General features: G+C 39.1%; 1 protein-coding gene across 3 annotated transcripts; it reads left to right on the top strand.

Moving 5' to 3' along the window:
* Positions 1–70,338: 70,338 nt before the first annotated feature.
* PPT1 (polyprenyltransferase 1) lies at positions 70,339–282,462 on the top strand. Of its 3 annotated transcripts, XM_089378810.1 has the most exons (9): positions 70,747–70,946; positions 94,886–94,961; positions 149,555–149,690; positions 183,697–183,818; positions 192,573–192,642; positions 193,071–193,220; positions 193,348–193,483; positions 193,653–193,749; positions 281,644–282,462. In XM_089378810.1, the coding sequence occupies exons 1-9, from the start codon at positions 70,883–70,885 to the stop codon at positions 281,714–281,716; spliced, it is 924 nt and encodes a 307-aa protein (XP_089234936.1). In that variant the 5' UTR covers positions 70,747–70,882; the 3' UTR covers positions 281,717–282,462. The 3 variants fall into 3 exon arrangements, 1 of the variants encoding a protein (XP_089234936.1); XR_016247981.1 differs by lacking the exon at positions 94,886–94,961 and having other exon boundaries at positions 70,339–70,946; positions 193,648–193,749; positions 281,947–282,462; XR_016247980.1 differs by lacking the exon at positions 94,886–94,961 and having other exon boundaries at positions 70,340–70,946; positions 193,648–193,749.
* The last annotated feature ends 5,896 nt before the right edge of the window (positions 282,463–288,358 follow it).

Below are 288,358 nucleotides of genomic sequence, written 5' to 3'. Positions count from 1 at the left end.
AGAAGAGCATCAAAAATGGGTCACAAAGATTTTGGGTTATGAATTTAAAATGATCTACAAAAAAGGGAAGCAAAATGTTGTTGCAGATGCACTCTCAAGAAAGGATGAGGATGTGGAAGCATTGCTTTGTTCCATTTCTATTATCCAACCAGATTGGATAAATGAAGCAAGGGATGAATGGAAGAATGACGAAGAAGTTTGGGCACTCATTCAAAAGTTGTAGCAAGATCTCAGTACATCTGATACATTTAGCTGGAAAAATGATTCGTTATGGTACAAAGATCGCTTATACCTCTGTAAGAATTCCCAACTCAAACAAAAGATTCTTCGAGAATTGCACACATCTCCCTTAGGAGGGCATTCAGGATTTTTAAAAACTTACCACAGGGTTAAGAAGGATTTTTTTTGGGATGGCCTTAAATCTGATATTCAAAAGTTTGTGGCAGAATGTTTGGTTTTCCAACAAAATAAAGTTGAGACAATTAAGACCCCGGGTCTATTACAACCTTTATCCATTCCAAGTCAACGTTGGGAGGAGGTTTCAATGGATTTTATCACAGGTTTACCCAAGTTCGAAGGAAAGAGTGTCATCATGGTGGTAGTTGATAGACTTCCCAAGTATGAACATTTTTGTGCATTATATCATCCATTTAAATCCAGTACGGTTGTTACTGCATTTATGAAAACAATTCAAAAGCTACATGGAAATCCAAAGATTATTATAAGTGACAGAAATCCTATTTTCACTGGAAATTTTTGGACATAATTATTTTCTTGTCTGGGTACTCAGTTAGCTCATAGCTCATCTTATCATCCTCAATCTGATGGGCAAACTGAGATAGTGAACAAATGTTTGGAAGTATATCTCCATTGCTTTGTATCTGATAAACAAACACAATGGGTCAAATAGTTGCCTCTCGTTGAATGGTGGTATAACACTTCCTTCCATATTGCAGCAAAAATGACCCCATTTATGGCACTTTATGGATATCATCCACCATCCATCACATCATATTTAACCTCACTTTGGCGCAAAATAGAATGAAACAACAGGCATATCAAAATTGTAGCGAAAGAAGTTTTGACGTAGGTGACTGGGTATTTCTATGGCTACAACCATACAAACGAATGTCCCTCAAGCAAGCTAAGAAGGATAATAAATAATCACCAAAGTATTATGGTCTATACAAGGTGTTGCAAAATATTGGTACTATGGCATACAAATTGGAACTTTGTGCATCTTCTCGAGTGCACCTAGTTTTCCATGTTTCATGCTTAAAGAAGGTTATAGGTGACAAGTTCCCAGTTCAAAAAATATTTCTAGAGCTTGACAAGGAAGGAAAAATCATATTGGAACCTGAAGTAGCCACAGAAACAAGAACTCGACAGCTACAAAATCGATCAATTTCAGAGTATCTCACCAAGTGGAAGAACTTACCCGCTAAAGATTCTACATGGGAGGATGATAATTTTATACAGAAGCATCCAAAACTACTCAAGCGTTGAGGACAACACTTTTTTTAAGGAGAGGGGCATGTTAGGTCCCTATAATACTAGTGTATTCCCTTATTATTATTGTCATTGTACCCCTTATTGTTATTGTTGTGCCCGTGTTGTCCCCATATTGTCATTATTTTGCCCCATAGAAGCCCATTATTGTTATTGTTGTGCCCTTACATTATTATTGTTATGTCGGCTCTGATTATATTATGACCCCTTCGACTCCTATATATAGAAAGGAGGTCTTTTCATTTGTATCATCCAAGAATTGTTCATTTGTGTAATGTAAAGGAGGTTGCCCCCTCGAAGAGGCTACATTTTAAGTCATTGATCTATCTCTTTCTTCTATTTTGTGAGTTGGTTGCATAACACAAGACCTCTTTGGTATATATAGGAGTCTAAAGGGTCAAAATATAATTAGGGCCTACATAACAACAATAATGTAAGGGTGAAATAGTAACAATAGTGGGCTTCTATGGGACACAACAATAACAATATAGGGGCTCCAGTGGTATTATAGGGACCTAACATGCCCCTATTCTTCAAAAAAGTGTTGTCCTCAATGCTTGAGTAGTTCTTGATGCTTCTATATAAAATACTCATCCTCCCATGTGGATTCTTTAGTAAGTAAGTTTTCCACTTAATGAGACACTCTGAAATTGATCGATTTCGTAGCTATCAAACTCTTATTTCCATGATTTATTTATGATCCAATATGAGTTTTCCTTTCTCATCAAGTTCTGGCAATAGTTTGAATTGGGAGGTTATCGCCTATAACCTTCTTTAAGCATGAAACATGGAAACTTGGGTGTACTTTCGAAGATGCAAGCAACTCCAATTTGTATGCCATAGTACAAATCTTTTGCAACACCTTGTTAGGGTCATAGTACTTGGGTGATAATTCATTATCTTTCTTAGATTTCTTGAGGGACATTTGTTTGTATGGTTGTATCCATAAAAACGCCCAATCTTTGATGTCAAAACTTATTTCACTATGATGTTCATATGCCTGTTATTTCATTTGATTATGTTTCGGTGTCAGGTTAACATTTAAGAGTTGGAGAACTTGTTGTTGATGCTCGACGTGATCTTCCACTGCTCGAACCGTAGAATTGTCTCTTAAAGACGATGTGATGGATGGTGGATGATATCCATAAAGCACCATAAATGGGGTCATTTTTGTTTTGGCATGGAAGGAAGTGTTTTACCACCATTCTGCCATATGTAACCACTTGACCCATTGTGTTTGTTTACCATATACAAAGAAACGAAGATATCCTTCCAAACATTTTTTCACTATCTCAGTTTTCCCATCAGATTGAGGATGATAAGATGAGCTATGAGTTAATTGAGTACCATGACCAAAAAAAAAACATGTCCAAAAATTTCTAATGAAAATGGGATCTTTGTCACTTACAAGAATCTTTGGGTTTCCATGTAGCTTTTGAACTATTTCAACAAATGCAATAGCAATTGTACTGGTTTTCAAAGGATGGGATAGTGTACAAAAGTGTTCATACTCAGAGAGTCTATCAACTACCACCATGATGACACTCTTTCCTTCAGACTTGGGTAGACCTGTGATAAAATCCAATGAGACCTCCTCCCAATGATGACTTGGAATAGCTAATGGTTGTAAAATACCTGGGGTCTTAATTGTCTTGACTTTATTTTATTGTAAAACCAAACATTTTGCCACAAAATTTGAATATCAAATTTAAGGTCATCCTAAAAAAATTCCTTCTTCACCATGTGGTAAGTTTTCAAAAATCCTAATTTCCCTCCTATAGGAGAGGTGTGCAATTCCAAAAGAACCTTTTGTTTGAGTTGGTGGTACTTACATAGATATAAGCCATCTTTGTACCACATTGAATCATTTTTCCAGATAAATGTATCAGATGCACTAGGATCTTGTTACAAATTTTGAATGAGTGTCTACACTTCTTCATCATTCTTCCATTCATCCCTTACTTCAGTTATCCAATCAGTTTGGCTAATAGAAATGGAAGAGAGCATTGCCTCCACATCCTCATTGCTTCTTGAAAGTGCATCTGCAACAACATTTTGATTCCCCTTTTTGTAGATGATTTCAAAGTCATAACCCAACATCTTTGTGATTCTACTCTTATAAAGATAGTCTTTGTTCCAAGAAGTATTTAAGATTATCATGCTTTTTTTACCTTGAAGTGTCTTCCCATTATATAAGGGCATCATTGCTTCAAGGAATGTAGTATTGCCAAAATTTATTTCTCATAAATAGGTTTGTGTAAATTCTTTTTCTTGATTGGACGATTTCCAAAAGAAATGGGTCTTCCTTCTTACATTAAAACAACACCAATTCCACTTCCTAAGTCATCACATTTCACAATAAATATTTTTGTGAAATCTGGTGTAGCTAAGACCGGAGCTCGAGACGTTTCCTCTTTAAGATGTTCAAAGGCCTTAGTTTCTTCTGGAGTCCAAAAAAATGCATCTTTCTTGAGTAATGTTGTTAGAGTTGCTGCTATTTCCCCATAATTCTTAACAAACTTGTGATAATATATTGTCAACCCAAGAAATCCTCGAAGATGCCTTAAGGTTATGGGGATTTTCCATTCCTTGATGGCTTTAATTTTGTTAGGATATACCTTAAAACCCTCATGAGATACAATATGACCCAAATGTTCCACCTCTTGTATCCAAAAGAAACATTTGGAGTGTTTTGCATACAATTATTTCTCCTCCAATAGTTTGAGCACCCTATCAACATGTTGAACATGATCTTTCTAAGACTTGTTGTAGATTCATATATCATCAAAAAATACTAACACAAATTTTCTAAGGTAGGGTTTGAAAGTGGAATTCATCAAACCTTGAAATGACAGTGGAAGGTGCATTAGTAAGGCCAAAAGGCATGACCAAAAATTTCATAATGCCCTCCATGAGTTCTGAATGTTGTTTTCAGAATGTCTTCTATCTTCATTCTAATTTAATGATATATTGAATGCAGATCCAACTTAGTGAAGTAAATTTCTCCATGTAGTTCATCTAACAATTCATCAATGACAGGAATGGGAAATTTATCTTTAATAGCGAGCTTGTTGAGTTCTTTATAATCTGGACACATATGCCATGATCCATCCTTCATGTGCACCAATACTATTAGAGAAGAGAAAGAACTTTGGCTAGGTTGAATTATACCTGCCTCTAGCATTTTTGCAACCGTACATTGAATTTCACTCTTCTAGGCATATGGATATTCTTAAGGTCTAATATTTCGAGGAACACTTCCTAGAATCAAGTTAATAGCATGATTGTGATCAAAAATAGGTGGGAGACCTTTGGGATTCTCAAATACCTTGGAATGATTTTCAAGGACTCTTTAGAGATCTAGAGAAAGGGATGACTTAGGTGTTTGAAAATCCAGTGACCATAATTGTGCAATTACCCCTCGTTGTTCCTTCTTCAAAATATTTGTCATGCCATTATAGTTGATTATCTTCCTAGGGTTCCCTGCAATACCCCTTAATACAATTTCCTTTCCTTCCTAAAAAATTTCAAGAAAAAAATCTTGAAAATTAAAAGTTATTGTCCCCAAAGATTGTAACCATTGGACTCTTAATACAACATCAACACCACCCATTGGAATGGCAAGCGTTGGATTATTTGATACCCAATCCCTTATGGTTAGATTGATATTATGGCATTTTCTTGAGTAATTTACATTTCTTCCATTTCCAACCATCACTTGACACACTAGTGTTGGATATAGAAAGAAATTCAAATCCTTGGCTATCTTACAATGAATAAAATTATGGGTACTACTTGAATCAATCAACACTATTACCTTTTTCTTCTTGATATATCCTTCTATATTGAGAGTTTGAGGATTGGTAATTCCCACCAATGCATTACAAGATGTGGTCATATTTATTTCTTCTTTTTCAACCCCAGGGGTTGTTCCTAGTGTATATCTTCCTCTTTTGATGTTTCTTGTTCCTTTTCTTCCTCTTCCTCACAATTTATGTAAAATAATTTCTTCTCTGCACACTTATGACCTTTGTTGTATTTTCTATCACAACTATAACAAATCCCTTTTACTCTTTTTCCTCCAGTTGTTGTGGTGTCAACCTTGTAGGTTGTGGGAGGCTCAGAGCAACAACACTTCCATCTTTATAGTTGTGAGTTCTAGAACTCCTTGTTGCCATAATTTTTCTTTCAACTTTTCTTGCTACCCTAATTGCATTCTACAATGAATTGGGTTCCCAGAGGTGAACCTCATGTTGGATGTTGTCCTTTAAAGTCCCTATGAAGACATAAATTAGATGTTCCTTCGGAATATCAGTTACCTTGATGTTCGCTCTTTGGAAGTCCTCAACATGCTCCACAACTAAACCCTTTATTTGGAGATTTATTAATTGGCTGAAAAAAGAATTGCTCTTTGTATCCTCATAATTTTCTATCAATTACTCCATCAACATTGTCCAAGTAATAAGTGATTTGTGAGAATTAAGTCATTGATACCACACAAGTAGATTGGGTTCTAAATATAAAGATGCAATGCGTACCTTTTGTGTGTGTTGCACATCATGTAGATCAAAGAATTGCTCCATCTGTAGTATCCATGTTACCAGATCCTTGCTATCAAACTTCCTCATATCGATCTTTGGAATATGGTTGGTATTCAACCCAAAGTTAGAGTCTCTAAACTCATGATTCACAATCCTTTTGTTCTCACCATGAGTTTCATGGAATATCATGTCACCATCAGGAAGCATATCTTGTAGCAAATTTGTCAAACCTTCTTTCAAACCTTCCATTTCTGCTTTTAAAATTTCCATGTCCCCTTTTAAACCATCCATGTTCCCTTTTATGTCTTCTTTTAATCCCTTCATCATCACTTCTATTTCATCTTTGGTTCCTCTTTGTGAGAGTGAAATTTTTTGCTCTTGGTCCCATAATTTTGATATGTCATGTAGCATTACTTCCTCTTCACATGTCATAGTAGAGCTTTCTAAAGGATTAATGGGTGTAGAATTTTTCGTTTTAGAGGCATTTTGGAACCAATTAATGATATATATGCTTCACTATTCCCTTTAAATCACTTCAAATTGATTTTTCAAACAAAAGTTATGCAAATTTAAAAATACACACCTTTTAAGAGCTTGATTTTGAGCTTGTTCATTTGGATGAACTTGGAGTTGTTGTATCTTTATGATTTCAACCTCTCAAGGTCTGAAATTATGTTTGAATGTATATCTCTATGTATTATTTCCAACCCCACAAGTTAGACCTAGATTGGATTCTTCAAGACGAAATTATGCCAAATCTCTCACGATGGCCTAATTATGGACTTGTTCAGTAGAGCGAACTTGTACGGGATTCCACATGCCACTGTTTCAACCTTCAACCTTGAAACTTGTACCCAACAAACTAAAGTTTGTGCACTTTCTATCGCTTTTTATGGAATTCAAATCGGATGCTCTAATTGAAAGTTATGATTATTTTCCCCAGGACACCTGTTTGAGACTAAATTCTGGAGCATACATAAACCCTAAGTTCCTTTGACCATATCTCTGAAAATGTAGCAAACTAAGGTCTGAATTTGTAACCAAATGTTCATCAAGATTTTGCCTCCACGTGGTAGAAATTTCATAGTATGAATCTTCACAAAAAAAAATATAGCGAAAATCCTACAATGGCTTATTTGAAGCAACAAAACCCTAAGATCAAGAACTTTATTACCAAATGTTAGGTATCCAGATCAAAATAACATAGAAACATAAGAAAAGATAGATCAACGACTTGATAATAATTCACTTCAACGGGGGGAATCTCCCTTTACATCACATAAATGAACAATTATTGGATGATTCAAACAAAAAGACCTCCTTAATATATATAGGAGTCTAAAGGGTCAAAATATAATAAGGGCCTACATAACAATTATAATGTAAGGGCACAACAATAACAATACTGGGCTTCTGTGGGGAACAACAATAACAATATAGGGGCCACACTAGTATTATAGGGACCTAACAATCTATATTTATTTAAATTTATTAATTAAATATAATAATATATGGATAAAATATTATAAAAAGGAAAATTATGAAAAAAAGGTTTTATAGTAGATTTTGTTTGAAGTAAAGGAGATAATAAGTGGGTATAATATTATAGAATGTTATGAAGCTCTGAGATGTTATGAAGGTTTGAGATTTACTTAAATGTGGAACATCAATATAAGTACTAATAAGTAAGAAATTAAAATATTAATCTTAATTTAATATTAATTATATTTATAAAAATAAAGTAAAATTTGAAAAATAATTTAACTTTTTATGAATTTTTTTAATAAAAAAAAATATAATTTTTAGTAGAAAATATACATTGTGAGGACCTAATAAGGTCTATTCACAGATAGATGGATTTCAAGATTAAACTGAAAATTGGTATATGAAAAAAAACAACAAAATAAACTATAGAGGTCTAAGCCTCTAGATTTAAAACTCCATGAGTATTGTCTCATGGCCATCCACAATTCATAGATATCAAAACTGCCTACGTGACACTACACAACTTCCTTTGATAGTTTCTAAACATTCGTATTTATTTCCCTATAGATATGTTTGCATGTGAACTATTCCACTGAACTCATTTCATCTTTCATATTCCTGTAAAATATGCTTAAGAGAGGGTGCAATGATGTTGATATGATCACCGGCTCAATCCACCACTAGTTTTGAATCTTCAAAGATCTGAAACTTTTTTATATCCTTGAAATTTACAACATATATTAGTGTCCAAAATGTTGTAAACGTTTCTTTGTCGTTTGATCCCCTACTAGGGACGTACTTGATATGCATATAATGATGTTTATTTGTGTATAAAATAGTTCCAACTATGCAGATGAGGGGATGTCCTTAGCTAACGCTGTCAAGGAATTCCCACATGATTCCCTGATCAATGGATGACATGACTAGCATTCTAGTTTTTTTTTCCATTTTATTTCAGTTCAAAATGCTTTGCAAGTGGAATCAATAATCCCCATAACAACCTTTGTTGGTATCACCTTGTCTGGGAAATAGCTAAGTTTTAGGCACACCAGACAAAAGGAACAAAAGAAGTAGGGAAAATCGGGTACTCACTAACAGATGGGTCTAAGACCCAATCTAAGATGCACCCACTCAGTGTATTCTTATCCCAAGAAGCAGCAAAAGGATTAAAAGTGGCTTTTTCCAAAGACCATTACCAAGTAAATAAAGGATATGTAATAAATAAGTGATATATGGTTTCCTCCTTAGATCTACAAAGAGAACACCTGCTAGATCCAATCCATCCCCTCTTTATTCCATTGTCCCATGTAAACAAGAAATTTTGTATCCATACCTAATTATAAATATATTTAAAATTGTATCACTTCACTTTAGGTCTGAATTGATTCTTTTTTGTTAGTTGACCCACGAGGTTTGAACCCAGAACCTCATTGGGCATAACTCCTCATTATCAAGGCGATCGTCAATCGAGCTATCCCCAGTGGCAAGGTTTGAATTTATTATTAAAAAACAAACAAACAAACAAAAAATCCACATTGAGTTCCCAGGTAAGTACCTAAGTCCACATTGAGTTCTCAGGTAAGTCCATTGTCTAAGTTAGTTTTCTTATATGTAGAGGTTTAAAGTTTTAAGAAGCATACACTAAAAGGAAATAAGTCTCACTTGATTTTATCTTCAATAATTTGTTTTTAAGCTTATATTTAATGTATTTTTTGTAATTAGGTTGAGTCTAGGTCAAGACTAGCCCATCTATTAGATGCAAGAATGATCTATCTATATTAGGATGTTATTATCAGGATTTTTCAATGCTTGATTGAGCTTGGACGCCCGTTGGGATAGTTTAATTCCCACCAAAAATGGCTTCCATCCTCAATTGCTCCCCACAAGGTTTGAACTAGAGACCTACTGGGGACCAAACCCCACTCAAACCAATTGATTTACACCTCATGGGTTTTAATAAATAATTACAATTACAAAGTTTTAAATATTATTTGATTATTTAAAAAAATATTAAAGTATGTTTTTTTTTGTAAGTAGGTTGAGCCTAGGGTTGGCTTGTTTTTTTTAGTAACTAGGTTGAGCCCAAGCTAAGGCCAACCAGTCTGTTATATGGAAGAATAATTTACCCACGGTGAGATGTTATCACTAGGACTGGTCAAGGGTATCTTATCCATTGGATGAAAGAACAATTTACCTATATTGGGATGTTATCACTAGGATCAGTCAGGCCATCCCATCCATTGGATGAAAGGATGATTTACCCACAATGTGATGCTATCATAAGGATCAGTCAAGCTTGGATGCCCCTTGAGATAGTTTAATTCCCCCAAAAGTGGCTTCCATTCTCAATCCCTCCCCATGAGGTTTGAACCTGAGATGTGGTGGTGACTAAATCCCATTTAAACCAACTAATCTACACCTCCATAGTTTTAAGATATATACTTAAATTCGATTAAATTTTTTAAGGGTATTAGTTATTGTAAAAGGAAGCAATTGAGTGTACCTTCACACACACACACATATTTATTATTTAAATAAGAATAAATAAAATTTAGAAACTTGATTATGAATATTTCATAAAATCCAACTAATTCCTAGTTAATGTTAAACTCTTGTAAGTGTTCTTGTCAACCTCCTCATTTAGAAATAAATAGATTTGAGAGTGCATTCTATGAAACTTGGGTTCAATTCCTAACGAATATGTAAAATGTTTCAATTAGAGAAAATTTTAAGGATAATAATTTATTTTAAAGTGTAGAAATATTGGTGAATTTTACTAGTCCTTAAAATGCAAATGGTAAAATGTTTGGTGATATTTTTGTAAAAAAATTCAAAATTTCAAGGAATTGATATAGTTTCTATGAAATTTTGGCAATTTTTAAGTAAAATAATTGGATCCTATAGAATTTGGGCTAATCATTTAAAAAATGAAAATTTGCTAAAAAAGCATGGAAAATTAGTCCATTGGTGAAATTTAGCCCCTAAAATTTCCTTTATTTTAATTATATTATGTTTGTTTTACATTCCAAAGTAAATGGAGGGAAGAGTTAGGTGATTTAGCATGGATTAAGCAAGCAAAATTATCGTGGTTAATGAAAGTAGAGATATGAGGAAGTAAGATATGTAATAGTAGGTGAAAAGTGAATATTATATTGGCATCAACATAATTGATATGTAAATCGATAAAATTATGAAAATGTTGTTGGAGTATATAAATATTGCATGTCCTATGTGTGTGATCATATTTAATTGTTAGAATTATTGATCATTATTAGGTAGAGATGGTTTTTTATGAGAACAGTTTGTTCTCAGTTTGTAGGAGGATGTTGAGGCCTAGATGGATGTGAAGATTCTCTTTGTTAAGTTAGCTTCCTAGATAGGTGTGTGGTTAAGATATTTCATTAACAATTAAATTGTGTGTCCAATATAGTTTTTCTATCTTGAAACAAAGCTTCTTGTATTTATATTTGAACTTTTAAATTGTTTAATGTAGAGCACTTGACACATTTTTTGTGTCTAATAAGGGCTACTCTCATGAACTTAACATGGTATCATAGCAGTGAGATTTTTTTTGACTCCTTCATTGGAGGGCCCATGGATATGAAGCTTGTGCAGAGATGGGAGAGTAGAGTAGTTTGTTATGAGTGAACATATTGCTTGTTATGCGATTTTTCCATTATTTGATGAGAGTTTCCACATTGTAGAGGAGTTGTCTATGGAGATGCTTTAAGATCATTTGGGTTCCATTGATCTTGAAGTTAGATGAACACTGAAAGCCATGGCATAATGGAGGCACATCGAGCAAGCAGATGAGAACAACCACCATGAATGGCAATGATTCCGTGTGTGAGTTCATGTGACTATTGTATAAATCCATATCCTGCTACTATATTTAGATATTGACCATTGTTGGCAAAGGATTTAGGATCTAGATTTCACAAAACTCAAGGGGTTTCCTGACATCACATATTTTATTGATCATGTATGAGTCTTCACAAGGATGTTGTTGTCTTCATTGGTGTCGATGTCAAGGGGGTTACTCCATTCAACCAAGAAGGAGATGGGCCTTAGTCTCCATTGTTTCCATGTCCGTGCACTAGGTGACACAACAAATAGGTGCATGTAAACTAGAACACATCTGATCTGTCAATTATCATGGATATTCCACTAGATAGTTCATCACAACATATCTACTAAAATATATTAAAAGACCCGAAATCTACATTATGATGGTTAATTTATCCTTAGATTTTTAGATATGTTAATTATTCTTTATTTCGTATGCATGAAAATTATAATTATATAGAAAATAGAGAACAACGAAACATAACTCACAAACCAAAAATTAACACAAATATAAGGTGGGAAACCCTTATGGGAGAAAACCCAGCTAGAAGGTGAGGTTACTTTGCTTTCTTTCTCTGAATGGAAAATGGATGCAAGTAAAAATAAGTGAGGCTTGAGGACTGTGGGATGATATAGTGCACAAACCCTCTTCATTTTATCTCTCCCTATCCACTCTAGGTTACTCTACTCAAATATGGAACAAAATGCACTTGAATATAATGGAACCCATTTTCCTCCTAGTGGCCCAATTATAGCATAGTTTGATAGCTCGCTAGTGGTTAAGTTTGACTCCTTCAACACTTAACTAGAGTTACAATATGGACTCTTCTAGAGTATTTTTCATCTTGATCAAATGATTATCCCATTTTACTTGAATAACTGGGTGACATGGCATCCCCTGAAATTATGGTGGTCAAAACAGGAAGGTCAACTTTTGAGTGGCATAACTTCTGCATACAGACTCTGATTGAGGAAATTATTTCACCATTAGAAAGGTATTCTACGTGTAAAATAGCACCAAAAGGTGCACATTTAAATGCTAAATTTTTACCTCCAAAAAACGTCATTTAATGCCTCCAACTACTTTCAGAAAGTTTAAGACCCCAATTCACCAAACTGGGACCCACCAATAAAAATGGTCATGTGAGCTTGTTTATTTTTTCCACCCTGAAAGAATCAAGATGAATGAAAAACAATATAATGATCCAATCCACATCACACCTCCCATTTTGGGAGGCTTTTGGTCCCCAAAAGCTTCTATTGAATGAGGTAAGGAAATTTTTACTCCACCTTCTGTCGGGTGTAGCATTTAGATTTTCCTGGAAGTTGTCCTTTCAACCCAATCTAACAAAGGTCATGCTACCCCTATCTTGTATTTTTGGACCTCTTCTGCAAAATTGTATCCTGTGTCAACCCTACCTAAGCATTTTTTTCAAAATCCTCTACAAAAGGTAGGACCTGTGTCTCTTCCTAATCTAGCATGGAAGGCTCATGGAGCTTCATATTCTCTACATTCACCATTGAGTAAATGTGCATGTATGGGGGTAGAATGAGTCTATAGGCATTATCTCCCATTTTATTTAGTATCTCAAAGGGACGATAATGCCAAGCCTTGATTTTCTTATCAGTACCTTGTAGCCTCCCCTTGTTCAATTGTGACCATACTAAGTCTCCCACCATGAGCGACCTCTCTATTTCTTGTTGATCATGCCTTGACTTTAATTTTTCACATGTCTTCTATAGTGTCTCTTGTACATGTACATGGATTTTTCTAAACAATTTTTTATGCCTTAAGTCATCCCCTATAAGATCCTCCCTCACTCCTCTTTGCTTCCCATATGTAATAGTCAAATGTGAAGGTGGAAAACATCCAAAATAAGTTTCAAATGGGGACTTACCAATAGAAGTGTGGACTACTATATTATAAGAGTGTTGTATATATACTAGATTTTCATCCCAAGCCTTCATATGCTTCTAACTATAACCCCTCAGAAGCTGCACCAAAGTCTTATTGAGTACCCCTATTTTCCATCTATCTGTGGATGGAAGGTTGTAGACCTATTCAATTTCATGTCCATCTTCTCCCACATTCCAGTCCAAAATGCTCTAAGAAATCTTGTGTCCCTATCTAAAACAATGATCCTTGGTATCCCAAAGTGCACCCAGACCTGTCCAAAGTACAAGTTCATTGCTTCTACCCCCTGATGATATTTTTACATGGCATCAAAACACACATCTTGCTAAACATGTCAACTACCACAAATAAGTAGTCATGTCCCTTCCTGTTTGTTGGTAAACCTCCCAAAAATTCTGTAGAAATACTTTCCCAAGGATGAGTGGGTACAAGAAACAAATATAGTGTTGGCATTATGATACAAGTGTTGTCCTTGATGACAACTCACTCATAGGTCAATTCAGTTTTGGTAAAAGGCAACTCACAGTACAATAGGTATATTCAGAGGTTACAGGGCAATGGTACAGAAGAATATGAAGATGGAACTAAGGTCTACTGATCAGAATAAATAAGGTAAAGGAAAAAGTTGATACATGTTGGTCCACTTAGTTAAAATAGCGTATACACGCTATTCCACAAAACAAAAAGAGCGTATACATATACACACACTCCCACATAAAGAAAAGCGCGTACATGATTGGAAAACCTAGGTTTTGGTCTGAGGTATTTGGTCCGTGGTATTGACCCTAGGTATTTGGTCCAAGGTATTTTGTCTGTGGTATTGACCCTAGGTATTTGGTCCAAGGTATTGGTCCTAAGTGGTTTTGGTCCAAGGTATTGACAAAGGGCCTAAAGCTATATAAGGAGGAGAAGATCATAAGGCCAAGGGGGCAAGTGTATGGGTTTCTAAGGAATACTTCTATCTGGAGTATATTTTATGTTGCAGGGGCTACGTTTGTGATTTGATCTAAAATACTTTGTGCACCTTGAATTCAATTTTGGATCAGGATCATGAGACCTGAAGTGACTTATTATTGGATGATCTGATATTGGTTGGGCTAGATCTAACTGTGTACACCTGTTTTATTCTTTAAATGTCGTGATCTGGGTTTGTCTGAAGTTCAGAAGTGCAGCAAAGTTATGAGTTGATATTTGCATATATGTATGCTGGTTCGTCTCTTCAAAAGTTGTACACGCAAGTTATACTCTTCAAAATAGCGTGTACAAAAGAAAAGCTTCTTTTTCAGATCTGACTGATCTATCTGATCAAATTCTGTTGTTTTACTGTTGTTTATCAATGAAGTCTTCTTAGATCTTAATGTAAAACTGAATGCATAAGGAGGCTGGTATTTGATTGATTGATTGTATAAGTGAGAAGAAGTGATCTCTGTCGCTTCCTGTGTAAAGCTCTGTAAGTTGACAGTAGATATTCAGTATATTGCTAGTTGGTACAAACTTGATTCAAAAGTTTATGTTTGCAGTAGTTTTGAAGGTATACGCAGGTTTTATTAACAGAAGTAGCATATACACGCAGCTTGGGTTCAGCCAAGTAGCGTATACACTCTGATGCATGGTTTTTGAGGTTACAGTTGGTTCTGAATGATGATGCAGGTTTCTGGGTTCAACACAGTGTTCTGGTGTCAGTGATATGATTATTCATATTAACTGAATGTTGGTTGATTCAGTTTAAGTTTAAAAAAATTATGGGTCCAGTATGAAAATTGGATGAAATGTAGCCTTCAAATTGTGGTGTTGTGATCCAGGAGTATCCAGTCTGAAAAATTCATGAAACGTGGTCCTTGGAGGAAGAAAGAAGGTTGTAGCCTTCTGTAGGTCAGCGCCTATGTACTAGTAAACAAATTGGCTTGTACAAGAGCTAGGGGGTTGCAGCTCCCTTCCAGTAGAAGCTGGAAAATGAGAGAAGGTTGTAGCCTTCTGCAGGTGGGTGCCTGCGTACTGGTATGAGTCTACACTAGTACAATATTGTAAACAGATTTTCTTATTATTAAAAGAAGACAGAGACGACAACAGCAGGTGGTTTTCACCCACATTGGGTTTCCACCTTAAATCTTGGTGTTCATGTGTGTTGCTTATGTGTGATGCTTTATTCTGCTTTTACTGCACTGTCTAATAAGTTACTGATGTACTGGTTTAAGATCAACACATGATAAATTGTCTAAATCACAAGTTCTCTGGATATACATTGGTTTCTCTAATCACAGTTGCGTGTACACGCTAGTTCACTTCACTGAAGTAGCATATATAAATCTGTTTGGGAAATAAAATTATTGATCTGATAATACTAATTCACCCCCCTCTCAGTATTATTTCCAACAATTGGTATCAGAGCAGGTCCTTCAGAAGAAGCTTGATCGCTTGAAGGAAGATCTTTCAAGATGAATAATCACGAAGGCATGGGATCCATCAAACCACCAATCTTCAATGGGAGCAACTTATTATATTGGAAAATAAGAACCAGAGCCTATCTACAATCGCTTGGAACTGATGTTTGGGAAATTGTGGAAGGAGGATATCAATTTCTAGCAGAAATTCCTATAGACTCTACAAGTAAGAAGTTATACGAAACTAATGCCAAAGCTGTCAATACATTACTGGGAAGTTTGTCAGAATTAGAATTTGTCAAGGTCATGCAACTCAAGACAGCCAAAGAAATATGGGACAAAATCATTTAGAGCTACGAAGGAGACTCTCAGGTAAAACGTGCTAAGCTTCAAACTCTCAGAATTCAGTATGAAACTCTTAAGATGCATAATGATGAGAGTGTAGCCAGTTACTTTTTACGTATAGATGAGATTGTTAATTGTATGAAGAATCTAGGTGAAGAAATAAAGGAAGTTACTTTAGTTGAGAAAATTTTGAGATCTTTGTCTTCTAAATTTGAGTCAAAAGTGTCTGCCATAGAAGAAAAACAGGATCTTCAAACTATCACTGTGACTCAACTTCATGGAATCCTAACTGCCTTTGAAATGAGAAAAGGAGGTCCATCAGATATGAGAGAAGTCGCATTTAAAGCATCAGCAAAGGGAAAAGAAAAGGAAGAGAACAATGAATCAGGACACATTTCTGAAGAAGAAGATGAGGTAAATTTTGTCAAGAAGCTTCAACGGGGTTCTAGAAGGTTCAAAGGTAAGCTACCTTTCAAATGCTTTGCTTGTGGTAGAGTCGGTCATTATGCTGCCAAATGTCCTCATAAAGATAAATATGAAAAAGGGAAGGAATATGCAAAAGGCAATAGGAAACAGGTTGTGAATAGAAGGAGTTACTATATGCATGAAGATAGTGATGGTTTATCTAATAGTGATGAAGATGAAACTAAACAAGATTATAGACTTCTCATGGCCTATGACAATGATGATTTTTTGGATGCATTAGAAGAGGAAGACTTTCATGAAGAAATCACTAAACTCAAAATCTGTTTAGAAGAAAAGAATATGATCATAGATACTTTGACACACCAACTTGTTGAAAGAGAAAAACACAATGAAAATCTAGAATGTGAAATTGTGGGTCTAAGAAAAGATCTTGAGAAGACAAAATCTCTCAATCTTAGATTTGCTAAAGGATCATAAACTTTAAATGAAATTATCAAAGTTCAGTGTTCTCCTCTGATAAAGATAGGTCTTGGATATACTGAAGAATCATCTCAATCACAAAAGCCATCAACCTCCACCAGAAGCTATCTTGATGCAGCAAAGACCAGTGAACAGTATGTCAATCATCAGCAAAGGCCTAAAACCAATTATCAGGTAAATCATACTCAATTTACTCCAAGGATGAATATCAATAGAAGCCGCAACCAACAGGTAAACAATGTCAAAAGATTCGATGGTCGTAGAAACTTCTTTAATGGGCAATGTTTTTCATGTCATAACATTGGGCACAAGGTTTCTCAATGCATTGCTTACAAAACCATCATGACTAGAGAAGCATGAAATCAAAGGAGTGTAATAGGAATCAAGAAAAGTTCCTATAATAACTTTTCTCCTCTTGAAAATGAAATAGAATGCTCGATTTGTAACAACTTTGGTCATGAAGAATCTAAATGCAGGAGAAAATTTCGGCGAACACTTCAAAAGGAGCAAACGCCATTAAATCCCAAGATATGGAGAAGGAAGGAATCTCAATCATAAAGACGTGGTATAGACCTGTATGCAGAAGGACAAGAAAATCAATGGTACATCGACAGTGGATGCTCCAAACACATGACAAGTGATAAAGAGAAACTTCACTCTTATAATGCTTTAGAAAAAGAAAAGAATGTCTCATTTGGAAATGACACTCTAGCTGTCATTAAAGGAAAGACCGTGATCAAAGGTACAAGAACTCCAAACAACTTATACATACTCAAAGGAGGACAACAGCAATGCTATCTAAGAAAAATAGAAGAAAACAGGCTATGGCATAGAAGATTGGGACGTCTAAGCTTTTCTAAAATAAGAAAAGCATGCAGGCTCAAGGCAGTTCGTGATCTTCCAGATATCAGCATCCTAGAAAATACCATATGCAAACCATGTCAAATTAGTAAGCAAACTAGAGTTCACTTCATTGAAAAGGAAGGGTCAGCAAGTAAGCCTCTTGAACTTATCCATACTGATTTATGTGGACCAACAAGGAAAAAGTCACCTCGTGGAGAAGAATAATTTTTTTTGTTTATTGACAATTTTTCCAGAATGTGTTGGATAGTTCTTCTAAAGCATAAAGATGAAGCATTTGAAAAGTTTAAAGCCTTCAAAGCTTTGGTTGAAAATGAATCAGATTGAAAAATCAAATGTCTAAGATATGATCGAGGGGAAGAATTCATATCAGATGAATTCTTTGACTTTTGTGAGTAACATGGAATAAAAAGGCAATTCTCCACCGTAAGAACTCCTCAGTAAAATGGTGTGGTAGAAAGGATGAACATAACAGTTCAACAAATGGCTCGAGCTATGCTAGATGAATCTAGAACTCCTGCAACCTTATGGGGTGAAGCTGCATTTGCTGCCGTGACTATTCTCAACAAAGCAAATGTTCGGAGCAGATGAAGGTATTCTTCTTGGTTATTCTTCCAGAAGTAAAGGATACAAATGTTATAATAAAAGACTTTGGAAAACTGTTGAAAGTATTGATGTTGTAGTTGATGAAGCATGCAAAAATCCAGAATAGATGAAATCAATAGAGGAATATGACAATGAGGAAGATGGGGATTGCTTTCCCGCATCAAATCAAAATGATATTGAAGAAGAAACCAATGAAGCATCAGAAGAAGATACAACAGATAGGGAAAAGACTCCATCCAGGATGCAGTCTCAGCTCTAATGATGAATCACCAGCAGTAAACCAACCAACTTACAGATCTATGATTGGAAGTCTGCTTTATCTAATAGGTACCAGACCTGACATCATGCATGCAGTAGGAATTGTTGGAAGGTTCCAAGCAAATCCAAAGGAATCACATCTCCAAGCAGTCAAAAGAATTTTCAAATATCTTCAAGGAACTCAGGACTTTGGACTATGGTATCCTAAAGATACAGACCTTACTCTTCATGCATATACAGATGTTGATTGGGCAGGAAGTGTTGATGATCGAAAGAGCACTAGTGGTGGTGCATTCTATATGGGTTCCCGGTTAGTATCTTGGTTCAGAAAGAAACAAAGTTTGATTGCTTTATCTACAGCTAAAGCAAAATATGTCGCTGTTACATCTTGCTGCACACAACTACTTTGGATGATGCAAACTTTGTGTTAGAGTCGGTCTAGTAGCCCTCCACCAGAGATCAAAGCTCTTTGCATTTCATGATTAGGTGTCCCATCAGTGTGATCATGTTGCATTCCGTTAGGCATGCCATAATCCCGGTGGAGGGAGTTTGTGTTTTTTATTCCCCTCTTGTTTGGCACTGCTGGTTCAGGTTTGTTTAAGTTAATAAAATCTTCAAAGGGTCATTCATCTTGCTTTAAGTTTTGAGGTCTTAGGTCTAGGGTTGAGTCCATTTTTGTCTTGAGAGGTCATAAAGGACCAGCAGGCCAGAGGGATGTCCTTCATAAAACATCATTTTTAACAATTCTCACTATTGTACAGCTAAATTTTCACCTTGTTTTCAAAACTCTGTTTTTGAAAAACAAAGGTCATTATCTCATTTTTTGTAAAAATTCTCAAAATTTCAAACTCTCCAAATGTCGAAGTGCAGCCTTGGTCTCCTTTGCCAAATCACTTTGAAAGCTATCCCTGCAAAAATTTTCAGAAGAAATCATCATTTCAACCAATGTTTCAAAGAAAAGAAACCAAAAGTCAGAGTTAATTAATTCAAAAAAGTGTCAACACTCAAAACATTACAAAGTGGGTTTTGGGCAAGTAAAAATCAAAAGGAAGCCTATAAAAGCACATCACTCTTCATTAGCAACTCATTTGCCTCTCACAAGCTAAGTGAATCCTTGCAAAGGCGATTTTAGAAGTTCTTGAGCAAAGTGGGCAATTTCAGAGGCGTGCTACGCGTCAGGAGGGGCACGCTACGCATCAGGGGCTTTTCTCAGTGTTATTTTGCACGTGCGCTACGCGTCAGAGGGGCGCTACACGTTGGGCGAGGCACGCTACGCGTTGGGAAAATTTGCCAGTTTTGCACCTTCAGCTCAGGAAAACGCAGCATTGACTAGTTTTGACTTTTTGGTGGGATTTTTCATCCTCTTTGATGTAATTGATGTAATTTCATGTTGACATGACACTTTTTTACCTATTCTAGAAGATTCATTCATAAAATGGCAAAAAATTAATGAATGAATTGGTTTCCTAGCTTATAGAGGCAAGTTGTTTTGATTGCCTAGATTGTAGTGCTCAGTTTAGAATTGGTTGAAACAGCTCCTAGGATGATGAGCTCGACCCCTAGAGGCAAGGAAATGTGTTAGCTTGCCTATATTATGTACTTTCTTAGTCATTTTCATGGTTGGACTCTTGAGGGATAAGCTTAGACTGTATTACTCTTTGTATCTCTGCAATTTTGGCAAAGGAAAGACCAGGGTTTTGCAGCACTATTTGGGATTCCTGTGGTGTGTTAGCACTTGAAATTTCACCTTAGGCTGAGAAAGGCAAACTCCAAGGCAACATCAAACCACTTAGCCTCGTAGCTAGCCCTACGGGGCAGGAGAGGGCTCTCTCCGGTCTATCTCGGCAAAGATCTTCAACGGGCAGAGATAACCAATAAAGAACATTGATTTTAGGCTAGTAAACTGATAAAAGGTTTGATTTGAGATTTTTAGGATTTTGGTGGAAAATCGGGAAAAGGCAATTTTGGGTGCGGGGATTGAACACAGTTTTTGCAGGGGGTTCTTTGGGGCAAGGTAGGAGACTGTACTGATGCCTTTGAACTAAGTGAATGGATAGGAATGACCGGTGAAGAGCTAAAGAGAGCAAGAAACCTTCAAAAGTTCTCTTTAGACAGATGAAAACATAAATATTAAGCAAACTTAAAAGCAGAGCATGGCAATCATGAATTCTACTTTAACACTTCATTTGCCTAATTTGCAGAAGGAAAAGTAAGAAGATGATTCACATAACAAATTACAAGTACAAAGCGAAACACACCATCAATACATGTAACCACAGGAATCCCAAAAAGGACTGCAAAACCCTGGTCTTTCTTCCTTTTCCAAAATTGCAGAGATACAATGAGTAATACAATAGAAGCTTTCTCCCTCAAGAGTCCAACCATGAAAATGACCAAGAAAGTGCATAATATAGGCAATCTAACATATTTCCTTGCCTCTAGGGGTCGAGCTCACTATCCTAGGAGTTGTTTCAACCAATTCTAAACTGAGCACTAAAAACTAGGCAGTCAAAACAACTTGCCTCTATAAGCTAGGAAACCAATTCATTCATTAAATTTTTGCCTATCTCATGAATGAATCTTCTAGAAGAGATAAATAAGTGTCAAAGTATCATAAAATTACATCATTTACATCAAGGAGGATCAAAATCCACTCCAAAAAGTCAAACCTAGTCAAAACTGCGTTTTGCTGAGCTGTAGGTGCATTTCTGTGAAAATTGCCCAACGCATAGTGCCCTGATTCTGAACGCGTAGCGCGCCTTTGAGCCAACTTTTGAGGCACTTCCCGGCATCCAAATGAGGCAAAAGTAGGCTTGTTGGAAAGGTCTGGATGTCTACTTTCCAACCCAAGTGGAATTTCTGAATTTGGTGGTCATTTACCCCTCCAAAATTGCAATCTCCCAAGACTGCTTCCTGTGTGTCAAAAAAGTGGCAGAAAGTCATTTTTTGCTTGTTTTTTGACCTTCTGGAGGCTCAAAACTTGATGAAATCTCTTGGTAATTGCTGAGCAGGTGTATTTTTGCATGAAAAATCCAAAAATGTTGAGTTTTCCTGAAATGGAGTTGCCCATCTAAAGGGTCGCGCGCGGCGCGCTACGCGTTGGTGAAGAAAACCTGTTTTTAGCCCAAAAAATTCACAAGTGACCAAAAATACTCAAAATTTTCTGAAATTTGTGCTGGAGTTGAGTCATTAAGCATCATGCTCCTTCAAGGAAGCCTCAGCCAAGATGTGGAGGGGATCGGGCCTTTTTCTTCGTTTTAGTGCTTTGGCCAACCGTCCTTGGAGCACCTTCATTCTCGCCTTGCATACGTGCATTCGGGCCCAATAGTGGTTCTTCATGTTCCGGAGCAGGTCCTTATCTTTGTTGGCCTTGGCCAGCAGCCTCTCCAAATGAGCATTGACCCGGAGAAGCATAGCCTCTCGCTCAACGGGTACCAAATCACCGGGTCTCTTACGAGCCAAGTTGCGGTCTTCATGGATCCTCCGCAACTCATCAAGAGTGTGTTCATCTTCTAGTTGCTTGTTGCGCTGCTCTAAGTAGGTGATTGTCCAATTTTCCATTTCCAACCTTTGCTGCAACGAGTCATTTTCAGCCCTTAGTTGCTGGATGATCTCCTTTGGCTCTAGGCTAGGAGAACTGATATCGAGGTCAACAACATCTATGCCTGGATCACCTGATGGCCCCTCATCAATTTTGGGCTGCTTGCCTCTCTCCTGTACCTATGCTGCTGTCGAAAATGAGGCCCCTTCCACCTGGTGTGGAGATAACACTCGCGGTGCTGATGAAGAAGGCGAGACCCCTTCCACCTGATGTGGAGAAAATACTCGCCGAGCTGATGCAAATAAGGCCCTGTGGCCTTTCTGATATGTGACCAATGGAGGGGAGCTGACATGTCTGGCCTCGGGGATATCATGCTGCTGTGAAGGTCCTCCCTCCTCATGAACAACCTCAGGGGGTGGTGGTGCTGGCGCTGTGAAAAAATCTCGAGAGATAAAATCCTCCCATGGGATACCCTGCTGAGCCAACTGATGCATGACCACAAGCTTGATCAAACCATAATGAAAGATGCTCCGGTGTTGCTGTGCTGGGCTCTTTCTCTGCACCAAGGGCACCATCCTCTCAATATTCCGGCACATGAAAAATGGTATGTGCATCATCCATACCCGTGTGAAATGCATCAACAAGCGGATATGGTACGAATGCAAACGTGAAAATCTGCCCTCACAGGTGAAATAGCGAATGATGAGCCTCATCAAGGGAGCATACTCATCCCTCAAAAATCTGAAAGGAAATACACCAGTCATGTACCTCATGTACACAGGTTTAATGTAGGGCTCATACTGAAATCTGTCCAATAGTTTGCGCTTGTTCCACTCTTCTCCAACATTGGGTATCCCTGTTGCTTGAGCAACAATCTCAGGTGACAATATAAAATCCACCCCTGCAAGATTTACATGCCCGTCATGCAAATGCAAAACAAACAAGCGGACCAATTCCCTATGGTGCTGAATTTGAGAAATCCTCTCGCAAAATTCATAACATGATTGATGGCAGAAACATGTGACTGCAAGTGGACAAGCCTGCAAATAAGTCAAAGAGGTGGGCTCCTCTCTCACATGGTGACCACCCTTACCACCCCTGTGAGGCCTCCTTTGTACCTCAACCTCTGGTGTTGACTCACGGTCATCACTTTGCTCATAGTCGGTTTCGGTTTCTGACATGGTTTCAAGAGCAAAATGGCTGAAATGTACTGCTGCTTCTGCTCAAATGACCTGCTGTTTTCACTACTGAAATGCTGCTTCAAGGGGACAAATAACACAAGGGAGATGTTAAGGAAGGGATACTTTTAAGGGGAATTAGGGAAAATATATGAAAAAGGGAATTAAGGGAAGGAATCATGACATATACAACATCATACAATTATAATTTGCAAGGGTTTTATGAGAAGTAGGGTTTAGGGTTATGTTATTAAATTTTAGGGATAGGGGTAAGGTTTTGGGCCTTTGATATTTTTGGTAGGGAGATTAGGTAAAAATGATAAGGGAGGTGGTTGGGATGTAGGAAAAAAAAAATGGGAGTGAAAGGGATGACCTTGAGAGCAGCAAAACAAAACCCTAGCTTTACTTGCACTTTGACATTTTTAAGCAAATACACATGAACTTCTTATTTCAAATTGATGGCATTAAAACACATTTCCCATGCTCATTTGTCTTTATCAAGCAAAATACTTTGATGATCAGAGGCCTACCTGCAACCTTGAAGAAATTTGGGGTCTTTTGAAGCTTGTAGGCAAATTTTTTGTGTGTTAAACCCCAACGCGTAGCGCGCGGGTCCTGACGCGTAGCGCGCGCCCAACGCGTAGCGCCCGTGTCTTTTTCCCACTGCGCTGACCGCCCCGACGTGTAGCGCCTACCCAACGCGTAGCGCGCAGGTCCTGATGCGTAGCGCGCGGGCTCTGTCCACCAACTTGCACAGTTTTCACACTAAATCGCCTTTTGCTCTTGCTTTTGGAATCTTGGAGGCAAATAATGATAAAATGAAGGGAGGGGGGCTTTTATAAACTTGATTTGAATTAATTTCCCCTCAAACCCACTTTCTAATGTTTATAAAATGACACTTTTCAAAATTTAAATGCTGCTGACTTATGGTTTCCTTTTTGTCCTGAAATTGGTTGAAATGATGCTTTTTCTTGAAAATTTTTGCAGGGATAGCTTCTGAGGAGTCTTGGCAAAGGGGACCAGGGCTGCATGCCAACTTCTGGAGAGTTTGAATTTTTACAAATTTTTACAAAACATGAGAAAATGACCTTGCCTTCAAAAACAGGGTTTTTGAACTCAAGGTAGAAAAAATAGTTGTACATGAAGTGGAGCTTTGATAGACATCCCTCTAGCCTGCTGGGCATTTATTGACTTTAAAGACATGACCTCAAAAGACAAAATTGGACCTAAACCCTAGACCTAGGACCTTGACTTCAAAACAAGACCAATGACCCTGTAAAGAATTTTATTGACTGAAACAACTTGAGCCAGCAGTGCCAAGAGGGGAACATAAAGACACAAGCTCCTCCATCAGGGTTATGGCATGCCTAATGGAATGCAATAAGATGACACTGATGAGACACCTACTAATGAAATGCAAAGAGTTTTGATCGCTGATGGAGGGCTACTAGACCGACTCTAACATGGTGATTTGTGTTGATGGTGTGCTTCTCTCATGTACTTGTAAGTTTGTTATGTGTATCATTTTCCTGCTCCTCTCTTCTGCAAATTAAGTAAATGAAGTGTTAAGGTAGAATTCATGGTTTCTATGCTCTGCCTTTAAGTTTGCTTAATATCTATGTTTTCATCTGTTTAAGGAGAACTCTCGATGGTTTCTTGCTCTCCTTAACTCCTCACCGGTCATATCTATCCATTCACTTATTTCAAAGGCATCAAGACAATCTCCTACCTTGCCCCAAAAAGACCTCTGCAAAAACTGTGTCTCATCCCCGCACCCAAAATTTCCGTGCTCAGCTTTCCAACAAAACCCTAAAAATTTAAAATCAAACTTTCCCTATCAGTTTACTAGCCTAAAATCAGTGTTCTTTATTGGTCATCTCAGTCATTTGAAGACCTTTTGCCGAGATAGACCCAGAGAGAGCCCTCTCCTGTCCCCGTAGGGCTAGCTACGAGGCTAAGTGGTTTGATGTTGCCTTGGATTTTGTCTTTTTCAGCCCGAGGCCAAATCCAAGCGCTAACACTTTGCAAGACATTCAGATCACATATACTTCACCCATCTCCATTCTATGTGATAATACAAGTGCCATCAGTATTTCAAAAAATCCAGCCATGCACTCCAAGGCCAAGCACATACCCATCAAGTACCATTTTTCTACGAGAACAAGTGCTTGAACAAAAGGTCAAATTGGAGTATGTTCCCTCCAAAGAACAGGTTGCTGATATATTCACTAAACCACTGCCCAGAGAAACATTTGAATATCTCAGACAAAAGCTAGGAGTAGTTGTTGCATCATCCTGCTGTTAAATCCAGTTTTTCAGAGGAAGGTTATTATACGCGGGTTTCATGAAGTATAGTCGCGTATACACACGGGTTTCTGTGGCTGAAGAAGCGTATATGTTTTTCTGATAGGAAAAACAGTGGGTCAGACTCTGATATGGGTGCTCTGTCTAATGTTGATGATTACAATCTAACGATATGCTTTGTTCATTAATGTTTATCTAACTGACAAAGATGCCTTGATTAATGACTTGTTAACAATGCACAAGTAGCACAGGTTCAGGGGAGCATTAGCCTTCACACACATTCTGCATTGTTGGCATTATAGTTGCTAAGTCCAGCTATGGCTTTAGATATTTATACCATTTGTTGCTTAAGTCATGTAAAATTCTAGGGTGTGATATGACTTCTCATACATTTGAATGAATCCTATTGGACAAATGATGTAATTTGTATCCCCACTTTGCATGGGATGTATGATGTAATATTTATTGTATTTCTATCATGTATAAACAATTGGTATATCGCCACTTGGTTGGGTGGATGAGTCAAATTTGGTATATCCCCACTTGGTTGGGTGGATGAGTCAAATTTGGTATGTATGAGTCATTGGTGATAGGAAGGTCAAACTCACATAGTTCAATTATAGAGTCATGTTATTCTTTTGGAAAATATTTTTGCAGAATCTGCATGTGCTCAGGGGGAGCATGGATGGTTAGTGCATCACAGCATGTACAATGATATCAGAACATGCACAAAGAGGGAGTTTAATCAAGGAAATCAACATGTGCCTAGGGGAAGAATGATCATATTCAGCTGTTCAGATATGAAGAGTATCCTGGTTTTCCCTTTGCCCTTGATGTCAAAGGGGGAGAGAATTTTGGTGTTGCTTGTTATCTCTAACAGTTTCTACAGCTTGCAGAAATCAACACCATCATGGTTTCCATCAAGTCCAAAGGGGGAGATTGTTGGCATTATGATACAAGTGTTGTCCTTGATGGCAACTCACTCATAGGTCAATTCAGTTTTGGTAAAAGGCAACTCACAGTACAACAGGTATATTCAGAGGTTACAGGGCAATGGTACAAAAGAACAGGAAGATGGAACTAAGGTCTACTGATCAGAATAAAGAAGGTAAAGGAAAAAGCTGATACACGTTGGTCCACTTAGTCAAAACAACATATACACGTTGTTCCACATAACAAAAAGAGTGTATACGTATACACGCACTCCCACAGAAAGAAAAGCGCATACATGATTGGAAAACCTAGGTTTTGGTCCGAGGTATTTGGTCCGTGGTATTGACCCTAGGTATTTGGTCTGAGGTATTTGGTCCGTGGTATTGACCCTAGGTATTTGGTCCAAGGTATTGGTCCTAAGTGGTTTTGGTCCAAGGTATTGACAAAGGGCCTAAAGCTATATAAGGAGGAGAAGATCATAAGGCCAAGGAGGCAAGTGTATGGGTTTCTAAGGAATACTTCTATCTTAAGTATATTATATGTTGCAAGGGCTATGTTAGTGATTTGATCTAAAATACTTTGTGCACCTTGAATTCAATGTTGGATCGGGACCATGAGACCTGAAGTGACTTATTATTGGATGATCTGATATTGGTTGGGCTAGATATAACATTTTACACCTATTTTATTCTTTAAATGTCGTGATCTGAGTTTGTCTGAAGTTCAGAAGTGAAACAAAGTTATGAGTTGATATTTGCAGATATGTACGTTGGTTCATCTATTCAAAAGTGAATGTACACGCAGGTTATACGCTTCAAAATAGCGTGTACAAAATAAAAGCTTCTTTTTCAGATCTGACTGATCTATCTGATCAAATCCTGTTGTTTTACTGTTGTTTTTCAATGAAGTCTTCTTAGATCTAAATGTAAAATTGAATGCATAAGGAGGCTGGTATTTGATTGATTGATTGTATAAGTGAGAAGAAGTGATCTATGTCATTGCCTGTGTAAAGCTTTGTAAGTTGACAATAGATATTTAGTATATTGCTGGTTGGTACAGACTTGATTCAAAAGTTCATGTTTGCAGTAGTTTTGAAGGTATATGCAGGTTTGATTAACGGAAGTAGCGTATACACGCAGTTTGGGTTCAGCCAAGTAGCGTATACACTCTGCTGCATGGTTTTTGAGGTTACAGCTGGTTTTGAATGATGATGCAGGTTTTTGGGTTCAACATAGTGTTCTGGTGCCAGTGATTTGATTGTTTAAATTAACTGAATGTTGGTTGATGCAGTTTAAGTTTAAAAGTTTTTTATGGGTCTAGTATGAAAATTGGATGAAACATGGCCTTCAGATTGTGGTGTTGTGATCCAGGAGTATCCAGTCTGAAAAATTCATGAAACATGGTCCCTAGAGGAAGAAAGAAGGTCGTAGCCTTCTGTAGGTCGGCACCTACGTACTAGTAAACAAATTGGCTTGTACAAGAGCTAGGGGGTTGCAGCTCCCTTCCAGTAGAAGCTGGAAAACGAGAGAAGGTTGTAGCCTTCTGTAGGTGGGTGCCTACATACTGGTATGAGTCTGCACCAGTACAAGATTGTAAACATATTTTCTTATTATTAAAAGAAGACAGAGACGACAACAGCAAGTGGTTTTCACCCACATTGGGTTTCCACCTTAAATCTTGGTGTTCATGTGTGTTGCTTATGTGTGATGCTTTAGTCTGATTTTATTGCACTGTCTAATAAGTTACTGATGTACCGGTTTAAGATCAACACATGATAAATTGTCTAAATCACAAGTTCTCTAGATATACACTAGTTTCTCTAATCATAGTTGCTTGTACACGCTAGTTCACTTCACTGAAGTAGCGTATATAAATCTGTTTAGGAAATAAAATTATTGATCTGATAATATTGATTCACGCCCCTCTCAGTATTATTTCCAACATATAGGCCTTGTTTCTTGTTGGTACAATAAATCCAACATACTCTTATGAACCTAGCTACCTCTTCTTGCATCTCAAGCCAATACACATACCTCTACATGTTGGAAACTATCTTCCCTACACCAAAGTTCCCTGCAACCTTGGAGGTGTGAGCCTCTTTAATCAGTTGCATGTACTCACCTTTAAGAACACATAACTTATCTAGCCTGTAAAGTAACCCATCTAGAGATGATAGTCAACTATGTTGTCACCACGTTGCACATGACTCTAGATTTGCAACTGTTGAAACACCTCCTTGAAATCCACATCCTTTGAATATGCCTGCATCATGGATGAATGGCCCATGTGCATCAAAGTTCCCAAAGTTGTGATCTTTAATGTGGGTGGCCTTCAAATCATGTTAGAAAATTTATTTGTGTTTCCCTCCTTGTAGTTCATCACTAAATGAAACTATTGTAAAAACCCCATCGACTTGTGATGATTGGTTTGTTTTAGTTTTCTCTGGTCCTGCAGGTACTATAGTGGTTGGTCATCTATGTGGATTATATCTCCTTTCCCATGATATAATGTTTCCGCTTCTTCACAACTTGCACTAGGGCATAGACCTCCTTGTCATAGGCAGGGTAGATGAAATCCACCCCATGAAATACTTCAAAATGGTAGCATACAAGCCTTCCTCCCTGCATAGGGACTTCTCCCATTGCATACCCACTTGCATTTTTCAAAGGGTTCCTACAATTTCAATAATGCCAAAACTAGTGCTTGACTAATATTCTTCTTTAAAGCCTCAAAGGCCCTTTGCTTACCCTTTCCCCACTAGAAACTCTTACCTCTCATTGTTATGGAATGGAGAGGTGTTGTTACTGCTGAAAATGAGGCTATGAATTTCCTCGGGTACTTTTATTCCCAAAATAAACTCTTGACCTAAGAAACATTAGTAGGCATCAACCACTCCATGATGGCCTCCATCTTGGAAATATCTATCTTTGAATCCCCCCCACCTGTCAAATACCCCAGATACACCAAATATTGTTATGCAAACTCACACTTCTTGAGATTTTCCCATAGTTGGCGCTTCTTCGTTGTCTCTAGCACCTACATCAAATGTGATATGTGCTCAACCTAGGTAGCATTATACACCTATATATCATCCAAATAGGCAATAATAAATGAACCTATAAAAAGGTGCAACATATCATTCATCAACCTCATAAACGTAGTTGGTGCATTTCATAAGCCAAACAACATGACTAATCACTCATACAAACTTTCCTTGGTTTTGAAGGTGGTATTCCAAGTATCTTCTTCTATAACTCAAACCTGGTCATATGCAGTCTTTAAGTCCAATTTGGTGAATGATTTGGCTTGTTGCAATTGATCTAATATCATATGTTCTGGGAAAGGGGTATCTATTCTTGATTGTATTTTTGTTTAATGCCCTATAATCAATACAAATCTACCAAATGTTGTCTTTCTTTGGCACAATGATGATGATTGACTCAAATTATGAGATACTTGGTAGAATGACACCCTAATCTAGTATTCCATGTCCTCTAACTCCATGTCAACCTACCTTCACTGCATCTTGTTAACGTCATACTAACATCAGGGTGATGTCACCCTGCCATGTGGCATCCCTAGTGGTGCCATGTGTTATCCAAAAGCTAACCACTTGCCCCTCCAAAAGGATCATTTCTACATGTCACGTCGATATTGTGCCACATTATAAACCATTTGTCGACGCGTTTCGAACCAACCAGTGTGGTTCATCATCAGGACAAGTTGAAGAAACAGATCCAGCTAAGCATGTTAAATAGTCTGTGCAGAGACTCCAACGGCTAAATCGGCCAATGGCTAATTTTGACCTACGAACCCAAGTCAAATTAATAATCATTAATTTAATATTATTATTATTTTTAATATTAATACATAATAAATTTTTATTTTTTTTAATAATTAATTTATTAATATATATATATATATTAAAGTTATGAATATGTATATTAAAGTTAGTTTAAAATATATATATTATTAATATAAAATACTTATTAATATAATATATAAAAATATATAATAATAAATATATATAATAATATATTATTATATATATTTATGTTTTATATTAATAATATATATATTTTAAACTAACTTTAATATACATATTCATAACTTTAATATATATATATATATATATATATATATATATATATATATATATATATAAAAATAACAAATTATTATGTATTAATATTAAAAATAATAATAATATTAAATTAATGATTATTAATTTGACTTGGGTTCGTAGGTCAAAATTAGCCGTTGGCCGATTTAGCCGTTGGAGTCTCTGCACAGACTATTTAACATGCTTAGCTGGATCTGTTTCTTCAGCTTGTCCTGATGATGAACCACACTGGTTGGTTCGAAACGCGTCGACAAATGGTTTATCATGTGATTTTCGCCGAAAAATCTCTCGCAAACTTGTTATGGATCACAGAAGCCTCAACTCTACAATTGTGCCACATTATCAACCTTACCACATCATTCTACCTATGTGGCTTCCATGTAGGATTACCTGACCGTTGTGGCATCTACCAAATCAACTTATTTTTGGTCCCACAGGACCAAAAAATAAGTTGTGTGGCTTCATTACCACATCAACCTTAGTGTGCCACGTTATTAACCTTATCAAATCATTCTACCAGTGTGGCTTCCACATAGGTTTACCTAGCCCTTGTGGCATCTGCCAACTCAACTTATTTTTGGTTCCACAGGGCCGAGACCTTCGTGCAATTTCATGCTTCCAGTTTGTAAATGGAAGAGACCTATGTCATACTCTCTACCAACCATGCTCCAGTAAAAAATGGTTCAACTAATCCTGGTGCTAACGGATGACACGACATGAACTTTCTCATCATTTAACGCTAATCCTTACCATTGCACTTTGTGTCTACTGCACCCATTCCCAAGGGTTATCACTTGGATATGGCGCATGGCATGAAATTATGCACTAATTGTAGAAAATCTGGTGCAGGTTAACCCGATAATGCAATATAAATCAAAGCAAAATACTATAACCTACTTCTACTATCAATTGCGGAAGCTTAAAGATCGAGCTAAACAATATAACCAAAAGAAGAAGAATCAATCGCACACTACACATGAAAATACTTTGGGGAAAGCCTCAGCTAAAACCCCACTATCTGTATTATCATACAAGGTGGAAATACATAGGAATTATACAAAGCCTTAGCTCTCACAACTAGTCAGCTCTCAGTAAAATCCTCATAGATGCTCATAGGTAATCTTGGCTGCTCTCTAGCCTTCCTCTCTGCCCTCCAAGCTCCTATTTCCTTGCATTGTTCCTTTGTGATGATTCTCCTTCAACCAAGTGGAACACTCTGATCTCACACACTGTCAAAACTGCGCAATCCTCAAGGAATGATTGCCTTGACTGCATGCATGTGTTTTCTTTATAAGAAAACACATGCAACTGATTGTACACTATCCTTGACTTTAATCTCAACTGGGTCTTTCTCAGAATAGACATGCATGAGTTTCTGATGAGGGAATCTTCAGTTAACTAGAGTACACTAGTTGAGTGCATGCATGCATCAATTGACTGTTAACTCTCTATTAGTTCCTCAAACAATTTGGAACTAATTTAACTGGACTTAACTTAGTAAATTGAGTTAACTAATTACAACTCAAATATAACTCAATCTCATCTCCTTAATTTTAGGGATAACTCTTGCATGACTTCAGAAAGACTTCTAACTTGAATTTCTCCAACTAATTAATTCAAATCGAATTAATTAATTATTTCCAAGTAGCTATTAAGACTAAATTCGATTTTAATTCACAATTTAATTCAAGGACAATTTAAATTAGAATATTCTTGTTGCCATATTTCAACACTCCCTCTCAACAAGAAAGGGATTATCTGCCACCTCGATTCTATCTCTATGGAACTCGAATTTACACTTTCACAATGCCTTTGTCAAAATGTCAGCATCTTGCTCCTCTGTCGAAATATATTGCAGCAACATGATCCTCCCATCATCAGCAGCTTGCTTTACCTTGTAAAGCCAACGGGAACTCACAACTAACTTGTTCTTCGATCTTGGAACCACGTCCCAAACACTGTTACGAACTATGGAGTCATACTCCTCCACCATAGCATCAACCCAAATCAGCTGCTGCACTGCTTCCTCAAAGGAAGATGGTTCGGTCTCAACACATTCCCCAGTAAGGGCCATATATCTAGTGTACCTCTCAGGTGACCTCCTCTATCTGCGTTGAGAAAATGGTGCTCCCACATTCTCTCTCACATCCTTCAACAATCTGCCATCTTCTCTTGTGCGCTTCCGTCCATCTCTGGAAGACTCTGCTTGAGTGGATTTCTCCACTCATGGAACCTTTGCATGCGGCTACTCCACATCAGCCTGAGGCTCCTCCTCCTTAGGAACCAACAGTTCCTCCATAGCCTGTAGTTGGAGCTCCCTCTCAAGGGAAACTTGCATGGCCTTCTGCTCATCAAACTTAAGATCTCTGCAAACCATTGTCCTCCGACTGGTAGGCAAGTACACTCGTTAGTTGTGAAGTGTATCAGTGTACCCCACAAATATCCCCAACTCTATTGTCGGCTCAAGCTTCTTCCGTGCATCCTTTGTCACATGGCAATATACCGATGAGACAAAGATCCTGAAGTGACGCACATCTGGTCTCTTATCGGAGAAAGCTTCATCTGGTGTCTTCATCCCAAGTATGCGACGCGGGCTTCTATTATGCAAATAGTTTGTTGTGTTGCATGCCTCAACCCACAAGTGAGGTGGTGGGCCTTGGTCATGCAACATTTCCAGTGCTACCCCTACAATAGTTCTGTTCTTCCTCTCGACCACCCCATTCTGTTGTGGGTTATGAGGTGCCGTCAACTCTCGTTTAATTCCTTCCACTGCACAGAAGTTCTTAAACTCTTGAGAGACATATTCTCCACCGTTGTTGCTTCTCAAGGCCTTGATCTTCTTCCTTGACTCTTTCTCGACCAAAGCTTTGAACTTAGAAAAATTTAAGAAGGTTTGGTCCTTCTTCTGCATGAAATAAATCCAACATTTACGAGAATAATCATCAATGAAAATCAAATAATACCTTTGCTTCGTTGTGGATGCCGTCAAGAATGGTCCACACACATCAGTATGAACTCGTTCTAAGATAGCCTTTGCTCGACTGTCTCGATCATGAAAGGAAGACTCAGTGTACTTTCCTAAGGTACAACCTTTGCATGTGTCAACTTGCTCAAGTTTACCTTTGGGAAGTCCTATAGATATCTATTGCATTATCTTCAAAGCCCCATGATGCAAATGGCCCAACCGCCTATGCCACAACTCGCTAATGTCTTGGCTTTGCACCAATTCTGCTTTCAAACTCAATGTTGTACAATCATCTACCTCTAGTTTATAGAGATTCTTCACCTGAATCCCTATCTTCTTGGTTTGACCCGTGGCTATGTGTCTTAGGAACATCTTTCCTTTACTGAAGACAACATCGCAGCCTTTGACATCCAACATCGCGACCGATACCAAGTTCTTCTTTAGTCCAGGCACATATTTCACATCTGTCAAGGTGATAGGAGCTCCATGCTCCCTCTGAAAAGCAACCGTGCCCACTCTGAAACACTATACCTTCCATCGTCACCCATCTCTATGTGCATCTTGAGGTCTTTCTCCTCCAAGGCACTGAATAAATTTTTATCACTGGTCATGTGGAATGAGGCTCCACTGTCAAGATACCAAACACAACCCATCATCGATGACACCATGCATGCGATGAGGGTAACGTCCATTTCGAACTGAAAAGCTAATGCCTCACCTTCCCATCCTTTCGATGATCCCTTCTTGGAATTCTTCGATGGGCATTTAGTCACATAATGTCCCATCTCGTGACAATTAAAGCATCTCAATTTAGACATGTAACCCTTCTTCCCTCCATGAGAAGAATTCGATTTGAAATGGGAAGCCTTCCCCTTCCCTTTCCTTGCCTTACTTGCTAAGGCCAGATTTTCTTCATCATCATTCTTGGATGAAGAACCATCTCGTGTGCTCCTCGTGATCTCCTCCTGCATAAGATCCGACCACAGTCGTTCCCAATCTGACAGTTTCTCCCTTCCATTCACAGAGTCCTGGTAGCTATTCCAACTCTTTGGAAGCCCAAGGAGAGCGAGGCTCACCATATCATCATCGACAGTAGTTATTCCCACACTGCCAAACTCATCTCTGCAGGTGGTGAGCTTGTTCAGATATGTGGAAATAGTATCGCTCTTCTCCATCTTGATTCTTCGAAGCTTATACTTGAGCGCCACTTTCCTTTGGTTGCTATTATTCTGGTAGAGGTCCTTCAATGTCTTTCAAATTGAACATGGAGTATCCTTCCCATGGAGACTCGAGACAATATGGTCTCGAACTCCCTCAAGGATGATCTGTCTCGCCTTCGTCACACACTTCTTCCACTTAGCCAACTCTTGTGCATTAGTTGAAGCTGGCTTTGGGATTTCCTGATCAATGAATTCCTTCAAAACATTGTCTTCTAATACAACCTCCATTCTATCTTTCCATGCTATGTAATTCGAGCTACCTTCCAAAGCATACTCAAGTCTCAAGCCATAGAATGCCATTGTCCAACCTTGAAGTATGATATGAATTCGATTTGCACCTACAACCCCGAACTTCAAATTTAAAATTCTCTTCTCAGTATATTTTTCACAGCTTCGATACCATGTAGAATAATTTCTACAAATCCAGCTCTTATACCATGTAGAAAATCTGGTGCAGGTTAACCCGTTAATGCAATATAAATCAAAGCAGAATACTATAACCTACTTCTACTATCAATTTGCAGAAGCTTAACGATCGAGCTGAACAATATAACCAAAAGAAGAAGAATCAATCGCACAATACACAAGAAAATACTTTGGGGAAAGCCTCAGCTAAAAACCCCACTATTTGTATTATCATACAAGGTGGAAATACATAGGAATTATACAAAGCCTTAGCTCTCACAGCTAGCTAGCTCTCAGTACAATCCTCATAGATGCTCACAGGCAATCTTAGCTTCTCTCCAACCTTCCTCTCTGCCCTACGAGCTCATATTTCATTGCACTATTCCTCTGTGATGATTCCCCTTCAACCAAGTGGAACACTCTGATCTAACACAATATCAGAACTGCGCAATCCTCAAGGAATGATTACCTTGACTACATGCATGAGTTTTCTTTATAAGAAAACACATGCAACTGATAGTACATTGTCCTTGGCAATCTCAACTGGGTCTTTCTCAGAATAGACATGCATGAGTTTCTGATGAGGGAATCTTCAGTTAACTATAGTACACTAGTTGAGTGCATGCACACATCAACTGACTGTTAACTCTCTATTAGTTCCTCAAATAGTTTGGAACTAATTTAACTGGACTTAAATCAGTAAACTGAGTTAACTAATTACAACTCAAATACAACTCAATCTTATCTCCTTAATTTTAGGGATAACTCTTGCATGACTTCAGAAAGACTTCTAACTTGAATTTATCCAACTAATTAATTCAAATCGAATTAATTAATTATTTCCATGTAGCTGTTAAGACTAAATTCGATTTTAATTCACAATTTAATTCAAGGACAAATTAAATTGGAATATTCTTGTTGCCATATTTGAACGCTAATACCCTGGATTAATAATAAACTCATCATTAAAAGTAATCATGGCCATTAGCATTAATACAAAACCCTCAACTCGCATACAAACCTGCTCTTAGTAGTATTCTGACTTGGAACCTAAGGATTTCAGGGACTTTTCCCCAGCCTCCTTTGAGATCTAGAGTTGCGCAAAATGTATAAGTTCCATAGGGATTAAACCCTTATCCCCAACCCGATAAATTAAGGAATTATATGCATCCTAAAATTAATGTAATAAAACCATCAACATGCTTGCTAACTGACGCCCAAGCAAGCATAACCATGGCTATCACTACTATATAATTTCAAGCACAGTGGCATCATAATAACCACAATGTGGAGCCTAGAAAAACTTTGTTAGATCTTCTGGAAGAACATATATTAAATCATAAACACATTCAAGGTTCTTAATCAATTAATTCATGGCCATGTAAAACAAAGGAATCCACACATTTAAACAATTAATATAATCACATCAAGCATTCATTCAAATCATGTAAACAACTTTGTAACTCAGTGCATGTAAACAACTTTGTAACTCAGTGAAATATCAACAAGCACAGAGGCCTCCTATACCCTCAAAACCATGAAAAAATATTGGTATATTTCATTTAACAACCAGGAATAACTCATTCCTCCATTAAAGTGTTGTACATGAATTTCCATAAGACCTAACAATATCATTTACCATTCACAATATAACATATGAGCAGGTGAACATACTTATCTGATTAAACTAGATGGCTAGAAACTGAGGGAGGGACTTCAACTCTCCACCCAACCATAGGCCAGCTACACTATGACCTTTCGTGCAACTAACCACCCCTGAGTCGGAATCAAAGACTAAGAAGTTAAGTGCTCAAGGGAATTTACACTAGTAAAATACAACAAGATCACATAGGAATCCAGAGCATAGAATTACTCCACCTAATCAAACACTTTAAGTAATCCATAGCACACAATGCTCCACCCAACAATCACTATAGGAATCTAGAGCCTATGGTGCCTCCACCCAGTTCACACTATAGGGATCCAGAGCCCATAGTGTCTCCACTTGTTGTCCTGCAAGAATATAGAGCATACCATGCCTCTACTCGATAGGCTTCATAGGAATCTAGAGTCCACCCTCAGGGTCTCCACCTGTGAAACACCACAAGAAGTACTAGATCACACAATGTATTCCCCTGTTGGGTAGGAATCCAGAGTCCACCATGACTCCACTTTCTCAATACAACATGATTCTCTTTACACCATGCTCCTAAACATGCTTCCAAGACTTCGCATGTGTTGATATTTCGACCTTTTCTTCAACAATTTCTCTTGCAATTCTCCTTGCACATCTAAATATGTCTGCTCTATTCATATGCTTTTACATAACTCTACATCTCTTAGCCCTATCTGCATGGTATCACATCAGGCCTTTTGATTCTTGTCCTTTCTTTTTGTGTTGACCACATCAACACGTTCCATGAGATCAGGGACTTTATCGCTCATCCTTTGCTCAGACAACTCATACATTCTTTGATGCTTGCACCAATAAAGCCATCATTTCTTCGGGGATGTAGTCGATAAAATGAATGCAATGGTTTGGATTTACAAGCAACTTTCCCTCCTCAAACCTTAAATATGTGTCCACTCCTCTAACTAGTCATTGTGTTACATTTCCACAATATTTACATGAATTATAATTCATAGTGACATTTACAAGTGGGGCAACAAAAAGGGTTGTCGCAACTACAATTCACAAAGCCTCTATGCTTGCTCTCTCCCTATCCACTCTCGACTACTCTTCTCATCTATAGAACAAAATGCACTTGAATATAATGGAACTCCCTTTCTTTCTAATGGTCTGGTTATAACACAGCTTGAGAGTCCACTAGAAGTTTGACTCCTTCAACTCTTAACTAGGGTTACAATATGGACTCTTATAAAGTCTTATTTATCTCGATCACATGACTAACACCTTTCCTGTGAATAATGGGGGCTAATGTGGCATCCTCTTGAATTATGGTGGTTAAAACAAGAAGGTCAACTTCTGAGTGGTATAACTTTTGCATATGAACTCTGCTTGAATCAATTCCTGAATTGTTGGAAATGTATATTTGTGTAGAATAGCATTAGAATGCGATACTATTAAGAAATAAATTTTTACCCCCAAAAACATCGTTAGATGCCTCAAAATGCTTTCGAAAGGTTTTAGCCAGTTTGCCAAACTAGGACTTGTCTATAAAAATGGTATTGTGAGCTAATTCTTCCACTTTTTCCAATCTAAAATCAAGATGGATGACAAATGATACAATGAACCAATTCGGATCAACATCTTAACTCATTAGGCAAGGAACATGGTGCACCCATAGATGAAAACCAACATGATAGGGATCTATGCAATGTAATTGCAGGAGTGGATGGGACTGTCAAATGTTCAATGACTGATATTTAGGTTCCTCTTTTTGGGCTACTTTCAATAGTAGGATGTGTTGTAGTTATCCATGACGATCCTAATGATATTGGGAAAGGTGGCCACGAATTGAGTAAGAGCACAGGAAACGTTGGTGACAAACTTACTTGTAGGGTTGTGGGTCTTCAAGGGTGAATATGAGCAGTTGGTTATTTATAATTTGGCCTTTTCAAGTACGGATATGAGTATCTTACTCCTCATTCTAGTTTTCATTATTAAAAAAGGATATAATACTAAGTTGAGATCAATAATTGTAGACATGATTCATGGTGATTCCCTACGATGTGTTTCAAATGCATGATGCTCATTGTGAGGTTTTGTTACTACTATGAATCAAGGAAGCATTATTGTTCAACCCATGTGTAGATCTAGACAATTGTGGTGATAAATCCACACCATCACAACACCTCATCATTATGCGACTAGGAGCTACTGAAAAGATTGATTATACTTATTATAATGACATGCACCATTATATTCACATTTTTTTCTTACTCGAAGAGCATAGTTATTGTTCTACATAACGAGTCTAGAATAATCTCTACTTGCTAATTGTAGCCTTGTGCACAATGATTACATTGATAAAATTGTTTGTATAATATGAGGAAATGTAGTAGCAGAGTGTGTTGTTTTTGACCTTCTTGTGCATCAATGATTTCATTATTTTGTACTCTAGGAATAATAGTGATGATGATTTTTCACCGACAATGTCACTATCCATAAAGACAATACAATAAGAAAAGGCACCACAAAAACTACCACATATGTAGGTTAAGATTTAGATAATCCACCATCGAGTTCTAGGCCACATAGCATTATCGATGCTCCTCAACATAATGGGGATTCTTTCCATGGGTTGGGAATATTTTCACAAGAACATGATGAAGCAATTATGCTCATGGCTACCCTTTTTGGTGGGATTCCAAAACTATAGAGGATACATATTCTCAGTGACCGTCTCTTACTTTGGAAGAGACACAAATTTATGAACTACAATATGATGAGTATCTTGCATCATTATAGGTATATATGGTAGTTGATAGATCTTACAAGAGGCAGAAAGAGATGGAAAAATTGGCAATGGCATGTGAGGAGTGGGGTTTATTCCAGGAAATGCATGCTTTGTAGATCCTCTAATGAGAAGCGAATGGGATTTAAGTGTCATTTGGCTTTGGGTCTGGCGACTAAGAGGAAAGTTATGTATTGCTTCCTTGGCATGGGGATGAGAGGTAAGAAAGAGGAAATTCCATTATCACTCAATCTTTGGAATGGAAATTTGTGCCACTAGACCACCAAGTCTATGCTTGTGGAAACCCTCGCTCATTTTGGAGAGATTGATAGTATAGAGTGTTGGTTTTGGAGCCTAATTATCTCCTTAATTTAGAGGTATTTTTTTAGCCATGTTTGGAGCCCAATTCCTGGTGGTAGCTGTAAGGGGGCTTCCCCCCTACTATTTTCACCAGGGGGTGGCGAAAACTCTTTGTAGCCCCCCTAGTGGGGGTTCAAGGTAACAATCCCAAAGAGATATTCTTGGAAAAATTTCCTTGTAAAATATTGTAATTTCATATTCAATCTATATTGTTCATCATTAGGTCAGAAATCTAATAGTAGATGTTGTGCTAGGACTTTTTTCTCTAGAAGGTAATCCTCTTTTTACGAGGGGATTGTATTGTGATTGTATATTATGGAGATAGAATTGCAATTGAGAGAGAGTATATTATGAGAAGGAGAAGAGAAGGTTGTAGTGGATGTGTTAGAGGTTGTGATCCATTCATTTTGTTGGAAAGGATAAAATGAAGGACTTGCTATTTCTTCATGGATGTAGCTCAAATCAGGGAAACCATGTATATTGGTGTCCCCTTTGTATTGTTTTATGTTCTATTTATGCATTCATTTTTATTTTATTGCTCTATGATTTTATTCCTAACAACTCGTATCAAAATTAGACTTATTTGGCTGATAAAATTGCTAAATGAGGGTTCTTGGTTTGATTGGGAGAATGGTGGAAGAAGGTCTTAGGGTCGAGAAGTTTAACGTCCAAAAATACTAGTAATGAAAGATGCAAATGGAAGATTATTTATATTAGAAAAATTATTTTCTACCATTGGGTAGAATAGAAAAGAAGTTGGCAACTATGAAAGATGAAGAATGGGAGATTCTTCAAAAGAAGTCACTGGGAACAATACAATTATTCCTAGTAGTATCAATGGCTTTCAATATTTTTAAAGAAAAATAATGGAGGGTTTGATGACTGTATTGGCTAAACTATACAAAAAATCCTTAGCTTCCATAAGGTATTTCTTATGAAGCATTTATTTAATATGAAGATGTCAGAAGGTGGGTTGTTTATAATCATTTAAATGAATTTAATATGGTCACTAGTAATTAAGTTCTCTAGGAGTAAACTTTGATGATGAGGTTAGGGTTCTTTTGACTTTATGCTCATTGCCAGAAATTTGGAATGGATCTTTTAGCCATGGGTAATTATATATTTGGTTCAAACACTTTAAAGTTTGATGATGTTATTGGTATTATCCTTAGCGATAAAATGAGACAAAAAAAACATAGGGGAGAAATGGAAAGCCTAAGAATGGAATAATGGAAAGCTTAAGAAGGGCATATATAAATCCAAAGGGAGGATGAAATGCTAACATTGTGGGGAGAAAGGACACAAGAAGAAAGATTTTTGGTCTCTAAAAGAAAAAAGAAAAAGAAAAAGAGACAACCAAAAAGAGAATAATAAAGAAGCAAATGTAGCAGGTGACGTGTTTCAAAATGCTTTAATAATTTCATTAGATAACATTTATGATTCTTGGTTGATAGACTCAAGGGATTCATTTAATGCCACACCTCATGGGAAATATTTTTCAAAATTATGTTTAAGGTGATTTTGGACGAGTTTATTTGGATGATGATGAACCATGTAAAATTGTTGGAAAGAGTAAGGTATGGATAAAAGTACAGAATGGAAACCAATGATTGTTGAAAGAGGCAAGACACATTCCTAATTTAAGAAGGAATATGATTTCGACAAGGCAGTTGGGAAGTGAAGGTTTTATAGTCAAATTTACAAGAAATTCATGAGAGGTCACTAGAGGTTCTCAAATAATATCAAAAGGAGAGAGGGTGGGTACATTGTATATATGTACTGGTAATATTGACCTTTATATTGCTTTAGATTCTATAGGAGCGAATATAACATTGCAACATCACAGGCTCTAGCACATGGGTGAGAAGGGGATGTAGATTCTCCACTAAAGGAAATTATTTCAAAATTTGAAGAAGGTTAATTTAGACTTCTGTGAGCACTGTGTTTATGGAAAACATAAAAGAGTTAAATTTCTCAAAGTTGGGAAGGAAAAGAAGAATAAAAAATTAGAGCTTGTGCATATAGATGTATGGGGACCAGCTCAGGTATCATCTCTTGGTGGCTCTTATTATTATGTTACTTTTATTAATGATGCAACTAGGAAAACATTGGTTTATTGCATTAGAAACAAAGTTGATGTCTTCGATATTATTAAGAAATGAAAATATTTTGTTGAGAATGAGACAAGAAATATGTTGAAATGTCTTAGATTAGATAATGGAGATGAATATTGTAGCAAGGAGTTTGATAGTTATTGTTCATACCATGGGATTCATAGAGACAAGATAGTTCTAGGAACACCACAAGAAAATGGTGTGTTAGAAAGGTCGAACACAACAATCATGGAGTGTGCGAGGAGTATGTGATTGACTATTGGATTTCCCTTATAGTTTTTGGTAGATGCTATTAATATTGTTGCTTACTTAATAAAGAAATGGTATTCAAGTTCCTTGGATGGCAGCATCCCAATGGAGAAATAAACAAGTAAAATGGTAAACTACTCATTTTTCAAGACTTTTGGTTGTGAAGCATTTGTCCATGTTGATAGAGAAAATAGAAGAAAGATTGAGGAAAAATCCAAGAAGTGTATATTTATTGGATATGGAGTTAATGATTTTGGCTATCACTTATGGGATTATGAAAATTACAAAATCATTAGGATCAAAGATGTGGTATTCAGTGAGAAATTCATGTACAAATATTACTTGCAGAGAAAGAAAGAGGAAAAGGTAAACATCTAATACATAGGGCTTCATGAAATAACTAAAAAACAAATTCCAAAGGTGCTAGAAAGTCAAAATGTTTAACAACAAGTACCTCAAACTCTTACAAGTGTTATTAGAAGATCAACCAGGTTAAGTGGACCCCTTGAATGATACTTCCCTTCATTGTATTATGTATTCTTGACTGATTCTAGTGAACCAAAAAGATATAAATAAGTAATGCAAGTAGAAACTAGAATGAAATGGGAGTAAGGCATGAAAGAAGAGATGTATACTTTGGTATATAACCAGACTTGGGACTTGGTCCCATTTCCTACAGATAAAATAGCATTACAGAATAAATGGGTTCACAAGTTGAAGGAAGAAAATGGAGGGAAAAAGAGGTACAAGGCCATACTTGTTGTATAGGAGTTTGCAAAAGAAGAAAGGTATAGATTTTGATGAAATATTTTCTCCTGTTGTCAAAATGACTTCAATTAGAACTCTTTTTAAGTTTAGTGGTAGTAGAAGATTTGCATCTTGAGCAATTAAATGTAAAGATAACCTTTCTCCATGCGGACTTGGAGGAAGAGATGTATATGCAACAATAATGGAGATATGAGGTCAAAGAAAGGAATGCAAACTGAAGAAAAGCTTGTATGGTTTAACGAAAGCTCCAATGTAGTAGTATTTGAAGTTTGACAAGTTTATGATAGAACGAGGATATTGTAGATGTTAGTTTGACCACTATGCTTATTTTAAGAGACTAGATAATGGAAAGTATATTCTCTTGTTATTGCATGTAGATGACATTCTTATTGTAGGGCCTAACATGCAAAATATAAATGCGCTCAAAAGAAAATTAGATAATTCATTTGTTATGATGGATTTGGGTGCTGCAAAGAAAATCCTTAGTATGAGAATAAAAAGATGCACAAAAAACCATAAATTAACATTGTCTTCGAGTGAGTACATAGAAAAGGTGTTGAAAATATTTAAAATGAAAGACGAAAAACCAGTTAGTACACCTTTGGTTGGCCATTTCAAATTGACTAAGGCAATGTGTCCCAAGACATAGAGGAGAAAGATTGCATGTCGAAGGTTCTATATTCATCAATAGTTGGTAGCTCGATGTATGCAATGTTGTGCACAAGGCCAGATATTGCACATGCAGTGGAAGTTCTAAGTGGGTATATGAAAAATCCAAGTATAGAGCATTAAAAGGAAATAAAGTGGATTCTTAGGTATTTGAGAGGTTCTACTACTTCGAAAATATGCTTTAGAGGTTCAAACATTGTTTTACAAGGATATGTTGACTCATAGATGGTATATGCTATAGATGGTAGGAGAAGCACCATGGGATATGTTTTTACTATAGGTGGGACAATATTAAGCTGGATTTTGAAATGGCAAAGGGTTGCTACACTTTCAACAACAGAAATAGAGTATGGTGCCGCTACAAAGGCTAGTAAAGATGTTATTTGGTTAAAGAGGTTCATGTAGGAACTGAGAAATAAGGAGGAGAATAGGATGTTGTGAAGTGACATATATATAGTGCCATTCATATTGCAAATAACTTAGCCTTTTATTCTAAGACTAATAATATACAACTCAGGTACCATTTCATATGATCAATTTTGGAAGAGGGATAGTTGAAGTTAAAAATATACATATACTAGCCAAAATCCTACAAATATGTTAATGAAGGTAGTAACCAAGGATTAATTGTGAATCTACTCAGTTTTAGTTGGTCTTCAAGCATGATGACGAAGATGAGAAACTAGTCAGGCCCTAAGTTGAAGCATAGTCCAACAAGTGTAATAGAGTGGAGTTGTTGTAATCAGTCTCTAAGTGCGAGATTGTTGGTTTTGGAGCTTGATTATCTTCCTGATTTAGAGGTATTATTTTAGCCGCATTTGGAACGTAGTTCCTGATGAGGGTGTAGTGGGGCTTGCCCCCTACTATTGTCACCAGGGGGTAGCGACAAATATTTGGAGCTCCCCTTGGAAAGGGTTTGGGGGCAATGCTCCCAAAGAGAAAATTTTGGAAAAAATTCCTTGTAAATATTGTAATTTCATAGTTAATATGGACCATACATCATTAGGTCACATATCTAACAATAGATGTCATGTTATGGTTTTTTCCCCTAGAAGAAAACTTTATTTTTATGAGGGAATTGTATTATGGGCATGTATTAGTAAGATAACATTGTAATTGAGAGAGAGAATATTGTGATAAAGGCAAGAGGAGGTTGCATTGGATGTGATACAAGTTGTAATTCCTTTATTTTGCTGGATGAAACAAAAGGAAGGACTAGATATTTTTTTCGTTGATGTAGCCCAAATTGGATAAACCACATATATTGGTGTCTTCTTTGTATTGTTTCATTCTATGTTATATTTCCACATTCATTTTGATTTTATTGCTTTATGATTTTATTTATAACATAGTGGTGTACTTGCAACATAACTACGTGTTCATGTATTTCACACAGCTAAGGAGAGCCTTCTTAAAAGGTTGTTTGATACCTAGTGCACTTTGCCATCTTTGGACTACCTGAGAAATAGCTACCATGGGTGCAACCATAACATGTTATATGTGGACATTGATTTATCTAGAGAGTAGATCATGTTTATGAGGAGTAGTGTTGGTAATTTGTTGGGCATGTGCCTCTCCATCTACTTGCCTAGATGGAGAAGGATATTTTGGAGGGAGTCGATTTATATCTAATGCCAATGATACAACTATGTATATTCATCATGAAAGAGCATATGCACAAGAGAACCATATGTTGGTATTTGTGAATACTCAATTCCTCCAATTTATTGCCACAACATATTTCTACATCCCGTCAACCACAAGTGGATGCTCATGTTTAGTAAATTCAACAAATCCTTGGAATGGAGAGAAAGTTATTGTATGAGCACATGCCATCGAAGTAGCTTAGAAAGCCAAGATATGTATAATTTTTTGTGAAAGAGAGTGGTGGAGGAAGTTGTTGTATATGATGTTCAAGGATGATAACAACGGACGCTGTGGATCGATGTATACTTAATGTTTTTATAAACCTTTGCCATGTAAAGTAACAAAATATGCATTGAAATTAACTTTGAAAAAGATAATCATTAAAAAAAATGTTGAGAATGCAACAAGATGATGGAGCTTAGTGGAAAGAAGTCGCCTTCACTAAGTGGGTTCACAGGCTATTTTTGGCGCAAAGTCTATTTTTAGACTATGTCTATTTTTAGACATATGGATCATGGTCTATGAGTTGCAGGATGCTATTTGTGGATGATTGGTCATGTTGGTAAAAATAGATGGACTTCTATTTTTAGACATATGGGCAGTTTCTATTTTTAGACCGCTAGGCTAAAAATAGAACAGTCGAATATTATTAGCTCATAATAATATTTGGACTATAAACATTATCTTATCCTCTTGGAGCACTTCAGTTTGAGCTAAAAATGTGGCACATGCAGCTGTCAGAAGGAAATACACTTTTCTTATGGGTCAGTTGAGCTATTGCATGTAGGACTTCAGTTAGAACTCATGTGGTTGAGTTTGGTGGAGTTGATTGTGGAGTTGTGTTCAGTTTGACTTGGTTGAACTAGTTGTTGATGAGCCCCAAAAATGTACAATTATTTGGGCTCATTCAACCTCCTAATTTGGCCTAGTCCACCATTCTCATTTGTTTATTGCATGTTCTTGATTATTTTTATGTTAATAGAGTGAATTTGGTTAGTCATTATGCCAACAAGTCTAATGGGTGCTTTGTGTAGCCTTTTTGGTCAACTTGGAGACAAATTTGAAGGTCTTAATGAGCACTTGGCAGCCAAATTCGTGGGAGAACATGCTAGAGGATTTGTAGGAAGGTGTCCCCCTCATTTATGGGCCCTTACCTCGAATTCTCCACCATCAGCTCGGAGTTCAAGGGCCACCGAATCAATCAGCTCAAGGGCAGCCAAGCAAGTCAAGTTGGACTGCTGTTAACTCCAAGTCTTGGGCAGCGAAGTCCCTAACTTTTAGGAGGACTGTTGGGTCCTCAAATTGTATAAATAAGAAGGCTTGGGGCCTCATTTTGGTTAGCTAGTGGGTAGTCATTTTGTGTAGCTAGTTAGTCAATTTGGGGTTAGCTAGTTAGTCAATTTGGTTAGTCATGTTGTAGCTCGGTTTTTGCTCCTTGTAAGCCAGTTTTGGCATGTCATTAGATTCATGATTATTCAATAAAGACAGGCAGCTTTTGATCCAATTCTGAGTTTTTAAGAGAGCAACAGACCTCCTCTGTGTTGTAATGTTAATTTCTTTTTGTTTCAGCACTTTAGTTCATTGCTTTGCCATGAAATTCGAAATTACAGGTTTGCTAAGTTAGTTTTTATGAGATTGAATGAGTTTAGCTTATGGTTGAATTGCTTTCGGTTGTTTAGTTAGACTAGCAGGTTGATAATACATTGGAGCTCCAAGGAAAAAGGTTGAGGAAGTCTCCACTGCCATCTCTGTTTGGAGATTGGAGTGCAGCCTATACCAACCACAAAAATACGCAGTTCTTCACTTTATACATGCTGCAACATAGTCTCGTTTATGATAGATCTTTCCATGCACTTCACTCTTGCACCATACACCTTCATCACAGCTTCATGCACATTCCTCTACACGCTTTATATTGCTGTTCATTGAGTTCATAGCACAGGTAGCATCGGTTAATGAATTTTCATCTTGGTGACAGTCATAAGCCATCTGTTTTATTTACACTGCTCTTCATCATTCCATTACCTTCTTCTTCATCTTGATCACGCATACAACCACATCCTTGACCTCTGCTCCGCTCTGTTATCTCCCAAACTCCTCCACTCCTCACGTAACTTCATTCTCTTAACCTTTCGTTGTTCTAGCCTTCCATCTTCCAACCTACTCCATACACTCGTTCCCCATCCTACTTCTCCACTCCTGAGCCATCACCAGCCTTATCTCTACCCTACATATCTCCCCCTACCCTTCCATCACTCCACCATCACTTCAAACACCCACGGTAGGTCATCCTGTAGCAGTTTGTAGACTTCCTGTAGAAACCCCTGAGTTTCCTGTAGAATCCCCTGCAGACATCCTGTAGGAGGCCACTCACTCGGTTGCTGAGCCTCTGAGCGTGAGGAACCTCTGTGGATGGATGCTAAGGATCCCTGGGGACCTCTCCTAGCCTCCCCAACCTTTCCCACGCTTTCCTTCCCTCTGCATCACATCTGCACAACCAAACCCTAATAAGCACAAGATCACAATCACTCCATCCACTTAAAGGGAAAATACAAAAACATGTCTTTTAAGATGCAAGTAGATTAGATTCATGCATTTTCACTTATTAGAAGTAATGGCATCATTGGTAGAAGTTTCCTTCACATTCTTTGCATCATAGAGGTTAGACTAGTCAAATTAGGGTTTCCTAGGGTTTCCATGCTTTGATTTGCTTTCAGTTCATTTTTGCCAAGTAGATTAGTCTTCTTTGAGCTAGCTTTCGTTCATCATTTAACAAGCTTCTTCTGAGAGCCTATAGAAGTTGGCTTGAGCCCTAGCGGACTTGTGCCAGCTGACCAAGTGACAGCTGCGACAAGAGCTAGTACTTGTGCATATAGCACCGTCGCTTCCAAGTTTGTACGAACTACCGGGTTGATAAAATTAAGAGACAGGAAGCCCCAGGAGTTGTAGCATTATTGCTACAATACTGGAGCTCACCAGTTGTATTTTAGTTTAACTAAAGAATACTCTAGTGATGAGTTGTTTGAATTAATTATTAATTAATTCACTAATTATTAACTCATAAAGCAACTGAAGAATACATCAGTTAACTCAGTGCATGTACAGTTCAGTGGAGACAGGTGTTAGAGGTTGAGATTGCTATCAGTTGTGACTATAGTTGTGCATGAGATTTGCACATGCATGGATGGAGATTGCCCATGAGGCTTGCGTAGTATAACCAAAGGAATTTGATTTCACAGAGTGATTGATTCTCTTGCAGGATTGCACAGTGGAGGTAGGCAAACAGTGGAGGAGATTTGAGGCTTTAGATCTGAGCTAGTTTGTGTGTAACAGGTGGAGATAGTACTGAGTACTTGTGAGGAGTATTGTACTATGTATTGTTACATGTTCTCTATCATTATAATATACAGATAGTGTGGGGTTTTCAGCTGTATACTTTCCCCGGGTTACATACTATGTTAATGTGTGCATGTGATTGATGTTTCATTGTTTTTAATGCTGCTAAATTGATGATCAACATAGAGGAGGTTATGTATTATGCATGTATTCCGCAATAGTGTATAATCGGGATAATCTCTGTGAATAAGTGTCATATTATTCAAAATTTCTACATGGTATCAGAGTTGTTGATCATTAGATCTATTATTCAGAAAGTGTTTACATTTTATTTCTTCAGGCAGAGTTTGTAATCGGACCAGGTAGCCTCTGGATTCATCCTTCCTTTGGAAGGTGAGATATCCGGTAAAAGCCCATACAGTCAATCTATGTACGAGAAATACTTTGTTCTCATGAATTTTAGATCATAGGCGGTTGAGTTTTTGAGCTGGTGGAATTCGAATTTGCAGCAATGTTTTCTTGGTATCAACGTGGCAATGTCTTTCAACAGATTGCGATTGGAGTATGCTCTTGAGGGCAGCTCGAACTATATTTCATGGAAGGATAGGATGGAGGCGGTGTTAGATGATAATGGGCTGAAGGAGTTCATAGAGGCTGAGGTCCCAAAGCCTACTGATACTGCGCAAGTTGATGCTTGGCAAAAGAAGACAACAAAGTGTCGAAGGATTCTGTTGGAGGGCATGAAGGATCACATTGTGTCCAGCCTGCATGGAAAGGCTTCTCCATACTTGATGTGGAAAGCGTTGACAGATCTATTCCAAATCAAGAGAGATCAGAGGAAGTTGGCGCTCAAAGATAAACTCAGAAACATTAAGTGCGAGAAGGGAGACAGTATGCCCAAGTATCTCACGAAGTTCACTCAGTGCAGGGATGAGCTGGGAAGTGTGGGGGTGACTTTCGATGATGAGGACTTGGTGAGCTTGGCTCTCCTTGGTCTTCTGAAGAGTTGGCATTCCTATCAGGACTCTGTCAATGGTCGGGAGAAATTGCCAGGATGGGAGAGACTTTGGTCAGATCTTGTGCAGGAGGAGATCAGGCGGAATACCAGGGACGGATCTTCATCAAAGGAAACTGATGAAGAAAATTGCACTTTGTGTGCCAAAGAAAAGAAGGGGAAGAACAAGAAATCTTCTCATTCCAGTGCAAAAGGCAAGAAGTAGGACATGTCCAAGGTGAAGTGCTTTCACTGTCACCAGCACGGACACTATGCCACAAATTGTTCGCAGAAGAAGAAGAATAAGCAAGCTGTTGGATCTGCAGCAGGAGAGGCCTTAGCCTCGCAATTTGAGCTTGATTTTTCATTGATCGCATGCTTGGTATCAAGTGTGATGGGATCGGTATGGTTCTTGGATAGTGGTGCGTCTTTTCACATGACAGGAGATCGAGATTTGTTTTCTGATCTGGAGGAGAAAGATCTTGGAGTGCACATCGAGATGGGCGATGATGGTAGATACAGTGCGACCGGTATCGGTACCATTTCCTTTGAGAGGGATTCTGGTAAACCCTTCGTATTGAAGGAAGTGATGCATGTTCCAGCATTGAAGAAGAATCTTATCTCTGTGGCGATGTTAGAAGACAAGGGATATGATGTTGTTTTCAGCGAGGGAAAGGCTTTCCTGCGCAGTAAGACAACTGGAGAAACCCGGAAGATAAGGGTTCGAGTCAGGAACCTTTATCAGTTACATGTAGATGGCTGCACAGCAATGGTATGCAAGGCAGAAGGATTGGCGAGCCAGGATGATGGCGAGTTGTGGCACAGGATATTGGGTCACCTTCACCATGGAGCCTTGAAGATACTGCAGCAGATCACTACAGGGCTTCCTAAAGGCACTCTTGCGCAGTCAGATCAGTGCAAGGGGTGTACTTTGGGAAAGTTTTTGAAAGCCACCTTTCACAAGAAGGATAGTCACACCACGACGATCCTTGAGAGAATTCACACAGACGTGTGTGGACCTTTCTCAGTAGCTTCGATAGAAAAACACAGGTATTATGTGATCTTTGTTGATGATTTCTCTAAAAAGTGCTGGATCTTCTTCATGCAGAAAAAGAGCGAGACATACTCTAAGTTCTGTGAGTTCAAAGCACTGGTCGAGAAGAAGTCGGGGAAGAAGGTGAAGGCTATTAGGAGCGACAATGGTGGTGAATACATCTCTGGCGAGTTCAAGGATTTCTGCAATGCAAAAGGGATTCAAAGAGAGCTCATAGCTCCCCATAACCCACAGCAGAACGGGGTTGCTGAGCGAAAGAACAGAACGATCGTGGGTGCTGCACGGGCGATGTTGCATGATCAGGGCCTACCCCTTCACTTGTGGGCGGAAGCATGCAATACTGCAGTATATGTGCAGAACCGTTGTCCTCACAGGATACTTGGCATGAGTACACTCGAGGAGGCTTATTCTGGTAAGAGGCTTGATATTTCTCATTTGAGGATTTTTAGTACTAATGTTTACATGCATGTGACAAAGGATGCCAGGAAGAAGCTGGAGTCGACCGCAGAGGTTGGGATATTTTTGGGGTACACTGATACGCCCCATAACTATCGTGTGTCTTTGCCAGACAGTGGCAAGACTGTTGTGCGATGGGATATAAAATTTCAGGAGGAGAAAGCCATGAAGTGTTCGCTTGAGAGGGAGCCACACTTGCATGCAGATGAGGAGCTATTAGTTCCTAAGGATGAGCTTCAGGACGTGGATCAGCCACAGGACGAAGTTCATGGAGTGTGTTAGTGTCAGTCTTTCCAGCCTTCCTCCAGTGATCAAATATGCTCTTACAAAGTGGTCTCAGAGTGTCAAGGTCAAATTTTGTCATTTCAGTGAGTCTTCAAGCAAAATTTGGTCACTAGGCATTAGGTCTAGGGTTTGATCTCACTCTTTTCAAAGTTGCCCAAATGCCAATCTATGTCACTATTCAGCTGAGTCTATCATCATTCATAGGGTTTTCATTGTCATGTCAGTGTCTAATGAGTCATTTTACACCTTGTTCATGCTTCAGTTGCGCCCAGGCAAGGTCATTTCCCTCCCCTAGGGTTTTGATGGCAATTTCTCTTGGACGGTCAAATCATTAGCGAAACTTGTATCCAGATGTTCATACACCTTCCCCTATCTTTCATGTACCTTATCAAACACTTCCCATCACTGAGATTCCCCAAATTCCTCATTTTCGCACAAACCCTAGTTTCTTGCTACAACCTGGCAATTTTCTAGCTTTGGCCTGTGTTTTGCCCTTTTGGACCCCTTCCCCTCACTCAATCTCCGTTATTCCACTTTCCCCTGCTTCCTAACATCCCTCCCTACTCCCAAAAATTTCCTCAAGAATTTAGAAGCCCCTTATCCCCTTCATTTCGCTTCATTTCGACAAAATCCCTTGTTCCACACATCGGGATAAGTCGCACTCAAATGATGTTTCAGAGCAATAAAAGATGAATTTTGGAAAACTGAGAGAGGTTTTTGTCCAGAGCATGCCAAAGAAGAAAAACCTCCTTCACTTTTTGCACAGGTGTCATGGTTTTAGAGAAATGTTAAAAATACAAGCGCCAGATCCAAGGAGGTTGAGCAAGGCACTAAAACGACGGAAAAGGCCCGATCCACTCCAAATTTTGGCCAAAGCCTCTTTGACTAAGCATGGTACTTGATTGGGGACTCCCAGCCCAAATTTCAAGAAATTTGGAGAAAATTTTGTCAATTGTGAATTTTTTGTGCCACACACAGGTTTTCCTCCCCAACAGGTCGCGCGCGACCTATTCGATGGGCAACTCCATTTTGGGAAAACTCAGCATTTTTGGATTTGTCATGCAAAGATACACCTGTTCAGCAATTACCAAGAGATTTCATCAAGTTTTGAGCCTCCAGAAGGTCCAAAAACATGCAAAAAATGACTTTCTGCCACCTTTTTGACACACAGGAAGCAGTATTGGGAGATTGCAATTTTGGAGGGGCAAATGGCCACCAAATTCAGAAATTCCACTTGGGTTGGAAAGTAGACATCCAGACCTTTCCAACAAGCCCACTTTTGCCTCATTTGGACACCTGGAAGTGCCTCAAAAGCAGCTCCAGAGGCGCGCGACCTGTTCAGGATCAAGGCGCGACCTGTTGGGCAGTTTTCACAGAAATTCACCTACAGCTCAGCAAAACGCAGTTTTGACTGGATTTGACTTTTTGGAGTGAATTTTGATCCTCCTTGTTGTAAATGATGTAATTTTATGATATTTTGACACTCATTTATCTCTTCTAGAAGATTCATTCATGAGATAGGCAAAAATTTAATGAATGAATTGGTTTCCTAGCTTATAGAGGCAAGTTGTTTTGACTGCCTAGATTTTAGTGCTCAGTTTAGAATTGGTTGAAACAGCTCCTAGAAGGATGAGCTCGACCCCTAGAGGCTAGGGAATGGGTTGGCATGGTCTATATTATGTATTTTCTCAATCATTTTCATGGTTGGAGAGGTTGGACTCTTGAGGGAGAAAGCTCTATTGTATTACTCATTGTATCTCTGCAGTTTTGGCAAAGGAAGAAAGACCAGGGTTTTGCAGTCCTTTTTGGGATTCCTGTGGTTACATGTATTGATGGTGTGTTTCTCTTTGTACTTGTAAGTTTGTTATGTGATTCATCTTCTTACTTTTCCTTCTGCAAATTAGGCAAATGAAGTGTTAAAGTAGAATTCATGATTGCCATGCTCTGCTTTTAAGTTTGCTTAATATTTATGTTTTCATCTGTCTAAAGAGAACTCTTGAAGGTTTCTTGCTCTCTTTAGCTCCTCACCGGTCATTCCTATCCATTCACTTAATTCAAAGGCATCAGTACAGTCTCCTACCTTGCCCCAAAGAACCCCCTGCAAAAACTGTGTCCGATCCCCGCACCCAGAATTGCCTTTCCCCAACTTTCCACCAAAACCCTAAAATTCCCAAATCAAACCTTTTTATCAGTTTACTAGCCTAAAATCAGTGTTCTTTATTGGTTATCTCTGCCTGTTGAAGATCTTTGCCGAGATAGACCGAAGAGAGCCCTCTCCTACCCCGTAGGGCTAGCTACAAGGCTAAGTGGTTTGATGTTGCCTTGAAGTTTACCTTTCTCAGCCTGAGGTGAAATTTCAAGCGCTAACAGAGTGGAAGAGACCACTCATGCAGCTCTAACCATCAGAGGGCGAAAGCGCTTGACAGAAGCTGAGCGACTGGCTCAAGATGCAGAGAAGGTTGTAGGACCACCTACAACTCAACGTAGACAGAGACAGTCACCTGATCGGTACAATGGATACATGGCTCTTGTGAGCAAATGTGTTGTGACTGAGCCATCCTCTTTCGAGGAAGCTGTGGAGGATCCCGCATGGGTAGATGCCATGGTGGAAGAGTATGATTCGATTGTCAGAAACAGTGCATGGGAGATTGTCCCAAGACCGGAAGGGAAATCAGTGGTGGGTTCGAGATGGGTCTACAAAGTTAAGCAGGCAGTTGACGGGAGTGCAGAGAAGTACAAGGCAAGATTTTTTGCCCGAGGCTTTCACAGATAGAGGGGATCGATTATGAGGAGACCTTTGCACCTGTCGCAAGGTATTCTTCCATACGGACGATTCTTGCTCTCTCAGCGCAGATGGGGTGGCACATTCATCAGATGGATGTGAAGACTGCGTTCCTCAACGGAGTCATTGAGGAGGAGGTGTACATTAAGCAACCCGAAGGTTTCGAGATCTTCAGTAGCGAGTCGCATGTGTGCAGGCTCAAGAGAGCGTTGTATGGGTTGAAACAAGCACCATGTGCTTGGTACACACGGATAGAGTTATTTCACTGGACTTGGATTCTCCAAGAGTGAGGCGGATCCTAACCTATACCAGATTGTGGTGGAGGGTAAGTTGCTTATCATTGTACTTTATGTAGATGATTTGATTCTAACAGGTGATGAGCTGTTGATACTTTCATGCAAGGATGATCTTGCTAAGGAGTTTGAGATGAAGGACTTGGTCCTCCTTCATTATTTCCTGGGATTGGAAATTTGGCAGCGCAGTGATGGACTATTTGTTTCTCAGGGTAAGTATGCTCAGGAGATACCGGAGAAGTTCAACATGCATGGCTGCAAGCCTGTTGATACTCCTCTTCCTGGAGGTTGGAGGAAGGAGGATGCTACTTCAGCAGAAGTAGTGGATGCCACTGTTTATCGATAGTTGGTGGGGTCGCTTATGTATCTGGTCAATACATGACCCGATATATGCTATGCTGTTAACCAGCTTTCACAAGCTATGGTTAAGCCAACCAAGCTCTTCTGGAAGGCAGGCAAGCATGTATTGCGTTATCTTAGAGGCACATTGGGATATGGATTGTGGTACAGACAGGAGGATGAGGTGAAGCTATGTGGCTTCATCGATGCAGATTGGGCAGGGAGCCCAACGGACAGAAAGAGCACATATGGAGGGGTCTTCAGTGTCGGGTCGACAGGAGTTTCTTGGTACAGTAGGAAGCAGAGATCCGTGGCACTCAGTTTAGTAGAGGCCGAGTATATGGCAGCAAGTTTGGCTGCATGCGAGGCTATATGGATGAGGAAGATCCTGGTCGAGTTGTTTGGTTCTCACTTGGAGCCTATAGTGATTTATTGTGATAACAAGAGTTGCATTAAACTCTCGGCTAATCCAGTATTTCATGATAGATCCAAGCACATTGACATTAGGTACCATCATATCAGAGATTGTGTGCAACAGAGAGTCATGTTACTTTCATACATTCCAACAAAGGATCAGGATGCTGATATCTTGACGAAGGCGCTCACCAGGAGCAAATTCGAATACCATCGAGGCAGGATAGGGGTTGCTGATAATCCATATCTTGTTGAGAGGGAGTGTTGAGAATGCAACAAGATGATAGAGCTTAGTGGAAAGAAGTTGCCTTCACTAAGTGGGCCTGCAGGCTATTTTTGGCGCAAAGTCTATTTTTAGACATATGGATCATGGTCTATGAGTTGCAGGATGCTATTTGTGGATGATTGGTCATGTTGGTAAAAATAGATGGACTTCTATTTTTAGACATATGGGCAGTTTCTATTTTTAGACTGCCAGGCTAAAAATAGAACAATCGAATATTATTAGCTCATAATAATATTTGGACTATAAACATTATCTTATCCTCTTGGAGCACTTCAGTTTGAGCTACAGATGTGGCACATGCAGTTGTCAGAAGGAAATACGCTTTTCTTATGGGTCAGTTGAGCTATTGCATGCAAGACTTCAGTTAGAACTCATGTGATTGAGTTTGGTGGAGTTGATTGTGGAGTTGATGGAATTGTGTTCAATTTGACTTGGTTGAACTAGTTGTATTTTAGTTTAACTAAAGAATACTCTAGTGATGAGTTGTGTGAATTAATTATTAATTAATTCACTAATTATTAACTCATAAAGCAACTGAAGAATACATCAGTTAACTCAGTGCATGTACAATTCAGTGGAGACAGGTGTTAGAGGTCGAGATTGCTATCAGTTGTGACTATAGTTGTGCATGAGATTTGCACATGCATGGATGGAGATTTCCCATGAGGCCTGCGTAGTATAACCAAAGGAATTCGATTTCATAGAGTGATTGATTCTCTTGCAGGATTGCGCAGTGGAGGCAGGCAAACAGTGGAGGAGATTTGAGGCTTTAGATCTGAGCTAGTTTGTGTGTAACATGTGGAGATAGTACTGAGTACTTGTGAGGAGTATTGTACTATGTATTGTTACATGTTCTCTATCATTATAATATACAGATAGTGTGGGGTTTTCAGCTGTATGCTTTCCCCGGGTTACATACTGTGTTAATGTGTGCATGCGATTGATGTTTCATTGTTTTTAATGCTGCTAAATTGATGATCAACGTAGAGGAGGTTATGTATTATGCATGTATTCCGCAATAGTGTATAATCGGGATAATCTCTGTGAATAAGTGTCATATTATTCAAAATTTCTACAAAAAAAGCTACAATTGGCATAGATGTTCAAACCATGAATTTTCAGATGTTTATAATATTTAAGTTAGGATTGGCTTGTGATGTGAATCAAGGAGGGCATATATGGGGTTAAATGTATATATCATTAAATAATGCATATGTAATAGTGTTTGGCATAATAAAGGGTCCACATATGCACTGAGTGTGTATTTATAGAGATGATGTAATAATTATTACATGAAGGATGTGATTTGGATGCATGCGTGTATTAGGGTATTTAGAGGAGGTTTTGCTATAATTAAGAAGTTATTGTGTAACTCATCTATCTTATCTATCTTGGAGTTGATATCCATACTACATTTGGTGTATGTGGTGTGTACTATAGTTTATTTTGATATCTTAAACAACTGTTACGTAACATTTGGTATCAAAGCATACAATCATTGAGTTTGTCTCTTCCAAGTGAGTCCTCATGGCATTTTCACCATAGTCTTTTTTTGTGAAGTTTTAGATAATATTTTTTTTTGGATATTGAGACAAAATAACAAAACATATGTAGTAAAAATGTTAGATTTTGATTCACTATAATTTTAAAGTTCCATGTTGTGGAAGCTAGGGGTTTTGGCTGGTTTTAAAACTCGTCTCAAACAAGTGTTCTAGGTAGAACATTCATGTTTGATTTTAGAATGATTCAAATTGAGTGCCATTGGCTAAATTAAATAAAAAGCACAATATTTAAGGTAAAAATTTAAAAGTATAACTGAAAAATTGTACACGTAGTAGTCCATACAAGTTCGCTTCCCTAAAAGGGACAAAACAACAAGCTTTGGGAAAGTTACCATAACCTTCTCTTGACCATCCAAATTTGATCAAACCTATGGCATTGTAGGGAAGATATATCATGCTATAATAGATCTAAATTTTAGACTTACAAGTGATACAATTTAGATATATCCTAGATGGAAGGTTAACTAGAAAGATAGTTTCCAAATTAGGGTTTTAAAAGGTATGTTAACTTGAAATTGCCATAACTTTTGGTTGAGATGTTTATGTAACATCCCTGGTTAAAATTCCATGTAAAAGTTCATAAAGGAAAAAATAGGACCAAGGTCATGGGACACGTATTCCAAGCCGAATGGTGGGCATAACATCCTAGTGGGTGTTCATTTCGGTTATTATGACTAAAGGAATTGGAAAAGGCTTTGGAAATGCAAAATGACATTTTTTTGGCATATTTATTTATGAAAATAATGGAAATTAGAAGATATACCATGCTATGGCATTGCAGGGAAGATATATCATGCTATAATAGATCTAAATTTTAGACTTACAAGTGATACAATTTAGATATATCCTAGATGGAAGGTTAACTAGAAAGATAGTTTCCAAATTAGGGTTTTAAAAGGTATGTTAACTTGAAATTGCCATAACTTTTGGTTGAGATGTTTGTGTAACATCCTTGGTTAAAATTCCATGTAAAAGTTAATAAAGGAAAAAATAAGACCAAGGCCATGGGACACGTATTCCAAGCCGAATGGTGGGAAAAACATCCTAGTGGGTGCTCATTTCGGTTATTATGGCCAAAGGAATTAGCAAAGGCAATGACAAAGGCTTTGGAAAGGAAAAATAGCATTTTTTGGCACATTTATTTATGAAAATAATGGAAATTAGGAGAAAAGGAAGGTGAAAGGTCACAAGTTGCACGTGAGGAGGAAAATTAAGAAAATAGAGGCCTCATTAATAAAAAGGCTTCTAAGGATCAGTGTGGAAGGCTTGTGTTACACTAAAAAATGTCACCATGACTATTTACAGTTAGTATGGCTCAATCAACAGTCATGCTACCCTCTTAGGCAAGTCTTATGCCTCTGCTCTCCATGTCAAACTCCAAAAAAGAGAGAAAGTCTTGTATAAATGTATTTATCTCTGGGGACGCAGGTTCTCTCAACCTTACCTGCGGGGACGCTCCCAATGTTCACAAAAGCTGCGTCCAAAGACGCTCTGTATGTAAAGGGACAGGTGCGTCCCCCTGTAAAGGTTAGAATGCGCAAGTTTCATCTTTAAAAAGTTACTTGTGGTCATTTCTAGAGCATTCTAGAAGGTTGTTCAACGTGTATTGGGCGCCTCCAGATGGTTCATGCACTCCTATCAAAGAGGAACTTATCCCATCAATAAGGGAGCTATCCCACCCAAAGAGGGGATTATCCCATTGATGGTGGACCTGATTAACCTCCTCTTGAGCACTATAAATACAGGCATTGGGCCAGAAGGAGGGGAGGTTGAAAGCTATACATTTCTAAGGGTAAATGCTGCAGGAATTAGGACTCCCATTTAGAAGCTTGTGAGGAGAGATTGTCATCTTTACTTGTTCTATTTGGAAGTGGGTGAGCTTTGTCAAAGTAGAGGAAGACTCTTGTGGACCCTGGAAGGAGCTTGCACAACACCAAGGCTCAGGTTGTAATGGTTCCTTTTGATTACCTTTAATGCAAATTGGTCCATTCTTCTCAATAACTTGTTGTTTATGGGTTATTTCATGTACTCCTTGGTCTATATGTTGAATATGCTTTGTTTTATGTTATAATCAGGTGCTATTTAATTGTTTGACTGTTGGTGATTGCAGGTTTTGGAGAAAAGGAGGAGCTCATCCAGATCAACAAAGCTTGGACTTCTACAACAGCTTGGTCAGTGTACCTTTTTGTCAGTTCAATTTTGGAGCTCTCTCTCTCTTATCTCTCTCTCTCATACTCTTGGACACTTAGAGTTTTCTTGGAGCACTCTTGGAGAGTGTGGCATACTTGGGTTTTGGAGCAAGAAGGAAAAATAAGAACAAGAAAGCGCAAGAGGACATCGGGATCAACAACTACAATGGATTTTGCTTGCAGGTACCGAGTTACATGTATGTTTTCCTCACTAGTTTTGGCATGCATGTGGTTTACTGGCCATGATCTTTCATTACCATGGAGGATTGCTCGGATTAATAATGGATTTCCCTAACCTTGCCATTTATGGGATGACCATGGTGTTGTGGGTTCATTTCTTTGTTTTTCTAGTTGGTTCTCATGTTTCCTTTAGCTTGGGTTGAGTTACTATTTCCTAGAAGCCTTGGCTGGAAAAATGCTCTGGAATCCCTGTAACAGCTTGGGTTGAGCTATTAGTCCTGGAAGCCTTGGTTGGACAAATGCTCTCGAAGCCCTTGGTGGGTTGAGTTACTGGTATTGGAAGCCCTGGTTGGACAAACACTCTCGAAGCCCGACGACAATTATGGGTTGAGTTACTAGTCCTGCAAGCGTTGGTTGGAACAAATGCTCTAGAGCCCTGAAAGGCTTGGGTAGAAACCAAACTGGTGATGATTTGTGATGTCCGACCGTGAGGTGGAATCATTGTTTGTGTTATGAAACTAGCTCACAAAAATATAGAAAAGATAGATGAACGTATTAGAAATAAGCCTCTTCGAGAGGGCAACCTCCTTTACATTACGCAAATGAACAATTCTTGGATGATACAAATGACAAGACCTCATTTCTATATATAGGAGTCTAAGGGGTCATAATATAATCAGAGCCGACATAACAATAATAATGTAAGGGTACAATAATAACAATAGTGGGCTCCTATGGGGCACAATCATAGCAATATGGGGACTACATGGGTAGAACAATATAATAAGGGGTTACACTAGTAGTATAGGGACCTAACATGCCCCTCTCCTTCAAAAAGTGTTGTCCTCAACGCTTGAGTAGTTCTTGATGCTTTTGTATAAATTCTTGTCCTCCCATGTGGAATCTTCAGCTGATAAGTTCTTCCACTTGATGAGATACTCTGAAATTGATCTATTTTGCAACTTTTGATTTCTCGGTTCTGTGACTGCTTCAGGTTCCAATATGATTTTTCCTTCCTTGTCAAGTTCTTGCAATACTATTCGAACTGGGATCTTCTGCAACTTTTGAATGAGTTCCCACTCCTTTGGGCATATGGATATATGTAAGGCTTGATGTTTGGAGGAACACTTTGTGGAATCAAATGAATAGCATGATCATGATCATGAATAGGTGGGATGCCTCTAGGAGTCTCAAATACCTTGGAATGATTATCCAAAACATTTTGGAGATCTGGAGAAATACATGATTTCGATGTGGGATCCTCTAGTGAACATAATTGTGCAATTACACCTCGTTGTTCTTTATTTAGAAACTTTGTCATGCTGTTAGATTTGATTATCTTTCCAGGTTTTCCTTCGATACCCCTAAATTCAACTTCCTTTCCTTCCCAAAAAAATTTCAAGAAAAGTTCTTGAAAATTAAAAGCTATCGTACCCAAAGATTGTAGCCATTGGACTCCTAGTAAAACATCAGCACCACCCATTGGAATGGAAAGCATTGGGCTATTCAATACATATTCTCCCATGGATAGCTTGATATTATGGCACTTTCCAGAGCAATTTATGGTTCCTCCACTTGCAACCATCACTTGACACTCCAGTGCTGGATATAGGAAGCAATTCAATTCCTTGGCTATCTTACAATCAATAAAATTATGGGTACTACCTGAATCAATCAACACTCTTACCTTTTTCTTCTTGATATGTCCTTCTATCTTGATAGTTTGAGGAGTGGTAATTTCTTCCAATGCATTACAAGATATGGTCGGATTGATTTCTTGAGACTCGATGTGATCTTTCAATTCTTGAACATTTTTCTTCTTGATATGTCCTTCTATATTGATAGTTTGAGGAGTGGTAATTCCGTCCAATGCATTACAAGATATGATCGGATTCATTTCTTCTTTCTCGATCTGATCTTTCACTTCTTGAACCTTTTTCTTCTTGATATGTCCTTCTATCTTGAGAGTTTTAGGAGTGCTAATTCCTTCCAATGCTTTACAAGATATGGTGAGATTCATTTCTTCTTTCTTTGGGGTTGGTTTATGGTGTATATACTCTTCTTTTGACGTTTCTTGATCCTTTTCTTCCTCCTCTCCACATTCAATGTAAAATAATTTCTTCTCCGCACACTTATGACCTTTAATGTATTTGTTATCACAATTGTAACAAAGCCCTTTTTCACTTTTTTCTTCCAATTGTTGTGGTGTAACCCTTGTAGGTTGTGTATGGCTAGGAGAAACAACACTTCCATCTTTATAGTTGTGAGAGGTAGACTTCCTTGTTGCCATAATTTTACTTTCCACTTTGTAACAAATCCCTTTTTTTCTTTTTTCTTCCAATTGTTGTGGTGTTGCTCTAAAGAAGGTGTTGCTCTTTGTATCCTCATAATGTGCTATCATTTCCTCTGTGAAAATTGACCACGTAACAAGTTGTTTATATGAGAACAAAGCCCTTTATACCATAAAAAATGATCCAGTTCTAAATATGAAGATGCAATACATATCTTTTGTAACAATGGTACACCATGTAGATCAAAATATTGCTCCATCTGTAGTATCCAATTTACTAGATCCTTTCCATCAAACTTCCTCATATCGACTTTTCTTGATTTCAGGAGCTCGATCTTGAACTGACTGTAACTCTGTACTTTCAAATCTCAAAGTTCTGAAATTATCTCTTGCAGTAGCCCTTTGAGTCCTCTTTCTAACCCCGCAAGTTTGATCAGAATTCGATTCTCCAAGAAAGAGTTATGCCCAATCTCCTACGATGACCTGATTATATAATGTTTCAGTAGAGCGAACTTGTACGACGTGCCATGTGTAACTGTTTCGACCTTCGAATCTGAAAACTATTCAGAGAGAAAGTTATGACGATTTTCCCAAGGTCACCTGTTTAGGATGTAATTCAGGAGTCTGTAAAAACCCTAACTTCCTCAGATCATATATCCAAAAATATAGTGAGACAAGATCTGAAATCCATACCCAAGATTCAGAATGATGTTTTCTCAAATGGGTTTTTTCTTTAGCTTCTGAAACTTCGTAGAGAAAAGGTTACAACGAAAATACCACGATGACCTATTTTAGATGAAATTCTAGAGCTTGCAAAAACCCTAACTTCCTCATATTATATCTCCGAAAATATAATGAGACAAGCTCTGAAATTTGGACACGCAGTTTAGAAAGACTTCTTCTCAAATGGGTTTTTTTTTAGCTTCTGAAACGTCGTAGAAAAAAAATTATAGGGAAAATACCATGATGACCTGTTTGGAGCAACGAAACCCTAGAATCCAAAGCTTTGATACCAAATGTTATGAAACCAGCTCACAAAAAGATAGAAAAGATAGATGAACGCCTTAGAAATAAGCCTCTTCGAGGGGGCAACCTCCTTTACATTACACAAATGAACAATTCTTGGATGATACAAATGACAAGGCCTCCTTTATATATATAGTAGTCTAAGGGGTCATAATATAATCAGAGCCGACATAACAATAATAATGTAAGGGCACAATAATAAAAATAGTGGGCTCCTATGGGGCACAATAATAACAATATGGGGACTACATGGGCAGAACAATATAATAAGGGGGTTGTACTAATAACAACAAGGGGTTACACTAGTAGTATAGGGACCTAAAAATTTGATGGGTTGAGGTGGTTTGGCCTCTGGAAGCCTTGGTTTGGTTTTGATGGATTGTTCCATGAGATCCCACATTCATGCTTGTAATATGGCATGGGGGTGACTAACTGAAGAGAGATTTGACTCAACCATGTCTATGGTCGGGTGGTATGTGGAAGTCCCAAACTTGGTTGCATTTTGCTTGTGGCAATAAAATATCTTTACAATGGTATTGATGGGTAAATATGCTTATTGTTACGTGGCATATATTGTTCTATGCTTAACATCTCTGATGTTTATATGTTGGTTATGAATGATGCAGGGCCTAAGAAATCGAAATGTTGCATAAGCATAATCAATAACATATTAATGATGTTAAGAATGTGAGATGACTACAAGAAGCAGAATCAAGATAATTAGTGAAGAAATGAATATGTTTGGTACAAAAACCTTATATATTGAGTATATCAAATAAGAAATGCAAACAACAATTTTAAAGTATGAATAAATAAAATGATAGAAAATATCACCATTCAACTTTGAAAAGAGGAGGAAGGTAAGATCCAAATCGACAATTTTTTTTTAAGAAGTTGAGCTCCAACTTGAAAATTTCAAAGTCAAATATGATGAAATTATCTCAAAATTAGTTAGTAAAGACCAAGAAAAAAGGATATAGGATGTCATTGTCTCTGAAAAGAAGAATGATGACATAGGTGTGTAGAATGAAGGAAAACCATCAAATGTGAAACCATATCAACATCCTCATTACCATGGAATATTTCATGGAAAACAAGAAGATGGAATACTCATCGATATTCATGGAACAAGAGCCAAGCCCAAGGATTGCATGCTTTGATACTAAATGTTATGTAACAAATGCTTAAGATATCATTATAAACTAGATAATACACCATATGCACTAAATATGAGCATGGAGCGCAACTCTAATACAAATAAGATAGATGAGTTACACAATAACTCCCTAAATAATGGGAAAACCTCCTTCAGATACCCCATTACATGCATACATCCAAATCATATCTCCCCTCAATATATGATTAGATGATATCTCTACATATACATATTCACTTATTGTGCATGTGGAGTTATCATTAGGCTGATCATTATGCATATACATTTATCCCATTACATATGCATTTAACCCCAAATATTCTCCTTTTAAGGTCATATAATATACATTTAACTCCATATATACCCCTGATTAATTGCAAAAGAGACCAAGTCAATTACTTATTGCCATATCAGTATTTTATTCTATAGACATTAGAAAGTATTTCAAGTCTAAAAATCTATTTAGAAGTGATCAATGTCAACATTATTTCCTTACTGGAACTAGTAATTTAAACATTGTATTTGAATTTAGACACACATGCTACAACATATTGAAAATGACAAAAGGTTCTTGAAAAGCAACTAAAACTTTATGAAGTTATATCACTTCAGAAGTAAATTGGTTTAAAAATGGGGGTCATAAAATGTTAATGTTTTTTATAAACCTCTAATATGCAAAGTAATAAAAAATTGCATTGAAATTCAACTTTGCAAACATAATCATTTGAAAAAAGACCAAAATTGGCTTAAAGGTCAAAACCATGAATTCTCAAAGTGTTTGAATTCTAGTTAGTGTTCAAGTTTGGATTGGTTTGGCTTGAAGCTCGAAGTAAGTGTGTACAAGAATTGAAAACATGTAAATACAATAAGTCAAAACTACAACTATCATACCATTGTTAAAGATTCATTGAATTTGAGCAATATAACAAATTGTGAAAATCTTGAAATTTATAGTTAGATAATGTAGATTAAGAGTCCAAAACCTTGAATTCAAGTACAATAACTATTTGAGGTAAAAAACAACATGTTATAGCTGAAAAGCAAAGCTAACATTGTTATACCTTATGAATTGAATAAACATGTTTAAAATGTGTCTGAAAAGGATAAGCACCAAAATAAATCACCTAAATGAAACCTAACTTCTAAAAAAAGTTGTAGATGTTTGAAATAAAATGAAGCCAATTTGCATTTTAAGGATTTTAAAACCAAACATGGGATGAAGGAAATGCCTAATATGAGTTTGAGACCTTGATTACCCACCATTAAAAGTATGTTGATATTTCACATTTCAAAATTGATCAAAATCAACATAAATAAAAATCATAATGTCACAAGATCAATTCTTGTTATACGTCTTCAAACAAAATGAAATTTCAAATTAAGAAATTATTTCACTCAATATTTAAAATAATGCATATTAATTAATATTACAACCTCAAAATTAAATATCTGCTTATTATTAAATGACATTGTCTACAGAGGCAACACTTTTGCTTGAATGACCAAAAATAGTTGTAATTGTTAGAATCCTATATATATATATATATATATATATATATATTATATATTAAATTGATAGTATGAGTGCTTGATTTCTGTTTTTAATGGTGGAAATGTATTCAACACCATAAAAAACCCTTAGGGCACCCAAAATCTTGAAACTTGACAACTCTATCTCAGATTTCCAAAAATTTACACAGGATTTTTTCAAAATCCTATTGGAATTTCTATTTTTTTCAAGCAAAATTGACACCACTTTGGACTAGGCGTTATTAAATTTGGTAATGTATAAAAAAATAAAACAAAAACTTGTTAAGAATAAAAAACATAAATCAGAACAGGCAAAACAATCTCTTTCTAGCAAAAATAGAACAAAAGTATTCAAAGTCAATGAAACCAAAGCAAGTTAATGAAACCAAAGCTATAAGTAAACAACTTACACCTTTATGTTTATCATTTCTTGAAATATGACACAAACTCAACTTGAAATAATTTAGAAAAGTTATATATATATATATATATATCAAAATACAAACGTAAAGATCAACTATGAACAACATTGTGGTAAGATTGACTTGGATAGAGCGTTATGTGGTCTCTGATTCAGAAATTGAATCAAATGAGCAACAAGAGGTGGCTGCAATCATCAATGCTCCAACTTAGGCCTCTCCTCATGCTAACTCTTCCACTTTGCCAATTATCATTATGGACTAAAAAGTCCACCATGCACTATGTCTCAAGGTCTAGAGTGGGTGATACCTCTTTTTTTATAAGCAATATCATGATGTTTTCATCAGTTTTTCTTTTGGGCGAATATATGTATTATTGTATCTCTTTTTTCACTTTGATTGGATCAGAACGAGAAATCTAGTGATAATGGAGGAATTAAATGGTATTTGTTATAACATCTAGTTCTCAGGTATTAGAAGTGGGATACTTTGAACTTGTCATTTTTGTCTATTGTTGGTCTAACATTGTCTGGTCATCCCTGGTGGTAGATATGATCTTCTAGGTCACTCTTAAGGATGTATGTTGAACAATTTTCATTGTAAAATCTTTTGATATAAATAGAAATCTACTGAAAAAAAGATTAACTATATAGTGCAAATTATCGTTTTAAATTTAGTTGAAACAAATTTATAGCAACAAATTAATTACAAAATAATTTAAGTTAATGAGTAGCATAACTTATAAAATAGTAAGTTGAACGAGTTAAATAAATCAAATAGAGATGATTGATTGTCGGTCTTAATTATAAAATATAATTATTTTATTATAAATATACATGAATAATTATATCATATATATTATTTAAAATTAATTATAAATTAGTGTATTTTTTAACAAGAATTGAGAATACCCCAGATGCGGGTAACTCGACAGGTGGTACTGAGGAGCCACATGGTAACCATGTGCTGCCTCATGTCTAAGCTGGGCATTCAATGCAATGGAGCCGCCAAGGAATAAAGGAATGGCGAACAACGGAGGCAATTCAATGCACCGTTCGGGTTATTGGAGCGCCTGCAGTGAGTAGTTATGGCGAGCAAAGCTCGAGGCAGGGGCAAACAGATTAATAAAGGTGGCGGGATGATGGTTCATGCTCAGTGTCTTGTATTTGGATTTCAGGCTCCTGCCTGGTCTTCGGTCCTCAGAGCATCAGCTCTTGCTATCCCCTTGTCTGTTGGACGCCATTGCAATCCTGTTAAGCTGGTTGGGTGTCGTTTCTATATTATCGGGTGCCGCCTCAAGCTGGATAATCCTTCTTATTCTGCCCTGGTCCTTACCCCCGGCGCGCTGGCAAAGATGGTTAGGCCCCGACAGCGCTTGCTCAGCCGTCGTGGCTCTGCCCGGGGAGGGTCATCTCGTCCTCCAGTCGAAGAATCAACCACCCAATGCTGTCATTGTCATTGCCACCGAGTTGCAGAGGCCAACCCACTCCAAACCAGCCAATTCATGGACTCTAGTAGCCCAGATTCTGACCCAGCACCCTTGCCCGCCTTTGGCTCTGCCATTTTTACCTTTAGTAGCTCCCAGAACAAGCCCTGTATTAATGCCCACGTTTCAGTTCTCTTCCTTGAGGATTCTCAGAATGATGGCGATGGTCATTGCAGCAAAGGGAAGCACCCAGGGGAGAGTTCGGAGAATGTTGAGGGGAAGCCAGCGGAGGCACCAGAGCAGGCTGCCAACCTTCATCAGCCTCACACGGTGCAGGCTCCCTATCCGTCTGCAGAGGAAAGGGAGAAATATGGCTGGTGCGAGGTGGTCGAGGAGGAGTCGGAAGATTAGCTGTCCAGCCGTCCAGCATTGCACACTCCAGCGTTGCTCAGGTCTTGTTTTGGCTTTCTGTTTATGTAATGTCGGTTCAATGTCTGTTCTGGCTGTATTTGCAACGCCCGAAAGGGAAACTGTTGATGGTCTTTTGTTGCCCCTGTGTGGGATGAACACTCTCGGTCCAGAGCCCCTGCGAGGGAAAACTAGTTTTCGTATGGTTGCTCTTTTGTGGTTCAGGGCCCCTGCGTGGGTTGTTTTGAATAGATATGGTGCCCCTGCGAGGGCGGTCTTTTTGATTTTTCCCACTCCAGAGTGCTACAGTTTAGCCTCTGGTAATATGGCACTGTGTATGTAATTGTTTTTTTGGTTCCTGTAAATAATAGAATAGTAGTTTAACGAGAAAAAAAAAAAAAAAACAAGAATTGAGAATAACCATTATATTAAAAGATATTGAGTTAAAGCTTACTTTAAATACATGGGCAAGTTGAAATCAGTGGACATGGTTGTTATGGCGTATGTATCATTGACCATCTACAAAATTATGACCTTGAAGCTTTTGAACAAAATGCTACAATATCTACAATATTCCATTGTACATTCACTAATACAGATTTAACAAAAACCAAAATTTACAATGTATCCACCCCTTTTGCCCCTATTAAGGAAGGGGGACATAACACTTTTGCCCCTACAACCAAAGTTCACCTTGACCCCAAATTAGCCATGTGACCAACCTTGGAGTTGTTTGATTTGAGAACATGGAGACATTTCTTCTTGGGGATAGACCGATACAACTGATAACTCTACTTGAAAATCTGACTTAATTTTGTATATGAGAGGAGAGATTCTTAATATAGATGGTGTATTATGTTCAATGAATCACTAAAAACAATCATCACCCCTCGGGGCATCTCAATTGGTGATGATTGTGAAAATGAAGTGTTATGTGCGAAGAAGTTCGGGGTTCAAATCCCCTTGAGTCACCTGTGCCTGCAGAAGGGGCATATGTAGGCACCTAAGAGTTACAGAAGGGACATATGTAGGCACCTAAGAGTTATAGTAGTAGCGGTTGGAACCAACCTCGTGTCACACAAAGTATGAGACCAACTTAGTTGCCAATTCCTCTAGTCACAAAAAAATCACCAGAAGGGACATATGTAGGCACCTAAGAGTTATAGTAGTAGCGGTTGGAATCAACCTCATGCCACACAGAGTATGGGACCAACTTAGTTACCAATTCCTCTAGTAAAAAAAGAATCACTTGGCTTCAACAACTTTGTGGGAAGTGTGACCTAAACCCCAAACATACTTATATTTTTATGAATTCTCACCTAAAAAAAATTACCAACTCCTGCCACCCCTAATTAAAAAAAATTATTTACTAAAAATTAATTTAACAAAATATTAAAAACAAAACAATATTAACAAAATATTATTTAACTTAATTTACAAATTCTCAATCACCATAATCCAAATCTCTCTCTCTCTCTCTCACACACACACACATATTCATTCTTCTAATTTCAAGTGAAAGACATTTGAATTTCACTGGGTGTCCAATTTACATTCGATTAAATTTTTTGATGTGGGGCATTTAAAAAAAATACCCCACTTAAAATTTGTAGTTGAATGCAAGCACGGAGAGGGATCAGATCTTTTGAGATAAGAATATCTTAAGATGCAAAAAGATGCTTGGTAGATCAAACATCAAGATGGATAAAGGCTAGTTTAATTCCCCCTTTAAATAGACTATATTCCACATGAATACCATGGGAAATACCATTGATTCTCATAAATCAAGTTTACCTTAACTACTCAACAAAAATTAATTAAAAAAATAATAACTTATAATTTTAAACAAACTACCCCAAACAAACTATTTTTATATAATTTATCCAATCAAAATATTTTAATTAATATTTTTGTTTTAAACAAAGTCTTTCGGTAAAAATCACATGAGAGAATTTTTTGGCCGAGGCGTTTCGAACCAACAAGTGCGGTTCATCATCAGAAACCAATAAGTATGTTTCATTATCAGGACCAGATGAAGAAACAGACCATGGCAAAAACTATTTAATTATTTTTTATTTTTATTGTAATATAACTTCAATGACATAATCTTACAACATTTTTTTCACATAATGCTCCTTAGCTTTGAGCTAAAATAAGTTTTTAGGTAACCTTACAACATTTCCTATTAACTTATTTAGGTAACCTTACAACATTTCTTTCCTATTGAACTGGAGCGCCTCTTTTTCATCTAACTTTGAATTTCTTTCCTATTACACTGGGGAGCGTGTCTTTTTCATCTAACTTTGAAGGAATACATGCGAATGCCATAGTTACCTATGAAATAATCAAAACATAAAATATAAGAACTTACCAATTCTCTTGGGTCAGACCCCTCGGGCGATAAAACCTTGTTAAAACCTTCGCTTTACACTCTCTACCTGCACACGCCAACTGGGATTTCACATATTATTGAAGATCCCGACTTTGCAGGGGAAATCGAATTCATTCTTGGTATGGCCAATAGGCTGTCTCGCTCCTCTTCCCAACTGAGAAAGCACATCTCAATCATTCCGGTCTTCTCTTCCCTTCCATATCAAACGTCAAAGGCATCTCCAATTACCGACAATCGTCACCCGGATGGGCCATCAATTTATCAGCAACAAAGCCATCTACATGGCTTGGGAAGCGAGTTTGGACTCGCCAACAAATGCCTACTAGATTATTTCAGTTTACATAAATTTCATTTTCATTCGCTGAGATCCACCGAGCTAGTTACTGGAAGCAGACCATTTTTTCAATATCAGCCCACTTCGCATTTTTGTTCTTCAAGAGAAACTCTGTTGAAGGGAGAGAAAGAGGCGAGCATTGCATCATGGATCGATGTCTACTTACCCAAGTGGTTGAGACCATATGCTCACTTGGCCCGCCTGGATAAACCCATTGGAACCTGGTTGCTGGCATGGCCTTGCATGTGGTAAGTCGATTGCTCCTTCTTTCTTTTATACACGAATTCATCTTTGCCTTTCGTAATTCGTTCGATTTTCTACACTCGCGCAGTTGTAAGCTTAACTCTGTAAGCCACGGGGACCTCCTAACTAATAAATATTTATATAAGCCATGGGGACCTCCTAACTAATAAATATATATATAAAAGAAAAGAAATCAGCTTCCTTTTCAGCCTGAGGGTTAGTGTGAGGTTGCTGGTACTATGCTATTCTACAAATATATTCACTGCTATTCTACAAATATATTCACTTAAAAATTCACAGTATGACTCGAAGCTAATACCACAATATTTATAGGCATTAAGTCATTATAATAATATTTAGTAATACATTATAACTAATCATGTTTATTAACAAAGATTTGAACCTAGTTGAGATAACAACAATTCCAATCAACCACCTGAAATAACCCCAATTTACCATATATATATATATATATAAATGAATGTAGGTATATCTAGATATGGAAATATATACTAGCATGCAGCTATATGCATAAATATGATTTTGAGCTGGCAAAGCTCAGGGCCCTAATTGAACTTCTATGCTTATTAGTTATCCACGTTTTCACTGTTGTTCTGGAAATCTGCATTTCTAACGCATTTTCGATTTTTTTTCTATGTAGAAAATTAAAACTCTATCTGTCTATCGATCTATCTATCTCTTTTTGCGAAGGAAAAAATTTCTATTCATAAAGGGAATTGAAATTACACTTTTCAGGTGCATGTCACTATGTTCAAAACATATTAAAAAGCAAAATCGGATCTCAGAGACTGAACCCTTCATCACCTACAGTCATACTTTTCCCAGCATTTATATGTCACACTCCTCATAACATAATGTTCACATGTCACACTCCTCATAACATAATGTTCACGGTACAGTCCTATTACAGTTCATGTAATTTATATTCCGATGGTTCTACCATCATCAACGAAAAAGAGCTTATAGATCTGTATCTTATTATCTCCAACCCAACACTTTTAATAAGCAAATAAATGCATGAAAAAAATTAAAGCATCTTCAGCAGGCAGCCAAGGAGAAAATCAGATACCGGTCATAAAAGAAACAGGGATTCCATCCCTTATTTCCTCCATCACCATGGAACAATTCAGCTTCTCCTTAACCATCCTTTGAGAAGAGATCTGCTTCTACTTTTAATTCCCCGAATCCACAAGTAAACGAAATGTGATAAAAGGATGGCACAATCTCTTTTAGCTGTTCTGCAAAAGGCCATATGTGCACATTATGTATCTGAGCATTCCCAGTCATCCAATTTAGTTATTTCTTTTTAACTGGAAATCATATTTATATTATATAAATTCGTGTCTGGCTTGCGGCAAATACATCAGGAATTTCATAGCAACTTCTTCAAAATTTCTATCTTTTTTCTCTTATCTAAGATATATGCTAAACTTTCCTGAGGAGCATATTGCTGAGCGACAAAAATGGGGTTTCTGTAGGTGTAAACCTTACAAAATTGCCGCAGCAGAATATAACATTTACAAAACATAAAACTACTGATTGATAATAAAGTCCTTGATGACTATGAACCTACTAGAGTCTTGAGGAGGCTCATTGATGACTATGAACCATTACCTTGAGGGGTTAATTTGGATGCTCTTGTCTTCTAAATGTTCTTAGAACTGATCTGGATCGTGAGATCCCCCTCTTTTCTCCCATCGATGCAGGATTACATTGGAGTCGCCACCCAATATGCATTCTGATCCAAAAATTGTGTCCCCAAGGGCCACTAAGGAATTCCAGCAATCATGTTTTTCTCTGAATTGAACAGACATGTAAATATTGACAAAGAAGCATACCTGATTTGAAGGAATATGTAGAAAATGAGTAGCCAACTAGTGAGATGTTGAACTAGATTCTAGCAATTTGAGCAAAGATTGAGACCACATGGTGGATATGGTGGATATCTTGCCTGAAGCTCCTCTTGCACTAACAGAAAGAATCCCACTACCATTCCAAATCTTGTGCTGATTTTGGAGGACCTCTTGATCCCCCATTTTTGTCTCCTGGAGCAAGAGAACTAAGGGTCTCTCTTTCTTGATCAAAGATTTCACTTCATCCTTTTTGCTGACTCCAATCCCTTGCAATTCTAGGAGAGGACCCTCATTACTTACTTGCTATATGAGTAGCCCCTTGTTGAGGGGCTGAGTTGCCTCCTTTTCTGGTGTTTCTTTATCCTTTTAGTTTTGGATCTAAGATTGCCAGTGTTCCTATTTCTTTATCCTTCCTTACCTCTATATTGGTCCGCCAACTAGCCTTCCGTTGAAGCCTTTCTAATTCTTTTTCCATCTCTGCCTCAAACTTGTCAGCTAAGCTTGGAAAGGAATGCCCTAATTTGGAGTTTTTAGCGGAGAGAAATTGTTCCTCTTCCGAGGAAGACTTCACTGTTTGCTGCTTTGGTATTGGGTCATTTTCTAATGGCGATATGGATTCATCATTTTTCTCAGGTTCATGCTCTAGTCTCAAATTTTGTACGTGTTCTTGTACATTGGTTTCAAGAATCTCACCTTCTTCAGTCATTTAATTGAGAGCCTCGAATTTGTTATTTTTCTCATTTTGGCCTTTACTAGATCCTCCCCCTCCCTCCAGAGTGGATCACTTAGGGGAAGTTGTTCATTTCCCTTTGTTCCCATTTTGATCTGGCTGCTTTAGCAAAATTTTCTATTGTTTAAATGGGCCTTGTTATCAACCAAAAGTGGGTGACCCCTAGGAGAAAATTTTCTCCTGTTCATCTCTTCCAGTCGGCAACAAGAAACCCTTGACAACCACCTTGTAGCCGATGTGACATGCCATTCATATCTCTGCCACCTGCATCAGTAATATGTCCCCTCACCCATTAGCCAAGAGCACATGTTGGAAGGTGGGCCTCTGATCAAAAGGTACTTTATTCATTTTGCAATCAGGTGCTTATGCTTCTCTGTGTTTGGGCATTTTGGCATGGATTATGGGGTAACTTAGGAGAAAGAAGAGTCTTGGCTGCGATCTTGTTCCCTAACCTTAAATGGGGGGTTAATTCTCAATCCTAGTCTAGTGGGACCTCCCCTAATGTAGAAATGGCAAGAAATTTGCTACTACTAATGAATTTGAACTGAAAACAAGAGATACAAATTTCTTCTACAATTTGCAGAATAGAAAATCACAAGATAGAAACACATGCAATGACATGCAACCATCAAAACACAAGGAACACAATGATTTTACAGGGGAACCCAACTAGGAAAAACCCCTCCGCTGCTTTTCATTAATCAGATGAGAATGAGAAACTATTACAATGTCTTGCTTCAAGCTCTGAAGCACACACTGCACTGTAAAACTGTTCTCCTACTTCATGACCTGCTCTGACCAACACTTAGCCAATTCAAGCCTCAACCAAGCTCCTATTTCCTTGCGCAATCTTGGAGGAAATTAGCTCCTAAATAATAGGGCAATTCCCTATTTCCTTGTGCAAATCCCAAGGAATTGATCACCTGCATAATTGTCAAGCCTGTATGCTCAACTAGTATACAATTCATGATTACAATGTGCCTTTTCCTCCACTCCAACTAGGAAATTCGAATTCCATGCATGTCTGGGCTATTTTTGGTTGATTGACTAGTTAACTGAGAGATCAGTGAGTTAACAACAATTATAACTACTCAACTGATCTTCAACTGTCTCAACTAGTGACTAGAGCTTAGTTAACTGAGTTCAACTGAAAATAATTGAACTAGATTACTAAATTTTAGCAATCATTACATGCACAACTCTACTCCAAACCTACAAACCGAATTTGCTGTTCTAACTAAGTGACAAGGCCATGTCACTCAAGCTAACTGCAATCCAAGTCATCTCGCTGATGTGGAAAATTGAATTACTCAATTTGACGAAGGCATAAGTCAAATTGAGCCTTTCTTGCTACAATTTCTAACACTCCCTCTTAGCAAAAAAGGGATTTTGCACCACCCCTATCCTGCACTTGTGGAACTCGAATTTGCCTCTTGACAATGCCTTTATCAAAATATCTGCATCTTGCTCCTCAGTGGGAATGTACTGCAACATCATGATTCTCCTTTGCACACAATCTCTCAAGTGATGGTACTTGATATCAATGTGCTTGGACCTATCATGAAATACTGGATTCTCAGAGAGTTTGATACAACTCTGATTATCACAATAAATCACTGTCGGATCCATCTCTTGACTGAAAAGACCAACAAGAATTTTCCTCATCCATATGGCCTCGCATGTTGCTTGACTTGCAGCCATATACTCGGCCTCTACTGAGCTGAGTGCCATAGACCTCTGTTTCTTGCTATATCAGGAAATAGCTGCAGACCCAACACTGAAGATAGCTCCTGAAGTGCTCTTCCTGTCTGATGGACTCCCTGCCCAATCTGCATCAGTGAAGCCTTGGAGCTTCACACCATTAATCGTCCTGTACCATAGCCCAAAATCTGTTGTGCCTCTGAGGTATCTAAGCACATGCTTTGCTGCTTTTTAGTGAAGCTTGGTGGAATTCACCATAAATTGTCTCCAACCCAAGGAAGTAATGCATCTCCTTCATCTCGAATTCTCTTGCAAGGTCCTCCTTGCAGCAGTGGATCAACTACTCATCCCTTATAAGTATCAAGTCATCAACATACAATACCAAGATAAGCAACTTGCCACCTACCACAATGTGATAGAGATTGGCATCTGCTTCACTTTTGGTGAAGCTCAATCCACTGAGATATGTATCAATCCAAGTGTACCATGCTTGGGGGTCCTTCTTGAGACCATAAAGGGTTCTCTTGAGTCTATACACGTGTCTCCCTGTCATATGTCTCAAACCCCTCAGGCTGCTATGTAAATCTCTTCCTCAACCACTCCATTGAGGAAGGCAGTCTTCACATCCATTTGGTGGATCTTCCACCCCATCTATGCAACTAATGCTAGAATGGTTCTGATTGAGGAATATCTTGCCACAGGGGCAAATGTTTCCTCATAGTCAACTCCCTCTACCCGTGAGAAGCCTTTGGCCACAAATTTGGCCTTGTACTTCTCAATGTTCCCATCAACTGCATGCTTCACTTTGTAAATCCATCTGGAACCAACAACTGACTTGGTCTCTGATCTCGGCACCACCTCTCATACACTGCTCTTCATGATGGAGTCATATTCCTCCACCATGGCATCAACCCACACTGGTTGAGAAACTACTTCCTCAAATGAAGAAGGCTCATAATCAATGAGTTTTGTCATGAGTGCCATGTAACCGGTATACATGTCTGGTGACCTCCTCTGCTCGTGCAAGGATGTAGGAGCTCCCACATGCTCCCTAGCATCTTGCACCAACTTGTCAGCCTCTCTGGTTCTCTTCCCCCTCTCTGGAAGATTCTGGTTGAGTGGGTGCCTCCACTCTGCCTCCTGTCTGCTCCTCCACATGTGGCTGCTCCACAACATCTTGAAGCTCTGCATGAGGCTCCTCCTTTGGAACTAAAAGCTCCTCCTCTAGTGGGATACTCAGCTCTCGCTCTAGAGAGCATCTCATAGCCTTCTCCTCATCAAATTTGACATCTCTCCTCACCATTGTCATCCCGAGTGAGGGAAAATACGCCTTGTAATTATGTGGTGTCTCTGTGTATCCTACAAAGATTCCCATCTCAGCTGTCGGCTCCAATTTCTTCCTGCCACCCTTGGATACATGACAATACACAGTAGCTCAAAAAATTAAAAAATGGGATACATCTGGCTTTCTCCTAGAGAAAGCTTCTTCGGGTGTGATCATGCCAAGTATTCTGTGAGGGCTCCGTTGCTACAAATAAATTGCGGTGTTGCATGCTTCTGCCCATAGATGTAATGGCAACCCTTGATCATGCAACATGGCTCTTGCTGCTCCCACTATGCTTTTGTTTTTCCTTTTAGCCACCCCATTTTGTTGTGGGTTATGAGGTGCTATCAGTTCTCTTCTAATACCCTCTTTGGCACAAAATTCCTTGAAGGTGTTAGATACAAATTCTCCTCCATTATCACTTCTCAGGGCTTTTAATTTCTAACCAGTCTCCTTTTCAACCAATGCTTTGAATTCAACAAATTTGGAAAAAAAACTTCCTTTTTCCTCATGAAGAAGATCCAACATTTTTGAGAAAAGTCATCAACAAAAATCACATAGTACCTGTGTTTTGTTGTAGAGGCTGTCGAAAATCGTCCACATTCATCAGAGTGGACTCGCTCCAAGATTGCTCCAGCTCTGCTATCTTGGCTCTGGAAGGTGGATTTGACATATTTCCCTAGTGTGCATCCCTTGCAGACATCATGCTGGTCAAGGGTGCATTTCGAGAGACCAGTGGTAATCTGCTGCATGATTTTTAAGGCCCCATGGTGTAAGTGTCCCATGCGCCTATGCCAGAGTTCTCCAACATCTCGACTCTGCACATTTTTTTCCTTGCTACTCAGTGCAGCGCAAGCATCCACCTCAAGTTTGTAGAGATTTTTCACTCTAACTCCAATCTGTTTCACTTGCCCTGTAGCTACATGCTTTAGAAAAGCTTTGCCCTTGCTGAACACAATATCATAACCTCTGTCCTCCAATACAACTACATAAATCAAATTCTTCTTCAGCCTAGGTACATACATAACATCTTTCAGATGAAGATGGGAGCCTGACTCCCTCTTAAAGGTGACAGTACCAATTCCTTTGGTACTATACCTCCCATCATCTCCAAGTTCTATGTGCATCTGGAGATCCTTCTCCTCTAGGCTACTGAAGAATTCATTGCATCCTATCATATGGAATGAGGCACCAAAATATAGGTACCACACACTCCCCATTATAGTGCTTGCCATGCGTGATCTAGGAGGATCCCGTTAGATCAGTTACACAAGTTCAGTTTCGTCGTCAACATTCAGGTCCAGTGTCGTCAGCTTCGACAATGATGTTTATGGTTTAGGTTGTTCTGGTAATGTGTATGGTTTTCATGGTGATATGGTTTGGAACCTGGTTGTCGACATGTGGTTGTCATCAGTTCCGCCAGGATTTGGTCGTCGATATGTGATTGTCGTCTGTCTCGCAGGATTTGGTGTCGAAGTGGGTTTGTCATCCATTTTGCAGGGTTTGGTTGTCGTCATCATGTGACGATTGTCGCAAATGTCACTTTGTGACAATTTGATGTAAATGGTCATGTTAGAACAAAATGATGAATGACAAATCCTAACCTAAAGACCTAAAACCCTAAACCTAAAACATTGACTTGACCTAAGTCTAAACCCTAACCTAAAACCTAAACCCATGTATTAAACATACATTGAAAACCATAAACCTAAGTTCTAAAACCATTACAATGTAAAACAAATACATTAAAACTAAGGTATAAACCCTCTCGGCCATATAATAAACATTATAAAACAATATAAATTGCAAACATAGTCTAAACCCTAACCTAAAACCTAAACCCATGTATTAAACATACATTAAAAACCATAAACCTAAGTTCTAAGACCATTACAATGTAAAACAAATACATTAAAACTATGGTATAAACCCTCTTGGCCATATAATAAACATTATAAAACAATATAAATTGCAAACACAGTCCTAACTGCTGTCTTGACTGCGTCGGAACTGCGGGCTCATGTGAGCAGACAGGGTAGGCTGCGCGGATATGTGGACAGACAACCATAACAGTCAGGCGGTTGGACTAACCATCAGAACTATGCCATTTGATCAGCTGCAAGGATTAGCCGTCGGGGTTAGCTTCAGGAGTCAGGACCGTTAGCAGAACCGCCAGAGGATAGCTGTCACATACAAACCGCCGGAGCACCGCAAGCCGCAACTGCCGGGGATCAACGCAGAGGTGGCAACCTACGGTTAGACCGCGACAGTCACATGCTGGCTGTCACCCTCCACCCGGTTAGCTAACGACTAATAGTTTGCACTTATCCTATGGTCATTTTTGGGTTTTTATTGTTCAGTTTGATCTAAATTAATGTGATGACCATGTGCCTAGGTACCAAGGTGGCCCTTAGTGGTTAGACCGAGCACATTCATGCCTATCTGAGCCTGAGGGGTCTCAAATGAACCTTTTTCACTATAAAGTCACCCTTTTGTTCATAGTGAAGGGGATTAATGGTTTTGGGTTTAGAGTGCAGATTCTAGAGGATATAGGCAATTTTGTTTTCAGTGTAACAAGGGCATCGGGAGTCGGAATTGGAAACCGAGACAGGCATTGGAAAGCTGGTTCAGAGAGCTTTCTTATGACAGTGACCAGAAGTGCTTGTGTGCACATTCAGTTTGGTCAATTTGTTGTGTAATCAACCTCTTCAGAATCAATCCTAATAAAGCGGTTGCCCATCTTGAAAGCGGACCCGGAGACGTAGTCCATCAGGGACGAACTCCGTAATCAATCTTACTATTTGGTATCGCTGTGTATTTGCTATTTTCACTTCTGTTTTGCATCTTGCTTATGTTTATCTTCTGTCATAAAGTCTTTCTTCTCAAGCAGTTCTCACGGTTTCAACACTTTAAGTTAACATTCATTTCATTGTTGGCATAATCAATTCTACTTCAGTTTTAACATATGATAATTTTAGATCAATGCATGCAATCAGGGTGAATTCCAATTCGAACTGGGAGGTGAGAGCATCACCTCCTGCTCCTCCTGAGGTCTTCTTATTGGATTTCTTGTGCAGACACTTGGTTGTATAGTGTCCATATTTGTGGCAGTGAAAACATTTTATCTTGCTGAAGTCCTTCTTCTTGCCATTGTTCTGGATGGACTCAGGCTTGCTTTGGGCCTTCTTTCCCTTGCTTGCCAAGGCAACATTTTTTCGTCCTCAACTTTGGATGTTACTCCATCTCTAGTGTTCCTTCGGATTTCTTGCAGCAAATCGGACCAAAGTCTCTCCCAATTTGCAATTTGTGCCTTCCATTTACAGAGGTTTGGTAGCTATGCCAGGATTTTGGAAGGCTTAGGAGAGCTAGGCTCACTAGCTCAGAAGATGGTATATTTTCTCCAACTCCTCCAAGCTCATCTCAACATTGAGTGAATCCAGAGAGGTAATTTGGAATGGTTTCATTTTTCTGCATCCGGATGTTTCTGAGCTTGTCCCTAATGCGAATTTCCTGGCGTCATTGCTATTTTCGAATAATTTAGAAGCAAATGGAGTTTCTTTGCCATGTAAATTCAAGACTATGTGGTCTCTCACACCCTCCAGGATGATCCTCTTGGCTTTTGCAGTATCCTTCTTCCACTGGGCTAACTACTGTGCATCTGATGCTGCTGGTTTTGGAATGTCAGTTTCGGTGTATTCCAGCACTCCATTATCATTGAGAACAACTTTCATCCTGTCCTTCCAAATGAAATATGAGGTTCCCTCTAGGGCATACTTCAATCTCAATCCGTTGAAAGACATTTTCCCTGAATGGAAGAAAAACTGTTTCATTGAATCTGCAAATCAAATTTTTTGAAGAAGAAGATCTAATGACTGGTTTCTATTGTGATTTCGGGAGCTCTGCTACCATGTAGAAATGGCAAGAAATTTGCTATTACTGATGAATTCAAACTGAAAACAAGAGATACAAATTTATTCTACAATCTGCGGAATAGAAAATCACAAGATAGAAACACATGCAATGACATGCAACCATCAAAACATAAAAAACACAATGATTTTACGGGGGAACCCAACTGGGAAAAACCCCTCCGCTGCTTTTCATTAATCAGATGAGAATGAGAAACTATTACAATGTCTTGCTTCAAGCTTTGAAGCACACCTTGCACTGTAAAATTGTTCTGCTTCTTGACCTACTCTGACCAACACTTAGCTAATGCAAGCCTCAACCAAGCTCCTATTTCCTTGTGCAATCTTGGAGGAAATTAGCTCCTAAATAATAGGGGAATTCCCTATTTCCTTGTGCAAATCCCAAGGGATTGATCACCTGCTTAATTGCCAAGCCTGTACACTCAACTAATACAATGTGCCTTTTCCTCCACTCCAACAAGGCAATTCGAATTCCATGCATGTCTGGGCTATTTTTGGCTGGTTGACTAGTTAACTGAGAGATCAATGAGTTAACAACAGTCATAACTACTCAACTGATCTTCAACTGACTCAACTAGTGACTAAAGCTCAATTAACTGAGTTCAACTGAAAATAACTAAACTAGATTATTAAATTTTAGCAATCACTACATGCACGACTCTACTCCAAGCCTAAAAACTCGAATTTGCTGATCTAACTAAGTGACAAGGCCATGTTACTCAAGCTCACTGCAATCCAAGTCATCTCGCTGATGTGGAAAATCGAATTACTCAATTTGACTAAGGCACAAGTCAAATTGAGCCTTTCTTGCTACAATTTCTAACACCTAATGGCCTAATGGGTATAAGAGGGGCACTACTTGGGAATCCATGATTGAGATAGCATAACCCCATCTCTCCTTATTCCATACTTACCACTTTCCATCCTACATTACAAGCCCCTATTACACCTCCCTTTTTCGCGTTCAACTGACCATTGGTTTTCTAGGATTTGGCACCCACGCATCCTCATACTTGGGTAGGGCCTGGAAATGCACCTTTGGTGGTTGATGCAACCAAAAGAAATAGAAAGAACATATGATGGCCACAAGAAAAACAAAAGAAAAATAAAAATGCAAAAAATGGTTGAGACCTACAGATTAGCAAGTGGGCAAAAGCCAAGCATGAGCTCTACCTCATTCATATGGCCATCTCCCGGTTCATGGGCCAGTGTTGCCCTATCTCATATAAGACAAGGAACCTTTGCATGTCCTAACCCCGGATGGACGATGAACTAACCCATCCCAACTAACCCATCCCAAAGGGGGTAATAACTGCTATACATCATACAAAGTAAGATCCTATCCCTTGAGTTACGAGCAATAATACAAAGAAGAATCAAGAAAAAGTAAAAGGCATATAGAAGGGTGGAAAAACAAATGCTGAGGTAACTCATGCATCCATGATTGCTCCCTCCGTACATTTATACACCTAGGATGAGGTATTCCATCATAATCGGTCCCATTGACCATGATACTCGGTTGTGAAGTCTTTTCCCCTCCGTTCCTTCATTATTCACATGGCACCTATTGATTAAAGGGTGGACCAAGGACATGTCACTCCCCTTGGTGTTGAGAACACCTAATAGGATCGTCTATTAACCACTCCTACTTAGGGAGGTAACAACATTACGTGACTAAGGTCCCCATTTTCGAAGAGAAGCCTCTTATGAAGTGTTAATTTGCCCATTTCTTTCAAGCTTGGTTCACTTAGATGTAATAGTGATTAATGTGCTTGATGGTGAAAGTTGCAGCATTAGATATTGTGTGTAATTGGCAGGTGGTTCCATCAATAGGTCTGGGCAACTTAACTGGGATCTAGGTCCTCCAGAGGGACATATTGAGACCCACAGGTGATGCGTTGAAAGCCATGGGACTCTAGACAGTTGTAGAGCATCATTTGTATTCATGGGTGCCTTCTGCACCCACAACGTTCCTACATTTTATTTTATTATTCATTGGATGATGCACCTGGACTAGCATGCCCCCAACTGACTTAGCAGTGATCACATCATTTGATAGTTGATTTAGGGCCCAGATAAGGTATGTCTCGCACCTCGAGACATGGGAGGTCTACCAACATCCTCAGAGCCCTCAACGTTGGAGCAAAATTAGGCGTTCACACCACCAGGAGATCAATGAGACCAATTTTGTGCCCCAAAACCTGCATTTGGGGTCCAGAGGATGACTTTCATAGAGATCTAGGGTCCAACCCCTAGATTATGATTTTAGAGGCCCTCTACACTTGTCATGGCACTTGAGGAGCCGAACACAGGCACTATAAGGGAAATTTGTTGGCATGACATCATCATTTTGCTCGCATGTGGAGATACTTATGTCTTAATGAAAGCTACAAGGTCGGCTTGTGACCTTGCTTGTAGTTTGTCCATTATTTTATTGTTTGACGGGGTTGTAGGCTTAATTAGACATCAATTAGCCACATATAAATTAGGGATCACTTCCTTGTGATCTCTCATCATCACACATTGGAATTTCGGTCTCCTTAGAGGAACTAGCACCTGCTCTCTTGTGGACTTTTGGAGGTCTTTGGATGCATTTTGATGTTTGGAGCTGATGTTGGATATTCTTTGGAGCTATTATTTGGTCTAATGGATAGAAATCTTGCACGTTATCTTGTAAGTGCACTCTGTTGTTGAATATCTCTTTCTTGATGTCTAATGTATGGAATTATTGATTCTAGGTTATGCTAAATTGTGCCCTAGTTTATTGAAGATCAATTTAAATGCTATCTAGATGATTGTTGCACGCATTACTCATACATAACATGTGATGAATTTTCCTAGTGGTGAACTCCTAGTAGCTCTCCCATAAAATTCCATTTTTCCATTGAGTGGGTAAATGCTTGAAATTTAATTGCTAGGGCATCAAATTTCGTCCTCCTTAGGAACAACTTTGGTTAATCTTTATCATCTTGGGCTCCATATTCCCAAGGGACAAGGCACTAGTCGAAATAGTTGGTGATCATTCTCGAATTTTATCCATATTTTATCTCTCTCAATTCGGGCCTTGAAGGCTAAGTTAAGGAACCGGGGCATGGTGCAAATCCCTATGCAAGTGGAATTTTGGTGGTTGGAGAGCTGAAACATCAAGAGCATAGTATTTGCCACAAAATCTATCCTTTTGGTGGGCATCCACTTCAATTTCATCCATGAATTTCCTTGCCCAAGAGGGAAACCCTAGTTTTCCTTCCTTGAACTTAAGGGCTTCCTTGAAGGTTTCATGAACCTTGGACTAGCTGATATACATTTTAAGGAACCTTTTCTCCTAGCCTTGACCTTTGGTTACTCCAATACTCGTCAAATTTATCAAACCCTAGGTCTTGTGCCCTCTTTTCTAGGTCTTATCATAGAAAGTGAATTGCTTCCTTGTGAAGCCTTGGACCTAAGTTGTGTCTTTCTTGAAGAGCTCCTAGCGAGATCATTTCCCACATTAACGATAGAATATCTATTATAAGTGGTCTCTATCATACCGGGAATCTTCCCATTGGTGAAAATCCATAAAGAGTAGGGGGTTGTGGCTATGGTGATAGTGGGTGGGCCACTACCACATTGTTGCTTCTTGGTCTAGCTTATGCTTTGTAGGGTTTCCCTCTCCAAGGCTTGCTAGATTTTGCGACAACTTTTTTCGCACCGTTGTTGGGGACATGAAGCGTGTGTCTTGTTCCCATATGGTCATATAGATCCTTATTTGGCAACTCCATTGGAAGAATGAAGCCCTCATTCTTCATTGAACTCCAATTTCAATGCTTGTAGGGTGAAGCAAGCATCTCTTAATGATTTTTAAATTCACCTTTATGACTCCTCTTGTGGTTGATATGCAACACTCAAAGCAATGTGGGATTGGGAAACACCACACCCAACTTTGGATATTGCATGGATACCTGGATATCTGAATAAACTTGATTGCAATTTTTTGAAAGGCTTATAGAAGTTTGACGGTGATCCATCTGCAACAGCCGATGATGTAGCTAAATTCATCAAATATACTTCGTGTCAATGTGGTTCATCAAGACATTCTTATTGGCTTGTTTATTATCTCTATCAGATGTAGGCACAATGACTGGCTTAACAATTCATGAGAGCCCAAAAGCACTTCCTTTCTCTTTATTGATTGGAGACTTTTTGGGGTCCAAAGGAACAAGTTTTCAAACCACTAAGGAAGCATGTCAAACCTTGGATATTGCTCTCCAAAAGGAAGGACTCATTGATTGTGCTAAAGAGGGTGAAGAAGAAAACCATGAGGGAGAGGAGGAGTGTAATGTTCCCAAGCAATTAATCGCTTAAGGGACGAACTAGCTGATTGATCCCCATAGGCTATAGTACTCCATAAAGGGGAAAAACCCCAAATTTTCCTCTGTTGGGCAAGTTTTGGGGCAACTGGGCTCAAAAAACCCAAGGTTGGGGTTTGAAGTAAGAATTACTCAATCACTCAAGAAAGATGAAGCCCCTCTAGACATCTATACATGAAGATTGGTTGAAATCATTTTGGATCATCATTGTGGATCATTTTATTGTTTCTTGAGCATCAGCTTTGAAGGTTTTAAGACCCCTTTCTCCTTGTCAATTTCGGTGGTGAAAGATCCCACCCTAGTTGACATCCTTCTATTTCTTCACTCTGTTTTGGCATAGGATAAATCTCTTTGAAGAAGCACGTTTCTACTGATTTGGTTCTAATCTGGATACGTGATTTTTTTTTTTGAAGATGGAGGAGTCTCTGCTTGTTTTTTTATATTGGTTCTAGCATAGGTTTGTGTGAAGGCAATGTTGGACAAGATCCTCTAAAAAAGCAATATCTAACAAATTACTCCTGAAGCAGTCGAGTTTGTTGAAGACAAAGAAGGAGCGAAGGTTGTGGCACAACCCTAGTTTGAGGGCCTCTGAATTATTTAGATAGACCATGTTCTAATCTCCAATTTTTGAAGCCGTGCCTATCTTGGATGGTCAGCGAAGAAAGAATCGTTAAAAAAAAAAAAAAAAAAAAAACTAACGCAATGGCATTGCGATTGCTTTCTGGGTGAAGCAAGGTCCTTTAGACTAAATTCATCCCTGATTGCAGCCCCGAAGAGTGAAGTGTCGTAGCCGAGCTTGCTTTCGTGTGGTGAACATGAGAGTTAAGTAGAATCGGAGCTTCGAAAGACCGATTGTAGCACAACATCCCTGTCGATTTACCTATTCAATGAAGGACGCGTAACCTTGTTTTTGAACATATTGTGTTGCAGTGATATTTTCGTCAGGTTTTTGGGCATGTAAAGGTCTTTGCCCTGTAAGCAAGTAGAAACGATGGTTTAATTCGAAGTCTGGGACATGACAATCATAATCGCGACATGAAGTCTGCAATCCCGTGGAGGACTGAAGCTGCATGCGACCGGTCAACAGGGATCGAGTTTGCCCCATAGTTGGGTCCCACAACTGACGTGTCACAGGAAGAAAACAAGCAAGTTGGATTAGATGATTTTTGTAGCAAGGATTAGTTTAAATTTGTGAATTTTAAATGGTTTTGGTGAAACTCAGATTCGTATGGTTAGAAGTGTTTGAAGTATATATATATATATATATTAAAGCATTCAGGGTCCTACTTTAGTTGTTTTTAATTCGGTTGAATTGTTTATTGATTAAACCATTGTATACGGGAATTGAATGATTGAGAAATTTAAATTTAGATGTTGTAAATTAAAGGAAAGAATTAGTTACTATAGGAAACCTCAGGGAAAAATTACCCTAGCTCAGTACAATGGTATCAGAGTAGAAGTCTTGCTAGCATGGAGAGCTGTGGCATAGTGGAATGGACCATGGGGTACTCAAGGATAGGTGTTCCAGATGTGAGCACGGAGCATGATGGTGTTGAACATAGAACACCTTCCTCGCTAAGAGGAAGTGTTGGTTGATGTAACTCAGACATTTGTTCTAGCCTCAGGTGGTGTCTGTGAGGTTAGGAACACAAGAGTGGAAAATATCTCCAAGCCCAAGTTATTCTTTTGAATGTAAATGTCTTAATTAAATTAATTAATCGGTTTTAACTATTTTCCTAAGTTTTAAGTTTTAACTTAGGGAAATCAATTAATTAATTAGTGATGATTGAGACATGGTCGATTTTCCTTGAGAGACTTCTAGTAAAATTTCTAAGTGATTTTCGCCATCAATTAGATCATCTTAGATCTAGATCTTGGTCATTGATTTGTCAACGAGAGATTATAAAGGAAATCAATTGACAACTTTGGAGATCATAATGATCATTGTGTGAGGATTGACTCCAGTGAGGGTTTCAACAACAATTGAAGCAGTGAATATTTCCAAGTTTTTCTTTCATCGATATTCTTCCAGTTTCTGAGACTCGGAGGAGGAATTCTCCTAGCATTTTTCTGCAGACAGGGAGGTCAAGTTGTTGAGGCCATGAGGGTTCCAGGAGAGGCCGAGATTGCTAGAAGGCCGTACAGATTGCCAGGAGGGCCATATGAGTTGCCAGCATAACTGAGAGGCTAATTCCATCCAGGTTGTGAGCATCAAAGAGCTAGAGGAGCTGCACGTGTGACACCATATAGGCCGTATTTGCGAGTGTGAGGCTGTGTCAGGTTGCAAAGGGAGGTTGTGAGCCTTCCAGTGGTCAAATCGACTTGTGGAGGTGAAGAAATATTTTGCCAGAGCTTTGTTGGGGTTTGGCAAGCAGTATTGTAATATCCATCAATTGCAGAATTTGCTGAAGATTAATATGCACTTCTATTATGGAACCCGATGCTTGAATTACCTACTTACTTAGGGCTAGATGGGGCATAAACTTCTTTTATACATTAATATGAACTTTGGGGCAACTAACTTCTTGTAGACGTTAATACGATAGGACAGTTAGGACCAGCTACAACACCTTCAATATATTGTTCGTCAAACAAAACTCTCAGATTTGAAGAATTGATTTTCCCTTTGGGGTTTTTCCAGGTACTTTTTGTACAAAAATAATTGTGTCCATTTTGTGATTGGTTTTCTATCAGAGTTTCCGCAGTTTATTTTTGTAAAAGTCGCAATCGTGTTTTTATTCAATATTTGCAGTATATTAATTTCACTCATAATTATGTACATTGGATAATTTCTGGTTGATTGCAATAAGTGATATTTTTATCGATTTTTCACATGGTATCAGAGCAAATCTGAAGCGCAGTGGTTTACTAGAGTAGATCAATGTAGGGGTTTGGAAGAGGAAGCCAAAGGTTTAATACCTAGATTGATTTCCAAAATTACTTGGAGGAATTTTACCAGTGCGTATTAACGAAGACTGTTTTGTTTGTCAGTTGCCAGATTGATTTTTTGGAGACAGTGCGAGTGGGTTCTCTAGTTGCTGGAGTCAGAGAAAATCGTTAGAGTGGTTTTCTGGAGGCAGTGCGAGTTTTGGGAGGCCAGTGCGCAGTTCCAGTGGGTACTGCGAGTTCACAACGGACGTGTGAGTTGCCCAGTGGCAGCCGAGATCACTTGCAGAGGGAAACTGTGAGGTTTTCCAGGTACTTTTGTTAGCTAGTAGAAGAGATATTATTTTTATTTTCTCTAGAGCGCCTCAATAATGGCTTCAGCTAGATTGAGGGATCAAGATAAGTTGGATGGTGCATCTAACTTTGCTGTTTGGAATATCTGGTGCCTTTTTATTTTAGAAGAGCACGAGCTGAAGGAATTTGCTACGGGCCACGACACATCGATGTACCAACACTGATCCTATCATGTTGCATGAGTACCAAAAAGATGATGCCAAGGCCAAGCGTATTATTCTAGATGGGGTCAAGGACCACATAGTTCCACATTTAGCGGAAGAAGATACAACTAAGAAGATGTGGGATGCCATCAACAAACTTTTCCAGGATAAAAATATGAATCGGAAAATGATCCTAAGAGAGAAGCTCAGAAGCACCAAATAAAATAAGGGAGAAAACATTGTTAGTTATCTTACCTGCATTAGGACAATCAGAGATGAGCTAGCAACCATTAGAGAGAAGGTCGAGGATGAAGAGCTTGTGAGAACAACCCTGAATGAGTTTCAGAAGCAGTGGGATGTTTTTGTGCAAGTGTTTAATGGAAGATCTGATTTTCCTACTTGGGAACGCTTGTGGAACAACTTGACACAGGAGGAGCTTTGACTAAGCCTTGTGAAAGGCAATGATGGTACTAGCAACAATTCCGAGTAGAAGGGAGAGGACAATGAGAATGTAGCTCTTGTGAACAAGGGCAAAGCAAAAAAAGGATCCAACAAAGGGTCCAACTATAAGGAGGAAAAGAAGAAGGACATGTCGAAGATCAAGTGCTATGGCTATCACCGGTTTGGTCATTACCGCAAAAATTGCCCACATAGGAAGAAAGGTGACAAGAAGGGTGAAAAGCAGACAATGACAATGGTAGATGAGCTTTCTAGTTAGATGGAGGATGAGTTTGCACTCATTGCTTGTGGCAACAATCTGGGAAAGCTGTGGCATAGTGGAATGGACCATGGGGTACTCAAGGCGATAGGTGTTCTAGATTTGAGCATGGAGCACGATGGTGTCGAACATAGAACACCTTCCTTGCTAAGAGGGAGTGTTGGTTGATGTAGCTTGGACATGTGTTCTAGCCTCAGGTGGTGTCAGTGAGGCTAGGAAAACAAGAGCGGAAAATATCTCCAAGCCCAAGTTATTCTTTTGAATATAAATGTCTTAATTAAATTAATCAATCAGTTTTAACTATTTTCCTAAGTTTTAAGTTTTAACTTAGGGAAATCAATTAATTAATTAGTAATAATTGAGACATGGTCGATTTTCCTTTAGAGACTTCTAGTAAAGTTTCTAAGTGATCTTAGCCATTGATTATATCTCTTCAGATCTAGATCTTGTTTGTTGATTTCTCAACGAGAGATTATAAAGGAAATCGATGGACAACTTTGGAGATCATAATGATCGTGTGAGGGTTTCAACATCAATTGAAGTAGTGCATATTTTTGAGGTTTTCTTTCATCAATTTTCTTCCAGTTTTTGAGATCTGGAGGAGGAATTCTCCCAACATTTCACTGGAAACAGGGAGGTCGAGTTGTTGAGACCGTGAGGGTTTCAGGAGAGGCCGAGATTGCTAGGAGGCCGTACAAATTGCTAGGAGGGTCATACGAGTTGCCATTGAGAGGCTGATTCCATCTAGGTCGTGAGCATCAGAGAGCTAGAGGAGCTGCACGCATGACGCTGTACATGCCGTATTTGCCAGTGTGAGGCTGTGCCTGGTTGTAGAGGGAGGCTGTGAGCCTTCCAGTGGTTAGATCGACTTGTGGAGGTGAAGAAATATTGTCCTGAAGCTTTGCCGGGGTTTGGCAAGCAATATTGTTTCTCTAGTTGCTAGAGGCAGAGAAATTCGTAAGAGTGATTCCCCGGAGGCATTGCGAGTTTCTGGGAGGGCCAATGCGCAGTTCTAGTGCGTAGTGCGTGTTCACAGAGGAAGTGTGAGTTGCCTAGTAGTAGTAGAGATCACTTGCAGAGGAAAACTGTGAGGTTTTCTAGTGACTTTTTTTCGCTGGTAGAAGAGATATTATTTTTATTTTCTCTCGAGGGCTTTAGTAATGGTCTCAGCAGGATTGGGGGATCAAGATAGGTCGGATGGTGCTTCTAACTTTTGTGTTTGGAATATCCGATGGCTTCTTATTTTAGAAGAGCATGGACTAAATTTGCTATAGACCACATCACATATTGTTGTACCAACAGATCCTATCATGTTGCATGAGTAACAGAAAGATGATGCCAAGGCCAATCGTATTATTCTATTTGGGGTCAAGGACCACAGTTTCACATTTAGCGGAAGAAGATACAACGAAGAAGATGTGGGATGCCATCAACAAACATTTCTAGGATAAAAATATGAATCGGAAAATGATCCTAAGAGAGAAGCTCAAAAGCACTAGATAAAATAAGGGAGGAAACGTTGTCAATTATCTCATCCGCATCAAGACAGTCAGAGATGAGCTACCAACCATTGGAGAAAAGGTCAAGGACGAAGAGTTTGTGAGAACAACCTTGAATGGGTTTCAAAATCAGTGGGATGTTTTTGTGCAAGTGGTTAGTGGAAGATCTGATTTTCCTAGTTGGGAATGCTTGTGGAATGACTTCACATAGGAGGAGCTTCGACTAAGCCTTGTGAAAGGCAATAATGGTACTAGAAACAATTTCGAGCAGAAGGGAGATGACAACGAGAATGTTGCTCTTGTGAGCAAGGGTAAAGCGAAAAAGGGATCTGACAAAGGGTCCAACTATAAGGAGGAAAAGAAGAAGGACATGTCGAAGATCTAGTGCTATGGCTATCACGAGTTTGGTCATTACCGCAGCAATTGCTTGCATAAGAAGAAAGGTGACAAGAAGGGCGAGAAGCAGACAACGACAGTTGTATATGAGCTTCTAGTCGGATGGAGGATGAGTTTGCACTCATCACTTGCAGTAGCAATTTGGAAGAGCTGTGGCGTTGTGTAATGGACCATGGGGTACTTAAGGTGATAGGTGTTCCAGATATGAGCATGGAGCACGATGGTGTCAAACATAGAACACCTTCCTCGCTAAGAGGGAGTGTTGGTTGATGTGGCTCAAACATGTGTTCTAGCCATAGGTGGTGTTAGTGAGGCTAGGAACATAAGAGCAGAAAATATCTCCAAGCCCAAGTTATTCTTTTGAATGTAAATGTCTTAATTAAATTAATTAATCAGTTTTAACTACTTTTCTAAGTTTTTAAATTTTAACTTAGGGAAATCAATTAATTAATTAGTAATAATTGAGATGTGGTCGTTTTTCCTTGAGAGACTTCTAGTAAAGTTTCTAAGTTATCTTAGCCATTGATTAGATTATTTCAGATCTAGATCTTGGTCGTTGATTTCTCAACGAGAGATTATAAAGGAAATCGATGGGCAAATTTGGAGATCATAATGATCTTTGTGTGAGGATTGACACCAGTGAGGGTTTCAACAACAGTTGAAGTAGTGAATATTTCCAAGGTTTTCTTTCATTAGTATTCTTCCAGTTTCTGAGATTCGGAGTAGGAATTCTCCTAGAGTTTTTCTAAAGAATGGGAGGTCGAGTTATTGAGGCCATTAGGGTTCTAGGAGAGGCCGAGATTCCTTGTGGAGGCAAAGATTGCTAGGAGGTTGTAGAAATTGCTAGGATTTCCGTACGAGTTGCCAGCATAGCTGAGAGGCTAATTCCATCCAGGCTGTGAGCATTAGAGAGCTAAAGGAGCTGCATGTTTGAGGCCATACATGTCGTATTTTCCAGTGTGAGGTTGTGTCAGTTTGCAGAGGGAGGCCGTGAGCCTTCCAATGGTCAGATCGACTTGTGGAGGTGAAGAAATATTTGCCAGGGTTTGGCAAGCATTATTATAATATTCATCAATTGCGGAATTTGCTGAAGGTTAATAAAAATCTCAGATCTTAAGAAGTGGTTTTCCCATAGAGATTTTTCCAGGGATGTATTGTCCAAAAATAATTGTGTCCATTTTGTGATTGGTTTTCTATCAGAGTTTCCGCTGTTTATTTTTGTGAATATTGCAATCGTGTTTTTATTCAGTATTTGCAGTATATTAATTTTTCTCATAATTAAATACATTGGATAATTACCAGTTGATTGCAATAAGCGATATTTTTATCAATTATTTAGAGGCCCCCCATGAAGTAAGGCCTGCTTCGAAAGATTAGGTCCCGATCATCCTTGTTCTAAAAAAAGAAGGTAAAAAGCCGTTTCCATAGAAAGCCGAAGTGACAAAACCCTTGATCAAGGGTTTCCAATTTTTTTCAGCCCACAACGTCACAGAACGTAGGGAGGGCCAAATCCCCAAGAATTGGCTTACCATGCTATGTTTAGCCAGTTGCAGGGCACGTGCTCTTGTCTGTGGCACAAAAACCTCAACCTTTGGAATTTATTCTAGCTTCTTGACAAAACAAGAAGACTTTTCCTTCTGGTATCACCACCCATTTGCAACCAATGAGTTAAAAGCAATGATATCTAGAGCATGGGGTGGGAGAAGAGCCGGAGACCTGCCCGATCTGGCCATCTAGCCATAGAATTCCACTGAAACTCTCAGAGCTGCCCATATCCCAGTCCAGTCATCCAATTTATCACCAATGAAGAATCTCCAAATATTTGGATCTACTTGAACTCCCTCCCCAAAGCGCATTTCATCATAATTGTTAAAGCCATGAATTCATCACAATTATTGGTACCTATTCCCAGGCCTGCCTTAAACATGAGTGGAAGAAAAATATATAAGACCACCAAAATTGCTGAAAGTTGGAGTCCCCTAACATGCCCTATGAAAAATTACGAAGCAAGTTACATTTCGATTGCCAAATTGCCCACTTTTCCTCGAACACTCTGCTTTGTTGGCATTGTATAATAAGACGAGATCTATGTTGAAAATAGTAGTGAGAAAGGTTCCTTGATTTGTACCTTAATCAAAGGGACCTCAACGAGTTAGGATGAATTCCTAAGATTAGGATAAGTCCCTATAAATTAGAACAAGTTCCTATAACTTAGGATGAGTTCCTAAAAGTTAGGACGAGTTATGAAGCAGTTAACTAATGTGCAAAAGTGGAAAGCCAAGTTTCTTGTCTTCTAGTGCGAGTTAAATTGGGAAAAGGACAAGTGACTGAATCTCAAGTTCTAGAATTGAGATTAGACGAGTTGCATGAGTTAGTTCAACTTAGTTAACTCTTCAATCACAACCAATTCCTAAAATATAATTTGCCAGATTTAGCCATTCAAATTGTTTTATAAGGAGGAGCAAAGGCACAATTGTATTCATTCTTGAGCACGAGTTTGTGATCTTATGAGTTTGTGAGGGAAAGAACGTGCAAGGGTATTGAAGAAGGAAGAATTTCCTTGAGAATGCACTAGGAAATAGGGGCTAATTCCTAAGGAATAGGAGCAACCCATGTGCTATAGGTCATTTTGTCGCATCTAATCAATGGCCTGAAAACCGGAATCAATCAGCGTCCTTAACACTTTGTCATTATCCCTTTGCAAATCCTGCATCATTTCTCCAAAAACTCTGAGTTTCTAGGTTATTAAACTAAGAAAACCATGTTTTTGGCCCTAACGCACCCTGCCCTTTAGTCCACCTGCAATGGTTGCATGTTGCATAACTAAGCACTTGCATTGACCAACGCAAGTTGCTCTACTTTGCAGGTGCGATGGTTTTAGAATTTTGGGAAAAATAAAAAATATTTTCAAATCTTCTCCTTCAAGAAGCTTCTAAGGTGGTTTTAACCATTTACCATGGATAGAGATCTCAAATTCCTATCTGATCCTACTCTAGTGGTCTTATCTCTTATCCCTAGAGCTTATCCTCCTTCATATGTGGATCTCAAGCCTAGATTGGTAAATCCTAAACTACCACTTTCACCCTATAAATTTACTGCCTCCCATAGAGTCTGGGTTGGCTTTTGGAGATTACTAGTGCCCTGATGCTGCTACTTTGAGCTTAAAGAATCATCATCCATTGATGCATTAGGGTTGAGTTTGGAGGTAATCTGTTACAAGTCATTTTGTCGCATCCAATAAAATGGCCTGAAAACCCGGATCAATCAACATCCTTAACACTTTGTCCTTTTCCCTTTGCAAAGCCCTAAGCATCATTTCTCCAAAATGTTTGAGTTTCTAGGTCAATCAGCTCAAAAACCATGTTTTGGCCCAACTCACCTTGCCCTTTAGTCCACCTGCGATGGTCGCATGTTGCATAACTAAGCACCTGCATTGACCAACGCAAGTTGCTCTACTCTGCAGGTGTGATGGTTCTAGAATTTCAGGAAAAATAAAAAATATCTTCGAATCTTCTCCTTTTAGAAGCTTTTAAGGTGGTTTTAACCATTTACCATGGATAGAGATCTCAAATTCCTATCTGATCCTACTCTAGTGGTCTTATCTCTTATCCCTAGAGCTTATCCTTTTCCATAAGTGGATCTCAAGCCTAGATTGGTAAATCCTAAACTACCACTTTAAATCCTAAACTACTACTTTCACCCTATAAATTTACAGCGTCCCATAGAGTCTTGGTTGGATTTTGGAGACTGCTAGTGTCCTCATGCTACTACTTTGAGCTTAAAGAATCATCATCCATTGATGCATTAGGGTGGGGGTTGAAGTTTTTCTTTGTGGCAAGGAAGGGCAAGACAATTGTGGAGACATCTACAAAGTCAAGCATCTATAAATGGTTGTAACTCTCTCCTTCATTTATTAATTCAAAAAGCACTCTGTTTTCCTATACTTGTATCATGTTGATGCTTATGTATTTCAATGCATCTTGACTCATTGAATAGAGATATTAATGTCTTGTAGTTCTCTTGTTTGTTGTGATTGTCTTGTAGGTTCCATTTATAGTAATTGGAGTTGGACCCAAAGTCTACAAGCCAAGAGAAGAGGAAGACTAGCATTGGATTCCAGGTAACCCATTCCTCCATTTATTAATTTCTCTAAGGAAAACATTGTCCTTTCTGGTTTCCGTTGTTTCTAGGTTAGCCACTAGATCTAGGGGATTCACTTCTGTCTGTAGAAGAGAATTTGCCATAAAACACCATACGCTAGGAAATAGGGGCTTATTTCCTAGGATTTGAGCAAGGATTGCAGGGTCATTTAGGCAAGGCAAGAAGGTAAGCAGATCAAGGGTCTTGCAGATTGTTTCAAGCTTACTTCAAGCAGGGAGATCATTGTATTCTCTGTTGAAACTATATTGTATTGTAAGAGATCTATTGCTCATTCTTCTTCAATAAGATTCTTAATAAAGCAGAGGGTTTTCCCGGTTGGGTTCCCTAGAAAAATTGTGTTGTTGAATTATGTGATTGTGTATTGATTTTTGTTCCTATTCCGCTGCAAAATAAGTAGAGAAATTCTATGTCTATATGAAAAGGAATTAGTTTTAGATTGTTCATATTAGCAGTTCCAAATTTTTGTGGATTTTCTACATGGTATTAGAGTAGTGAACAAAGTCAACCACCAAATCTCTATTGATGGAGCTCTATGATAGTCATCTTTGAGGCAACAAAGTGGTTGTAAGTGGGTAGTAAAATAAGACCTTATGTACAACATTCATTGAGGAGCTAATGGGTTGTGTTACTCCTGCTGCCTACACCTACCTACAGGTGAGAAAAGCCTTCAACCCCATAAGGTGTGGTTGGTGGCAGGGAACTTAGAGAAGGCGCTGTCACATTGTTCCTGACTCTCTTTGTCTAAGCTATATCATAGGTTAGCTAACAGGGGTGGTCCCTAATGAAAAGTTAAGTTAAAAGTGATATGAGGTTCTAGGAGAAATGTTAAAGTGAAAGTGGATTACTTTTAAGAATTATGAGCAAAATATGATATGAGCAATAAAAATCATTAACATGATAAAACCATAAAATCAGTGCTTTAAGATAAATTGCTCAACAAAATAAAAGATACATTTGCTCAAAGTAAAGATGGAGTGCTTCCAAATAATGAAAGCAATGCAATCCTAAAATGGAAAAAAAAATGTTAGCACAAGATATTTGTAAGATATAGAATCAATCCATGAATCAAAACATATCTTGCCAAAAACTCAACAATTAGAAGATTTACTTTGGAAAAAGACAAAATGGGAGATGCTAAATGCTAAATCAAGATGTCAATATAGAATTAGACTTGAGCATGAAATGGAAGCACTTATTATCAATTTGAAGGATCACAATACTTTCTTTGAAATGTTTCTTGAAAATAAACTTAGTATTATAACAACTCAAAACATTAAGAGGCAAGTGAAATAAATGTGATGGGAAGTGCTCTTGGTTAATTTTATTAGTTAGTTCTAAAACAAGATTGCAATTGAACTCTTAAATCCCCAGGCCTCACCTGCGCCCAATGATATGGATCTCACAGTGAGGAGTCAATAGAGGAATAGAGAGTCCCTAAGATGTCTACTTCAACCAACTTAGGTTGGAGGTAAAATTTTAATGAGGCTTGGGGTCTTCCTATACTAAAATGCCTAGATGTGAGTGCAAATTGTGTTAATTCCCTGTCAGGCCAGGGTAACTCCAGACTTGGCAGAAGAAAACTGATTGATTGATTTCATTAGGTAACTATTGTTTATATACAGGAATGTGACTGATCAGTTCATCTACTTGATGACTGTTCACATTCCGGATACACTCAACCGCTGAGGATTAGGTGTCAACAATTCCCCCCCTTAATCTGAAGGGATGTTGGTGAGTCCAAGCATCGTTCTGAATCTTTCAAGCTTTTCTCTTCCAAGCGCTTTGGTGAAGATGTCTGCAATTTGCTCATTTGTGGAACAATGACGGAGATGGATTGTTTTGGCCTCAACATGATGTCGGATCAGATGATATTTAGTATTGATGTGCTTAGTACGATCATGGAACTTTGGGTTCTTGGCCAACTTTATTGCAGAGGTGTTGTCAATCATGAGTGGAGTTGATTGTACTTGTTTTACTTGCAAATCTTCAAGAATTTTCCTGAGCCACACAATTTCTTTCGTTGCTTCAGCTGCTGCCACGTATTCTGCTTCTGTTGTGGAATCTGCTGGAACTGATTGTTTGCGTGATCTCCAAGAGACAACTCCTGATCCAAGACTCATAGCATATCCTGAAGTAGATACTCCAGTTTCTTTGTCTCCATCGAAGTCTGAATCAGAGTATCCAATCAAGCTGAAGTCGTCCACCTGTGTATACTTGATTCCAAGGTCTTGAGTTCCCTTCAAGTACCTTAGAACTCTTTTTGCAGCAGACCAATGTCCCTCACAAGGCTTTTGCATAAACCTGGAGAGGATTCCAACAGCAAATGAAATGTCTGGTCTGGTAGTAGTGAGGTAGATGAGACTTCCTATAAGCTGTCTATACTTTGTTGCATCCTCAAATTCCTTTCCTTCAATAGATGTGAGCTTTAAGTTTTGTTCCATTGGAGTAGAAAGAGGATTGCACTCTGTCATGCCAAATCTGTTTAACAAATCTCCAATGTATTTCTTTTGAGAAAGAAATATGGATTTTGGATGTTGGGTTACTTCAATGCCAAGATAATAATGAACATAGCCCAAATCAATCATTTCAAAACTTTTTCCTAATTCTTTCTTTATGGATGCAATATAGCTTTCATTGTTCCCTGTCATTAAAAGATTATCTACATATACCACAAGATATACAACTGTTTTGCCAACTTTCTTGACAAATAAAGTTGCATCATCAAGATCAAAATGATTGAAGTTGAGTTTCAGAAGATGCTCTGTTAGTTTTTCATACCAGGCTCGTGGTGCTTGTTTGAGGCCATATAAGGACTTCACAAGTTTGCATACTTTATGTTCATGTCCTTTCACAGCAAATCCTTCAGGCTGGGACATAAAAACATTCTCTTTTAGATCTCCATTCAAGAATGCAGTTTTTACATCCATTTGATGGACTTTCCAACCGTTCTGAGCAGCTAGTGCAAAGAGTGTCCGGATGGTGGCCCATTTTGCTGTGGGGGCAAAAGTTTCTTCATAATCGACCCCTTCCTTCTGTGCAAAACCTTTTGCCACAAGCCTAGCTTTGTGCTTGTCAAGTGAGCCATCAGCTTTGTATTTGTTCTTGTAGACCCACTTGCAGCCAATTGGTTTGGTTCCAAATGGAGGATCAACCAGCTTCCAAGTGCCATTCTTTATGAGGGCATCATACTCCTTTTGCATCGCTTCTTTCCATTCATCATGAGACGCAGCTTCTTTGAAGGAAGTTGGTTCAAAATCTGTAGACAAGTTCAATTCACAATCATAAGTAACATCCATATCAACAGGTGAATTAGAGTCATCTACATCACCTCCATTTTGTCGGTTTGAATTTCTGGTTCCTGTTTTTCCAATTTCATCAGGATGAACACTTTCAAGTGTCTTTGTCAGCCACTTTGGGGGACCTTTCTAAGATGGTCCAGACTGCTCTGTTGATTGAGTTGGGACTGAATCAAGATTGAGTCTCCCAATTCTATCAATTACATCACTTAAAGCATCATCCGTTGTTGGAGTTTCATGCAGGGGAGATTGTTCTTCAGAAGAAGATTCCACATGTTGTTCTAGTATAGGAATCCCCCCTTCAAGATGTGGAATCTGATTATCAAATTCTTGAAATGATTTTGTTTTTGCGAATCTATCCAAGCGATCAAGTTGCCGCTCAACACCCTTGTCAGATTTGGATGATTCAAGAAAAATGACATCTCTAGATACAACAAACTTTTTATTTACTTCATCATAAAGGCGGTATGCTTTAGATGTGTTTGAATACCCCAGGAAGATACACTTACGACTTCTAGCACCAAGTTTGTTTCTATGTACCTTTGGTATTAAAGCATAACAGGTGGAACCAAAGATCCTGAGATGTTTTAGCGAAGGAACATGTCCATACCACAATTCATAAGGAGCCTTGTTTCTTATAGCACTAGATGGACATCTATTCTTTATATATGCAGCACATAGAACAGCATCAACCCAAAACATTATCTTTACATTTTTGAAGAAAAGCATGGATCGTACCATATTCATGATTGTTCTATTCATTCTTTCTGCTACACCATTCTGTTGGGGATTATAAGGCACAGTTGTTTGATGTTTGATCCCATGTTGGTGAAGATAGTGTTCAAATTCATTTGATGTATATTCTTTTCCATTATCAGTGCGTATAGACCCAATATGAGATTGTGCATCATTTTCAATCCATTTATGAAAATTCTTGAATGTTTGAAAAGCATCAGATTTGTTCTTCAATAAATAAACCCAACACATTCTGGTGTAATCTTCAATAAATGTCATGATATATTTATTTCCATTTGCAGAAGGAACAGGCATTGGACCACATAAATTTGAATGAATGAGTTCAAGCTTCCTATGTGCTCTTGAATGTGAATCATGAAAAGACTGTTTGCTATGCTTTCCTAGAATGCAAGCATCACATTGGTTATGTTTTCTAGGAATTGTAGGCAAACCAGCAACACCTTTTTTCTTCAATAAGCGGAGACTGTCATAGTTTAAATGTCCAAATCTAGCATGCCATAATAAACTTGATGGAAGTGTACCTTCTTCATGATGAGAAATATATGAGAAATGTTGTGCATGAGCAGAGGTTCCTTGCAGTTTGAGAAGCCTTTCTTCTTCTATTCCTCTCATGACAAGTGAGTGGTCAGAAGCTTTTCTTACCTCAAGCTTGCCATCAAACATATGAATGGAGTGACCTTGCTGGCGGATGTGGACCAAGGACAGCAAGTTTCTCTTGAGCTGTGGGAGATATAGAACATGATCTAGAAGAAAGTCTGGAAGACCAGGCAGTTTAAGCCTGATTGTGCCAAGCCCTGATGGCTTGATTTTTGACTGATCTCCAAAGTATACTGCTCCATCAACATTGTCAGTGAAATCTTCAAAAAAATCTTTCCTATGAGTCATATGACAGGTTGCTCCTGAATCAAGCAACCAATCATTTTTCGAAGAAGCAAGTGAAGCATTAAACAAATCTTCATTTACTCCAATGTTACATTGTGCCTCAATATAGTGAGCGGATTCAGGTGCTTTACCTTTGTCTGTATCATCAGTTTTACCTTTCTGCTGGTTTCTTTTCTGCTCAATTTTGTCCCATGGTAGCTTGCATGTAGAAGCATCATGTGATCCATTTCGTTTGCAGCGAATGCAATGCAGATCTGCTTTTTCTGCTTGAGAATGTCTGCCCCCCTGCCTCTGAAGTATCTTCCTCTTCCTCTTCGTCCACCTCTTCCTCTTGTAGAATCTTGAGCAGGATGCTTTTCTTTATGAGCAAGGCAAACAGTCTCTTCAGAAGATTCAGGGACTGTTTTCTTTCCAAAGGCTTTCTCTCTTTCAGCAAACTTTTTCACAAGAGAGTCAAAGGTTATATCTTTAAGATTTCCATTTGCTTGTAAAGACTCAAGATAATTGGAGTAAGTAGGATAGAGTGCTTTGAGAAAAGCAATAAGAGGGATATCCAGCTCAACCTTAGTAGATTTGATATCATGCATTATGGATTTTACTTCAGATGCAAGAGCAAGAGGATCATTATTTTTTAGTTCAAGAGTGAAGAGTTTAATCATGAGCTGAACAACTTCAAGTGCAGAATGTGAGTCATAAAGTTCTTTCAGCTTTTGTAAAGCTTCAAAGGCAGTTGAATATGAAGAAATATGGCGACTTACTTCTTCATTTACAGATGCTGTGATTAATGCATAGGCTTTGCTGTTCTTGTTTTCCCAAATGACGAGCTCTTTGTCTGATGTAGGCTGTACTGGGTCATTGTCTCCTTCTCCGACACACACTCCTTTCCACAACTCATTGTAGATGAGGGTGTGTTTTACCATCCGGGACCATTCAGGATAGTTCTCCTTGCTAGTGAGAACTATCCCTACCATAGAGATGATTGAATACATTCTGTAAAAAATGCCTCTGCTGATAAAAAACTTCTGTTGATAAAAAAATTTCTGCTGATATACAGTGAAGTAGTAAAAAAAGTAACAGATTTCAAATACTTTTATGTACTGTTTCTTCAAATCCCTTCAAGTATCCTCATATAATATATCCATCACATTCCAAATCTACAACTATTCAAACAGCGTCCAAAAAACCATTCAAAACTTATTTAAATAGCGTCCATAACTCAAACGCTGGTCAATGTAACCACAGTGCACACATATATACAACGTTAGTGCACATATAAAGCACCGCCACAGCAACAACGTTAGTGCACATATACATATTCAGCACCGCCACAGCGTTAGTGCACATATACAGCGTTAGTGCATATATACATATTCAGCACCGCCACAACAACAGCGTTAGCTCAGCACCGCTATCTCAGATAAAAGGAACACCGCATATAAAGTGATCATAAAAAATTTCAATGTATTGTAAATACACCAGCATGTAACTCAACGCACATACAAATTCAACGCACAACAACATGGACCATCACATACCATTCAAGGCAGCAATTAACACATGAGTATAAGGTCAGATCAACGGTCATACAATCCATGCAAACGACTTACGTAGAACGAATCACCATAAGCAGCTCGGTCTTGAACGCAGAGATGAAAGCCAATGTACATGCAGAGAAACAATATTGCTACCAGGTCACAAAATTCTCAATGAGAAAAGCCATCTTCCAAATTATTTACTCGGTTGATTGAGTTCCAAAGGCTGTGAATTTATGCTCTGCAGTTCATTACTGGAAACTTGTGACCCTACTGCCACCAGTGACCGTTTCACAAATTCTCTTGCCACTGAAATTTCATGAAAACTATGATCCTCTTTATGAAAACCAACGTCTCTTTCCTCATCCGCTTCAAATCTTCAAGCAATTGTAGCTCGTTACAGAAATCTTCACGCCGCCTCTTCGGCTCGGCGAAGTGGATCAAATGCTCCACAACTTTATGACGCAGCAAACCAACAGGGCTATCTACACAGAAATTTGTCTTGCAGGCGAGCTCTTGTTTCTGGGTTTCTCTTGTCTCATTCCAGTTCTTGCCGCCATTCGGACATTCGCTTGGCTCTAGGCTCCACGACTTTCACGCCGAAAATCACAGGACAGATTCAATTGTAGAGGAAACGCACGGCCTCCACCGTGGCTATCCATGGTGATTTCTGACGATGAAGATGCAACTTCATTGATCTGATGGGTTTCCACCTCCAGAAAACGATCAGAGCCGTTTGAGGACAGAGCGCTGGCAGAGGCAGAGGCGTTAACCAACGGATGCAATTACACTAAAACCAACAGGCAGAATATGGGATAGAGGAGTTACAAGGCACGCCAAAAAAAGGAACCTGGGACCTGCGCTCTGATACCATGTCAGGCCAGGGTAACTCCAGACTTGGCAGAAGAAAACTGATTGATTGATTTCATTAGGTAACTATTGTTTATATACAGGAATGTGACTGATCAGTTCATCTACTTGATGACTGTTCACATTCCGGGTACACCCAACCGCTGAGGATTAGGTGTCAACATTCCCCAATTAAAATATACTTACATGCAAATGCTTCATAAATGGAAAATGAGATAGCTTGTAAAACTTTGAGAATCTAGCATGTGAATGAAATCATATGTGTTTGCATGAAAAATAAGCAAATAAAGTATATTGCTTTAAAACTACTATTGTTCCAATAGAATTGCTTCAAAAGTTACCAATGTGTGAAATAAAAAAGAAGAAGTGAAGCATGTACTTGAAGGAATAATCAAAACTTGCCACAATGTTGAATGTTTGCTCATAAGATAAAATTTACTCAAAATTTACAAGTTGAAGCTTATGCATGTGGGAGATTTAAAATTAGAAAAAATTGCATGTGGATTGGAATGAGTTAATTTTTAAGCATGAAATTAAGTGTTTAAAGTTAAGGAAACTAGAAGCAAAAAAATCAGTCAAACCATAAGAATTTCCTTCTCAAATGAGGAAGAGGGATGCCATGGGAAAAATCTCAAGCCCCCTCAAAACAAAAACTTTATTTTGTTAGTGCTTGAGATGGGTTAAAACCTCTAAAGCACTGCTCACAATATGAGAGAGATTTTTACAAAGCGGAGAAATTTAACAAGGTTAGACTCTCTCTCAAGAATGTACAACAAGCTACAAGGCTCAAAAGGCTCTTCAAAAGATAGTTGCAAAACTCAATAATGCCCACGGCATAAGTGAACTTGTAACTTACCCTGAAATGCTCATGTCTCCTCTGAGAAAATCGATCCTTGAAATGGGTGAGGGGGTCCTGCATGCATACAAGTAAGTAGTTTCTCAATGTCTCTCCTCAAAGCTCTTTGTTGTCCAATGCTTCAAGTTTATGGGTTGCAAAATGAAAACAAAAAATTAGTTGAAAATAAATCACAACAAACAAACTAGAATACAAATTTAATGTACAAAAATACTAGCTCAAGTATTGGGAGTAAACCCGAATACTTGCCTAGTTTTGATGATAGCTCTTGAATAACAAATATGGCTTTGAAAAAACTAGAATCAAATAATTATTTAAATGATGATCAAGTAACTATAAAGTAAAGAACCTTCCTCTTGCTTCGTTGGATGGAAGACTTTGGAGTGGACGATGACAAAGTCTTGGATTGCTATGGCTCTAGGAGTTGGTTGATCTTGTGAAGATTTCCCCTACTTCCGGATGGATTCCTGCACATAAAACGAAAATATTTCCTACATACTTGAAAAAGATATTAGTTCATACATGGATTAGAGCAATATAATAAACAAGATAACCAAGCATTCCTCCGAAAATGACTTAGAAAACCTATTTTAGAATATTACTCTAAATCAATGAGTGTGCAAGATAGCTTGCACACTCCAATCCAAATAGGATGACAAAATATAATCTAATAGTCATTCAATATGCATAAAAAAATGAAAATAAAGGAAATAGCATGAAAAAAAGTCACCTCATAGCACCAAGAGAACATAAGCCATGTATCCCCAACGTCTTGACTATATTAAAAATACGCAAGTAGAACTAGGTAGGGTCTCCTCAAGCCCAATAGCTCATAACATGATACAATATGAGAGCCCACAGTCTCATTATATAGAGAGTCGGGAGCAAATCCCAAGGAAGAATGCATGTGAGAACTGAACTTGGAGCAAATCCCAAGGAAAGATAAGTCTAGTTCGATGTGGAGAAGATAGAGATACCAAAGCAAGATCAAATTCCATATGTGCACCTCAAAGAAAATTGAATTCCATATATGGCATAGTAAACTCATCCATGAGTGAATCCAAGTACCGTGATAACTCCAGTAAAGCAATGCAAACTCGAACTAAGTGATGCCACATTTGTAGATGATCTCAAGGTAGCTTTGCATAGATCCCAAGAACTGTGTGATCTCCTCCAAGAGAAACTCGTGGTCCTCCAAAGTGAAGTGCTAAGTGTAGAAGCACTCAAGCTAACAATGAGAGAAGTCCCCACGAAATCCTCAGTCCAAATATTCCATCGAATATTCTTTCAATGCATGAACTCCTCTAATTAATTCGATTTTCCACATGTGCAACTGCTGCTTTATCTTTGGGAAATTCGATTTTGTGAAATAACGGTGTACTTATGATGCAGTGTGCTCAGTTCGTTGGCTCAACTCTTTGACTTAGGATAATTTCCAAGTCATTTCCACATCATTCTGTCACATGGAATAATTTATTTCTATCTATTTTATTTAATTATAGTCTAATTAAATGCCACAATTTCCACTAAACTTAGGAATGTGGGTTTTGAGGGTCCATAACACATTATTAACCCCTCAGAGTGTGTCATATTAGAAATTTGAGGGTGAGAGGTGTAATTTTTATTACTCATACCCATACAACTTCTCTAGACTACACATATTACTATTTAAATACAATTTTATTTGTAATTATGTAGTATGAAAAATCTAAAAAATTAAAAAATGACTACTTAGACTTAACCAAATTCCACGAAATTTTTTGTGTGATCTAGTATGGTAATATACACCGATTCTAGACACTAAGATGTGTTAGGGGCTCAACTTTCAAACCGTCACTCCGACTTTGGGGTAAAAAGTGAGTGGAAAAACCTAGAAAATTATCCGTCTCTGAAAAAGAAGGGATAATTAACCAGATAAAAAAAACACTCCTACCTGTACTCGTTTGCTGATCAAGTCCCAACATCTTAGGCCTGTTACAGACTCAAAACTCATCATTACTAGTATCACTTATTATAATCCCCGTAGAGTGTGGAATTTGGGTACAAGAAAAATGATGAGAAATAGAAATAGAGTAAAAACTCTGTTGACTGATGATATCTGATGGTACAAGTGTCCTTTGGATTATCCATGTGCAAGGAGTCTTCATATAATCATCAGGTGCCACTCTAGTGGTCAACATTCGGCTCCATATGGGGATGCATGCTAGATACAAAGTGATAGTGTGCAAGAACCTGGAATCTGCATCCACGACAAAAGACATATATTAGCAGTACCATTCAAAATATCATCAAATAAAATTAAGTACAAAAATGGAAATTTACTCTAGGAACATAAATAACAATTTATTCATGACATAAAACTACTTAAACAAAAATTGCAAGGGGTAAAGTTAGAAATATGATACAAAAAGACACCCCATGGCATTAGATGTCTTCGGTGAAATCCATCTTGAGAACGTGCCTACTCACAGGCAAATCCATAGGTTCTTTCTTTGATGTGCTTTGTCCAATTTTGATTATCTTGGGACTATGACTTGCCCCAATGTTAACTTGTTTGTGGCTATCAGATATATCAAACCTCTTCCTTTTCCTTTTTCGACTATTGATGCGTTGAGGCTTGATCCTGCTCGAAATTGTGGTTCATTATATATATATATATATATATTTTATCGCTTTTTTCTTTTCTTCTTGGTTAGTTGCGATGGAGATGATGATGCAATTACTGTGAATCCTACTATCTTGTCTTGAAAATGCTCTGATGGAAGATTTGAATTACCCAAGCCATGCCTAATCTCTTTGTTTTGAATCTCTTCTGTTAGGGGGGAAGAAAATTTGTCAACACTGCATCACTTCCTGTCTGACATGATCTATAGATGATCTCATGGTTGGGTTTCCTTAGATCCTCAACATGATATATTTTCTCTAACTCTCGATCAAGTTTGACAAAGGTATTACCAGGCATGGGGATGGTGGCATATGATAAGTCCATATGAAGGCTACCACCTACATCTGATGCCCATTTTCTTGATAGGAGCATTCCCCATGAATCAGGAACATCTATCACAACAATATCCATAGTCATTATTATGTCTGGGTATGCAACTAGGGAAACCTGTATATCTTTAATTATCCCACACACTTCAATTCTTTTAGAATCCATTGAACATCTGTTGTGATAGGGCCTAGATACCCTTAAATTCAGTTCCTCCATGACTTTCTTGGTCATGGCATTTGATGAAGCCCCTGAATCAAGGATGTAATTGTGTAAAAGACAATCATTCACTATCGAATAAAATGGTAAATGATCTTTGTTCCCCACATAACAATTCATGCTCTTCAATACAATTTCCTTATCTTCTGGTTCATCATTAGGCTTTTCTTCCCTTTGAGTAACTTCAATGGCACTTAATAACTTGGCCCTTTGAGATGGTATCTTTAAAAGTCCTATCACCGGAATAGAAACATTTGCATTATTTAGCCAATAGCCTAAGTCAAAATTTAATTCTAAAGTAGGAGGATTTTTTATTTATTTATTAATTTATTTTATTTATTTTTAATTTTAATTTTTAAGTTATTTTTTTCTGTGATTATTTCTGTCTTGAATATCCCTTCTCTAATAAGTCATCCTTTTGTGTTTTGCCATAGCAAGAATCTGTTCAGATGTAGGCTTTTCCCCAAAAACCTTAGTGACTTCATGAAAATTTGCAATCATATTGTCAACCCCAAGATTATTAGGCCTATGGTCAATCTCTTGATTTCTTTCAATGGTGTATATTTGATCTTCCATGGAGAACATATTGATTTGACCACTTGTTCCTACATGTTCATCTCCCAACATGCTACCTTCCATAATTCTCTTTACATATGGGCATGTGGCCTCTTCATGGAACTCATTACATGGCCTATAAAAAGGGGGAATCTGATCTACCATGTTGGTGGATTCCAATGGATTTCGAGGCCTATAATCCTATTGAGGGCCTTTATTCTTTTGCCATCTATCATTTGGCCTAGGTTGAATATTTGCACGTGTGATCTTTCTATGGCCACCAACCTATTTTGCATGGCTTGCATTTTTGTAGTGTGATTTGCTTCCATGCTCTTGATGAGTTGAGTTAATTCTTTAATAGGATCATGTGTAGTCTCTTCCATGGCCTCGCCTTTGGAATCATTAGATTTCGATGGCCCTCTTGTGAAACTAGGAATTTCAGATTTTCCTGATTGCTTTCTAGCCCTTTCCATCTCCAAGGCTTCAGTTGGAGCTACACCCAAAGGTGCAGGCTCCTTCCTCCTTAACTCATAAGCAGTGACAACACCAAAAGCATCTAGATATGAGCATAAAACAAATTCATCAAGAGGTTTAGCAGTAGTAGGCATGCTTTTTACCAATTCATTGAATCTCTTGTTAAACTCCTCCATGGTTTCATTTTCATTTTTTTTCATGTTGCTAATGGCATTGATCAAATGCCTATTTTCCTTCTTCTCTCCAAACTTATCTAAAAATGCAGTTAGAATGGATTGTAAGTTAGCAGGTTGCTCAGTGAGCCAATCGAGAGCATCCTCTTCTAAAGATAAAACAAAAAGTCTCATCTTCACTTCCTCGTAGTTAGCAGTGTTACACAATTTAAAGATACAAACATTAAAGTTTTTCACATGTGATGTAAAACTAATGGCATTGTTACTTTGAAATGTTAAAATTGGCAACTAGGGCCAAACTTCATGTGGGTCACCTTATTCATGGCTGATTATATTTTTCTTGGATTTCTCTCGTCGAGAGGTGTAGGATTGTTCTAAAGATAATCTGATTCCAATAAGTATTTATGGAGATATGAATTTATTTAGATTATGGACTAATTGTCAAAGTCGAACAACGACTTATGTAGGCTCAGAAGCCTAACAGATGCATCTATTCATCATCAACGTTTTGCATATAAATACAAGGAACATTCTCCTTATTTGCACACTTCACTTCTCATCACACATCTCTCTCTCCTGCGCAAAAAAAGAGTCTCTTCTCTCTCCTGCGCAGAAAGGTCTCTCTCTCACACATGGGAAGGAAGGATGCAGTTTTTCTGGGTTTACAAGCTGCAAATTGAAATTTTGACTAGCGTTGACCAGCATTCTCTCTCTCTCTCTGACTGCGTAGTAGGTGAAGCTGACTCTCCTTGGAAGGCCGCATTTTTTGGCACAGGAATCAAGGTGATCCGACCTCCGGTTTGACAGATATTGACTGCCCTAGTTTAGGGCTGATCTAGGGTTTGATGCTGTTGATATAAATCAGACTTTTGTACTATTTCTCTCTGCTGAATTATTGAAGATAAAAGAAGATTTGATCAAAGGGTTCCCCATATTGGGGTTTGTCCCTGGCTAGCCGCCACATCTTGTGTCTCTTGTCTTGGCTTGTTTTCTGTTGATCGTTTAAATGTTCTATCTGCACTTTACTTAATGTACATGTGATTGCTAATCTGTGGATAATAAAAAGAAAGATAAGTAAATTGCTCTAAGCATAGAACATACCATAATTTAACATGGTATCAGAGCTGAGGTGAAGACAAAGCCCAAGCAAGAGCAAGAGCAATCACCGAAGACAAGGCTATCTAAAAAGAACTATGGGGTCCTCAACACACTTCCTTGCTGAAGACAAACTCCGTGAGAAGTCTGACTACCACGGATGGAAGATGTCTCTCGATCTAACATTAGAAGAACAAGAAGTGCTGGACCATGTGAGAGGTGGAGTTGTCGAGCCTCCATCAAATGCATCTGCTGCTGCCAGGAACAAATGGACCAAGGGAGAAGTCAAAGCAAAGAAGATCATCCGGGACTCTATCGACAAGCGCTTGGTGGCCTATGTTTCTGAGCTAAACACCTCCAAGGAAATCTACGATAGACTGGTGAGTTTATTTAAACTTAATGATGCAAATCAAGTTCTGTTTCTTAAAAATAAGCTGAAGGAAATTAAGAAGGGCAAAGATGAAAATATGCAAGCATATTTCTTAAGGATCACCGAGATCAAGAACGATCTCCTATCTATTGGGGAAGTAATTCCTGACAGGGAAATGGCACTCACAACTCTTGGAGGACTACCATTTGAATGGTATATATTCAGGACTACTCTCCTCAATAATAATGTAATTCCTGGATTTGAGGAATTAATGGCTAGATGCATTCAAGAAGAAGAAAGGATGGAAGAACAGGAAATGCCCACACTTAAAGGTCATCCCGCTGCCTTTTCTTCTCATGCTAAAAGAAGAAACAATTTCGAGGCTAAATCCAAAAGGAAGGTTGGACCAAAGGGTGGAAAAGGACGATGTTACCATTGCAATAAACCAGGTCATTATGCAAGGGAGTGTCCTGATAAAAGGAACTCACACCGGGATGATGATCAAAATCCCTCTCAAGGCAATCAAAGAAATGGCAGGTCAAATGGCCGAGGTAAAAGGAGTGCTGGAAATCAAGGAAGAGGACAACCATTCAAGAAGGCAAGAAATTCCAGGTATGAATCTAACACTGTTGACAATAAGCAAGATGAGTATTATCTACCAGCTGCTCTATCTACCACTGCTCCCTCGGACTCGCTGGGAAATTGGCTTATTGATAGTGGTGCCTCAAGGCACTTCACTGGTTACAAAGAAGCTCTCTATAATCTGGTAGAGAAAGAAACCAACCTGGAAATTGTTCTTGGAGACAATTCAAAATATCCCGTGAAAGGCATAGGAAATGTCACTCTTCAATTGAATCAGGGTAATACCATCCACTTACAAGATGTATTATATGTACCTGATCTAAAAAAGAACCTGGTGTCCATTTCGGCAATGGAAGACAAAGGCTACAAGGTGGCTTTCAGCGATGGCAAGGTACGTGTATGGAAAAAAGACTATAAAGATGCTTTTACTCTTGGGTTTCGAGTTGATTCATTATATCAGGTCGAAGGAAGTCCATTGGGTGTCATGACTTGTGACACATCTATTCAGTCTGAACTATGGCATCGGAGGTTTGCTCACCTTCATTATAAAGCTCTACTGATGTAAGAAAAATGGTGACCGGGATGCCGAGTTCAGATTAGAGCAAGAAGGTGTATGTCCAGGATGTGCCGAAGGAAAGCTAGAAAGGGGACCATTCCCCTCAAGCCAAAGCAAGACCTCCGATATATTGCAGTTAGTTCACTCAGACATATCTGGTATGATGCCTGTGAACTCCTTGGGAGGATATTTATATTACCTCACTTTTACAGATGATTATTCTCGCAAGACTTGGATATATTTCTTGAAAAAGAAGGATGAAGTGTTCTCCTAGTTTCGACACTTCAAAGCCTTGATCAAGAATCAAATCGAAAAGAAGATCAAGGTCCTAAGGACTGATAATGGGACTAAATATGAATCCAATGAGTTTCATGACTTTTGCAAAGAGGCTGGCATTAAGAGGGAGAGACCACTACATTCTATACTCCTGAGCAGAATGGTGTGGCAGAAAGGAAGAACCATACGGTTGTGGAAGTTGTCCGTGCTATGCTCCATGATCAAACACTTCCGAAGTTTCTATGGGCTGAAGCTGCAAACACCGCCGTATATGTACAAAACCGATGCCCTCATCAGGCATTGGGTTCCAAAATTCCTAAAGAAATGTTCACCGGTAAGAAACCTGACGTATCTCATTTTAGAATTTTTGGAAGCCCTGTATATTTTCATGTGCCGAAAGAGAAAAGGAATAAATTGGGTTCATTTGGAAAGAAATGAATCTTTGTGGGCTATAACGAAAACACTAAGGGCTATAGAATCTATGTAGCTAGTCAAAGGAAAGTCGAGATTAGTCATGATGTCACCTTTGACGAAGATATGGCTCTGAGCAAAGTAGACAATCTTCCTACTTTAAGGGGATCTAAAGAAGCTGACACGAGGGAACCGAAGGAAAAGGAAGATGAGACAATGCCCGATGTGGAAGAACCTATGGATCCTATAAATCCTCTACCACCTGAGCCTTCCTCTTCAAGGAAGAGGCCTTCATGGCTTAGGGGCACACTTGATGATGCTAAAGGACACACAGCTGCCCGTGGAACCTTCCGTGAAAGTAAGAAGCCGAACAGGTATCAGGGATACCTGACTATCATGAGCATGATCATCCAAAATGAGCCTTCATCATTCACAGATGCCGTCAAGCATCAAGTATGGAAGGATGCTATGACCGAAGAATATGAGTCTATTATGAAGAACGATGTCTAGGATGTGGTCCCCAGCCCCCAGGACAAGATAGTGGTCACTTCTAAATGGCTTTACAAGATAAAGCATGCAACTGATGGAAGTACGGAAAAGTATAAGGCTCATTTTGTTGCTCGAGGCTTCTCCCAGAAGGAAGGTATAGACTATGACAAGATATTTGCACCTGTTGCTCGATATACCACTATCCGCTCGATCATAGCCCTTGCTGCTTCGCAAGGATGGAACCTACATTAGATGGATGTCAAGATTGCATTCTTACATGGTTCGATCAAAGAGGAGGTCTATGTGGAGCAACCCGAAGGGTTTGAGATTTATGATCGAGAATCTCATGTGTGCAGGTTGAAGAAGGCCCTCTATGGGCTAAAGCAAGCACCTCGAGCATGGTATGAGAGGATCGATAGCTACTTGATGAAGCTGGGATTCACTAGGAGTGAAGCCGACCCTAACCTTCACTTTAAGGTTATAGATGACAAGCCTCTCATACTGGTGCTTTATGTTGACGACCTTTTCCTAACAGGTGCAGACCCTCTCATTCACAAATGTAAGAGGGAGCTAGCTTCTGAATTCGAGATGAAAGGTCTAGGACTCGTGCACTATTTCCTAGGACTCGAAGTCTGGCAGAAACCAGGGAGACTTTCCTATCTTAAGGAAAGTATGTGGTGAAGATACTGGAAAGATTCGGCATGGTGGACTGCAAACCCGTAACTACCCCGATGGAGCTTAACTTTAAGAAGTTAAGCTGTAGTGGCAAGTGCTCCCGGACCCATTTTACGAAATGCTATCGAGTATTGACAGCTCGTCGGAGCATTAATGTTCTTGGTGAACTCCCGTCTGGATATATGCTTTGCAGTCAACACTTTGAGCCAACATATGGTTGAGCCTCGTCACTCACATTGGATTGGTGCCAAGAATCTGCTGAGATATCTTCGTGGCACAATCACTCATGGATTAAGATACACTGCCGGAAATGTGAGACTACTTGGGTATACTGATGCTGATTGGGTAGGCAATGTGGAGGATCGGAAGAGCACATCCGGGTGTTGTTTCTCTTTGGGATCTGCCTCGATATCTTGGATGAGCAGGAAGCAGAAGTCAGTGGCTCTGAGCACCGCCGAGGCAGAATACATTGCTACTAGCATGGCCTCCTATGAGGCAGTCTGGTTGCGAAAGCTCTTTAGTGAGCTATTTGGATTTACATTGGATACCACCGTGATTCTATGTGACAACCAGAGCGGGATCCGTTTATCAAAAAATCCCGTATTTCATGATCGCTCCAAGCATATCGATATCAGGTACCACTATATTCGAGATATGGTGCAGAGAGGAGCAATAAGGCTCCAACATATCGGTACAGATGAATAGGTTGCCAACATTTTGACAAAGCCCCTGGGAAAGATCAAATTCCTGACTTTCCGAGAACGACTTGGTGTCGTTTAGAGACCCTCTGATGAGGGTCAAGTATGATGTACTGAGCTCTGGGAGCTCCAGGGGGGCGTGGGGTACTTCTTGGAGCGACATATGACCACAGGGTGACTCACCATCCCTTGTTGGTGCACTTTGTACAGGGTAAAAGGTTCAACCTTCCCCTATGACACCCCGTGGCGACTATGGAACATGATGATTAGTTCTCCTGTGGGCTAGGATGATTCGTTCTCTTTGGCGTCTATGGAACATGATGATTATTCTCCTGTGGGCCTGGATGATGTGTTCTCCATGGTGATTGTGGAACAGGATGATTCGTTCTCCTGTAGGCCAGGATGATTAGTTTTCCATGGCATCCATTGGACAAGATGATTCGCTCTCCTATGGACAGGATGATTAGTTCTCCTGTTGAGGCATCCTACCCATGCAGTCTGGGACTCATGGGAAGTACCTCTCATTTGATCAATGAGCAGGGAAATGAGGATAGGGACCATAGTAATACCAATGGACACATCGTTGTATCTACCGTACTCCCTATGCTAGGATGACCTTCATTGATCTGCGATCAATGATACTAGTCTGGGACCAGTGAGAGTGGTACACATTTTGAGACTGACTTCGGGTCAGTGGAGGATGGTATGATACATCCTCGATCATTTCTTCTTCTTCATAATTCGAGCAAAGCAGAGCAGAGCAAAGTAAAGCAGAGCAGAGCAGAAGGGTCAAGCCATACCAGACAGTGCATTTGATGGATGGACAGCAGTGACAGTCCGACAGATTGCAGATGAAGTTCTCCCTAGTTGAGAGGGAGTGTTAAAATTGGCAACTAGGGCCAAACTTCATGTGGATCACCTTATTCATGGCTGATTATATTTTTCTTGGATTCTTCTCGTCGAGAGGTGTAGGATTGATCTAAAGATCATCCGATTTCGATAAGTATTTATGGAGATATGAATTTATTTAGATTATGGACTAATTGTCAAAGTCGGCCAACAACTTATGTAGGCTCAGAAGCCCAACAGATGCATCTATTCATCATCAACGTTTTGCATATAAATACAAGGAGCATTCTCCTCATTTGCACACTTCACTTCTCATCACACATCTCTCTCTCTTGCGCAGAAAAAGAGTCTCTTCCCTCTCCTGCGCAGAAAGGTCTCTCTCTCACACATGGGAAGGAAGGATGCAGTTTTTCTGGGGTTTACAAGCTGTAGATTGAAACTTTGACCAGCATTGACCAACATTCTCTCTCTCTCTGATTGCGCAGTAGGTGAAGTTGACTCTCTTTGGAAGGCCGCATTTTTTGGCACAGGAATCTAGGTGATCCGACCTCTGGTTTGACAAATATTGACTGCCCTAGTTTAGGGCTAATCTAGGGTTTGATGCTGCTGATATAAATCAGACTTTTGTACTATTTCTCTCTGCTGAATTATTGAAGATAAAAGAAGATTTGATCAAAGGGTTTCCCCATATTAGGGTTTGTCCTTGGCTAGCCGCCACATCTTATGTCTCTTGTCTTGGCTTCTTTTCTGTTGATCGTTTAAATGTTCTATCTGCACTTTACTTAATGTACATGTGATTGCTAATCTGTGGATAATAAAAAGAAAGATAACTATATCGATCTAAGCATAGAACATACTATAATTTAACATGAAAGGAAGACAAATTTCAATAGCCTTGTCAAGGATATTGTGAGGATAGCCATTTATGTTTGTAACTTTAGTAAAGTTACAAGGAGGAAAAAGATCATTCATGATGCTAGGCTCAACTTGTTCTTGAAAAAGAAAATGAATATCAAAAATAGCCTCTTGCCCAAGACTAGCAAGAGCTCTACTATGAGAAAGTCTATTTAACCTCTCTTTAAAAACCATTTCAGGATCAGGAGAGGGGCTAACTAGACCATTTGAATTTCTTCTAGTAGGAACTATTGCAAAATTTGGATTGAGTGGAGTTGCCACTTGAGCAAGAATCTAATCCTAAAGTTCAAATATGCTAAAACCAAAAGTTAGTTGATTTCCCAAGTACAAGAAAGCTTGTCCTCAACAATGACGCCAAAAAATGTTACTCCTGCTGCCTACACCTAGCTACAAGTCAGTGAGAAAAGCCTTCAACCCCACAAGGTGTGGTTGGTGGCAGGGCACTAAGAGAAGGGGCTGTCACATAAATCTCTTCTCTCTCCGTTTAATCTATCTCCTAGGTCAGCTATGGGGAGTGGTCCCTAAATGGAAAACTAAGTTAAAAGAAATGTGAGGTTCTAGGAGTTGATGTTAAAGTGTAAGTGGATTACTTTTAAGAATTATGAGCAAAATATGATATGAGCAATAAAAATCACGAACATGATAAAACCATAAAATCAATGCGTTATAAAGAGTTTGCTCAACAAAATAAAAGATACATTTTCTCAAAGTAAAGATGGAGTGCTTCCAAATAATGAAAGCAAAACAATCATGAAATGGAAACAAAAAATGTTAGCACAAGATATTTGTTGTAAGATATAAAATCAATTCATGAATCAAAACATATCTTGCCAAAAACTTAACAATTAGAAGATTTACTTTGGAAAAAAACAAAATGGGAGATGCTAAATGTTAAATCAAGTTGTCATTATGGAATTAGACTTGAGCATGAAATGAAAGCATTTATTACCAATTTGAAGGATCACAATACTTGCTTTGAAATATTTCGTGAAAATAAACTTTGTATTATAACAACTCAAAACATTAAGAGAGTGAAGTAAATGTGATGAGAAGTAATCTTGGTTAATTTTACTAGTTAGTTCTAAACCAAGATTGCAATTGAACTCTTAAATCCCTATGCCTCACCCTCGCCCAATGATATGGATTTCACGGTGAGGAGTCAACAGAGGAACAAAAGGTCCTTAAGATGTCTACTTCAACCAACTTATGTTGGAGGTAAAATTTTAATGAGGCTTAGAACCTTCCTATACTAAAATGCCTAGATGATAGTGAAGATCATGTTAATTTCCCAATTAAAATATATTTACATGCAAATGCTTCATAAATGGAAAATGAGATAGCTTGTAAAACTTTGAGAATTTAGCATGTAAATGAACTCATATGTGCTTGCATGGAAAATAAGCAAATGAAGTAGATTGCTTTAAAGCTACGATTGTTCCAATAGAATTGTTTCAAAAGTTACCAATGTGTAAAATAAAAAAAATGAAGCATGTACTTGAAGGAATAATCAAAACTTGTCACAATGTTGAATGTTTGCACATAAGATAAAATTTACTCAAAATTTACAAGTTGAAGCTTATGCATGTGAGAGATTTAAAATTAGGAAAAATTGCATGTGGATTGGAATGAGTTAATTTTTAAGCATGAAATTAAGTGTTTAGAAGTTAAGAAAACTAGAAGCAAAAAAATCAGTCAAACCATAAGAATTCTCTTCTCAAATGAAGAAGAGGGTTGCCATGGGAAAAATTCCAAACTCCCTCAAAACAAAATTTTATTTTAGTAGTGCTCGAGATGGGTTAAAATGCCTCTAAAGGGCTGTCCACAATATGAGAGAGATTTTACAAAGTGCAGAAATTTAACAAGGCTAGACTCTCTCTCAAGAATATACAACAACAAGCTACAAGGCTCAAAAGACTTCAAAAAATAGTTGCAAAGCTCAATAATGCCCACGGCCTAAGTGAACTTGCAACTTCCCCTAAAATGCTCATGGCCTCCTTTGAGAAAATCGATCCTTGAAATGGGTGAGGGGGTTATGCATGCACATAAGTAATGGGCTACACAATGAAAAGAAAGAATTAGTTGAAAATAAATCAAAACAAACAAACTAGAATGCAAATTTAATGTACAAAAATATTAACTCAAGTATTGAGAGTAAACCCGCATACTTGCCTAGTTTTGATGATAACTCTTGAATAACAAATGACTTTGAAAACAACTAGTATCACATAATTATTTAAATGATGATTAAGTACCTATAAAGTAAAGAAAATCCCTCTTACTTCTTTGGATGGAAGACTTTGGAGTGGACGATGGTAAAGTCTTGGATCGCTATGGGCTCAGGAGTTGATTGATCTTGTGAAGATTTCCCCCACTTCTGGATGGATTCTTGCACACAAAACGGAAATCATTCCTACACACTTGAAAGAGATATTAATTCATACATAGATTAGAGCAATATAATAAACATCATAACTAAGCGTTCCTCTGAAAATGACTTAGAAAATCTATTCCTAGAATATTAACTCTAAATCAATGGGTGTGCAAGATAGCTTGCACACACTAATCCAAATAAGATGGAAAAATATAATCTAATACTCATTCAATATGCAAAAAGAAATGAACATAAAAGCAATAACATGAAAAGAAGTCATCTCATAGAGCCAAAAAAACATAAGCCATGTATCTCCAACATCTTGATTATATTAAAAATATGCAAGTACAAACACGCAGAGTCTCCTCAAGCCCAATAGCTCATAACATGATACAATATGAGAGCCCATAACTTCATTATATAGAGAGTTGAGAGCAAATCTCAAGGAAGAATGCATGTGAGAACTGATTTTGGAGCAAATTCCAAAGAAAGATAAGTCAAGTTTGATGTGGAGAAGATAGAGACACTAGGGCAAAATCAAATTCCATATGTGCACCCCAAGGGAAATCAAATTCCATATATGGCATAGTAAACTCATCCATGAGTGAATCCAAGTATCGTGATAACTCCAGTCAACCAATGCACACTCGAAATAAGTGATGCCACATCTGTAGATGATCCCAAGGTAGCTCTGCGTAGATCCCAGGAACTGCGTGATCTCCTCCAAGAAAAACTCATGGTCCTCCAAAGTGAAACTCGTAATCCTCCAAAGTGAAGTGATAAGTGTAGAAGCACTTGAGCTAACAGTGAGAGAAGTCCACACGAAATCCTCAATCCAAATATTGCATCGAATATTCCTTCAGTGCATGAAGTCCTTTAATTAATTCTATTTTCCACATGTGTAACAACTGCTTTATCTTTGGGAAATTCGATTTTGTGAAATAGTGGTGTATTTATGATGCAGTGTGCTCAATGATCCTCCACATGTCCGTTGACTCAACTCTTTGACTTGGGATGATTTCCAAGTCATTTTCACATCATTTTGTCACATGGAATAATTTATTTTTATTTTTATTTAATTTTAGCCTAATTAAATGCCACAATTTCCACAAAACTTAGGAAATGTGGGTTTTGAGGGTCCTGAGCACATTATTAACCCCTCAAAGTGTGTCATAGTAGAAATTTGAAGGTGAGAGGTGTAATTTTTATTACTCATACCCCATACAACTTCTTTAGACTACACTTATTACAATTTAAATACAATTATTTTTGCAATTTCTGCAATGCGGAAAATTAAAAAAATTAAAACATGACTACCTATACCTAACCAAATTCCACGATTTTTTTTTGTGATCTATTATGATAATCTACACCGACTCTAGACACTAAGATGTGTTAGGGGCTCAACCTTCAAACCGTCACCCCAACTTTGGGGTAAAAAGTGAGTGAAAAAACCTAGAAAATTATCCTCCTCTAAAAAAGAAGGGATAATTAACCAGATAAAAAGAAACTCCAAGGTGTACTCGTTCACTGATCGAGTCCCAACATCCTAGGCCTGTTACAGACTCAAAACTCATCATTACTAGTATCACTTATCACAATTGCCTGCATGGTGTGGAATTTGGGTACAAGATAAATGATGAGAAATAGAAGTAGAGTTTCAAAACTCTGTTGATTGATGATATCTAATGGTACAAGTGTCCTTTGGATCATCCTTGGGCATGGAGTTTTCATATAATCATCAGGTGCCACTCTAGTTGTCAACATGCTGTTAGGAGGCCGTTTGGTGAAGCCCTAGTTAAGTGAATGCAAGGTGGCATCTCAATGATAAGAGGGCAGTTTCAGAAGTTCCTAAGAGCATTGATGATGGAGCAACCATATCAGTGCTAGTGGGCAGCTTGGAAGTCTCTAAGAGCTGATGATATTGAAGGAGCAAGAGAGCAGTTAGTGGGCACTTTGAGTAGCCTATGTTCAGTCTTCTTAAAGCAACCAAGAGAGATTGATAGTGGCAGATTTTACAGTTGGAGATGCAAGCATTTTGAAGTAGCAAAAGTTGCAGTGATCAACATAAGAGGAGGCAAAGTGTTGAGAAATATAGGGCATAGCTATTAGATGATTTCTCTTCTTTAGATAATTGCTTGTGAATGCTTTATACCTTTTAGATTAGGGTCTTCTTTTATCTTATGTTATTATAGTTATTCTTCATCAAACAACTATTAATGCATAGACCATAAAGGGACAAGAGACACAGAATATAGGCTATCAGCCAGGGCCAAAACCTCTCCTTCTTGAGAGGAAAACTCGAACAAATTCTTCTTCTTCTAGAGATTCCAATTGACGAATACCAAGACCAAGACCCTAGACATTTTTGCCACTCCAAGACCAAGTCACAAGCCTGCCTTAATGAAATTCTTCTCGTTGTTCTTTCCTTCTCCTGTGGTCAATGCAACTCAAACTGTTTGCACTATTGCAATTTCAGTTTCATCAACAGATCTGCAACCTTAGCTTATACCCTTGCAATTCTAACATGTGAGCTATTTGGAGGTATCTTCCTTGTTCGCTTGACTAGGAGACTCAACCTTATGACCTCGGCTGTGATATTGCTGGTCAAGGTTGTCATTGATGTCAATATGACATTGTTGGAGATGGCAAATATTCTTGTGATACATGCCTTAAACCCTTTCATGATGTTGCCCTAACTACATGACAAAACCCTAAGTACATTTATGCCCTAGATTAGTGATGCATGATCTAAATGCCCATAATACTCTAGAAGATGCCTTAGCCCTAACACATTGATGCAAGTCCTAATACTTATGATGCCCTTAAGATACATGAATGGAAGCCTATGTGTATGAAGCCCTAATCGTAATGAAGAAGCCATTGCCCTAATGTCCATGAAAAGCCTTAGATCATTGATGATGAAGCCTTAAATGAAGATGCCCATGAATACATATTGAAAAGGCACCCTAATCTTGTTGATGTCCATGATACCTTTAAAGAAGCCCTAATCCTAATCAGCTTGATGACCTAATTCTATAAAGAAGGAGCCCTAAACATTGGATGCCTAAAACTAAAATCCTAATGGTTGCCATAAATAAAATAATAATGACAGTCTCACAAAAATAATTTTATTGGTGGTAAAATGACCCTATTTAAGGATGGGATTGGCAAAGGACTATAGAGAATTTTTTTCCTCTTTCTAATGAGCTATTACATGCCCCCAAATTCCTTACCGTTGAAGAGAAATCAATTTTTGAAATCAACATATGTCAAAAATTGTCAAACTGTCCAAGCTGACTTGAGTAGGCTCATAACCCTTGGAAAAGAGACGCGTCCCTTCAGAATATGGAAAAGTCACTATAAATATAAACCTAAATTCGTCCATTCAAGCTCATATTTTTCGGTGGAGATAAGACAAGAGGTAGAGAAGTAGTCGCAACCTAGAAAATCAAGGAAGACAAGTTTGTGGAATTATTCCTGGGTTAAATAGTCTCCCCCAGGTTTGAGCTAGGAGCAGAGAAGTTGCTGTAGTTGTCGTGGTCGAAGTTATCATAGTTGTCGTGGTCGGAGCTCTCGTAGTTGAAGTTGTCGTAGTTTCCGTGGTTGAAGCTATCGTGGTCGAAGTTGTCGTAGTTTCCGTGGTCAGAGCTGTCGCAGTTGCCGTGCTCGAAGCTGTTGCAGCTGGTGTTGGAATTTCTAAGTCTAGCTGTTAGAAACCCTTCATGTACTTCTCTGATTTATTTCTGCCTACTTGTTCTGATTAATTAACAAGTTATTTACCATGTAAATATTGAAAATAAATACAAGTACATGCTCAACACATTACAGATCATCAATTGAGGGAAACAAAACAAACACACAAGTGACACCATTGTTTTTGGACGAATGTCCCCGGAAAAACCCAATGCGGGAAAGCTGGTGCAGTTATCTGAGGGTTTTATTATTATGCAATTTCTGAATACAATCTGGGTTCCAAAACCGGTTCACCCAACAGAGAATAATCTCGACAGTAGTACCTCTCTACTCGGAAGCAGATATTCCGGCTGAAACCCCGGATAAACACTCCGACAACGCCCAATTCCAATCTACCCCACAAAAACCTTAGCGTCAGCCTCTAGGGACTGCGTCAGCCCTTTCTGGCCTAGCGTTTGCCCAACATCACCCTAGCTCACCCTGCGTTAGCCTCTGGAGGCACTGCATCAGCCCTTAGAGCCTCTGCGTCACCCACGCGGGCTCTCTGAGGCACTGCGCAACTCCTAGCTGCCTCTGCGTGAGTCCTGGCTGGCTTTGCATGAACCTTTGGCTGGCTCTGCGTCCCTCTCTCTCGGCTTCTGCGTCGATCCTCCTGGTACTATCTCTGCTTCCCTGCTTCTGAATTCACTGCCCCTCAGCTGCAACTCTAATCACTATTTCGACTTCCTCAGCAAGCCCTTTCCCAGAAAATCGAAATCTTGATCAACTCGGTGTATCCTCCAAGTGACTCTCAAGCCTCCTTTTATACTTTTCTCGTTGAAAATTCAACGGCTGAGATTAAGTCCCTAATCAACGGCTAAGATTAACTCTGGCTTGATCCATGACTTTTGGGCTCTTCTAACACAGTTTTATATTAATTCACATTAATATTTTATTTTCCCAAGTTTAGACTTAGGGACTCCATTAAAAATATTAATTATTTTAATATCTCCCAAACTGTTTAGAATTTGCCAAAACCATTTCTAGGTATTGGAGATCTCAAGTGCTTTAGCCTCTCCACCAATTTTTGTGGCTGGAGCACATCCAATGTTACCCCAAATCAACACTCCCTCTTAGTGAGGATTGTGCTCTAGTAATACTCCTCACTGAGCATCACCCTGATCATCCGGCATCGATCCCTATGCTGATGCTAGGCCTACTGCCCAACATCCTCTGCACTGCTTCATCATGTACTGCTACCCATGGCCCTGCCACTGCCACAACTGCATCTGTACGGCAACTCCCTCTGCATCCTTGTTGTTGCCCATGGCCCTGCCATTGCCATTGCTGCATTTGCACTGCAACCCCTCTCATCATGCTGCATCGTGCTGCCCATAGCACTGCCACTGCTAATTGCTGCACTGCAACTCAGCTACTGAGAAGTAAGTAACTAATCTCCCAAACTCTGACATCTCCGTCAGGGTAGAGACACCCACGAAGCTGAAACTCCCTCTGTCGCTGACAAGTGTTCCCTCTCTGACCTCTACGCTGCTGCAACAACTTCCTGCATCTCGCACCATTGCACACCTCTCTGTGCCATCCTGCATTGGTGCAACACTCCTGTGCCTCTCGCACTGTTGTAGCCTGCTAGTCTTGCGTTGTCCCGGGAATCCTGCACTGTATCTCCCTCTGTCGTTCCATCCTCATTCGTCTCTACTGACATCCGCCAACACCGCTACTCTTCTTCGGGGCTCCCGAAACAAGGTATAATCCAAGAGGTTGGGCACCTTGAGGATTCTGCCCCTCATTGCCTATAGTCCGTCTGACTATAGCTCGATGTCTCCCCACTTCCGCTCAAGTGGCGTGTGAGCACTCATGGCACAGTCATCATCTGTGTCTAATTCCTTCTCCGCCCTTGCTGGCACAACCTTGGTCTTGGAAGCCTCTCCCTTGCTCTTCTTCCTTGGACACTGGCTCGCATAGTGACCCAGTTCCCCACAGTTGAAGCATTTGACCTTGGAGAGGTCCTTCTTCTTCCATTTCTCTACTTTCCCTTAAATGCTAAGGGAGCATCCTCCTCTTCCCCCTTCTTGATTCTGATCCCCTTGCCACTACTTCCTGCCTTTCTTAGCCTTCTGATCTCTTTTTGGCGAAGAGTTGCCCACATTTCCTCCCAACCTGGAAGGGTCGCCCTGCCCAGTATGCTCTAGACAAACACCTCCCAGTCTTCTGAGACTGCGTTCAGGGTTGTTCTCACCATCAATTCTTGATCCGGTGTGGCTCCTATGGAAGTCATTTGATCCCAGATCTCTTTCAATCGACCAAGGAAGGGGTTGATCTGTTCTCCCTTCTGCATCTGGTATGACCGCAACTGATTTTCTAGTAGCATCTTCCTCTGCACGGAAGTATGCTGATACAACTTCTTTAGGGCCTCCCACATCTCATTTGCCGTATTCTTCTCGGCAATGTGTGGTACTACATGGTCCTTGACCCTGTCAAGGATGATGCTCTTATTGAATTTAGACTTCTGTGATCCATATCAATTTAGAGAAGAATCTTCAGTGAAAATCACATAGAGACAATTTTTGTCGACGCGTTTCGAACCAACCAGTGTGGTTCATCGTCAGGACAAGTTGAATGAGCAGATCTTGCTATGCAATATAAATAGATCGGGCAGAATATCCAGGTAACGGCTACATTTGACCAGGGAACGGCTAGTTAGACCAAAATATTTAATTATTTATTTATTTTTATTTAAATTAGTTAATTCGGTTATTATTAACGTAAATAGACAATTTTATAAATATATATTAAAATCAGTGAGTTAATAAACTATAAAATAATCGAGTAATTAAAAATAAATATAAGTTAATTATATTTCAAATAAAATATCATATGAAGGGAGATTTAAATCTTAAAATAAATTAATTATAAATCAACAAGGTTATATAAATACTATTTAGTTGTAAAAGTTGAAAATAGAATAGTTAATTCTTAAAAAAAAATAAAATTAAAAAAAAATTAAGTTTCATAATCAAAGTCAAAGAATAACCAGATAAAAATATATACTTAATAGTTTATTAAGGGTTAAAAAAAATAAATAAAAAATAAAAAAATAAAAATAAAAAAATAAGTAAATAAATGGGTCCCAGCCATCTCCTCCTAGTTGTTTTCTCCCTGGAGTTGTTTTTTTTTTTTTTTTTTCAAGCTCTTTGATTCTTAAATTTATATTTAATATACTTATTTATTTTATTTTATTTTTATTCCTTAGATTTAAAAATATATATATATTTTTACAAGCTCTTAATTAGAATTAACATTTTTACTTTATTTTTATTTTTATTATTATTATTATTAGTATTTTTTTAATTTATTATTATTTTTACTTATTTATTTATTTATTTATTTTTCAACTTCTCTGATTCTTAAATTAAAATGAATAATTTTTTTTTTTTAATTTTTATTTATTTATTTTCATATATATATATATATTATTATTATTATTTTTTTTTTGGGCAAGCTCTTTGTTTCTTATATTAAAATTAATATTTATTTATTTATTTTTATTTTTATTATTTATTTATTTATTTTTTTTAACCCTTAATAAACTATTAAGTAAATATTTTTATCTGGTTATTCTTTGACTTTGATTATGAAACTTAATTTTTTTTGTTTGTTTGTTTAAGAATTAACTATTCTATTTTCAACTTTTACAACTAAATAGTATTTATATAACCTCGTTGATTTATAATTAATTTATTTTAAGATTTAAATCTCCCTTCATATGATATTTTATTTGAAATATAATTAACTTATATTTATTTTTAATTACTTGATTATTTGATAGTTTATTAACTCACTGATTTTAATATATATTTATAAAATTGTCTATTTACGTTAATAATAACCGAATTAACTAATTTAAAAAAAAAAAAAAATAATTAAATATTTTGGTCTAACTAGCCGTTCCCTGGTCAAATGTAGCCGTTACCTGGATATTCTGCCCGATCTATTTATATTGCATAGCAAGATCTGCTCATTCAACTTGTCCTGACGATGAACCACACTGGTTGGTTCGAAACGCGTCGACAAAAATTGTCTCTATGTGATTTTCACTGAAGATTCTTCTCTAAAATGATGCTCTTAGTTGTCGCCATTGCATCCTCGTACTTATCATTATCAGCCAAGTCAACTGGGACTGCTATTGACCTCAAGGCGAATTGCTTGAGACAGTTCTGTCTAGAACGGATAAGATTCTGGCCTTCCAGACTACGAAGTTTGAGGCTCTGTCCAGTGTGTCCTGGTATTTTATCCCGTTCACTACCATCTCGTTGCTCCTCTACTACCCTTCTGGAAGTTCTCGGTGTGACTCGCTCCGAGCCTTGATTTCCCTCCTAGAAACCCTTCTGCCAATGTCGAGATGCCCCCACTCCGATCCTTAGTGCCGCTGCACCACTGATTCGGATTACTTGGCTAGAAACCCTCGGTAACAACTCCCTCCTTGGGCTTGCCGTGTTAGGTACTGTTCTGACTACAGTACCCCACCAGCTTCACTCTGCAACTTACCCACAACCTCCTAAGCCCCAACAAACTAAAGGTTAGAGCTCTAGGCTCTGCGCAATCCCGACACTATCAAAATTCGCACCACCTGGCCACAGGCGTCAATCCTTCCTCACTGAGAAAGATGACCGGGCACTGCGTAGGTCGAGTTTGCTCCCCTCTGCCACTGCGTTGATCCTCTTCCCGGCTCAAACTTGATGATGCAGGCACTGCGTCACCCCTTCCTTGCTGCTTCTCTACTAGGAACAACTTTTGTCACTCGGGACAACTGTTTTCTGCTGCTGCTGCTCTGCTAGGCTGATGTTCTCAGTTCTCCTGTGATTTGCAACCACGCTTTGATACCATGTTGGAATTTCTAAGTCTAGCTGTTAGAAACCCTTCATGTGCTTCTCTGATTTATTTCTGCCTACTTGTTCTGATTAATTAACAAGTTATTTACCATGTAAATACTGAAAATAAATACAAAGTACATGCTCAACACATTACATATCATCAACTGAAGGAAACAAAACAAGCACACAAGTGACACCGTTGTTTTTGGGCTAATGTCCCCGGAAAAACCCAATGCGGGAAAACCGGTGCAACTATTTGAGGGTTTTATTATTATGCAGTGTCTGAATACAATCTGGGTGCTAAAACTGGCTCACCCAACAGAGAATAATCTTGGCAGTAGTACCTCTCTACTCGGAAGCATATACTTTGGCTGAAACCCCGGATAAACACTCCGACAGCTCCCAACTCCAATCTGCCCCATGAAAACCCCAACGTTAGCCTCTAGGGACTGCGTCAGCCCTTTCTAGCCCAACGTTTGCCCAGTGTCACCCTAGCTCACCCTGCGTCAGCCTCTGGAGGCACTGCGTCAACCCTTAGAGCCTTTGCGTCACCCACGCTGGCTCTCTGAGGCACTGCACAACTCCTAGCTGCCTTTGCATCAGCCCTAGCTGGCTTTGCATGAACCTTTGGCTGACTCTCCGTGTCTCTCTCCCGACTTCTGCGCTGATCCTCTTGGTACTATCTCTGCCTCTCTGTTTCTGTATTCGTTGCCCCTTAGCTGCAACTCTGATCACTCTTTCGACTTCCTCAGCAAACCCTGCCTCAGAAAATCGAAATCTTGATCAACTCGGTGTATCCTCCAAGTGACCCTCAAGCCTCCTTTTATACTTTTCTCGTTGAAAATTCAACGATTGAGATTAAGTCCCTAATCAACAGCTAAGATTAACTCTGGCTTGATCCATGACTTTTGGACCCTTTTAACACAGTTTTATATTAATTGACATTAATATTTTATTTTCCCTAAGTTTAGACTTAGGGACTCCATTAAAAATATTAATTATCTTAATATCTCCCAAACTGTTTAGAATCTGCCCAAACCATTTTTGGGTATTGGAGATCTCATGTGCTTTAGCCTCTCCACCAATTTTCTTGGCTAGAGCACCTCTGATGCTACCCCAAATCAACATGCCGTAGCCGTAGTTGCCATGGTTGACGCTACCGTGGTTGAAACTGCCGTAGTTGCCGTAGGTTGAAGCTATTGTGGTCGAAGCTGCCATAGTTTCCATGGTTGAAGCTATCGTGGTCAAAGTTGTCATAGTTGTTGTGGTCGAAGTGTTGATTTATTGGGATTGGACAAATAGAGCTTGTGGAAGTCTTCTCTTAAGAACAAAATAGGGTAGAGTTGGAGAACTTTGTGAAGCAACATATTGAAGATTTGTGGAGATCATTGAAGACCATGATGCATTGAAGCTATCATGAGGTAGCCTTGGAGATTTTGTTTGGGTGACATGAAGAGTAGTGGCAATAGCTTCTAAAAAGACAAGGTTGTCATTGATGACATGACGTGGAGACTAAGGGAAGGCATAGCTGAAGATTGACAAGGCTTGTTGAAGAAGACATTGGGAGCTGTGAAGTATAACCAAATACATCTTGGCGAAGTAAAGTAAGAGTTGGAGACCAAGAGGTTGGAGCCTCGAAAAGACAAGGTTGGTGCCTTGGAGGATAGGGTTGGAGCCTTGGAAGTCCAAGTTGGTGCTTGGCAAATATAGGTTGGAGTCTGGGAGATTGAAGATCCGTTTCTTCATCTAGGGTTGGAGCCCTACATATATTGTACTTGATTTATTGTAAAGAAGAAATTAATAAAAACATTTATTCTTATTGTTCATTTTGTGTTCTAAATATAAGTGATCTAACTAGTAAAAGTAACAATTGAAAAGAAATATTGATTCACGCCCCCTCTCAGTATTTCCAACAATTGGTATCAGAGCCAATACCTTCACTCAAAGCCTAACAACTTGAAGGTTGATCCTTAGAACACAAATGGCAAAGCCAAGGAAGAAAGCCTCCAATCCTCCTAAAGATGTCTCTTCCTCAACCATGAAAACTGAAGACAATCAAATTGAGAAAGTTCCAGTGTTCAATGAAAACTTTGATGTATGGAAGGTAAGAATGAGAAATTTCTTAATGGCTCAAGGCGTTGGAGTATGGGAATCAGTGATTACTGATAGCACGATGGACGGTGAATCCAAGGAGTACAATACAAGAGCAATGAAGGCAATTTTGAATGGGCTACCAAATTCTATAAAGGCCAATTTGGAAAAATGTTCGTCAGCAAAAGATATATGGGACAAACTTCATGACCTTCACTCAAAAGGAGAATTGACCATGACCTCTAGTCAAGAAGATGATGGAAAGCAAGAAGGAAATCTAGAACCCATCAAGGAAGCTGAAAATAAGAATGATGACATCAAGGCCAAAGAATACCTAGAAGAAGAAGAAAGCAAAGAAGACTTTGAAGAAGATCTCCTAGCTAAACTTATAGCTGCCATGAAAGAGATTAACAGTTTGAAAAAGGAAAATGAGGAACTTAAGAAGAAAGCGCAAGATGGTGACCAGGACAAGACAAGGAAGGAAGTTGACCTTTTCAAGCTTCAAGTACAAGAAAGAGATTAGGAGCTCACCAAAATTAAGGAGGAATTTCATCAAAACAAAAGTAAGCATCATGAAGAAGTCATATCCATAACAAATCAATTGGATAAGGCAAAGAAAAGGGAAGAAACTTTGTCAAGCCGCCTTGAACAAAGACTTAAGAACTTGAACAAACTTGAAGCAGAGATTGGTCAATACAAGGAAGAGGTCTCCTCTCTTAGATCTCAACTAGAAGAAGCAAGGAATCAAGCACAAGGAGCTGAGAAGGTGATGGAAGCTTTAGCATTCATAGAAGGACAAGTTGATGAAGCAGAAAAGGAGAGAAACACCATGATGTGCCAACTGGAAGAAAAGGATGATGACATCACCAAGTTAAGATTAGAAATCACTTCTCTTAAGGCCCAATCATGTGAAGCAACCAAGATGAAGGAAGAAATGGAGATCATTCTATCAAAGAGGGATGAAGAATGCAAGAAAATGAAGGAAGAAATTGTCTTTCTTAAAAAGGAAGTTGACTTGCTGAATAAGAACTTGAAAAGTTCTCAAACCCTAGATGACATCCTAAGTCATCAAAGGTCTCCCCTTGATAAATTAGGTCTTGGCTATGCAGGTGAATCCTCAAGCAAGAATGATAATGCTTCAAACATTAAGGATGTGAGGAAGCCAGAAAGAAATGTTGATGCTCCCAGTTCCAGCAAAGGCAAGGAGAAGAGTCAAGACAACTATGGAAGAAATCCTACTCAAAGGAGATTTCTAGATGGTGTCAAGAATACAAAAGGCAATGAATATCATCAAAGAATCTCGAGGAAAAAATACTTCAGAAGTACATCAAGGAAATCTTCATCTCTGAGGTACCAAAGTATATTTCTTGGTTATTGCTATTCTTGTACAAACTTTGGGCACATGGCAAAAGATTGTAGGGCATATCACAAAGACAAATATAATGGTCCCCGTCAATCTCCTAGAAGCAATTTTGCAAGAAGTCATGATTACTCATTCATAAACAAGATGGAGTGCTTCAATTGCCATAACATTGGACATATGGCACGTGATTGTAACTTGAATTGGGTCCCTACACAAGCTAGAATCATGACAACCAAGCCAGAAAAGAAAGTTACACAAATATGGAGAAATAAGCAAATTGGATCCAAAAGTCTCTTGGACACTCTAGCCAACAACACATGTTGTTGATTTGATGAAGACATCAAGATGTGATATCCCAAGTGTTTGATGATGAGACTCTGCCAAAAGGGAGACCATGCATATAGTTAGGGGGAGCTTGGGATCATTCTTGCAGAAGATATCCGTGAAAGGGCCCTATGAAATCCTTGATGAGTCACTCATGGACAATCATCCTTTGATAGATCATCTCTTGGGAGCAACTCCATTGAAGAACATGATCCCTTACTCATCCGATGGACTATTGTTGAAGATTTCTTCCATTTGATCACTAAGCAAGTAATCTTTCTTGAGGTAGAGGAGTTTATGCAGATAGGGGGAGTTGGTTCATCACATGTAGACACATCTATCATGGACCTCATTGCCAGAAGGAAGAGCATCATGACAGGGGGAGTAATATACCTATGAAGAACTATTATTGATGAAGAAAATATGATGAAGAGAAGCAGCTTAATAGGGGGAGTACTTGGGCACCCTGTTTTCCATTGATGTCAAAGGGGGAGAAAATGTTGGAAGGGAAAGAATATTGCCATCAATGACAAAGGGGGAGACTGTTGGTCAAGGTTGTCATTGATGTCAATATGGCATTGTTGGAGATGGCAAATATTCTTGTGATACATGCCTTAAACCCTTTCATGATGTTGCCCTAACTACATGACAAAACCCTAAGTACATTTATGCCCTAGATTGGTGATGCATGATCTAAATGCCCATAATACTCTAGAAGATGCCTTAGCCCTAACACATTGATGCAAGTCCTAATACTTATGATGCCCTTAAGATACATGAATGGAAGCCTATGTGTATGAAGCCCTAATCCTAATGAAGAAGCCCTTGCCCTAATGTCCATGAAAAGCCTTAGATCATTGATGATGAAGCCTTAAATGAAGATGCCCATGAATACATATTGAAAAGGCACCCTAATCTTGTTGATGTCCATGATACCTTTAAAGAAGCCCTAATCCTAATCAGCTTGATGACCTAATTCTATAAAGAAGGAGCCCTAAACATTGGATGCCTAAACTAAATCCTAATGGCTGCCATAAATAAAATAATAATGATAGTCTCACAAAAATAATTTTATTGGTGGTAAAATGACCCTATTTAAGGATGGGATTGGCATAAGATTGTAGAGATTTTTTTCCTCTTTCTAATGAGCTATCACATGCCCCCACATTCCTTACCGTTGAAGAGAAATCAATTTTTGAAATCAACATGTCAAAAATTGTCAAACTGTCCAAGCCGACTTGAATAGGCTCATAACCCTTGGAAAAGAGACGTGTCCTTTCAGAATATGGAAAAACCACTATAAATATAAACCTAAATTCGTCCACTCAAGCTCATATTTTTCAGTGGAGTTAAGACAAGAGGTAGAGAAGCAGTCACATCGTAGAAAAGAAAGGAAGACAAGTTTGTGGAATTATTCTTGGGTTAAATAGTCTCCCCCAGGTTCGAGCTAAGAGCAGAGAAGTTGTTGTAGTTGTCGTGGTCGAAGTTGTTGTAGTTGCCATGGTTGCAGCTGCCGTAGTTGAAGTTGTTGTAGTTTCTATGGTTGAAGTTGTCGTAGTTGCCATGGTCGAAGCTGTTGTAGCTACCGTAGTTGCCTTGCTCGACGCTGTCGCAGCTGCCATAGTTGAAGTTTTTGTAGTTGCCGTGGTTGAAGCTACCGTGGTCAAAGTTGCCATAGTTGTCGTAGGTTGAAGCTATCGTGGTTGAAGCTATTGTGGTCGAAGTTGTCATGGTCGAAGTGTTGATTTATTGGGATTGGACAAATAAAGCTTGTTGAAGTCTTCTCTTGAGATCATAATAGGGTAGAGCTGGAGAACTTTGTGAGGCAACATATTGAAGATTTGTGGAGATCATTGAAGACCATGATGCATTGAAGCCATCATGAGGTAACCTTAGAGATTTTGTTTGGGTGACATGAAGAGTAGTGGTGGTAGCTTCTAAGAAGACAAGGTTGTCATTGATGACGTGACTTGGAGACTAAGGGAAGGCATAGCTGAAGATTGACAAGGCTTGTTGAAGAAGGCATTCAGAGCTGTGAAGTATAACCAAATACATCTTGACAAAGTAAAGTAAGGGTTGGAGCCCAAGAGGTTGGAGCCTCGGAAAGACAAGGTTGGTGCCTTGGAGGATAGGGTTGGAGCCCTAGAGGATCGAAGTCCTCAAGAAACTAGGTCGAAGCCTGAACCAGATATAAGGTTGGAGCCCTTGAGGTTGGTGCCTCAAAATTCCCAAGGTTGGAGCCTTGGAAGGCCAAGTTGGTGCTTGGCAAATATAGGTTGGAGCCTGGGAGATTGAAGATTGGTGTCTTCATCTAGGGTTGGAGCCCTACATATATTGTACTTGATTTATTGTAAAGAAGAAATTAATGAAAACATTTATTCTTATTGTTCATTTTGTGTTCTAAATATAAGTGATCTAACTGGTAAAAGTACCAATTGAAAAGAAATACTTATTCAACCCCCTCTCAGTATTTCCAACAAAAATATGTGAGATAAAGATCTTCTTCTGAGCTTCTTCGCTGACTTAGGAAACGCTACTGCAGAACCTTTAATATATGCCACACGTGTGATGAAAATGTAACCAAAACAGTGCCTAAACAACTTAGATTCTTCCTTCTTCTAGCGCTGGATGAGAGGCTTCAACTTCTCTTTTTCGCACTTTCTGTTGTACTTAAGATGCAAGACCGAATTCTGTGTGTAGAATGAAAGTCGAGCTACCTATAAATAGTAGTTTTCCCATGCTAATTAGCCGACATGAATTGGAGACAACGCTGACACGCCTTTTGGAGATTATCTTACTTTTATCTTGAGTCGACTTGAAGGAGAGGTCTTGTGCTTGTCTTGGAGGGCTTTCATACTTAATGACTTATACAAAATGTAATATGCCCAAGAAGGGTCCTTCATACATGACATTGACTCAATTTGACTTTTTATGACTAGATGACAAAACCTAAAGGCTCACAATGGGAGCCATTACTAAAAATAAAATTCCTTGCTCATGAAACCCATGAAACAAGCATTACAATAATAATTTTATTTTTCTTCTTTTCATCAATTACATAAAATCACAATTACACATGTCATTATGAAGACCGAACCTAGTTACACCTTTCAACACTCCCTCTTAACTAGGGAGGTATTCAAAAAGGTACTTGATCATTCTCAATCTGAAGAATTTCTCATAAGAAGAGTCGGATTGGTAACCAATCTGTATAACATCATATCAACGAGCATTGTCACATAGCAAGGCCTTGACTAACAACTCTATCTCTCCACGAGATTTGAGCACAATGCTGATGAGACCAATGATGTATAGACACCCTCATCATTGTCTCTCTCGGAACATACCCCACTCGAGTTCTTAGGGTGTGTTCCACTAGAACTATTCTTAACTTGGATTTCCAATCCTCAAAGAATATCAGGTCCTCTATGACTATTGTTATCTTGGATGCCGTAACAGATCCTCAAAGAGCATTTGATGCCAGATGCTTACCCAATCCTTCATTTTGTCTTCCCAAGTGAAGACAAGAATGATGTGTCTATTTCTTGCTCTTAATTAGGGAGGACATATCTATTCCAATAAGGAATGTACTGATTCCTACAGAAAGAATATACCTAAGCTCCCTCTTGGCTTATGAATTTTGCTTCCAAGTTTCTACCAAGTAAGAAACTTGTTTCCAGACTCCCTCTTAATTAGGGACCTACAACTGCTCCTCAGGTGGATATGATGGGACAAACAGTTGCTTGAAGAACTCCTCCTCACGATGTCATGAAATTCTTTTCGTTATCTAGGAGTCTTCATGTTTGGGACTTCTTCACAAAGCACAGACCATCCATCACTTTCATCTATGAGTCAGTCATGTCATCATCGGAAAGTGATCCATTTGTTCATATCTGGTCTTCCTTCATGCCATGCTGCTTTCTTCATGCCATGTTTCCATAAGGATCTTTCATCCTACTACATGGGCATCGATGGTAGAATATATCCATAGATATTCCCTCGACAGCCTTGCATAAGCCCATCCAGATATTTGTTCAAAAATAAGAAATGAACATATAAATCAAAATTACCTTTGTGATGGTCTTTCATCATGACATCTTCTAGTTTGCATTAGCATCCTGCATACATATTGACACATCTCCCAAAGATATATATATATATATATGTCAAGGGTCTCTTTCTTTTTCCAGATTCCATTAGAATCTTCATATCTTTCATGGAGATATCTTAGTCAAATATTCTTGGTTTATGGATGTTGATTTCCTTTTTCCATGGTTGCATATCCCACGATCTCTTCCTTCCTTTATTCACACATTTCTTTCTCAGGAACTTCCAATCAGAGTTCCTTCAATTAATGTCAACCACCTCATACTTCATATGAGGACATATTATGTTGATTTCATCTAGTGAATGTGTGACCCATGCATTCCTGCATTCCTTTGAGGGAGGAGATCCTTCCTTTTGATTATGCTCTCAAGATAGAGCATTGATCCATGTTACTTGCAACCATTGACATGACTCTACAATATCGAATGTAAGCATACATACCTCATTTTTCCTTTGGGTCATCCAAACTTCCTGTAGCAGCTCCCTTGATTGAAAAAGCTTCAATCCCTTGCTCTACTTATTTTATGTCATCACACCATCATCCCATGAATTCCACAAGTTTGGAATTCTTGATGAAACACTTGCTTCCTCTCTTGATCGGTGAACCTTTCGATGAAGATTCCATCAGAGAATCTTGAGGATCTAGAGTATCCCCATCTAGCAAATGTTTCCTTTTGACTGATGTATGATGAGATTTGACCTGAATGACCTTTTTCGTTTTCATAAGTTCCACTTATGTTTTCAATGAGGTTTCCAAGAGCAATATCCTTCATTATTGATTGCCATAGATTCCAACCATTTTTCATGCTTCTCTATGATGATGTCTCGAGCTCTTGCTTTCAATGCTTCTATGATGCCATGATGCATCATCATTTTCTTAGTAAATCATAATAGTCATATCTTTCAACAAAAGACTTAGGAACTTGAAAAGAACTTATGTGAGGAAGACTATCTCAGTAATAGAGATTTCTTACTTCCTCTTTCTTGGACTTCTTCTTTCCAGCTTCCTCTAATTCTTTGGCGATATGAACTTCTTCTCTTCTTCATTTGTTTTTGTCTGTTTTGATCTTAGGACAATCTCTTTTGTAGTGTCCATATTCTTGACTCCCATAGCATTGAATCTTAGCCATGTCCCTTTTCTTTTTCGGAGAACCAGACTTTCCACCCTTTCTGCTTGTCATTGTAGCATAAGCTTGATTTTGCTCACTTGCTCCCACATCAAATTTGGCCTTTAGTCTAGATTCTTCAATCTTGCATAGTGAACATAGATCCTGGAATGGAGTAGCTTCTTTTATACCATAAATACTTGAAGTAAAGTTACCCCACTCCTCCAGTAGTGCATTTAGTACCACTGTAGTCATTTCTCTATTAGACATGACTTCTCCCAGATCTTGTAGTTGATCCTAGATTTCAGATATCCTCATAAAGTGTGAGGCTATTCCATCTTCCCTTGACATCTTCAGCTTGTATAGTTCTTGCCTTAATGAGATGACTTCTCCAACAATGTTTACGGAATACAACTCTACTAGTTTGTCATAGATTTCTTTTGAAGTTTCGAGTTTGGATACATATGGGATGAGGGGATCCTTAATAGATTCTTAAGAATCCTTTGAGCCCTAACTTCCCCTTTCATATACTTTGCAAGAGCTTGAGCATATTCCTTTCTTGGTTTAGTGATAGATCCTTTGACATGTTCCATAACCTCATTTTCAATGAGATTCAGATCTGTCATTTTCTTCCATGCAAGATAGTTTGAAGCCCCAACCAATTTGTTGCTTTCCTTGCAAAAATAAATTTTGACAGATTCAGATATGGACATAAATATACTTACTTGATAGGATGCCCCTTCTCCTTGCTGCTTCCTTGATGTTGATGATGATATAAAGAATACAGTTCTCCTTGATGAAGATAGTTTTCTTCAATAATGATCCTCGATCCCACAAAGAGGGAGATCCCTTTGGATCCTTTGATGGTTGAGTCTTTTTTGATGAAGATCAATGATGACTTCTTGATGATGTCTTCAATGGTAAGGACCTTGATTCGTAGATCTCTTCAACTCGGCCTTCTTTTCTTGATGATGATCCCAAGACTTATTTGTAGACTCCTTCTTCGATCTAGGGTTATAATGCTTCCTTTGTAGATGTTGACTTTTAAGATGATCTCCGCTTTGATGCCTTTCTCGAGATTTGATCCTTGAGTGTCCCTTGATAAGATGCCCTTCCTTGACTTTGTCACCTTAGCTTCGATACCATGTTGAGAAATCTAGGGTATAGCTATTAGATGATTTCTCTTCTTTAGATAACTGCTTGTGAATGCTTTTTACCTTTTAGATTAGGGTCTTCTTTTATCTTATGTATTATAGCTATTCTTCATCAAACAACTATCAATGCATAGATCATAAAGAGATAAGAGACACAGAATATAGGCTATCAGCCAGGGCCAAAACCTCTCCTTCTTGAGAGGAATACCCGAACAAATTCTTCTTATAGAGATTCCAATTGATGAATACCAAGACCAAGATCCTAAACCTTTTTGCCACTCCAAGACCAAGTCACAAACCTTCCTTGATGAAATCCTTCTTGTTGTTCTTTCCTTCTCCTATGGTCAATGCAAGTCAAACTGTTTGCACTACTGCAATTTTGGTTTCATCCATAGATCTGCAACCTTGGCTTATCTTATACCCTTGCAATTCTCATGTGCGAACTGTTTGTAGGTATCTTCCTTCTTCGCTTGACTAGGAGACTCAACTGTATGACCTCGACTGTGATATATGCTGAGATAAAGATCTTCTTCTGAGTTTCTTCGCCGATTGAGGAAAGCCTATGTGTGAGGAAAACATAACCAAAACAGTGCCTAAACAACTCAGATTCTTCTCCTTCTTCTTGCGCTGGATGAGAGGCTTCTACTTCTCTTTTTCACACTTTTAGTTGTACTTTAGATGCAAGATCGAATTTTGTGTGTAGAATGATAGTCAAGCTGCCTATAAATAGTAGTTTTCCTATGCTAATTAGTCGACATGACTTGGAGACAAGGTCGACTTGCCTTTTGGAGATTATCTTACTTTCATCTTGAGCCGACTTGAAGGAGAGGTCTTGTGCTTGCCTTGGAGGGCTTTCATACTTACTTTAATGATTCATACAAAATGTAATATGTCCAAGAAGGGTCCTTCATACACGACATTGACTCAATTTGACTTTTAATGACTAGATGACAAAACCTAAAGGCTCATAATGGGAGCCATTACTAAAAATAAAATTCCTTGGTCATGAAACCCATGAGACAAGCATTACAATAATAATTTTATTTTTCTTCTTTTCCTCAATTACATAAAATCACATTTACACATGTCATTATGAAGACCGAACCTAGTTACACTTTTCAACACACTGTACCTGCCAGATGTGTTCAAGGAGCATCCTTCCAAATGACTGGGAACAAGAAGAGTTTCAGCCACTTGGAGGAGAATGACATGCAGGTTCAGATTGAGCTAGGAGATGATGGCCAGTATGCAGCTAGAGGAGTTGGTACTGTTAGTTTTCAGAGGGAGTCAAGTAATCCTCTTCATCTTAGAGATGTTCTCTATGTTCCAGGATTGAGGTAGAATCTTGTTTAGGTAGCTACCCTTGAGGACAAGGGATATGATATTATCTTCAACAGAGGTAAGGCGTACTTCCAACACTGTGTCCATATGTAAGAAGCAGATAGGTGTGGGGGTGAAGAATCTCTACAAGTTGCAAGTAGAAACAAGCACAACCTTGAGTAGCAAGGCAGGGAGAGATCAGAGTAGAGATGTGGTGGTTGAGCGAGAGCAGGATAGAGCTCTCAAGATGGAGCCTCAGCCAGTATATCAGTTTGAGTCTAAGCTAGTCGACAGTTGGCTAACCAGCAGGATGATGAGGAGCATAATCCAGGGCGAGTGGAGGCAACCACTCAGTGTGTGACTCCTATTATAGGGAAAGCTTGGGTCAAGTGGGCAGAGGATTCGTTTACGGGAGATCATGATAGAGTTGGATTTTCTAGTATCACTTTCAGTTGGAAGAAGCAACCACAAAGGTACATAGGGTACATGGCACTTATGACTGAAGTGATGGACTAACAGAACATGGTGGGAAAGAACATGTCTTCAAAGTAGGTTCCGCAGAAGAAAGCATGAAGTCTTCTAGTTTAGTGGGGGTAGCTATAATATCGGAGAACATGGTAGTATTCGAGACAGATCCAGGTGGACGAGGTTCTTCTAGAAGCACCTTCCTCGCTAAGAGGGAGTGCTGAAAATAATAGCAAGAAAGGTTCCTTGATTTGTGCCTTAATCAAAGGGACCTCAACGAGTTCTTCCTTAGCATGCTTGAATTCCTATAAGATAGGAATCAATTCCTATAAGTTAGGAGCTACTTCCTATAAGTTAGGATGAATTCCTAAGATTTAGGATAAGTTCCTACAAATTAGGACGGGTTCCTATAATTTAGGATGAGTTCCTAAAAGTTAGGATGAGCTATGAAGCAGTTAACTAATGTGCAAAAGTGGAAGACCGAGTTTCTTGTCTTCTAGTGTGAGTTAGATTGGGAAAAGGACAAGTGAATGAATCTCAAGTTCTAGAATTGAGATGAGACAAGTTGCATAAATTAGTTCAACTCAGTTAGTTCTTCAATCACAAAATCAATTCCTAAAATATAATTTTCCATATTTAGCCATTCGAATCATTTTATGAGGAGGAGTGAAGGCACAATTGTATTCATTCTTGAGCACGAGTTTGTGAGCTTGTGAGGAAAAGAATGTGCAAGAGGAGCTTGTGTAGGTGTTGAAGAAGGAAGACTTGCCTTGGGAATGCGCTAGGAAATAGGGGCTCCGGCTACTTCCTAAGAAATAGGAGCAGCCCATGTGCTAGGAAATAGGGACTTATTTCCTAGGATTTGCACAAGGATTTCGGGCTCATTCAGGTAAGGCAAGAAGGCAAGTAGATCAAGGGTCTTGTAGATTGTTTCAAGCTTAGTTCAAGCAGGGAAATCATTGTATTCTCTATTGAAACTAGATTGTATTGTAAGAGATTTATTGCTCACTCTTCTTCATTAAGATTCTCAATCAAGTAGAGGGTTTTCCTAGTTGGGTTCCCTAGAAAAATTGTGTTGTTGAATTGTGTGATTGTGTATTGATTTCTGTTACTATTCTGTTGCAAAATAAGTAGAGAAATTCTATGTCTATATGAAAAGAAATTAGTTTCAGATTGTTCATATTAGCAGTTACAGAATTTCGTGGATTTTCTACAATCTAATTTGAGAAAAAAAACTTGAAAGTAAGGACAATGTTTGTCTTCAAATATCTGTTGGTTGCTAGCTAACCAAATACCCCATTAGATTCAACTAAACTAGTAAACTATTTTAATTCCTCTTTTATCAAACCCACTTCATCAAGGATTCTTCCACTGGCTCCCCATACCAAACATTTGGGATGTTTATCTCTTCAAAATAAATTTAAACTCTCTGTTTATCTATTTTTTTTCCCAAGGAAAAAGTTCCAATTTCTATTCATAGAGAGAATTGAAATTACACTTTTCAGTTGAATATTGTTGGAAAATCAGAAAGGCAGTAAAGATTTTCTTGATCTTGATAATTACTTGTGATGTTTCTTATTATTACAATTCTTTATATCTTCTTTCTTTAGTTCATCAAGCAATTACCAAAAGCAGCAGCATAGAAAACAATAGACACCAGATGTAGGCACATGCCAGGGCAAAACCCCCCTCGAGGGGAAAACCCAGTTAAGATAATTCTTCCTTTCAATAATATGCTTTGAGACTCTTCACCCTAGACCAAGACCAAACCTTTCCTCCACACCAAGTCAGCCTCTTAGAATTTCAACCTCTTCCTAGTAACTTCGACTATGCAACAACTTACGACAACTGGTAGCTTCCGACAACTGTGAAACTTGAAAGACTTCGATCTCCCAATCCAGGACACGAAACAGAGAGAGACACCAAAATTTCGATTTTTTTTGTCTCCTTATACTTCCCCAAACTTGCACTCACTTCAACTTCCCGGCAATAGACTTTCCTAGCTACAAGAGAACTTCACACTTCTGCCCAGCAACAAGAGATTTTCACACTTCTTCCTAGCTACAAGAGAATTTGAACTTGATGAGAGAGTGATGCTCCAAATGAATTCAATGTGCTTCCTTTTATAGGCTTCTTGTGGGGTCGAATAGGGTCCTTAGGCCGACTTGACATTCCCTTAGGGCGACATGGTGTGGAGGTTACATAATTCATATTTGACTCAATACTTAACCTTTTTACATGATTCAAAAGCCCAAGAAGGGTCTATTTAAATGTACAATAACTCTATAGACTCAGAATAAATCCTAGAAGTCCACAATGGGGACTTTGACTTAAAACATGGTGACCCAAGCCCGAAACCCATGCTTTAATAAGTCACAATAATAATAATAAAAACTCTTTTCTTTATTCTTTTGACAAGTACATTACATAATGACTCAAGTACATTGTTAAAGACCAAACATAGTTACATTTTCCAACACATATCACACTGTTTAAAACAAAATAATAAACAAATTCAAAGCTTAGTGACTAGCCTTTCATCAACAACAATCATACTTCTCCCAACGTTTATACATTACCAATCTTCATAACATAATGTTCAAAGTACAATCCTATTGTAGTCCATATAATTTATATTCTGACGGTTCTACCATCATCCACAAAAAGGATCTTATAGATTTGTCACTTAGTATCCCCGACCCAACACTTTTAATAAGCAATTAAACGCATGAAAAAAAAACTAAAGCATATTCAATAGGTAGACAAATAATGAATTAGATACTGGTTATAAAAGAAAGGGAATCCATCCCTTATTTTCTCCATTACCATTGAACCTTAAGCTTCTCCTTGATCTTCCTTTGGAAGAGATCTGCTTCTTCTTTTAATTCCATGAATACAGAAGTAGAACGAAACTTGATCAAAGGACGTTGCAATCTCTTTTAGCTATTCTACAAGAGGCTTGATATGCACATTGGATGTCTGGGCTTTTTCAATCATCCGATTTATCACCAATGAAGAATCTACAAATATCTGAATCTGCTTTAGCTCCCTCTCCAGGGCACATTTCACCAGAAGTCTTAAAGTGATCAATTCAACACAGTTATTGGTACCTATTCCTAGGGCTACCCAAAGAAACTGACCTGTCGTTTGCTAAGTTGCATGCCTTTCGTGGGACACTCTGGTTCACTTGCATTCTACAGTAAGACGGGATCTAATTTGAGAAAAAAACTTGAATGTAAGGGGTCTGTTTTTCTTCAATGGTCTATTGGTTCCTTGCCAACTAGATGCCTTGTTGACGACTAAAGTTTTCACTTGAAGATTCCATGTCCAAGGATTTTTCAGAGCATTCCTGCACTTATAGATCATTCAGAGTCCCAGATTTCATCAGGGCTTCTAAGCTCTTTTCTTCTCTATTTCTTCAATTTTGTACTAAGATTTCATAGCCTTGCGGGGATATTGTAAATGTGATGCTAGCATGATGAATGAAACCATGTAACAAGCCTAGGTAGCTTGGGACTTTACCAACAAGTGAGCTCACTCTAGGGAGTTTTTTTCACTTATCTAATTATTCATCTTTTGTTAACACTGAATAACTAGTTGAGTTTTTTCTTCTAGATATACCCCCAAAGCTAGAGTGCAGCTTGATGGTAGAGCCTTGGGTGAGTCCTAGTGTCTATAGTCAATGTATATTACCATGGTAGATCACTTGTAAAATTTTGTGGAATTTGATTAGGTCTAGGGGTCATTTTTTAATTGTTAAAAATTTCCTGTAGGATAGGATTTTTAATAAATTTTTAATGTTAGTTGTAATAAGTGATGTCTAGAGAAGTTATAGGGGGTATGAGTAATCAAAATTAGACCTCTACACCTCAACTACTAAGACACACTTTGGGGGTCATAAAATGTGTTTTTACCCCTCAAAACCCACTTTTCCCAAGCCTATGGGAAAATGTGGCAATAAATTAGCCAGAAAATAAATAAATGAGAGAAAATAAAGATTCTCTCCAAGTCAAAGATGCTCAAAAATGAGGTGGAAATTCACGAAGAGTTAAAGAGAAGATCAAGGATGATGTGGACTCCACCTAAGACCAAGAATCAAGGAAAATGCACGTGGTCAAATTGGAAATCGAATTCTCTAGAGGAACCAAGAGTTTCTCTAGAAACTCACATTGTTTTAGGAAGCAAATTGAGTTTCAAAATCATGTTAGGAGTTTGGTGGAGATTTGATTGGATTCACTTGAGATGAGGTGGAGAGTGGTCTCCTACCACTCCACTTCACCTATACACATGTTCGTCTTCCACTCCAACGAGTTCCTCAATCAAGGATTGCACAGATCATCTTGGGGAGTTTGAATTTCATGATGAAGATCTTGGTTGGTTGCATTGGGATTGCCCACTATGCCACTTGGAGATGAGCTCTCTCATTGGGATTTGCTCCCATTTGCCTATTTAAATGAGCCTTGGGGTCTTATTGTATCATTCTTAGACGAGCTATTGTGCTGGAGAAAATTCTGCAGGAATTTGTATTCAATTCTTTTATGCAAATAAAGAAGGACTTTGGGGGTTCGGTTTGGTGTGGTGTTCTCCTTCCATGGTTGTGAGGTAAAATTGTTTCAAATATTTGTGCTTAATTCTTATACATTGGTTTTATGTATTGTCAACTTCACTTGCCTTTTCACTGGATTAATTTATGTAAGTTTTCAAGTGTGTAGAAATCTAACATTGTTTGAACAAGTTTGAGCGTGGGGTAAGTCTTTGGTTGGACGAACCCACTCTCAAGAAGAAAAGGTGGAAGGACCCATACCAAGCAACTTTCAAAGGGCTCATTCAACGATTGAGAAGGGAGTCTCCCAACCTTACTTCGCTAAAACTCATCAAATTTGAAAGTTTATTTTGATAAATTTTATGCACTTTACTTGATGCTATCTAGCTTTTAGAGCTCATAGGAAAGGCTTAGCCTTTCCGTGCTTGCGCAGGAGAGGAAGTCCTTTCCTTTTCTTGTTGCATGCAATTGTGTTATAGTGTATATTACTTGTGATTATTTGTGATCTTATTTCTTGTTTTCCCTCATGTCTTGCACAGACCTAAGGGAGGATTGAAATGCTGATCGAAATATCATTTGGAGGAGTTTTGTAGGTTGAGACTTGAAGATCAAAGAGATACTTTTGGGGCCCTTCTCATCTATCAAGCTCTTCTCTCATAAACACTTCTTTCTCTTCTCCTCATGCACACGTTTCTCTCTTGAAGACCAAGAAAGTCGAGTTATCAAGATCTTATCTCTTTGAGGAAAGTGAGTTCCTCCATTGGGGAACTTCTCATTGTACCTTCATAATAAGCATTGTACTTTCTTTCCTTGTTTCATTGATCTCTCTTGAGAAAGAGTATTTGCTCTTTGGAGCTACTTGTAAACTCTCCTTAAGGCCTAAGTTCCTCATTCTCTACTAGAGGGCTTCATATTTAATAATAAAACGAAAGTTTCTTTGAGGGAGCTTTGGGATCATCCCCTTGGCATCCCAATCTCCTCATTTAGTAGGAGGCATTGTGTTTGGTTGCATTCCATCTTCAAGTTACTTTTCTCATTTTTGCAAGTAGCTTAAAACTCTTTCTTTCACTCATTAGCTTGTCTACTAATTCACACTCTTACTTGGGCTAGTTTAATGATTCTAATTTTCACTTTACATTGTTCATTTGAGCATTATAAATCTGATTTCTTGCAGCTGATATAATTTATTTAGTTGCTGATTTATATGTCCTCTCATGCGACTGTTTCATAGTTTTCATGCAAGGTCATTTTCACGTACTAATATTGTTTCCATATTGATGTAAATTTGGTGATTTTATCATCTAATTTTCAGCTATCTCTTGACACCATTTGAATTTCATTTCCATTGTTCATGCAAGTACTTCATTGCCTTAATTGTGAATCAACATATTTACTTGAGTTATTTTGAAGCATCTCACATTTGGGAGCACTATCTCTACTTGCAAGGCACCTCTAATCATTTACATCTCCATTACACCTTTTACGTTTTCTAAAATTAACCACCAAGCATAAACTTGGTTGATAGACCTTTAGGAAGTTTTCCCTAACCATCATTCAATTTCCCAAGATTTGAGTTTGGAGGAAAGGTAAAAGACATGACTTCACAGTTCTCTTGTGGCCAAGTCCCTTGTAGGAACAAAGGCATGCGGTTTGTATTGAAGAACTAGGGGGTATTGTTAATGAAGCATTTGCTTCCTCATCCTAGCCTTCTTGCAACCACCTCGAGTCCTTACGAAGTTGAAGGAATTGAGGGGAAGTAACACCCTAGAATAGGCATTAACTAAAATGAACCAAGAGCACCTTAGCACATAAACACCTTGCAATTTTGGATGACTCATCTTGCATGCATTTGAAGTTGGAATCTCATTGAACATTTCATGATATAGCTCTTTCTCAAATACATGCAATAGATTTTGGAAGCACTTACATCTCTTTCATTTGCAAGTACTTTAGTTTCTCTCTTGTACTTTGCTTATGCTCATTTGGATCAAGTTTAAAGTTTTATTGATGCTATATCATTGTTATATGTGAGCATATTTCCTTTTGTCAAGTACAAGCAATATTTATTTGCAAGCTCTCAATTTTATTTAAGTGCTTTCCTTTCAAAATTGTACCATCATATTGTAGCTTTGGTTTTGGTTCACTATCGTTTGTCTTGCAGCTTTTCATTCCATTTGATCTTGTTGTATCTTGAAGATATTTCCATTATTGCAAGTACTCTTATTTATTCTAGCATATATTTCATTTCTTGCAAGATTATATTTTGGCACTGGTATACTTACATTTTCCTTGCAGGATACATTGTTGAGTCACTTGGATATATTTACATTTTAATGTCAATTACATGCTTATGATCATTTGTACTTGTTAAGTTTCTATTTGCTTCAAGTTATACTTCAAGTTATTGAATGGTTGATGATCTAATTTATCCAATAATTATCTCTTAGAACTTGTTAGTTTAACAAGCCTTTCTTTAGTATCTTCCTTAGGGTCCACCCCCCTTGGCTTTAGCTAAGAGAGAGCCTAAATGGAGAGAGTCGAGATTAGGTGAAAACCCCTTCTCTGAGCTTTGCCACCAATGCCACACCTAGTGGGGTTTGGGATTTTTCCCACATTAACTTAGGCGTGCATGCAAGGCGGCAACAATGCCCCATGCTATTAAGCATGGGAAATCTCAATTGGTGCAATCAATTTATTTTATTCCCATGATCCTAGTTCATTGCAACTCTATCTCTGTTTATTTGATCATAAGCTATTTTGAGAAAACTAGACAATACTGAAGTGACTTAAAAGTTCATGTTCCTTGATTTTCTGCTAGTTTTCTTTGATCATACTTCCTCTCCATAATTTGCGGTTGTGTCATAAAATGTAGATTTAAGTGTTGAAAATAGTAGCGAGAAAGGTCCTTCTTTGACTTGTGCCTTAGTCAAAGAGACCAAGAAGCAATTTTCCCTAGCATGCACGAGTTCCTAAAATTTAGGACAAATTCCTCTAAGTTAGGACAGGTCATGAAGCAGTTTGTCTAATGCGTAGAAGTGGAAGGCTTAGTTGTTGTCTTCTAGTGCGAGTTAGATTTGGGAAAAGGATGAGTGATTGAGTCTCAGTTCTAAATTGAGATTAGATGAGTTACAAGAGTCAGTTAGACTTAGTTAACTCATCAATCACACGTTGACTTCCTAAAATACAACTTGCCAGATTTAGCCTATTCGAAAAGCTTATAAGGAGGATGAAGGCACAAAATTGGTCATTGTTTTGCGAGCAGGAATTGGTGAGACAAGGCAATATAGAGCACAGGTTTGTGTGTGTGAGCTTGTGAGAGGAAGAGCGTGCAAGAGAAGCTTGTGCGCATATTTGAGGAGGAATTTCCCTTCGGATTTGCGCAAGGATTTAGGGATAATTCCCTAAATAATAGGAATAGCCTATGTGCATAGAAATAGGGAGGTGGGATCAAGCTACTTGCAGGTGTTTCAATCCTAGTTCAAGCAGGGAGAACCATTGTGTTTTCTGTTGAGACAATATTGTATTGTAAGAGATCTATTGCTCATTCTTCTATCAATAAAATTCTCAAACAAGCAAAGGGTTTCCCTAGAATGTTGTGTCTTGATTATTGATAGAATGTGTTTATTTCTGTTTCTATTATGCTGCAAATAAGTAGAGAAAATCTGTGTCCTTATGAAAATAAACTAACTTTAAGATTGTTCATTATAGCAGTTGCAGATTTTCGTGGATTTTCTACATGGTATCATAGCGTGGAACAAAATTAAGTTCAACACAAGAACAACATCTTAAGGAGAAGACATTTCCCAGTTGGCCACAAACCATTGGAGCCTAGCTGAAGGTGAGAAGGGATTGGTTGTCTTTCCTGTGACTGGTTGGAAGGTCGAGTTTGGTAGGGAGCAAGCCGAGGGGAAGAAGAGCAGATTTGGGCTATTTTCGAGCATGGTTTTGGGGGCTATTCTCTGTGGATAGGCTGTCTAGTTTTTTGTGTTATTATAGCAGGGGTCATGCCCTAGTTTAGCTCTGCTCTGTGCTTATAAAGTGATGGAACAATAGTTTAAGGAAGGGCAAGAATTAATGTAGGAAGGGAGGAGCTTTGGAGAATAAATAACGTAGTCTTTTTTGAGGTAATTTGTGCCAGAATTGGATGGCTAACGTAGACTATCAGCAAGTCCTTACCAGTACTGAAATTCACAGAAATTATTGCACAGGGCTGAGAAGGATAAGGGTAGAAGAAGTTTGCTAAAAAGTATTTTATTCTTCCATGTTGATGTTTGCTAGGTTGGTGAAGTTCCAGTTTGGGACAAATTTGTTTGGTGGCAGCTTAAGAGAAGATTGAAGGGCTGCTAGGTGTCTATTCAACGCTAAGTTCATTTCTTGTGAAGGACTACAAGACTAATAGAAGAGGCGAAATTATTTGAGCCCTAAGCACAACTTCTTGTGAAGGATTACAAGGTTGTTAGTGGGCAGGTGTTGGAGAGCTCTCTGGGAAGTAAGATGGCATACCAAGGGTTGGGAGAAAATCATTGTTTAGAGGGGGCATCGAACATCGTTCCACAAAAAGGGAGGATCACGATAGTGCTAGAAGATAATGGGGTGGGAGAGTTCATCAAGCAGGCGATAGCGCTAACTCAAGATCCCCAACAATTGGCCCAAAATAATAAGAATGATATCAAGGCAAGGAGGATTATTCTAGAAGGGGTGAGAGATCATATAGTACCTCATATCCATGAGAAGAAGACAACATATGAGATGTTTGATGCCATCAAAAAATATATCAGAGTACTATTGATACGAGGAAGCTTGCTCTTAAGGAGAAGCTGAGGAGTATCCGCGTGAGCAAAGGATGAGCCCATCGTCACATATTTGTCAAGGTTCACTCAGGTACGAGATGAAGTGGGTGGTGTGGGTGTGATTGTATCTGATCATGACCTTGTGAGTTTTGCTTTACTTGGACTTCACAAGTCTTCGTAGGGCTTCCAGGATGTTGTTAATGGGAAAGAAAATTTTCCCAATTGGGAAAGGTTTTGGATTGATTGCGTTCAGGAAGAGATTTGGAGAGGGATTAGAGATGGTAGATCAATTATGACATTGGACGAGGAGAACCTTGCCCTGGCAAGCAAGGCCAATGGCAAGAAGGGCCAAGGAGAGGTCGAGTCTAGTTAGAAGGGCAAGAAGAAGGATCTGAGCAAGATTAGGTGCTTCCATTGCCAGGAGTTTGGACACTATGCCACTAAGTGTCCTAAGCTGAAGAAGGAGTCTAGTAAGGATCATGTAGCTGCATCAACGGAGGTAGATGCATTTTCTGCCTAGTTCAAGAAAGATTTCTCATTGATTGCTTGCATGGCAAGCTCAACAGATAGTAGTATATGGTATATTGATTCAGGAGCATCCTTCCACATGACTAGGAACAAGAAGAGTTTCAGCCACTTGAAGGAGAAGGACATGCAATTTCAGATTGAGCTAGGATATGATGGTCAATATGTAGCTAGAGGAGTTGGTACTATCAGTTTTCAGAGGGAGTCAGGTAATCCTCTTCATCTTAGAGATGTTCTTTATGTTCCAGGATTGAGACAGAATCTTGTTTCTATAGCTACATTTGAGGACAGGGGATATGATATCATCTTCAATAGAGGTAAGGTGTACCTCTAACACTTAGCTTCTAGATGTAAGAAGCAAATAGGTGTGAGGGTGAAGAATCACTACAAGTTGCAGGTAGAGATAGGTGCAACCTTGAGCAGCAAGGCAAGGAGTTCTCAAAGTAGAGATGTGGTGGTTGAGTGAGAGCAGGATAAAGCTCTCAAGATGGAGCCTTAGCTAGGTTCCCAGTTTGAGTCTAGACTCTAAGCTAGTTGGCAGTTGGGCCGACCAACAGGATGATGATGACCATGGCCCAAGGCAACTGGAGGCAGCCACTTAGTCAGAGATTCCTAGTATAGGGAGAGTTCAAGCCAAGTGGGCAGAGGATTTGTTTAAGGGAGATCAAGATAGAGTTGGATCCCCCATTATCGCCTTCAGCCAGAAGAAGCGGCCATAGAGGTACAAAGGGTACATGGCACTTATGAATGAAGTGATTGAATTACAAAGCATTGTGGGAAAGAACAGGTCTTCTGATCAGGTTCTGTAGAAGAAAGTAGGGAGGTCTTCTAGTTTAGAGGGAGCAACTGCAACAACGAAGAACATGGTAGTGTTGGCGACAGATCCAAGTGGACAAGGTTCTTCCAGAAGCACCTTCCTCGCTAAGAGGGAGTGTTGAAAATAGTAGCGAGAAAGGTGCTTCTTTGACTTGTGCCTTAGTCAAAGAGACCAAGAAGTAGTTTTCCTTAGCATGTGCGTGTTCCTAAAATTTAGGACGAATTCCTATAAGCTAGGACAGTTCATGAAGCAATTTGTCTAATGAGCAAAAGTGGAAGGCTCAATTGTTGTCTTCTAGTGCGAGATAGATTTGGGAAAAGGACAAGTGATTGAGTCTCAACTAGAAATTGAGACTAGACGAGTTACAAGAGTCAGTTAGACTCAGTTAACTCATCAATCACAAGTTGACTTCCTAAAATACAACTTGCCAGATTTAGCCTATTCGAAAAGCTTATAAGGAGGATGAAGGCACATAATTGATCATTGTTCGGTGAGCACGAGTTGGTGAGACAAGGAAATAGAGAGCACAGGTTTGTGTGTGTGAGCTTGTGAGAGGAAGAGTGTGCAAGAGAAGCTTGTGCGCAGATTTGAGGAGGAATTTCCCTAGGGATTTTCACAAGGATTTAAGGAGAATTCCCTAAATAATAGGAGAAGCCTATGCACATAGAAATAGGGAGACAGGATCAGGCTACTTGCATGTGTTTCAAGCCTAGTTCGGGCAGGGAGAACCATTGTGTTTTCTGCTAAGACAATATTGTATTGAAAGAGATCTATTGCTCATTCTTCTATCAATAAAATTCTCAAACAAGCAAAGGGTTTTCGCAGTTGGTTCCTTATAAGCTTTTGTGTCTTGATTATTGAGTGATTGTGTTTAATTCTGTTCATATTCCGCTGCAAATAAGTAGAGGAAATCTGTGCCCTAATGAAAAGAAACTATCTTTCAGATTGTTCATTAGAGCAGTTGCAGATTTTCGTGGATTTTCTACATTAAGATTAAAAAACTATATATTTTTTAATCTGATTCAAAGATCTTGAACTCCATACATATTTTCTAACCAGAAATATGCTTTTTATTGCCCTCTAATATGCTTCTCTATAGAGTGTTTCAAATGCAAATCTGATATATTTATATATTCAGATGTTTTCTAAGGTGTATTCATTCTACAGAATCTTCGGGCATTATGATTGTTTTGATCTGACAATGACATAATTTTCAATTTTTTGTTTTCTCATGCTTACCGTTATTCCTGAAAATTAACTAAAACTATGTATTGCTAAATTGTTTGTCTTTGAGAAAACATGACCATGTCTTTACATATACTAGCATTGTCTGATTATCAATAATGCACGAATTCTGGTTTTCAATTTTAACTTCTTAAGATTGTGATAAGCTATATTCTGTCAAATATTGTGTGTTTTTCTTTTAAATATTTAAATGATTATAACAAAGTTTGTGATCGCTCTCATAACTTTCTTCAATTCATTTAGGTCCATTGCCTTGGCTGCACCACCTGGAAATCTACCTGATGTCAAAATGCTGTCATTGTTTGGACTGGGAGCTTTGCTTTTACGAGGCTCTGGCTGCACAGTGAATGACCTTCTTGACCGGGATATTGACCAGAAGGTTCGTTAGGTGATTTTATGATTTTTGTGGTAAGGAAGAAACTAGGGTTAACATTTCTTCATTTCACAGGTTATTGACTAGATGACAGACAGCCTAGCTTTAATATTGTTATAACAAGGAATAATTTTCCTAGTCTTAACAAGGAGAAATTCTAAAATCAGTCATTAATGTAGAATTAATTTTGAAGCATGTATTTAAACAGATTTTTCCTGGCGCACATCTCTATATGTCTATAAATACTATTTTGTTTTACTATGAATAGTCTTTTGGAAAATACTTCTTCCTGATCTTTATGCGAACATTCTTAGTTTCTGTTTTCTCCATATTTCTTCGAGATGTAGAGGAGCTACCTTTTATAATTTGTAATTAAAATATTCATCTCATGTTTCTGTCACATGATCTCTTGTTCGTTGCGGGCACAGTGTAAACCAGCATGTACTCAAATTGTAGGATCTTGTTCTCCTAATCTTCAGCCCAAATTAGTCACTGCATTATACTTTGTCTTGTCCTTTAGTGACTTATACATGAGATCGTTGAAATATTATTATGTCATGATGATGTAATTACTTTATCACTCTATGAATGGGTTTTAAGTTATGAGGTTGTCATTATGAAGAAGTCATTAGGAAGTTCTTGTTGGAAGTCATAATTAGTTGGATGTATGATTGTATTCCCCAATTGTTGTGTACATGTAACTCTATGAGTATAAAGAGTCCATCTCCCCTAGTTTGAATTATCATCACAATTGGATGCAATGTCATTCTATACCATGTGTCATATTTCCTTTTGTGTTGTCTATATGTAATAACTATTTTTAGTTGAATAAATGCTTCACGGCTTTTTTGTTTTTGTTTTTGTTGAACGTTGTTGTAATTGTTCTTTATTTCCAATTCTCTCCTATTTATAGAAGTCACGTTGTTGTAATTGTTCTTTATTTCCAATTCTCTCCTATTTATAGAAGTCACATGCACAAACAATGTATCTTTTGGTTATTCAATTGTAGGATGAGAGTGTGATATTCCCACTTAGCAAATATTGCTAAGTGAAAATGCAATTTTTCTCAATTTTGACATTTTTGGTTTTCAACTTAGGGAAAGTGGGTTGGAGGACCCTACTTGCAATTTTTGGCTAAGGAAGGCTCCAACATAGGGGAAAAGAGGCAAATAGAACTCTTAATGGATGGTGGGGGCCACGCCAAAAGGGAAATACACACCCCTTAGACAATTCACACTTTTGGAGGGAGAAAGTCAAGAGGGAGTCAATGCATGGTACCCACATGGAGAAAAGGAAGCTTAAGGATAAATAAGGGAAGCATGCATCATTTTGGGGCTTTTGAATCTTTGACAAACGAACTTACCTAGCACACTTGAGCTGTTGAGCCAAGTCTCAGTGTTGTTCAACACACGAGCTTTCCGAGGGGAAAACTCAACTCTTTCTTTGGTGGACTTCAAGTGGCACCTAAAGAGAGCCATTGTTGCATTGAGGAGCTGTTCCAAAGGCATTTCTAAAGGTTAATTTGTGGCATTCTGGAGCAGGAATGGGCACAAAAAGGGACCATGCATTTCTGAGGAGAGTGAGCTACAGAGCAACATCATTTCAAGGGAATTTAGGAGTACATTCCCTTGGGATCTAACAACCATTTTGCAAGGGATTTTCCAGTGGTTGGAGGGGCTACATTGCAGGCCAAATTTTTCTCATTTGGGCTAGCGCAGAAGTGACTGGATTGGGCCTACACAGTCATTGGTGAGGCCCACTCATTGTGAGGGCTCATTCCGAGATTTTGGGCGCTGAGTTGGTTTGGAGGCATAATGATAATTTTGGGGGAAATTACTCAACATTTTGGAGGACTTGTGCAACAGGGTTTCCTGGGGGTTCGAATTACCCAACTGGTTGAGGAGCATGCTATAATTGGGGTGAATTTTAGAGGTTGGAATTAGGCCCAACCCTTTTTGGGTCTTTGTGGGTTTCTTGAGGAGAGGCCAAGGCTAATTTCTCAGAATTTTTTGAGCACTCTAGAGGGGCCAAACAACAACTTCTTTCCAGCTAGCAGAGTAAAAATTTCCAGTGCCTACACAAAAGTAGAAGGGGAAGTACTTCCTAGCAGTTGGGCAACACAATTTCTCACCTGGGGTTGTCAAGCTTGCTTTAGCAAGCCCAGGTGCACACGTTCCATTCAGATTTGTACTTTCCTCTTGCATATATAATAAAATGGCTCAGATCTGCGTAGTTTTTGGTTGAATTTGTGGGTCACTTATTGCATGTTGGATTTTATGTGTTGCATGTACAAATTTTGCTTTGTTTATCATTGTATTTCCTAGTAGGAATATTACAGTGGTATCAAAGCAATAATCTTGGCTCAGCCTATGGGGGACCCTTCATTCTATGATACCAGACGACAAGCATAATATCACTCACAGGAGACAGATGTACAAAAGTAGGGAAAGAAAGCTACAAATTACTCCGGACCCAGAAACCCTTGAGTAGGAGGTTGAGGAACCAAACATGGGGGATAATCTTAATGACAAAGATAAGAGAGTTGAGGAGTTTGCCCAAAGCGAAGGATATCAATGATTTGGCCGAGGGTATTGATGAGTTGAGATAGCAGAACAACAACAATAACAAGGGTTAGGGTAGCCAGGGAGATCTCCATTTGGGAGAGGTTTCAGGCACCTCACACTGTAAGGCCTTAAATTTAAAGTGTAAAACATAATATAACAATTTCTGAATTTATCAATTTGATGTTGAGTACCTACTTGGGTTCTTGTGGTTGAAGATGCCTTTGATTTGCTCCTGTTCCCGCTTCCATTACCAAAACAACCAAAACCTCCCTGTCGAACTGGGGACAACCTAGGTACTTAGTTTTAGAATGCTTCCCATTTGATGCAATCTGATCCCTTGTGACCAAAAACTTCAGTACAATCAAGGCTCAGTCCTTACTGTTTGTCCTGTCTGTTAAAATTGTTCTCCTTCCTTCTTCCCCCAAAATTTTCCTCCCTCAAAACTTCATCTCTGTTCCCTTTATATTTTTCCCTGAGGTTCTTTTTGAACTTTCAGTCGATTGCATGATCGCCTCTCCTTTTGTGCTGGCTTCGTGAGGAAGGTAAGGCATTTATAATTGGATGTGGTGGTCTCTCTTTAAGGTGATAGGTTTTTCATTACCTTTGGAACTTATACGTATTATATTACTCACCCTCCACAATAATAATATTATAGTATGCCTTTATGAATTGGTTGGGTTAGGTAGGATAACATATCATATTCCTTTTTTTTTTTTGTTTTTGTATAACATGTATAATATCCTTTTAAATGTTCATTCCTTTCATTTATACTTGTCCCGTTTATTTATATAGTTTATTTTCCATTTTAATTTTGAATAGTATAGAGTATTAATCTTTTATTTTGAATAATATTCTATTGTTACCTATTGTGATGACGACATACACAAAATACATATTTCAATATATTTTTGTGAGTTAGGTATTTATTTAGTATCTTCAACAATTACGTCTTTTATCCAATGCTTGGAAATTCTTCATAATTTAATATGAATATTAGTGCAGTACAGGCGACATGTGCATATGTAGCTATCATATGCATGCCAATAATTCACATTTCGTTTGTACTAATAGCTGGGTCATTACACATACCCCCAGGGACACTCGAGCCACTAGGCCACAAACCCACACAATATGCCTCACATCTACAGCGCACCACCTAGGTTGACTATCCCTACATTTTTAGCATCTGGCTCTCGAGGCCAGCAGGGGAAAGAGGATATGCCCATGGGAGATTAACTTTTGGAGTACCATTCATATGGCGCTGATTTTAGAGAGGCCATCACCTTCAAAGACTTTTGCCAACTCAAGAATAACAACAAGAACAAGGGGCCGAGTGGGGGAGCTTATACGCATGGTACTGATCTATAGCACACGGTGGGGAGGTAATTCCTTCCAACTTTTGATGGCTCTTCTAAGAGCTCAGTCAAGGCGTGGGTTCAGACGCTGGATGTCTATTTCCAGCTTAACCAAATGACAGAGATGGAGGCAATCAAGATTGCCACTTTGCACTTAGAGGGAGAGGCTCATTTTTGGTGGTTTCATGGACTGGCTACTTTAGGGCATGCAGTTATTACTACCTATGAGGAGTTCACATGGAGGCTGTTGGAGGGTTTTGAGAGGAGAGATCCTGAGGAGCACTTTGGGGAGTTATAATGCGACTCAAGTAGACCAATAGTGCTGAGGCATATATCTCGAAGTTTTTGAGGATATCGGTGATGGTGCTAGATTTATCAGAGGCCAAGAAACTTTTCTTGTTTGTGGAGGGGTTAGCAGAGCCATTGAGAGGCTTGGTGAGAACCAATAGTCCCACAACCTTGCAGGACGCAGTAGGTAGAGCGCAGGTACTCACCAGACCCGTATTCTAGTAGAGGGGCAGAGACACTAGGCCTCCACCATAGTGTGAGGTAGCCACACATGGGGGGTTGGATGAGGAGACTAGGAGGGACCTTTGACGGAGGAAATTATGCTTCACCTGCGAAGAGCCTTGCGCCCCATGCGATAGATATGCACCACGAGCAAGGCCCATTATATTGAGGTCTTCTCTGACAGTGACCATGAGGATGATGTAAAACAAGGGGTAAATGGAGGTGACAATGAGCCGCATGAGCAGGAGGACCACCACCACCACCACCACCACCACCACTACCACCACCTAGGGGAGCACCTTTTGCACCTTCTGGAGGAGTGCTTGCTTCATTGCGCGGGGTTCCCAGATATTTGACCTTGCGGATCAGAGGCACCGTGCAAGGGCAGTGTGTCTCAGTATTGGTGGACAGTGGGGCTACCCACAACTTTATTGATGCACAAATGGTACAGAGGAGGGGCATTCCCACAAAGGATTTTGAGGGCTTCTTAGTACTTGTGCCAAGAGACAGGACCATGCAGTGCATGTAGTGTGTTCCCTCTTTGACAGTGATCATGGGGAACTATTCAGTCACTGACCACTTCTTCATGGTTGATGTTCCAGACACCAATGTGGTGATGGGTGTCTAATGGCTCTATTCTCTTGGGCGAGTTACCACAGATTGGCAGAGATTGGAGATGGAGTTCACAGGATCGGATGGGAAGTTAGTTGTGCTGAGAGGCATGCACTTGTTTCTGCCACAAATAGTTTCAACACATAGGATGGAGGCAAACTTGAGGCATGGGGACATTGAGTGGGAAGTGGAGCTGAGGATTTTAGACACAAGGGGTTAGCCTCGACCATCACATCTAGACGTTCAGGCCATCCTAGTCAGATATCTGACAGTATTTTGGGACATCCCACCAGGGAGGCCACCTGACAGGGGGGTTTGAGCACACTATTGAGCTAGAGCCAAGGGTACAGGTAGTGATCACGACCCCGTACATGCATCCCAAGGCTTACCGGGATGAGATTGAGCGAGCTATCTAGGAGTTGTTGGCATTGAGGCACATTAGGCCTAGCACTAGCCCCTTCACTTCATCAGTTGTTCTGGTGAAGTAGAAGGATGGGACATTGCAAATGTGCATTGACTACCAGTCTCTTAATAAGGAGACACTGAAGAACCGATACCCCATTCCCTGCATAGATGAGCTTATCGATGAGCTTAGAGGAGCTAAGTAGTTCTCTAAGATAAACATACAGTTGGGGTACCATCAAATTCAAGGGAGGGATTAGGATATCCCTAAGATAGCTTTCAGATGTCACTATGGTCATTTTGAGTTCTTGGTTATGTGCTTTGGGCTGACCAATGCGCATGCTACATTCCAGTCCTGCATGAACCATATGTTGCGTAGGTTCGTGCTAGTGTTCTTTGACGACATACTGATTTACATCAGGACATGGGAGGAACACCTACAACATATAGGGGAGGTGCTTCATATTTTGGAGGGGCAACAGTTTTATGCGAAGCTGTCAAAGTGCGAGTTTGGGTTGACTGAGATGCTCTAATTAGGGGACGCTATTGGAGAGGATGGAGTGCGTGTGCATGAGGATAAGATCCAAGCCATCCGGGACTGGCCAGTTCCCTGAAATGTGACCGAGTTGAGGGGGTTTGTGGGCATTTGCACATATTACAGGAAGTTCGTAAAGGGCTTCTCATAGCTAGCAGCACCCCTCACAGATTTGACCAAGAAGGGGGCATTCGCATGGACAGATAGGGCGCAAGCAACATTTGAGCACCTTAAGGAGGTGATGAGCAGTTGCCCGGTGTTGGCCTTGCTTGATTTTACACAACCATTCACCTTGGAGTGTGATGCATTAGGTGAGGGCATTAGCGTAGTGTTGTCACAGGGAGGCCACCTGATAGTTTTTGAGAGTCGGAAATTGCTTAGTCATGAGAGGCTGTATTCTGTCTACGACAAGTAGATGTTGGCCATTATGCATGCATTGGCCAAATTTCGACAGTACTTGGTGGGTAACATGTTTAGAGTGAAGACTGATCATAACAGTCTTCGCCACTTTTTGGAGCAGAAGGGCCTCAATGAGAGGCAATAGAAGTGGGTCAGTAGGATTCAGGCCTACGATTTTGACATAGAGTATGTCAAGGGCAAGCAGAACATAGTGGCAGATGCCCTATCTAGGAGGCCCTCGACACTTTCACTCATGAGCATTTTCCATGATTGGAAGGCACATCTTTTGGTGGAGTACTCCAAGGATCGACAGGCGTGTGAGATCTTGGATGGTACTCATGGGGATGAGCGCTACTGGGTGATGGATGATGTCATTTACTACAAGGGGCGCATATATTTGGTACCAGGTTCATAGTTGAGGGAGAAGATTCTCCATGCAGCACATGATTCACCATTATTAGGACATCAGGGGTTCCTGAAGACTTATAGGATAGTTAGGGAGTGTTTCACTTGGAGGGGCCTCAAGGGGGATGTGTTGAGGCATGTGCAGGAGTGTGAGGCCTGCCAGAGGAACAAGGGGGAGTTGACTCATCCCGCTGGGTTACTGCAGCCGCTTCCCATTCTTAAGGGTAAGTGGGAGAGCATCTCGATGGACTTCATTACAAGACTCCCTGTGGTGTAGTGCCGTGACTGTATATATGTGGTGGTGGACTGGTTGACAAAGTGCACCCACTTCTTTACTATCCCCACCAGGTACACTGCTTCGCAAGTTGCGGAGCTATTCTTCAGGGAGATTTTCCTGTTGCATGGTCTCCCCAAGACCATAGTCAGTGACATGGACAGTCGCTTCATGGGGGCATTTTGGTAGGAGCTCTTTAGGTTGGTGGGCACAAAGCTCACTCCTAGTACCAACTACCACCCTCGGACAAACGGGCAAATCGAGATAGTTAACAAGTGGCTAGAGGGATATTTGCAGAATTACGTGACAAAGCAACAACGAGCTTGGGCGAGATGGTTGCACTTGGAGGAGTATTGCTACAATACTACCTATCATATGTCTATTGGTATGTCACCTTTCTGAGCCTTATATGGATATGATGCTTTATCTTTTGCTAACCTTGTTTTTGGAGACAGTCGGGCCCCAAGGGCCAAAGATTGGATACAGGAGAGCCAAAACATTCTTAAGGCTCTCAAAGATAATTTGTAGACAACCCAAAATGAACAGAAAATGTATGCAGACAGGCATTGGGTTGAGAGACATTTTGAGGTCGGAGACTTGGTTTTCTTGCGTCTCCAGCCATACAGGCGATCCACATTGAAGCAAAAAGTGGTCGAGAAGTTACAACTGCGTTTTTATGGGCCCTACAAGGTGACGAAGAGGGTTGTTGAGGTCGCATAGGAGCTGGAGCTTCCACTTGGAAGCAAGGTGCACAACGTTTTCCAGGTCTCATGCCTCAAGAAGGTATTGGGACAACATGTGACAACAACTAGTGAGCTTCCTCCGTTGGATGATGACAGACATCTGGTTCTTGAGCCTGAGGCTATTTTGGAGACCAGGGAGAGTAGATTGAGGAGTAGAGTTATCAAGGAATTTCTGGCTTTGAACAAGATATAATGAATTGAACTGCTTGTACAAAATGCCCTTGATGATGATAAGACTGATGTGTCTGCTCTACCTTTAATGAATGTGAAATCATGAAAGTGTCCAGTTCCGCCTTTGATAATATGATACCTTCAATAAGAATGTCCTGCTCTTTCCATGATGTTTAACCTTGTCTTGTTGTCATTATTCTTCCTTAAAGTTTGTGACTGCTCAAAAACTCTTGGTCAAAATTCTGACTTCACTTGAGTAGTAAACACTAATGCTACAACATATTGTCTCTAAACTGCTGTAGATGATTCATATTTTTGTAAGTAACAAGGATGTTCTTCTTCTACTCGAAGAATGTCTGCACCTGCAATAGAAGATATACCCAAGCGAGTCCCTAACTTCCAAAACAAAACAAAGAATACCCTGTACCAAATAAGTGTGCAATGAGATAGACACACAACGAATACTAGGACCAAAGACCACACTAAAATAATTCTACATAGGATAGTATGCAATTTAGCCTATAACATAATTCTTAAGCAAGTCTCATAGTTGCAAAAAGAAATACTAAAACATTTTGTACCAAGTGAAAACCTATTCACGTAACTTCAAAAACAAACTAACTTGGTGTATGATCTCCTCCACCTGCAACAAATTCAAATTAATAAAAAATAAACAAACCAAAACTTACCATGATTTGTGCTAAAGGTCCAAACCAAAATAGGATGCATGCATGTCCAAGACTTCCACAGATCTGAGCCCTAAGGAGTAGTTCTGATCCTCTAAATAACACCTAAAAGGAAACCACGAGTTGAAGCCCTAAAAGGAACAGTCATGCCAAGTTCTAAATTTGTAACTTAATCCACAAAACTCCAGTTCCAAATTTGTAACTTAGCATATCTTGAAAGAGAAGGTCCTACACTAGATTAGTGTCAAGAGAGACCTAAAATAATAGACTCGAACTCGCACTTCCTCACGGTATAAACCTGCACCAAAACAGTCCAAATTTCCAAGAAAAAGACCTAACCCTATTCACTAGATATCCTACGATGTATGCCTCATGGTAATCCGAATCATTTCAAAGCTTCTTCTCTTTGATAATTCATTTTAATTCCTTATATGTTATGAGATAAATAGTTCTCTTTTTCTATGTCAAGGAGGTATAAAAGGAGGGCTCCATAAAGGTGACCGTTGGAGGATAAGTAAGGGCTCCATAAGGTCTTAAAATATTTAAACTTCAAACAATACCAACCTTGTGTTCTAAGTAAGGAAGGCCGCTGGCCTTGAGGAATTGTTTATGGGTTTCTTACCTTTATTAAATGGTGAGAGCCACATCCTATAAGGAAAAATAATTTAATACCCTATCTTAAGACTATTAATAATCATAAATAACCTTTAACTCTTAAATTAGATATTTTACTAACCATCAACTAATCAATGTGAGTAATGACACAATCTTATGGGGGTTTAGCCCACCAATTGGGGTTCCCAACTTCAAACTCGAATATCTTTCAGACTGTGAAGAACTACGTGGCGTACCACATACCACTGGAAATATCTCGATGAAAAGAATCTATCTACAATGATCCTGACACGATAATCCATGAAATGCCATGTCATTTTAAGCGACAAATGGCGGGGAAACACTTGGTGATGCTTGGGTTGATGTCAATTACAACCACTTATCAACAATTTCCCCCTTCAACATTGATGGCAACACATGTACTCCACCTGTGATCATGAATCCCCCGACATCATGCTTCCAACCTTCCTGACCTGTTGCCTCGACTCCCCCTGACAACTTGCTTGCTCCCGCGGACCTGTAACCTACCTCGACTCCCCTTGTCTGCTTGAATAGATGAAAGAATACTCTAATGGGAACTTGGGAGAATCCCAAGGTTTTGGCGAAGATACTCAAATGTCTCATGCGGTAAAGGTTTGTTAAAGATGTCAGCGATTTGTTCTTTTGTCGCAATATATTCAACTTTGATGTTCTTCTCTACAACTTGTTCTCTAACAAAAAGGTACTTGATTGGAATGTGTTTCGTTTTTTTAATGCATCACAGGATTCTTGGAGATACTTATGGCTCTAGTTTTATCGCAGAATATTGGAATGGGCTCATCAAACTTCACTTGAAGATCCTGCAAGTTTCATCCAGAGGACCTGTGTACGCCAAGCTATTGCTACTACGTATTCTGCTTCCGCTGTGGATAAGGAGATTGAATATTGCTTCTTGCTCAACCACGAAACAAGACGACCACCTAGATAGAAAGCTGGTCCATAAGTGCTTTTACGATCATCAACACTTCCTGCCCAATCTGCATTTGTATAAGCTGTAATGGTTAACTCATTTCCTTTAGGACATCATAATCCATATTCTGTTGTTCCCTTGAGATATCGAAAGATCCTTTTCACTACAACGACATGGGATTCTTTTGGTGCTGCTTGGAATTGTGCTACTTGTCCAACTCCTTGCATCACATCTGGCCTGGAAGTTGTTACATACAAGAGACTGCCAATCATAGATTTATACATCCTTTCATCCGCATTCTTGGATGAGTCATCTATGCTCAACTTGCAACCTGCCACCATTGGAGTGCTGACTGACTTGCAATTTTCCATCTAAAACCTCTTCAACATTTCCTTGATTTATTTGGCTTGACAAATGAATATTCCCTTGTCTTCCTAAGATATCTGAAGTCCCAAGAAAAATGTCAACTCACCAAGTAACGACATCTCAAACTCACTCTGCATATCTGTTGCAAACTTCTTGCTTAACCTGTCATCATTACTCCCAAATATTATGTGATCCACATATGCTTCAGTATTCATCAAGCTATCATGTTCAATCCTTACATAGAGGTTGCTATCGACACTTCCTCTCTTGGATCCTTGTTTTTGGAAGTTTTTATCAAGACAGACATACCAAGCCTTAGGGCCCTGTTTGAAACCATGCAATACCTTCTTTAACCTGCAAACATAATCTTTCTTGTTAGTGAGAAAAAATCCTTCAGGTTGTTCTATATATACCTCTTCTTCTAATTCTCCATTTAGAAAGGCTGATTTCACGTCCATTTGATATACTTTGCTCTTTCTTGAACATGCATAAGCCAAGAACATCCTGATGGCTTCCATTTTGGCAACGGGAGCAAATTTCTCTTTGAAATCGATTCCTTTAACCTGTGCATACCCTTTACAGACCAACCTTGCTTTGTTCCTAGTAACCTGTCCATCCTCATTCAACTTGTTCCTGAAAACCCATTTTGTGCCAATGACATTTTTATCCTTCGGTCATGGAACCAATTCCCAAGTATCATTCTTCTCAATTTGATCCAACTCTTCATTCATAGCAGCTACCCAATGTTCATCTTGACTGGCTTCTTCAAAGTTTTTCGGCTCAAATGTGGCCAAGAGAGCAAGATGGGCTTGTTGTGGCGCACAAAGTTGTCGGTTTCTTCTAGTTCCTATGCCTTCATTGAGATCCCCAATGATTTGATTTGAAGGATGATTCTTTTGTTGCCATTCTTTAGGGGTCTTCGATGGTGCTTGCTATTCATCTCTTGTCTCTTCTTGGTTGGTAGTTGCTTCCTTATTCGATTATGCTTGCTTCGGGGCTTCCTCTTTGACCTTTTCTAATTCAGCCGCTTATGTCTCAAATTTGTTTGAAGATGAGTTTCCTTATTCATTCTTTGATCCACAAACTTCGTCAAATGTTACATTGACACTTTCAAATATTCAGTCAAGCCCTTGATTGTAACATCAATATGCTTTTGTTTTGCATGAATACCTAACAAAGATGCCTTCATCTACCCGAGAATCAAACTTTGTTGTTTTCCAGTACTCCCTTTTGATGTAGCATTTGCTTCATGAAAATGTTTGACATTTGCTAGTCTTCCTCTCCATAGTTCATATGGGGTCTTATCACAATTGCTCCTAAGTAATCCTTTGTTCAATATGTACACAATTGTATCAACTGCCTGAACCCAAAATTTGTTATCCAATTTTGAATCATTCAACATGGTTTTGGCCATTTCTTCTATAGTTCTATTCTTCCTTTCGACAACTCCATTTTGTTGTGGTGTCCTAGTTGTTGAGAACTACCTTTTTATTCCATGTTCTTCATAGAAATGCTGAAATGCTTTGGATGTGAATTCTCCACCATTATCTGATCGCAAACATTTGATCTTCAAGTCAGTTTCATTTTCAACCATTTCCTTGAATATTTTGAAACATTCAAATGCTTTGGACTTTTTCTTTAAAAAGCTAACTGTTGTCATCCTAGTATAATCATCAATCATTAACATGAAATACAACTCACCATCCAGTCCTTTAGTTTGCATTGGTCCACACAGATCAATGTGTATCAATTCCAATGGTTTTGATGTGGAATATTCTTTTGTCTTGAATTCAACTCTTGTCTGTTTTCCATGCTTGCAATGTTTACATATAGTGCTGGTTGGTTTCGAAATCAATGGCATTTCTCTCACAACTTCCTTTTTGCTGATCCTGACAAGGTTATCGAAGTTTATATGTCCCATCCGTCTATGCCAGAGCCAACTCTCGTCTTCTTTTGCCAAGAAACAACCTTTAACAACTTCATCTAATGTGTATATGTCATTTGGAGTCCTAGTTGCAGTAGCCACCAGTTGGCTGAATTTCTCTCTTCTTATTTCACATTTCTTTGAGTCAAAGAGCAATATGTGTCCTTGATCACACATTTGACTTACGCTCAACAAACTATGATTCATATTTTCAATAAGAAGTACATCTTTTGCTATAGCATCTTTGTTTCCAAGCTTGACTGTACCTGTTCCTATAACATTTGTAGATCCATCATTTCCAAAAGACATCGTTCCATCTTTTCCTTCTTTCAAAGATAAACTTATTCCTGTCTCCGGTCATATGTGTTGAGCAACCACTATCAACGTACCATACATTCTTTTTGCTTTGAGCCTTTAGAGCAAGAGCACATCTTTCAGTTTTCTTCTTCCAAACTTGTTCATTTTGATTCTGTTGTGATTCCCTTGGGGGAGCAGTAAACCTACAATCTTTAGCCAAATGTCCAAAATTGTTGCATTTATAGCATTCTACTTCATTTCTTAAGTAATCAAACTTCTTGTAATTTTGCTTGTAATTTTCTTGCGAACTTCTGGGATAACCATTCCTAAAGGGTCTTCCAAAGTTGCTTCCGTTCCATCCATAAGCATGACAATTTACAGCGTTATGTCCAGACTTTCCACATGAATTACAAAAACCATGAAAGATGGGTTGATACTTGGGAGGAAACCTTCTTCGTGGAACCGTTCTCCAAGGACCTTCTTGTTAATTTTGTATATCTTGAACTTTTGGGTCTGTTGGGAAGATTCCTTGCTTGATAGGTCCTTCAGTAGTTTCTTCATAGGTTTTTTGTCCATTTACTTTTTTCGTCATGGAGGAGCTTGAACCCTTTTCAAATGTTTCTCTGTAGCCTAGACTAGTCTTGTCACTATATGCCCTTTAACTACTGAGAAGCTCATCTAATGCTCTAGAATTGTTTGCAAAGTTTTGCTGAATGCTACCTCTTTTTTCTGCTTCCTTCGTAGATAGAATAGTTTTGATTCTAACTTTTCTCTTGCCTTGTTGCTTTCTTCCAGTTCTCTTCTAAGAGATTCTTTAGTTTTTCTGGCTTCTTCCGATTGTACTTTAAGGCTGATAATGACTTCTTTGATTCTTCATTTTTCCATAGAGGCTCTTGGCATGTTCTTTTGCTATGTTCAGTTCGTCTTCTAGAATTTTGGCGTTTCCTCTTTCAGCCTTAAGATCTTTTTACAACTTTGATCATCTGATGCAGGAGCACTAAATGAGATCGATTCCCTTGGACTTGACTAGTCAAAATTATTTACTAAAGAGGGTTGGACAGGTAGCATCAGATGTGCTCTAGCCATGAAAATTGGTGGAGAGGCTAAAGCACATGAGATCTTCAAGACCCAGAAATGGTTTGGGGAAATTCCACCCAGTTAGAGAGATATTAAAATAATTAATATTTTTAATGGGGTTCCTAAGTCTAAACTTAGGAAATTTAAAATATTAATGGGTATTAATATAAAATTGGGTGAGAATGTTCTAAATGACATGGATCAAGCCAAATCTAATCTTAGTCGTTGATTAGGGACTTAATCTCGGCCGTTGAAGACTCAATAGGAAAATTATAAGAGGAGGCTTGAGGGTTAGTTGGAGATACACCAAAATTGATCAGTCAGTTCGATTTTCTGGAGCGGGGTTTGCTGAGATAATTCGAACAAGTGATCTGAGTTGCAGTGGGGGGCAATGAGTACATAGCAGAGAGGCAAAGATAGTGCTTGAGGGTCAGCGTAAAGCCTGTAGAGGCTACGCTGAGGCAGTCAGAGCTACGTAGAGGCAATTAGAGACTGTGCAAAGGCTGAGGGGCCTGCGTGGGTGATGCAGAAGGCCGGAAAGTTGATGCAAAGAGGCAGAACGCTGACGCAGAGGGTTCAGGAGTGACACTGTGGCTAGCAGAGCTGACGCAAAGCCGAGAGGAAGCACCGAAAGGATTTTTGTGGGGAAGACTTGCTGAATATCTGCCTCCGAGAAGAGGTATTACTGTCGTGTAGAAATCTCTGTTGGGTGAGCCAGTTTGACACCCTAGTTGTACTCAAGAAAGTTGCTTAATAATAAAACCCTTAGAACTGTTGCACCGATTTTCCCACATTGGGTTTTTCTGGGTACAATTGTCCAAAAATAACGGTGTCCCTTGTGTGTTTGTCTATTATTTCAGTTGATAATCTATATGTGAGTTGAGACTGCATTTGTGTTTATTTTCAGTATTTTAAATAACTTGTTAAGGAATAAACATGTAGGTGAAATAAACCAGATAATGCAGGAAGAATTTCTGATGTGTTAGACTTAGAAATTTCAACACTTTTGCTATCTTTAGTTCGTCTTCCAGAATTTTGGCGTTTCCTTTTTCAGACTTCAGATCTTTTACAACTCTGATCATTTGATGTAGGAGCATTAAATGAGATCGATTCCCATGGACTTGACCGGTCAAAATTATTTACTAAAGAGGGTTGGGCCTCTTAAATTTACTTTAATTATTATCTGTTTGTAAAAGGTTGTTGGAGTGCCCAGATTAGCAGTGAAATGATTAAGTTTGTTAGCTTAGGTGTGTGTTAGGCCAATTAATTAGGGATTGGTTTGTTTGAGAAATTCAATTAGATAGGAGTATTAACAAAGATGAGGAACTCATTTTTTGAGAGACACTGAATGTAGATTAGGCCATTAGGGGCTAGAATAATTTTTGTTTTCTAGTTTTTCCTTTTCATAATTAATCAAGTGGAGTTTCATGGTGTATCTGTCATCATCCTATGTTAAGGAATTGTTTGCTTCAATTGATGAAAATCATTTTGCTGTAATGTAATGGTGAAATCCTGTAGATTGATATCCAATAAATTGTGTATCTGTGAGAAGTTATGTATCTAAACAAGATCAATCAATAGATCTCCTCAATACTGTAAGTATTTTATCCTAGCTACATATTCTTCTGATGATCTAGACCTATAAATTTTGAATTTGCTACCATATGTGTTTGCCATTGCTCAAAAGCCACTAGAGGAAAAAGTGTCGCGACAGTTCAGGTCTGGTTTTTACTGACTTATAGGAGTCCATTTTGAATTTTGTAACCTAGGTCATTGGAACCTAGGTCAAGTAGCCCCACGTGTCTACTTTCCAATGAGCCATCAAACTCGAGAAAGTACCTACAGGAAGGCCTCCAAAAATTGAATTTGCCAACCTCACTCAGAAGCTTGTGGATCGAACAAAGGGTTGGAATCCTGTGAGAGTGAATCAGAGCAGTAGTTCATTATTCGAGAAACAGAGTATTGGCGACAAGCTGCCATCATTTGGTATCAGAGCAAGGAATAGAGTACTGTTCTTAAAACTTCAACAAATATGCCACCCAGGAGAGGAGGAGTTGGCATAGGTCGGGGAAATTAGACATGTACTGCTTGAAGAAATTAGACATCTTCGTACAAGAATGGAAGCGATGGAAACTGTTCAGAGGAGAGTCCCTGATGAGGGAGATGCCAGTGTTGAAGAAGAATCTTCTGAGGAAGAAGAAGAGGAAGAAAGTGAAGCAGCCAAAGTTCTCAAGATGTTGGCAAAAGCAAGTGGAAGACCGAAGGTAGAAATACCTCTATATGAAGGAAACCTTAATGTGGAAGAGCTGATGGATTGGATCAGTGCATTAGATAAGTATTTCGACTATGAAGAGGTCAAAGATAAAAAGAAGGTGAAATTCGCAGCTACTAGATTGAAAGGCCATGTAGCCATCTGGTGGGATGAGCTACAAATATCCAGAGAAAGGAAGGGAAAACTCAAGATTAAGCAGTGGGATAAAATGGTGAGCAAATTGAAAGGCAATTTTATGTCCAAGAATTACTAGTTAAACCTTTTTAGATAGTTACAAAACTTAAGGCAAAAAGGGATGACTGTCAGAGAGTACACAAAGGAGTTTTATAAGTTGAGCATTAGATTAGGACATGCTGAAGATGACATAGAAAAGGTAGCCAGATATATTAACGGATTGAGATATGATATACAAGATGAAATCAGTCTGCTAAGTTTGAAGACAATTGAAGGTGCCTATCAAGCAGCTTTGAAGGTAGAGGAGAAAATATTGAGAAAGCAAAGTTAGAATAACAGAGGTAAAAATCTAGCAAGAGGAAGAGGAGCTTCCAGACCAAGATTCCAGAACTCTCAGAATGAAACAGGAGGTTCCAGTAATCAACCACCACAGAGAGGAGACTTTGGTAGAGGGAGATTTGGACCCAGAGGTAGAAGCCAAGGAAGGGAAATTCGGTGTTATACATGTGGAGAATTAGGACATGGGTCATGGGACTGCCCTCAAAACAAACCAACAAATCCAAGGAATGTAAATATAGCTGAGACAAAAGAAGAAAGCCCTCAGGTCATGGGGAAAGAAGAGCCACCTGAGGTGGGAGAGTCTTTATTGTTAAAAAGAGTATTGCTAAAGGCATAAAAAGAAGCCAATGAACTAGCTCAAAGGAAAAGTATATTCAGGACTATGTGCAAATCTAAAGAGAAATGTTGCAAGGTTATGATTGACGTGAGAGCACTAACAATCTTGTCTCCACAGAGACGGTAGAGAAATTGGGTTTGGTTAAGATGGTACACCCTACTCCCTACAAAGTGTCCTGGTTGCAGAAAGGACATCAACTCTTGGTGACAGAACAGTGTAGGGTAGAGATACAGATTGGTACATATAAAGATGTGGTATTGTGTGATGTAATTCCAATGGATGTGTGCCATATATTGTTGGGGAGACCTTGGCAGTTTGATAGGAAAGCCGTTCATGATGGTAGGAGGAACACATATACCTTAGAGAAGGATGGGAAGAAGCATACATTGTTACCTTTGAACGATGGAGCAGACAAAGGAATGGCTAGGAAAAATGTTTTGATGATTAGTGGAAAAGAATTGTTGCGAGAAGTCAAGAAGGAGAAAGAAATTCATTTTGCTGTTGTGGGTAAACCCAAGGTAATTTTGACTTCTACTAATTTAGATAATCTGCCTGTGGAAATTAAAAACCTGCTAAATGATTATGTTGACATTATTGTTGATGAATTGCCAAATGCATTGCCACCAATTAGAAGTATCAGCCATCACATAGATTTAATACCTGGTGCGAGTTTACCAAACAAAGAAGCATATAGGCTAACTCCTCAGGAAAATGAAGAAGTTGGGAGACAGGTGCAAGAGTTGTTGGATAAAGGATTGATAAAGGAGAGCCTAAGTCTGTGTGCAGTACTAGTGGTGCTCAGTCCAAAGAAGGATGGTGAATGGCGCATGTGCATCGATTCCAGAGTAATAAATAAGATTACTATCAGCCTTCAGGTATAGATTTCTCCTACCACATATGAATGATTTGATGGATTTCTTGAGTGGGTCAAAGTATTTTTCTTAGATAGATTTGAAGAGTGGATACCATCAAATAAGGATTAGAGAGGGGGATGAATGGGACACTGTGTTCAAGACTATTAGTGGGTTGTATGAATGGTTAGTGATGCCTTTTGGACTCACTAACGCACCAAGTACATTTATGAGACTGATGAATGAGGTCTTAAAAGAATATGCTGGAAAATTCGTGATAGTTTATCTTGATGATATTCTAATTTTCAGTTAGAATAAGGAAGAGCATTTGGAGCATCTTAAGTTGGTTTTAAATACTTTGCAAAAGGAGAAGCTGCTGATAAATTTGAAGAAGTGCAGTTTCATGAAGAAGGAGCTCGTTTACCTGGGATTTGTAGTCTCAGAAGAAGGTTTGAAGATGGACCTAGAAAAGATACAAGCAATTTTGAATTGGCCAACTCCAAGGAGCATATTTGAGGTAAGAAGTTTTCACAGTCTTGCAAGTTTTTATAGAAAGTTTATAAGAAGTTTTAGTCAGATCTGTGCACCGATAGTTGAAACAATAAAGGAAAGCAAACAACCATTTAAGTGGACAGAGGCAGCAGACTAGAACTTCAAACTGTTGAAAAAGAAGATTACTAAAAAACCTGTTTTAGCCCTACCAAGCTTTGATAAAACTTTCCAAGTTGAGACTGATGCTAGTGGGGTAGCAATTGGAGCTATACTGAGTCAGGAGCAGAGACCTATAGCTTATTTTAGTGAAAAGTTGAATGAGGCCAAGCGGAAGTACTCATCCTATGATAAAGAATTCTATGTTGTTATTCAAGCTTTAAAGAAATGGAGGCATTACTTGTTGCCCAAAGAATTTATTTTGTATTCTGATAATCATGCACTACAGTTCATAAATAATTAGCCAAAGTTGAGCCAAAAGCACGCTAAGTGGGTGGAGTACTTACAGAGTTTCACCTTTGTAATTAAGCACACAAGCGGTAAGTCAAATAAAGTTGTTAATGCTTTGAGTCGAGTGAATTTGGTTGTGCAGGAGCTGAAGATTGGAATTTTGGGATTTGAAGAAATGATTGACATGTACAAGGAAGATACAAATTTTAAAGAAATATATGCAGTTGTTCAGAATCCCGTGATTCATAATAGAAGCCAATGGTTAGACTACCTGATTCAAGGAGGTTTGCTGTTCAAAAACAATAAATTGTGTATTCCTAAATGTTCCATGAGAGAAAATATGATTAAAGAAAAACATAGTGGGGGATTGTCTGGACACTTTGGGCAGGACAAGACATTCGCTCAAGTGAATGCTTTTTATTATTGGCCAAAAATGCAAACTGATGTCAAAAAGTTTGTTGAGAAATGCAGGATTTGTCAACATGCTAAAGGGAGGAGCCAAAATACTGGGTTATATCAGTCATTGCCAATACCAAACAGGCCTTGGGATGCGGTCAGCATGGATTTTGTTTTGGGTTTGCCAAAGACTCAAAGAGGATATGACTCCATCTATGTTGTTGTAGATAGATTTTCAAAAATGGCTCATTTCATTGCTTGTAGGAAAACTAGTGATGCAACTCATATTGCCAATTTGTTTTTCTTAGAAATTGTAAGATTACATGGGCTGCTTGTAAGTATTGTTTCAGACAGAGACACTAAGTTCATGGGACACTTTTGGAGGACTCTATGGAAGAAGTTAGGTACAAACCTCAGTTTTAGTTCAGCCTATCACCCTCAGACGGATGGGCAAACTGAAGTGGTGAATAGGAGCTTGGGAAACATATTAAGAAGCTTGGTTTACAAACATCCAAAACAGTGGGATTTAGCGCTTGCTCAAGCTGAATTTGCTTACAATGATACTCCTAACAGGAGTACAGGAATGAGTCCATTTCAGATTGTTTTTGGAATGCACCCTAGAGGGGTATATGAGCTTAGAGATTTGGGAAAGCAAGAGATAAGGAGTGCAAATGCTGAAGAATTTGTAGAACAAATGCAGAAATTGCAGGAAGATGTCAAGCAAAGGTTACAAGAAAGCAGTAGGAAGCTATGTCACATGGTTCGGGTTCAAATTCGAGTTTGGAAACAATTAAGTTCAATTTGAATTTGAATTTTTCGATGAGGTTCATATGAGGTTCAGCATTAAGATCGACTATATATCTATATATATATATATATGACATAAAATAAAGAAAAAAACAAAATCAATCAATACAACTATAGAGTAGTAGTGAGCACCCACGAGCCACAAATCACGACCACTATTAACTTCATGCTCCAAGCAGCGTCTAGAAATTGAATTCAGGAAATTGCAGAGAATACAACATGCAGTGGCAGCACTGAGCACAATAGAGCAAGTACACTTAGATTGAAGTTGGATTATGAAAATCTATCGACAACCATGGTAAATAAAGCCAAACCAGTGTCCACCGTGGGAAACTAATTGGTGGGAAGCAGAACAAGAGAAAACCATGTGCTGCTGGTGGTTTTTCTCATAAACCTTGAAACAACTGACAAAAACCGCCTGAAATCTAACCTCGAACCCCAAAAAAAATTTAAAAAATTATAAAATTGGGCTTCAGGTTCATCTTTAGGTTCGCCTTCAGGTTTGAATTTGAGGTTCGAACTCATTGAGGTTCGACTATCAGGTTCGCTGAACCTGAACGAATTTGAATTTTTTTTTGGGTTCGCCGAATTTCGAACCTCAAGGTTCAAATTTGGCGAACCCTGTGACATAGGCAGGAAGTATAAACAAAGGGTTGATGTGAAGAGAAGAGAAAAGGAGTTCCGAGTGGGTGATTTGGTTATGGTTTACCTGAGGAAAGAAAGATTTCCTGTAGGGACTTATAACAAATTAAAAATGAAAAAAATAGGACCATGCATAATTTTGAGGAAGTTTTCCTCCAATGCTTATGAGATTGAACTGCCAGAAGGAATTGGAATATCTCTTATCGTTAATGTTGTAGATTTGTACCCATACAAGGAAACAGAGGTAGAATCACAAGATGAACCTGCAGATGGGGAAGTTCGGACTCTAAATTGGGACAAACAGATGCCAAAGACAACAAAGAAAGAAGTGGAAGCAGTCTTGGAGAAGAGAGTAACAAAGAAGACTAGAGGACTAACATATTATTAGTAGCTAATCAAATGGAAGGGACGGCCAATTGAAGATGCTAGTTGGATGACAACAACAGAGCTAAAGAAATATCAAATGAATGCTGAAGATTTGACGGAACATTCTTTTCTTCCCCAGGAATCTGATGTAGGAGCATCAAATGAGATCGATTCCCTTGGACCTGACCAGTCAAAATTATTTATTAAAGAGGGTTGGGCCTCTTAAATTTACTTTAATTATTATCTGTTTGTAAAAAGTTGTTGGAGTGCCCAAATTAGTAGTGAAATGATTAAGTTTGTTAGCTTAGGTGTGTGTTAGGTCAATTAATTAGGGATTGGTTTGTTTGAGAAATTCGATTAGATAGGAGTATTAAAAAGGATGAGGAACACATTTTTTGAGAGATACTGAATGTAGATTAGGCCATTAGGGGGTAGAGCAATCTCTGTTTTTAGTTTTCCTTTTCATAATTTATCAAGTGGAGTTTCATGGTGTGTCTGTTATCGTCCTATGTCAAGGAATTGTTTGCTCCAATTGATGAAAAACATTTTGCTGTAATGTAATGGTGAAATCTTGTAGATCGATATCCAATAAATTGTGTATCTGTGAGAAGTTATGTATTTAACAAGATCAATCAATAGATCTCCTCAATACTGTAAATATTTTATCCTAATTGCATATTCCTCTGATGATCTAGACCTCTAAATTTCGAATTTGCTACCATATGTGTTTGCCATTGCTCAAAAGCCACTAGAGGCAGGAGCGTCGTGCCAGTTCAGGTCCAGTTTTGACTGACTTATAGGAGTCCATTTTGAATTCTGGAACCTAGGTCAAGTAGCCCCACGTGTCTACTTTCCAAGGAGCCATCAAACTCGAGAAAGTACCCATGGGAAGGCCTCCAAAAACTGAATTTGCCAACCTCACTCAGAAGCCTGTGGATCGAACAAAGGGTTGGAATCCTGTGAGAGTGAATCAGAGTAGTGGTTCACTATTCGGAAATAGAGTATTGGCGACAAGATGCCATCATCATCTCATTCTGAAATGTGAGTTTGTCCATCTTAACTTCTTCTTCTTCAGGAGCTTCTTTCCTATTGTCCTTAACCATCAATAACACTCTTCCCCAGGAGTCTGACGTAGGAGCATCAAATGAGATCGATTCCCTCAGACCTGACCGGTCAAAATTATTTACTAAAGAGGGTTGGGCCTCTTAAATTTACTTTAATTATTATCTGTTTGTAAAAAGTTGTTGGAGTGCCCAGATTAGCAGTGAAATGATTAAGTTTGTTAGCTTAGGTGTATGTTAGGCCAATTAATTAGGGATTGATTTGTTTGAGAAACTCGATTAGATAGGAGTATTAAAAAGGATGAGGAACGAATTTTTTGAGAGAGATTGAATGTAGATCAGGCCATTAGGGGCCAGAACAATTTTTGTTTTTTAGTTTTTCCTTTTCATAATTGATCAAGTGGAGATTCATGGTGTATCTGTCATCATCCTATGTTAAGGAATTGTTTGCTACAATTGATGCAAAGCATTTTGATGTAATGTAATGGTGAAATCCTGTAGATCGACATCCAATAAATTGTGTATCTGTGAGAAGTTATGTATCTAAACAAGATCAGTCAATAGATCTCCTCAATATTGTAAGTATTTTATCCTAACTGCATATTCTTCTGATGATCTAGACCTCTAAATTTCGAATTTGCTACCATATGTGTTTGCCATTGCTCAAAAGCCACTAGAGGCAGAAGCATCACGCCAGTTCAGGTCCAGTTTTGAACGACTTATAGGAGTCCATTTTGAATTCTGGAACCTAGGTCAAGTAGCCCCACGTGTCTACTTTCTAATGAGCCATCAAACTCGATAAAGTACCCATGGGAAGGCTTCCAAAAACTAAATTTTCCAACCTCACTCAGAAGCCTGTGGATCGAACAAAGGGTTGGAATCCTGTGAGAGTGAATTAGAGCAGTGGTTCATTATTCGAGAAACAGATTATTGGCGACAAGCTGCCATCATCATCTCATTCTGAAATGTGATTTTGTCCATCTTATCTTCTTCTTCTTCAGGAGCTTCTTTCCTATTGTGCTTAACCATCAATAACACTCTTCCTGTGTTATTTTCATCATCACTATCACTTCCTTCTTCAGATGAGGAGCTATCTTCTTTAGATAGAAAGCTTTTCTTAAAGCCTTTCTTCTTGCCTTGCTTGTTGAATCTTCTTTGACCCTTCTTCCCTTTATGAGGACATTTAGCTGCAAAGTGACCAATCTCACCACAATTGAAACACATAAAAGGAAGTTTATCTTTGAACCTACCTGTTCCCTTTTTCAGCTTTCTTGCAAAGTTAACTATTTCTTCATCTGAGTATTCTTCTTCTTCTTCGCAACAACTGGAGCTTGGTCTTGATTCTTGTTTGTTTTTCCCAGTCTTCTTGGATGTTGTGAATGCTGCTTCTCGATTGGATGGACCATCTAGTTCTTTCCTCATTTCATATGCCGTCAGTATTCCATGCAATTGGTCCATGGAGAGTTTTTCCAAATCATCGCTTTCCTCTAACACAAAGACTTTAGCATCGAACCTTTTTGGAAGAGATCTTAGAACTTTTCGAACAACTACCTTGTTATCCACGGGTTCTCCCAATGCTTCTAAAGCATTCACTATTTCATCAACACAGAGGAAAAAGGTTGAAATGTTTTCCTCTTCATTCATTCTTATCTGCTCAAATTCTCTTTGATTGGTTTGGCGCCTGGCCTCCTTTACCTTCTTGTCTCCTTTATATGTATTTCGGAGCCTGTCCCAAATTTCTTTTGCTGATTTACAATGCATTATTTTCACATATACAAAATCTGTCGCACCATTCTAGAGAGCATTTTTTGTTGGGAATCACTAAACTTGACTAAATTGATTATTAGGTCTGTTCACAAATGGATGTCAAGATGATGCATGGAATGATCCTTCAGAAAGGGTCTATACTTCTGTGAATTGTCAACTAGGATGGTGTACCAAAAAGGTTTCGAGTAGGTTCTTCAAAAATACTGCCTTGGAGCAAACAAAATAAAAGAAGGCAGAATGGACTTTGGAAACTTTTTACAATAGTCGATCAACAATATCAGCCTTTAAGTCATCAACAAAAGTGTTGTGTACTAAGTTCTTTAGACATGAAACCATACCTCCTTCTTAGGACCGAAAATAAACCACATGATGTGAAAATTTCTGAATCTAACACATCAGAAACCCCTACTGCAATATCTGGTTTACTATATCCTACTTGTTCTTTACATTAACAAGTTATTTAATAACATAAATATCAAAGTAAACACAATTGCAACCTTCACAAATATACAGATCAACAATTGAAATAAACTGAGAGAATGCAAGGGACACCATTAATTTTGGACAATCGTCCCTGGAAAAACCCAATGCGGGAAAACCAGTGTGGCATATAGAGAGTTTTATTATTAAGCAGATTTCTGAATACAACTAGGGTGCCAGAAATGGCTCACCCTTCAGAGAATATCCTCGGCAGTAGTACCTCTCTCTGGAGACAATGATCCACATTACAATGGTATTTCAATGATTTTCTTGACTGGCCAATAACACTAGAACCTAAACCCGTGTCCCGACAAAACAAGAACCCTTGTCCCAACTTCAAACCAACGGCCTTTTCCCAAGATAAATTTGCCTTCTTCAACTCTAGGCAATGACACAAACTTTTTACAATGTTTGACTTCAATTTACAAAAGGACTCTAGGACAATTTTTTTACAATGCTTACAAGACTTGACAACTGCTGTACAGATTATCCTTGATGCTGATGATGAAGCTTGCAGTAGAAAGTGGTCAAGAATGATGGACTGCTCTGCCTGTCAGTTGTTGATGTTGCTGCAAGTAATACTGGATCTTAAGGCTTTACTTCTTTCCTGTCACTGCTTGTGATAAATGGATTTGGCTTATGCTCTTTGATGTTTAGACCTTGTCTAGCTGGTATAAGATATCTTCCACCTAAATAGTAGCCTTTGTCAAGTGTAAGTTTATATCTTTGCCCAGAAATAAGAGGATTATGCCATGAACAAAATGTTGAGGTAAGGAACCTCTCTGCTCTGTAATGGCTGCCTTGTTGGTTTGTACCTGTAACACACACAAATGAATCTCTCTTTCCCAAACAAAACTGATAATGGTCACCCAAATAATCACACCTTACCTTGTATACTCCTGCAAGTCAGTGAACATTAATAAAAGAAATCAACGACCAAACTTACCTTGTCTTGGTGATGCTGATGTGTTCCCTTATTTGGATTTTGCAGTATGCTTGATCAACCTGGTGTCAACATCTGATGACAGACTTTGAATACAACAACAGACCTCCCTTTTGACCTAACAGTTCAAGCTCTAGACAGACTTAACACAGACCTAGTCTCAAAGCTTGACAGAAACTTAGACTCAACACTGGCCCGAACTAGACACAAAACTACATAGAGCTAGACTTAACTAGACAACGCTTGACACAAACACAGACAAACTTAGACAGTTCAAGCTCTAGACAGACTTAAGTAGACTAAACACTAGACTTGATGTAGGCTCTAATACAGTCCTGACTAGACGCTGTTCTCAACCCAAGGACAACCACAAAGGACTTAGATGTATAGCCCTGAACGAAACAGATCTCAAGACAAATGTAACTGCAACATTATCTGGATTTTTAACATCACTGCTGTAGGTTAAAATTTGTAAATGTTGCCTTGGTGAAGCTGCATAAAGGACTGTAATAGGTGCCGAATTCTTTTGCTTATTGAATTTCCTTCGTTAGCTGGGGTATCTTGCTCAAATTACAGTCCTGTATTGACCAACGAATCACCCAAGGCAGACAACAACCTTCACAAATTCTGCGTTGACTTGGCAGGAGTAATCTCGCTCAAATTACAGACTAATGAATCACCCAAGGCAGGCCACAACCTTCACAAATTTTGTGTTGACTTGGCTGGAGTAATTTTGCTCAAATTACAGACCTGCATATTAAAAGACCGAACCCTAACCACTAGAATCCTGTGTTAGCAAATCATAAGGGTGGCTGAAAATTTTTAGCGCAATTTCCTAATAATCTTTCATTAGGAGCACACCCGTTGAGGGGATAATGGGTCTCCTTTTATAGAGCGAGGAGGGGCTTCATAGTGTGAAAGTTAGAGAACTTTATGAGGTAGATGTTAGAGTAGGCATTACTAGGAATTTAAGGATTAAAATTTTTACATTAAAATGAGCCTTATAATTTAAGGAAGGAGGATTGTGAGTTTTATGTGGGCCTCTCCGTCTTAAAATGATTGTCTTATAGATAAATAATTTTCACTTTAAGTTAAATTTTTATGTTAAAGAATCAATGATTGGCTTGGTGCATATTGTCCTACCCGAGTGTGAAGTCAATGATTGGTTTATTGCCTTTGGATCTTGAAGTTATTCAACTTATACGTGGTTAGATTATGGTGAGAATCCCAGTCATATATTGACAACAGTTGGTGAATAAGGTGTCATGTCTCTACCCCCTGGGGTTTTAGCCCACAAAATTGGGTCTTCAACCTCAACCTCAATTTTCTCTCAAACTAGGAGGAACCACGAAGCGTACCATATATCAACGGAAACATCTCGTCAAGGAGAATCTATCTAGAAGGATCTTGAAATAAGATTCCATGAATTGCCATGTCAAATTTTCCAAGGAAGATCTGGGTAGCTCTTGGTGCTGCTTGGGTTGACATCAATGACAACCACCTATCAACAATTCTTGTTGGGAATCATGATTGTTGTTAGACCAAAACCCGCAGGTGTTAGTCAACGATCGCATTGCCGGAGATAAGGATCCATGAGAGGCGGTTAGTCCATGTCACAAAACACACAAGGAGCGTTGGTTTATCTAATGTCCAACAATCTCCCCCCCAACGCGAACTAGGTATGTATCGAACTGGTGACCTACGCTCTGATACCACTTGTTGGGAATCACGATTGCCGTTAGAACAAAACCCGCAAGTGTTAGTCAACGATCGCATCGCTAGAGATGAGGATCCACGAGAGGCGGTTAGTCCATGTCACGAAACACAGGGGGAGTGTTGGTTTATCCAATGTCCAACATTACCCACTTTAGTGGGTAACAAGTTGTTCACTTTATCTTTGAGGGCTGCCCCTAGCGAGGGATGAAGGTAAAGTGCGACAGATTTAGGTCCTCTTGATTTTATGGTGAAATCATATTCAAAAAATGATGTATTGTTGGTTGTTTGTTCAATAAGAAGACTTTGTGTACTTCATTTATGGTTTAATACATGTTGAAATTTGGGCAGCTATGGGATAAATTTCTCCATAGGAACCCAATGAAGCCCATCTTGCCCCAAAGGGAAAAGTCAAATTGAATAAAAGAAATATTATTATTATTAATGTGTGGGCACTCCTCTTATTATCATTTGATGTGATAATCTTACTTGGGCTTACATTCATCGAAGTGATTTTGTAAATATATTTAAAAAGTATTTTTATTATTATGAAATGGGCTAAATAATAAAAAGCTCAAGTCAGATTTATGGAGGAATTCCCTAGAAAGGACTAATCGTCGCACCTCAAAATTATATAAATAAAAAACCTTTTCAATTGTTAAAGATACTGATTTGGATTTTTGGGTGAACAAGGAGCTCGCACTACCGAAGGTATTTGGACAGGGAAAATCTCTCTGGCTCGTATTATTTTTGTATGGTTCATATTATCAATTTGAAGCTCACTTTTGCAATAGTTCACATTATCTATTGGTGGCCCACATTCTCTATGGCATGCATTTTTGTGGTTCACTTATACATATCTATGGCTCGTATTACCTTCTCTATAGTTCATATATATTACGGTGGCTCGATATATTCTATGGTTCGCATTTGCATTCTCCGTGGCACATAATTTCTATGGCACATGCTGTACACTATACAATGGTGTCACATTACACAACATAGTGAATTCACAATTTCTCTGGGCGCATTAATACCCAGTCTCTTTGGATGCATTGAAGCACAGTCTCTCTGGATGCATTGAAGCACAGTCGCTCTGGCTTATTTATACAATGAATTGCTATGGATTATTTATATGGTGGATCGCTTTATGATCCCATGTAGCTTGCATTCATTTTCTTGTGGAGGCTCGTATTGCTCTGTGACTCACTATCTTTGAGTGGTTCAATTTGTATTCGTAGTGGCTTGCATATAGTGGCTCTCTTTGCGTTGACTTGCATACAGTGGCTCTCTTTGCGTTGACTTGCATATAGTGGCTCGTACTTGCATACCACATAATGGCTCAGACTTACATACAAAACAATGGCTCGTGCTTACATACAAAATAGTGGCTCAGACTTGTATACAATGGCTTTCTTTGCAGTACAGTGACTCATTCTATATTCTAAAGGCTTGTATTCTCTATTAGTGGTATTGATAAATGGTAATGATCCTCTGGGAGTTCTCTTGTTGTATGGCTTTAATGTTTGTGGTGAGTGACAAGATCTATGACAAATTGTATGACAATGATATAGGCTGGCAGTGATACTTATGAATATGATGTATGTCAATGCCCTAATGACATATGGCAATAGGGTTGAGATATTCATATATGGCAGTAACCTTTACATGACAGTAACCCTAATATGGTAGTAAACATAAGGCAATAAACTTATGGAAGTAAACTTGACATGTTACAGTGATCTATATGCATGGTAGTGACTTTGATGCATGACAATGATCTTTATGTATATAACAATGACCTTCATGCATATGTATATGGCAACAACCTCAATATATATGACAGTGACCTAGATGCTGGACAATGATCTATATGCATATGACAGTGACCCTTTGACATGGCAATGTACTTTGATGTATGGTAGTACTAGTGACACTCTGATTTATGACGATGATGATATGACAGTGATAGTGTGACATGGAGGTATGTGCTTGCCTCTCTAATATGCTTATCTGCTATTGGATTGGCCCTAGGTGACCTAGTGTGATTGATGAAAGACTTATGTTTCATGATATTATACATTGTATCTCAGCTGAACATTTGATGAATATCTAAGAAGAAGAATCTGGTTGGGTTTTCCCTCTTGTGGGGTTTTTGCCCTGGTCTCTGACCTAAATCTTGGTGTCTCTATTGTGCATGCTTTTCTTCTATTGTTCTTTACTGTTCTGCTGCATTGTTGATGTTATTGTTCTCTCTACATAATTACTAATGATGTTATGGGGTGAATGTAATATGTAGATGATGAAAAAGTTTGAAAATGCAATTATCTACAACATAGAACAATCTAGCCCTAAAAGTTAACAATACATGGATGTTATTTAATTGTTCATGGTTACTCATTATTATTTGGCTTAATTTGTTCTTGTTGTGAGCAACATCTTTGGAAGGGCCCTCCCCTAATTTTTTGCATATTGAAGTAATTCCACGTGGTTGGTTAGAACATGTTTATAACAGCCTAATTATGCCTCCTTCCATATTGTTTAATTGTTGATTCTAGCTCCCACTGCCCAATTTGATAGGCATTAGTTTTGGTAAACCATCATCCCTTGCATTCTAAGAACATTAATGTTCGACCAAGACTCCGGGACGATGAGACGCAGGTGTGGGGAGACACACAAGGGGGATGTGTGGGAGTACCCTCAAATTTTAGGGAAATAATGAAAGCATAAATATATGGATCCATATTCTAGCCCCAAGGGTTAGCTCAACTGGTCGAGTCCCCGTTGTTAAGTGCCTCGCCGATCGGGAGGTCATAGGGTCAATTCTCCTTGACGCCCTTGGGGCTAGGCCCTGCTAGTTTGGCCGACGGGCTTTAAAAGATTCCCTTCGGGGTTGATATGCCCAGATTTTCCCGTGGATGTAACGGCCACCCAGTGTCCGTGAACCACAACATAAAAAAAAATATTGATTCGTATTCATCGTTCATACTAGTACATACATCATTCATCCATATACCACGAGATTCAATGATGAAATACATTGATCCATATTCTTCATTCATCATAGTAGAATCTACATTGATTTAAAAATTAAATTTATTATTCATCATTCGAGACTGCATGATTTAAAATTTAAATTCATCATTCTAGAATCTAATTAGTTCTAAGCAAAACAGACTATAGTAGATACCAATGTTATTGGAACCAAACAGGAAAACCCTCTGAAATGAGAATCAATTGGAACCATTAAAAAAACAAAGATGACATAACTGATTAACCAAAAATACATAAAATATTCAAATTTTAAAGAAAAACATATATATTCATGTGCATCCATATGAATCCAAACCATTTATACACAAATAATCAAAAGTTCTCATTTATATAGCATGTAAGGGTGCACATAACCAAAATAGAACTCAGTGCAATCCATCCTTGAATAAAAAATACATCAACAAACACGCTCTATATGGCCTCTAGTATCCAAAAAAAAATCATGCTAAAACAAATACCTACATATCATCAAAATCATTACCTATATTGGAATTTTCGTCATCAATATCACCCTCTAAGCATTAAAATAAGATAGAAAAAATGTAGCATGACAAGTCAAGACTTTGTTTGAGTGATGGGTACATTTTTTAGTAGGGTCATGATAGAGGAGTTCGACAACCAATGCCACTAACATCAAAGTAAATAGAAGTCTTGGTTCTCTTGATTAAATACTAGTTCCATTCCCTCGTACATGAAAAAATCAAATGGAAATGTTGCAATTCCCCCCAATCCTGAAACCTTGAAAAATTATTCCCCTCAATCCTAAAACCCTGAAAAACTATTAAGTCTGCTAGATTTTGAGTGAGATCTAAAATTCTATTTTCTCCATATGAAATCCAATGAGGTTGGAAGCACTCTCAAACATCCAGAGTCATTTCATGGTAATGTAAAAAATTTAAGTAGAAGGATGAAAATGAAATATAAAGGAGAATGTCACTTTTACTTTTAAGAATTTAACATTACCATGAATTGCATAGCATCATAGGGCCATAGGCTTGAATATTAGGCTTCCCCACACAAAATTTCTTGAAACTCACAAGGAATGCTTCTGGAAGCCCACCCTCAAAAGGGGTGCTTCTGAGCGTCCCCCTTTTGAGGGGTGCGCCCAGAAGCACCCCTTTTGGGGAAACGCATGCCCCACATTGGGGAAACGTTTCCCCAGACGTCCCCCCATCATGGATGCGTGGGAAGCATGGGGTGTGTGCATCGCACCCTGGGGAACGTGTCCCCATGAAACACTGAAGAACATCTTAAATAATTTTTCTAAGGTGTCCCTCCTCGTGGCATAAAATACTCAGCAAAAAGTGAGAGGGAGGGTTGTTATTGTTGAAATTTCTAACTCTGACACGTTAGAAATCTCTACTACATTATTTGGTTTATTTTCTCCTACTGGTTCTTTTCATTAACAAGTTATTTATAAATATAAATATCGAAAATAAACACAAATGTAGCCTTAACACATATACAGATCAACGATTGAAATAACTGAGACAATCACATAAGAGACACCGTTATTTTTGGACAATTATCCCTGAAAAAACCCAATGCAGGAAAACCGGTACAACATATATGAGGGTTTTATTATTATGCAGTTTCTGAATACAACTAGGGTGCCCAAAATGGCTCACCCAACAGAGAATGCCCTTGGCAAAAGTACCTCTCCTCGGAGACAGATATTCTGGTTGATCAGTCAATGGATGATTGATCCCACAACAACTACGACAACTCCTTAGCTGGACAACAAAAGTTGCTCCAAGCTTCTCCATTGCTCTGCATCACTCTGCTAGGGACTGCGTCACCCTCTCAGCTCCAGTCTTCCCCATGAAAATCTCCAACGCTGCCTCTTGGCCCTGCGTCAGCTCTACTAGCCTCTGCGTCAGCCACTTGGCTCTCTGCGTCAGCCACTTGGCTCTCTGCGTCAGCCCTCTGGCCCTCTGCGCCACCCACGCTGGCCTCCTCAGCCTCTGCGTAAGTCCCAACTGCCTCTGCGTCAGCCTCTCTGGCACTGTCTCTGCCTCTCTGCTATGTATTCTCGGCCTCGTGTTTAACTGCCCCTCGCTGCAACAGATCACTGGTTCGATTCTCTCAGCAAACCCCGCTCCAGAAAATCGAACTCACTAATCAATTTGGTGTATCTCCAACTGACCCTCAAGACTCCTCTTATACTTTTCTTGTTGAGTCTTCAAGGGCCGAGATTAAGTCCCTAATCAATAGCTAAGATTAGATTTGGCTTGATCGTCGTCTCTTGGAAGCTTCTCACCCATATCTTTATTAATAACCATTAATATTTTTATTTTCCTAAGTTTAGACTTAGGAACCCATAAAAAATATTAATTATTTTAATAACTCCTCAACTGGGTGGAATTTCTCAAAACGATTTCTGAGTCTTGGAGATCTCATGTGCCTTAGTCTCTCCACCAATTTTCATGGCTAAAGCACATCTGATGCTACTACAAATCAACAATTATGGTGATAGTGGACAGCCTTCTTAAGTGCATCTAGAGCTGAACTTCATTCAGGGACTTGATTACCTTTGAATGCGGGGTCTGGGAGGTGAAATAAGTTATGTGCACACACTTCTTTTCTTTTTATCTCATTTTATTACCATTACTATAGTTCTGTTATCTTTGGGTGAATTCCATGCTCACCTTATACCAAATGATAAGATGCAGGATCTCCATAGAATTTCCTGTAGAATAGCCTTTGGCGATGGATGCTTGTCATGTGCTGATCTTCCTCCATAGCTTTTACCAGAATGTGGGTGACCACATTTTTGATGTCTACATTTCAGAATAAAAAAGAATTATACGTCCATAAAGGAAGTAGCACCAATATGTGAGTGGCATCCTCACACATATGATATCAATTGTAGTAAGTGGCATGAGGAATTTGCTTGTGAAGCAGCTAACCAGAAATTGAAACATAGGCATATGGTGCTTTTGCAAAGTGACTGAAATCTAGGTCATTGTCATTATGTCTAGCAGTGCTACTGCCCAGCCTTGGATAAACCACTGATTAGATACTAATCTTAGAGAATAAACATCAATGCATATGAAGAAAAAGTAATTGTGTGCCTTATCTATCTGTGAGCATGGCTTGCTAGTGGGGAAGAGGCATTTAGGTGTCAGGACTGAGCACATGCTCCTTGATTTTATTGAGAAGACTCATTGACATGTTCAGTACACTTGCATATGAAAACTTGTTTTATGTATTTTATTTCTCATTGAATTATTACATATGTCGTTTTGATGCTACTGGAATGTAATGTTCACGTGGTGCTTGCATATGAGTTGCAGTTGAACATTTTTTTCCCTGTTGTGATCATAGAGAAGGTCAAGATTGCAAGCAGCAGCAAAATAGTAAAATCATCATATTTCCAGCAACATTCAGCAGTTACAAACAAAAACACCACCACATGCCATTTCTCGACAGAGGAAGGCAGGCTGCTGATAACAACAGTGAAATTTAACTGAATGCTGAATGACTGTAGAGCACTTTAAAAGTCAATATTGGAAACTGATTTGTAAATGTAGCAGGCCCAATGAAATATAACTCTGATATTAGAAATTCGAGATAAATGTTTTTTTTCTGCAATCCTTTGTTTGTTTAACCTCCCTCCTTTATTCATATTTGTTGCAAAATATGTGTTCTATTATGTCTGAAATATGCCACCTCCAAGATAGAATTACTTGAGTGTTTTAGTGTTTAGTAGTTCGTTGTGATTGCTCTTTCATAAGATGAATGTGGAAGAAGCAATATCCTTCAACTTCTTGGTTCTGTTTAGCTAACGGGACAAACTTTTGTGTTTGCCAATTGATAAGAATTGAATTTATGTGCTTGTCTGGAAACCAAATGGTAGCTACACAGTTGATATTACTTACTCTTTCCTGAAGAACAAGTTTCATCATCCCTGAGGTTTAATGTCACTGTTATCATTGCTGATATATTAATTGCTTTAATTAAGACAAATGTCAAAACATTTTGTAGGTGCAAAGGACTAAGTTGCGGCCAATTGCATGTGGTACCTTGACACCCCTCCAAGGGCTCTGCTTTTTGGGCATCCAGTTGCTCTTGGGACTTGGCGTACTTCTACAATTGAACAATTTTAGGTGAGACTCCTAAACCAGTTCATTGTATGATATAGATATTCAAAAACTAGGTAATGTTGTGGAAATTGATGTGTACACACCACATATTCTTTCTATTGATGAAGGCTGTTAAATTGGTAATAATTTTAAGTTTTCCTGCAAGTTGAGATTGTAAGTAGGCAAGTTATTTTTTTCTTTCATTTCTTTTAAAGCGATACAAGGTCATGACATGAGAAAATTGATACTGTTGCACTATTTTGTGATGCTTTTCTTTCTGAAAATATTTCAATGGATATTAATTTATATTTATAATGTTATTCATCCAAGATTGGTGAGATACTTCTTCCTCCTCACCCTCTACCTATTCACCATGACTTATGGATATCTAGTTGATCACTTGCACTTCTCTCTCTTTGTTCAATGTACTATTGAGTTCATGTATTTTATATATTTTATCTTATTTTATTTTACTTTTTGCTTTCAGGTAGTCTAGGTTACTCCTATAGATTGGCATCACTGATTGTACTTACTAGTCCCATTGACATATTTTGGTCATTTGTTGGACACTAAATTCATCTCATCTTATTCTAGTTATATGATTCAAATACCTGTTTACTGGTCTACACTTTCTATTTCGAGTTATTTTTGAGTATATTTTTACTGTGCGATATGGGTTTGGCTGTCAGTATTTGAAAAACAAGATACCAGTTTTTGCATTCTATGTTGACACTGATAATAATTTGACAGGCAATCTCCTCCTTTTATTTGTTATTAAAGTTCAAGTATCAGTTCACCTGTATGCCTGAACAACCTTGTAAATCCAAAACCATCATGACCATCCTTCACTAGTTTTCACTGATAGATTCGATAGAACTTGTTTCAGTTAGTCAAAAAGGTTAGCTCTTCTCTCCCATGAGTAAATCATTTGCTATGCGATTACTTTTGTTTCAAATGTTTGATGATCAGAAGCATACCTATGTTCAGTTTGTTACCCATTATGATGCATGGGTGTGACTTTGCACGTTGTATTGCACATAACAATGTTTGACAAAATGGGGTATTTCCACTAAAGACAAACACCCTAACTAACTGCTCACAAACCTTGTGCTGCTCATTGCCTTGATTTGTTGTTGCATGACTTGGCAAAGTTTCCATGGATTAATGAAACACTTCGGAATGGGAAACAAATTTCTCACTTCATATTTAACCATCAACTCACATTGAATTCGTACAGGAGTAAAGCATCTAAAGAGCTGCTCAGACCTTGTGACACAAGGTTTGCCACATATTACATTACTATCAAAAGACTAGTTGAAGAAAAAACAATTATAAAAAGTGTTTTTTTGTAACAATGAATGGGAAAACTCCTCTTTCAAAGGAAGCTAAAGGAAATGAGTTGGAACAAGTGATTTCAGGGAATGCATTTTGTGACAATGATTTGAAGGTCTTAAAACCATGTGAACCAATTGTTAATATGCTTCGCATGGTTGATAGCAGTATTGATAATATCGGTATCGGCAAAATATCGGCGAGGGTCCAGAAAACATCTTATCGGCAATATCGGCAAATATCGGCAAGCATTAAAAAAGCATAATATATTCATTTTTTTCAGATTTTTAAACATATAAAGCAATAACATAATACTTCTCAAAAAAATAAATGTGTTATATTTTTGTGTGTGTGCATCTATTTCTCAATTCGGTATTTATTTCCGCAACGTTTTATTTGTGCTAGTGAATTTATCGTTATTTGTCGAATAATAATTTAGAAGACAAATAAACTGCTAACATTTAGAAGATAAATCTCTAGTTTATTGCATTCAAGGAATTTTCACATGGTGCTCTTGATTAAATGCTAGTTTCATACCCTTTTATATGATAGAATTCAATGGAAACGTTGCAATCCCCTCAATCCTAAAATCCTGAAAACTGTTAAGTCTGTTGGATTTTGAGTGAGTTCTAAAATTCTACCTTAGAACCACTCTCAAGCATCCTCAGTCAATTAATGGCAATGTTAAAAATTTAAGTAAAAGGATTTTACTTTAATAACTTTAACATTACCATTAATTACAGAGCATTAGTAGGGCCCTACGATTGAATATTAGGCTTCACCAGTCATAAATTATTATTTTCAATCAAAATTCAAGGGCGACACCCAACCCTTTTTTAGGGGGTGATGCCCACAAGCACCCTTTTTGGGAATATGCATCCCCCACATCGGGGAAACATTCCCCCCTGTGTCTCCCCAAGTTTCCCAAAAAGGGGGATGTGAGAAAACATTTCCCTAGGCATCACGGCGTCTTGGGTGTTGATTTTTCAAGTGCAATAGATATAAGTACTAATTTATAAAAAATGTGGATATTCTTTTAACACTTCCAGATTATCATTAAGCAATTACACTTAAGGAATTCAACCATAAATGCACAAGGACATTAGAGATCACAAAGCACAAAGATAACACAAGATTTACCATGGGAAAAACCCACTTAGGGGAAAAACCCAACAAGCTTTTCCTTAGAGAAAATTCTTCAGTTGAACAAGAGATATGCCTAATTCTGCTAGTCAAATATGATAGTCAAACTGACCAACAATGCTATGGTCAAACCCGGTCAAACTACCGTCTTGTCAAGCTAATCTTCTGCCCAAAATTCTTGGCCCTGCTTGATTTGCCTAGGCTGAAATTCAACATCTTAGAATCTGCCCAGAAACTCGGCCCTGCTACCTAAAATATGTTGCCTAGGAAATTTGGACCTGCTACCCAAGAAATTTGGACGTGCTACCCAAAATCTTGACTCGCTGCCTAGAAACTCGCATGTGCAAAGCTGTAGGAGAGAGAACCACACATGCAAAGTCAAGGAGAGATAGAAAAGATACTTGAGATCTTTTCCTTTGCTTGGATGCCCAAAAGATGTCTTGTCTTGTGGGAGATCTAGCTGTGCTTGAAGGAGGAGTTCAAATGCCTTATATATAGTGTTTTGGCTGGCTTGAATGGGTGTCTCTTCAACTGGGGCTGACTTGACTTGACGGAGGGCTGACTTGACAACTTTGGATCCAAAAATTCAAAATCAAAATTCTCTCTTTTAAAACCAACATGAAGAACATGTCTTATATTAAATATTATATATATTTTTTCTTTTTGAAACTTACATGAAGAACATGTCTTACGTAATTCAAAGGCTAAAATATTAATTATGAAGTCCGATCATAACTACAAAATTCAACATTCCCTCTTAGCTAGGGAGGTATTCATAATGACTATCTAGATGTTATCTTGTTGACAAATGTCACTAAGAAAATGTTCTTCATTTATCATCAGCATCAACATCATCTGATTACCATAACTCTGGTCAACATTTGTGGCCTATGGTAAGAATCAACAACATCAACTAGGTACCATATTTTGGTTAGCATCATTGGCCTATGGCACATAATTCGCATCAACTATGATTCTAGTCAATGCTTTTCACCCATGATATACTGACTAGTCCTGGTTCACCATCATCTTGGTCAATCTCTTTGACTCATGGTGAAACCCTAGGGACACACTCAATCCATTTGAGTATTCTGGTCCCAAATCCAAAGGCCTCACTCTAGGCCATGATATTAAATGGGCTCACTCAACCTATTTGGAGAGTAATCCTGAGCCTGATGTTAAATCACACCTACTCAACTCTATGGTTGAGTAATTCTGGGTCTCTAGGACCATTCTTCCTAATACTGGTCAACCTACTTGACTCAGGAAGAATGTCTATCCTCTGTCAGACCATTCTCCCTAATCTCAACCGACATACTTGACTCAAAGAGAATGAATGTCCTTGAATGAGCTAGCTATGCTGATGTGTTAATCCACTACCTATGAAAATCATCCTGCAACAACATCATGCTGAACAAGTCATCATTTGGAGTGATTCACCAATTATCCAAGTCGTCACTTGAAACTTGGTCAACACATGTGACCTATGGTGAAACCCTGGGCTATTACCATTCCTGCATGCTAATTGAATGGTAACTCTCCTGCTCGATGTTAGAGGCACTCACTCGCCCACCTGGGATGCACTTTGAGCCTTGATGCTCTCTGGGCCATTCTCCCTAGCCACATTTTGTGGTCCCTGGTCAATACTTTGACTTGTCTATATTCTGACCTAGGGAGAATGTCTGCCCCTTGATGCAACAACATCACCATTCCCTCTAACCAAGGAAAATATTCTCAACCACTTTGGCTTGTCCCTGAAGTATACAAACTTCTCAAGCTTGTCCTTGAAGTATACAAACTTTGCCTTGGGATAGAGGCTTTGTGAGCCTCACTACTCCCTTTTGTACCATGTCTCGGTATGTGCTTCGACTTGTCATCATGGTCGTCTCCTACACCTAATCAAATAATCCTGCGAGTAGTTACTAAAGCCACACTGGTTCACAATTTGCCAAACTAGCTGCAATATACTCAGCTTCTGTAGTCCTGACTGCGACAGACATCTGCTTCCTACCCAAGCAGAATCCAAAATAAATCATCATCCTGATGTGCCCTTCTTGTCTTCAACACTCTTTGCCCAATCTAAATTTGTATATCCCTGCAGCTGCTTCCTTCAATGGAACCATCACCACAACTGCTTGACACTGAAACAAACTCTATTGTAGCAATCTGGTTGCTTCCTCTACCACTTAGCTTCTTCAGATTAGTTATCATGGAAGTGGCCATGGATTGACTATCTTTCATCCTAAATCTCTTAAGGATCATCATATATGCTTACCTGACTTCTGCCACACTCAGACGTTAGCTCCCTCTGATATTGAAGCAGAGCTTGGCAAATTTCTCTATCACTGAAGCAAATCCTCTTGCCACTGCTACTCCCTTTGTCAAGTAAGTCTTTCTACTCCCGTCAGAAACAAATCATGTAATAACATGATCAATAGAGATCCATTAATCCATGAATATCAAGTCCATTGTGTCTGCTTGTGATCGTACAAAGCTTTCTTTAGTCTGTAATCATGAGACTTCTTCTCATGTACCTCAAAGCCCTGAGGTATGTTTATGTACACTTCTTCTTTCTTCAATCATTGAGAAAAGCGATCTCTGCATCTACCTAGTGCAATTTTCAAAGCAATAGAAATTCTAATAGAAGTGTACCTGACAACTGAAGCAAACGTCTTGTCATAGTCTTCTCCCTCTTTTTGGGAGAATCCTTGAATCTTGCTTTGTACTTCTCTATGTTTCCATCTACTGTATACTTGTAGATCCACTTGGAATTCACCACTGGCTCTCCTCAAATCGTGACATAATTTTCATTTGGCATCCTTCAAACTTGCTGGCCTGCTTGCTCCTTTTGAACTAGGAGCTCTCACTGTCATCAAACATGGTTCTAGATGTCAGTACAACTTCCCCATCTTGAACACAAATCGTTCTAGGAGAGTCCTTTTGTCCCAAGATTTGCTTCGTTCTTCCCAATGCTCTCATTTGATGCCAAAGCCTTGATATCCTTTACGATATACCTGCAACCCTCACCAGGAGGTCATGGAAGAAATGATTATAACCTGGCAAAATAGAAACAAAGACAAGAGGTTAACAAATAATAATCAAGGAAGAGAGATATAAATACTTATCTTTTGAGGATTGTAGGGAATTATCAACTCCCTTTTGATCCTTGTCTTTTTGCAGGAATGAAATCCATCTGCAATATCATCATCCTCATCCTCATCACCAACATGTTGCTCTCCTTTTCTTTCTTGCATGATCTAGGATTTCTCCTTTCAATAGAAACATTGATCTAGGTCTAACTCTAGGGTTTTATCCACAAACCCTACGACTTTCTTACCAAGAATCTTAGTTTTCTAGGGTTTACAAATCAATTCTAAGAAGGGTTCATAACATAAGTGTTATGACTTCTCTTTTTATGTGAGAGACCCCTTCAACTCCCTCTTGCTCCTAGCCTACTTGCAAAAATCAAAGATCTATTTGGAATTCTAGTAAAACATGTCCTTATCATTCGCTGCTAAATCTTTTGTAGTATCATTCTTGGATTTCTTCTTATGAGGATACTCATCCACATCATTGCCCTTCCTCTTATCGTTCTTCCCTTCAGTGCATTGATTTTTATAATGACCAAACTTGTGGCAACGAAAACATTAAATATCCTTCTTTTGAGGAGTTGGTCTTCTACCTGCATTCCTTTGAAATTTTCCAAAATTTCTCCTTCCTTTGCCATTTTTAGAGTGGGCTGTAAACACTTGAGAGTCATCATCTTGAGGTCTTGGAATCTTCTCCTTTGAGACAAATCTAGATTCTTCTTGAGTACATGAGGTCCATAGTTCTTCAAAACTTGGAGTTTTCTTTCTGCCACATATACTAGATGCAAATGAGTCCCATGATTCAGGTAAACCATTAAGTGTTGTAGTCACAAGTTCTTTGTCATAAATGATTTAATCAATTGCTTGATCTCTTAGTTGAGAGATCCTCATGAAATATGAGGCCACAATATCATTTCTTGACATTTTGACGTCACGAAGTTCATTTTCAAACTCATTGCTTGACCAATGTTGTTTATGGTATACAATCCAACTAGGGCATCATACATCTTCTTTGAAGTGTCAAGATTTGTGACATATGGAATCAAATGATCTCTGATAGAATCTACAATAATACTTCTGGCTATGATGTCATGCTACTCATTTTTTGCTTTCCTTTCATTATTTGAAGGTTTAGTGACCTTGCCATTCACAATATCCAATACATCATTCTTTGCAAGAATGAGGTCAATCCTTGTCTTCCAAGCCCTGGAATTTGTAGCTCCTTGCAACTTGTTCTCTGAATTCATAGAAGAACCCATGGTTGTAGATAAGCAATCAAATTGTAGATGTAGGTCTTTTCAAGAGTGATCTCAATGCTCTTTCCTTTACCAAAGCTCTTCAAGAGTGATCTCAAAGTCCTTTCCTTCATGAAAGCTCTGATACCATGTTGATTTTTAAAGTGCAATTGATACAAGCACTAATTTCTAAAAACTGATGATTACTTCTAATGATGTAGATATTGTTTTAACACTTCCAGATTATCATTAAGCAGTTACACTTCAGAAATTCAATCGTAAATGCACAAGGACAATAGATATCACAATGCACAAAGATAACACAAGATTTACCCTGGGAAAACTCACTTGGGGAAAAACCCAATAACCTTTTCCTTAGACAAAATTCTTCAGTTCAACAAGAGATACACCTAATTATGCTAGTCAAATATGATGTTCAAACTGACCAACAATGCTATGGTCAAACTGCCCTCTTGTCAAGTCAATCTTTTGCCTAGTAAACGCGGCCCTGCCTAATCTGACTAGGCCGAAATTCAGCCTCCTAGAATCTGCCCAGAAACTCGGCCCTGCTGCCCAAAAGTTCACATGTGCGAAGCTGTAGGAGAGAGGACCACACGTGCAAAGTCAAGAAGAGAGAAAAAATACTTGAGATGTCTTTGGCCTTCTTCTTTTCCTTTGCTTGCATGCCTAGAAGATGTCTCGCCTTGTGAGAAATTGAATTTTGCTTGAAGGAGGAGGTTGAATGCCTTGTATATAGTGTTATGGCTGGCTTGAATGGGTGTCTCTTCAATTGAGGTTGACTTGACTTGAGGGATGGCTGACTTGACAACTTTGGAGCCAATAATCTAAAACTCAAAATTCTCTTTTGAAACCGACATGAAGAACATGTCTTATATTAATCATTATATATTTTTTTTCTTTTTGAAATTGACATGAAGAACATGCCTTACGTAATTCAAGGGCTAAAATATTAATTATGAAGACCAACCATAGCTACAAAATTCAACACTGGGAGCATGGGAAACATGGGCATCATATAGTTCATGTCTCCTCTAAAAATTAAATATATATTTCTTGCAAGAGAATGATGGGATCTTTGTATGTGGGTGTAAGAGGCAGGATCGTGTCGGAGGGAGTGATGGAGCTACGTATGGTGGATTTTGCATTCCTCATCATACCAATGGTTCATAGGACATGACTTAGAATGGGGAGACGAAGAGGGGTATTTGGTGACAGGGGGATATGAATTTGAGGGCTACATCCTTGATAGTTGAGGAGAGCACATTGTATCTGGAGGAGGATGGCTTGAGATTAAAATTAAGAGAGGGGTGGGGGGAATTGGTAGAGGTGAGAAGAGTAGGCATCTAGATCCTTGTCATCAAACAAAATGGTGGTTTGAGGGGGGAGCACGAGGGGGCAAGGTAGGAGGAGAGGGTTGGCTTGGCGTTGAAAGGAAAGGAGAGCATAGTCAACTAGAGGATCGAGCTATCTAAGAATTGGCATATAAATAGGATCTTATCTTGGTTGGCCAGTTCATAGTAAACAATAATAGTGCCACCCCACGGGGAAAACAAGTGAAACTATTGGAAGCCAAAAAGTAAGGGAAGTTAAATTTGTTTACAAATGATAAGGATAACATATTATTAGATACATGTTGAAGGCAAAACCTTTTGAATTTTTTTGTCCCACCTACCATTACATGGATGCCCCATTGGCTATTTGCATATCATGTGGGCTTATTGTGTGCTGCATAAGATTTGAACTCTTCCCAATCTAGTCACAGTATCTATCCTTTACTACTTGGAATTACACCATGGAGATATAGACATGGTAACTTGTGAATGCTTTAGATAGGGAAAGCAATATGATATGGTTGTCAGAAATTATTTGTATTTTCTGGACACTGTGTTACTACATCTTGGTCTTGTCTCTTTTCCTTTCTAATATTATGGTCTTTGTTGTTTCTTGGCATTATACAGCCGCATACTGGGAGCATCATCACTGTTACTAGTGGGCTCATATCCTCTCATGAAAAGATTCACCTTTTGGGTAAGAAAATCCAACTAGCATATCTTTTGTTTGTTCAGATTGCATCTTTTGGCTATAACAAGGAGAACACCATCAATTTGTACTCTTCTAGTAATAGTTTCAATTAATTCTTTCCATGCACATAACTTGCTATCATCATTTTCTTCATATTGTTTTAATGCGTATGTTTTTATGATACATGTATGGATTTGAATCAGAAATGCTAGAGGCACTTTGTGGATGCAAACTTTATCTAGTTTTAAGATATTTCCTACTCTGTTTTCGGTCTTCCATAGACAAATAAAATGACTTCTTTCTCTCATTTTTCACCCATTCTTTGAGGACAGTGAAATGCATTTCCTTCACTGGAGGTCTTTCTTTCTTTAGTGCATCATGGAAAGTGTGCCACTTTTATGACTAAATGCATATTCTCTTATTTTTGTTCACAGCCTCAGGCATATTTGGGCCTAACATTCAACTGGGGTGCTTTACTAGGATGGGCAGCAATAAAAGGTAACTTAGACCTCACTGTTCTCCTGCCTTTATATGCTTCTGGAATATGCTGGACCCTTGTCTACGACACCATCTATGCTCATCAGGTGCAGTCATAGTCTTATCATAATTGTTCAGTGAGTACATATCAAAAGATTTTAAACTTTTTAATTTCATCGTGTGACCTCTTATTGTGAGGCTCTATGCATTCTTACATTGACATTGCTTTGAAAGGACAAAGAAGATGATTTGAAAGTTGGAATCAAATCAACAGCATTGAGATTTGGTGACCAGACACAAACTTGGCTCTCTGGCTTTGGTGTTGCATGCATTAGTTGCCTTACTCTTAGTGGGTTTAATGCTGATATGGGTATGTACTTGCCACTTGGGCAATATTTTCTTGGAGTTTGATGGTATTTTTTGGTTTTCCTTTGCATTGATTGTTCCACATTTATTAGTCCTTTTTGGGCACACACAAGTTGCATATTCATTTCCAAAAGGAGAAAACATTGATTCTATGGTAAATGTGTCTAGTACAGGATGGCCATTTTATGCAGTCATGACAACAGCTGCTGGGCATCTGGCATGGCAAATTTTGACTGTGGACATCTCATCCCGTGCTGACTGTAATAGGAAGTGAGTATTGGTGGATTATATTTTTCTTTTCCCTTTCTGCCAAGCAATGGTTTAAGGTTATATCTAGTAACAAGTAAGCTGGTTTCATATAATGGCTTGATTGATTAAAGAACATTGCTAATAGAAATAGAATTAATAGGTAGGAAGAGTAATGTTCCTTTATTGACATATGGCTTCACAAGGATACTTCTCTATACCTATCACATTCAAACATGTCTCTGAGTGCTTTCAAGTCTTGGCAGATTCATTTCATTTATCCAAAAGTAGCCCCGTGCTGGTCTTTAGCAGTTGCTGTCATTTAGACTGGGATGAGATATTGCTTTAAGTGATTTAACTTTTCTTTGAAAATAACTTGCATTAATGCCAAAAATGGAGGAACATTACAAGGCTGATTTAGAATAAAGAGAGGGGAACCTAAAGCCAGGCCACCTCATAGCCATCGAAAGCTTACTCTAATAACTGAAAGAAAGAGCCACTGAAGAATAATAATTGCAAAATTGGCACTAATACAAAGCACAAAAGTTAAAAATACGTAATAAATAAAAAAATATGGTCATCTGGCTACAGAATCAAAGTATCCAAACAGAGGCATGTAACATAAATGTCCGAGGGGGCACAACCACTCAATTCTCCACCACTGCTCCCCAACTATGTAATGGTTTATGGGATTTTCATTGATTCTAAAGTTTCCTTTTTGTTTACTTGAATACACCCTTTTTGTTAATTATATCTTCATTGATTATAGATTTTCATGTTAATTAATGTGATCACACCTTCTCTTCCTTTAAGATACATATTTCATAAACATATAAAAAGGTATTCTTTTTGCAAGTTTATTTTCTGATTTGTAAACATTTTATATATAGTTTCCAAAAGGATGAGTTGCTTTGATGAAATTGAGAAAAATACTCTTGTAAAGAATGTGCAGACATCTTTTTGCACATGCTCATGGTTATTAGTCCCATTCCTTCAGCTTTTTCATTTCAAGGAATCAGCTCCCTTGTCATCATCTTCCACACCAATGGTATTATTCATGGGCTGTGTACCAGTGTTGCACTAATTGCGTTTAAATTGGAAAATCGCAATTTTTTCAAATCGGAGATATTATCGGCTGATTAAATCGCAATTTTTTTTTTTCTTCAGCGATTTTTTTGGGAAAAAATCGCTGGAAAAAAAATAAAATTATATATATATATTTTTATGAGGAGGAGGAGGTGACCCAAGCTACCCCTGTCACCAGTAGAGGACGTGGTCTACCTCTTGTAGCTCCTAGTTCTTCAGCTTCTAGAGCACAGCAGAGTCTACTGCCAACTCCATCGACCTCTACATTTAGAGGGGCAAAGGAAATCAATAGTATTAGACTTTAGTTATTTGGTTCATTTCATTGTATATGACATTATGACTCATGATATGAGATACATTATTATATTTTTTGTTGATATTTTGAGGCTGAGTTGGGAGTCATGAGTCAGGACTTACTATTCAGGACATGATTCACTGTTATGTGTGATGTGGCATTAGAAATGATATTAAACATCTTATATATTAGTTCTTTTATCATATTTATGTGTCAATGTATTTATTTTATGTTGTAGATGCTTTAGATATTAAAAAAATCGAAAAAAAATGAATATTTTTGTATGTTACGATTTTTTCTCGATTTTTATGATTTTTTCCGATTTTTTCCCCGCACCGAATTAATCCCGTTAACGATTAGAGCAACATTGCTGTGTACATGCTTATTAAGGTGTGTAGTAATTGTTACCACAAAATCTAGCAGGCCCTAAAGAGGGAAAGCCTATAGGAAAAAGAGCTAGACTAAGTGCTAACAATGGGACAATGGTCCTAAGGTTTTCACTCTAGTCATCTGATAGAGCTACTCACTTTGGCATTGAGCAGATTGGGACCCCCACCTAATACACTTGACCATGGATAAGTTGTTAGGGTAATTGGGGTGCACCTTACACTAGGACTACATCCATGTGCCCTCCGCTCATACCGGCCAACAGCGTCAACAATAGAACCTCTATTTCTTCTGCATTGTTGTTAGTTCCAGAAGAGCTAGTTGTTGAATAGCGGCAAGCTAATTATGAGTTATAACTATATAAGTATACCTTTTTTCCCTAACATATTATACTTGCCTGCCATAGAGAGTGTAAGCTTTAGCCTTAGTCACTTGCCTTAAGGTCTTTATTAAGCCATAGCAGAGTTCAAGCCTGCCAGCGTTCAAGCCATAACTACGCCATAAAGACTAGCTTGTAGTTCCACGTAGTACTCGCACTAAAGACTTCCCAGTTGTGTCCATTATTAGGAATAAAGAGGCCTTACTTAGCAGAGCTCTAGCGAAGAAGGAAGCTTCTTGTTGTCTCCTTTTCAATAAATAAATAGGCGCACTATACATTGTATAGAACTAGATGCTATTAGTATAGAACTATTCTTTCTGCCTGATTCTCTTTCTCACTAGATTCGTTATTGCTTTAGTTCAATGAAATGAGACTTCTCGCTGTAGTTAACGTTAACATTAGTGCATAAGAAATAGAAGTTATATCTAGATTGAAATCCTAATAGAATGACTAACTCCTAACAACTATTTAGCTGAGCTAAGTGCCTCGTAGAGAACTAGATGCTATTAGTATAGAACGAGTAGAGGTAGAGAGTGAAGTAGGATAAGGTATACTTTCATCTCCTTACTTTTGATGCTTATTGAGTCGTGACTCCTTCCTATTCCCTCCCATTAGTATTGATAAGCAAGTCACTATGTGTAATTGATTCCCCTAGCTAGTCCTTCATGAGCTACAACGAATAAGCTAGCTAGTTCCCCTGAGCTACAACGAAGAACTAATTCTAGCTGCTTTATAAGTTAAGTTCCATATGCTATTAGTCTAGAACTAGATGCTATTAGATAGAATGAAATTTGATATTTATATATTTCTAGATTTTTTATTTGTTTTTTTGGACGGACACATTCATCAAATTATCTTCTTTTTCATTGCCAGGATGTATATATGCTAGTTTGGCTTTTGGGATTTGTTACGAGTCTTCGCAGAATCCTCAAATATGTATCTCACCTCATACACACATTTGTAATGCGTGTGTGGACTGCGACGGGTTCCTTTGGTTGTTCCCGCAGTGGCAGGAAATCTAGAGACAAGTAAAATGTCTCTATGCAAGATCATATATAATGGATATGCGAGGATCACGTAGATATGAGAGTTCAAGTTCAAGGAATCCTAGTAGGCAGATAGAAACGAGATGAAAGGGTAGAGTTTATTAAAAAGAATCTCTAGTTTCTTGGACCTAGTTCGTCTGACCCTAGACCCCAGAAAAAGGAAATCTTCTTTTTCATAAATAATGGCAAATGAAACGGTTTTGGAACTGGAGCAAACTCCACTTCTGTGGGCCAAACCAAAGGCTCTCTCTATTTCAAGTGGGGAACGCATATATAAATATTGGTGAAAGCTTTTATGACTCTTCTTAGTGATGAAAGTTGTAGTTCATCATTCTTTTTTTCACTTTGAAAGGTAATAGTAGCCACTTAGAGATGGTGTGCTGTTCAATAATCTATTTTTTATAACTATAACACAGATACACATCGAAATATATTATCTACGCATATATGCATTTATAACGAACCGTAGAAAATACAATGAGCTAAAGAACAGGCGCACTTACTTAATGCTTCCTGCCAGGCTAGATGTTTTTGTGTGGGTGGGGGCTTATAAATAGATTCTTTCCGCTGTGTGAAAGAAAACACAAATAGAATGGAATTGTTCTAACCTAATTGGTGATGCATCAATTACTTAATAGACCCACCCCAATGGATAAAGAAAAGAGATAGCTCGTCCCTGACCATAGTATTTTCCCTTGTTTGCTTTAATTCTATCCCTTTGCTTACTTCATTTCCCATGTACTCAATCTAAGGGGGAAAAGTGAAAAGAGTTAAATTCACCATTGCTTTGTCCTCTATTTTCTTAGGGCCCCGCCTGGTTGGGTGGGCACTTTTCACATCATTTGTATTACTTTTTCTTTGTTTGGTTAGCCTACTTTCTTTTTCTTTTTGTTCCACCTATAGCTACCAACCACCTTGACTTTTTAGAACCCTTTATATGCCTACCTACTTCATGAATGGAAGTGGAATGGGTTGCACAAGAAAGGAACAACCAGTAGTATTGGATCGTAGGAACTGCCTTCTTTTATTAATGATTCATTACTCCCTTAGACTAATTAGATATACCGTCTTGGGTATGCAATTAGATCGACCAGTTGTATTACCTATGCCCTTGTTTTCATTTTTGTTGGACAACCAAGTTGTGAGACCCTTAGATTAGAACCGCTGCCTTTGGAAGTGTTGCGTTAACTTCAGATATTGAATGGGTAGGGGTCAGTCGTTGCTTAGAACATTTGGATTTACCCTCGCCCACATGAAAACTACTTTATGTCGGACAACTAGTTGGATCATCCTGCGTTGAAATACTCCCAGAATTGAGATATTAAGTTTGGGGGGGGGGGGGGGACAAAACATTCATATTACCACCCTTTTGAAGCCAGAAGGATTATTTTAGTCGATGAAAAAATGGATCTTTTTTGTTTACCACCCTTTGCCTCACTTACCTTAATTACTTATAACCACTTGCTTTAGCGAGGAATGCTTACTCAATAGCTAGGGACCTAGTCTATGAGCCACCCTTTACCACCTTACCTACATTTCTTTGTTGCATTGTTAACATCCAACTGATTTGAATTTCTACCCTACTATTGGTTGTCGGTAGTTTCCCTCACCCATATGATGGATGAGTGATGAATCGCTCTCCTTTTAGTCGAGCCTGCTTGCGCATCCTGGTATAGTACCTAGATATCCCATTTTAAGGGGTAAATGGCATCGATCCCATCTTCGATACAACGTAGCACAATCTTCGATTCGATCCGCCGCGACACAACTATTAGGTGCGTGTGCTTCTGCCACGGTACTACAGGCAACTTCTTATAGATTGTGAAGCCTTGGCTTGAGGCTACCTCTTAGTATTGGTCAGTTGGGATGGCCTCATACGCTGACTCTATGACCTGGAAGCAAGTGCTATATTTACCCGACCCTTAAAATATGTGGCTTGCTCCCTCAGTCTAGATAACTATCGTTGTAGCTGCCTAATTTGCATATCCCTGGTCACTATCACTAACACATGAATTGCTAGATCTATACCATAATGTCTAGTGACCTCCGTTGGAGTCACCTTTTAAGCTTGTATAGTGTTATCTAGACCTAGAGTAAACTGCATTGGTAATGCCACTAGTACATCTGCCCAAGAAACAAGTGGAATGCTCTCTATGGCCTACGATGCTAGTGGTGCCATTGATGTTGTAGGAATGCAAACTCCTATCCTCTGTTGGTGCAATCTGTCCCTCTCTATGGTGATCATGGTAAGTTGCTATTGCATTGAAAATAACTGTTGTTGAACTGCAATGAGCTATATTTGTATTAAAAAAACCTGTAGCACCCCTTTATGCACTCTCTAGATCCACTCTAGCCTGTCTCAAATATCACTCTAAGGTCTTATTTTCCCTACTTAGATCCTCAACTATCACCTTAAAAGAATCCTTCGCAAGTAATGCTCTGTCCCTCTCCTGAGTCAACTCGTCTATCCCCTGCTCTAGAGTCTAGCTAGGACCTACACCTGTAGTGTTAGGCTACGTTCCCACAATACCCTACTCCGTGGCTACAAAATCTATAATCTGTTGCATCTCCTCTACCTTTTCCTTCTTGGCCCCCATTCTGGCTAGAATCATGTCTACAAGTCTACCAGTAGGAGTGCCACTCACTCGCTGAGATATCTATATATATATATACACTATAGTTGCTAATCCTGTTTCGGGGTTAGTCCCTGCTCCGGTGGTTGTGCCTATTCAGGTGGTATATCCTCGACGTGAACTTTCTAGTGGTTGGTGGTTGATTTCTTGTCGGACATTGCCCCTTCGATTTTGGTTACCGATTACAGCTTTTCAATGGATGCATTTGCTCGAGTTTGAGATGGCTCACTTGCTTGATTGAGAATCCGCCACTTGACTGACTTGGTCATTAAGTGATGTCCACCTGTTTGTAAAACACAATAATTTTATCAAAAGTGGTGGGTCGCGGAGACCGAGATAGCTACTGATGAGACCAGCTAGCTACCCAATCAACCAGACATACACTTAGCATACACTTAGGTACAGGGACAACTAAAGGTACAAATACAAGTAATACAGGGACAACTAGAGGTGGGTTGTTCCCAACTTCACATTGGATGGTTTTGCGGTCTTTTTCCCTTTTGTCAGGGAGTAAAGATATAAAGTGCTTTACCAATGGGAGAGACTGATTTCACCTCCCTACACTGTCACCACAGCCAAAGTCCCCTGCTCTTTACGGACTTTCACCAATGGGAGGAGTTCCCGTATTATTTTAATCACCTAGAGTAGATATACTAGGTATAGAGCATGAAGTGATCAAGCTAGAGCTCGTTCGAAAGAGATACTCAATAAAGCTACAAAGCTTCAAAGAAGCAAATTTCTCTCTAAGAAAGGCCCTAGAAAAGAAGGCACAAGACCTAGGGTTTTGACGTTTTTAGAATGTAATAGGTATTTACAAGGTCAAGGCTCGAGAGAAAAGGATTTTTTGTGTTTTACTTCAACAAGTACTAAGCTTATACAACCTTCAGGGACTTCAACGAAGTCCTCAAGTTGAAGGAGAAGAACCTAGGGTTTCTTTTTTCGAGTAGCTCCTATGGATTAAATTTGAGTGGATGCCCACCAAACTTGGAGCATAGGTAGCCTAGACCATAAGCTTGATGTTTACGCTCTCAAATTCCAAAAAAATCTCCTCCCTAAAATTTCACTTCAAGCCTTAGATTTTTTCCCTAGCCTTAAAGGACTGAGTTTTAAGAGGACAAATTATGGAGAAAGAGGAAGTTTGACCACCAAGGACTTGGACTAGTGCCTTGTCCTTTGGGCATATGGAGTCTTGGGATGTTCAAGATGAGATAAAACATCCCTAAGGAGGCTCAAAATTGATGCCCTAGATACCAATTTTGAACATTTACCTACTTCAAGAAATAATGGAGTTTCATGGAGAATTCAAAGATATTCTTCCACTAGGAACATTCATTACATGCCATACATTGGATAACATATGCAATACTCTACTAGAAAGCTTTCCAAAATCAACCATTAACAATTAGGGCACGAATTTAGCATATTTTAGAGCAGCAATTCCATACATTAAACAAATTCAAGAGAAAAATTTCATCAACATTAGGCACTTACAAGAAGGCATGCAATATATCCATCCATTACTCAAGAAAATAGCTCCAAAGAAGAAGTGCGAATCATCTCCATACATCAAAATGCATCCAAAGAGTATCCAATAGCAAAAGAAACAAGTGTGAGTTCTTTACAAGAGAAAGAATCCAAATGTGATGATGATTCAATACAATTGAAGTTATGTTCTATTTATATGAGTTCTGCTAGGTCGAATTATTAGCCTAAGAGCCTCAACATTATAAAAATGTGCAAGATACATCCCTTGGTCACAAGCCGACCAAGTACGTTTACAAAATTATGAATTAGCCATCCAAATGCAAGCCAAAATGTTGACGTTATGCTGATGTAGGGTTGTTGGAAGGCCATGCTGAGTCCTCTTTAACTTGCCAAAATGTGCAAGAAAGCTCCATAAATCTTGAACTAGGGGATGGTCCCTAACTCTCCATGCAAATCATCATGTGGGGCCCCAACTTGTGTTTGGGGCACAAGAAATGGTCTCATGGGTCTCCTGATGATAGAATAACTTCTAATGCTCCAATATCGAGGACTCTAATGATGGTGCTTGCCCTCCCATGTCTCAAGGGGTGAGACAAACCTCCTTTGGGCCTTGGATCAACTACCACATCATGTGGTGCATGCTAGGCCGGCTGGGGCACACTGATCCAAGTGCATCATCTCGTGAATATTGTGGGGCAATGAGCAGACTACTTAGGGTGCTGAAGGTGCTCGTGGTATGAAACGACACTCTGCACATGATGGGAGTCCCATGGCTCTCAACACTTCCCTTGGGGTGTTAATATGATCGTCTGGTGGACATGGGCCCCAATTAAGTTGCCCAACCCATGATGAAACCACTTGCCAATTACATATAATGTCCATTGCTGTAAGGGCTATACAAAATTTAGTGTAAGGACTGTACAAAATTTAACAGCCATTGTAAAGACAGTAAAGGATTTCTTAAAATCATCATGAACCTGTGATTAAATTACATAAAATTTTACAAACGTAACTGACAGAATTGATGAGAGTACCTACCTGTATTCCTGCGGTTGAAGATGCCTCAAGTTGCTCTTGCTTCGGTTACCAAAAGACCGAAACCACCCAGCCAAATTGAGCAGAACCTTGCTACTCAGTCCAGTAAGCTTCCCAATTGAAGCAGACTGTTCCCCTGTGTCCAGAAACCTCAGAACAATGAGGCTCTCCTTCTGTTGGTAACTCCCGTTTATCAATTTCGTCTCTCTTCCTATGTCTCTTCCCTTTGTTCTCTCTTCTCTTTTTTTTCTTTCCCCTTCAAAATTGTTCCATGCTCCCTATATTCTATTTCTCGACAGTGGTCGCTCCCTCCACCTGCAACACACCACTTCTCCTTATGGTGACACCCTTCCCATGTCACGTGATATATTTTTCTTTTAAAGGTATATTGATTTTTGGTTTAATATCCTTTTGTTTGTTTTTAATATAAAGGTTTAGGTTCATATTAAATACTAATTTATTTTTATCATTTTATTAATTTATTAATATTCTAAGATATATGATTATATAACCATCTTTTTAGATTAGCTTAATTTTTAACATCTATCTTTTATAACCCTTTTACTTTATACTTTTTAACTTAATATCATTGGTAATTGCTCATTAATCATGATGCATTAAGTAATATATGTGCTGATGGGTGAATGCGACTACAGAATTTGAAGGAGTGTCAGGATATTTAATATTTTTAGTTAATTTAGAATATAGTTACTAGTGCGGTGCATGCGATACATGCATATGTAGCTATCATATGCATGCTAATATTCTTGTGCTCTCTATATTAATGATGGGTCATTACAATTGCTGCATCCTCACCATCAAGTACAATAATTAATTAGTGCATCTAAGTGAACCAAGCTTGTTAATCAAGGGCACATTGAGACTTCATATTGGGCTTAATTAGTGCATCTAAGTGAACCTAGCTTGTTAATCAAGGGCACATTGAGACTTCATATTGGGCTTCCCTTCTAAATTTGGGTTTTAATCTCGTAGTAGTGTTACCTCCCTAGGTAGGAGTGGCTAGTAAACAACCCTATTAGTTGTTCCCAGCCCCCAAGGGGAAAGACAGGTCCTTAGTGTTGGGTGTTGAGCCTGATTATCTTCCTGCTTCAGAGTACTTTGTTTTAGCCAGATGTATAACCCAAGAACACTGTACACCCCTCCACGCGGGGTGTGGGGGGACTTGTCCTGCCCATGGGTGTCTGGGGGCCAGCGGGAGTTCGGGGGTAGCACCCCCGAAGCTAAAAATAGATGAAAAATTGCCTTGTAAAATATTGTAATTTCGTAGTCAATTTGGGTCATTCATTAAGCGGATGATTTGACGGTAGAAGTTATGTTAATTAAGGGTTTTTTCCCTAAAAGGCAACCCTCGGTTTATATGAGGGAATTGTATTGCGGTTGTGTATTATTATTCTGAGCGAGAAAGGAAGAGGGGATTGTGTGAGAGCGAAGAAGAAATTATATTGGATCTACCGTAGGTTGTATCTTTTCATTTTGTTGGATAATATAAAAGGAAGGACTAACTGTTTCTCTGTGAACATAGCCCAAATTGGGTGAACCATGTATATCTGTGCATCTCTTGTTTTATGCGTTTTTTGTGTTTATGTTTCCGCAATATTTTGTGTGTTCCATTGTGCTATAATATATAATTTTCTAACACTTAGTACACCCTTCAATTGATAGGTGGCATATGAATGATGATGAAATGGATGAGGTTATAGGGGTCTAAAGGCCAAATTCCATGGATACAAGGATAGTAATAATGAGGGATGTCAATATATTGGGTGTATAGATGTAGAAGGGAGTAATCGTGGATACATGAGTTACCCCGATCTTTGTCTGTGCACCCCTCTTTATTTTCCCTTTGACTTTTCTTGATTTTTCTTTGTATTACTGCTCGGGGCTTCAAAAAATTAGAGCATGCTATGTATGATGTGAAGTAGTTATTACCCCCTTAAGGTGGGGCAGTTCATCGCCCACCAAGGGTTGGGATGTGCATGGGTTCCTTAATGATGTGGGGGCTCTCATGGGGACCTAGGAACTAGGGTGATGGCCATTATAAGGGGTAGAGCTCATGTTTGGCTTTTGCCTATGTGCTATATTAAATATCTTGGCCATCTTTTGTGTTTTATAATATTCTTTTCATTTGTTTCTTGCTTGTGGCCATGATATGCTTTTAACGTTGTTTTAGCTACATCAACCTTTGGGGCAACATTTCTGGGCCTAACCCAACTATGTAGACAGAGAGGAGGGGGAGTGCCAGTGCCTTGTGGACCCAGAGAAGGAAAATGGTGAAATAGGGCTTGTAATGTGCAAAGGGGAGTGAAAAATGTGGACAATGAAAACGGGACCACGCTACCAAAATTGGGGTTTCCCATGTAGTGCCCTTCCTGAAACCATAGGTCAATAGGGGAGATCCCACAGGATTAGGATATAAGATTAACCCGCCATTTAAGGTGAGGGAACAAAACCAAGATCAAAGCCCTTCCTTCTTCCAAGTGACCCAATAATCCATGCCCAAGAAAAACAAGCATGAGAACCTGATTGCACAATGAAAAACATACCTTTTGGGTTGGATTGTCCACCTTCTAACATATGCTCTCAACAAATGGGTGAGGGGACATATGACTGATGCAGGGAGCGGAGATCAAATGGCACAATGTGTTGGCTACACTGGTGGCTGTCAGGGGCTGCTAATTGCGGGCTGAAGAGATAACTAGGAGAAAATTTCTCCTTAGGGGTCACCCACTTTTGGTAGGTAACAATCATTTCAAGTAGTGGCTTCATTCATCGCAACTTAATATTCAGTAATTGGGAGTAAGATTAGTAGAAGAGTCTTCCTTTGGTTGAAACAATATACTAAAATGCATGTAGAAAGATTGATGCAAGTCATTAGTTGTCATAAATTGTAAGTGGGTTTCCGCCATATTCAAGGTGAGTACCGTGAACCCAAGAACACTTAGCCTAGAGGCTTCTCCCTCCTTCCCATTTCTGGTATTGGACTATTAATGTATGTATCACTGAGAGTATTGTGACTTGAGTGATGTTTGACAAAGTTCTCTTGACATAAATGTATGGTTATGATCTTTTATGTCTATGACCATGGTGTGTGGAAGCATCCTTATGTTAGAGATGTATGTCAATGTCCCTAAGACTATGATGTCATGATTGACATTTGTGCTTATATACATGACAATGACTTTATGACAATGTGTTGCATGGCAGTGGCTTATGACAATGTGATGCATGGTATTGAATCTATGATAGTGATAATGACATTTGACAATGTGATGACAGTGTGATATATGGCAGTGTTACTCGTGCTTTTCTTGAGGAGTCCAAGTTGAGATTAGATCATTATATGACTAGGTGCAGTAGAGTGTTGTGGGGCAGAATGACTGAGTCAATGTGTAGCAAAGTGTTGTGTTGAAGAGCAGTAGTTGTGGTAGCAGGTGGAGTAGTAGACAGTGGTAGTAATAGGAGTGGCAGTAGGAGTGACAGCAGCTGTAAGAATTGAAAAATAGATATACAGAAAATAGTAAGGAGTTTTAAAGCAGGTACCTACCTGAACTGCTGCAATTGAAGATGCCTGCGGCTACGCTACTCCAATTACCGAGAGACCGATTCCACCCAGCCAGACTGAGCAGAGCCTGGCTGCTCAATCCAGTAAACTTCTCAATAAAAGCTGACTGTCCCCCATGCCCAGAACCTCATAATGGTCAAGCTCTTCCAATGGCTGATTCCTCCTCCTGGTTCCGAATTCTTCCTCCTGTTTTTTCCTCCCCCTGCTCAACCCCTTACCTGCGGTTTATATCCTTGGGTTTGGCGGTGGCCGCCCTCCCACCTGCAGCCACCGCTCACCCTGCTACTGCCACGCCTCCGCCTACGTAGCCTGGTCTCGATTCAGGTTGTGAAATGAAAATCCGCCTGTTTTTGAGACCATAAGATATTTATAAATCTTTTTAAGATGACCATTGGTATATTCACGTATCATTAACTTTATAATGTTTATATATACTTTATCATATTACATTGTTTGTCATTTAACTTTATTTTAATATAAAGTTTATAACTTTATATTAATTAATTATTTATATTAATACTTAACCTTTATTCTATTTTATTAATATGATTTTTATCAATATTCTGGAGCATATAATATATATATATATATATATATATATAGTCCTTTTGATCTAACCATACATTACGCGATATTGATGAACGAGTAGAACTTCTTTTCCCAGAAGGGTCATGGTATTTAGCACTTATAATCAATTTAGTATAAAATACTAGTGCGGTGTATGCGACACATGCATATGTAGCTATCATATACATGTACCGTATACCTGCTATTGTGCTTGCGTTCTTTGTATTTATAGATGGGTCGTTACAGCAGCGAAGTGCATTGCACCAACAATGGCAGCAGTTGTGGAGTGACACTGACAAAGTATATTGCAGTAGTAGTGGCAACAGTTGTGGAGTGACAACATTGAAGTGTATTGCAACAACAATGGCAACAGTTGTGGATTGACAGTAGTGAAGTGTAGCAGGAGTGATAACAAGTGTGGCAGTGGACAAAGGTAGCAAGAATTGAAGTGTGAATTGTACAGGGGACTAAAGACCTCTTCAGATTGTATTTGTAAAACTCTTTAGAAACTCTTTGGGAGTCTTGTACTTCTTTCCAATTCAACTGGTAAATGTGTATTTTGTTGAGAAATTTGTAGGGCAGTAGTTAGGATGATTTCTCTTTCTATGATAACTACTTGTGATATCTTTTTACTTTTTCTTACTTATTGATTTCTTCTCTTATTATTATGTTTGTTTATCTTCAAACAACTACGAAGAACAAGAAGAACAATAGTACACAAGTACACATGATATCTGCAAGCTAGGGCCAAAACCTCTCCACTTGAGAGGAAAACCCATAAATTTATTCAGTTCTTATAGATTCTCCAATTGACGAATTCCAAGACCTCTAGACCAAGGCTAATACCCTTCAACACTAAGTCCAACCTCTCCTAATGATGTGCTTCCTTTGTACAAGTCAAACCCAATCAAATCTCTTCCAACAACAGAACTTCGACCCCTAGCTTCAGAATTTCGGCCTCTATTGCAGGTCTGAAATTTTCGGCCCCCAACAACTACTACTGCATCCACACGTGTGAGCTCGATTTAGCCTTCCAAGGCCTCCCAACAACTTTGCTTGCTTTGCTTCCTTGTCTAGGGCTAGAATGTGACCTAGTACGCCCTTCTTCCAATGACTTTGATCCTCTTTCAACAAATAGAGAATCTTGACCTTGAAGTAGCTAACCCTAGCCTTCCTTTTTCGCACGTGTGAGATAGAATTAGTCCAGTAACTTCTTCCTTTGTCCTCTTCCTTGTTTTGCTAGCCTTTTTCTTCTCCTTCTTTGCTTGAATGAGATGAATGATGAATGTGTCTTAAGGAGGTCGAGTTTCCTCCTTTATATAGGCTTCTCGAGGTGGATGTGTGTTAAATTAAGTTAACAATGGTATGTTCTATGCTTAGCACAATTACTTCAATGTTCCTTTAGCAGCCCAATGACAATTTCAATTTACTTTTCCAATAGCGATCACATTAACCATAAATCACATTGACAGTAACTATAGATAGAACATAAAATAAAATGCAGAAGACAAGAGGACACCAGATTTGGCGAATGTTAGAGAAAAACCTCAATGTGGGGAAAACTTTTTGATCAATTCTTCTTATTATTATATCAAAATGCTCAACAGAGAGAGAGAGTACAAAAGGTCAAAGTTGACTTGCCAAATCCAAGTCAAAATAGCCCTGTCAAATCTGCAGTCAAATTCAGCCCTAAATAGAAAGTCAAAGCTGTTCAACGCAACAACAAATCTTTCTCTTTGGAGCTTGGTCATGCCTAGTCAAACTCGTCCTGATAAGGTGGTCAAAGTCAGCCCAAAGCAATCCTAAAAACTATTGTCAAACTTGGTCAACTCTTCATTCAGGTCTGCAGTCAACCTTGCAGTTAGCCCTGTGGTCAAAGTGCCTAGAAATTCTCAGTTCTTGTGCCAAATTGTACGGCCTGCAAAAAACGAAAATTTCCCACAAAAATCGTAGTCAAAGGATGAGTCAAAGTGCTCGGTCAACGCTAGTCAAACTCCTGCAATAGTCTTGAAATTTGGCCCTGCAATTTGGCTAGAAAATTCGTCCTTCTGCCATGTGTGAGAGAGAGATCTGCCCAATAGTTGTACAAACCAATGAGAGAAGGAGAGAGAAGAAATGTGTGTGATGATGATGCCAAATGAGGTGAGAGGGCACTTGTATTTATACAAATCGTTGAGGGTGAAGAGTCATGTCCATTGGGCTTCATGAGCCTACATGATGATGTGGTTGATCTGAACAATTTGCACATGTGCGAGCAAAAATTCAAAAACCCACTTCTCCTTGTCCAAATTGGATGATCTTTATATCAATTTTTGTCCTCTCGAAAAGAGGAATTTAATGCAATCATCATCTCCATCAAATGAGTTGTCTCAAGGTGAAATTTGGCCCTACTTGCCAATTTTAACATTCCCTCTCAACTAGGGAGAATTCCACCTGCCAATCCATCCATCATCATGCCACCCTGTTATCATGTACCATCTCTGAATCTTATCTCATCTCTACTCTGCTAAACACTGATATGAATAATGAAGAAGAATCGATCGAGAGTGAGTCACAAGACCTTACCACTCTCCACTGACAAAAGTCAGTCCAGAGTAGAACCTTAATCAGACTTGATCCCATAGCAAGTTGTCGAACACCATGTATCCTAGACATAGGGAGTACGATAGTAAACGAGCCATTTCAACAACCGTACGGTTGCGACGTTCGACAACACTGTTCTGCTGAGGAGTGTAGGGTGTAGTTAACTGGCATTTGATGCCATGGGTATCACAGAAGTTGGAGAAAGCAGAAGAACAAAATTCCCCCCCGTTATCTGTCCTAAGAGTTATGATATTACAGCCAGACTCTTTTTCAACTAAGGACTTAAACTTCTGAAAGATATTAAATACATCAGATTTATGTTTTAGAAAGTACACCCACATCTTTCTACTGAAATCATCTACAATAAGCAAAAAATATTTGCAACCAATAATAGAAGATGTATTCATAGGACCACAAATATTAGCATGAATTAATTAGAGTACCTTAGATGCGCGCCAAGATTCTCCATCCTTGAATGAAGACCGATGTTGCTTGCCAGCTTGACAGGCGCCACACACTCCCAACTGCTGAGTTTGAATATCAGGTAACCCTGATACAAGTCCTTCCTGAGATCGCTGAGAGAGATACTAAATGTTTAGATGCCATGTCTCTGATGCCACAGAGTGCTGATGGGAGAAACACGAGTTGCTAGAGCCACTTCTGAAGATTCACCGATCCTTAATTTCCACCCTGGGGATCCTAGTTACTGGTTTGGAACGTTTACCAACACCTACGGGTTTTGGTGTAATGGAAACCTCTTCATGGTATCAGAGCACGGGTATTTTTTTCGAAATAATTTTTCAATTGTGTGAAAAATTTTGTGCTTCATTTCGAATTTGCTCTCTAGGTTTTGAATTTGCTGCATCATTGCAGATGCCATTGTTTCATCTGAGTGCATGCTTTCTCGCTGTTTGAGTTGTTCTTCAGTGGTTTTGTGAGGGTTTCTGGTGTCATCCGAGAGACTTGATACACTCCCTTTGTGCTTTGTGCTGGCCAGGCTCGAACTACTCTCATCTCGCCTCATTGGACCGCACGTTGTTTGACGTTGTTTGAACTTGATTTTTTTTATCGTTTGGATTTTTTACAGTGTTCGTGGTGACTATAGACTTCTGGAGTGACGAATCTGAAATCGGCGAAGCCGCCCTCTGCCGCCGCGTCCAACCCCGGATCTGTTCCATGAGTGTGGGCTGTTGGTGAAAAACACCACGAACGTCACCACCATGAGACTGACGATTTTTTTTTGCGGCAAAGATCGAGACTGTTACATATCTTGCAGGGTCATATGATGCGGGCAAGTCTGAGCCCATGGCAGCGTATCCGACAGGTTCATACAGGGCAGCTAACGCAGAGCTTGTGATCACTTACCCAACTTACCCACCACCCAACTCGTCCTCGCAGTGCCGCCTTATCCGCCACGGAATCACCGAGGCTGACAGCCATCAAAAGCCTCGGCGCCACCGTGCTCGGCGTCAAGCATTGAGTTGTCTACCCTCGTGATTTGGATGCCAATAAGGAATTCTAGTGATTTGATTTTCCCTTATCTTGTTTGTGTCGTTTTCTTGATTTATTTGAAGTGCCTGATTTCCTTTAGTTATGACTTTAGCTATGAAAGTTGAATGGTTGATTTTTGGATCTTCACTTGAATCTTTTGTTGTTGGAACTGCAACTTCTGAGTACATCTTTACTTCAACTAGTTTGTCCTCTTCTTGAGTTGTGATATTGACTGGATTGGTATTTTTTCCTCTTTCTTCCACTTGGACTGAAGACTTCGACACTTCTTTTGTGATAAGTTCTTGTAATTTGTTTTTCAATGATTTCTTATCATCCTTAAGTTTCTTAATTTGAGTGAGTATACTTTGATTATGGTTTCTGAGACGTAAGAGTTCCCCATTTTTTGAATCAATTTTATTTTTGTCTTTAAGCTTCTCATCTTCTAAACACTTGATTTGTTTTAATAACCTTTGGTTACGGTTTTTTAAGCATAAACTTTCCTCGTCTTTTTCTTATAGACTTTTGTTGACTTTCTCTTAAAAAATTTCATTTTCTTGTTCTAACTAGTGTTTTTTAATTGTACATTTCCTCACATGTGTAAGTAGTTTCTGATTATGCTCCTTCAAACATGAATTTTCCTTATTTTTGTTGGATATGACTTTTTCAAGCTCTTTCTTCTTCTTTGATACTATTTCTAGATTCTCTTGAAACATTAGTTTCACAATATACTTAAGATCTTTTGATGAAGGCATTATCGTGTTTTGATTTTGTTGTCATGTCTTGGAATGTGACCATCTTCTTCTTGTAAGGGAACACCAATAATTTGTTTTCTGTGTTTAGAATGAACGTATGTAATTCCTTGAACCACGATTGTTAATTTTAGGTATGTTCTATGCTTAGAGCAATTTATTTCAATTTTCACAGTTAGCTCAATATCTTTTCCAGATTAGCAATCACATCAACATTAAAGTAAACTGCAGATAGAACATAAACATAAATCGCAGAAGACAAGCCAAGACAAGAGGACACAAGATGTGGCGCTAGCCAAGGACAAACCCCAATGTGGGGAAACCCTTGATCAATTCTTCTTATACGTTCTTCAATAGTTCAGTAGAGAGAGAGAGAGAGAGATAGTACATTTACAATAGATGTCAACATTTTGACATCTATATAAGAGCTTAAATCATCTCTAAGAAGATGCTACATGAAATCAGTTGAAGACATGCTGCTTCAACTGATTCTCCAAGGTGACTCCTTCACCTATCATTGTGCTGCATCTCATCATCATGCTGCACGTCACCGTGCTGCACCATGCTACGCCCATCATCGCAATGTTGGACCTCATGACCATTAGTTAGCTTGCTATCCCATTGTTTTTGTTGCTATCCCATCATAGTATGCTGTTGTCCCATCAATGTCATTGTTGTCCCATCATAGTATGCTGCTGTCCCATCATAATATGCTGCTTTCCCATCAATGTCATTGCTGTCCCATCATAGTATGCTGCTGTCCCATCACTGCCATTACTGTCCCAATCATAGTATGCTGCTGTCCCATCACTGTCATTGCTATCCCAATTGCTATTGCAGCACCATGTCTTGCTGCTGCCCCAATTATTAGCATTGCTGTCCTAGGCATGTTTGAGTCCTCAAACTCTCATGCTGTCCCTATTTTGAGGGTCACCTACAGCCCACATTTTCAGCCATATTAGACCTGCATCTAGGGCACCGTAGGTTAGCGTTAGGGTTCCCTTTAGACTACGTTAGGGCTGCCTTTAGACAACGTTTAGGGCTGCCTTTAGACAGCGTTTGGGGCTGCCCTTTAGACTGCGTTTAGGGCTTCTCTTAGACTGCTTTTAGGGCTGCCTTTTGGACAGCGTTTAGGGATGCTCTTACACTGCGTCTAGGGTTGCCTTTGGACAACGTTAGGGCCTCTCTTAGACTGTGTCTAGGGCTGCCTTTTGGACAGCATTAGGGCCTCTCTTAGCTGTGATAAGATTCCTCCAAGACTGCGGCTAGGGCATGCTTCCTTGACAACGTTTTTGACTTCTTCTTTGACAGCATCTAGGGCTAGGGCATCTCCTTTAGGGCAACTACCTTAGTCTTTTTTCCTCCAACGTCTAGGGCTTCCACTCCTAGATTTCCCTTCAACTAAAATCCAAGACAAGTGGAGAGAAATCAAGATAGAAGTGTGTGTCAGAAATGACTCTCAAGTCATCTCCTTTTATACTAAAACATTAAGCACTTGTGGGGTTTATTTGGTTGCTGGTTGACCTTAACGAATTGTCTTATAACACAAATAAATTCATATCTCCATGAATACTTATCGGAATCGGATGATCTTTAGATCAATCCTACACCTCTCGATGAGAGGGATCCAAGAAAAATATCAGCTGCCATAAATAAGATGACCCACATGTAGTTTGTCCCTAGTTGCCAATTTAACACTCTCTCAACTAGGGAGAACTCCATCTGCTGATCCATTTGTCCAACTGTACTATTTCTGCCATCAGTGCCTTGCATTGCTTGGCTCTGCTCTGCTCTACTCTGCTGAGCTCTACTGAACCATGAAGAAGAAAAATTGATCGAGAATGTCTCATACCATTCTCTACTGACCCGAAGTCAGTTTCATATGAGGAGAGTGTGTCATACCACTCTTACTGACTTAAAGTCAATTTCATTGATCCCAGATCAATATCACAAGAGTGTCTCAAACCACTTACACTGATCCCAGATCAATGGAGGTCATCTTAGCATAAGGAGTACGGTAGTTACAACGATGTGTCCATCGATAGTACTACTATGGTCCCTAACCCCATTTCCTTGCTCATTGATCAGATGAGAGGTACTTCCCATGAGTCTTAGACTGCATGGGTAGGATGCCTCGACAGGAGAACTAATCATCCTGGCCACAGGGGAACGAATTATCTTGTCCATTGGTCGCTGCAGGAGAACTAATCATCCTGGCCCATAGGAGAACTAATCATCGTAGCTCACAATCGCCACGGGAGAACTAATCATCCCGGCTCATAGGAGAACTAATCATCCTGTTCCATAGTTTCCATGGGAGAACTAATCATCTCGGCCCATAGGAGAACTAATCATCATGTTCCATAGTTTCCATGGGAGAACTAATCATGCTAGTCCACAGGGGAACTAATCATCCTGTTCCATGGTCGCCACGAGGTATCACAGGGAAAGGTTGAACCTGTCACCTTGTACATAGTGCACCACCAAGGGAGGGTCAGTTGCCCTGTGGTTATATGTCGCTCCAGTAAGTACCCCAAGCCCCCCAGAGCTCCCAGAGCTCAGTGCATGCAACATGTAGGACCCTTATACGAAGGTCTCTCAACGACTCCAAGTCGTTTGGGAAAATCACAGATTTGACCTTTCCTCGGGGCTTTGACAAAGTGTCTGCGACCTGTACATTAGTCTCAATGCGATGGAGCCTCCTCGCTCATCGACTTACCATATCCTAGATAAGGTAGTATCTAATGTCTATCTGCTGGAGCAATCATCGAATACGGGATTCCTCAATAATCGAATCCCCCCCGGTTGTCACAAAGAATCACAGTGGTATTCATCATGTGTACAAACAACTCACTGATGAGCTTCCACAACCAGGCAACTTCACACGAGATCATACTCGTAGCTATGTATTTGGTCTCGGCGGTGCTTATAGCAACCGACTTCTGCTTCCTGCTCATCCATGATGTTGAAGCAGAATCCAGAGAGAACCAACACTGAGAAGTGCTCTAGTGATCCTCCACACTGCCTGCCCAATCAGCATTCGAATAATCATGCAGCTTCATATTTCCGGCAGTGTATTTCAATCCATGAGAGATTGTGCCCTGAAGATATCTCAGAAGATTCTTGGTACCAATCTAGCAAAGCTCAACCAAATATGAGCTCACCATGCTAACTGCAAAGCATATATATGGACGGAAGTTCACCAAGAACATCAATGCATATGAGTTTATGAAACTCAGAGGCATTTCCCAAATTCGGTCCAGCATCGCCACCATATAACTTCTGAAAGTTAAGATCCTCGAGGTAGTCACGGGCTTGCAGTTTACCATTCAGTATCTAGAATCCAACTCACTCTTACTTCTGCTAGTGAGAGGGTCTGCACCTGTTAGAAATAGGTCGTTTCTCAGAAGGTGCCAGTATGAGAGGTCTATCATCCACATCCTTCAAACAATGGTTTGGATCAGCTTCACTTTTAGTGAATCTCAGCTTCATCAGACAGCTATCAATCCTCTCATATTAGGCCCGGGGTGTTTTGCTTCAAGCCATAGAGGGATTTCTTCCACCTGTATACATGAGATTCCCAATCATAAATCTCAAACCCCTCGGGTTGTTCCAAATGTGTGGACCTGCCACATGAGGGCAATGATCCCCTTGTAAGATTTTCATTCGGTACATCTCGGACATGTACCTTCATGCTCTTCTTGAATTCAGGCATCCCTGTCACCGTTTGACTCACACGTCTAGGGTCCCATAATAAGTAGACCTCCGATGCTATAGATGAGATATGTCAATTGCCATGATCCCCAATGGACCATCCTGCAACTTGATACAAATTACCAACCCTAAACCCATGAAAAAAGTATTTTTGAAAATTTCATTTTCAAACACGTACCTTTCCATCGATGAATGCCACCTTGTAGTCTTTGACTTCCATTGCCGAAATGGACACTAGGTTCTTCTTGCAATCATGTACATAAAAGAGGTTCTATAAATGAATCGGGTTACCCTCATTCAATTGAGGGGTAACATTTCTTACACCCTTTTTGGGATAGGTGGCATCGGCTCCAAGTATAATCCCACGATTTTTTCTTACCAAATTTGAGAGAGCACCCTCCTATTCGATGAAGTGCCTTGAAGCACTATAATCAATAAGCCAGATTCCCACAAAATCTGAAGGAGTGGGCTAATACAAGATAACTTTATCTTATCAGAAACAACATTTGATTTTCCATACCTGGGGTTCCTTGCTTTCTTTGAAGAGTCGGCCGTTTCCTTGATGACCTGCATTACCTGTCATTCCTCTGACCATTGAAGATGTCCCTGGAATGATTGTTATCATCATCAAGTGACGTGTCCCTGCCATTCGAACACTCCTTCGCATAATGGTTGAACTAGTTATCTGCCTTTCCTTCCACCCTGAGATCTGGTCTTCCCAATGAAGTGATCTTTAGGTAGGCCATATTCCGCTGCGCCATTCTAATAATATTCTCTGCTTCAATTTCACCCTCGGTGAATTTGAAGAGGGATGAGGAACACATTGATCCTTTTGTCCTTTCCTAACTGTCTTCGGTGATTGCTCTTTCACTCTTGCTTGGGCTTTGTCTTCACCTCAGCTCTGATACCATGTTAATTTTAGGTGTGTTCTATGCTTAGAGCAATTTATTTCAATTTTCACATTTAGCTCAATATCTTTTCCAGATTAGCAATCACATCAACATTAAAGTAAACTACAGATAGAACATAAACATAAATCGCAGAAGACAAGCCAAGACAAGAGGACACAAGATGTGGCGCTAGCCAGGGACAAACTGCAATGTGGGGAAACCCTTGATCAATTCTTTTTATATGTTCTTCAATAGTTCAATAGAGAGAGAGAGTACATTTACAACAGAAGTCAACATTTTGACTTATCTAGATAAGAGCATAGATCATTTCTAAGAAGATGATACATGAGATTAGTTGAAGACAAGCTGCTTCAACTGATTCTTCAAGGTGACTCCTTCACCTATCATTGTGCTGCATCTCCTTATCATGTTGCACCTCACCGTGCTACACCCATCATCACAATGCTGGACCTCATGACCATGCTGTACACATCATACTGTTGCACCTTATGCTGCACTGCTGTCCCATGTGCCATTGTTTCACCATGCTAGCCACTGCTGTCCTATGTGGCATACTGTTGTCCCACTATTAGTCACATAGCCATTCCATGTTAGCTTTCTATCCCATTGTTTTTGTTGCTGTCCCATTAATGTCATTGCTGTCCCATCAATGTCATTGTTGTCCCATCATAGTATGCTGCTGTCCCATCACTGTCATTGATGTCCCAATCATAGTATGCTGCTGTCCCATCACTGTCATTGCTGTCCCAATTGCTATTGCAGCACCATGTCTTGCTGTTGTCCCAATTATTAGCATTGCTGTCCTGGGCATGTTTGAGTCCTTAAACTCTCATGCTGTCCCTATTTTGAGGCTCACTTACAACCCACCTTTTCAGCTGTATTAGGCCTACATCTAGGGCACCGTAGGTTAGCGTTAGGGCTCCCTTTAGACTGCGTTAGGGCTGCCCTTTAGACTACATTTAGGGCTTCTCTTAGATTGCTTCTAGGGCTGCCTTTTGGACAGCGATTAGGGCTGCTCTTACACTGCGTCTAGGACTGCCTTTTGGACAGCGATTAGGGCTGCTCTTACACTGCGTCTAGGATTGCCTTTTGGACAACGTTAGGGCCTCTCTTAGACTGCATCTAGGGTTGCCTTTTGGACAGCGTTAGGGCCTCTCTTAGCTATGATAAGATTCCTTCAAAATTGTGGCTAGGGCATGCTTCCTTGACAACGTTTTTGACTTCTTCTTTGACAGCATCTAGGGCTAGGGCATCTCCTCTAGGCCAACTCCCTTAGTCTTCTTTCCTCCAATGTCTAGGGCTTCCACTCCTAGATTTCCCTTCCACTAAAACCCAAGACAAGTGGAGAGAAATCAAGATAGAAGTGTGTGTCAGAAATGACTCTCAAGTCATCTCCTTTTATACTAAAACGTTGAGTACTTGTGGGGTTTATTTGGTTGCTGGCCGACCTTGACGAATTGTCTTATAACACAAATAAATTTATATCTCCATGAATACTTATCGGAATCGGATGATCTTTAGATCAATCCTACACCTCTTGATGAGAGGGATCCAAGAAAAATATTGGCTGCCATAAATAAGATGACCCACATGGAGTTTGTCCCTAGTTGCCGATTTAACAATGATCAACCGAGAATTATGTCAACTTCTTTGTTAAGCATAGTTACGACACGAAATTCAGATATATACTCATAATGATCAATTGTCACTTGTAAATCATTAATTTCATATTATTTTCTGCTAAAAAGACCTTCTCATTCACCTATATTTGGCTCTAGAATTAATAGTTGATTTGCCAAATTAATATTAATGTAATTATCCTCGATATTTGGATTAACAACGATACTAATCTCTTTCCTTTGGATACACCCTTTTAATGTAATTAATCTAAAATCTACAATTGGAATACCTTTATAGGAGAATCTTCCTTCTTTTATTTTTGAATTAGGCTCCATTTTGCCTTTGTTGATAATTTGGTCGAATGATTTATGAAACTTATATATTCTTCGTGTGAGTAAGGACTTCTTCAAAATATAATACGTCTCTTTCTTTCTTTCTTTCCTTTTGATTTTATTTTCAAATTGACTCCCGTATAATTTTTATAAAAATTATTCTTTCTTTCAATAACAATACCCCTTTTTTTTCAAGTTATAAAAACCTTGAAACCCTTTGATACATTTTTAACTTTATAATTTCCCTTAATAGCTCTCTCTTTTTATATAATTTTTTTGAACTTTTTTTTAATATATATATATATATTTGAAAAGTTACAACCCTAGTGAAATGTGGCTATTCACCTCTTTGGAGTATAATATAAAATATGTGTTCACTTATGTGCCCTTGACCCAGTGAATTTTCTCCACATAAAAAGTAAAACTTACCATTCACATAAAGAGATTTTGTATTTCTTTTGTTCGTCTTTTACCTTGAAAATACCGTGGGCAATTACCATGGGTTGTTAAAACCACGAGATTGTAAACCACTTAATAAAGAATCAAGATAATCTTATCTACTCTTCCTTCTCTTACGCATAGTATTATAGATATTTGGAAAGATTCTCTTTTGACTTTATTATACACTTTTTATCAATAATGTAGAACCTTTTTATAGATATGAATGTTCTCCTTCAAAATTTACATCAGACTATTTTTTTTTTACTAGAATCATTGAAATGTCAATGGCCAAAGGCCTTTTTTTTAAATTAAATAATTCTTTTTATTTGTTAACTCTTTTCTTTTATAATCTTTTTTCCAATTCTTTTTTTTTTAACTCGTTCTTTTTAAAGTGGCCAAGGGCTTGACTGAGACTGGAGAAACTCCAAACTTCGAGCTAATCGCTTCAATTACACAACTGCAAGGGTGACGAGAGGTTGATTGCCAAAGGCCTGGTGATCAACCAACCTTGCTTTGATACCAAATGGAATGAACAAAGTTCGACCTTCAAGTTAAGTACTCCAGAAGACATGGAATATGTAGATCTCCATTTGTGATACAAGAATATATATTAAAATGTATGAATAAGAATGATGTTCAATTGAGAGTGAGGGTGTTAAATTTGACAACTAGGGCCAAACTCCACCTTGGACAACTCATATGATGCAGCTAATATTTTTATTGGATTCCTCTCTCCGAGAGGTGTAGGATTGATCTAAAGATCATCTCATTTTGACATGTACAAATGGAATTATGAATTTATTTTGTTTATGGACAAATTGTCAAGGTCAGCCAACAAACTAATGTAGGTTCCAAAGCCCAACAATCATGTCTATTCATCTTCAACGTTGCATATAAATGGAAAGAGCCTCTTCCTCATTTGCTCACTCATCTTCACACATCTCTCTCTCCTCATCTGGTTGGGTACAGATTTTTGGGCAGCTTCTCTCTCCACACGTGCGAAGGAAAGGACAACAATTTTAATTTTTGGACGTTGACCAAATTTTAGGAAGGGTTTGACCAACGTTGACTTGTTTGACTGCGTTTTTGTTGGGGAAAATTCTGTTTGGGCAGGGCGCATTTCTAGGCACAGAAATCGAGGCAATCCATACTATTTGACCAACGTTGATTACAGAAGGGTTTGGCTACAGCATTGACCTGCGTTGACCAAGTTTGACTAAGATTTTCAAAACTGTTTTGGGTTGATTCAAATGACTGTTGGAGGCCGAGTTGACTGCGTTTGACCGAGCTATTTTGGAGGTCAAATTCTTCCTTGTTGACCAGCGTTGACTTTTTGGTTAGGGCTTTCTGTGGCTACTGTTTGTTTGGACAAATTTCACTTTGATTAGGCAAGTGAATATTGCATATTGTACTCTCTCTCTCTATTGAACTTTTGAAGAATAATAAGAAGAATTGATCAAAGTGTTTCCCCACATTGGGGTTTGTCCTTGGCTAGTGCCATATCTTGTGTCCTCTTCTCTGTTTTAAAAAACGGCCGGCTCGGAACTGACTCAGCCGAGTTGGTCCGAGCCAGGCCTAAAATATATGACTCGACCAAGGATTCGGTTCGGCTGGCCGGGTTAATACCGTTGTCTAACAACTCGGTCAGCTCGGCCGAGCCCGCTCTAACTCGGCCGAGTTAGTGACAGCGGCCCATATGAAACCCGAATCAACGATTTAAAAAAAAAAAAACTTTTTTTGGGGACTCCAAACCGGTTTTAATTTTGCCTATTTGGTCTTTGGGGTCCATTCCCCTCTCCTAAACCCTATTTAACCCACTCAACCCCTCTCATTCTCTCACAACCATCTCATGCATTTGAGTGAGAATTTTAGTGAGAGTTTGTGAGGAGTTGTTGAGTTTGTTTTTGGAGCAGCAGTGAGGAGTCTTGGGCAAGCATTGTAGTTGGAGTGAGGAGCTTCTTGGGCAGCCATTTGGAGTAGCATTGAGGAGTTGGTTTCTTGGAGCAAGCTTGAGGAGGCAGTTTGTGCATGGAGGTATTTTTTTCACTTGTAAAAATCTGTTTTTGCTTATTAAATTTTATGTGCAAATCTAGAAATCCTAAAGAGTGTTTTTGTGTGAAAGAAATGAACGTTGAATCAATGTTTTTTTTTGTTTTCATTTTCATATTGTTTGCTTTCATTTCCAAGTCAAAAAATGGCACCTAGAGTGAAAGACGCTGCTTGGGTATATGTTGAAATGGTTAATAGGCAAATGCATTGCAAATTTTGCCATAGGAAAATTAAAGAAGGTCTTGGGGGCATTAATAGGCTGAAACAACACTTGGCGGGGATTAGAGGCCAAATTACTCCATGTACCTCACCATAAATTGGGGAGATTAGGAAGGATTTGTTAGCCAGCTTTGAGAAGTTTAAAGAAGATAAGGCTAGGCAAAAAGATTTAGAGGCTGAAATTGGGAAGAAGAGGAATATACAAAAAATGTTGGCTACCAACCCCCATTTTGATTTTGAAGGTTCTTCCTCTATCCCTTGTACTGATGCATCCAACCCCTTCTGATATGTTCCTCCCTCTTTTGAGTCTATTCAAGAAAAGGGAAAGGGTAAAATGAAAAAGGGTGATATGAATATCAAAAGTTATTTCACTCCCTCCTCTCCATCAAATGCACATGGTCCTCAACCTAGTAGAAGTCATTTGCAACCCACTTTAGATGACCATTGGAAGAAAGAATTGAGGGAGACTGCTTGTGATTACATAGCTAGATGGTGGTATGATGTTGATATCCCCTTCAATGCTTCCCATTCACCATATTATGAGCCTATGTTTGATGCCATACATGCTGCTGGAAAAGGCTTCAAAGGCCCTACTATGCATGAGCTAAGGGGATATCGTTTGCAGAAAGAAATTGCCTCCATTAATGAGTATTTGGAATATTTCAAGGACTCATGGGCAAGAACAGGATGTACCATCATGTCAGATGGATGGACTGATCAAAGAAATCGTACCATCATAAACTTTCTTATTTTCTTTCCACAGGGAACCATGTTTCTAAAATCGTTTGATGCATCTGATAAGGTAAACGATGGACAATTGTTGTTTCAGCTATTGGATGAGGTCGTTGAGGAGGTGGGGGTGGCTAATGTTGTTCAGGTCATCATAGATAATGCCTTTAACTATGTTTTTGCTGGTAAACTATTAGAGGAAAAGCACAGAACCATCTTTTGGACCCCATGTGCTGCACATTGCATAGACCTCATGCTTGAGGATATTGGCAAATTAGATTGGGTCAAAAACATTGTAGATCATGCCAAAAGCATAACAAAATTTACCTACAATCGTTCATGGATTTTGAGCCTGATGAGGAAACACACAGGGGGTAGGGATATTATTAGGCTTGCCATCACTAGATTTGCTACTCATTTTTTGACATTGCAATCTATAATTTCACAACATAGAAACTTGCAAAAGATTTTTTCCAGTGAAGAATGGAATCAAAGCCAGTGGTCTCACAAACTGGAAGGCAAAGAATTGAAAAATAAAGTTAACGAAGAAATATTTTGGAGAAAGGCAACAGAGATTGTGAAGCTTGCTGAGCCACTAGTTAAGGTGTTGCGGTTGGTGGATGGGGAAAGATTGGCTATGGGCTTCATTTATGAGGCTATGGATCAAGCAAAGGAGCAAATAAAGAGGGCATACAAGGATAAAGTGGCTAAGTATGGGCCCATTTGGGCAATCATTGATGAAAGATGGAACAATCAACTCCATCGCCCTATACATGCAGTTGGGTATTTTTTGAACCCACAGTATCATTATAAAGCTAAGGCGACAGGAGCTTTGAAGGGGGAGGTTAGAGATGGATTGGTTGACTGCATTGATCGCATGATCCCATTGGAGTGTGATCAGCTGGAGATACACCGACAGGCCACAACCTTCAGTAGTGCCTCAGGTACCTTTAGGAAGAACCTAGCAAATATTGCAAGGGAAGTAGATGATAACCAGGTAAACAAAGATTTCAATTTTCAAATTCTTAATACTTATTTCATTAAATCGTTTATAATTTGAAAGTTGGATATAATTTGTAATTTTGTTGAGCTAACTCATTACACTCCTATGTTTTTTGCAACACAATGGTGGGAGGCTTTTGGTAGCCATTTTCCCGAATTGCAGAGGTTTGCAATTCGTATTTTGAGTCAAACTTGCAGTGCTACTGGGTGTGAGCGCAATTGGTCTGTCTTTGAGAGGATTCACACAAAGAAGAGAAATCGTTTGGATCAAAAACGGTTAAATGATCTACTCTATGTCCAATACAACCTCTGGCTCAGACGCAACCAATTGCTGAACAAAAGACCTAATTCAGATCCCATTGTGTTGGACAATGTTGATCCAATATCAGATTGGGTAGTGGAGAGTCATCCAACAGAGTTTGATTCTGATGAGGATCTTGATTTGGATTTATAGGTGGAGGCAACACTCGAACATAATGTTTAGTTGAACGCAGATTTTGATCCACTTGTACCAGCCTCATTGCCAGCCCCAAGTCCTCCAGTTGTAGGCGCTTCTTCTATGGATCCACGACAGAAGCGCATTATCTCGTCTATCTCAACTTGCAGTTGCTGCACAGTTTGCTAGTGCTACCACTTCTACTGTTGCAGTTGGAGATGATGATGATGAGGAGCCATGGGGCCCCGTGGCTGACTTTGATGATGATCTAGAGATTTATCCACGTGATCTCGGCTCCTCCGGCAGTAGCCAGTAGTACTGGACCACTGGTCACAGTTTACTTCTGTTGTAGAGGCCATTTCTAGCCTCCTTGGTTATGTGTTTTTGTTTTGATCTCTATATCATGATCATGGATGTGTTGGACAGTGCACTGGGTGCCATTTTGATATAATGGATATATTCATGAGCCTACTTTGATCATATGTTGTCTTCTATCTATATTCTAATGATGTGTGTTTGGAAACATGAACGAAAATCTTTAAAATTATGTTTTTTTATAAAAAAAATAAATATTTAATGTATTTTTTACAACGACCAAGTCATTGAAATCTAGCTGGCCGAGTCGATACTGAGTCGGAGTCGGAGTCGACCCTTGGCCGAGTCGGTGTCGGAGTCGGAGTTTTAAAACATTGGTCCTCTTGTCTTGGCTTGTCTTCTACTGTTTTATTTATGTTCTATCTGCATTTACTGTCATGTTAATGTGATTGCTAATCTGGAAATTGATATTGGGCTAATAAGAAAATTGAAGTAAATTGCTCTTAAGCATAGAACATACCATTGTTATCTAAAATTAACATGGTATCAGAGCTGAGGTGAAGACAAAGCCCAAGCAAGAGTGAAAAGAGCAATCACTGAGATTTGTTGGACAAGGACAAGAGTCAATGGCCTCCACATCCTACTTCAAATCTGATGACAAGCTTCATGATAAGTTTGATTATCATGCATGGAAGATGTCTCTTGATTTGACTTTAGAAGAGCAAGATGTTATGGACTATGTGCAGGGAAAGATTACTGAACCTCCTTCTAATGCACCGGTTGCTGCTAAGACAAAGTACAAGAAGGGTGAAGTCAAAGCAAAGAAGATCATTAGGGATTCTATTCATAAGCATTTAGTTGCTTACGTCTCCGATTTGAACACATCAAAGGAGATATATGACAAGTTGGTTGGCATGTTCAAAGCTAGCAATGCAAACCAAGTTCTCTTTCTCAAAAACAAGCTGAAGGATATAAAGAAGGGAAGAGTTGAAGACATTCAGTCCTACTTCATGAGGATTATTGAGATCAAAAATGATCTTCTTTCGATTGGAGAAGTTATTTCTGATAGGGAGCTTACTCTCATTGCCCTTGGATGACTCGCTCATGAATGGCATGTTTTCAACACTACTATTCTTAACAACGACAGGATTCCAGGTTTTGAAGAAATGTTGACTAGATGTTCTCAAGAAGAAACAAGGATGATGGAACTAGATATGCCTTCAAATAGGAATGATCCTACTGCATTCTCCGCTCATGCTAAAAAGAAGAACAATGCAGGTTCAAAGAAGTGATGTCAAGGAAGACTGGGTTTCAAGAATGGAAGGAGGGGAAGATTCTTCATTTGCAACAAGTTTGGCCACTATGCTAGGGAGTGTCCTAATAGAAGGGATACACCTCATGATGATGACAACCACAACAACAACAATTTCAGGGGCAACAACAATCAAAGGATTGGCAGGTTCCACAACAGAGGTAAAAGGAATGCTCCCGCTACTCAACATGGAGATGGTCGTCCTTGCAAGAGATCAAGAAACACTAGGTATGATGAATCTAATGTCGTTGATAACAAGCAAAAATAATTTTATCTTATATGTGTCCTCTCTACTGTCTCTTCTTCGGATACCTTGGGAAATTGGTTGAGTGATAGTGGTGCCTCAAGGCATTTCACTGGGCATAAGGAAGCTCTTTCAAATTTGATTGAAAAGGATACAAATTTGGAAATTATCCTTGGAGACAATGCTACCTATTCCATGAAGGGAGTTGGGAATGTTACTCTTCAATTGAATCAAGGTAACACCATTCATCTACAAGAAGTATTATATGTACTCGATCTAAAGAAGAACTTGGCATCTATCTCGGCTATGAAGGACAAAGGATTCAAGGTGGCATTCATTGATGGAAAGGTACGTGTGTGGAATAAAAATTTCAAAGATGCGTTTACACTTGGATTCAGGTTTGATAGCCTATATCAAGTTGGAGGAAGTCCATTGGGAGCTATGTCTTGCAACACATCTCTTCAATCTAAATTATGGCACCGGAGGTTTGCCCATCTACATTATAAGGCTCTACCCGATGTGAGGAAGATGGTGACATATATGCCTGGATTTAAAGTAGAAAATAAAGGTTTTTGTCAGGGGTGTGTCGAAGGAAAGCATACAAGGGGACCATTCCCCTCTAGTGATAGCAAGACTACCGACATATTGCAATTGGTTCATTCTGATCTATCTGGTATGATGCCCGTGAATTCTTTGGGAGGATACTTATATTATGCTATCTTTGTGGATGACTTCTCTCACAAAACTTGGATTTATTTCTTGAAGAAGCAGGATGAAGTATTCTCATGGTTCTGTTCTTTCAAAGCTTTGGTTGTAAATCAAACCAGGAAGAAGATCAAAATATTGAGGACTGATAATGGAACCGAATATGAATCAAATGAGTTCAATAACTATTGTAGAGAAGTTGGCATTAAGAGGGAGACTACTACCACATATACTCTCGAGCAAAATGGTGTCGCTGAAAGGAAGAACCGTTCTATTATAGAAGCTACTCGTGCCATGGTTCATGATCAAAGCCTTTTGAAGTTCTTATGGGCCGAAGCTGCAAACATTGTCGTGTATATTTAAAATAGACACCCTGATCAAGCTTTGGACTCCAAAACTCCCGAAGAAATTTTCACTGGTAAGAAACCTGATGTTTCTCGCTTTAGAATTTTTGGTAGAACCATATATTTTCATGTGCCGAAAGAAAAGAGAAGCAAATTGGATGCTTTTGGGAAGAAAGGAACATTTGTGGGCTACAGTGAAACTTCTAAGGCATATAGAATCCATGTGCCTAGTTAAAGAGAAGTGGAGATAAGTCATGATGTCACCTTTGATGAAGATGTTGCCCTGAGAAGATTAGTATCCTTCTTATTCCAAGAAAGGACAAAGAAGTAGATTCAGGAAAGCAGGGAGAACCGCAAGATGAGACGATGCCCGATGCTGAAGGACCAGTGGATCCCAATGATCCAACCCCTCATGAGCCCTCCTCCTCAAAAAGGAGACCCTCATGGCATAGGGAAACTCTCAAAGATGTCGAGAGACCTGTTGCACCAAAGGGGACATTTCGTGAAAGTAATAAGTTGAATAGGTACCAGGGGTACTTAATTGCCATGAGCACCATTGTTCAATCCGAGCCTTGCACATTTGAAGAAGTTGTGAAGTAGCAAGTTTGGAAGGATGCTATGAATGAAGAGTATGAGTCAATTATGAAGAATGATGTCTAGGATGTGGTCCCTAGACCCAAGGACAAATTTGTTGTCACCCCGAAATGGCTCTACAAGATCAAGCATGGAGCTAATGGAAGTGTGGAAAAGTTCAAGGCTAGATTTGTTGCTTGAGGCTTCTCTCAAAAGGAAGGTGTGGACTACGATGAGATATTTGCACCTATTGCCCGATATACCACCATCCGTTCGATTATAGCCCTTGTTGCCTCGCAAGGATGGAATCTACATTAGATGGATGTCAAGACCGCCTTCTTACATGGTTCAATTAAGGAGGAAGTCTATGTAGAACAACCCAAGGGGTTCGAAGTTCAAGATCGTCAGACACATGTATGCAGGTTGAAGAAAGCCCTCTATGGGTTGAAGCAAGCTCCCTGAGCTTGGTATGAGAGGATCGACAACTATCTGATGAAGCTAGGATTTACGAGAAGTGAAGTTGATCCGAACCTTTATTTTAAGGTTGAGAATGATAGACCTCTCATCTTGGTACTTTATGTGGACGATCTCTTTTTGACTGGTTCAGGCCCTCTTATTCATCAATGTAAAAGAGGGAATTGGCTTCCGAATTCAAGTTGAAGGACCTAGGATTGATGCATTAGTTCCTAGAGTTGGAGGTCTCGCAAAAGCCATGTGAGATTTTCCTTTCTCAAAGAAAATACATCGTGAAGCTACTTGTAAGATTTGGGATGGTGGACTACAAGTCCTTGACTACTTCGATGGAGCTTAACTTTAAGAAGTTACATGGAAATGTTGTTGGGCCCGATTTGGGAAATCCTTCTGAGTATTGTCAACTCGTGGGGGCCCTGATGTTCAACTCCCATTTGGACATATATTTTGCAGTGAACACATTGAGTCAGTTTATGATCGAGCCTCATCACATACATTGGATTGCTGCCAAGAATCTCTTGAGATATCTCCAGGGTACAATCACCTACGGACTGAGATACACTGCCGGGAATGTAAGGCTCCATGGTTATTCTGATGCTGACTGAGCTGGCAGTGTGGTGGATCGTAAAAGCACATATGGATGTTGTTTCTCTCTAGGTTCTGCTTTGATATCCTGGATGAGAAGGAAGCAGAAGTTGGTTGCTTTGAGCACCGTTGAGGCTGAATGCACTGTTGCTAGTATGACCTCCTGTGAAGTTGTTTGGTTGAGGAAGATCTTTGGTGAGCTGTTTGGACATGTGCTGGATACCACCGTGATCTATTGCAACAACAAAAGTGGGATTCGTCTTTCTGAGAATCCCGTGTTTCATGACCGCTCCAAGCATATTGATATCAGGTACCACTTTATTCGGGATATGGTACAACAGGGAGAAATAAGGCTCCATTATGTTGGGACTGATGATCAGGTCGCAAATATTCTTACGAAGCCCCTCGGGAAGGTCAAATTCTTAAATTTTCGTGAACGACTTGGAGTCGTGTAGAGACCCTCTTATGAGGGTCCCATATGAGATGGATGTTGAGCTCTGGGAGCTCCGAGGGGCTTGGTGTACTTCTTGGAGGGATGAGCGACCATAGGGTGAGTGGTTCACCTTCCCCTAGTGGTGCGCGATGTACAGGGTGAGTGGTTCACCTTCTCCTATGGCATATGAGCAGGATGAGTGGCTCACCTTCTCTTGTCAGTACATCTTACCCATGAAGTCTGAGACTCATGGGAAATACCTCTCATTTGGCCAATGAGTAGGGAAATGAGGATAAGGACCATAGTACTACCAATGGACGCATCATGTACTACTGAACTCCCTATGCTAGGATGTTTGATATTGATCTAGGATCAATGGAGACTAACTTCGGGTCAGTGGAGAGTAGTATGATACTCTCTCGATTATTGGAGACTGATTTTGGGTCAGTGGAGAATGGTATGACACATTCTCAATCATTTCTTCTTCATGGTTCAGTAGAGCAAAGCAGGGATGGTAATGATTGTCAGATGGTTTGGCAGTTGGAGTTCTTCCTAGTTGAGAGGGAGTGTTAAATTTGGGAACTAGGGCCAAACTCCACCTTGGACAACTCATATGATGCAGCTGATATTTTTATTGGATTCCTCTCTCCGAGAGGTATAGGATTGATCTAAAGATCATCTCATTCTGACATGTACAAATGGAATTATGAATTTATTTTGTTTATGGACAAATTGTCAAGGTCGGCCAACAAACTAATGTAGGCTTAGAAGCCCAACAGTCACGTCTATTCATCCTCAACATTGCATATAAATAGAAGGAGCCTCTTCCACATTTGCTCACTCATCTTCACACATCTCTCTCTCCTCATCTGATTGGGTATGGATGTCTGGGCAACTTCTCTCTCCACACGAACGAAGGAAAGGATAACAATTTTTTGTTTTGGACGTTGACCGAATTTCAGGAAGGGTTTGACCAACGTTGACTAGCCAACATTGACTTGTTTGATTGCGTTTTTGTTGGGGAAAATTATGTTTGGGCAGGCTGCATTTTTGGGCACAGAAATCAAGGCAATCTGTATTGTTTGACTAGCGTTGATTGCATAAGGGTTTGACTACAACATTGACTTGCTTGACCAAGTTTGACCGAGTTTTTCGGAACTGTTTTGGGCTGGATGGCTGTTGGAGGCTAAGTTGACTAGGTTTGACCGAGCTATTTTGGAGGTCAAATTCTGCCCTATTGACCAGCGTTGACTTTTTGGTTAAGGCTTTCTGTGGCTATTGTTTGTTTGGACAAATTTCACTTTGATTGGGCAAGTGAATATTGCATATTATACTCTCTCTCTACTAAACTTTTGAAGAATAATAAGAAGAATGTTGAAAATAATACTGAGAGGGGGGGTGAATCAGTATTATCTAATTCTTTTAATAAATCTTCCTTATTTGTTCTTTGAATTATTTTTGCATGTCAGTACCATAAAATAATGAGCATGAACAAAGAAAAACAGATAGTCACACCAAAGAACACAAGATGTAAGGTGGAAACCCAATGTGGGTGAAAACCACCTGCTGCAATATGTCTCTATCTTCTTTCAAATTAGAAACTTCTTTTACAATGGTTTTGTACTGGTGCAGTCCTTTACCAGTACGCAGGCTGCAACCTGCAGAGAGCTACAACTCTCTCTCTCTCGTTTTCCAGTCTCTCCTGGAAGGGAGCTACAACCCCCTACTTCTTTTCATAAAGCATCAAATGATCATCAAGTACATAAAAGTTACAGTGCACTACAGTTATCAGATCAGCAATAACAGAACTAACCCAGAACACCTTATCAACAGAAAAATTCAATCAACAGAACATCTTAAGACAGATACGCAGTTTTCTCTTCTGTGGCCTGCGTCGCTACGTAGTTCACCTTCTACTTTCCTGCGTATACCCGCAGAAATCCTTCTGCCGCACTGCGTGCCCACGCACTGTTCCTTCAACCGCACTGCGTACTATTACTGCAGGTACGCACCCAGAGACATTATCGCGCCGTGTACTGTTACTGCAGGTACGCACCCAGAAATACTATCGCGCCGCGTACTTTTACTATGCGTACGCACCTGAACCTTAGTCGCTCTGCGTACCCACGCAACTCTCCTTCTTCTACTCTGCGTACCCACGCAGGTCTCCTGTTTCTGCTCTGCGTACCCACGCAGATCTCTTGTTTTTGCTCTGCGTACCCACGCAGCTCTTCTGTTAAACACTTGCGTACTTCTGATTAGGGCCGAATAGGCAGTTCACCAGAGTGGCACAGTTGCTCAGATCTGATCATGCGCTCGAGAGATCACCCTTCACAGATTCGCCTTCAACTTCCCTTTCATATAGATCAAGCTTTTAAGACCATAACCCAATATTTCAGATCTAAAGATATTCAATTGCAAAAGATGCTTAGCCAAGTGATCTCCTTTGCTTTATATAGGCAAGCTCCTCCTAAAATCATGGAACAATACCACGAGCCAAAACCGTAATAACACAAATACCGTCGGCTAAATACCAAGAGTAAAACATAAGAAACCCCACGTGTGCTTTTCTCTGCCTTGAAATGTGTGCACTGGGGGTACGCACCTCCTGAATGGCTGGCCTGCGTATCTGGATGCGGTCCCTGCATGGTGTACCTGCGGGTACGCACCTTCTGAGCTGATTTCCTGCGTACTTCTTAATTTTCAACATATTGAGAGCCTTGCCACGGGAGTTGCCATCAAGTACAACATTTGTAACATATAGCCATACCAGAAACATAATGCCAACAAAGAATTGATCAAAGGGTTCCCCACATCTGGGTTTGTCCCTGGCTAGCACCATATCTTGTGTTCTCTTGTCTTGGCTTGTCTTCTACTATTTTATTTATGTTCCATCTGCATTTATTGTCATGTTGACGTGATTGCTAATCTGGAAATTGATATTGGGCTAATAAGAAAATTGAAGTAAATTGCTCTTAAGCATATAGAACATACCATTGTTATCTAAAATTAACAGAGGGGCTTGCTTATATACCAAACAGATGTCCCTTTATGAACGATCATGTCTGCTTAGACATGCCTCTTTGCTTAACTAATTATTACTTATTTACATATTATTATGTTTATTATTTATTATCTGTATTTATTAATTTTACATAAATTATCTTCACAACAGTTGACCAGATGTCCTCCCAAGCATCCACCATTAGATGCTTCAACTCTCCCTATCAAACTAGATATATCCATTTGTCCAAGCATGCTTCCAGAGTGTTCAACCTTTTTATGGAGAGATTTACGTGTACAAACACAAACCCAAATCAATAATAAACTTTCAAATATCTGTACAAGCAAATACAAACCTTCAGGGTCCTCAATCATCTTGATGCTACTTTCTTCATCAAGTTATCCATATGCAAATTGTCAGAAGCTTTCTTTTTCTTTCAATTTTTTAGTACCACCACATAGATCTTCATATCTTCTTAAGTCTTTGTGAACATCTATCTTTAGTACTTTCATTCTTCGGTTTTGTTCTTACTTCAAGGTGTTCATTATGACTATCATAATATGCTCTCCCTCTGGACAGGGGAGATATACCATTTATTCTATCCAGGCTCCCTCTTAACTTGGGGAGATTAATAACTTCATAACATCGGAAAAAATTCATTCTTTCAAGGCTTCATCTTTCTTATGGCATCAAGGTCATCTTGATCATCATCATTCTTATAGCTTCCTTTCATCATGCTCATTATTATAAACATCTTCAAGCACGAACGTCTTCAATATCTTGAAGATCATATACCTGCAAAACTTTAATAGTAAGTACCACAAAGTACAAATATACGAAAGCATGAAGTTAACTAAATCATATTATTATAATGGAAGCATTCAAACAATCAAACTTTAGACACCGAAATCCTAAGACTAGGTAGGTTCATGATCGACAAGAGACACATCTTTTACATAGTAAACTTCAATTTCTAGCTAGGGTCTTGTCAGAAACCTCTAGACTTTATCATCGAGACACAAAGCCTTAGATATCGACAATTCAATCAAATTATAATCCAATCATAGTACTATACATCTAGTGCTTCAATATTACTTTTAGAGTTACATGACAGACTCTACTAGGGTTTGTTGCAAACACTAGATTTTATCATCAAAGCAAATTCATATCAACAATCAAAAGCAATATCATTATCTCCTAGAATATCAATCTCTACGTGGGTTTTGTTACAAACCTTAGATTTTATAAATCAAAACATGAGTATCAACAATTAATTTAGCATAATCGAATATATCCAGGATTTCATAACCATGCACTAGCATCTCACAACAATATCTACTAAGTAAATCCAATACACACACATTAATACATCAAAGTTAGATATACAACAATTTTGACCAAACTAGGGTTTCAATCAGACAAATGAATATGTACTCAGGGTTTCATTCCTAGGATCTTATTATGACTATTCAAAGGTTTAGCTTATAAACCCTAATTTACTAAACCCTAAAGATCTAGGGTTTCAATTTAGACATTAATAGCAAACCCTAAAGGATTAGGGTTTCTATCATAACAATACCAAAACCCTAAACATAGAATGAATAGGTTTTCTAGATTTCATCAACCCTAAGTAGACTAGGGTTTCATAATCAATATTGGCACTCCCTTAAGTTAGGGTTTTATAGTGAACCTTATAGGGTTCCAAAAGAATGATCAAAATATAATGAGGGTAGATTCAATCTAATGATTAATCACCCAAACAAGAATCTTTATGATTCAAGGCCCTAGACATAACAATGTCAGTAATGTAAAGCAAATTTAAAAAGAGAATGATCATACCTTTTACATGAAGAGAACTTTAAAGTTTATAGTCTAAGACATACCTTGAGTTGTTTCTTAACAAACCTTGTAGTACATCAAACCTTGAAGGGCTTTCTTTGCAACAAAACTTCTTCCATGCTTCAAGTCTATCCTTTGAGGTCTCCTCCATAACCATTTGAGGATTCAACAAGCTTTCCTAAACAAGGAAAAATATAAAGAGAAATGTTATTAGCATACAATACAAACAAGTCTTGATGTGAGAAGGAAACCAAATATGAAATGATGAAACAAAGAATAGGATACTTATCTTTTGGTAAAATGGTGGAGGCTCCCTCTTAACCCAATCCTTTTGAGGGATACCTACAACTTATCAAAATAGTTTAAAAATGTTCTTAACAAGTCATGTTAGACCTACAAACTCTAGAAATCAAAACATAGAGGAAAATGCAAAATTTAAAAGTAGAAGGATATGTGAGGGATAGTATTCCCTAAGAGTCCTTGGCAAATAGATCTTTGATCTCAGATTCTTTAGTCTTGATTTTCTTAGGTGGAGCTTCATCAACAACATTCGCATGTTCCGTTTCTCTCTTATTATTACTTGCATTTTGTGGACAATGGCTTTTGTAGTGACCCATCTTGTGGCAGTTGTACATTCAATCTTGGATAGGTCCACTTTCTTCTTTGGTCCTTTGAACTTCTTAAAAGTTGCTTTCTTCTTGTGATGAGCAGAATAAGCATTGGAGGCATTTTCTTCTTCATCCTCCTTGTTGTTTACTAACGATACTCGAGGTTCTTCTTGGCTGCATGCATTCCACATTTGTTCAAATGTTGGAGTATCCTTCCTACTGATATGTCTTGATGCAAAGGCACTCCAAGATTTTGGTAGTCCTAGAATAGCAGTAATTACGAGCTCCTTTTTTGGGACAACTTCATCTATTGCTTGAAGTTCATCTTTGATTCTAGATTGTTGGTCAAAGTTGTCATTGATGTCAATATGGCATTGTTGGAGATGGCAAATGTCCTAACCCTTGTGATGGATGAATAACCCTTTTGTGATGTTGCCCTAACCTCATTGAAGACTCTCTTTAAGCATACCCTAAGGGAGAAAACCCTAAGCCCTTGTTGAGCCCTTTCTAATGCAAACCCTCGCTATATTTATATCCCTATCTATATGATGGCAAGCCCTAGATTGTTGATGATGAATGAAGGAGTCCTTACCATGAAACCCTCCTGCCACATGAAACCTTAGATGTTTTACCCTAGCGTAGTTCAATGCAATGTATGCATAAATCAATGAAGCCCTAAAATCCCTAGCATGAATGCATGAAGCCCTAAATGCCCATGTGAAGATGCTCTAATTCCAATAAAGAGAATATATATAAGAAGCCCTAATACTATCCAATACATACCAACTAATGGAAAATTTTAAGTTACACGATGTCCTAGATCCATGAAATAAATTCTCAAATAAGATTGTTATAAAAAACATGTATATAATGAAAGAAAAATTAAAATTGCTAACAATGGAGATCAATTCTTGAAGAAATGATTACATCAACTTGTAGGCAAGGTCAAGAGGTTTCCAACGAGCCCTTACTCACCTTCTAACTACTCTTAGGCTGAGAGAAAATGATTTTTCAAGTTGAAATATAATAATTTTTAATGCTGACCAACATGAGCCTACATTCATAAGTCGGCTCCATCTCTAAGGGGTGTGTCTCTTCACTATGGGTCAAAACTAGTATAAATATAAGCTTGAACTCACCATTCTAGCATCCATCTCGGTGAAGAAGTTGAAGAAGAAGACAGAAGAAGAATAGAGGCCGAGGAGAACAAAAGTTATTACTCTTTGGGCCGAGGAGATTACAAGGAGATTCAAGCTCGGATCTGTGGAACAATTAGATTAGTGACAGCTCAAACGTCACCTCAGATTTATATCTAACTTCGGACTTGTGGCTACAAGAGCTCGGATCTGTGGACAGGTGGTTGACAACTATTTGTGGAGCTCATCTCTTGGACCGAACCTCATTTGTGAAGCACGAATAGTCCTGTGAAGCTCGGACCTGAGGAGGGACAATGACATTTGAAAAGGCTCGGACCTACAGTATTGTGGAGAATTACAGAGGCTCGGATAAGGAGCTCGAACCTGTAGCTTACCATTGCAAGAAACTCAGTTTTGGAGGCTCAGATTACTATCTGTAGGGCTCGGATTGCAGACCTAGAACCAGAGGTATACCTTGGACCTGTGAATAGTGAACCTATGGGCAGTGACACTTGAAGTTCGAACTAGCCCAGTGAAGCTCAGTGCTATAACCTCAGACCTGTGATAATCCTTGTGGAGGGTCAAACCTGTGGTAAACCTGTGTTAACTCTATTTGTGGAGCTTAGATTGTGATCACAGACTTTAGATCAGTATTCTTCAGACCTGTGCTCAGATTAGACCTTCCTTTCAGAACCTAAACATGTATTGTCACCAATTACAGACCTGTGGACAATCATTTGTTAAGGGCTCGGACCATATTAAAAACGTGTGAATAGTCTGGTAATTCGGATCTGTAGTGGCTTAGACTTGTTAATTATACCTCGAATCTACAGTCATTTGTGGAGGCCCATACCTATTGTAGCTCGACAGACTTGCATTCTCAGACCTGTGGACAAAACTCAGATCTGTAACCTACATTGAACTTCAGTAGTTAAATGAAGTGGAGGATAATGTCCTGACATCAAAAGCAGTCCATTGGGCATACTTTTTGGAATCATTGCTTAAGGCATCCTGGAGATTTATTATTGAAGGTTCCTAAAAAGATTGTTTGAATCACTATTGGAGATACTTTGTAAAGGAAGACCTTGAAGCAGCCTATTGAAGAACCCTTGAAGACATTGTGAAGCACTTGAAGAATTGTTTGGTGCAAACCTTCAGGAAATTGATTGGACCCTTTTGGAGTAGCTTATTGAAGATTCTTGGAGATCACGATGAAGCCCTCATGATGTGACCTTGAAGAATTTTGTTTGGGAAACATGAAGAGTTGTGGAGACACCTTCTGAGAAGATAAAGTTGTCATTGATGAGCTAAGTGCTTTGGAGATCGATTGAGGGCATTGTTGAAGGTGAAGATATTGTCAGGGCTTGTTGCAGAAGATATTGGGAGCCTTGAAGAACCATTGAACTTATCTTGAAGAATTGAAGTTGTGGGTTGGAGCCCTAGAGGATAGGAGTCCTCAAGAAGACCAAGTTGGAGCTTGTACCAGTGAGAGGGTTGGAGCCCTAGAGGTTGGTGCCTCATAGAGACAAGGTTGGAGCCTTGGGGAAGATAGGGTTGGAGCCCTAGAGGTTGGAGCCTCATGAAGTCCAAGTCAGTGCTTGGCAAAGTACAGGTTGGAGCCTGATGGCTTGGAGATCGATATCTTCATCTAGGGTTGGAGCCCTAAACATTATTGTACCTGATTTATTGTAAAAAGAAGATTGAAGTCCTTGTTATCTCTGATTAATAAAATCATTTATTCTATATTGTTCATTTTGTGTTTAGGTTATAAGTGATCTAAAAACTGGTAAAATAACAATTGTAAAAGAAACACTGATTCAACCCCCCTCTCAATATTTCCAACATAGATATCCTTATAAAGTAGGATGATACAGCATCATTTTTTGTCATCTTAATAGTCCTTAATTTATTCTTGAGGCTTGTTATTTGACAATGTTCTTGATGGTGAACAATTTGGAGAGAGCCTCATACATTTCTTGAGCGAAATTTATGTTGGATATGTATGGAATTAGGTTGTCCTTAAGTCCATCCACTATTAGGTTCATAGCCAAGATTTTGATTTCTCTAAACTTTACTTTTTCTGCTTCACTTGATTCATCTGTAGGCTTCTTGATTTTTCCTTGAATAAGATCCAAAAAATTGTTCTTTTCGAGAATGAGATCTATCCTCTTTTTCCAGGCCTTGTAGGTGGAGGAACTTTCTAGTTTGTTTTCTCCCTTCATTGAGTTTGACATAGTTCCTGTAGATAGTAGGATTATCTCTTTATATGATCTTTTTTCCTTAATAGCCTTCCTTTGATTTCTTTTTCCTCAAAAGATCTTCACCTTGTCTTTTTCTTTCTTCTTCACCTTAGCTCTGATACCATGTTAGAAAATCGGAAAGGCAAAAAGATTTTCTTATATTGATAATTACTTTTGATATTCTTATGTTCTTCGTTTATCTTTTCGTCAAGCAATCATCAAAGTAAAAACATGAAGATCAGGGACACCAGAAGTAGGCATTCAGCCAAGGCTAAAACCCCTTTATTGGGGAAAACCCAGTCATAACTCTTCCTTCAATAAATTCAAATTGAGATAGACCAAGACCCTAGACCTTCCTCCTCCACCAAGTCAGCCTTCCAAGATTATTTAGTAGTCTCTTCTTATCCAGCAACTTCAACCCAACAACAACCCAAAATTTCGACTTCCCAGCGACAAAACTTTGACCTCGGCTACAAAATGTAAGCTCAGCTTCAGTACTGTAGTTTTTTGCTCCTCCAACAACTTCATAGCTTCACACGTGTGAGAGAGAGAGATAATTTCGACTTCTTGTGCTTGATAGAGACCTCCTTCTCCTGCGCTAGCCCTTTCCACCTTGTTCCTTGAATTTTGCACTTATTACTGCCCCAACAACTGCAGATTGAACTTGGTGAGTGAGTGCGACAAATGAGGTTGAGTTGTTGCCTTTATATAGTGTTTTTGCCCCTCTGTTTAGGTCGACTTGTCTAGTTTGAGGTTGACTTGGTGGAGGAGGCCTAATTGACCTATTTTACATTAAAATAAATTTATTTCTTGACAAATAAATCCCAAGAAGGGTTCTTTACATTATGACATGGACAAGGACACTTGACATAAACCCTAGAAGCCTGCAATGGAGGCTTTGACCTATAAACAATTGACCCAAGCATGAAACCCATGCTTTAATAAGTCAATTTCTTTAATAATAAATTTTCTTTTTCTTTCTTTTGATAAATACATTACATCATGACTTAAATACAATTATGAAGATCGACACTAGTTACATTCTTCAATAGGAGTCTATGTAATGGAAGAAATGATACAACAAGAGAGCATTTTTTTAGGGGAGCCTATGTAATAGAAAAGATGATGCAGCAGGAAAGCACATCATTAGGAGATGATGCATCCAAAGAGCACATTGTTAGGGGGAGCTGTGTCAAATGAAGATGTCATCAATATAAAGGATGCGTCAGCAACCCTTTGCTATTGATGTCAAAGGGGGAGAGAATATTGGAAGGAAACAAAGAGAATAAAGCATGAAGTCAAGGGGAGTTCATGTAGCACGCCAAGTTATGATTCGTGTGTTGACATCAATGACAAAGGGGGAGATTGTTGGCTAGGTTTTCATTGATGTCAAGGTGAGTGCATATATCGTCATTGATGTCAAGGTTAGTTGGAGGTCATTAATGTGATGATGTCCATAGGATGATGCAACTTGATGAGACCCTAGCTCAAGGGTTTGGAGAACCCAACTGGATGGCATGCCCTGGTGGAGCCCCGCACATATTAGAGGGCCTTGATGATTATTCTCAGCATGAGACCATTCTAGATTGATGGAGTTCGTCATGCCATTTCTAGTGGTATGTGGAGCATCTTGTGGGTCCTCCCGGATTAGGAGATATGCCTAGTTGAAGATCAATGCCCCAGGCTGCAAGGTTGAAGCCCTGCATTTGTTGAAAATTTTGAAGATGCAGATCACTTAATTTTCCTTGGAGACCCTTGCCATTGGATTATCCTCGTCATGCTGATTTTGTTGATATGTGGAGCGCTTCGTGCGCCCTCACAGTTTGATAGATATGCCCAATGAAAGTCCATGCACCCTCATTAATGTCAAAAACCCCAAAATATTAATGATGTGGCAATCAAGTAATGTTATGGCAAAAAGTTGTTGTAGGGCATCAAAATTTATTTTGAAATTAAATAAGAAAGTGTTGTGGAAGGTTTCACAATTTATTAATAAGAAGGTATTGTGGAGGGTTTTCAAAGTTGATTTTAAAATTAAATAATCCTACAAGTCGGTCCAAAATAAAATAAGGGATCAAGCCAAAATTCAAATTTTAATTTGAATTATATTCCCTCCAAAAAAATTTGTAGGTCGGTTATGCTCAAGGATGTTCCTCCAAAGCTATATAAAGGCATCTATTTCCCTCACCTAAGCATGTATATTGTTCGTTGATCATTGTTCTTAGGCAGAAGGGTTATGGTTTCTCATTGCTCTTGGGCTGAGGGTTTCGTTGGGTTACACTTTTCATGCTCATCAATAACTCTGCGGTCCCTGTGCAATTTTTAAGGATCAGCATAGAAGGCTAATGGAAAGTCAAGATAGCTTATTTTAATTGTTTGGTATAGGACTGCGGTTGGTATTCAAGGCCATTTGGTCTTTTTTCTTTGGAGCAGTTCCAGGATTGATCAAGAACCATTCACATCCTCTTGAAGCATCACTGAAGATAAATCTTTGCCCTACTCGACCCATACATTGAAGTTGATCTTCGTGACTAATGCGGCTCCTTTTTTTTAATGCAAGATCCAGGCATTCATTTACATGAGCTTGAACCTGTGAATGGTGCAGAGTTTCTTGGATATGTGGCAATATATTTTAGCTCAGAACTATGCCTATGTATCTCAGACATGTGATTTAAGTCAAATCTGTGCCTAAGTACTTTGGAGCTGTGGCTGTGGCATAAGGATAGTGTTTCAGACCTCGTCACATAATGCATTGGATTTGTTATGGTTCTGCACTTGCTTTTGCAGATCTGGAGCAGCTCACAAGGATGATCATCTGAGGCAATTATCTTGTTGAAATACTGTGGATTATGTCAACCTAATTTCTGAGTATTTACACAGGCATTTAGCCTCTTTCTGAACCCTTTTATGGCACATATATATTCAGCCTAAATATCAGTTATTGTAATACACAATTTTCAGCTTAGTCCAAAACTAACTAGGGCTCATTTGATCTATCCCCTGAACCTGATCCAGTAGTCTATGCATTCTTCTAACTGTTGTTCGCTTGTCATTTTCATAGCATTTGTTTATGGTTCTCTCACTTGAAAAGACAACACCTATTTTGCAAACTATTTCAAGCCCTAATCACATTCAAATTACTTCTGAAGTGAAGCAAAATCTCTGTGCAAGCTAGAGTTTCGGCCTGTGTTTTTGAGTCAACTGGAATGTCTCTTGCTCAAGTGTAGATCTGAAGGACTAATCTGATTGGGCATTTCTATGAAGAATTGACTGTGCTAAAACAGATGGCAAAGCTAAATTTGCTATACACAGATCGCCCTTAAGCTTGGCATTTTGATCACTATGGATTGTTGGAAGGTTGTGGATGTTGCTACAATTCACTGTGACTTATTCAAAGACCAAATTATTTTCATGACACAAGGGTTCTATGTTGTTGGACTTTGAACAATGTTTGAAGCTGCAAGTGACATAAGAGCAGTGCTCTTGGCATCAATACTGAAGTAACATAAATTAGATAGGGATCTGAAGTGCAGCAACTGAATTATGCAATTGAACTTACGGAAGCCTTTAGTACATGTATATATTGTTGCTTGTGCCTATCATGAAGTGGGTCAGTGTATAATGTATACTTATGTTGTATATAGCCTTTTGTTTTGTGCATTATGGTTAAGGGGTTGGCTAGTGTAACTTAATGTATTGAGCATTCTCATAGTTGTGACTTGACTTAAGATTGAGGTAGGGTTTAATGCATAAATACTCATTGAGGATGTTGATGGACAGAGTCTGATGATGATGTAAGATTGACAGGCTAAGTGTTATATCCTTACAACTGTTGGTCTAATTGTAGTGGACTAAACAGGGCTGAGACTAATGTGACTTTAGCAAAGACATTAATGTATGTATCGCTGAGAGGATTGTGACTTGAGTGATGTTCCCTTGATTGTGATGTTTGGCAAAGTTCTCTTGACAGCAATGTATGGTTGTGATCTTCTATGTCTATGACCGTGGTGTGTGGCAGCATCCTTATGTCAGAGATGTATGTCAGTGTCCCTAAGACTGTGATGTCATGACTGACATTTGTGCTTATATACATGGCAGTGACACTATGACAGTGTGATGCATGGCGGTAAATCTATGATCGTAACAATGACTTATGACATTGTGATGACAGCGTGATGTATGGCAATGTTACTCTTGCTTTTCTTGAGGAGCCCAAGCTGACATTAGATCATTATATGACAGGGTGCAGCAGTGTGTTGTGGGGCAGAATGACTGAGTCAATGTGCAGCAAAGTGTTGAGTTGAAGAGCAGCAGTTGTGGTAGCAGGTGGAGCAGTAGACAGTGGCAGCAGGAGTGACAGGAGTGTATTGCATCAGCAGTGGCACCAGTTGTTGACTGACACCAGCAAAGTATATTGCAGCAGCAGTGGCAACAGTTGTGGAGTGACAGCAGTGAAGTGTATTGCACCAGCAGTTGTGGAGTGACAGTAGTGAAGTGTAGCAGGAGTGATAGCAGGTATGGCAGTGGTTAGAGGTAGCAGAAGTTTAAGTGTGAGTTGTACAGGGCAATGAAGACCCCTTCAGATTGTATTTGAAAAACTCTTTAGAAACTCTTGGGGAGTCTTGTACTTCCTTCCAGTTCAACTGGTAAACGTGTATGTAACCATACATAACAAAGCATTTGTTGAGAGAAATCTTCTGTGTACTGTTCATATGATGTGATGATGTTTTATGTTTTGTTTTAAGGAATCTAACCAATTGTAAAAATAATAAGAAATATTGATTCACCCCACTCTCAGTGTTTCCAACAACAACAATTGTAGATGTTCCCTCCATTGAAGGAGGAGTTTTTCTAAGGGTCTTGAAGCAAGAAAACATAAACTAATTTGTAGTATTAATTTGAGATAGGAGATCCTAGCGTGATAAGATGTTTGTGAGCGTTTTATTCTCAATCAAACAATTGAACATGTGCCAAAGGGAGTTTGCCTACACTAATAGTGGGTGTAGCCATCACAACAATCAATCCAGGGCCAAACACATGATTTAGTGAAGGAAGCGAATATTGTTTTCAAAAGAACCAAAAAAATTAGGTGTTTGCACAATCACAGGGAATGAATGTCTGAACTAGAAGTCACATAGTCATCAAAGGTGTCTAGAGATTGCGCTTCATGCAACTACTCTGTAACAACCTATAATTCTTCAATAGATGCTATCCCACCAAAATCTAAGCAAAAAGAGTACAAAACGTGTGTAGACAAGAAGCAATAGAATAGTTCCCGTTGAGCATGGATAGGCTTAGGTTAAGGATTCTACAATTGCAATATTTGTTGACCAACTTCTTCTCACCATTGATGGTGTGCAACCCTAGATTCTTGAGGTTGTAAAGTCATTGCAAACAAGTGCAGTAGAGAACCACCATGGCATATCATACAGAGCCAATGCTGCGGGAAACAACATGATTAGCGTTTGTTGTACATAGCTTGAATAACTTTTTGCAGTCTAAGTGTTATACATATGATACAAGCACTTCCCCTATTTTATTTAATAATACATTTGCAGCCTATCTAAATTTCTACATTTCAAATTACTTAGCTTATGCTATTTGGGCTAGTAGGTTAAACCTTTGTGGATCTAGGAAACCTAGTCCTATAAGAAGGCTGAATCTTCCTATGTAAACCAAGTTTCTTAGGTCGAAGGTCAGATGCATCTGAAGTTTGTAAAGTTCAAGCCTCTATAAATGATGATCGAGTTCCCTGTGCAAGAGAAAATTTCAAGTATTATCACAGTGCGAAGCCAAAGTTTTGTGCATGTATGTGAGCTCCCGAGGATTTGAACCTAAGGTCTATGCGAGCTCTTGTGGTCTTGTTATACGAACTTCCTGTGGCATATATTATTTGCGAAACATTTCCTATTGGACGTACTCCCTATTATGCAAATTTTTGTAGCATGATGTGTGAATTCCATGAGGCCCTTTACCATTGTGACTATGTTCTGTGATAAAAGAAAATATGTGTGTTCTGTAAAGTTCAGTTCATTGAGAGGGCCAAATTCTGTAATAGAACTCTTGTGCAGTAACTCTTAAAGTCCGAACTTGGGATAGAGGATCCAGCTATTACTCTGAGCTCTATGGCATGGCAACCTTTATACAATATTTGTTCCTCCTTTATACGAGCTACGTGTGTGGTGTCCAAATTCCATTTCATTGCAAATTTCCTTAGGCTTCTTATATCTCAAAGGCACGAAGATCTGAGGCTGGGACATGCAAATTTTGTGGCACTTTATATGAGTTTTTGTAGCACTTTATACAAGCCTCTATGGAAATGTGAATTGTCTCCAGGTACAAGATTATCTATTGCAAGGTTCTTTGTGGGTTATTGTTTTCAATCGTGCGAACTTTGTGGAATCCCTTAGCATCTTTGTAGTTGTGGTTCGTTTTCTCTAGCTTGAGCAAGCATCCTTGTGACTTTTGTGCAAGCCTAAGGCCTTACCCATTCTCTATGAAATATTTGTGATCCTAAGGATTGAGGATCCGTAAACTCTGTGATTGTGCTCAAGTATAAAACTATATATATGACTGTGGAATGATGTGAGGAAATTAGGTTGAGAATCTTTATCTGTGCAATGCAAAGTTCTTGAAGTTTCACAAGTTCTCTCTAAGATACCTATGATGGTCTAGTTCGAAATTTAGAAGCCACTCTATCCAAGGTAAGCATTTGATCCGAGTTCTGAACATGAAGGTTCTGAGCAAGCAATCCTAACTCACTTTATAATTGACAAGTCTGAGCGTATGTATAGAGAGGAAGTCTGAATGTACCATTACAATAGAACAATGTCAAGTTTTCAATAATATAATCCTTGTGGCTCTTTACTCTAAAAGAATATCAAATCTTGCATGTGGTGATGATCCAAATTTTTAATTCTAGCTCTCTTTGGATGAGACACTATAGATCTCTATGATCAAAAGTTGATTGGTTGACCTGTTTACTAAGCTCAATCCTATATATAGAAGAAGGGCGTCTTTCCTTGCATAGGTTGACCTGAAAGCAATGGAGTTGACCCTTCTAAGTTCCAGGGTTCAAGACTGTGTCACCTGAAAAATTTATTATAGCTATGCTCCTTTGTAAGCTTTTCAAAATGTTTCGAATTATTGTGATTTTACTAATGATCTTCTTTATGTTCAGACCTTTGAAGCAATCAAGAATAATGAATGGCAAGTTTGCAAAATAGCGTCAGGTCACTGCTTTGGAATTTCAAGTACTGACCAAGAAGGATGTCAAAGACTAAAGTCTATTATTGTTAAGGATTTAAGTATTGATGAGATGGTAACTAGGGTTTGAAAGTCTGAATGTTTGACTAGATTTTGTAATATTTTTTTGGATAAGGGTTTGGACTAATACTGATATTAAGAACATAAATGGTGAAAATTGCAAGGATAAGTGTTATTTGAACATTTGAAGGAACTCTAGGGTATTGGAAAATTTTGGACATTGGATTAGCTAGGGTTTTTAAGGGCTTATGGATCAAACCCTAGGAATGATGATAAAGATGATGAAGTTGGAAAAGGAATTGCTCCCTAGGACTGATTAATGAAGATATTTATTAAGGTTTACCCTAGTCCAAGCCTGAAAGATCATTAGGGTTTTGGAATTAAGACCCTCTCAAATCTAAAGGGGTTGAAAATGAAAGCCCAAGGCCTATGGATTAATTGCTTCCACTTAAATAAAGCAACCCTAACTCCTAGAAGATTTGACATCTTGATGATGAGGCTAATTTGCAGGTTGTATTTAAGAAGATTGAAGATCAAGAGGGTGTTGTCATGATCTCAAAAGATAGGTATCTTGTATTTCTTTTATTAATTTGATAATTATTGACATTGGATTGTTTATGATTTGTAAACCCTAGGTAGGGCTTGGAGAAGAAAATCTAAGGTTTATGGTCCAAATTATGATTGCTTGAAAAAAGAAACCCTAACCCCTTAATGATGTAGAATTGGACTCCTTGATGATGATGTGGACAAGGTTGATCGGATGCAAAAAAACAGCGAAAGATTAAGAGGGAACTGAAAAGTTTTCAAAAGATAAGTATCTTGTACTTTGTTTTATTTTTTTAACCGTTACTAATGATGTAGACCTCTTGATGATGATGTAGACTCATTGATAGTGATATGGACGAGGTCGATGATGATGATGTAGGCTCCTTAATAATGATATGAACAAGGTCAACACTTTGATGATGATATGTGGACTCATTGATAATGTGGACAATGTCAATTTCTTGATGACGATATGGACTTTTTAATGATGTGGACTAATTGATGGTGATATGGATTCCTTAATGATGAAGACTACTTATTGATGATATGAACTCCTTGATGAGGTTGATAATGATGGGAACAAGGTTGACTGGATTTGAGAAAGTTAAGATCAAGAGGGAGCTATCACACTCTCTAGAGATGAGTACTTTCTTGATTGTTTCTGTTGTTGTTACATTATGAGTCTCTTGTCTTTGTATGTCTTGCTTGGTTGTATTTGTTCTTCCATGGCCTCCTAGTGAGGACTACAGGTACATAATGAAGACTTCCAAGGCGTGGCGATCATTGGAAAGGATGGATGAACAATGTGACAATAAGACTCATGATTGGATGAGCTTTGGACTCAGAGGGAACCAACAAGATCAACCTGCTTGAAGCATGCTTTGATCCATGATGTACATAACTTAGCTTGAAGTCTTGAAGATTAACGTTGATCCAAATATGTTGAAGAATAACCCGTGACTTTTCTGTTATGTGTTGATGTGTTTTTGGACAAGGACTAAGGTCCTCTTTGTCCAATGTAAGAGGGAGTTGATTGAATTGTAAGATTGAAAGTATGGCACGAGCCTAGTGAATCCTTGCTGAGGTTGTGGCATAATGGATTGTGAGTCCATGGACACTTGCGTAAAATTTGAAGAAGCTACGAGACTCTATTGTTGACTTGGTTGATTATTTAATTAGCTCGCTGACTACCTGATACATGAAATTGCTGACTCTATCTAGACTAGATGTTGTATTGGTCTGAATGACCTGGATGTTGCTGCTGCAACGAGAAATGTAGCTAATTTGTGAAGCTGTTTGTTGATCTATTTGTTGATGTTTGCTTATGTGAGAAGTCACTTGTTGTTTGCTAGATTCTTCTATGGTTGTTGATGTTTGCTTCTGTGAGAAGCCATTTGTTTTTTGTTGGATTTGACTGTATTTACTTCTATGAGAATCACCAACTGAAGATGAATGAATAGCTAGACGTTGTTGTCTACCAAAATGGTTGATAAAGCTCTGAAGTCTGCCACGACTACTTTTTTGCTATTGAGTTGGTTGTTGATGAATACGTGAAAATAAATTGGAATGAATAAGAATCCCTTTGGAGAGGCAACATTGATTACATAGCATCATGATTCCCTTCCTTAGGTTGTGTGTCAGGAGACCTATGGTTTGGTTCGGAAGGATGAGTTCTCTCCCTTAGGTTGTGGGCTGGGAGACCAACCAGTGAGTCTGGTCGAGGAGGTTGATTTTGAGGTCTGAAGTGATCTGGCCCTTAGGTGTTGACCGAGAGACTTGTGGTTTGGTCAGGGAGATTGATCTTGAGTTCCCTTCCTCAGGTTACGACCGAGAGACATATGGTTTAGTTAGCAAGGATGAGTTCTCTCCCTTAGGTTGTGGGTCGGGAGACCTTGTTTGTGGTCGGGGATTGAGAGAGGGATTCCTCCCTTAGGCTATGTTAGGAGACCTTGTTGTGGTTGGGGAGATGTAGACTGTGGATATGATTGGTTTGGCCTCATTGATTGATCCCACTCGTTGTGGTGGATGCTATGTATCTTTCCTTATGATGAGACTAATGATCTCTCCCTTAGGCTATGTGAACCGGTAGACCTATGGATTGGTCGGGGATATTGATCTTGACAGAGAGAGAGACTTGTGCTTGTCCCTTAGGCTATGATCTAGGAGACCTATGGATTGGTCAAGGAGATTGATCATGAACAGTGTTGCGAACATCTCGATAACATCCTGATTTTATCTCGAAATCACGATTTTGGCCTATCCGATGTTTGCCGATTTTTAAAGATATTTTTATGGCATCTTAATTTTTCCGATGTTTGCCGATTTTTACCGATATTTTCCCGATTTTTTGGTTTTCCAGACCCTTGCCAATTTTATCTCGATGCCAATGTTCGCAACATTGATCATGAGAGAGAGTGAGAAATACCTCCCTGGCTAAAGCCTAAGAGGGAGTGTTGGAAATTATGGTAGCCATGGTCGGTATTTTCATCGTGTGAAGAAATTGGAAATTCGAATTTATATTTTCCCTCCTAATTCTATTCAAGTCGGCCGTTTTTTTGTTTTGGTCGGATGGGCCCTTAAGAGGCACCCATTCTACCCCCTTTGATTACTATGTAAAGGAGCCTTCCTCCATCATTTGTGTACATTGACTTGGGCTTGCTCATCTCTGATCTTGTTATGAAATAAGTCTGAAATGGAGGGCTGAAATTTCTGGAGGAGGGTTTGGGATTTCTTCTTGTTATTGGATATTGGTTTGGCTATTATCTTGATGTTATTTTTGATGTATTAATGAACTATGAACTCTCTCTCTTGCAGAAGGAAAAATTTATGGGTTTTTTCCTGGCCTCAGGCCTAATTTCTGTGTCTCTCGTCTCATTGTCTTTTGATTACTTTACTGCTCTTTCATGTTTATTGGTTGATATTTTTCTTTTGTATAACTACTTAGTGATATTGAAATAAATGCTATGTGAAACTAATGTTTATTGATCAATGGAAGTAGTTATTTGTGGAAGAAAAAATGTTTCTAGCTTGTGCCCTAGAAAATTAACAGCATTTAATCAAATAAACAGTGCTTCAAAATGTACATCAAATACATTAAATTATGCATTTGAAGGGACGTAAGAAGGGCTTTCATCACAACACTAATCCAGGCCCAATAAGGTGAATGGTTTCAGGAAATAAATTGATTTTGATCATAGTAGTACTGTATTTAGTTCATATATGAGGTCCAATAGTCGTATGGTTGGAAAATTTAATTTCAAAATGCAAAGAAGTCTTAAAATGTTCAAAAACTAGATTGATAGTGGGAGTAGTCATCACAAGAATCGATCCAGTACCAGGTACAAGATGCCATGAAGGCAGTGAACTATTCTCTATGCAAACAAACAAACAAAATTAGTTGTGCGCGTGAGCACAGGTAAGAAGGGAGTGTCTGATCCAGAACTCAGATTATTTTCAAAGGTTTGTGCAGATTGCGTATTAAGCAACTTCTCTGTAACAATCTATAATTCTTCAATAGATGTTGTGCCACCAAAATCTAAGCAAACAAGGTCTGAAACGTGTGTAGAAAAGTAACCATGGAATAGTTCCCACTGAGCATGGACAGGATCAGGTTCAAGATTTTACAAGTGCAGGTTGTGTTAACCACCTTCTCACTGTTGATGGTGTGCAGCCCTAGATTCTGGAGGCCGTAAATTCATTGCAGCTGAGCATAGTAGACAGACCATAGCATATCATACAGATCTGATGCCATGATTAGCATTTGTTGTAAATGGCTGGAATAATTTATTGTGGTCTAGGTATTATACATAATACATATGACACAAGCACTGCGCTGATTTCCTTTAACTATACAATCATGGAGTATCTAATATTTATATATTTCTAATGACTTAGCATGTGCCATTCCAGTCCGTAGGCCAACTCCAATTAAACGAGCATTATATTCAATCAAATAAACAACTCTTCAAAATATGCATCACATACATTAAATTATACAATTGAAGGGACGTAATAAGGACGTTCATCCCAGTGCTAAACCAGGCCTGACAAGGTGAGTGGGTTCAAGAAATACATTGATTTTTGTTGATTTTCTAGGGAAAAACTAGAAATATTTTCTTCAACAGATAACTACTTACAATGATTCAGTTAGTATTTTTCACATATCATTCATAATCATTAAGCAGTTATACAAAAGAAAATTCAACCATTAAAACCATGAAAGAGCAGTAGAGAAATAACCAAGAAACCATGAGACAAGAGACACAGAAATTAGGCATGAGGCCAGGGAAAAGCCCACAAGGGGAAAAACCATAAATTCTTCCTTATGTGAGAGAGAGAGAGTTCATAGTATATCAATACATCTGAAACAACATCAAGAAAAAAGCCAAACCAATTTCCAAGAACAAGATGAGATACCAAACCCTCCTGAAATTTCAGCTCTCCATTTCAGACTTCTTCCTTTTCTAGATCAAAGATAAACAAGACCAAGTCGATGTGTGCAAATGAAGAGGAGAGGTCTCCTTTATATATCCTTTTGAAGGAGGTCGAATGGGTCCTTTTGGGGCATAGCCAACTTGAAATAATTGTGAGGCTGACTTTGAAATATTTTGAAGGCAAATCATAAATTCAAATTTTCTAATTCTTCACAAGTTGAAAATATCTACCATGGCTACAATTTTCAACACTCCCTCTTAGCCAGGGAGGTATTTTCATTCTCTGTCATTTGTATATGTCTTATCATAAAGAAAGTAGGTAACATCACAATCCAATCTCAAAACTCCTCAGCCAGAGAGGTATTCTTCAGGCTGCACAATACATCTCAGCAGCACAATGATGTCTCAATCCATAGAAGAAGAATGATCCACAACCGACGATAGGGGAGATCGATTTACCACAACCAAGTCCATGGCAATCATATATGACTTTGGTAAAAATCACACACACCCTATGGTCTCCAGGTCAAGCTCCATGACCTGAAGGAGTATATCATAGATCTCATCTCATCTTGGAAGAATGATCCACAACGATAATAGGGGAGATTGATTTACCACAACCAAGTCCATGGCAATCATAAATGACCTTGTAAATATCACACGCTATGTCCACTGACTAATCCTCACCCAATCAACGATCAAGTGGTAGAACACCTGCATCCAACACTTAGGGGAGATCAATTTACCACAACCAAGTCCATGGCAGTCACGTCCGACCTTGGTAAAGATCACACACACCTAAGTCTCCTCACCCACTAGCTAGATGGGTGGCAATCCCGACAAGCTTAACCATCTCAATATGGCCCTTGGTCAATAATGACACAAAGGTGACTTGCAAGTAGGATGCATACTGGGGTATGTACTCAACCAAGTCCATGGCTTCAAGGAGTACCCTCACACCCAGGAGCTTCACTGCTCATACCCCCCCCCCCACCAAGTCCATGGCTAGTTGAAAGATTGGGGGAAGAACATATGCTCAATGTTCTCAATCAGTAGTGTTCCCTCTCAAGGAGGGATACATTCTCTTGCACTCTAAGTTGGTTTTTGAAGAATAAGAACTTCGCTTTGGGCAATGGCTTGGTGAGAATGTCTGCAATCTACTCATATGTTGAGATGTGTTGGAGCCTCATTGCTCCTCTCTGTACCATATCTCTGATGTAGTGGTACTTGATCTCGATGTGTTTCGACCTGTCATGAAACATTGGATTCTCTAAAAGTTTGATCACGCTTTGATTGTCACAGTATATCATGGTCGTATCTAGCATATGATCAAAAAGCTCAGCCACATTGTCTCCCAGCTAATCGTACTAGCTGCAATATACTCTGCCTCGACTGTACAAATCTCTTCTTCCTACTCATCTAGGAAATCGTAATTGACTCCAAGCTAAAGAAACACCTTAATGTGCACTTCTTGTCTATAACACTCTATCAACAACCAATTCAATAGCAAAAAAGTAGCCATGGTGGACTTCAACACTTTATCAAACATTCCAGCAGACAATAACATCCAACTATTCATTTAGCTTCAACTGGGGCTTCTCACAGAAGCAAACAATCCAATGGAAAACAAGTGGCTTCTCACAGAAGCAAACAGTCCAACAGAAAACAAGTGGCTTCTCACATAAGTAAATATTAGCAACAAAAAGGTGTGCCATAGTTGAATCCATCAGACAATAATAGGCTTCTCACAAAAGCAAACATTAGCAACCATGATCGAGTCCAGTAGTCAATAAGAAGCTTCCCACAAAAGCAAATATCAGTGACCATCTCATCAATGAAAGATCAAATAGATCAGCAACCAACTTCACAAATCAACTACATTTCCAGCTTGGAACGTGCTACATGTAGCAGGACCATCCATGTCATTTAGACCAATACAACACCCATAATACATCTAGTTCAGATATAGTCAGCAATTTCAAGCATCAGGTGGTTCAATGGGCCAATAGGAGGGATTCTTCAAATCAGCAAAGTCTTGCAACTTTATCAAACAAAGATCCATGGTCTCATGGTCCATTATGTGACAACTTCAATAGAGATTCCACTGGGCTCATGCTATACTTTCAATCTTACAATTCTTCAATCAGTGTCCTCTTACATGGAAGAGGAGGACCTTAGTCCTTGTTAGAAACATATCATCAATGCATAGCAGAAAAATTACGGGCTCATTTTCAACACATTCAAATCAACATCATTCTTCAAAAACTTCGAGACATATTTATTGTGGAGGTCACATAGATAAAAACATGCTTTAATATGGTTGTTCTTGTCCACTCCTCTGAGTCCAAGGCTTATCCAATCACGAGTCTTCTTGTCACTTTGCTCTTCCATCTTTTCAACTATTGTTACGGCCTTGACATACTTCATTACGTTCCTACAATCCTCATGGAAGAACGACTACAACCAAGCAAGACATACAATGACGAGACTCATAATAAAACGATAATAGAAATAATCAAGAAAGTACTTATCTCTAGAGAGTGTATCAACTCCCTCTTGATCTTACTCTTCTTGGGTCCAATCAATCTCATCCACATCATCATCATCAAGGAGTCCACATCATCAAGAAATCCACATCATTAAGGACATCAAAGAGGCCATATAACCATCAAGAAATTCACATCATCATATCATTATTGAGAAGATGACCTTGTCTACGTCATCATCAAAGATTACACATTATCATTGATGATAAAAAGAAATACAAATACTTATCTTTTGAGAACATGACAACTCCCTCTTAATCTTTAGCCTTCTTGCATCAAATCTGTGAATGAAGTTCATCATCAAGATGTCAAATCTTCTTAAGCGGAAGCAGTCAGATCATAAACCCAAGGCTTTCTCAAACCCTGTTTGTCTAGATAGGGTTAACAACTGTTTGATAGAATAGCTAGGGCTTTGACTTCAAGACCTAATAATTTTGTAGGGTTTTTCAAACCCACTCATCCTTGAATTCAATTTCATCATTCTTGAATTTTATTAGCTTTATTGCATCCATCATGCAACTTCATCATATTTCATCCTCATTATCAGCATGATGTCACTTCTTACCAACCCTAGGTATTCCAAGACCTACTAGATTCAACATTCTGCATAAAATAATTAATGATCTGGCCCATCAATCCAAAAGTGTCTCCTTCATTCTTGAGGAAAACTTGGCGATTGGATTAAAAGACTTGTTCCTTTTAAGAGGAGCATAGCCTCTTTTTCATTAATAGATAGAAGCAATAGATGGACACCCTTTGTAATGTCCCCAAATTAATTGATTTTGTTAAGAAGAATTTCTGTTTTTGTAATTTTGGCAATTGGGGGAATATTTTGGCCCACAACTTAGGAGAATGGAGAAATCAAAGGAAGATTTGATTTTTGGGTAAAGAGAAGGCCCCACTTTAGAAAAAAGGGAAAAATTATGGAGTTGGTGGAATGTGGGGGCCACCCCTCAAAGAATACGCACCCCTTGGAGGAAAAATCGAATTTGTGAAGGGAGGTCAAAATATTGGAGGGGGAACCCACAAGGAAAGGGAAGGCAACAATTAGAAATAGAAGGGTGAGGGCAACAATTGGCATCTTTTGCTAATTTGATATTTGAACCATTGTTTGCTCAAGCTATTTAGTTGGGACAACAGAGTGTTGTTCAACACACGAGATTTCTGAGGGGAAATCTCAACTCCTACTTCAGTGGACTTCAAGTGCCACCTTAGGGGAGATATTTCCACACTTGTGAGCTGGTCTGAAAGTATTATACAAGTGAAATCTAACTGTTATGGGAGCAGACTAGACGCAGAAGGGAAATATGCACTTCCTGGGAGAGGGAGCTTCAAAGCAGTATTGGTTCCAGGCTTTTGGGGACATAATTACCTTGGCTTTTGCTACCCTTTTGGTGGAGTTCACCGGGTTGAATTAGTGGCTAGTCATCAGGCTGAAAACCTTTATCCAATGCACACGCAAAGGCAGTCTTACTAGGCTTCCGCAGTCCCTTGGGGAGCCACTCAGTTGTTGGTGGGTTAACTGGTGGTTTGGGCTGAGATTTTCCTGGAAGTATAAGGGATAATTTAGGGGATAATTCTCAGCTTTTGGGGAGCTCATTTTGACAACAGGGATATAGGTGGTATGAAACGCAACTAGAGGAGGAGCTCACATTATTTGGGGTCAATTTTGAATGCTTTATTAAGGAGAGGCCAAGATTAACTTTCCTGAATCTTCTGAGCACTCTAGTAGGCTCAAACTAGGTGTCTTTCCACCCAGCGGCTGCCGGTAATTTGCTCCAGTTTGTGGGTTTTTTGGTGTGGATGATTGGGACCAATTCCTTTATGGGTCCTGTGGGAATAATTAAGAGGAAGCTACAACAACAATTTCAAGCCAATCCGGACATTCCAGCAAGGGATTTGAACCATTCTCAGATAGCAAGGGTGGCATAATTTCTGCGCAGCGCAGAGGCAGTTTGGGGGTCGAAGTTTCTACTCCTTGGGGCATCTTTCTCACCTTGGTTTTGCTTCAACTTGCTTATGCAAGCCCAAATGCACTTGCTCCATGCTATTGTACTCCCATTTATTCCATATTTTTAATAAGATGGCTCAGTTGTTGTGCTAAAATTTGTATTGGGTTTTTAGGTGCCTTGTGTGTTAATTTTTTTTTTGTCGCTTTCTAGTTCATGCTTTAGTTAGGCACTGCATAATTCCATTAGGAACATTACAATGGTATTAGAGCCATGATCTTGGCCAACTGTGGGGTAGCCAAATCGATCATGGAAGATTTGGGCATGTATGCACAGTGACAGGTTAAACCATAGACAACCCATGGCTCACAGAAGATTTAGTATGCAGAAATTATGGGGTGGAATCTGTTGGGACGATGAGAGGTTGGCCCAATTTAGGAGGGTGATTGACCAGACCCTTCCTTACCCTTACAACAATGACACTAGAGGTGCGTAGGCCTTGGGGTAGCAACCATCTACATCATGTGAGGAAATTCGATAGAATCAGCGCACCAAATCTCATGAAAAGGAGCAGGCAGGACATGGACAATTAGAGGGTGAGATCAGGGGGCGCTTTTGCTGGTGGAGACTTGGCTTTAGATATTAGGAGCTTGAGGAGGAGGTTGAGCATGATGCTGAGGGCCCACAAGATCAATGTTGCACGAAGCGGAAGCGTTTTTTGGAAGCGGGGATGCCGAAGCGTCATTTTCCAAAATTCTAGGAAGCGAAGCGTCCGCGGAAGCGTCTGCTATATATATATATTTTTTTGCATTTATACTCAAAACAAACATCCCAAATACCAAATTACTTGTAGAAGACATGAAAACATGCATATTTTTGCATAAATCAAGATAGATATAACATCCATTGTACATTAATGATCTAGAATCTAGATTCTTCTCCTCTTGTCTAGCCTTTGCCTCTACCTCGATTGTCTAGGGATATTAGTCAACATTGCCCAATTTTGATCAAACTACCTAATTCAAGACTTAAAATATGGTAGAAAAAGCTTAACATGTTTGATCGATGATTTTGACTTGATTGAAAGGTAATTTTTTGCTAAGGGCGTGCCGCGTGACAAAGGAGTTCAACAATTAACACCACCAACACCAGGGTACATATAGGGCTTGGTGCTCTTGATTAAATGCTAATCACATACCTTCATACTTGATATAATCTAATGAAATGCCACAATCCCATTGATCCTGAATACCTGAAAACTGTTAAGTCTGCTGAATTTTGAATAGGATATGAAATTCTATTTTCTCCATATGAAGTCCAATGAGGCTGGAACCACTCTCAAACATCCTGAGTCATTTCATGGTAATGTTAAAAATTTAAGTAAAAGGATGAAAATGAAAAATAAAGGAGAATGTCACTTTTACTTTAAGAATTTAACATTACCATGAGGGAGCATCTGTTATATTTATATTTTTTTTGCCTTCATTCGTCACCCTAACCCAAGGTGGACCCACCCCCAACAAGTAAACTCACATAAAATTTAAAAAAAAAATTGAAAAAAAACGATTTTCTAAACGCTTTTCCGGAAGCTTTTCTGGAAGCGTCTGGGAAGCGTACGGAAGTGTCTGGGAAGCGTACGCTTCCTCCTCCGAAGCGCCACGCTTCTGACGCCCGAAGCGCCGTACGAAGCGCGCTTCGGCGCTTCGGAAGCGGCGCTTCCGTACAGCGCTTCCAAATTTCCAGGAAGCGGCTAAAAAAGCCGAAGCGGCGCTTCCGAATTCGGAAGCGCCGCTTCCGGCCAAGCTTCCTAGGCGCTTCCGTACGGGACGCGCTTCGGGGCTTGGAACCGGGGGGGGGCGCTTCGTGCAACACTGCACAAGATGGTGAGGAGCACATCGATATACTCGATGGGGTGCAGGAGTCACCATTGTCAGAGACCTCGTTGATAGCCCTAGTTGACACCTTGGTGGAGAGGATAAAGCCTACTGTTGAAGAATCTAGGGCACAGGGTTAATGAGATTCTTCTTTTCATGATAACTATTAATGCTTAGCTTGTTAATATTGATGTGTCTTCTTTATTCATTAAATAGCTACCATAACAAAGAGAAGAGAACACAATAAGTTGGGATTCTACCAGGGCCAAAACCTCTCCCTCTTAGAGAGGAAAACCCGCATAAAATTCTTCTTATAGAGATTCCAGTTGACGAACACCAAGACCATGACCCTTGACTAACTGAGCCACTCCAAGACCAAGCCACCAATCCTCTTCTTCATACTGCTGAGATCATTGTTGTCTCTGCACCATTGAGACATCCATTACTGCTGCAACACCACTGAGATATTCATGAGAGCAAGATTGCTTCATCATATTTCTATCTTTACTTAGTTCTTTGTTGCTTACCGAGATCATCATTATGTAGATGAGGTTTCTATGGTGAGACATGTATATAGATATATACATGTGACTGCTGCATCGAAGTCCTCATGTTAATCCTTCATGCTTATGATGACACCTTGATGTACATTGAGATCGTTCCTTTATATTGAGACTGTGATCATCCTTGTTACCATGACTATGACAACATAGATAGCTTCATCGAGAATGTCCCTGTGTTCAGATATTATCCTTGTCTTTGTCATGTTGTGCATACAATACTCTGATATTTATGACGAGAGTGTATACTCTTTTATCTATATCTGAGAACTATAGACCCTTTCCTCAACCAAGATTCTATAATAAAGACTTCCTTCGAGATTCTTGTAACCTTTAAATTGGTCGAGATTTCTGAGATGAATGCGAGGGTATTCACAGTAGTTATCATTGTGACCGCACCTTACTGTTGAAGTTTCTAAGTCTAATTGTTAGAAACCCTTCATGTACTTTACTGATTTATTCCTACCTACTTGTTCTGTTAATTAGCAAGTTATTTACTGTGTAAATACTGGAAATAAATACAAGTACATGCTTAACACATTACAGATCATCAACCGAAGGAAACAGAGACAAGCACACAAGTGACACTATTGTTTTTGGACGAATGTCCCCAGAAAAACCCAATGCGGGAAAATGGGTGCTAAATCCGGCTCACCCAACAGAAAAAAATCTCGGCAGTAGTACCTCTCTACTCGGAAGCAGATATTCTGGCTGAAACCCCAGATAAACACTCCGACAGCGCCACAACTCCAATCTGCCCCACGAAACCCCAACGTCAGCCTCTAGGGACTGCATCTGCTCTCTTTGGCCTAGCATTAGCCCAACGTCACTCTGGCTTGGCCTGCGTTAGCCTCTAGAGGCACTGCATCAGTCCTTTGGACCTCTGCGTCACTCACGCTAGCCCTCTGAGGCACTGCGCAGCTCTTGGCTGCCTCTGCGTGAGCCTTGGCTCGCTCTGCGTGAACCTTTTTGCTGGTTCTGCGTCCCTCTCTCCGGCTACTATGCCGATCCTCTTGGTGCTATCTCTGCCTCTCTGCTTATGTATTCACTGCCCCTCAACTACAACTCTGATCACTCTCTCAACTTTCTCAGCAAACCCTGCCCCAGAAAGTCGAAATCTTGATCTCTTGGTGTGTTCTCTAAGTGACCTTCAAGCCTCCTCTTATACTTTTCTCATTGACAAATCAACGGTCGAGATTAAGTCCCTAATCAACAGCTAAGATTAGATCTGGCTTGATCCATGACTTTTGGACCATTCTAACACAATTTTATATTAATTCACATTAATATTTTATTTTCCCTAAGTTTAGACTTAGGGACTCGATTAAAAATATTAATTATTTAATATCTCCTAAACTGCTTAGAATCTGCCCAAACCCTTCCTGGGTATTGGAGATCTCATGTACCTTAGCCTCTTCACCAATTTTTGTAGCTAGAGCACATCCGTTGCTACCCCAAATCAACACTCTCTCTTAGCGAGCACTGTGCTTTAGCAATACTCCTCACTGAGTATCACTATGATCATCCGGCATCGGTCCCTGTGTTGATGCTAGGCCGGCTACCCATCATCTACACTACTGCATCCTGCACTACTACCCATGGCCCTTCCACTGCCACTACTGCATCCGTACTGCAACTCCCTCTCATCCTGTTGCATCGTGCTGCTCGTAGCATTGTTACTGCTAACTGCTGCACTGCAACCCAGTTACTGAGAAGTAGGTAACTGATCTCCCAACTCTGACATCTCTGTCAGGCCAGAGACATCCATGATGTTGAAGCTCCCTTTGTCGCTGACAAGTGCTCCCTCTTTGACCTCTGCATTGCTGCAACTATTCCATGCATCTCGCACCGTTGCACACCTTTCCGTGCCATTTTGCACTGGTGCAATACTTGTGCTTCTCGTACTGTTGCCTCACGCTGTCCTGGGAATCCTGCACTGTAGTTCCCTCTATCGCTCCATCCGCATCTGTCTCTACTAACATCCGCCAATACTGCTACTCCTCTTCGGGGCTCCCGTAGCAAGGTCTAATCCAAGAGGCTGGGTACCTCGAGGATCCTGCCCCTCATCGCCTGTAGTCCATCTGACTACAGCTCGATGTCTCCCCACTTCTGCTCAAGTGGTGTGTGTGCACTCATGGCACAGTCATCGTCTGTCTCCACTTCCTTCTCTACCCTTGCTGGCGCAACCTTGGTCTTGGAGGCCTCTACCTTGCTCTTCTTCCTTGGACACTGGGTTGCATAATGACCCAAATCCCCATAGTGGAAGCATTTGACCTTGGAGATGTCCTTCTTCTGTTTCTCCTGCATTCCCTCAGATGCTAGGGCAGCATCCACCTCCTCCTCCTTCTTGATTATGATCCCCTTGTCGCTGCTTCTCGCCTTGCTCAGCCTTTTGATCTCTTCTTGGCAAAGAGCGCCCACATTTCCTCCCAATCTGGAAGGGTTGCCCTGCTCAGTATGCTCTAGACAAACACCTCTCAGTCTTTTGAGACTGCATTCAGGGTTGTTCTCACCATCAATTCTTGATCCGGCATGGCTCCTATGGAAGTCATCTGATCCCAGATCTCCTTCAATTGACCGAGCAAGGGGTCGACCTGTTCTCCCTTCTGCATCTGGTATGCTCGCGGCTGATTTTCTAGTAACATCCTTCTCTGCACAGAAGTATGCTGGTACAATTTCTTTAGGGCCTCCCACATCTCATTTGCCATGTCCTTTTCGGCAATATGTGGTACCACATGGTCCTTGACCCCGTCAAGAATGATGCTCTTGGCCCTTGCCATTACCTCTTCATACTTGTCGTTATCAGCTGGGTCAACTGGGATAGCTGTCGTCCTCAAGGCGAAGTGCTTGACATGATTTTTGTCTAGAATGGATAGGATTCTGGCCTTCCAGACTACGAAGTTTGAGGCTTTGTCTAGTCTGTCCTGGTCTCTTACCCCGTTCACTGCCATCTCGCTGCTCCTCTACTTCCCTCCTGGAAGTTCTTGGTGTGACTCCCTCTGAGCCTCGATTTCCCTCCTGGAAACCCTTCTGCCAATGTCGAGATGCCCCCACTCCGATCGTTAGTGCAGCTGCACCACTGATCCGGATTTCTTGGCTAGAAATCCTCGGTAGCAACTCCCTCCTCCTTGGCCTTGCCCTGTTAGGTATTGTTTTGACTACAGTACCCCACCAGCTCCACTCTGCAACTTACCCACAGCCTCCTAAACCCCAGCAAACTGAAGGTTAGAGCTCCTAGGCTCTGCGCAATCCCGGCACCGGCAAATCAGCTTCCTCAGCCAACTGTGTCAGCCCTCCTGGGCTCTGCGTGAGCCTGTCTTTGCCTCCCTCGGCCTCTGCGATGCCTCTTTTTGGCTCAAACTTGATGACGCAGGCACTACGTCACCCCTTCCTTGCTGATTCTCTGCTAGGAACAAGTTTTGTCACTCGTGACAACTGTTTTCTGCTGTTGTTGCTCTACTCGGCTGATGTCCTCAGTTCTCTTGTGATTTGCAACCACCCTCTGATACCATGTTGAAGTTTCTAAGTCTAACTGTTAGAAACCCTTCATGTACTTTACTGATTTATTCCTACCTACTTGTTCTGTTAATTAACAAGTTATTTACCATGTAAATATTGGAAATAAATACAAGTACATGCTTAACACATTACAGATCATCAACTGGAGGAAACATAAACGAGCAAACAAGTGACACCATTGTTTTTGGACTAATGTCACCAAAAAAACCCAATGCGGGAAAATCGGTGCAACTATCTGAGGGTTTGATTTATTAAGCAGTTTCAAAATACAATCTAGGTGCCAAATCTGGCTCACCAAACCGAGAAAAATCTCAACAGTAATACCTCTCTACTCATAAGCAGATATTTCAGTTGAAACCCCGGATAAACACTCCGGCAGCTCCACAGTGCTAATCTTCCCCACGAAACCCCAACGTCAGTGTCTAGGGACTGCGTCAGCTCTCTCTAGCCCAGCGTCACTTTGGTTTGGCCTGCGTCAACCTCTGGAGGCACTGCGTCAGTCCTCTGGCCCTCTGCGTCACTCACACTGGCTCTCTGAGGCGCTGCGCAGCTCCTGGCTGCCTCTGCGTGGGCCTTGGTTGGCTCTGCGCGAACCCTTGGCTGGTTCGGCGTCCCTCTCTCCGGCTACTACGCTGATCCTCTTGGTGCTATCTCTGCCTCTCTGCTTTTGTATTCACTGCCCCTCAACTACAACTTTGATCACTCTCTCAACTTTCTCAGCAAACCCAGCACCAGAAAGTCGAAATCTTGATCTCTTGGTGTGTTCTCCAAGTGACCCTCAAGCCTCCTCTTTTACTTTTCTTGTTGACAAATCAACAGTCGAGATTAAGTCCCTAATTAATGGCTAAGATTAGATCTGGCTTGATCCATGACTTTTGGACCATTCTAACACAGGTTTATATTAATTCACATTAATATTTTATTTTCCCTAAGTTTAGACTTAGGGACTCCATTAAAAATATTAATTATTTTATATCTCCTAAACTGTTTAGAATCTGCCCAAACCCTTTCTGGGTATTGGAGATCTCATGTGCCTTAACCTCTCCCCCAATTTTTGTGGCTAGAGCACATCCGATGCTACCCCAAATCAACACTTACTGTCTTCTCCGAAGCCATAGAGTAATGCGAGATTATGCACCTCCGAAGTTGCAGAGATGTCCGAAAATATCTGACTCCTGTAATGTGGATCTTTGTCTTGTACCCTTACGAGGTTCTATGCCTCTGTCATCATCCACAGTTTCAGAGAGATCGAAGAATCTGCCTTTCTGTGGTGACCCTACATGCCTATTTATAGTAGTTAGGTCTCTGCAAATAAGCCGACATGTTAGGGTGAACCGATGTGTCCCTATTTCTGAGTCGACTTGTCATTAATATTCATTTTGAGGCCGACTAAATTATTTTCTTCATCGTTTTGCAGGCAGACTTCTTCGTGCTTGTCTGGGAGGGTTGTTCTAGACTTGTATACATTTCATATATGCTCAAGAAGACCTCTTTACACAAGTCATTGACTCTTTGACTTTCCTAGACCTATGGAATGAGCAAGAAACTCATTCTTATAATTTACAAAAATAATATTTATTTTTCTTGACGAGTACAAAGATCAAAATTACATTTGTAAATACTAAACCTAGTTACACTTTCTTCAACACCTACACTCATAGAGTCATTTGTTGAGGAGGTGCCACCCATGGATGAGATGCCGACAATTATTGAGGTATCCGGAGCTGTGACCAAGTTTACAAGTGATAGATGCCCACGACAGTTTCATTAGTTCTAGGCCGACTTTCTAGCATTGAGAGAGAATGCCACGACAATACGAGAGGCCATTCTGCAGCAAAACAAAAAGCTGGAGGGCATGAGAGTGGTTTGTGTCGAATTAGCAGCCAATTTGACTCGCGTTGGGGAATAGTTGGATTCCCTAATGGTACAACTAGAGGGCACATTAAAGCATCAAAGCAACCCTCTCAAACATACATAGATGGGGCTAGTAGCACTAGTAGGTTGCCTCTGCACATTGGTGAGGGAGAGGCAGAGTCACCTCGACATATTTTATGTGTTGACCAAGATGATGAGATGAGGCGACATGAGTTGCCGAGGGTGCAACATCTGCAAGATGGGGAGCTTGTTCTATGTACGGGAGTCCGTACATTCGATCCCTCACTTGGGGTTGGATGGCGAGAGATTCTTAGTTTGTTAGGTCCCTATACTATTAGTGTAACCCCTTATTGTAATTAGTACAACCCCTTTATTAGATTGTTGTGCCCATGTAGTCCCCATATTGTTATTATTGTGCCCCATAGCAGCCCACTATTGTTATTATTGTGCCCTTACATTATTATTGTTATGCTGGCTCTGATTATATTATGACCCCTTAGACTCCTATATATAGAAAGGAGGTCTTGTCATTTGTATCATCTAAGAATTGTTCATTTGTGTAATGTAAAGGAGGTTGCTCCCTCGAAGAGGCTTATTTCTAAAGCGTTGATCTATCATTTCTATCTTTTTGTGAGCTTGTTTCATAACATTTGGTATTAGAGCTTTGGATTCTCGGGTTTCGTTGCTCCAAACAGGCCATCGTGGCATTTTAGCTATAACTTTTTCGCTACGAAGTTTCAGAAGCTAAAACAAAAACCCATTTGGGAAGAAATCAGTCTACACCCCGGGTCTGAATTTCAGATCTTGTCTTGCAAAATTTTCAGATATATGATCTGAGGAAGTTAGGGTTTTTGCAAGCTCCATAATTTCATCTCAAATAGGTCATCATGGAATTTTCGCTATAATTTGTTTTCTACGAAGGTTCAGACTCTGAAATTAAAATCCACTTGAGCCAAAATTGTGGGGAAGCTTGGGCCGGAATTTCAGATCTTGTTTCACTATATTTTTGAAGATAGAATCCAAGACATTTAGGGTTTCTGCGGGCTCCCAAATTACATCCTAACCAGGTGACGTTGTCTACACGCCGGGTCCAAATTTCAGATCTTGTCTCGCAAAATTTTCGGATATATGATCTGAGGAAGTTAGGGTTTTTGCAAGCTCCATAATTTCATCTCAAACAGTTCATCGTAGAATTTTCACTATAATTTGTTTTCTACGAAGGTTCAGACTCTGAAATTAAAACCCAAGCCAAAATTGTGGGGAAGCTCAAGCCGGAATTTCAGATCTTGTTTCGCTATATTTTTGAAGATACAGTCCAAGACATTTAGGGTTTCTGCGGGCTCCTAAATTACATCCTAACTAGGTGACCTTGGGAAAATCGTCATAACTTTCTCTTTGAGTATCAGATTGAAATTTCGTAAGAATTTGCAGAAAGAGGACGGACTATAGTGTTCCGTGTATCGCTTTCAGGTCCTAATAATGAAACAGTGACATGTGGCACTTCGTACAAGTGCACTCTATTGAACTAGTCTATAATCAGGTCATCGTGGGAGATTTGACATAACTCTTTTGTGCAGAATCCAATCTTGATTAGATTTGTGGGGTTAGAAAGAGCATTCAGAGAGGTACTACAAGACGCAATTTTAGAACTTAGAGATTTGAAAGTACAGAGTTACAATCGTTTCAATATCGAGCTCCTAAAATCAAGAAAAGGCGATATGAGGGAGTTTGATGGGAAGGATCTGATAAATTGGATACTACAGATGGAGCATTATTTTGATCTACATGAGGTGCCACTGTTACAAAAGGTATGTATTGCATCTTCATATTTAGAACCGGATCAATTTTTATGGTATAAAGGGCTTTGTTCTCGTAAACCACTTGTTACATGGTCAATTTTACAGAGGAAATGATAGCATATTATGAGGATACAAAGAGAAACACTTTCTTTAGCCAATTGATAAATTTCAAACAAAAGTGTTCAATGTTAGAGCACATTGAGGACTTTCAAAAATTAAATATAAGGGAAAATGATATTCCAGAGAAGCAGAGGATTGATGTCTCCATAGGGACTTTAAAGGATAACATTCAACATGAGGTTCGTCTTTGGGAACCTAATTCATTGAAGAATGCATTCAGGTTGGAAAGAAAAGTGGAAAGAAAAATTATGGAAACAAGAAAGTCTACCCCTCACTATTACCTATCCTTTCGCAACCTACAAGGTTGACACCACAACAATTGGAAGAAAAAAGAGCAAAAGGGCTTTGCTACAATTGTGATAACAAATACATTAAAGGTCATAAGTGTGCTGAGAAGAAATTATTTTACATTGATTGTGAAGAGGAGGAAGAAAAGAATAAAAAAACGTCAAAAGAAGAGGATATACACCAGGAACCAACCCTAGAGAAAGAAGAAATGAATTCGACCATATCTTGTAATGCATTGGCCGGAATTACCTCTCCTCAAACTATCAAGATAAAAGGACATATCAAGAAGAAAAAGGTAATAGTGTTGATTGATTCGTGCAGTACCCATAATTTTATTCATTGTAAAATAGCCAAGGAATTGAATTGCTTCCTATATCCAGCACCAGAGTGTCAAGTGATGGTTGCAAGTGGAGGAACCATAAATTGCTCTGGAAAGTGCCATAATATCAAGCTATCCATGGAAGAATATGTATTGAATAGCCCTATGCTTTCCATTTCAATGCGTGGTGTTGATGTTGTACTAGGTGTCCAAGGGCTACAATCCTTGGATACAATAGCTTTTAATTTTCAAGAACTTCTCATAAAATTTTCTTCGGAAGAAAAGGAAGTTAAATTAAGGGGTATCACAAGGAAACCAGGAAAGATAATCAGCTCTAACAGTCTGACAAAGCTTCTAAAGAAAGAAAAACGAAGCGTAATTGCACAATTATGTTCGCTAGAGGTTCCCACATCGAAATTATCTATTTCACCAGATCTCCAAAAAGTATTGGACAATCATTCCAAGGTATTGGAGACTCCCAAAGGCCTCCCACCTATTCGTGATTATGATCATTCTATTTATTTGATTCTAGGAAGTCTTCCTTCAAACATCAGGCCTTACAGATATCCCTATGCCCAAAAGAGTGAAATTGAACATATGGTTGCAAAAATGCTAGAGGCTGGTATAATTCAACCTAGTCAAGGTTCTTTCTTTGCTCCAGTAGTATTGATGCACAAGAAGGATGGATCATGGCGCATGTGTCCGGATTATAGAGAGCTCAACAAACTCACTATTAAAGATAAATTTCCCATTCATGTTGTTGTCGCACAAATTGTCATGACAATGCTCAGATCGGGGGCTATGACCCTAATCCCCAATCTCTTCGTTTAAGCATGTTTCCCGTGGTTAAGGGGGGTAGACCCTATGGGACAATGGATGACCAACTGTGGACCAGTTTGGTTGGGAGACATGAGGGGAAACAAGCACTTAATTGATTTTATTAAGTTAATAGACCAGTGCTTTATGGAGTTAATGACTGAATGATTATTTATCAAATGCTTGAAAAAATATGAACTCATTAACAACCATTTACCATCAAATAACTCAAACAAAAATCAACTTTTACCAAATGCGAGATAACCGATAAATGCTCAATGGCTTAACGATATTCCAGCAATTAAAACACGAAAGATTAAATGCTTTAGATAACCACGTAATTTTAAATGCTAACCAACTACCACTTTCATATAGCCAACTTGTAAATAAACATTTAAGTATGTTTAGCTATAGAAAAATGGAACATAAACACCACAAAAAGACACCAAAATGATTTTTCAATTTTTAGCTAAGCTTTTCAAATTTTTTTTTTTTTTTTTTTTTGTAAGCTAAAAAGTCAAAATAGAACAAAATCCTAAATTAAACTCTGATCTAAAACCATAAAATAATTATATATATATATATATATATATATATTTTATAAAATTTTAAATCTAAAAATTAAACAAAACTAAAATCCTAACTAGAGTTTGAAAAAGAAAATTTTTAAACCTTTTATGATTTTTTTTTGTTAAATAAAACAAACTGAACTAAACTAACACCTAATCTATATGAAACAAAAATCAAAATTGAATTAAAGAAAAAAAAAACTAGCTTTTGTTTTTTTTTTTTTTTAATATTTCCCAGCTTTAGTTTTGAATTTAGAAATTTCTTATTAAAGAAAGAAAGAAAGAAAGAAATATCAAACGCTCATTAAAAAATGTACGCTAAACTAAAAATCAAAAGCATTTCAACTACCCTATCCCTAAATTAAATTAAATCACAAATTCGAACCTGGGTGAATGAAAATCGGATTACGTATTTGTCTTTGCAGGACGACGGCTGCGTGTAAAGCAAATATGGCTGTGTTTGGACGGATACGGATTCGATTGAAGGGAACTGCGGAAGGATAAGGCTGAATACGCAGGGATTTGCAGGTGATGAATGCGTATAAGGCTGAGGACGCAGATAGCTACAGAGAGGAGGGAGCAGCGTGTATGGAGGAGAGACTTCGGCAACAATACGTGGGTAGGCAACGGATAAGCAAGGAGCTGAATGCCATGTACAGGGGCAGAGACGACACAATTTAGCAATGGTGAGAGCTGGAAATGCGTGGGAAGTGTGAAGGAATCGTTAATGGTAGAGTTTTTATTGTTTTGCTTGCCGTGCAGGTTGAGAGCAATGAAGAAATGAGACGGAAAGGGTTTGTGGTAGCAGCGTGGGATGGGCTGCGTGGTGTGGCAGCAATGGCTATGGATGGAGCAGCAATAGAAGCTGTGGAGTGAAGATGCTGGCTTAAAGGGCTGCGTATAGGCAGCAGAATTACACGCAACAAGGAGGAGACAACACGCAGATGAAGGGGGCAGCGTTGAGTGATGTGACTGCGCAGATTTGCCTCAAAAAAATTCAAAATGCCCCTGTAACACAAAGAAACCCTAAGAAATAGCAAGGAGCTGATCAAACCCTCGGAAATCTTCAGAAAACCTTGCAACCTGTAATGGAAAGATAAACAGCGAGAGAATATATATATAAAAACTAAAACCCTACAAACCAGCTACAATATTTACAGCTTTGTGACTCTACAACAGCCAGATTTGTCAGTAATCCTTAATAATATTTTCAGAATTTTAGATTTACTATAAGATACTTCAGAAATCTCTCATGCAACTCAAAAATAAACTTTAAATGATAGACCCAGAATCAAAACTGGTTGGGCTCTACAAGAGAATGCTTTGCGGTAGTCGGTTGGTTCAGCCGAGAACTTCCCCAAACGCCCGCTGTTCTTCACAATCTAAATTTCCTGCACAGCGCACTTCAACTATCAATAAAGAGGGAAAAACAGTAGTAAAACCCAAATCCAATGGAGATACCTGCCATTATTTCCAGAAATTTTATTACCATTTAAACCCTAGTAAGTGAACAAGATACCTGTGTTCAACATCACTCTTCAACAAGCTATTACCAATGGCTGAAAATGAATTTATGCAGAAAATGAATGAAACACCTTACAACATTTCAAGAGAGTAACACCAACAAGATTTCAACCCCAAAGTCTTTCTTTATTGCACAAGAAAAAGTTTACAAGAGAGCTTTCTTCAGCACAAGACTCACGAATGATCTCAAATGACCCCTAGCACCCTATTTAAAGGAAAAATTCCCAACGGCTAGTTCGAGTGATCCATGTCAAACTAATCTGGACCGTCGATGAGGATCAAGATTTCTTTTAATCTCATCCGTCGAATTTTTAAATGCATTTAATATATTGAAAAATTAAAGTTCTGCATTTATTTACTGAAAAATTTGACTTATTATTATTTTATTATTATTTTTTATTTTTTTTATTTAATTTTATTTTTTAATTATTTTAATTTAATTATTATTTTTATCTATTTTTGGATTTTTTATTTACTTCTTTTTTTTAATTTTTAATTTTATATTTTTGGATCTTCGAACTTAGCCTTTGGAAAAATAACCTAGGACCTAGGACTTAAGACTTATGAGGGGATTAAAACATTTTCTAACCCTCAAGACACTTTATATCATGACTTTTACAATTTTACATCTCAAGGGGGAAAACCCATTTGACATAGACCCTTATAGACCACCTAGTTCTGCGACCAAACATAATCTTGCAGACCAACACACTAGGATTCCCCTAAGATTCTAATGACAAAATTCATTCCGGCTTTGGGGTTAGGTTGAAGGAAAACTCTGCCGATCATGGATCGGTGAGACAAAAAACCTTCAGGGACGTAGATTATCACTAGAAAATTAGGTCCACCTAGGCAATTTACATACATGACTCATATCTGCTAAAATTATTTACAATTTACACATGCAGACTGGGTTTACAACATAACACGATCAGGTTGATGACGACAGTCGAATGGCATGGACACATCGATCAAGCGCTATCCCTTTTGCGAAAAAAAAGGGGGTGTACTGCTATGGGTAGTTGACCTGTAGTGGTCAAAACCTGTCATTGATGAAGTATTGGATGAATTGCATGGATTAATTTACTTCCCCAAGTTGGATCTTCGTTCAAGATATCATCAAATAAGAATGAAGACTAAAGACATTCCGAAAACAACATTATTGAAGAAAGATACATTTTCATGGACTCCAGAGGCAACGAAGGCCTTTGAACATTTTAAAGAGGTAATTGCCAAGCACCGGTCTTAGCTACGCTAGACTTCACAAAAACCTTTATTGTGGAATATGATGCATCAGGAAATGGAATTGGTGATGTCTTAACACAAGAAGAAATACCCATTGCTTTCGAAAGTCATCCAATCAAAGGAAAGTATTTACACAAAGCTATTTATGAGAAGAAAATGTTGGCAAGACTACATGCACTTAAGAAATGGGGACTTTACATAATGAGAAGATCCCAGTTCAGACAATATTTCCAGAACTTGACAAGGAAGGAAAAATCATATTGGAACCTGGAGTAGTCACAGAAACAAGAACCCGACAACTACGAAATCGATCAATTTCAGAGTATCTCATCAAGTGGAAAAACTTACCCATTGAAGATTCCACATGGGAGGACAAGAATTTTATACACAAGCATCAAGAACTACTCAAGCGTTGAGGACAACACTTTTTGAAGGAGAGGGACATGTTGGGTCCCTATACTACTAGTGGAACCCCTTATTGTTATTAGTACAACCCCCTTATTATATTGTTGTGCCCATGTAGTCCCCATATTGTTATTATTGTGCCCCATAGAAGCCCACTATTGTTTTTATTGTGCCTTTACATTATTATTGTTATGTCGGCTCTAATTATATTATGACCCCTTAGACTCCTATATATAGAAAGGAGGTCTTGTCATTTGTATCATCCAAGAATTGTTCATTTGTGTAATGTAAAGGAGGTTGCCCCCTTGAAGAGGCTTATTTCTAAGATGTTGATCTATCTTTTCTATCTTTTTTTGAGCTAGTTTCATAACATAGTTGGTACCCATTGGAGTGGGCTATGGAGATGGTAGTGGATTCGGGTGAAGCTCAGCAAGAGCTTTCAGGCATTGGGGATACCAGAAGCCCAGACTGGCATTGGGATCCAAGTGGGACTACCTATCATTTCCTAGATATGCTAGTTGATTATGACCTTCGCGATATAGTTGATCTAGCGGTTGAGCGCACGCATTTGCTAGGGGAGTTTCGGTCAGCACCAGTGGCCAACAAATTTATGGACAGACTCCTTGGCTTGTCTTGGTATGACGGTTGTGCATGGGATCACAGGATGATCAACATACTCTAGCAAGAGTTTGTCAGAGGAGGTGGCATTGGTAGGCCACCAGACAGTGCCTTGTATGGAGCTGGGGATTCTTCACATTTGTGTGGGGCACAAAGGACATAGCGGGGAAGAGCAGTGGTGGCGTCACTACTAATCCCTATGGAGATTCACTTCTTGGGTCCCTCAAGGAGGATTTGGAGGGGAGATCCATTCATTAGAGGGTATGGTGATGCGACGATGGAGGTGATGATGTCAGTTTGGTGCAGGCTGAAGCATATGGACATAGCTTTAGGCCATCACATCTAGGGATGTGTAGGAGCATCTAGCGTTGAGCAGTGGTTTGCAGATGGGCATGTAGATGCATGGTGGTGTGTTGGATTGCATTGTGGAGTGTCTTACATCACATTGAGTACATGTGGGGAGTGACATGTGCAGTGGCACAAGACAGTACAGGATGGTATAATAGTAGCCAGGGGTATCCTGTGGTGTACAGGGATAGGTTATGGCATACAGTGGCATGCCAAGGAGGGTGGTGATACTTGGTGGTATGTAGTGGCACATGATGCATCACAACGGACTCTTGGAGCGCTGCCTCCAAAGATACTTATGGATAGGGGCATTAGGCATACCATTGGTTGCAGCTCACCTAGGATCGATGAGGACATTGCTGAGCATCTGGGGACACCATGTTTAGTAGAGACAGGTCTTCGAGGGGGTTCTCAATAGATCCGAAGCGGAGAGAGGGTTGTTCATAGGATTACTCTTCAGTATCCTTGCAAACTCTCGATCATACCCTTGGGAACCTACCCAACCATCATCCTCCAGTGTTGCTTACATTCACAGAGCGTTTGGTTGCCGCCCCTCGATGCTCTCCGTTTAGGCAACAAGACATGGGAGGCCCACCCTAGGCAGTTGGATGAGACACTGCGTAACATGGGCAAGGAGGAGACTCTCCAGTTGAGACATTTGGTGGATGCACAAGCTGATGGACAAAAGTTTGGGGATCACATGGTTTATTTCCGAGATGGCATATGTTCCACCCCTGGGCTCACACTTGGAGAGGTGGTTGCGAGGGAGCTGCATGATAAACTTTTGGTGAGACAATTTGAGGCGTTACATGAGCATGAGGGACAATGGATGGTAGAATCCATCTACAGGATGGTGTCTAGACTCCAAGTAGTATCCAGACATATCATCAGGAGTTGGGATAACAGATATCACTATGTGGTTTGGCAGGAATAGGGCAGATTCGCATGCTTGGGACAAAATCTTGATACTTGGGGACCACGTACGGGATACATACAAGGATTAGAGATGAGGGTCAGATGGGCTCTAGTAGGTAGCAGTGTTACACAGCAGCAACTCATGAGGTGTTGAGGTTGTGAGCTCCTAGAATGGTTGGGGGATCTAGGGATTCGAGTGCCGAGCAGATCACTCCACTTCTTGATGGGTAGGGTTATGATGGAGAGTGATCCAATTCTTTCCCAGGCTGACACATGGGGGATCACTGAGAGCTTCATCATATGGAGAGGCAGGTTGCTGCTCAGGATGGAGGCTAGTCGTGGAGTAGTGGACTCAAGCATTGCAGAGTTGCCCTAGCAGGGTGGTCATCGTGCTGATCATGACAGATATAGTGGTCGAGCGTTACCGGAGAGGAGGGTTTGGTACGAGTGTGTTGAACAGTTGGGCATGACCGGGGTGTCACGATGATAGCAGGATAGGTTCCTTCTGTAATAGGCAGGGGATTCTGGCATAGCAGGGCTTAGCAGTTCAACTACCCGTAGAGGTGAGTTGGTTTCTACAAGGGAAGGTCATCCAAATCTCCCATTGGGTTTAAGTGATTCGTTGATGGTATGGGGAACTTCAATGGTGTGCGGGGTGATTAGTAGGAGGAGATCAGGGGAAGCTTTGGGCAAACGAAGGTTCAATCCCACCAGGATTGGATTGCATGTTCAGGAGTCCAATTCCTGAAGTGCACGAGGGGGACTATTTGATAGATCAGTCTAATGAGGGGATGATCGAGATCTTGTACTACCATGATGCTCTACATAGTGGCAGTATGCAGAGGGTGTCTGGTGCCTATGATGAGCTGGACAACGAATGGAGCAAGGGATGCCTCACATTGATCAGGATGGCTTGGGATCCTGACAGGATAGGGCAAAGATCAGGGATGGCTAGATGGTATAGTTTGTTGATTTGGGATAGCATCGAATGTGCTCTAGCCACGAAAATTGGTGGAGAGGCTAAGGCACATGAGATCTCCAATACCCAGAAAGGGTTTGGGCAGATTCTAAAGAGTTTGGGAGATATTAAAATAATTAATATTTTTAATGGAGTCCCTAAGTCTAAACTTAGGGAAATTAAAATATTAATGTGAATTAATATAAAATTGTGTTAGAATGGTCCAAAAGTCATGGATCGAGCCAGATCTAATCTTAGTCGTCGATTAGGGACTTAATCTCAATCATTGATTTGTCAACGAGAAAAGTATAAGAGGAGGCTTGAGGGTCACTTGGAGAACACACCGAGTTGATCAAGATTTCGACTTTCTGGGGCAGGGTTTGCTGAGAAAGTTGAGAGAGTGATCAGAGTTGCAGTTGAGGGGCAGGGAATACAGACACAGATAGGCAGAGATAGTACCAGGAGGATCAGCGCAGTAGTCGAGAGAGAGGGATGCAGAGTCAGTCAAAGGTTCACGCAGAGGTAGCCAGGGGTTGCGCAGTGCCTCAGAGAGCCAGCGTGGGTGATGCAGAGGCTCTAAGGGTTGATGCAGGCCAAGCCAAACTGACATTGGGCAGACACTAGGCCAAAAAAGGCTGATGCAGTCCCTAGAGGCTGATGTTGGGGTTTTCGTGGGGTAGATTGGAACTGAGTAGTTACAGGTGTATTTATCTGGGGTTTCAGCCGAAGCATCTATCTCGAAAGGAGAGGTACTACTGTCGAGATTTCTCTGTTGGGTGAGTCGGTTTGGCACCCAGATTGTATTTTGAAACTGCTTAATAATGAAAACCCTCAAATAGCTGCACCAATTTTCCTACATTGGGTTTTTCTGGGGACATTAGTCCAAAAACAATGGTGTCACTTGTGTGCTTGTTTTGTTTTCCTTCAGTTGATGATCTGTAATGTGTTGAGCATGTACTTGTATTTATTTTCAGTATTTACATGGTAAATAACTTGTTAATTAGTCAGAACAAGTAGGCAGAAATAAATCAAAAAGTACATGAAGGGTTTCTAACAGTTAGACGTAGAAATTCCAACATGGTATCATAGTGTGGTTGCAGATCATAGGAGAATAGTAGAAAACAGTTGTCCCAAGTGACAAAAGTTGTTCCTAGCAGAGTAGCAGCAAGGAAGAGGTGACGCAGTGGCTGCGTCATCAAGTTCGATCCAAGAATAGGCAGCGCAGAGGCTGAGGCAGGCAAAGACAGGGTCACACAGAGCCACGCAGAGGCCAGGAGGGCTGACGCAATTGGCTGAGGAAGCCGATTTGCTGGTGCCACGATTGTGCAAAGCCTAGGAGCTCTAACCTTTAGTTTGTTGGGGTTTAGGAGGCTGTGGGTAAGTTGCAGAGTGGAGTTGGTGGGGTACTGTAGTCAAAACAGTACCTAACAGGGCAAGACCAAGGAGGAGGGAGTTGCTACCAAGGATTTCTAGCAAAGAAATCCAAATCAGTGGTGTAGTTGCACTATCGATTAGAGTGGGGGCTTCTCGACATTGGCAGAACGTTTTCCAGGAGGGAAATCGAGGTTCATAGGGAGTCACACCGAGAAATTCCAGGAGGGAAGTAGAGGAGCAGCAAAATGGAAGTGCACGGAGTAAGAGACCAAGACAGACTGGACGGAGCCTCAAACTTCGTAGTCTGGAAGGCCAGAATCTTATCCGTGCTTGACAGAAATCGTGTCAAGCACTTCACCTTGAAGACAATAGTGGTCCCAGTTGACCCGGCTGATAACAACAGGTACAAGGATGCAATGGCAAGGGCTAAGAGTATCATCCTTGATGAGGTCAAGGACAATATAGTACCACATATTCCCAAGAAGAACACGGCACAAGAGATGTGGGAGGCCCTGACAAAGTTGTATCAGCATACTTCCGTGCAGAGGAAGATGCTCCTAGAAAATCAGCTGCGATCATACCTGATGCAGAAAGGAGAACAGATCGACACCTTCCTCGGTCAATTGAAGGAGATCTGGGATCAGTTGACTTCCATAGGGGCCACGCCGGATACAGAATTGATGGTGAGAACAACCCTGAACACAGTCTCAGAAGACTGGGAGGTGTTTGTCCAAAGCATACTAGGTAGGGCGACCCTTCCAGATTGGGAGGAACTATGGGCGGCTCTTCGCCAAGAAGAGATCAGGAGGCTGACCAAGACAGGAAGCAACAGCAAGGGGATCAGAATCAAAAAGGAGGAGGAGGTGGATGTTGCCCTAACATCCGAGGGAAAGCAGGAAAAGCGGAAGAAGAAGGACCTCTCCAAGGTCAAATGCTTCCACTATGGGGAGTTGGGTCATTATGTGACCCAGTGTCCGAGGAAGAAGAGCAAGAAAGAGGCCTTCGAGACCAAGGCTGCGCCATCAAGGGCAGAGAAGGAAGTGGAGACAATGATGATTGTGCCATGAGTGCTCACACGCCACTTGAGTGGAAGGTGGGAAGACATCAAGCTGTAATCAGACGGACTACATGCGATGAGGTGTAGGATCCTCGAGGTACCCAGCCTCTTGGATTATACCTTGCTACAGGAGCCCCGATGAGGAGTAGCAATTCTGGTGGATGTCAGTAGAGACAGATGCAACTGAAGCAATAGAGGGAGCTACAGTGCAGGATTCCCAGGACAGCATGAGGCAACAGTGTGAGAAGCATGGGAATGTTGCACCAGTGCAGGATGGCATAGAGAGGTGTGCAACGGTGGGAGATGCATGGAGTAGTTGCAGTGGCACAAAGGTCAGAGAGGGAGCACTTGTCAGCGACAGAGGGAGTTTTTGCATCGTGGGTATCTCTAGCCTGACAGAGATGTTAGAGTTGGGAGATTAGTTACTTACTTCTTAGTAACTGAGTTGCAGTGCAGCAGTTCGCAGTGACAGTGCTATGGGCAGCACGATGCAGCAGGATGAGAGGAAGTTGCCGTACGGATACAACAGTGGCAGTGGCAAGGCCATGGGTAGCAGTACAGGATGCAGCAGTGCAGGTGATGGGCAACAGGCCTAGCATCAACATAGGGACCGATGTCGGATGATCAGAGTGATGCTCAGTGAGGAGTATTACTAGAGCACAGTCCTCGCTAAGAGGGAGTGTTGATTTGGGGTAGCATCGAATGTGCTCTAGCCACGAAAATTGGTGGAGAGGCTAAGGCACATGAGATCTCCAATGCCCAGAAAGAGTTTGGGCGGATTCTAAACAATTTGGGAGATATTAAAATAATTAATATTTTTAATGGAGTCCCTAAGTCTAAACGTAGGGAAATTAAAATATTAATGTGAATTAATATAAAACTGTGTTAGAATGGTCCAAAAGTCATGGATCAATCCAGATCTAATCTTAGCCATCGATTAGGGACTTAATCTTCGTCGTTGATTTGTCAACGAGAAAAGTATAAGAGGAGGCTTGAGGGTCACTTGGAGAACACATCGAGTTGATCAAGATTTCAACTTTCTGGGGCAGGGATTGTTGAGGAAGTTGAGAGAGTGATCAGAGTTGCAATTAAGGGGTAGTGAATACAGAAGCAGAGAGGCAGAGATAGTACCGGGAGGATCGACGTAGTAGCCGAGAGAGAGGGACGCAAAGTCAGCCAGAGGTTCCTAAGAGAGCCAGCCAGGAGCTGCGCAGTGCCTAAGAGAGCCAGTGTGGGTGATGCAAAGGTTCTAAGGGCTGACGCAGTGCCTCCAGACGCTAACACAGGCCAAGCCAGAGTGACACTGGGCAGTTGTTGGGCTAGAAAGGGCTGACGCTGGGGTTTTCGTGGGGCAAATTGGAGCTGAGTGGCTGTCGGAGTGTTTATCTGGGGTTTCAGCCAGAGCATCTGTCTCTGAAGAAGAGGTACTACTGCCAAGACTTTTCTCTGTCGGGTGAGCCGTTTTGGCACCCAGATTGTATTCTAAAACTTCTTAATAATTAAAACCCTCAGATAGCTGCACCAGTTTCCCGCATTGGGTTTTTCCAGGAACATTAAACCAAAAACAACGGTGTCACTTGTGTTCTTGTTTTGTTTCCTTCAGTTGATGATCTGTAATCTGTTGAGCATGTACTTGTATTTATTTTCAGTATTTATATGGTAAATAACTTGTTAATTAATTAGAACAAGTAGGCAATTGGGGGAATATTTTGGCCCACAACTTAGGAGAATGGAGAAATCAAAGGAATATTTGATTTTTGGGTAAAGAGAAGGCCCCACTTTAGAAAAAAGGGAAAAATTATGGAGTTGGTGGAATGTGGGGGCCACCCCTCAAGGAATACGCACCCCTTGGAGGAAAAATCGAATTTGTGAAGGGAGGTCGAAATATTGGAGGAGGAACCCACAAGGAAAGGGAAGGCAACAATTATAAATAGAAGGGCGAGGGCAACAATTGACATCTTTTACTAACTTGATATCTGAACTATTGCTTGTTCAAGCTATTTAGCTGGGTCAACAGAGTGTTGTTCAGCACACGAGATTTCTGAGGGGAAATCTCAACTCCTACTTTGATGGACTTCGAGTGCCAACCTAGGGGAGATATTTCCACACTTGTGAGCTGGTTAGGAAGTATTATATAGGTGGAATCGAACTGTTCTAGGAGCAGACTAGATGCAGAAGGGAAATACGCACTTCCTGGGAGAGGGAGCTTTAGATCATTATTGGTTCCGGGCTTTTGGGGACATAATTACCTTGGCTTTTGCTACCCTTTTGGTGGAGTTTACCGGGCTGAAAATCTATCTCCAGTGCACATGCAAAGGCAATCTTACTGGGCTTGCATTGTCCCTTGGGGAGCCACTCAATTGTTGGTGGGTTATTCCGTGGTTTGGGCTAAGATTTTCCTGGAGGTATAAGGGAGAATTTAGGGGATAATTCTCAGCTTTTGGGGAGCTCATTTTGGCAGCAGGGATATAGGTGGTGCGAAACCCAGCTAGAGGAGGAGCTCACATTATTTGGGGTCAATTTCAAAATGTTGGAACTAGGCCCAACCCTTTTTGGTTTTTTTTTTGGGTTTATTGAGGAGAGGCCAAAATTAATTTGGCTAAATTTTCTGAGCACTCTAGCGAGCTCAAACATGTATCTCTTTCTAGCCAGCAGCTGCTAGTAATTTGCTCCAATTTGTTGGTTTTCCGGTGTGGAGGATTGGGACCAATTCCTTTTTAGATCTTGTAGGAAAAATTAAGAGGAAGCTACAGCAGCAATTTCAGGCCAATCCAGGCATTCCAGCAAGGGATTCAAACCATTCTCAGATAGCAGCAGTGGCACAATTTCTGGGCAACACCGAGGCAGTTTGGGGGTTGAAGTTTCTACTCCTTGGGGCATCTTTCTTGTGAAAATTCTATCATTGCAGCAACTAATTTATTTTTCCTACATATTCCACAATAAGTTATCTATGGAATTACTTCAATAAACATTAAAATAAATACTATTGCAGATATCACACCGTAATATAGAAACAAACATATGCACAAGCATTGACACAAATATTTTGGACAATAGTCCCTAGAAAAACCCAATGTGGGAAAACCCGTGCAGCAAGGGAGAATTTTATTATTCAGCAATTCTTCAGTACAACAGGGTGCCAAACTGGCTTACCAATAGAGAGAAATAATTCTCCAGCACTTCTCCCAATCCCAGCGTCAGCCCGGCTGACCTCTGCGTGGCTCTCAAACCCTCTGCATCGGCCCCTACTTGACTGCGTCAGCCCTGGGCCTCTTTGTGTCACCCACGCAAGCCTAGCTAGTGACTGCATAGTCTTCTATTGCCTCTGCGCCTGCTTGAAAAGCCCTGCGTATGCCTCTCTTGCCTCAACGCTAATCTCCAGTGGCTGATCCCGTCTCTCTGCTCTGTACTCGCTGCCTCCTAACTGCTCACCAAACCACTGGTTCAATTTCTCAACTATCCCCGCTCTAGAAATTGAACTGACCGGTCTCCCTCAGTGTGTTCTCCAAGTGACCCTCAAGCCTCCTCTTATACTTTTCTCATTGACAAATCAACGGTCGAGATGAAGTCCCTAATCAACGGCTAAGATAAGATCTGGCTTGGTCCATGACTTTTGGACCATTCTAACACGGTTTTATATTTTTTTTTTCTATGTTAAGACTAAACTAAGCACCCACGGGGAATTGAACCGGTGACCTATCGCAAGGAGTGCCTTAACAGCGCACTCATTCACCGTCAATCCAAAGCCCCGTGGGCCTAACACGGTTTTATATTAATTCACATTAATATTTTATTTTCCCTAAGTTTAGACTTAGGGACTTCATTAAAAATATTAATTATTTTAATATCTCCCAAACTGTTTAGAATCTGCCCAAACCCCTTCTGGGTATTGGAGATCTCATGTGCCTTAGCCTCTCCACCAATTTTCGTGGCTAGAGCACATCCGATGCTACCCCAATACCCCAAATCAACATTTCTCACCTTGGGTTTGCTTCAAATTGCTTATGCAAGCCCAAGTGCACTTGCTCCATGTTATTGTACTCCCATTTATTCCAGATTTTTAATAAAATGGCTCAGCTGTTGTGCTAAAATTTGTATTGGGTGTTTGGGTGCCTTGTGTGTTAAATTTTTGTTCGGTCATTTTCTAGTTCATGCTTCAGTTAGTCACTGCATAATTCCATTAGGAACATTACACCCTTTTATCATGCCACTAAGACAGTTACCACGACATCAAATCAATTTTATGAAGATTCCTATAAATTTGTAGCCTCCCTTTTCACATTGGTACCACAGGTTCATACAAAGGTTTAACTCATTTATAGAATATCCAGCACTTGGTTTATTCTCCTAATTATGCCTTCCAAGTTTATCCATCTTGAAATATAAAACTTTCCAACAAAGACCTGCCTCAGGCTTCAGATTTCATTGAAACTCAAGATCTTAGCTCTTCGATCCTGAAAAGAGCTCATATAGGAACAAAATATCATATCTATGAGAACAATAAGAAATACATACTAGATCAGTAGATTTTCAAATTTCTTTGAGTAGATTCCATAGGTCGGCTCCTTTTTCAACGAGGAAATATTTATATATATATATGGAACAGAAATCTGTCAATATGACATCTCTGGATCAAAAATATCTTAGATTATAGAGCTTGCATGATATCACAGGTAAATGAACTCAAATTTTGTGTCATTCCGAAGTGCTTCTGATAGAGAGTAAGTTCCTCCATGAACCATTGCAGAGCTTGACCTAGGGTACACAGAAAGTTTTGGATTTAACACAGGACTGGCCTTGCTTTAACATTGATCTTGAACAAGCCATTGTAACTTTGGTGATGGCTTCCACAAGAGCAACGTCTTCAACACAAATGTCTTCAATACAATGCCAATAGGTAGTCCAACAATATCCCAACAAGATCAATTTCAAGGGGTTGATCCTTTTACCACAGTAGCCAAGCTCAAATAACACCATTCTTTAGGCTAGGACTTCAAATAGCAGTCACAGATCTTAGATAAGAGATGGATCTGCGAAGATCTCATCCCTTGGCCTAATCACAGGCCTGAAGTAGCCCAGATCAACACATATATACTTTGAATTACAGAATGGAAGGTTCATATTTTCTCTAGGTCACAGCCTGGATTAATAATAAGAACAAACCTTCTCGAACCACAAGAGGCTCGATGTAAACTTCTAGTTGTTGGTCTAGCAGCATACAAGAATCTCAGACAAGGCAAGGCTCTCCAAATGACTCAGGCAGGGGGTAGACTTCAGAGCCTCTAAATTTCGGTCTTCAGATCTACAGGACTCAAACTCCAGACCTCAATAGTAGCCTCAGAGCTTATGCTTAGATCAAGCTTTAGGAGAGATGGAGAACGAAGAGCTTCTTCACTTGATTTTGAGACATTTGCATAAGAGGAGCAACCAAGGTCATAGGGAGCTTGTATAATAATTCTACAGATCTTCACAGAAAATAAGCTTGCATCATGTCACAGATTCGTGCCTCCATAGAGACTAGGTGTCTTTCATATGCGCATAGAGGACTCGGATGATTTGGACTTAAATCACAGGTCTTCGCATAAGAGTGCCACAGATCACGTCTCAGAACTCACATAAACATGCCACAGACCATTTCCTTCCCATAGAGAGTCAATGTTTCAGTTCTGCAAGAGTATAGATGGCTTTGGTGCCACTTAGATATCCTTATTTCGAATGCTACACGATCTGTTTCATACTTGGATGCTATTCGGATGCTCTTTAAACCTTCTTAGCATATGAGCCCTTATGTACAGCGTTTAAGGAAGTCTCAGAAAAATTTCAGCCCTTCACACAAATGCTTTCAAAGAAGCCATAGAGCTCGCATAACCCAGATATATATAACACAGAAGATAGGATGCCTTCAACAAATATCACATATGCGATGCATGAGTCACAAAGTCGGACTTTTGAAACATATATAGGCCACAGAGGAGATCTTCAAGTGATCTTGATAGGTGCCTCAATAGCTTGCATATCCACAGTGTCCTAGGAAATTCAGTTGACACAGAGATCATGTGCCTTAGGAGAGCTTGCATACAACACCACAGAGAGGCTCGCTTGATGCCATGCAATTTCGACATAATAAAATAAGTAACTTCAATCTTCGCCCTCTGAAGGAGCTCGAATAGGCCACACAGAGAAGAATAGAAATTCGGCCTACTTAACCAGAAGAAACTCGTCCTTTCTGAGGTTTCATAGATGCCTTAGAAATTCGATCTACTGGCAAGAAGAAACTCGCCCTTCCTGAACGTTCCTAAAGTTGCAGTGAAGGAGGAATTGGATGATTTTTGTCTCAATCTGCACAACGAACCCAAGCTCTGATAGCATGTTGATTATATAGGGAAAAACTAGAAATTGTTTTTCTTCAACAGATAACTATTTACAATGGTTCAGGTAGCATTTTTCAGATATCATTCATAATCATTAAGAAGTTATACAGAAGAAAATTTGACCATTAAAACCACGAAAGAGCAGTAGAGAAATAACCAAGTAACCATGAGACAAGAGACACATGAATTAGGCCTGAGGCCAGAACAAAACCTACAAGGGGAAAAGCCAAAAATTCTTCCTTATGTGAGAGAGAGAGTTCATAGTTCATCAATACATCAGAAACAACATCAAGAGAAAAGCCAACCAATATCCAAGAACAAGATGAGATCCCAAACTCTTCTCCTGAAATTTCGGCCTTCCATTTCAGACTTCTTCCTTCGCTGGATCAGAGATAAACAAGACCAAGTCAATCTGTGCAAATGAGGAGGAGAGGTCCCCTTTATATTGCCTTTTGAAGGAGGTCTAATGGGTGCCTTTTGGGGCCTAGCTGACTTGAAATAATTGTGAGGCCGACTTTGAAATATTTTGGAGGCAAATCATATATTCAAATTTTCTAATTCTTCACATGATGAAAATATCTACCATGGCTACCATTTTCAACAATTTTGATCATTGTAGTATTGTATTTAGTTCATGTAAAAGGTCCAATAATCCTATGGTTGGAAAAGTTAATCTCCAAATGCAAAGAATTCTTAAAACACTCAAAGGCTGATGGGCAATTATACGACAGTTGACAGAATGGTCAAAAACGTACAGATTTTTTTTAATTGTAGTGGCAGCCAAAATGGTGGTCTAGTAGATAGTGGTGATTGTACATGAACCTAAAAGTTGTAAGAAAAGATCCTTAATATTGCATGAAAATATGTTTTCTTGAAGGAGCAGGTAGGAAACATTACCTCATATGTGCAACAAAATAGTCAGCCAAAAGAGCTGTATTAAGGAGAGTTGAGAGTCGAGACCACTGGAAATCATCTTGCAAAGAAAACAAGGCCTCTATGTGGGTCAAAAATAGCTCTAATGCCAAACATAATGTTTCAACACCTACTTTATCAGTATCACGCTAGTCATAATTCAGTATCCATTAGGGCAGAAGTGTCTACTATACAACCACCAAGTTACAGGCTTTGTCATATTTTATATCAGCTACTACAGGGTGGGAGCTGTGTATAGGACAACATTAGTAACCTTTCTGTTGTAGGACTAATGACCACCTACTAATAAGGCTTCTTGGTCAAAATTCTGTAATGGTCTTGTTATGAGCATTTCTGTCGATATGAAAATTGTTATCCGATGTATTCCATGCCCTTGCTTTTTTGTACTAGCAGCTAAATAAGTGCATGTCTTTTGGCGCGATTTTTTGTCCTTGATGTTGCAATTGTTTCTTTACTTTTATTTAATGTACTTCCAAGTTCCAACCCATCTTAATTTTCATCTCAACCCTACCTAGAAGCTGCTCTTCAATTTATTTTGTTAGAGACGAGTCTCGAGCATTAATAATCTTATCCTTGACATCTGATCTGCTCAGCAACTTAAGCTGATAGGTTTTTTTGGAGGTGAATCAATGAGCATGTGATACTCTTGTAGATCACCTTCAAGACTAAGTGTAAGGATGACTATGCTTTGTTTGAGATGTTATGTTATAGTGAACACTTTGGATATTATATCTAGTTTTTAGTACTAGAATGCTTTCAGAATTGAACAATCAAAAACAGTTAAGTTATGCAAGTAAAAATTAAAAGGCCTAATCTGGATGCTCATTCAGCTCAAAGAGCCTGATCGTAGCAAAACTGTCTGCATCAGAGTTTTCTCCAGAAGTCTTAGTTCTAACTATTAAATAATTTGACAGCTGCTTTAACGCTTTAGGCATCTCATGGTGGTGGGTGCTTAGGCTTTTGTCATTAGCATAACTTTTTTGCATTTCAAGTCAGCTGATGACCCATTCCTACTAGTGGTAACCTTAGTAGTTTCTCCTGAAAATCAAATTGATATTGAGCAAAATGAGCTAACAAGTACCTATTTTGTCTTTGTATTTGGCTGGACAGGTTTGTCTCCAATAAGTGGTTTGGAGCTCTTGTATTCAGTGGAGTTGTATTGGGAAAGTTGACAACTGCGTGAATGCATTGGATAAATTGTTGAAACCATCATCATCCATTTACATAAGAATAGACTTAAAATTGTTTGTGGGTTTTCTCCTGTAATTTTTTATTTTAAGCTAGTCAGGCTCAGGGTTCAAAGATGAATGTGTATAATTCAAGCATAACTTCATGGTTATCTCTCCCATCAATTCATCTTTTATGTATGTTGTGGAATTCATTCTGATGGAACATGTACGATGTGTTTTCAAGGCTTGCAGGTGAAATATTCCATGTTCCCAAATACTCTTTACTGTGCAAGTGATCGAGATAATCCTCAGTTCAACCTGCACTCTACACAAAATCACGAGGCCTGTAATGACGGTTGTGAGATTTATCCATTATTAGTTACGAACTTACTACTGATTGATCAATAATGGACTGGGTTTTTAACAGGTTTGTACAATATCGTGATCCTATGGAGTCATTCTTATCGATAGTCATAACTGCTGAAAGATCACATAGAAGGTTATAACAAACAGGGAGATCTAACAAACAATAATAACATGACACCCATACTTAGGACCCACATATTTTAGTACTTTCATCGTTTTTTCCATGCAATTGTTTCTGTTCCGTAAGGGTTCTGTTTAGTTGGAAGTACAAATATTGGGTTCTTTGTTATTTTGATTGATTCACAAAGGTATCTTTTTTAAAAGTTCTTGGCATTTTGATTGAAACTCTTTCTACACTCACAAAAAAAGAAAATCTCAAGGGGCTGTTTGGAAATGGTGATCCTGAAAATCAGTTAAAGCAATTGAGAACATTCTAGGAACCTATGAATTTACAGCAAGAGAATTATAATGTTTCAAAGGTGGGAGGTAGTTTTTATAGACAAAATTGTGGAGAATGAAGAACGTCTTCTTTCTATGGGCCTACTTATCATAGCAAGTTCATCGAATCATTAGCATTTTAAATGAACATGTTTGTTTGCATGCAAAGGTACTTATTATCAACCATGTGTGGTTTTCATCAGCAGCATAACCAATCTGGATCTCCATTGTTTATGTAACTAGTTCTTCACTTGTGATTTTAGAACTATGGTTTCCTGAATCTAAGCAGGATACCATGGCAAGTATCATCCAGTCAGTAATATGTCTATTTTTCTATTCTGCATTATAGGACAATGTCCCACTATTGGTACGTTAAGCTACGATAAGCTATTTCTTCATTGACATGTTACATTGTTGCTTCATGTTATGTGACTTGATCTCCTAGAAACAACTTCAGTCACTCTCCAATTTATTGCAATTGCATAATGGCCCTAGTGAGGTACTTTAAGGTGGTTTCTATGGTATACAGCTATGTTGCAGGAAATGTTTAGAATAAGGCTGTTCCAGGCTCATTTCCATGTGGAAATGCAAAACTGTGTGGTATGGCACAAAAACATTTCTGACCGTACGAATGTATCCCACGTGTGGGAAACATGTTTTGTAGAGACACAAATGTGTTTCTGGGCTGTAACAGCATCTGTACAATGTGTTTCCAACACTAAATCTGCCTATTTTGATTTGGTTTGACCTGCTTTTTTACTAGGTTTGACCAAAAATGCTGGCATTTTTTTTCTAGTTTGTCTGTGACTTGTGGGACTAGTCTTTGGTCAAGAAACTACAACCCAGGAGCATCTAAGCTGTCAAAATCACCTGGGGATTGCAGCCAGCCTGGGCCACACCAACCCTTACCATGGCTAGATTTTTTGTATTCACAGAGTTTCAAACTGGCAACCTGAACACAAGAAGAGCCTTAACAGATCACTTTGTTGCTGATTTTTCTACATCTCGTGGGTAAAAACGCTGGCAATTAATGATAATGTTAAATTCTTATATTTTTAACATTAACATTAATTGTTTCAGGTTGTTTGAGAGTGGTTTCAAGTTCACCATCCTTCATTTGGAGAAAGTATAATTTCATATCCCATTCAAAATTCAGCAGACTGAACAGTTTTGAAGATTCTAGGATTGGAAGGGTTGCAACATTTTCATTTTATTCTACGACGTATGAGAGTGTGAGATTGGCACCTATCCACAAGCACCAAGCTCCTTATGTACCCCAATGTTGATGGTGTTGATTGTTGGACTCCTCTATCATGTCTTGAGCTTAAATGTACCCTTCACTCTGTTAAAATTTTCTTAATTCAAGATGACTGTTGTCCTATGTTTCTTTATCAAATAACCCAAATCTTGAATTATTTCAATAACAAAATAAAATTCTGAATCTGGATTCTGTGGCAGTCACATATATAGCTGAAAATATAAACAACAGAAAGTAACTTTTCAAGTACACATGAAATTTTGTTCTTCAAATCAGCTTATTGTAAATGATCAAAAACTTGTAAAGACACCTAAAAACTGAGATTGACAGCCTTCTAGACACTCAGATTTGCTAGATCTGCTTGCTGTTTGCTTAGATCTGCACTCAGATTTACTAGATCTGCTTGTTGTTCACTTAGATCTAACTGTTGGATATGAATGTGAGTACTTTATATTCTTTAGATCTGAATATCAACATGCATAAGTAATTGAAATAAACTGTTAAAATACTCAAACACATCAATACACAAGATTTACCCTGCGGAAACCCAATAAGGGAGAAAACCCCAGCAAAGACCACCTTACTTTATTGCGCACGCTACAGTACAGTTTGCTGGGAAAGAGGACGGCTGGAGACAAATGAAGCCTTAACTGACTTGAAACTTCTTGCATGTAGGTGCAAATGACTTAGATCAACTCGCCTTGAGCCAAAGATGTCAGATCTGAAGCAATCCGGACTAGATCTGAGTTTGTGTGAAGTAGATCTGAAGATTACCTGGGCACACTACAGAAAAATAGACCAGATCTGGGCGAAATGACTGCTGAACTTTTAATGCTTATATCTAACAGTTGAGAACTTGAAATCTTGGGTGCTCAAGAGGGATAGGTGTGCCTTGGAGAATAGATGAAAAACTACAGAAAAATAATTTGTGTAGTGTATTGCTTTCTCTTGGTCCTTTTATCATTTCTCTTGGCTAGAATGGAGCACCCAGATCTAATCTAGAATTGACATTGGATAAGGTTTATGATTCTTGTAGAAGACTAGATGGGAGAGGGGTTATCAACTTAAGTTGTTCTCCCTAGACACAAGTGTGCCCCCTCTCTTCTAATTTTACATTGACATCTTTAATATAATAATGCCTTTATAAACTTAGGCAAACTTAGGCTTTTAGCTTTTACATCATAACATTACATTATAACATCTCAACTAGTCACTAGGACTAGGAGTTTACATGACAAACACTTTTGCATGACTCAAGGCTTTTACATAGACATTTTATGACTCTCTCAACCAACATGGTCCATTCACCTGCAATTACATTTAAGTACTTACGTTCAAGATAACAATAAGAAGGAGGTCTTTTCCATGTGTTCATTTAGTACTACAACTTGGACACTTGTTGCAGTAAGCCTTAGGAGTGGCCAGGTTCTACGTAGTCACATCACAACAGGCCAAGGAGTCCATCACACATGCCAATACTAGCTCACAGGACTTCTTCATTCGCCCTGACTCTTGCTAGACTTAGTCTTGACTGTTGCTCAAAGAGCTCACAAGACATTGCCTTGGATTTTGCACATGGCTCACTACGCATCCATTAGCAGCTCCTTCATCCTGAGTCTTATCAAAGCTCACAAGGCTTCTACCTTTGCCTTGACTTTTGCAGTGGCTCATAGGATTTATTGATTCTCCAAATCTTCCCTAGGTAGCCTCAGGGTGGCCATTTGAGGCCTCTCATTGGAGATTGGAGAATGATTTCTCATGCTACTATTTTCAACACTCCCTCTCAGCAAGGGAGGCATTCTCCGCAACTCCAATCTTTCCTCTTAGGTGCGCAAATTGTTTTACTGGCAAGGGCTTGGTCAGGATATCTGCAGCCTGCTCTTATGTTGTTATGTACTGTAGCTTGATTATTTTCCTTTGGACCATGTATCTTACATAATGATACTTCAAGTCTATGTGCTTCGTTCTTTCATGGAACACTGGATTCTCAGCCAATTTTATGCAGCTTTGATTGTCACAAAAGAGGACTGTAGTCTCCAACTGAGTTTTGTACAACCCAGAAATCAACTTCCTGAGCCACACTGCTTCTCTGGATGCATCACTTGTTGCAATATATTCATCCTCTATTGTACTATGGGCAATGGACCCCTGTTTTCTATTGGACCAGGAAATCATGGCTGATCCAAGACTGAAACAGTAACTTCTTGTGCTCTTCCTGTCTATTGGACTTCTAGCCCAGTCTGAGTCTGCATAACCATGCAAAGAAATACCATTGTTGAAATGGTCCCTTTCAGATATCTCAGAATATGCTTCGCAACAACCCAATGTCTCTGTCTAGGCTCAACCATAAACTAACTTAGCGCACTCACTGAATAACATAGATCAGGCCAAGTATGAGCTATAGATGCAATAAGGAGTCGATTAGCTACCTGTACATAGTGGGGTTCACTAAATCTGATCCTGTGTTTGAGTCATGTAGTTTCTTGAGGTTGGTGATCATTGGTGTGGCCATTGAGTTACATTCAAGCATTCCAAACTTCTTTGGGATGTCCACAGTATATTTTCCTTGAGCCAAAAAGATACCATCTTCGTTCTACTAGACTTCCAACCCAAGGAAGTAATGCATAAGCCCAAGATCTTTCATTTCAAATCTTTCTGTGAGTTCCTTTTTACACCACTCAATGAGATTCTTCTAGCATGATAACTATTTGTGAGGTGTTTTAACTTTTTCTTCTTATTCCAATCTTCACTTGTTATTATTAGAGTGTGTCATCTTTAGTTCATCAAATAGCTACCAAAACAAAGAGACAAAAACACAAGATGTTGGCTTTCTTCCAGGGCCAAAGCCTCTCCCTCTTGGAAAGGAAAACCCGCACAAAATTCTTCTTATAGAGACTCCAATTGACGAATACCAAGACCATGAACCTTGACCTATTAGGCCACTCCAAGACCAAGACACCAATCCTCTTCTTCATTACTGCTGAGATCATCATCATTGTTGCACCATTGAGGCCATCACTGAGATCTTCATTCTTGTTGCACCATGACTGCTCCTTCATCGAGATCTTCATCACTACTGCACCAATGCTACACCTTCACCGAGGTCTTCATCATGATCTTGTCCTTGTCTTCATTAGGATCATGATTGATATCATGATTATAGTGATGCCGAGGACATGACTGTGTCTAGGATATATGCTACACCGAGATCCTTCTTCTAACATGTATGCCGAGACTTATGACTGTGTCTTCTTCTGCACTGTGATCTTCACTGAGACTGTGACTATGTTTTCCTTGCACCAAGATCTGTTACTGCTATGCCGAGATTGTATCACTATGACCCTTTAACTAGGCCGAGACTTCAGAGATGTATGCAAAGATATCACTGTAATTGTCGTCGATATTTCAGAGGTATGTCGAGATTCTGTCCTCATCCAAAGTTGCAAAGGCTTGTCCAAAGTTCTGTCTCTATGTATTGACTCTAGTCGCATTTTTATAGTTGTTTGTTCATGTATTCAAGCCGAGATGAACCAGTGAACCGTTGTGTCTCCGTATGTGAGACGACTTGATATTTATATACATTTTGAGGCCAACATAACTGCTTTCTTCATCGTTTTGCTTGTTGCCTTCCTCAAGAGGATTGTGCTTGATCTAGACACTAGGTTGACTCATATACATTACATATATGCTCAAGAAGAGCTCTTTAACATTTTCTTTGACTCTTTGACTTTCCTATAGCACTCCAACATGTGTTGGACCTATGTAATGAGCAAGAAAATCATCTTATAATTTACAAAAATAATATTTCTTTTCTTTTACAAGCACAAAGATCAAAATTACATTTATGAAAACCGAACCTAGTTACATTTTCTTCAACACTCCCTCTTAACTAGGGAGGCATTCATAATGGTACCTGGTAATTCTTAATCTGAAGAATTTCTCATAAGAAGAATCGGATTGGTAACCCATCTATATAGCATCATAGTAACCACCATTGTTTCCACAACAAGGCCTTGACTGATAGATCCATCTCTCATTAGATCAAAGCACAATGTTGGCGAGACCAATGACTATAGACACCTTCATCATTCTCTCAAGGTACATACCCACCCAGGTGTTCACTGAGTATGACCTTCTAGGACTATTCTTATCTTGGGTTCCCAACCCTTAAAGAATATCGGTCCTCTCGCCTACTCTTATCTTGGATGCCCTACACATCCTCAAAGAGCATCAGATGCCAGATGATTATCCAATCCTCCATTCTTTCTTCCAAAGTGAAGACAATAATGTTGTGTCTATCTCTCTCGTTCAACTGGGGAAGATATGCCCATTCCTTGAAGGAATATACCCAAGCTCCCTTTGATCAGGAACTTGCCCAAGCTCCCTTTTAATCGGGAACTTGTCAGAGCTCCCTCTTAGCTAGGGACTCTTCTACACATCAGCAACTTCTTCTTCATGGGTCCTTCAGCTACTTGATCAACTTCTCTCCTTGATGTCATGAAATTCAGTTGAGCTTCTTCCTTGTAGGGCAATAGCCATCGATCACTTTCCTCCTTAGTTCATCATGTCATTCCTTTCTTCATGGAAAGTGGCC

Source organism: Pinus tabuliformis, chromosome J (genome assembly GCF_031772625.1).
Source record: "Pinus tabuliformis cultivar Carrire ecotype Pingquan chromosome J, CPIR1, whole genome shotgun sequence".
NCBI classification, from domain to species: Eukaryota; Viridiplantae; Streptophyta; class Pinopsida; order Pinales; family Pinaceae; genus Pinus; species Pinus tabuliformis.
Note: the sequence above shows the minus strand (reverse complement) of the source record. Positions and strands in the feature narration are given on the sequence as shown.

What these genes read in the sequence shown, in the direction of transcription:
- PPT1 (XM_089378810.1), top strand. Translation starts at nt 70,883, where the DNA reads ATGCTCACTTGGCCCGCCTGGATAAACCCATTGGAACCTGGTTGCTGG. An exon ending in ACCGGGATATTGACCAGAAG is followed by an intron (nt 149,691 to 183,696) that starts GTTCGTTAGGTG and finishes AACATTTTGTAG; the next exon opens with GTGCAAAGGACTAAGTTGCG. An exon ending in CGTGCTGACTGTAATAGGAA is followed by an intron (nt 193,750 to 281,643) that starts GTGAGTATTGGT and finishes TTGGCTGGACAG; the next exon opens with GTTTGTCTCCAATAAGTGGT.